General features: G+C 35.2%; 1 long non-coding RNA gene across 1 annotated transcript; it reads right to left on the bottom strand.

Moving 5' to 3' along the window:
* Positions 1 to 53,314: 53,314 nt before the first annotated feature.
* Positions 53,315 to 273,031, bottom strand: LOC129502332 (uncharacterized). The gene is made up of 3 exons (XR_008662944.1): positions 272,965 to 273,031; positions 187,866 to 187,977; positions 53,315 to 53,648 (listed from the first exon to the last, which is right to left on the bottom strand). It is a non-coding gene; the product is annotated as an uncharacterized LOC129502332 (long non-coding RNA).
* Positions 273,032 to 288,358: the final 15,327 nt, after the last annotated feature.

Genomic DNA, 288,358 nt, shown 5'->3' with positions numbered 1-288,358 from the left:
CTAAAGGCACGCACTAAACTGCTGAGCCACCCGGACGTCCCTGGACAGATCTTTATTATATTCAAATACCCTCCTGTGTACTCAACTTAGAGCCACAAAATCAGATGTCTAAACTTAGGACTCCTGCTACCACCTCAGAGTCCCCCCCCCCCCATCTATGTAGTTTTTAGCCTTCTGTCTGAGACAATCTAATTGAGGATCACAGAAACTGAGAAAATGATGGGGACAGGCAGAAAGGAAAAAAAAGAAATTCATTTAAACTTCTTTTTCCCTTTTCTAATATCATAGAAATGTGTCTAGTTACCCATTTAAAGTGCAATATCAAAGAAAAAGTTCATACTCTAGTTAGTAATGGGTGATTGATGAGACTATATTGGAGAACTACTATTTTTAAAGATTTCTTTATTTATTTGAGAGAGAGAGACAGAGACAGAGACAGAGACAGAGCCAGTAAAGGGAAGGGCAGAGGAAGAGAATCTTTAAGCAGACTCCCCACTGGAACATAGAACCTGTCCTGGCGCCCAACATAGGGCTTGATCTCCACCCATGAGATCATGACCTGAGCGAGAAACCAAGAGTGGGACACTCAGTGGACTGAGGCACCCAGGCACCTCAATGAGAAGTATTCTTTAAAAAGATTTAACATGCTCATTTATACTCCCATTTATATTTAGTTATCATTTAGATGTGAGCATTCATAGAGATGCATATTGTTTAAACATCTTGTTTTGGCAAAAGTACATAAAAAAATCTCAAGCAAATAAATTTGCTTGGGGATGGTCATGATATTTTGACAAGTTTAGGATGAATAAATATAAAACTGACGCAAAAACTATGATAGACATTGGTGTTTGCTTCATTATTGTCATGGAAATTTTGTATAAAAATACATTTGACAAGCTTTGTTATGTTTGGTGCAATTGAAAAAGTTGTTTGTGTAATTCCTTTGATGATTAACTGACTGGAGTTTTAATGATGCCATTGAAGAGGAAAACAATGAGGCGTCATTCCTAACAACTGGTACCCGCAGCATAGAAAATGATTTTCACATTTGGCAAATTTACCTTGAATACAGCTGTTGGATGAACATAAAATTTGAGTAGTTGGAAGAAAAACGAGATATGGAGCCTGGCACTTATAATGAATTATCAAATGTGAGTAATTGTACTCAGTTGAACCAAAACACTGAACTTTTTGAAGCTGACTCATCACTTTAATAATTTCTTTTTTAAAGCTATTTTATGCCTAATAAATCCATAAAACATCAAAGTGCTCTGAAATATGATCAGTGCTAGTTCTTTCATTATATGGGGAAGGAGTGAGCTTTAAAGTAAATTTTCCCAGAAAAAAATTTTCTTCATAACAGGGTGATTACCACACTCTTGATTCTCTCTGCCTGTTCATGATTTGGCTCTATGAGGTAGCAACCGTGTAACTATACAGCAGTTTTTCAAGCAAAATTTCATTCCTAGAAACATGAAATGTTTCAACAGGATGAAGGGTGGATGGAGAAGGAAAATCTTGATCTTTACCTTTTCACACATGCTAGTTGTTCAGGGCCAGTTATCCAGAGCCCAAGATCTGCGAACTTAAACTCAGTTGGCATGACTTTATCAGGGATTATCATGGTGCCATGCTCTATCATAGCTAGATGGGAAAAATATCACCAATGCTTCCTATCATGTCAAAGGAATTTGCAATATTATTACCCTTTTCCAGAAATTAAAAGAAGGCCAACGAGTCTCGTTTGATGTGGGTTTCTAACTTTTATTTCCCCCTTATACCTAGTGTTTATTGTAATAAATATGCTCCATTAAGTTGCAAGAAGGAAAATACAGACTTAGGCCATCCAAACCTTTATAACTTGCTTTCTTGATCAGGAACATTACGAAACAGTCTGGCACTTAGGGACGAAAATAATGCATAGAAATTGCGATCACTTTGGGTGAATTTAAGATTTAGGGCATCAGTAAACCAGGCTATGAAGCATTTGAGTTTTCAGGGTCCTAAATTAGAAAGTTGTAGTTGATACTAGGAGACGGGAGACCACTTGTTGGTAGGCAAAGGTCCAAGAAAATACAAGCCTGTTGAGCCTTATAAAATTCGTGTTGCATTTTAAGTTTTATTGCAACTGTTTTCTATTTAATTAATTAGTTTTTAAAATATTCTGCATGTTTTAATGCATATTAATTAAATAATACTATAAATATTCTTCAGAAACATGAATTTTTAAGTTCATTGTCCCTAGGATATAGCCAGGTTGGTCCTTTTAGCTGTGATTAATGGTTCTCTCTGCTGCATAATATCTCATTACCTGGATATACCACCATTTATTTACCATTCTTCTGTTTATAGATGTTTTAATGTGTTTGGTTGTTTTTCTAATGTGAACAATGTTATTTGAACATTCTCATACTTTTTCCCTGGTTATATTCAGGAGTTTTCCTGGTGCAGTGGCTTTCAATAATGTTTAATCCTGGCACAGAACATGAAATTTATTTTACATAGTAACTAAGTAAACAAAAATTTCCCCAAACAACAAAAATAATTCTTATTTGATTCAGTCTCATATTTTCTACTCTATTCTATTAAATTTATCATTTCTCCTACTTTTTTTTAGTTTTTAAACTTCTTGGTCACCTTCTGAGAATCATGACCATAAGATCATGAAGATTAAAGCTCAAGTTCACCTGATTTGGCAAACGAACCCAAGTGAAGACTGGAGTACTATTAAATTAATCTCTTTGAGATTCCTCGTTCACTGAGTCTGGGTCTTAGAGGACTATCTGATTTGTCTGTATGAACCCTTGGTATATCAAAAGCTCTCTTCTCTGCCTTGCCTACTGTCAAGCAGAATGAATTCTTTTCTTGTTCCTCTTCCAGAGTAATACATATCTGGGGGATCTATCCTTCCCTACAATGAAATGGAGAGTTGAGGAAGAAGCTGATGCTCTGAGATTTTAACTGCAACTAGTTATGCAAATTCAAACAGGAGGAAGAAGTAGCATATCTCTGCATTTTTGTCAATCCAGTTTTACCAGTAATACATACTACGATCCTCATTTAGCTTCTCGTGTCTGCTTTCAGTTGGTTGGATTTAAAATAATTACAAATTCCTTGACCTTCCTTTCATGGAAAGTTGGTTCTATATCTATGTATATATATCCAATCTCCTAGGAACTGAGTGGAGAAGTGATGCTGTAAGATTCTGAGGCTACAGCATAACAATGCCACATTCCTTCTGCATTGTTCTCTTTGAACACTTACTCTCCAGATGCTTCCTGGGGATCTCAGAACTCTGTTGTCATGATGAGAGAAAACCAAATCACCGAGGAAGGTCATATGAGAATATATAGTTGACAGTACAGCTAAGTCCGGGATTAAGTTCTCTTATCCCAGGCACTAAACATGGGGGTGAAGAAAGCTCCAGAATAATCCAGCACCAGAGTATTTGAGTGACTCCCATCCATTTGAGTCTGCTCAGCTGAGGCTCTCTCCAGAATTGTGAGAGACCAGACATATTTGCTGGAACCCATCTTAATTCCTGACCCACAGAACTTGTGAACATATTCGATGGTGGTTGTTTTAGGCCACTTAGTTAGGGATGGCTTGTTTTCCAGCAATAATGACTGCAACAATTGGAGCAAGGAAAGTGTGGATGAGGGAAAATAAGAAAGTTTTCCTCCAGTCTCCAACAATATGCTCAGGCAACAGATGAGCCATACAAAGGAAAAGGACAATTCTTGGGAAAGGGAACTGTCAGATATGTATATCATTTTTAGAAGGTCTTCAAGGTCTATCTGAATCTAACCAGTCAGGATAAATTATTAACAAGTAAGCCCCTAATATTTATAAACAGTTATTGGAGTTTGAAATGGCTTTAGGACTTTAATTTTGATAACTAAGTCCAGGTTGTAATAAATATCACCCACCTGGCCAGTTCCATGTCCATGGCTTGGAATGCAAATATATGTATAACAAAAATTATAAATACGTACAAAATACACACCCACACATACATACATACATACACATACACACATTTATTTAGAGAAAAAGGCAAATCATCCCATGCACTCCTCACCCAAATTTATATCACGGTTTGGATTTAGTAATAGAGAATCATCTTCAGATAATCCTAGATTTAGCACAAGCCACATACCATCTCTTACATTGTCTACATTTATACCTATATTTCTAAACAATGAGAATTAGTATCTATTTGAAGATCAAAGATAATTATTTATTTTTTTATTATATGCTACCAAGAACATAGGTTACAACCTAAACATTTAAATAATAAGGACAAAACAAAAAAAGGTAAGGTGAGAAGCTAAGGTCATAGAAACCATATTATTCCCATAACTTTATTTTTTTCCCATAACTTTAAAATTAAAGCTTCCTCCCTTTTATGACAGCAGATTGGTTGCAAAATTTATTTTGGAATTTTTATATAAAATCTATGCCAGTATAGTGCCTAATAATGTCCTTGGAAAAAAATAACTTTCTTTATCTGGTTACTAGGACTCTTTAGTTTCAAATTATAGATATTCACAGGTACTAGCTTAAGCAAGAATGGTTTTATTATGGTGCAGGAATATCTCACAGAACTCAAAAGTAAGGTATAAATTTAGCTCTTAGGAACTGCCTGGGAATGGGAACTGAAAGGTTTGTGCCACTTCAAATTTTCTTTCTCTCAAAGATAAGCTTCTTCTTATTTTCCTAACCATGTAGTATATCAAAACAAAATTTAAAAAGAAGAAAACAAAACAAAACCAAATACTGATGAATCCTGAGTTGACATGTTGCATCCTGCAGCAGATTTTTCTTTCTCGATCAATTTTACATTCCGAGGGAGTGAGCTGTGAATATCTTAACTAAATGATCATCTTTAGGGAATAGAATCTGATGGTCTTGCCTGGCGTGGTGAGAGGATAAGGTTATGTTGTACAAAATATCTGTCCAGACTGACCCTGGCCAGGCTGTGGAAGGATAAGAAAGGCAGTCCCCAAGCAAAGATGGCATGCAAAGATGGGGCCACATTCCTTCCCCAGAAGAAGCCATCATGAATATAAAGAGTTTATTTTAAAATTTTAAAATGATTTACTAGAGAAACCAACAAGTTAAATCAGAGTCTTGTTGTTCCTCTACACAACTCATCTACCAGTTACACTGACCCATTTGAGAAGCCTCCGGATAAAAGACCTGTCTGTATTATCTTGACACATCCTGTTGCCTTTCCACTGGCTACATAGTTAACAAAGAAGTGCTGCCTGGCAGTCTATGTAGTGACCCGGGGAGAACCCCACATATGAAGGACACACCATCCTAGACTGTGGTGGCCAACCTTCAAGTACTCCTTCAAGACAAGCTCGAATTGAAATTGTTCACACTGACATTAGAACAATTAGACATCATTCACATTGACATTCAGTTCAGGTTAGCAGGCTCAGCAGAAGCAGCTGGGTACCCAAGAGGCAGAACTATTTTCCTAGAGTCCAGGCAGTACCTGTTTCTACAGAAATGAAGAGTAGAGGTGCTTCTGAATCACTACAGCTATAGCCAAACCAACAGAGCCAGTGTTGCATGAGGAACAGTAAGAAGTTATATTTTAGGTCTGGCATAGCTTTGAAGACCACCTCCTATTTTTCCAAACATCCTTGTATATTATAAAAATAAGCTCTGATTATCTGAGGATAAGTAATTAAGGTTATCTAATGTGATTCTGTGCCATGGAACTTTAAAAAGCCTAATTGATAGACTTCTCAGGATACAAATAGTAATACTGACACTTGAGTGAGGCACAAATGATTTCAAAGTTTTTGTCTTGTTTTTTTTTTTGTTACTTGTTTTTTTTAGAAAGAAAGAGAAAGTGGAGCGGCAGGGAGGAAGAGACAGAGGGTTTCTTAAGCAGGCTCCAGCCCAGCATAGAGGCCAGTCTATGCGAGGCTCCATCTCATGACTCTGAGATCATGATGTGAGCCAAAATCAAGAGTCAGATGCTTAACTAACTGGGCCATCTAGGTGCCCTGAGACTGAAATGGTTTAACAGTAAATAATTTTGCAAAATGTTTTCTTAGTAGTAACAACAACAACAACAAAAGTAATAGTAGTAACAATGACAATGGTACCAGCTACTTTTTATTGAATGGTATGTTCCAGTGAGAAGCATTTTACAGGTATTATTGTAATCTTAACAACACAATTTTCCTATGAGGTAAGTTTAACTATTTTCATTTGCATCTTGCAAATCATGAATCAGGCTTGGAGAGGTTAAATTTCCCAAGATCCTCTAGCCAGAAAATGATAAAGCCAAAAATGTGACTACAGAATCTGAGCACTTAACCACTTTGCTTAACTGCTTCCCCCAAGGGATTTAAGAAATACATACAGTATTGAGAACAGATTGCAATTTTATTTTGAGAAACAGAGTAAAGTTCAATATAAAGACACTCGCATAGAAGACTCCCAGTAGCAAATGTGTGGTAACCTTTCCACATATTTTCTGAAATATTTGTCCTTAGATACTAATCCTAAAGTTTTTCAACATCTGGTTCAAATTATGCATTTTGCTTTATCTATAAAACTGTAAAATGTTATGTCATTAGCACCAAGCAAACATGTGTTCTTCATTATGTTTTATTCTATTCATATTGAAATAGTTATTAAAATAACATGACACAGTTTCTCTATTCTCTTTATTTGTACTATTTTAGTAGCAAATAAAGTGTTTTGTTGTTAGCATAAAAAGCCACATTGAAAATTTTGGAAAACTTTCTTTTTCTTTTATTTTGTTTTTGCAAATTATCAACTGTGATAAAATATTAAAATGTTGTAACCCAGAGTTATTAAAAACAATCCCCACTCTAGTAATGCTATACTTCCAAATGTATTGAATTATTGTCTAAGAAAAATTGGAAAGCTTTTTAAGAAATAGCTTGTGTCTGTTACCATTTTAGAAATCTTAACACTGTGGATCACCTCTTCTTTTTCTTCCCTGAAAAAAATTTTCCTTTTTTGGTTTTTTTTTTTTTTTGGATGTTCTGTTCTGGTCCATTTACATCTCTGACTGCTCCTCTCACTCCCTCTATCTTAACACAGTTGTCTTTCAAAGCACAGTCTGTTATATTAGATTTTTGGTATTTTTCTATTCATCCAGGAAAACAAAAGGTGTCACTGTGATTTAATGATTGCATGTAGTCCTAAGGAATATGGTCCTGAACTGATATTTCCTTCATTCAATTATCTCTCCAGCTACTATATATGTGACCTTGGGTGGGAAATCTAGCATCTTCATACTTCAGTTTCTTTATCTTGTAAAATTTGAAGAATCATAATACTTTGTCTGGGTCATCCAGACAAAGGGGGGGTCATCCATGTGAGCAAAATGCATATGGTGCATTTTAAGCACTTAATCAACATGAACTGTTTACTTGAGCCCTGACATCTCAACTATACTCCAATTCTGCATTTCAATCCCTCAACCCCCACTCCAGACAAAATACTTAGTAGTTGGGAATGAAGACTCAGATGGGAATAAAGATGAATAAGGGTCAATAAAATACTTCAAGAAGAGTAGTGAAGTGATGTTTGGGGCCTGTAGGCAGGAATACCTGACAAATGGCTGCTGTGGTAATTCAACCATGAGGTGGGGTGGGTCTGAAATAAGGGAATGTTAATCCATATGGGTGGAATGATCTTTTGGAAATGGAGCTTTTATGACTTTAAGACTGACTGCATGTGTAGGATAAGGAGAGAATAAATAAGTAGAATTATTTCAGTGTTTGGAATACTGAATAAATTGTTTAACAATTCCTTAGTACAGAGAAGAGAAATTGTTAAGAGAGGAAATGAGAGCAGAAATAGAAGTGGGTGGTAAATGTAGTTCTGGACATCCTAAGGGTGAGCCTCTATAGGAAATCCAGTTATAGTACTCAATGCACACACAGACACATTTACACACACACACACATATACATATATGTGCATTTATATGCATATACATAAATACTATATGTGAATATATATAATATGCAAGTTCTAAGATACATAGATATATAAATATATAGGTACACACACACACAATTCCAAAACTTTTTCTTGTGTGGGGCATAAACATACATTTATCATTTACTAGTACATGGATATGCATAAGATCACTTAGGAGAGAATTTGGAAAGTGAAAAGAAAACCAAACCAAGGAAAGAATGCTATGTGACACCAACTATAAATAATATGTAGATGAAGAAGAGCTCACAAAAGTAATTGAGAAGGAATGTCTAGAAATATTGAGGAAAAATTTTGTGACACTATTTCACAAGACGCTAGTTTCATGGGAGTCAGGGATGAGTGTATTTTTTTTAAGATTTATTTATTTATTTGAGAGAGAGAGTGTACGAGGAGGGGCAGAGGGAGAAGGAGAAGGAGAATCTCTTTTTTTTTAATAAATTAATTTTTTATTGGTGTTCAATTTACCAACATACAGAATAACACCTAGTGCTCATCCCGTCAAGTGTCCCCCTCAGTGCCGTCACCCACTCACCCCCACCCCCGCCCTCCTCCCCTTCCACCACTCCTAGTTCATTTCCCAGAGTTAGGAGTCTTTATGTTCTGTCTCCCTTTCTGATATTTCCCACACATTTCTTCTCCCTTCCCTTATATTCCCTTTCACTATTATTTATATTCCCCAAATGAATGAGAACATACACTGTTTGTCCTTCTCGATTGACTTACTTCACTCAGCATAATACCCTCCAGTTCCATCCACGTTGAAGCAAATGGTGGGTATTTGTCGTTTCTAATGGCTGAGTAATATTCCATTGTATACATAAACCACATCTTCTTTATCCATTCATCTTTCGATGGGCACCGAGGCTCCTTCCACAGTTTGGCTATTGTGGACATGGCTGCTAGAAACATCGGGGTGCAGGTGTCCCGGCGTTTCATTGCATCTGTATCTTTGGGGTAAATCCCCAACAGTGCAATTGCTGGGTCGTAGGGCAGGTCTATTTTTAACTCTTTGAGGAACCTCCACACAGTTTTCCAGAGTGGCTGCACCAGTTCACATTCCCACCAACAGTGTAAGAGGGTTCCCTTTTCTCTGCATCCTCTCCAACATTTGTAGTTTCCTGCCATGTTAATTTTCCCCATTCTCACTGGTGTGAGGTGGTATCTCATTGTGGTTTTGATTTGTATTTCCCTGATGGCAAGTGATGCAGAGCATTTTCTCATGTGCATGTTGGCCATGTCTGTGTCTTCCTCTGTGAGATTTCTGTTCATGTCTTTTGCCCATTTCATGATTGGATTGTTTGTTTCTTTGGTGTTGAGTTTAAGAAGTTCTTTATAGATCTTGGAAACTAGCCCTTTATCTGATACGTCATTTGCAAATATCTTCTCCCATTCTGTAGGTTGTCTTTGAGTTTTGTTGACTGTATCCTTTGCTGTGCAAAAGCTTCTTATCTTGATGAAGTCCCAATAGTTCATTTTTGCTTTTGTTTCTTTTGCCTTCGTGGATGTATCTTGCAAGAAGTTACTGTGGCCAAGTTCAAAAAGGGTGTTGCCTGTGTTCTCCTCTAGGATTTTGATGGAATCTTGTCTCACATTTAGATCTTTCATCCATTTTGAGTTTATCTTTGTGTATGGTGAAAGAGAGTGGTCTAGTTTCATTCTTCTGCATGTGGATGTCCAATTTTCCCAGCACCATTTATTGAAGAGACTGTCTTTCTTCCAATGGATAGTCTTTCCTCCTTTTTTTAAAATTTATTTATGATAGGCACATAGTGAGAGAGAGAGAGAGAGAGAGGCAGAGACATAGGCAGAGGGTGAAGCAGGCTCCATGCACCAGGAGCCCGACGTGGGATTCGATCCCGGGTCTCCAGGATCGCACCCTGGGCCAAAGGCAGGTGCCAAACCGCTGCGCCACCCGGGGATCCCCTTTCCTCCTTTATCGAATATTAGTTGACCATAAAGTTCAGGGTCCACTTCTGGGTTCTCTATTCTGTTCCATTGATCTATGTGTCTGTTTTTGTGCCAGTACCACACTGTCTTGATGACCACAGCTTTGTAGTACAACCTGAAATCTGGCATTGTGATGCCCCCAGATATGGTTTTCTTTTTTAAAATTCCCCTGGCTATTCGGGGTCTTTTCTGATTCCACACAAATCTTAAAATAATTTGTTCTAACTCTCTGAAGAAAGTCCATGGTATTTTGATAGGGATTGCATTAAACGTGTAAATTGCCCTGGGTAACATTGACATTTTCACAATATTAATTCTGCCAATCCATGAGCATGGAATATTTTTCCATCTCTTTGTGTCTTCCTCAATTTCTTTCAGAAGTGTTCTATAGTTTTTAGGGTATAGATCCTTTACCTCTTTGGTTAGGTTTATTCCTAGGTATCTTATGCTTTTGGGTGCAATTGTAAATGGGATTGACTCCTTAATTTCTCTTTCTTCAGTCTCATTGTTAGTGTATAGGAATGCCATTGATTTCTGGGCATTGATTTTGTATCCTGCCACGCTACTAAATTGCTGTATGAGTTCTAGCAATCTTGGGGTGGAGGCTTTTGGGTTTTCTATGTAGAGTATCATGTCATCGGTGAAGAGGGAGAGTTTGACTTCTTCTTTGCCAATTTGAATGCCTTTAATGTCTTTTTGTTGTCTGATTGCTGAGGCTAGGACTTCTAGTACTATGTTGAATAGCAGTGGTGAGAGTGGACATCCCTGTCTTGTTCCTGATCTTAGGGGAAAGGCTCCCAGTGCTTCCCCATTGAGAATGATATTTGCTGTGGGCTTTTCGTAGATGGCTTTTAAGATGTCGAGGAAAGTTCCCTCTATCCCTACACTCTGAAGAGTTTTGATCAGGAATGGATGCTGTATTTTGTCAAATGCTTTCTCTGCATCTAATGAGAGGATCATATGGTTCTTGGTTTTTCTCTTGCTGATATGATGAATCACATTGATTGTTTTACGAGTGTTGAACCAGCCTTGGTAGTACTCCATCTCTTTCTATCTTTCCAAACAGCTTTAGTAGAATAGGTATGATTTCTTCTTTAAACGTTTGATAGAATTCCCCTGGGAAGCCATCTGGCCCTGGACTCTTGTGTCTTGGGAGGTTTTTGATGACTGCTTCAATTTCCTCCTTGGTTATTGGCCTGTTCAGGTTTTCTATTTCTTCCTGTTCCAGTTTTGGTAGTTTGTGGCTTTCCAGGAATGCGTCCATTTCTTCTAGATTGCCTAATTTATTGGCGTATAGCTGTTCATAATATGTTTTTAAAATCGTTTGTATTTCCTTGGTGTTGGTAGTGATCTCTCCTTTCTCATTCATGATTTTATTAATTTGAGTCTTCTCTCTCTTCTTTTTAATAAGGTTGGCTAATGGTTTATCTATCTTATTAATTCTTTCAAAGAACCAACTCCTGGTTCTGTTGATCTGTTCCACAGTTCTTCTGGTCTCGATTTCGTTGAGTTCTGCTCGAATTTTAATTAACTCTCTTCTTCTGCTGGGCGTAGGGTCCATCTGCTGTTTTTTCTCTAGCTCCTTTATGTGTAAGGTTAGCTTTTGTATTTGAGTTCTTTCCAGTTTTTGAATGGATGCTTGTATTGCGATGTATTTCCCCCTTAGGACTGCTTTTGCTGCATCCCAAAGATTTCTGAACGGTTGTATCTTCATTCTCATTAGTTTCCATGAATCTTTTTAATTCTTCCTTAATTTCCTGGTTGACCCTTTCATCTTTTAGCAGGATGGTCCTTAACCTCCACGTGTTTGAGGTCCTTCCAAACTTCTTGTTGTGATTTAGTTCTAATTTCAAGGCGTTATGGTCTGAGAATATGCAGGGGACGATCCCAATCTTTTGGTATCGGTTCAGACCTGATTTGTGACCCAGTATGTGGTCTATTCTGGAGAAAGTTCCATGTGCACTTGAGAAGAATGTGTATTCAGTTGAGTTTGGATGTAAAGTTCTGTAGATATCTGTGAAATCCATCTGGTCCAGTGTATCATTTAAAGCTCTCGTTTCTTTGGAGATGTTGTGCTTAGAAGACCTATCGAGGGTAGAAAGAACTAGATTGAAGTCACCAAGTATAAGTGTATTATTATCTAAGTATTTCTTCACTTTGGTTATTAATTGGTTTAAATATTTGGCAGCTCCCACATTCGGGGCATATATATTGAGGATTGTTACGTCCTCTTGTTGGATAGATCCTTTAAGTATGATATAGTGTCCCTCTTCATCTCTCACTACAGTCTTCGGGGTAAATTTTAGTTTATCTGATATAAGGTGGCTACCCCTGCTTTCTTTTGAGGACCATTTGAATGGTAAATGGTTCTCCAACCTTTTATTTTCAGGTTGTAGGTGTCCTTCTGTCTAAAATGAGTCTCTTGTAGACAGCAAATAGATGGGTCCTGCTTTTTTATCCAGTCTGAAACCCTGCGCCTTTTGATGGGGTCATTAAGCCCATTCACGTTCAGAGTTACTATTGACAGATATGAGTTTAGTGTCATCATGATATCTATTCAGTCCTTGTTTTTGTGGATTGTTCCACTGAACTTCTTCTTAAAGGGGAATTTTAAGAGTCCCCCTTAAAATTTTTGCAGAGCTGGTTTGGAGGTCACATATTCTTTCAGTTCCTGCCTGTCTTGGAAGCTCTTTATCTCTCCTTCCATTTTGAATGAGAGCCTTGCTGGATAAAGTATTCTTGGTTGCATGTTCTTCTCATTTAGGACCCTGAATACATCCTGCCAGCCCTTTCTGGACTGCCAGGTCTCTGTGGAGAGGTCTGCTGTTACCCTAATATTCCTCCCCATAAAAGTCAGGGATTTCTTGTCTCTTGCTGCTTTAAGGATCTTCTCTTTATCTTTGGAATTTGCAAGCTTCACTATTAAATGTCGAGGTGTTGAACGGTTTTTATTGATTTTAGGGGGGGATCTCTCTATTTCCTGGATCTGAATGCCTGTTTCCCTTCCCAGATTAGGAAAGTTTTCAGCTAGGATTTGTTCAAATACATATTCTGGCCCTCTGGCCCTTTCGGCGCCCTCGGGAACCCCAATTAAACGTAGGTTTTTCTTCCTCAGGCTGTCGTTTATTTCCCTTAATCTGTCTTCATGGTCTTTAATTGTCTGTCTCTTTTTTCCTCAGTTTCCCTCTTTGCCATAACTTGTCTTCTATGTCACTCACTGTTCTTCCACCTCGTTAACCCTCGTCGTTAGGACTTCTAGTTTGGATTGCATCTCATTCAATTGATTTTTAATTTCTGCCTGATTGGATCTAAATTCTGCAGTCATGAAGTCTCATGAGTCCTTTATGCTTTTTTCTAGAGCCACCAGTAGCTGTATAATAGTGCTTCTGAATTGGCTTTCTGACATTGAATTGTAATCCAGATTTTGTAACTCTGTGGGAGAGAGGGCTGTTTCTGATTCTTTCTTTTGAGGTGAAGTTTTCCTTCTAGTCATTTTGCTCAGTGCAGAGTGGCCAAAAACAAGTTGTATTGGGAAAAGGAGAAAAGAGAGGAGAGAAGAAGGAAAGAAAAGAGAAAAAGAAAAAAAAAAGAAGGAAAAAAGAAAAGAAAAAGAGAAAGACAAAGAAAGAAAGGTGAAAAAAAAGGGTGGGGGAAGCAATCAGAAATCAAAAGAAAAAAGAAAAAAGAAAAGAAAAAAACACGGGGGAGTATCCTCTGATTCTGTAGACTTTAAGTCCCTTGACTTCCCCTGGAACTGGTCCGTCTAGCTGGTCTTCTGGGGGGGGCCTGCTGTGCTGATTTTCAGGTGTTAGCACTTGGGGGATCTGCTCTGCCCCTGCCTGGTGCAGGGCTCAGTGGGGGTTGTTTACCCCGTGAGGCCCCAGGAGGAACAACCGCAGTGGCTGGGCAGCTCTGGAAGCCTGGATTCAGCTCCCGCAGTAACTCCGGAGCTCTCCGTCTGCAGGGCCTGGAGGCTCCGGGGCGGGGCCGCTGATATGCTCAGCTCCGGGCAGGAGCGTCCTTGCTGTCCTGGGCCCTCCCGGCCTCTGCCTGTCCCGGGGGAGGCCGGATCCTGGGCTGTGTCCCGGCGCCCTGTGCTCCGGGCCTGCGCTGGTGGATTCGCGCTCCCGCCCCGCAGCCCCCTCCGCGGAGCCGCGCGCCCGAGCCCCTCCGAGCTGCTCCGGGCCCAGCGTGCGCGCTGCAGCCCTTAGGGAGCTCGGCGCACTCTCCGGCGCGCAGGTGTCTGTTAGTGTCCCAGGGAGCCCGAGGGCATCCCCGCCCTCCTGGGTCCTGCTCCAACTCCCTGCGAGCCCCTTTCCGCCCGGGAAGGTTGGTGCAGCTCCTGCTTCTCCGGGACGGGGCTCTCCTGTCCTGGGGACACTCGCCCCGGCCTCAGCCCGGCTCCTCGCGGGGCGCCTCCCCCTGGAGGCCTTTTGTTTCTTTATTTCTTTTTCCCCGTCTTCCTACCTTGATAGAAGCGCGAACTCTTCTCACTGTAGCGTTCCAGCTGGTCTCTCTTTAAATCTCAGGCCGAATTCGTAGATTTTCAGGATGATTTGAAGGTTATCTAGGTACTTTGGTGGGGACAGGTGACTTGGGGACCTACTCTTCCGCCCTTTTGCCCCTCCTTGATAGAATCTCCAATAGATTGTAAGTGCAGAGCCTGACACAGTGGCTCAATGCCAGGCTCCTCAGGACCTTGAGATCATGATCTGAGCCAAAATCAAGAGTTGGATGCTTAACCGACTGAGCCACCCAGACATCCAGGAATGAGTACATTCTAAGAGTTGAGATATGATACAATTCTACAACACTACATACCATCAGAAAGAGAGAAGGCCCCAGACTTAAAAAAGTGTGCCTAAGATTTGGCAATTTGGGGAAACTTGTAATTTTCTAAGGACATTTTCCACCTGAATTATTGAATTGGAAGCCACACTGTAGTGAGTTGAAAAAACAAATGGGAATTGGAATGTGGAAAATACAAGAGGAAAATATTGCTTCTAGAACCTTGGTTATGAAAGAGAAAGATGGTATAGCTCTAGCAGATTACAAGTATATAAAAATCAAGTAAAAATTGTTTGTGGATTTTTCTTTTGAAAATGATGGAAATGTTTACTTTCTGAAAGAAAAGAAACAATAGAGTGAGAGATTTGGAGCCATAGATGAGTTAGAGGATGACCCATAAAGCAAGATTCATAATTATGGAGAAGATGGGAAGTGATCCCCTCACCAAAAAAGTCAAACATTAGATTTGAGAATAATGTGACACATTGCTGCAAATGAAAAAGGGCAGAAGGTAACCATCGATGCAAATATCGGTTAAGTATGTAGAGATGAAGAGTGAGAAGTGAAGACTTGCATTCTGATATGTTACTGGGGCTACTATTCTTTCCCTCCTGTTTCTTCTTCATGATCTTTCTCCTGTAATTCTTGGTATCATCCCTCTTCCTCCACTTTCTTCTGTCCTCCTCCCCCACCTCTTCCTCTCTGCCCTCCTGCTTTTCCTTCTCCTCATCCACTTCTCCACCCCTTCCTTTCCTTTTTCTTCTCTTATTTTTCCTGTTGAGCACAAGGAGAGTTTACGGAGTGAAAAAGCTTGAGAGCCTGTATATATATATATATATATATATATATATATATATATATAGAGAGAGAGAGAGAGAGAGAGAGAGAGACAGAGACAGAGAGAGAGAGAGAGAGAGAGAGAGACATGTACACACATACAGAGAGAGAGGAAGAAAATTAGGAAGCTTTTTTTGTTTGTTTGCTTCTATAATATTTTCTTCAATTATATGAAAATAAACTCAATTTGGTCCACGAGCTTATACTCCAGTGCATAATCAATGATCTGAGACCAGGATTCTTGGGTGAAACAGATGTCTATAGCTACTTATTCTTTCTTTCTGGACTTTATTTTGAATATCCTTTTTTTTTTTTACTTTTTATTTTACTGAAATTCAGTTAATTAAAATATACTGCATTATTAGTTTCAGAGGTAGAGTTCAGCGATGAATATCCCTTTCTTAATGAGAACTTGAAACTTTAATTTGTGTCGAACATTCAGCAATTATTTCTACCTTTTGTTGGAACTCTGTTGTTTTGGGGTTTACTTTGAAAATAAGTGGCCTAGCATGTTTCCATTTTACTTTGAGTAGAAAAAGCAAACACCATGGTGAAAAGGTTCTTTGAGATTCTAAATCATTTAATGTTCATGCCCCTGTGCTCTGAAGCCTGTAAAAGTAAAACACTGATGAAAAAAAATGGCAATATTTTGCAAACTATGGGTAAAAGTAAAGAAATCACTTTAGGGCTCATAAATATCTTCAAAATTTTGTTTTAGCTGAATGTTTCAGGTCAAATCCCTTTATTAACATTGTTGTCTTTAATTCTACTTTAAAGAGATTTACGTTGAACTTTTTCATATTTGTTTTTCTCCACTATTTTTTTAAAGATTTATTTATTTACTTACTTATTTTTAAAAGAGGAAGGGAGAGAAATCATGCACACAGAGTGAGGGGCAGAGAGAGAGAATCTTCAAGCAGACTCTATGCTGAGCATGGAGCCCCACATGGGCTTGAGACCATGACCCACAAAATCATGACCTGAGCTGAAACCAAGAGTTAGAGGCTCAACTGATTGAGCCACTCAGGAGTCCCCTTCTTCACTCTTTATTAATGTTCCTTTATCTTTGGTAGCTCCTGTACCCTGAACAGGTCCAGAAAGAAAATAATTGAAGACAAACAAGCACTATGTGTCTTCCAGGACACTTTTCTCAGAAGTATGATTAATAGCCCTTGTTGTTATTGTTAAACCCCTATTTATGCAATTGTGAACAGGAAAATGAAATGTATTTTAATATTCTGAATAATGCTAGATTTGAACAATTTGATTACATACATTTGTGAAGTTCTCTATATTTAATTCATTTAAAAAGAAGTATGTATTTCATACATAATGTATCTATATACACACATATGGTTCATCAAATTGTTTTTTTTTTTTGCTTTTTGGGAATCATTTTAATATTTCTTCATATAACTTTTTTAAAGATTTCTTAGGGTTAAATAATAGCTTCAAACAACTTAAGTGAGATGTTTTAAGAGTACTAGAGTTGAGTCAACAATAATTCAACCCCTTCCTAATGAAATCTCCCATAATGAATAAGCTAGTAAACTAAAAGTAAATAAATAAATTAGATAGATGATAGATAGACAGATACTATTTTCAGATTCCCTTTAAACTATGTTTCTTCCAAGTAGCTATAACCGGTGGCCTCAGAAGGAGGACTGAAACAATGCAAGGAAGCAAGTATCTCAGGAATGAACATCAACTCTTTTTGAAAGCGTGGTGGCAGATTCTGCACTGATGTCTTCAGCTTTAGTACAAGTTCTAATGTACAGTTCCTATCATCCTAAGTGGCTAGTACTATAATGAGCAGAGTTAGATCTTACATTAGAAGAGGCAAATATGACTGAGCTTTTAATAATTTCTATTATTGCTGGACATTCTTCTAGTTCTCTAATAAACTTTTTTCCACTTAAAGTACTTGTGAAAGAAAACAAAGGACAGAGACCAATAATGAAAGAGGAATTTAGTTAGGCTAAAAACTACATTTGGATAAAAATAGTAGCCCTAGTTGGTCCCTAGAGACATGAGAGTAGAGGGGAGGAGGGAAGGAAGGTCAAGGCTTAAAAGGAAAGAGAAGAAGAGATAGAAGAAGAGAAATGAAGGCTTTGGGGAAGCAATGGGGAGTGCATGCATTGCAACAGCCTCAGAAATGTCCAGGAAACATTTACAGACGATTCATATTTACTGATGCTGTTGATAAAAGCAGGCCACCTTTAAATTTGGTGTCACATGCTATTAAACCTTAGTTATAGCATCCAGATACCAATTGGATCACTTCTATGCTCCATTCATTACTTCCTATGATGTCAAATGTCTAGACACCTTACCCGATTCACTTCTACCCAGCCTCAGTATCCCAGGACTCCCGAAGAAGGCCTACTTTTATTTGAACAACAGCAGTTCAAATGTAGTGAGATCCCTATCTGGGATAGTGTATCCTTTGAGTTTTATCCACTTCATATTTGTCCTCTAAACACAGACATCTTTGAGTTTAATCTATAGGTCCTTAGCTCATCATACTTTCTTTTTCCTTAGGGAAATACTCTGCATTCATTATCTATGTCATCCTATACAGGGTTTGTTCTGAATCTTTAGCAGGTCTTTCTCTTCCTCTCAATTATTTTAAATACCTGTCCTTTACAGGATCACCTCTGCATCTCCTCCATGAAGCCTTTCCAAATTTCTCCTGCTGAGATTCTCTGTATTTATTGTGTGTGTATACGTGTATACATATATGTGTATACATACATATATATATGCTGCTATATGCTGCTTGAGCATAAACATATATGCTGCCTTTTATTTTTTTACTGCTTCATTTTTTGATGTATCATCTCACTCAGTAGACTCTAAGACCCTGAAGGGCAGAGAAAAACAATATTTTTGATTTTCTTTTATATACTAGCTTTACAAATAATGAATGAAATGCAGTGACAATGAGAAAATAATCAAGCCACATGGACATTGGTCATGATAATTGGAAACAAATAGACCAGAAGCATATTAAATTTTAGGCAACTTTATCGCCCAAGAAATCCCAAATGTTCCTCTCAAAGAAGTCTGATAATTTACAAATAAATCTCTGGGCCTTTAAAATTGCAACAGTAGGAAGCAAGCTATGTGTTCTATACAGCACCCCAGAGGGGCACACTGTTCAATACTCACATCAGATACAGTCGGGAGATCTTGGGCAAGAAAGATGCTCTCAGAGGTCAAAGTCAGGGCCTTGGAATAACCTGTGCAAGAGATGAATCAGGGCCTATCAGATTGGCCAATCAGGAAACAAATTCCACCGCCAGAGCCAGGCCTCAGGGCTGTTTTTATTAGGTAGCTCTTGACTACTGTGTATTTCTTATTTTCCTCTTACAGCATTTTAATCTACAGGTCGCAAGAGCCACACCCAACATAATGTGCATGGATCTTCATGTTACTTGGAGATCTTGGGCCTTGAGGGCGGAAATTCTATAAGACATTGGGTTTTTTTCCTTTGAGAGAAGGTTGTGTTTCTTCCATTTATGGGGAAAAAAAGGTGCGTGTTGATGTTTGGATGGGCAAATATGCAGCTGGTTCCCTGCCCGATATTCATTCTCCTTTTCTTGCCAACAGAACCCTGGGCATTATGCCCAGATGAAGATAAAGATAGGGGAGCAAACTGAGATTTAAACAGATGTTGTGTGAAGATTCAAAATAAGGATTCTTTTTTCCTTTCCCTGTACATCTTTCTTTCTAATGCCTCCCATGAGGATATATACTGTGTTAAGAGTTCCCAAACCACTGTCAGAGTTGTTGATTTGCTAGAGGGGCTCACAGGATCCAGGAGTTCTGATTTTCATAGTTATAGTTTATTATAGAAAAATGACATAACACAGAATTCACAAAGGAAAAGTTTCAAGGGACAAAGTCTAGAGAAAATCAGTCTGAAATGTCCAAGATTCTGCTTTCTATAGGGTTGCATAGCATGTGCTCAATTTCTTCAGCAACAATATGTGAAAATATGTGTGAAGTTTTTTACTATTCAGAGAATTTCACCTGTGTCTGAACCTAGGCATCCCAGGCTCTCAATGGGGATCGGCCACATGGGCACACACAGGATCTGCAGTCCCCCCACATCTCCAAAGCAGGTGTTCACTATGAATCACACTTGCACAATTTATCTAGAAAAACTGGTACAGCACGATTAAAGGCTCCAAGCCTACAAAACACATTTACCAGAATATTCAAAGACCTCAATTGATGAGAGTGGCCAAGGGTCAATTCATTCACAGAGAGGCCCAGTGTTGGGCTTGCTGTGCAAGGTTTGAGCAATTCAGGCCTGCTTTGTTAACTCTTTCTTGCATAGATGGCTCGGTGCACTAGCAGCCATATTGTGATTTGGGGAGTGGATCCAAGGGCAAACTTAGATGTCTTTCTGGGTCTACCAATCTAATCCTAGCCTGCTTAACTCTTCATTGTGTGTGTATGTGTGTGTGTGTGTGTGTGTGTGTGTGTGTGTGTAGTGTATAGTGTGTAAGAAAGAGAGTAACCTAGCTTGTATTCTCAAGCTACTATTAATGGTCATCTCTATTACCATTGACCAAATCCAATTTTCAATTCTTAACTGAAGCTGAAGTGAATGTTTATGGACTTCATTTCCTCAGTTAAAAATGACAACTATAACATGGTCTTTGAATAAGATTTTATTCATTGATAATTATCACTGAGCTATAAATTAAAGACATATTTTAATTTTCTGTGAAACATTTAGTCTGTAAAATTTCTAATGCTCATTACCACTTGCTATGAGTTTTAAGAAAACAGAACAAAAATATCAGGAGTTAGTCTACTGGGAATCTTGAAAACCACAATTTTACTATATGGATCAACATCACCTTATGATAACTTCATATAAAAAGGAATAAAAAATGACATTTATATGATTCTGAATGCCCACATAGCCAGTGTTATCCACTTTACATCCTTTATCTCTCCCTCTCTACCTCTCACTCTTCTCCATTACATACTTCGAGTCCTTAGGTTCTGAGGTATCTTGATAAAACTCAGAGGTTGCAAGTTACTTTAAACAATTTTCAAAATGAAGTTTATAAGAGTAAATACATAATTAAAATAAAATAAATTTGAATTAAAATAAAATACTGTGGGTTGTCATACCTATAACACAATTCATTATATATAGGTATATTGAATAATATATGTAATAACACAATATATACAATATATAATCATAATATATAATATGTATATTACAAATAATATAAATATTTTATCTTAATGATGCTGTTATATTTATGTCTACTCTTAAATATATTTTTTAAATGTTGATGGAGATTTTCTTTCTGAAAAATTGTATGATTTTGATTAACTTTTCTAATTCTCTTTAATTCAAATGTGCTTTTCGAACATAATCAAGTTTGATTTTAAAAAAGAGAAATTTTAGAAAATTTCCAGAAAATGATAAAACAGTAAAAAAAGAGCTTTACACTATTAGTTAAATATTATCCATAAAGTACTCTTTCTATCAATTCTTTTATTTTAAAACTCTACTGTGATGAAATAGAAAGAACACAATCTATAAGTTTCAGAAATATTTTATTATTACCAAAAATCTAAAAACAAAAAACTGCCTGTGTTTAAAAGTATAAAAATTCCCCAAATATAAACAAATAATAATGTAAAGAAACAAGCTGAGTCTAGCAAATAAAAGGTGCTCAATGTATATTTTTAAAAGAATGAAGAGCCAAGGTGACTGAGTCATTATACCCCTTGGCCCTTGTTATAAGCAAGTTTTATTTATTTATTATTTAAGTTTTAAAAATTTATTTTAGTGAGAGAGAGCAGAGGGAGAGGGATGAGCAGACTGAGCAAGGAGCCCTACACAGGGCTCAATCCCACAACCCTGAGATCATGACCTAAGCTGGAATCAACAGTCGGTCGCCCACCAAATGAGACACAAGGTGCACCTAAATTTCTGAAAATTTTTAAATAAAATCATGTCAGTGTCTCTCTGAATTAGTAACAGTTTGAGGGTCCTTTTTTTTTCTTTTCTACATTTCAAGTGTCTTCCTGAATTTTATTCAACTCATGATACAATTTTTGCCTTCCACCTATGCTTTTCTTTTAAATCAATGTACTTGGTTTAACCATATTCGAAAAAATGGTTTAGCCACGCTTCAAAAATATAAAATCTGTATTTAAACTACATGTGTTCAATCATAACATTCAAAGAAAGTTTTATGCAGGATCCATGACTTACTTTGTGAAGAGGTCTATAAAAGCTGAAAATTAATGGAATAAAATGAAGTGCAGAATATAGCTTTCGGTCCTGAAACAGCCTGGTTCCTCAGTCTTAAGATCTAAAGGTCAAATTGTAATGCCATGCCAATATATTTCGTAAAGTATACTGAGGGTACTGCATTTAGAGAAGCTAATTTGCATGACAAAAATTGTGACAAGAACAGAGGTTGGCACAAAAATCAATACATTCATGTGACAAGCACTGCAATAAATAATAGAAACGAACAACTGAGTGAATTTAGCCCAATTTTATTATAAATTAAAGTCAGAATAATACCTCATGCTATTGGCTAAGAGCAGCATATGCAGGAAAATGCAGAAAATTATAAGCTGTCCATTAGATAATTTAAGTCTTTACTCATTCTCAAAAATAACAATTGAAAAACGTTTCTGACCTTTACTTTTATATATGAGGTATGATACCTGTATGAATCTATAAATTGGCCAGTTTTTATATAACATGAACATAATCGGGCCATAATGTGTAAAACGAGAATTCACTCAGCATGTACATCACACTTCATCATGTAAACCCAGAAACACCTCTTCCCCCTGGGATCAGCTTTATTTTCATACTACATTTCACAAATAAGGAAACTGAGGCATGAAAATCATTAACCTATTTTCTGTAGGTCACATGCAAAAAATCTGTGCCAGTTATCAAATTACGGTTTTTAGCTGCTGGAAGCAGGATTCAAGACCACTCAGCCTTTAATCTCCTGAATTTTTATTTCTTGGGTCATGTCACCATGGCTATAATTGCTGATGTACATAAGCTAAGGGATTTTCTGTCAGGATGATTTTCCCAATTACTCAAAGAGTCACAGCTATGAAAAACTAGCTTCAGTTCCAAGAATAGCATTTCAATGGCTAAGGGACAAACAGGGATGTCCACACATATATGCATGTGCATTTTTAAAGTTAAAGGAAGTTAAGTATGTGAGAGAGAAAGCTCACATATAAATGTAAAGTACTAAAGTTTCTTTGTGTAGAAATACAGTCACTATGACCTTGTCCATGGCCATTCTTAAAACTGAAACATTTAATCAACCATAGACATGACTATTGAATGTTTTGAATTATCTAGAACAATCTTAATTTAATTACATTCTTTAAAAAAGATAGTTCATTGCCTATATAAATATATGTGATTTATTAAAATGTAAATGCCTTTTCAAGATTTTCCATTTGCAGAAATCTATAAATGTTAAAATGTCTTTGAGAGACTTTATATCCAAATTTTAAATTTATTATCAATGGAGAGTAATGAAGCCAAGGAAATAATATATTACATTTTCCAAACTCCCAAATACATTTTAATTGCTTTGGGTAAAATCAAGACAGCTTCAAAAAGAAAGTGTGGCCATGTGAAAGGCAATTGAAAGGAGATATAGGTGGTAGGGCAAAAGAATTGCTTTGGTAATCCTTTTGGGAGATACTGCGATAATTTTATTTAGCAGTTGCTGTCTCTTAAAATATGATATGATGTCAGAAATAATGAGTCCCTTAAATTCCCAAGTGACAACACTCACTGCGACACATTACCAAAAGTGGTTCTATCCTGAATTTGAAAAAAAAAAAAAAAGTGTTCAGGGACACCGCCTTACTTATTACTGGAAACAAATTGAAATTCAGAAAAATATTCATATATTTCTAAAATTTATCCATGTACACGATTTTTCCCAGGAATGCCTATATGTAGATGAGTATGGATAAATATGATTAACAATATAAACTTTGCATATATATTTGTATTACATATATATTATATATATAAAATCTTAACTCTATCTGGCATATAGTGCCTAGTAATTACCCTTCAAAGTTTTTTGTCCTATCATTAGGGACATTTAACAAAATAATAGTGATGCTGATGCTGCTGGTAAATGTTACTTGAGCTGATTTAAGAATATAAAGAGTGAAAGAAATAGGATCATTGGCAAGAATCACTGTTTTCTAACAAGGACTTATTGTGTTTAACTCCTAACAAGTTCATCTAATCATCAGTAAATGTGAAGTCTTAACTGTTTTGAAAGTCAGGAACAGGTACCAGGGTGGCTCAGTGGTTGAGCGTCTGCCTTTGGCTCAAGGGGCTGATCCCAGGACGCTGGGATGGAGTCCCATATGGGGCTTCCCGCAGAGAGCCTGCTTATCCCTTTGCCTCTCTCGGTGTGTCTTTCATAAATAAAGAATTTTTTTTTAATTAAAAAAAAAAAAAGAAAAAGTCAGGAACAGATTACAACCTCAGCAAGGGACCCAGTTACACTCCTCTTCCAGATTCGACAATGGCATCTTCCTGTTTCAGTCAGTTTTATTAATAAATAGAAAACATTCTAATCGACACAAAGTCAACCTGATGAAAGTTCCCTTCCCTCTCTTCTCTTGTTCTCCTCTACCTCCTCTTTCCCTACCTTTCAGTGATGCCTTGAGGCCCAGAGAGTCCAAGAGGCAGAGTCCTGTTAACAAGTGACAAGGTGGTCAGGCAGAAGCAGATCACGTTCCAGAGAGAGGCTGCTGTTCATCCTGACATCTGTTTTCCTGTCCCTGTTTCCCACACTTGGGCTGTGCAGCCCCTCTTCTCTAGGGTCCTCTTCAAAGGTCGTATTTCTTCTAACGAAATTTCACCTTTGTAAGCACATAGAATCACCTATTTCCTTGAAATTTTGCCCTCATTCAAAACTTCCTTCCTATTCCCCCTTCTCTCTATTCCTGTTTTTCATCTTGCCCTCTTACAGATTTGGAAGCAAGCATCCCCACTAACCAATATGCATCAACTAATCATGTCATAACTTCTGAAGTCCATGAATATTGGGCCTATGTAAAATTGTATTATTTTGTGCTAGTTAATACTTTGTACTAATTTCTCAGAAGAAGACATGAAAATTTGTTAAAAAAAAAACTAGTATGCAACCATACCATGTTTAGAAAGCATTGGATAGTTTTGTGACTTTGCAACCTTTAGAAAAAAATGAATATACAAAATTATGATTAAGAAAATATTTGAATCTTCTTATAAAGCTTTGGACTTTATATTCTCACATTTGAAAATTTTGTTCCAGACTATTTAGATATTGCCTCCAATCAATAAATCTGGATTGTCATTTTGTGGTCACCAAAGATTTTCAGCTTTCCCACTTTTTTTTCATAGTCCCATTGTATTTTTTTCTTTTTTCTTTTTCTTTTTCTTTTTAATTTTAACATTAGATTTGGTCATGGGACTTGCTTCTAAATGTGAGCTACAGTGATATATGAAGAACCAGGGCTTAATTTGCCAAATTGCCTTCTAACAGATGATTTTGAAAGCTTCCTTCAGTCTGGCTCTTCATAGAAACACAGTGTGTAAAGTCTCCTAATAACCTAAATTGATTATGTGAGAGAGAGATAATCTTTTGTAGCATTAAAATACTGATAATTTTTGAAGACCAAAATAAGTATCCTGTCTGTAAATATTTAGTACATGGGAGCCATGAAACAAATGCTCAATAAATGTATTTTCTTAATCATAACCCAAATAATATATTTCACTTCAAAGCAAGAAGAAACTTTAGATATCAATTCTGAATACTTAAAAAAAAAGATTTATATATTTATTTGAGAAAAAGAGAGAAACAGAGAGAGGGGGCACAAGCAGGAGGGGCAGGAAGAGGGAGAGACTCTCAAGCAGACCCTGGGCGGAGCGTGGAGACCGAGGTGGGGCTCCATCTCAGGACCCTTAGATCACTACCTGAGCTGAAACCAAGAGCTGGAGGCTCAACCCACTGCACCACCCAGGCACTTCAGGTCCTAAATACTTTCCATCCCCCCACCAAATAAATAGCAAAGACTTCTTAAAAAAAAAAAAGAGCTATAATTGAGGTTCTTTCATCAGTTTCTAATAGTTTTCAGTATGTAGTTCTTTCACCTCCTTGACTAAATTTATTCCCAAGCGTTTGTTATTTTCTCATGCTTTTACAATTGTAACTTCTTTCCAAATTTCTTTTTCAGATTGTTTATTGTTAGCATATGGAAATGAACCGATTTTTACTAGTTAATTTTATATTCTGCAAATGTACTAAATTCATTTATTAATTCTAACACTTATTTTAGTGGAGTCTTTGGGGATTTCTATTTATAAGGAACATGTCATCTGCAGACAGAGACAATTTTACTTCTTCCTTTCCAATTAGGCTGTATCTTATTTCTTTCTTACTTAATTGCTCTAGCTAAAACTTCCAGTACTATGTTAAATATAAATGGTGAGAATGGGCATATTTGTTTTTTTTTTTTTTCTTGATCTTAGAGGAAAAGCTTTTAGCTTTTTATCATTGAGTGTAATGTCAGCTGTGGGCCTGATATAATTGGCCTTATTATATTGAAGTATGCTTCTTCTATATCCAATTTGTTGAGAGTTTTTATGGTGAAAGAAGTTGAATTTTATCAAATGATTTTTTCTGCATCTATTAAGATAATCATATAATTTTTCTTCTTCATTTTGTTAATGTGGTGTATCAAATTGGTTTGTTTGTTGAACCATCCTTGTATCCGAGAATTAATCTGACTTGATCACAGTGCACAATCCTTTTAATGTGCTGCTGACTATGGTTTCTAGTACTATGTTGAGAATTTTTGCATCTATGTTCATCAGGGATGCTGGTCTCTAATTTTTTTTTTTTTTTTTTTTTGGTAGTATCCCTGTTTGGCTCTGGTAGCAGCATGATGCTGGCTTCATAAAATGAGTTTGGAAGTATCTTTTCAATTCATTTGTTTGAGGATTGGCACTATTTTTTTTTGTAAATATTTGGTAGAATTCATCAATGCAGCCATCTGGTTCTGGGCTTTTTGTTCTCAGGAGAATTTTGATTACTGATTTGATCTCCTTATAAGTTATAGATCCTCTCATATTTATTATTTCTTCATGATTCAACCTTGGTAAGTTGTAGGTTTCTAGGAATTTATTCCTTTTCCTAGTTCTTTTCAGTTTTCAGTAATGAGAATGAGAAAACTTGGACTTGTGGATCTGATTGATTTGAAAACTACTTTTTAGACATTTGGAAGTTTTTCAAAACCAATAATATATTTGTCAAGTGATCCTTTCCTCTACATTTTAAATCCTTGTGCAACTTAAAATGAACTTTGTCCATATGCTAGTTCAGGTTCACTTATATTAAAATTATGAAATTAATGTTTAATAGTTATTTGACACAGAAAAAGCTTTTTTAAAAAATTATTTATTTATTCATGACACACACACACACACACACAGAGGCAGAGGCATAGGCAGAGGGAGAAGCAGGCTCCATGCAGGGAGCCCGATGTGGGACTTGATCCCAGGACTACAGTATCACACCCTGAACTGAAGGCAGTTGCTTAACTGCTGAGCCACTCAGGTATCCCCAGAAAGAGCTTTTAAATTAAGCTTCTTTAAATTTTATACCATTAAAAACCCTGGTTTCTATCCATCTTCACCACTCATCACTATACTCCTAAGAAAAGATCAGATTTAATTCAAATATCTTTAATTCAAAAACATATCCCCTTAATGAACTGACCCCTTTATCATTACATAATGACCTTGTTTGTCTCTTGCTACAATTTTTTATTTAACATCTATTTTGTCTGGGATGAGTATAGCTATTCCTCCTCTCTCTTGGTTTCCATTTGTATGGAATATGTTTTCCCATCTCTTCACTTTCAGTCTATGTATGTCCTTAAAGCCATAAAAAATTTTCTTGTAGGCAGCATATAGTTGGGTCTTGTTTTTGTTTTTCTTTTCAATTTATTCATTCATTCCATATCTTTTGATTAGAGAATATAGTCTATTTATATTTAAGTTAATTATTGATATGTAGAGATGTATTACTGATAACTTTTTAACTGTTTTCTGGCTGTTTTATACTTTCTTTGTTCCTCTCTTTCTCTCTTGCTGTCTTCTTTTGTGATCTGATGATTTTCTGCAGTGTTATGTTTTTATTTTTTCCTTTTCATCTACCTTTTGTCTACCTTTTCTGTAGTGACATGCTTTGATTCCTTTCACTGTTGTATTTTACTATATGTCTTTCTTTGTGGTTACTATGAGGCTTGCATAAAATGTATTATAGTGATAACAGTTTATTTTAAACCAGGATGCTCGGATCCCTGGGTGGCGCAGTGGTTTGGCGCCTGCCTTTGGCCCAGGGCGCGATCCTGGAGACCCGGGATCGGAATCCCACATCGGGCTCCCGGTGCATGGAGCCTGCTTCTCCCTCTGCCTGTGTCTCTGCCTCTCTCTCTCTCTCTCTGTGACTATCATAAATAAATAAAAATTAAAAAAAATTTTAAACCAGGATGCTGGCTTTCCCACAGTGGTAATTGTTCTGGCGCCCGAAACACAGTTGTACACAGAGCAGCCACAGGGATGAGTCTGGGAGTATGGGCATGTGCAGAGTGACCTCAGGACTCAGATCTGGAGCACAGAAGTAGTCTTGGAGCTGAGATCTGAAGTGATCTCATGCAAAAGCAGCTGCAGCTTTGGGGGGCTGAGATATGTGCAGGGCTGGAAAGGGCTGGTAGCCTTGGTTTCCAGCAGCACAACAGCCTTGGGGGCAGGGGGGGGGCACAGCAGCTCTGGGTGTTGGTTACTTCAGTTGCAAAGGTTGTGTGTGTCCTTTGTAGAGCAGGCCTCTGGGGTCTGTGCTGGCAAACACTGTGATAAAGGCTGTAGGGAGTCCATGGCTGTTGTGGGGGTTGTTGAGGCTCTCAATGGCAAACCTGCCAGAGACCTCCAGAGAGTAGGCCACTGGGGACCCCAATGGCACCTACTGTGTGACTAATACTGTTGGTCCTGCTTTTCTTTTTTGCTTCTACCTATCTCAATATTTCTACTAAGCCAATTTCCTTAGTTATCTTTTGTGTGAAGTTATTCTCCATTTTTGAATCCATGGTTTTGTTGTAGATTCTTAGTTGGACTCTTGAGCCTTCTCAGGGTCATTTTCACTTGTGTATAGCTATCTATTTATTGTCTTTCATTGGGGGAAACAAAGGCTGGTATCTCTTACTCTTCTATTGGCTAAAGTCTCAAGATAAGTTTTTTTAAATTTCATTTTTAATAACCTCTAGAAAAACTGTTAACATTCGGTGAACGTTTCATTCTAATGTTAAAACACTGGCAGAAATCCTTATGCCTAAGTTAAATTCCATTTTATTTTATTTAAGTCATCTTGCCTCTAGCATTTTGTTTTCTAAAGAGAGAAGGGATTGTCTGTAAATGCCCTAGCAAACTCTTTAAATGTCTTCACCAATTTTGTTTCCTCCTTTCCCTCAACACACACACATATACACATGCACATACACTCATGAGTGTGCACACACATATACACCATAGTGAAGAATACTTACCCTTGAAAATTCAGTTCAAATATTAATCATTCAAATTTGCCTTAGAGCTCTGTAGTTTTTTATTGTTTTCCTCTAATGTCCTAACTTGCACTTATAATTTTTGTCACATATAATTGAATATAATGACTCTTCCTTCCTTCCTTCCTTCCTTCCTTCCTTCCTTCCTTCCTTCCTTCCTTCCTTCCTTCCTTCTTCCTCATTTTTCCTGCTCTCTGTCCCTTCTGAGCAGGTTCAATGACTCACTCATTACTATATTCTCAGTGCCCAACACATCACTGGAAAATAGTAAAAACACAAAAAATGCCACTTAAATGAATAAATTAATAGAAATGAATGAATTTTACTTTAATTGTTATCTGTTGCATCTAAAATTTCTTTTTTCAAGTCATTAACTCATTCAACCAATATTGCTTGAATGCTTACTATCTGCAAAACATGGAGTAAGAGGATGCAGCAAACTTACTTAGAATAAAAACACCTGACATTAATTTTCATATTCTAATAATTAACATTTACTGAGTATCTTGTTTGTGGCATCCTTTTTAAAATTAGAGAGAGAGAGAGAGAGAAGCAGTACTCCAATTAGGACATAGAAGGCATTGTGGATATTCTTAATAATTTGGACTTGTGGACAAAAAAGAACTTCTACTGCCTTTAGTTATTATATCCTAGAGCTATGCTAGGGTATTAATGCTTATACTCAAAGAGCTAGTGTTCAGTCCCTAAATTTAGAGGGTGTATCCCTATGTTTTAAGTCACACTTTTGACGGACCAGTTCCCAATTAATCCAAGGGATACTCGGATTATATTTTTGTGTCTTGTAGTGTTGGCAGCCTTCCAAGATGATAATGGGCAATGTGCTCATTAGGCTGGTGGATGAGGCCATCTCCCAATCATTGATTAAATGTTTGAAAAATACTGGGCCTTAGAACAGATCACAGTGGGACAGCTCTCAATTTGTGACCCTAGTTTTTCACATAACCATTGATCACCACTTATGGGTATAAGATTTCCTGCAATTATACATTGACCTTACAAAATATTCTAAATTTCTTGGTGAAAATGGCATACAAATCAGTATCAGGCCTTGCTGAAACCTAGGTATATTAAATGTCTTGCTAGCCACCACTGTCCTGGAGAAATTAAGTTGTTTCATGGTGATTGACTTTCATAAAATCATATTAAGTTATGGTTGAATACCCATGCTTTTCTAGGTATTTGCTAGTAAATAATTTTATGATTATATCTGTAGCTGTCCAAAATCAAAATTAGTCTGACTCATCTTTACTTAAGATTTTTTTATTATATTATTTAAATTCTACACTTTCATTTTCTATTTCAACATATCCATCTCATCTGATCATACATCTTAAATACCTGGTTCCTCTTCCTTCCCTTGCTTATTGCCCATTCCCAAATTGCCTCCCTACTTGATCACAACTAGCTCAGTCCTACTTTCATCAAACTCATTAGGTTTGTATTCATTCCTTTGTTTAATTGTCCCCTTCCAATGCTTATTTTTTTGATAATAAAAACATTTCTGCATCCATAGGATCCTGCAAAGACTGCATAGTGCACACGATCAGTAAATGAAGGAATTCATTCTCAGAGTTTTCCTTAAATATCATTTTCACTTTACTTACCTTTCCATCAAAACAGATTCTATCTGGCTGTCTAATGTGTTTCCCCAAGAACCCACAGCGACAGAAAACATTTGCACATTCCTTGCTCCCTGCAAATGTCCATTCTACTCTTGTCTTTTCTTCAGCTCATATTAACAAGGTTTGCTTTCTGTTCCTTAATATAGTCACTTGCCAACTTACCCAGACATTCTTTCTCTTTCTGCAGTGATTTCAGCATCTAGGCTGCATCTTCACTCTCTGCCTTGTCTCTTGCAAAGTTTCTGACTAAATGGAATAATTCAATCACTTCACAGTTCCTCAGTCTCTTTGACTCTAGTTTCTTAATTTCTACTAGCCACAGCACAGCCAGACAGCCCTTCAAATTCAGAACACTGACATTTTGTAATTTCTTGTGCATGACATGTTCTTACTCTGCATCTAAGCATGCAGATCTAAATATTACTACATTTAGAAAATATTTTTGGAGATTTCCTTAACATGAAGAGGGTTCAAAGAGAGTTTGAATACTCATCTTGCAATTAGGAAGCTATAGTGAGTAGGAGATTTGACAAGAAGGAATATACTTACTGATTGACACCAATAAAATTTCCTTCAAATAACTTCTGAATCTTTTCCTGACTCACATCCTAACCCCCACACCTAATAAATGCTAACTTATTTCTGTGAGATATAATTCAATGTCTCACATGTTTATTGAACAATTTTTATTTACATGATAGAGTTCTGGGAACTTGGCATTCATCTGTGAACAAAGCAGGTAAAGCTGCCTGCCATTTTGGCATTAAAATACTTTGCTTTGTTCAAAACCAGAAATGTCACCAAACCAATACTTAATTATAGTTTCAGGTATCCCAGAGATGGGATCTTAAACTAGTCAATCAAGAATTGCCTAATCACCACTAGTTAGGTAATCTGCCTGATAGAACCCTGCCATCCCCTACAGAAAAATGAACTTACCAAGCCAATCCACTTTTTTTTATCTAGTATAACTTCTTTGATCCTACTCCCTTCTGCCTATAAAAGTCTTTCATTTTTATAGCTTCTTGGAGTTCCTTTCTATCTGTTAGATTGGATGTTGCTCAATTCATGAGTCATTGAATAAAACCAATAAGATTTCTAAAATTTACTCAGTTGAATTTGCTTAACAGCTTGAATTCTCCTGCATAATGTATCATATTTCGTCTTGTATTGTGCAGCTTGTTTATAATTTTGTGAGTTGCAATGTTCAATAGAATCTTGGAACCAGAAAAATCTTGCCATTTGCTAGTTTAAGTAACATCTCTAAGTCTCAATTTTCTCTTCCATGATAAAAGCATATAATCTCAAAGACTTGTGGACAGGTTAAACAAGATAATGTTTAGGGTGTCTTCAATAATGCCTAGGGTATAAAGCATTCTGAAACATTAAAAACAATTATTAGTATTAATATTTTAGTAATAGTAATGGTACTAAACATTTTAAATATATAATAAATTTTAGCTTTTTATATTATCAATATTTTTGCATAGCATCTCTACAAATACAGTAAGCCCCCTAATTTCTTTTTTTTAATTTTTATTTATTTATGATAGTCACACAGAGAGAGAGAGGGCGAGAGAGAGGCAGAGACACAGGCAGAGGGAGAAGCAGGCTCCATGCACCGGGAGCCCGACGTGGGATTCGATCCGGGGTCCCCAGGATCGCGCCCTGGGCCAAAGGCAGGCGCTAAACCGCTGCGCCACCCAGGGATCCCCAGTAAGCCCCCTAAAACCAAGGATTCTCCCCCTCAACATTGTGAACTTCCATGTGGTTGGCAAATTGTTGATATTCAAAATTTTCTGCTGTATTGAATTTATAATTTCATGTTAACAATTGCCATATTTTTATTTTTTCTCAAATTTTTCCAAAGTTTCCTGTTTTTAATTCCTATCTGTTCCTTAAAAAATACCTGGAAAGCAAATTATAAGATTTTAAGGATCCTAACAGCATTAAGTTTAGAAAGGAATTTCAAATTTCACTTTCCCATCAAGAGATTTGTAATTGATTTTCTGATTGTAATTGAGATATACTTAAGAGATAGACAAATTATGATACATATGAAAGTTTCAGCACTGCTCATTGAAATGGAATGTAGACTATCTTAATGTCTAAACCTAGACAGGCATTTATGGAGAAGCAAATCTGAGAAATATATACATTGGAGGTTATCATAAATACATTTTTTAAAGGTACATATCATCCAGCTTGAGGCCAGTGAAATCTAGCCTCCAACCTTTCCAAAGCCTGGATATTCCATATTTGGTATGCTAATGACTAATCAAATCACAATCAGTGTGCATTTTAAGCCACAATGCAAATACGGATCTTCATTTGGTGATGTAAATACACGATAATAATTATGGAAATTTCTTTAGGTCAAGGGTGGCAAATATTAATACAACTAATGTACTTATTCTATTAAGTACTAACTGCCTCAATCTCCCAAATGCTGCTAAGGAAACTGCCACCTACCTGTCTTATTCTTTCCATTCTCCTTGCTGAAAAATTAGAAAAGAACAACATTCATTGTAAATGAACCAGCCAACTTTGACATAGTCCTTAATGGTTTAGCTATGCTCTTCTAGATAACTTTATGATAATTACATAACTAGTATGGCTCAGGCTGTCTTGCTTCACTACTCTAGCTTGTCAATATAAATATTTGGAAGTGACTTACATATGCATAATAATATATTTGCATGAACAAAGAATCAAATGACCATTGCTGCCTGGGACTATTCTTTAGATTTTCCAGCAACATAGTAAATGAACCTTTTAGAAACTGTGAGATTTCTTTTGCAATACCGACTGATAACAATAGCCTGTCTCTGAAGGAGTTAAGTCTGACTACTACAGGAGGTGGCGTCTTATCTCTGTAAGAGCCATTTACTGCACTGTCTTCCACCTGGAATTAGAGGTGGGCAAGATAATCTTATCAATAGTTCAAAGCAAATTCTTCTTCAGATTATAAATTATGAGATAGCACTACACATTACAGAGCAGTCTCCCCTGAATTACTTCAAATTACTCGCACAATTCTTTAAAGTAGATTAGACATTTGTCAGATGAGAAAACTGAGAAATAGAGCTGAATTATCTTGATATTTGCCTTTATGCACAAGCTCCCAAATTATTTTATTTATTTTTAGTCATAAAATTATATTTTTTCTTGTAGGATATTAACTTATATTAAAATATACTATATAAAACAAAGTTCAAACACTAGAGAAACATAATGTAGGAAGGGAAGGTCCCTCATAATCCTACCTTGCCACACCAAAAGCTGTTTTCAATTTCTATTTTTTCTGTACATTTTTTCTGCATGTATTTTCATTCTTTTACTATTAACAAAATGCAGCAATAAATCAATTCTATTTTGTACATACTGTGAAAGAAACATGTTTTCCCTCCTTTCTAATAATCTTTATACCTTCTTTTTTGTGACTGCATGTGTATGTGTACTTGGATCAATTACAATTTTTCACTATTAAGCAAAACACCATAATAAGCATCCTTGAGCACTTTTTTTTCCTTCTTGGGTAGGTTTAATTTTTTTTGTTTAATTTAAATAACATGAACATGTATCAGTAAGTAGTATTATATATGTTGCATATGCTACTTTGTTTTAATATTACATATACTATTTTTACCTTATACAGTTCCTGACAATATGCATTAATTATTGACTAAATATTGGGAGCTGATCTGGAGAATTAAGATCATATTTTTAAAACTTATTTTCTGAAAATGCCTTCATAACCTATTTGAAGTAAATTGGTCAATTTGTATACATTTAACTAAGAAGGTGAATAAACTGACAAACAAACCTAAGTTTACAAACTTTGCTAGTGATATAGCTGAGATTTGAATCAAAATCTCTGACACTAAGGTTACATTCTCATTATGCCATACTGTACAAGATGTGAGGCAAAAACATTCAGTATTTTCTGAATATATGGTCTATTATCTACTTGTTTGCTTATAAATGATATATCTATACAGAGATATAGATATGATATATGGTGGCTTATAAGACAATGGGGATCTCATGAATTTAATAATACATTTTTTTGTGTAAAGAGAAATATAACTTAGCTGATTGTTTTTTTTCCATGGGATAGATTAGATAAAGGTGTAAATGTCGCAAATTTAGATGGAGATATCTTCTTAGAATCCAAATATTAAGTTTCTATGAAAAGCTAAAAGTGGAAATGTAATCTCATTAATAAGCCTAGGTCTCTACAAGCAATGTGGAGAATGTTAAAAGGGACATTAATAAAACACTTTGCAGAGCAAAACAATCAAGGAGGATTTGCCAGGAATTAGAGCAACATGATGAAGCATAACACAGACAAAAATTACTTGAGTTTATTTATTACAAATAGCTCAGAGTGGTTAATGAGGACTGCTATCATGTTCTGATAAATTTTAAATAATCAGTTCAGCTTCCAGGACCTTTTTCTTGTAAGCATATCTATACGTATAATCACAGCTGCTGGTTTTTCTTCCATACTTTGAAATTGGCAATAAAATTCAAGAATTTATATTTGCCATAGAAAGATCTATGAAACATGGTAAGTATTTATTTCACTTGAAGGAATAGTGTAACTCTTATGGATGGTCATATGGTGTATCATCTCCTCTATGATAGTAAGCTGTATGTCCATGTTAAATGAAGTAATATATCCCAGATGTCAGAAACCCACAGGGAAGTTTCTTGTGTAAGCAAGCACTCATTGCAAAGATGTGGAAAGCTTATTCCCCAGGAAGTATTTTCTTACCGCAACATCAGGCTTACTTTACCACCTGCACATTTATTAGAATAAAATCCTATATAGAGGGTATGTATCCAAACAACATAAGGTAGAAGCAGTTAACCATAAGTATCCTCTAAAACGATGTGTTGAATTCCATTAAAATAAGGCAGACTCACATGTATGTGATTATGACTACATTATGTGATTTTAATTTTTTTTTAATTTTTATTTATTTATGATAGTCACAGAGAGAGAGAGAGGCAGAGACACAGGCAGAGGGAGAAGCAGGCTCCATGCACCGGAAGCCCGATGTGGGATTCAATCCCGGGTCTCCAGGATCGTGCCCTGGGCCAAAGGCAGGCGCCAAACCACTACGCCACCCAGGGATCCCCCATTATGTGATTTTAAATAATCTTTCCCTCCCACAGTTGTTGGAAAATGCCATTATACATCGAAAGCAAAGAGATCAAAGCCTCAGTAAAGTTTACCTGGATCTTCCTTCCTTGTTTTTATTTCTCTTTAACAGTTTACAACATTAGGCCAGATTGTACATATTTTACAAATGAGTTCATCCTGGTCACCTGTGAGCATCTTGTGCATATTGGCAAAGCCACAACCTACACTTGGATTTCAATAGAAAGTCCTCACTCACTGAGTTTTCTGGATTCTGCAAGATGTCAGAGTGTGATAGAGCTTTAGGGACCTTCCAACACTCTGGAATGGGGCAGAATTTGCTTTAGTTTGTTATGGAAACTGAGCAAGGAAGAAATGGATACTGTTTGCATAGAAATAATCTCATTTGCCTTTCCTTCATTCCTTGCATTTTCTCACTTAAAAAATATACCAACCATAGGGTTTGCAGCTCATGAAAATGGAAGACAATGGGCAAGGGTAAGAGAAGAGATTTTGCAGTAAAAAATCTGGACTCTTCCTCTGATCAACTTGAGGAGCAATTGAGCAAATCCTAAACCTCTAGAAGTACAGTATACCACCACTGGGGGATTATTCAAGTCAATTTGTATAAAGCATCTAGGACACAGTTACCTGGTTCTGCTAGATACTTAATTTCAAGAAATTATAAAACGATTCCAGTAAACTGATTTCATCTTACACTGTAGCAGAGGACATAGAATATGAGCTTAGATGATATGTTACTAAAGGACATGTTAGAAAATCTTTGATGACAAATTTGTCCTTGGGTGGTGGGGGGGGGACAAAAAGGCCTTGCAGTGCTTTTTAGGAGGTCATTATGTTAGGCCTGAGGATTGTAAAACAAGTTGCTTAGAATTATGATGTAAATTATGTATTACAAGAATCGAATATTCAAGTGTTATTAAATTAATTTATTTCAAGAGAGTGTTTCTTTGACTCGATGCCATAACTCTGTTAGTTTTGATCCTTAGGAAGAATATCAGCCAGAAAGATATGAATACACAGAGTAGATTGAGACAGTTGCTAAAGATACCATTAAAATTAAGGGACAGCAACCTGACTGCTTTGCAGCCTTTGGTCTGGCATCAGGCTCTCTCTGAGAATGTGCAGTTAAAGACTACATGTGCATCACAAAGTGTCTAGACTCTAAGGAAACTGACAGCCACTTTGACAGAATTTTGCATTAAGGTTTTGAGTCTTTTCTCGGTATTATTCTTCCTTTAAACTATAGTGACCAGCCTGCTAATGCCTGAGATCTCAAGAACCCAAAACAATTTATCCAAGTTTACCACCTGATGATTGACATCCAAAGATAAGTGTGTAAGGAGGTGTGCTCTGATACGTCCTATTATTGGTGTTAACTTTGATCTCTGGATTATAGTGGTGTGGGCTGGGTTTCTCCACATGAAATTACTATTTTTCACTTTGTAATTAATAAGGTGTACTACTTTAAGACTATGCAAATATTTTTTTCTTCAAATTTTTGCCTACTGGGGACGCCCTGGGTGGCTCAGCAGTTGAGCATCTGCCTTCAGCTCAGGGCATGATCCTGGATCTAGGATCGAATCCCACATTGGGCTCTCTGTGAGGAGCCCGCTTCTCCCTCTGCTTATGTCTCTGCTGCTCTCTGTGCATCTGTCTCTCATGAATAAGTAAATAAATCTGTAAAAAAAATTTTTGCCTACTGATTTTAGCATTCATCAACAGATTTTTTCTGCAATAATTATTACTATAATGTTTTATTTCTATTTCCTTAGTTCAATCTACATTTTTCAAAATTTGAAGCCATCTCTAACAAAGAGCTGCCCTTTTCCCCATTTATGTATTTATTTTAATTGCTTACATTGATATGGACTCATGAATATTGTGAAAAACAGCCCTTCAAAAGATATCCACATCCTAGTCCCTGGAACCTATGGGCGTTTTTTTATACAGCCAAAAATGTGATTATAGGAAGGATTTTAAGAAAAGAGGACTACTTTAGATCATTGGTTACATTCTCAATTCAATCATAGGTATCTTTCAGAGAGAAACATTCCTGCTTTCTGCCCATTTCTCAGCCAGCCCCATAGGTAACAAACTACTTGAGCTTCTTTTTGTTCTTTCTGTATTTATTTTCCACAAACAAGAAGATAGGTGTATTTCATTTAATCTCTCTATTTCTTGCAAGAAGCACAGGATACTATCAATGTTCTTTTGCAATTTACTTTTTTTCGCTTAACAGTATATCATGGAAATCACCTCCACATCATTTCACAAAGAACATTTATATAGTACTGCAGAATTGTATAAAAAGACACTTAAAAATATCAGTCGAGGGGATCCCTGGATGGCTCAGTGGTTTAGCGCCTGCCTTCGTCCCAAGGTGTGATCCTGGAGTCCCAGGATCCAGTCCCACATCAGGCTCCCTGCATGGAGCCTGCTTCTCCCTCTGCCCATGTCTCTGCCTCTCTCCTCTCTCTCTCTCTCTGTCTCTCATGAATAAATAAAATCCTTAAAAAATCAATTTTCATATTTGTAACAATTATTTAATAATGGCGTGCTACATCGTTCAGTGTGTGATGATGATATAATTCACCAGCTTGTGAAAATTTTGTTGAGTGAATTCTTTGTGAACTTACATATTTAAAGCAGACTGGTGTAGGAATGAAAATAGTGAATCATCTTACTGATAGTAGTTTCAATGGTACTTGTTGGCTTAAATATTTAGGAAGTTAAAAATTCAAAGTATTGAATTGCAGTTCTGTTAATATAAAGAATATATCCAATTTCTCTGCCATTATCATATAAGACAACAATAAAACCAAGAAAATGCATTCAGAAAATGTCTGGGGCTAGGTCAAGACTTTTCAAATATTTATCTCCTTTATAGTTAAAAATGTCTAAGTTTGGGAATGATTGATTAATCAGATCAGGAGAGGACCTGTATGAAATAGATAAATATCTGTCACTCCATTAAATAATTGCATCATAATTGGGGAATAAAGCCCTTGGGTTCCTCTAATCATGTTTCTTTTGTAACACAAGGAACTAACACCCCTGTGTGTAGAGGCAGAAAACAGCCACCATTCAGGAGACCAAAGACAGCATATGAGCAACCTGGGATTAAAAGAAACACAAATCAAATGGGAAGCCCAGTGTGAAGGAAATGTAGCATGATACTGAGAAGTCAGCAGGCTATGTTCAGCAGGATGAAACATTCCACTTGGTGCTTTCAAAACTTATCATGAAAAATGTTAAGTGATCCGAGGGCATTTTTACTGTGGATAGTAGAAATGCTTATTATTAGGCTGTTATGGAAGAAATGTAAACAATATAACCTGTAGAAAAAAGTTATAATACTTTACTTGAATGGTTAAAGCAGAAATCAAGGAGAATTCTGAGCATATGGCCAACTATTAACTGCTAGTAACTAAGATTTAGCTGCTGTGATAGCATGTACCACAACATAATTTCAAAGTTTCCCTGAAATATCCCTCAGGCTTAAAACAAATATAAATATATAATTTGGGCCTCTACATACAACAAAAATGCTTAGCAATATATTTATTTGATTTTTAAATTTCTGTTAAAATTAATCTCTAAAAATATTCTATTGACTCTCCTTCACTGCTGGTGATCATGTATATTTGTGTAATCGATTTGGTTATATTTGGGAATATTGAAAATAGACATAACCTGACAGAGTAATTCCATTTTGGGATATAGTCTAAATATATCACAGATATGGTGTAAGGAGGTCTCTCCAAAAATGTTCATTTTGGCATTTCTAAAATGGTGAAAAATGGAAACCGTTTAAATGTCCAACAACAGGAGAATGGATGAATATGGGTTGTGATAGGGATCCCTGGGTGGCGCAGCGGTTTAACGCCTGCCTTTGGCCCAGGGCGCGATTCTGGAGACCCGGGATCGAATCCCACGTCGGGCTTCCGGTGCATGGAGCCTGCTTCTCCCTCTGCCTGTGTCTCTGCTTCTCTCTCTCTGTGTGTGACTATCATAAATAAATAAAAATTTTTAAAAAAATTAAAAAAAATATGGGTTGTGATATACTCATATAGTTAGAATATTAAATAGAAATTAAATTAATAAATATGAACTATACAAGTCATTTCAATTAAGTGATTTTTAAATCTATTTAAGAAAAAAGTTGTAAAATTATGAACATAGTATGACACTATTTATAGAAATTTTAAAGTATGCCCCAGAGAATACAGACCTATTTATGGACATTTGTATATATTGTTCAATATTTGAAAAAATCTCCATAGGGAATTATAAATAATAAATTAAGGGGGTGCTTACTTCTAGGGAAGTGGAGAGGAAAGTGAATGGAGTTCTTTGGGCTACATAAAGGACTTCAGTTTGTTTCAGAGTTTTGTTCATTTAAACACCTGATATGAGAATGAAAAAATATTGAAAGAATTAATAGATGATATTTATTAGGATGATAGTAATGTTTAAAACTTCCTCTAGTTAAAATATTTTAAAATAAAAAGAATTCTTTAAAAATTCCCTTCCCTCAGGGGTTTCTAGGTGGCTCAGTTGGTTAGGTCTCCAACTCTTCGTCTCAGCTCAGGTCATGATTTCAGGGTTATGAGATCAAGCCCTGTTTCAGGGTCCATCCTCAGCAGGGAGTCTGCTTAAGATTCTTCTCTCTCTCCTTCTGCTCCCCTCCCCCCAAATAAATATATAAATCTTTTAAAAATCATTTAAAAAATCAATTCCCTCACTGAACATTTTTGGTCGTCTCCCACACATGCAGTTCATTTCCCATAAAATTACAGAATCTAGGTAAGATACAAGGATACTTGTATCTTAGGTATAGGATGTATAGGAAATTTTAGGTCATAGAGAACTTGCTTTTTTTCCCAACAGTTAAATTTCTTTCTATGAAAACTACATTAATTTCTATTTCAGTTTTTTGTCTGAAATTAGAATTAATTAGGTGCAATTACCTGTTTTTATATATCACATTCTTTTCATTGATCATAGATAGTATATAATCCACAATAGATAATTTTTGTAGTAATAAGTATATTCAGTAAAATTTGGGGATGAGGGATCCCTGGGTGGCGCAGCGGTTTAGCGCCTGCCTTTGGCCCGGGGCGCGATCCTGGAGACCCGGGATCGAGTCCCACATCGGGTTCCCAGTGCATGGAGCCTGCTTCTCCCTCTGCCTGTGTCTCTGCCTCTTTCTCTCTCTGTGTCTATCATACATAAATAAATAAAAATTTAAAAAAAAAATTTGGGGATGATTTCATAGGTTGAAATAAAAATAATGATTGTTATCTATTTATGTATATCTATAAATACTTATGAATGTATACATGCACACACACCCACTATATATGTGTGTATGTAACATGTACCTGTATGTGTGTATGTGTATATGTACTGCCAACCAGTGTTTTTTTTTTTTTTCAAATTATTTTCAGTTATCACAGCAACATCTTTATTTATTTATTTATAATATTTTTATTTACTTATTCATGAGAGACAGAGAGAGAGGCAGAGACACAGGCAGAGGGAGAAGCAGGTTCCATGCAGGGAGCCCGACGTGGGACTCGATCTCCGGTCTCCAGGATCAGGCCCTGGGTTGCAGGCGGCACTAAGCCGCTGAGCCACCAGTGCTGCCCCAACCAGTGGTTTTTGTGTGAAGTATTCTAGGAATCAGTTTCAGGATGGAAAGAAACCGATTGCTACTATTTAAAAATGTTATAGTACAGAAAGATGATAATTAAGAAGGTAGAATATCAATATAGATGATGAAGATGAACAAAAACAAAATTAGTAAAGTTTCTAACATTTAGGGAATCATTCATTAAGAACTTTTATTGTAATTAGAAAAAACCTGGAGTGCCCAGCTGGCTCATTTGGTAGAGTGTGTGACTCTTGATCTCAGGGTTGTGAGTTCAAGCCCCACATTGAGTTTGGAGCCTACTAAAGAAAGAAAGAAAGAAAGAAAGAAAGAAAGAAAGAAAGAAGAAAAAAAACTAAATAATGCTTAAGGTGCAAATTTGAAAAAATCTTTAGAATAAATTCACTAGCTCAGTTAAAAATAATTTAAAAATACAAACATACTGCTACGCTTGAGTGAAATTTGATATATCCAATTACAGTGATGTAACACATTTTTGCTATAAATTATATGTGATTTTATTACTCCTTTTAATGAGATTGCAACCACTGATTCTTTTTAAAGATTTAGTTATTTATTTTAGAGAGAGAGAGAGAGAGATAGAGCACAAGCAGGGACAAGGGCAGAAGGAGAGGGAGAGAGAATCTCAAGCTGAGCATGGAGTGCAACCCAGGGCTAGATCTTGCCACCTTTAGATCATGAGCTGAGCCAAAACCAAGAGTTGTACACTCAACTGACTGACCTATCCAGGCACCCTTATAAACCACAAGATTTTTAATATAATGTCCATGTAAATCTTTATATAAATGAGACTTTATTCTGTGTATCTGAACATCATATATGAAAAGAAATTATTTTTTGATATTATGTGTATGCTTAATCAATATTGTATTCCATTTGGGAATTGGTTGCTAGCAATTTTTAATAATCAACTTATATGGCTACAGACACATGAAAAGATCAACATCACTTATCATCAGGGAAAATACAAATCAAAACCACAAGACCTCCTCACACCTGTCAATATGGCTAAAATTAACAATACAAGAAACAACAGGGTTGGTGAGGATGTGGAGAGGGGGGGCCCTCTTACACTGTGGTGGGAATGCAAAGTGGTGCAGCCACTGTAGAGAACAGTATGCAGGTTTCTCAAAAAAGTTAAAAATAGAACTACCCTATGATTCAACAATTGCACCCCTAGGTATTTACTCAAAGGGTACAAAAATACAGATTTGAAGGGGTACATGCATCCTGGAATTTATAACAGCATTATCAACAATAACCAAATTATGGAAAGAGTCCAAGTGCCCATTGACTGATAAAGGGGTAAAGAAGATGTGGTATATATATCCAATGGAATACTACTCATCTATCAAAAAGAATGAAATTTTGCCATTTGCAATGATGTGAATGGAGCTAGAGTGTACTATGCTAAGTGAAATAAGCTTGTCATAAAAAGACAAATACCTATGGTTTCAATCATATGTGGAATTTAGGAAATAGATGAGCATGTGGGAAGGGGAAAAAAGACGAGGGGGGGGAAGCCAATTATAAGGAACTCGGTGATATAGAACAAACAGGTTTGATAAAGGAAAGTAGGTGGGATGGGCTAAAGGAGTGATGGGTATTAAGAAGGGCATTTGTTATGATGAGCACTGGGTGTTATATGTGAGTGATGAATCACTGAATTCTACTCCTGAAACCAATATTATACATATGTTAACTAACTAGAATTTAAATAAAAATTTGGAAAAAAATCATCAACTTAAAATTCAATGTTGGAGGTATCTACTATTACATTTAAGAAATGCTGGTACACAAAGTTTGCCAGTATTTCAAGTTTGAAGAAGCTTAGATTTTTATCCATATTGTGGCTCTAATTTGAAGTATGTAAATAGATATGTATTTTAGTTCCTAGAAGTTTTTAGAAATACATCTTGATGATAAATGTTTATATATAGGCAATACTCATTTCTTTTAAAATCATAAAACTGAATACATTGTGTAAAGGGATATTACCAAGAGATAATAAAAAGTATTATGTCTGGAAGTAGAGTAGTAGTTAACATGAAGGTGACAATGTGTAAAACTTAATTCCATATACACAACATTTAGAAGACATTCAGCCATGAGGGAATAATGGTACCAGATATATTGTCCAATGTTGATAAATATAAAGCTGGGAAAAATGTATAAAAAAGCTGTTTTCAGATATTGGAAAACAACACACAATTGTATTCCCTAGGGAAAGGAAAAAATGGAACTGTAAATACAAACACACAATAAGTTAATCATAAAGGATAAAAAAAAAAAACTATACCATGAAAACACTAAACATAAGAGGGCTGAACTGAATATATTAATATCAGTCAAAGTCAACTTCAGGAAAAGGAACATAGCCAGGAATGAAGAGAGACATTTTATAAAGATAAAAGAATTAATTCATCAAGAAGACATAACAATCTTAAATAATATGCATGGAAAAACAGCTTCCAAATACATGAAGCAAAACTTGACAGACCCAAAAGGAGAAACAGACATCTCTACAATTAGAGTCAGAGACTATAGCACTCTTCTCTCTGTAATTGACAGAACAAGTAGAAGAAAAAAAAAAAAAACCCACAGAATAATCTAGATGATGTGAACAACATTATTACCTAACATGACCTAATGACATATAGAGACTATCCCATCCAACAAAGACAAAATACATGTCCTTTTCAAATGTACATGTAATATTTAGGGGATATATATATATATATATATATATATATATATATATATATATTTATATATATAATCTCCATGAAACAGTATGTTGAAAAGAGTGAAAATTACACCAAATGGGTTCTATGACATATATATATATATATATATATATGATCTACAAATTAGAAAAATGAAGTAAAACTGTCTTTATTTTCAGAAAACTTAATGTGAACACAGAAAATCTTGATCGAGGGAAAAGGCCACTAGAACAAACATTTGAATTTAGCAAAAAAGATAAATATATAAAATTTAACTGAATCTTCATATTCTAGCAATGAAAATGTGGAAAACAATGTTACTTACAACATCATCTAAAAATTTACTTAGATACAAATAAAAAAATCTGGAAATTCCCCAAATATTTAGAAATTAAACATTGCAGTTCTATAAAATCTATGGATAAAAAGATTACTCAAGGCAGATTAGAAAATATTTTACAATTAGAAAATATTTTACAATGAAAAATATTGCAAATACAGTGTATCAAATTTGTGGGATACAGTAAAGGTAGTGCTCAGGGAGAAATTTATGTATTTAAGTGCTTAGTTAATTAAGAAAAAATGCCTAAAATCAATGTTCTAAGCTTCTACAGAGGAAGAAAGGAAACAAGGAAGGAAGGAAGGTAGGAAGGAAGGAAAGCAGACAGGGAGGGAGTAAGGGAGGGAGGGAGGAAGGAAGGGAGAAAAGTAAATAAAAATATGAAAATTACATTGATGCATGGAAAAATGAACTTGAGTAAACAATAGAGAAAATTAATGAAATCAAAAGCTAGCTCTATACCAAGAAAAGTGTTTTACTGTATGTAAATTTAAAATGAATGCAAATTTCTAATGCTTGAATCAGTACCTTGACAAAGCATTTTATAATACTGTTATAGTTCACAAACTACTACATATCATATATTGGATTTTCCATTTCTTTGGATATGACATGTTTATAGAGGGACTCTGCCTAGCTAGATCATTACCACCACCTGCCCAGTTGGATTCAGGCACAAATTTGGCAGAAAATTGACAGACAAGGATTTTGTTTCTTTTAAGATTTGAGTCTTAAAAGTCAGTGTTTCACTTAATAATAATATATGTGTAAAGAATTTGTACAATTACTGATGATGAGCTTTTACATGTTTTTGTTGGATTCCCATTATTTCTCTGACCAGAGTAAGGCAAATAATATAATCCCAGTTTATGGAGAAAAGTGAGGCTTAGAGAAATTAAATGACTTATCTAAAGAGAGTGATAATAACTAGAGGAGACTCAATTTTGATCTTTAATGCCAAGCCTTCTTTTTTTCCCACTTCATTCTGGGTAACATTCACTTTGGAGAAATATTGACTGGTAGATGTTAAGAGAGAGTCTTCTAGTTATGGATAATATCTTATATCTTAACAAGATATAGTAGCTATATGAGGGTATTCATTTGTAAAAAAGTTCATGAGGGATCTATCTAAGATTTGTGTATTTACTATATGTTTAATTTTTAAAAAGCTTACAAAGACCAATTTTTTGAAGTAGATCTGAAAATCCTTGAGGTAGACTAAGAAAATAATGTATACAAAGTAATCAATATCAGGAATAAAAAAGGGAACATTACATAGTTCCGAAAGTCATTCAAAATAGTAAGGAAATGAATAATTCTTATCAATAACTTTGGTGAATTAGATGAAATGACAAATTTCTGGAGAGAAATAAATTTACTATCACCATAAGTGACACAAAAAGATATAGAAATCTTTGCCTTACATTTATTAAAGAAACTGATTTTATAATTAAAAGTCTCCCTTACAGATATAACTTTATGGTCCCAATGACAAATTCCATCCAACACTTAAGAAATAAAAGATGTAAAAAAAAAAAAAAAAAAGAAATAAAAGATGTCAATGTATAGGCACACCTTGGAGATAGTGTGGATTCAGCTCCAGACCACCAAAATAAAACAAACATCACCATAAGGCAAGTCAAATAAATTTTTTTGGGTTCCTGATGCATATACAAGTTATGTTTATATCATATTGTAGCCTATTAAGTATGAAATAGCATTATGTCTAAAAAAACAATGTATACACCTTAAATCAAAAAATATTTTATTGCTAAAAAATGGAAACTAGAATCTAAGCTTTCAGTGACATAATCTTTTTGCTGGTGGAGGTCTTGCCTTAATGTTGTTGGCTGCTGACTGATGAGGGTAATGATTGCTGAAGGTCAAAGGTGATTGTGATAATTTCTTAAAATAAGACAACAATGACGTTTGCCACATTGATTGACTCTTCTTCCTTTTACAGTTTCCCTGTAGCATGTGATCCTGTTTGACAGCATGTTATCCACAGTAGAATTTCTTCCAGAATTGGAGTCTCTGTTATATCACCTAAATTTATGTCATATTCTAAATCCTTCACTGTCATTCATCTTCATGGCATCTTCACCAGGAGTAGATTCCAACTCAACAAACAACTTTCTTTACTCATGCATAGGAAGCAATTCCACATCCACTCAAGTTTTGTCTTGAGATGGCAGCAAGTAAGTCACATGTCCACGCTCCAATTCTAATTTTGGTTCTCTCTCTGTTTCCATCACTTCTATAGTTACTTCCTCCACTCAAGTTTTGAACCCCTTAAAATCGTCCATGAGGGTGGGAACCAACATCTTCCAAACTCCTGTTAATGTTGATTTGTGATCTCTTCCTATGAATCACTGATGTTCTTAATGGCCTCTAGAATGGTGAATCCTTTCCAGAAAGTTTTCAATTTACTTTTGCCCAGATCTATCAGAGGAATCACCATTTATGTCAGCTAAAACTTTGCAGAATGTACCTTTTTTAATTTTAAGGATTTTATTTTTAAAAATAAAATTTGAAATATTTGTAATATTGTGAGAATTACCAAAATGTGGCCTAAAGTCATGAAGAACAAAGGCTGTTGGCAAAATGTTGCCAAAAGGTTTGCTCAATGTAGGGCGACCACAAAAACCTTCCATTTGTAAAAAAAATGCAGTGTTTTCAAAGCACAACAGAGCAAAGCACAATAAGACAAGATATGCTTCATTTTTAATATACAAGTCAAATGAATTAAATTTTTTGTTTCTGAACTTACTGTATTTTATTATTTTTTAGTAGTGGTACTTGTATTATATCTCACAAGATAATTGACTTGTGATAATTGATTGACTACTTGTGATTATAACTTTATTAAAGGGCATCAATAAACAAGTTACCTTTGATCTGTGTTTTAATCACACATCTGAACATAATGCTGTGATCAAAAAGTTTTGGAATGTTTTACCTTTGGTAATTTTTAATAGATTGCTAAGATATGAACTTGGTATATGAATAGGAATTATAGAGATCACTATCTTATGAAAAATATATCCTACCACCTGAAAAATGAATCTAGCATTTCCTAAAACAGGTGAAAAAAGGCATTATGCTTAAGTCTTTCTATGTTTTTTTCTCTGTTTGTAATCTGCATAGAATTGAGCAGCCTTGTGCACTCATGGTAATTTCTTAGAAATGGAAGTTGGACTGTCACGTAATGTAATTCTGTTCATTGCTGTAGTTTTGTTCTGAAACACAGTTAACTTCAGAATAGTTCAAGAAGCATATGGCTTTCAAAATGTCTTGGAACTTGGGAGAAAATCAGAATGGCCAAAAGATATTTAGCTGTGTCAGGTTAGGTAAGTAATTGATTTAAGAAGTTAAGTAATGAAACCAAATACAGTATATTTCAAACTAAAGGCAACTCTAACCATGGGCATAGAAAAAGAAGTGTTCATTTGAATGTGAATCTTTATACTTATGATAACTATGCATTAAATATACATTGGTTGCTTTGCTTGAGAAAAAGATGGAAATATATGCCTCTGTATCACAAATCTTACAATAGAGTTCTTACAAAGAATGGAAAAGAGTAACAGAAAATCAAGAATTTTAAGAAATAGAGTTCAGGGCAATGAAGAGATAGCATAGAGAATGTAGATGAAAACATAGCATTGAGGATGTATAGATGAAAAATAACCACCTCTATCATGAGTCTCCTGATGATAACCAGCATTGCTTTATTTTTTTTAAAGACTTTATTTATTTATTCATGAGAGACACACAGAGAGAGAGAGAGAGGCAGAGACAAGGCAGAGAGAGAAGCAGGCTCCATGGAGGGAGCCTGACATGAGACTCGATCCCAGAACTCCAGGATCACACGCAGAGCCGAAAGCAGACCCTGAACTGCTGAGCTACCCAGGCATCCCTACAGCATTGCTTTAAAGTGAAAACTATGTGTCACTCATATGTGTTTTCTGTAACTGAATAATCATCACAAACACTCTGTGTGATAGGAACTTTTATTGTCATCACCTCTATGGGAGAGAAAATGTGAAGGTCTTGCCCAACATCATATAAAAGTAAGTTGTGAAGATGGGATATGAATCTTGACATTACAGATCCAAAATCCATATAGGCCTTCTCTTCTTACATCTCCCTACTCTTAAGCTACTTGTGCAATGAGTGAGGGGCTCTCTCAAAGGCCTCTCAGAACAACATACTCTAAACATCCCGAATCTAGCTGAGACCATGGATTGGAGAATGGGGGAGGGAATTCTGCACCAGTGGTGAGAGTCAGAAGGCTCTTCTGATGAATGATGTGTATCTCTTCTGGGCATCAGGATCCAGTTGGGAGGTATGGATTTAATCTGCTACTATAGTCAAGTGAAAAAAGTATTAATGATTTGCTATGAGGACAGTATAGAGGATTATAGTTCTAAACTGACATGATCAAGTAGGTAGATATTATCTAAGGCGAATATGTATCCAAAATGGAAAGAAAGCATAGCCCTTCCCTACAGTCTTTTCACTATGTACTAACCATTTACACTTGTATGGAACAAGTACAATGTTAGAAGAGGTCAAGGATGCATCTCTAGAGATTTTGAAGGCAAACAAGGAAATAAACTCCTTAAATTCTGGAATGAATTTGTAATGTTATAAGAACTGATTTCTGTATAATGTTTTATACAGATTTTATTTATTTATTCATGAGAGACACAGAGAGAGACGGGCAGAGACACAGGCAGAAGGAGAAGCAGGCTCCATGAAGGGAGCCCGATGTCGATCCTGGGACTCTGGGGTCACGCTCAGGGCCAAAGGCAGGCGCTATACCACTGAGCCACCCAGGCATCCCTCTGTTTAATGGTTTATAAAAATAGATTCATGACTAGCAAAAAAAGCACATCTTCATGAATATGACTGTTTTTTGTGCTTGGTAGCAAATCATTAAAACAATAAAGTAGACTTATTCATTATTTATTCCCAGGGTTAAGTACAATGCATGATATAAAGTACATATTCTAGTCTGTATGGCTTAGAAACTCATGGAAATAGAGAGTAAAATGGTGGTAGCCAGGGACTAGTGGGGAAAGATAGGAAGATGTTGGTCAAAGGGTACAGATATCCACTTAGAATATGAATAAATTCTGGGCATCTAATGTATACTATAGTAACTATAGTTAACAATATTATATATTTCAAAGTCGCTAAGAGAGTAGATCTTAAATGTCCTCACCACACACACATACAAAAATGGTAATTATATAAGGTGATAGAGGTATTAACTAACCTTATTGTGGTAATCATTTAGCAATATATATATATGTATCAAATCATCATGATAAATATATATATATATATATATACTCTAACTTTATTCAAATTAAAATGTTATATACTCTAAATTTATTTAAATTAAAATGTTAATTATATTTCAATAAATCTAGAAAAAATAAAGTAGGAAAAATATAAATCTGGTTTAAATAATTAACAGAGTAAGAGATGAAAAAATAATGTAATATACAGTTTAAAGCCAGGAATTCTTGGAGAGCAGCTTTAAAACAAAACAAACCACAAAGAAAATTCATCTTTTTAGAAGAGTAGAGGTGAGTCATATTTCCTTCATATTAAATAGAGAAAATATTTGATTAATATATATGTTATAATCCATACTAGGTTATGAAATCCATCGGCTAAATTGAATATATCTTATAAGACTACTGAAGCTGTGGAGAGAGTTGGGGAAGAAAGAAATGCATGAAAGATATGTAACAGAAAGAGAAGTAAAGAAATCTATATAGAAGAGGATTTGGTAGACTGAATATTATTGCTGGCAGGCCTGCTGTAAATTCCTGCATGAGTTTGTCAGAAATGCAGAATCCCAGGCACCAATTTAGACCTACTGAATCAGGAACCTCACTTCAGCAAGATTCCAGAGTGATTTATATGCCCATTTACTTTTGATAAGCACTGAGCTAAAGACATCAAGCCTTTCCTCAAAGGATCCTGTAAGAATCCTATAGCCATTGCTTAACTCCCAACTGAGGAAGCAAAAGTACAACCCTGTTTATTTATCTTACTAAGTCACATTAATCCAGAGAGGAGAATGACAAAATGTCTAAATCTAATTTACCCTGGGTTATTGGCTTTTAATGGCTAAGTGGAAAAATCAAATAAATTTGAGGGACTTGAAAAAATTTCTCTGTAATCAGTATCCCACATGGCTGTAGTTGTGTCAGACTACAGAGTTTTTCAGACTCCAAAGATTGAGTTGTGGATTTTGATCAATTTCTGGGTTAGGGCTGTGTAGTTAATGCATCTGGTGAAGCAATCTGAAAGGCCTTTCTTTATTAGGAAAAGTTACCTGCATAAAAAGCTAGAGAGAGGTTTCAAGGTGTTATTTGCAATGGGCAAAGAACAAGGATTGTGGCCTGTTGCTTTTTGCCTGAAGACAGAAGTTGCTAGGAGGGAAATTTCCCAGCTATAAGTGAATGCCTCCATAATATCCTTCAAGTCATTTAGTTTTCAAAATTTGTGACAGATCTTATTTCTTTTTATTATGCTTATGAATCACATCACTGTTAATGAAGATTATTTTGAATATTGAAAGGACAGTCTTATGTTTCTTGAAGAACAGCTAAAATTTATTTTTCATTCCACTTAGAAATAAAGTGATTGACTTTTAATTTATCCTTTGTTAAAGTGTCAAATATATAAACTAAATAGATTTCCTTTTTCCCCAAGGCTTGCTTAAGTCAAGGTCAAAAAAAAAAAAAAAAAGTAAGGAAAAAGCTATATTCATCTCCTCCTTTTGATCTGGTGAAAGTCCCAAAATGGAATTAATATTGATTTATACTAAGAAAGGACAGATGTTTTAGGTGGGTATATATGTTTATAATAAGCCTGTTATTGATGGGTGGTAAATACAGGCACATCACTAGAACATGGAATTATGATTCAGTCACAAAAAGAAGAAAGCAGAAATGTAATTTGTAAGGCTCCAGGCTATTGCTAAATCAAATTGTTTTCCTCAAGAAAAATTCAGACAACATAAACAATCAGTATGACTACTGGAATCACATATATGACATTGTATGTGGACAATCTAGGCATTGTCCTCATCTATAGCCAACTATGGTAGGCAGAGTACTGGTCCCTTGGGATGTCTGTGTCCTAATCCTTGGAAGCTGTAAAATGTTAAGTTACATGGCAAAGGGTAACTAAGGTTGCAGCTGGAATGAAGATTGCTAATAAATTGACACTAAATAGAGAGATTATCCTACATTACATGGATGGGAATAATAAAATCAGGATGATACTTAAATGGGAGGCAAAAGTGAAAGCCAGAGAGACAGTAGCATGGAGGGGATTAAGCTGACATGCTGGCTTTGAGGATGAAGGAAGAGAGCCATGAACCAAGGAATGTGGGCATCCATAGAAGCTGGAAAAAGGAAGAGAATGGATCCCCTCATCGAGCCTCTAGAAAGGAACACTCTGATAATACTTAGATCTTAGCCCCGTGAAATCTGTGTTGAGCTTGTGATATTCAAAAATAGAAGATTAAAAAGAATGTGTTTAAGCTGCTAAAAGTATGATATTGTCACAGCAACAATATAAAATGAATACACCCTCTTACCATGGCGTCTACTTCCACACTGCAACTACAAAATAATAATAGCTACCATGTAGTATATATTGAGCACATTCACTGTGTGTAGAACCTAAAATTCATCATTTTAGTTCTCACAAATCTCTCCAAAAAATGCCTAATTTTATGAATGAAGAAATTAAGCCTATGTAAATTAAATTGCCACCGAGTAACAGTTGAGCAAAGATTTTAAACATTATATTTCTAACTTCTTTCAAAGTCTGAAAACTTCCCACTACATTCACTCTCTTAATCTTACTTTAGTTGAATTACTCAGACAACTGTGTGAATCATCACTAGATAAGAACTAAAATCAGGAACTATGTAACTATATGTTATTAACTAGAAACAATCCATAAGTTCCATTAATCAATGTTTATTTTTATAGGATACAGTGACAAAAATCTGTGTAGATTGAAATCGAACAAACGTGTAACTGTTCTTTCAAGGCTTACTTAGGCTTTAGATTCACAAATTATTATTCGTGTTGAACCAGAATAATTATTTCAAGTTTTTAACAAATGACCAGAAAGGTCATATTTATGGCCCAAATGCTATTTTACAATGTCACATGTTCTTTTACGAGAAAGAGAAATATTCTTTCCTAGCTGATATAGTATGAATATATCTCCTCGGGAGACAAGTACTACTATGATTACATTAGAATAATAATAATCCACTATTTTCTTTTTTTGTCAACAAGGTATCTCTCATGTATTATTTTATCTGCAATACTCCAGAAGTATTTCCTAGTACTCTTCTGTCTTCTGCCCTGATGCAAAGCTTGCTTTATAATCTGTGATGCTGCTCTGTATTTTCCTTTTACACTTTCTTGTTCCTTTGCTGGGGCTGAGGTAGGGATCCGGCCAAGGGAGAGATACTAGTGCAGTCTTTATTTTTGCTGAAAGCAGTACAGATAGCTACGATTAAAAGTCAGGCACTCATGTTTCCAACAACATCACTGTTTTCCGACAGCTGACTCAAATAGCTCAGCAGGCACTTTCAGTGCCATCTTGCCAGGTATGCGATTTTCACTCGATATGTAATTCAGATCTTGGCCTCTCACTTCCTTAGCTGTCAAAATGCAGGCCGCCGAGCACAGCAGATTGTTCAGATCCTGGAGGGAAAGGACTGCCGCCCATTCTCCAACAGACCATTAAAGCGAGTCCCATCTGGTAGACTCTGTAGCTTTCTATGTTCCTGTATGAAGCAGGATAGGAGGACATTAGAGTGGTGGCAAAACTAACGAGGCTTTAGTGAGGAGAAAAAGCTTTTGATGATAATTCAGAACTAACTAGAAATGTTTACTTCTGCCCCATACATAAATTTTAGAATGAATTGAAATTTAAATTAAAACAAATTCTTATTATTGAACACATGCACTTAAAGAATATGTTTATGGTGACTAAATCTATTCTACTAGTGTTTAGGCCAAAAGAAACATGTATTATACGTTATTTTTTTAAATATCTTTGATTCAAAGTCTCTGTTTTTACTTGACTCTAGAAGATTAAAATTTATTATTCAAATGCAAATGTTTTATAACTGGTATATATTTAGAAATAGAAATAATTTTTTTAAGTCTGGTTTTGAGACTCGGGGAAGGGCTGACATTTTTTAGCATTAATATGGAGTCCAAGAGACTCTTTCTTCCATGTAAAGACAAAAGTGATTATTATGTTTCATGATGTGTCTATACCAATATGAGAATATCCAAATCCTTCTTTTCACATGAACTTAGCTATGTTTGAAAATTATCAAGCATTTTGGAAGATATACAAATTTCAAAACTCCACTGCTCAAATTTAGTTTTGAATATGAACAACCAAAATTTGCAATATTTTCAAGGTTACATAATACACACATATCTTGAATTTATCAATAGTAATTTATAAGAAAGGAGCAGCTAAATCATACTTTAATATTGACTTATCATATTTCAAAAATATATTTTTTCAACTGTCTTTCCATATCAGATTTTGAATTCTCAAGGTAAAGGTCTCAACCTGGTATCTTCCTAATCAAATGGCTTCCTTGTAAGGAGTCAAAGGAAAAAGGAAACTGCAACAACGTCTGTTCTGTTGCTCATGCATAAACACTTCTAGATCTCCAGGGCCCAAATACTTTTGAATCAGATAACAAGCTCCCAGCTGTGTGCTATTTTGTCCACATTCTTCTTGGAAATCACCAGCTCATCACCACTGTCTTCTTGGAAATTCTCCATCATTAAGTCCTCATGGTGTTTATCTTGCTTGTCTTCAACCCAGGAACCATCGTTTTTGCCTACCCTGGTTTGCACTATGGATTTAAAATCTGATCATCTACCTGCTGCCAATCTGGCATCCTCTGGCATGTTGCATTGACATTTGTTTCTCAGAGTTTCATGATGCATAAATCCAACTTTTGATGTCACTACACTGCCCAAGTCCCTAAGGACACTCTACATCCAGAATCTTCATGTCTGGTGAGAAGAAACAATGTACTGAAAACTCATGTTGATGTTTTCATTTGCCTTAATGGCTTTGCGGGTGTGTAAATTGAAAAATAATGCTCCTAATGTACTGCTGCTAGGAAGGTGTTCAATAGGGTAACACAGGAAATATCTCAAGAGAGAGTCTATGTTCAGGTTAGGCCCCAAAGTGTAAGTGACTCTTTTTGCCAAAGACACCAGAGTAAAATACCATCATTCCTAAGGGCAAATGACGGCAGATTGTTGTCAGGATACTTACAGACAGAGAGGGCTCAAATTTGAAAATGAAAAGACTATTTTTGTACTATTGAGGCAGGCAGACAGTAGATGATTTTTTACATGTAAAAGCAAGACATTGTAGGGGCCAAGGGCAGACTGCCCCAAGATGGTCCACTTTCACATGAGCATCATTGTGAGTTAAAAGCAGTCAAAACCCAGAAGATTCAGGAAAGCTCTTTACCTCCCTTTCAACTTTTTGCTTGTATGAGGAAGAGAGCTATTAACAGATTCCTCATTACCTAAGAAACATCTGCATATTAGGGCAACCTATGGTTTTTAAACATCTCCTTTCACCTTTTTCCTAATGGTCTTTCCTTCCTTTGTATCCTCAGACCCCTACATCTTTCCTTAGCTTAGCATCAAGTTGCCTGCATGTCTTTGGAATTTCCATGTCTGTATGGATTCCCTATACATACACTATTAAATTTTATTTTCTCCTGTTGATCTGTCTCATATCAATTTAATTCTTAGTCCAGCTAGAAGGATCCTAAGGGGTGGAGGAAGTTTTTCCTCCCCAACAACATAATAAGTGAGATTTACTTTCTTGAAATGCAGACCAAGAACCAATAATGAAAACTAATCAAGGAATGGAAGGTTTGAGGCAATAAAGAGGAATATATAGTTCCTGGAAGAAGAAAATATTGGATGCAGAATCTTTTATCTATATTGGTTAAAGTTCTCTAATAAAAGATCACCAGGGTGCTGTGTGGATCAATCGGTTAAGCGTCTGACTCTTGATCTTGGCTCAGGTCATGATCTCATGGTCATGAAACTGATCCCAGCATTGGGCTCTACACTCAGCAGGGAATCTGCTTGAGATTCTCTCTCCCCCTCTGCCTCTGCCCCTCCCCCTTCTCTCTCTCTCTCTTGCTCTAAATAAATAAATAAATAAATAAATAAATAAATAAATAAATATATTTTTAAAAAGGTCACCATTGGGCACCTGGGTGGGTCAGTGGTTGAGCGTCTGCCTTTGGCTCACATCATGATCCCAGGGTCCTGGGATTGAGTCCTGTATCAGGCTCCCTGCAGAGAACCTGCTTCTCCCTCTGCCTGTGGCTGTCTCTCTCTCTGTGTCTCTTAGGAATAAATAAATAAAGTATTTAAAAAAGGTCACTATAATTTTATAACCAGCAGAATTCCATATATATCCTTTATGGGTTTTGTATATAATTATGTTCAAATTGTCTGCATAGCAAAATATAGAATTCATGCTCTAAATTGTTGGGTTTGGTCACTTTCAACCGATTCTTTTCTCATCATCAAGTAAATTGTACTTTCTTCTGATACTATATAATAGTATGTGCCTCCAGAGTTCCTTCTAGAGTATCACAGATCTGATTCCAATACTCACTATTGGAGATGGGGGAGGAGAACAAAAATGAACAAACAAACAGAGATAAGTGACAATCCTAAGGGAATGCTGCCTTTAAAAAGCTTAGTTTTCTTTGTGTCTAGAATATACCAAAAAGCGAATAATCCCTTTTCTGCTCCCAAAATAGCATTATCATTACACAATGATAACCATAGAAACCCATGAAGATGAAAACGCTAGGATGGTAGCTTCACATAGATTTTGTAGCATAGTGTTGTTGGTAAGAGCTTGGGCTCTAGGGTGAAGCTGCCTGGGTTGGAATCCTGGCATTGCTTGTTTTTATTTTTGTCATTAGTGAGGATAACCTACATCTAGTTTTGTTGTAGATGCCGTCCATCTGTTTATTTTTACAGGGCTATTAGATTCGAAAATTACCTCTCCACAGCTGCCATCTTCTCAGAATCCCTTTGTTTATTTTTGAAAAAGAGAAATTATCCTTCTTAGATGCATTCTTTCTTATCTAAATAAACATAACATTTTGACTATTTTAAGAAAAATTGTAGGGGTGGTAAAATTTATTAACCAGAAATTTTTAATGATATTTAGATTTTTATGTCATAAACTTGTGCCTGTGTATGTCTATGGGTGTGTACATGCCCTGTCTAGTTGCTTTTGAAAGGTAGGAGTCTGGAGGCATCAACAGACTGGACCACAGGACCTGTGGGACAGCAGCCTTTTGTCTGGGGCTCAGGACAACTTCTTCAGGTGGCAGTAACTGTACACCTTGCTGCAAGCTGCCTTGCTGCTGGACCATGTGGTACTCAGGGTCAGGTTTAGGCACACATACACCATGGCACAGTCTCACCTACATATTGAGGCAAGAGATTATGTCATAATTTTTTGAATTTGTTCTCTTTCATCTTGGAAGGAATTTAAAATATTTGCACAGGAGAGAATTTGTTTATAAAACTATTATTCATATTATTATGTTTACATTTCTTTGCAAATATATTATAATGGCTGTATTATAACAGATATATGGTTAACCCTTATATGAGGATTAGGGGCACTGACCTCACACAGAATTGAAAATCCACATACAACTTTTTTTTTAATTTATTTATTTTCTTGAGATAAAGAGAACATGAATGAGAGGGCAGAAGGGGAGGGAGGAGAATCTCAAGCAGGTTCCATGCTCAGACTGGAGTCTGAAGGAGGGCTTTACCTCAAGACATTGAAATCAGAACCTGAGTGGAAACCAAGAGTCAGCTGCTTAATTGACTGCAGCCCCCAAGCACCCACACATATGACTTTTGACTCCTCTAAATTTAACTACTAATACTTATTGTTGACTGAAAGAATTACCAATAACAGCCAATTAGCACGTATTTTGTGTGTATATATATATATATTAATACTGTATTCTTATATAAAGTAAGCTAGAGAAAAAACATTAGTAAGAAAATCATACAGAAGAGAAAATACACTTACAGAACCAGACTTTATTATTGAAAACCATATATGTATAAGTGGACCAACACAGTTCAAACCTGTGTTGTTCAAGGGTCAATCATATTAAAATCTGTAAACATGTATTATTTGGATAAAAATGCCACTGACATACTCAGTTATCTTTGTAATAAAAACATCAAATAGAAGGCAACAAAAAAAAGTTCCAACAAGGAAATAAGGATTATGAATTTATAATAACAAAGACCCAAGACTGATACTACTGAGTCTTTGTTATACTATTGAAATCTTGTAAAACAGATACACAGTGACATAAATCTCTCATAAATGATCAGGTATTAGCAACAGTATGGAGTTTTAAATTAGTCCTTTCTTAGTTTTGTGTGCCCTTACAGTAGTAACAGAAGTAATTTTGTACTAAATTAAAATAAGCTGGAGGCACTTCTTCACGGATCATAGTCCACTTTAATAATAAGGTCTATTATTGTTAACGGGGGAGAATGATTCTACCACATGACAAACTTGATGCATCCCTTGGTGCTCATTTATAGTGGTTAAATGGGATTTAGTGAATTGTTAACAAACTGGTATCATTTGTATAAATGTATTTTATTGCCACTTTTTAGATAAAAATATTTCTATAAATTGAATTTCTAATATTTAATCTCCTCTAATTCAAATATTACTTTCTCAGTAATTAACTCAAAAATAAATGGGCAAGGTTGAAATGAGATAGCTTTTGATGCATAATAGAGAAGGACCAACTCATAATTAGAGCTAAATAAGAAAGAATGCAATCCTTACAAACACTGAGCTTTCTCTTATCAGAGGCATTTAAACAGGGCTAAAAAATGATAAAAATGTAGAAATGATTCGCGTATCTGATAGAATCTTGGGCGAGATGCCTTAGTATTACATGTGAATGTAATAGCCATGTTTGAATCCATATCAAGACTGGGTGTCTAGCGTACCTGCGTGGCTCAGTGGTTGAACTTCTGCCTTTGGCTCAGGTCATGATCCTGGGGTCCTGGGATCAAGTCCCGCATCAGGCTCCCCATGGGGAGCCTGCTTCTCCCTCTGCCCACATCTCTGCCTCCCTTTCTGTGTCTCTCATGAATAAATAAAATGTTTTTAAAAAAAAGATTGTGTGTTTAGGACAGTTTGTATACTTCACCAATGGTGTTATAATTGCAGCCACTTTTGCTATAAATGTAATACACGTAAAGACATTCACATGGTAAAAAGAAATCAAGTAATACAAATTATTATGCAAAAATGAAATTGTCCTTTATCCTCATTCCCATCTCCTCAATGTCAGATCTCATCACCGTTTAATATTTTTAATCAAAATCAGAATAATATGCTTATGGCTATAATCTTTATTATATTTAGACATATTGTTTTCTTTCCAATAAAAATAATGAATTGATAACCATTACTTATCTCCTCTCCCAATCTTCCATTTAAGTTGTTATAATTTAATTCTATTTGCTACCTTTCGTTCCAGTTCTAATCTGTAGTTAGTGTTAATTTTAAACAAACTTTACTTTCCACCTTCAATTTTAAACAAACTTTACTCTCAGCCTTCACACTTGAATAAATAAACACCTTAACGTCCTTCTTTTTACTTGTACACCATCAAAGTTTATAGTATTTATATTCTATTCTGTTACTGTAATGAATTCTCCTGTGCTTTGTCTACAGATTGTAAGAATTGAAATTCAACAAATTGCTTTCAATTTGGTGGTTTTTTACACATCGTATACTAGAACTACATAAAATGATTGGGCCAGAAGAAAAAATATGCTATTCTATGCACCATTCAAAGGAGAATGTTGCAACTTTCAATGTCAGGTAGAATAACTTATTTTTACAATTGCTCAAAATTATGCTGACTTGGGAGATTAGGTTCCCTAACACTCACTATAACCAATAATATTTTTCATGAGAAGCAAATTAGATTGGAACTGAAAACTATATATTTTTAATATGTCTACGTAAAATCTGTTTGCCTTACTTCCAGAAGAAACATTGTACATTTTGTAATGAGGGGCCAATAAGATAAAACGATGTGGAATTCATGTAAAACATCTTATTTTATCCAAATGTTATGTTTGTGGTTTTTTTTAACTTCTTATTAAAGAATAGAGAGGGATCTGCACAGTAACACTGTCTCAAATGTGACCGTAGGTCTGTGATTGGATATCATGGCTCATAATTTATGCCCCAAGGAGTAATAAAAGATTAAAGTAATTTGTCTGTTTTAAAGAGTTCCCTGTAGACCACGCAAAGCTTTGTGACAGGTTAAGAACAAACTCTTTGGTGTTCCCTTAAAACTAACTGAGTCTGGCCATTTGGTACTTTTTCCTTAGATAACAAGATATCAGACAATACAGATAATATAATGTTGCCTCACATTTGTGGCTGAAACTAATCACATTCACTTATATCTATGTGCTCCTACAGTTCGGTTGGCCATGGAACTGAATGAAAGATGGGTAGAAGTGATAGATACCACTTCTAGGACAGGCCCCTAATGTCCTGCACATTCTATTTCTCATGTTGATCATTAAAAATCAAGAACTCTGAAACTGCAGAATCTACAAAATGGAAGGAAGGTGGTTCTCAGAGTCACCATTTGCAGGAAGGTACACAGAAGGGCAACTTGACCAGCATCCATCTGTGATAAAACTATACATAAATGTTTATTGTGCTAAAAGTTAGAAGACTGCAGGGCTTATTACAGTGGCATATGCTAGCCTATTCTGACTTGTATATCATTGTTTTATGGAGAAACAATGGTACACTAGACTGGTCTCTGTTTCTTGGTGTCTTGAAACTTCTATCATATTTATTTTTAAAGAACCAAAATAAAATGTAGCTCAGCAAAGTTAGTTATACCCGATTTTAATGCCAATTAAATTGCTTCATATTTAGATCAAGTCTTCTTACAGAGATACTTATCTGGAGTTTGTATAATTTTTCATCTTTTATTAATAAAAATATATTATGATTTCTTTATTATATTGTTCAGATATTCCATCTTCTTAATTACAAGGTCTATTTAATAGAATTTACCTCCTTCCTGAAGGCATACTTCTTTGAACTCTTTCACTATAATTTGCAGAATTTCACTCTAATTTCAGACCAATTGAAATTTAGCTTTTCAATGTCTGCTGAATAGCTGTCATTATAGGTTCTTTTTTTTTTTTAAAGGTTAGATCCTGTTTCCATACATACTATGCTTTTCTCTTTTGGTATTCCTTTTGCATTTTCTAGATAATATCCTTGATAATTCTTAAGAAATTATTCACAGTATATAAACTTTTTTTACTCCTCGTATTTCTAAAATTATTGTCAATTTACAAATTATGAAAGGCTTGCATAGGTTCAGAATTTTAGATTCAAAATCATTTCCCTCAAATTTTTGACAGCACTGTTCTGCTGACTTCTAGAATCCACTGTCACTAATCACTGGCTTATTATATTTCAAATATCATTGTTTTGGGGGTAATCTCTCCTTGTTCTCTGGAAGCTTTTTAGAGCCTCTCTCTAGCATAAATATTCTTTAATTTCATAATGATGTACTTAATATTAGGCAACTAAAGTTTATTTTGCTTAGCACTTGGTAGGTTCAAAAGAACCTGCTTTTGTTTGAACCTTCCATTCTTTACCTCTGTGAAACAGTCTTCCATTTTTCTTGGTTCATTTCCCACATATGCCCCCCCCCATCCAGAATATCTCCTAGATACACATTTAATATCTTGATTTTTTTTAAGACTTCATTTATTTGTGAGAGACACAGAGAGACAGAGACGCAGAGACATAGGCAGAGGGAGAAGCAGGCTCCCTGTGGGGACCCCGAAGCAGAACTCATCCCAGGACACCAGGATCACAACCTGAGCCAAAGGCAGATGCTCAATCATTGAGCCACCCAGGTGCCCTAATGTCGTGATTTGATGTTTCACGTCTTCTTTTTCCATAAATCCATGCTATTAAATATGATATAATACTACCTTTGCCATTTTTTTTCTTTTTTAAAGTAAGCTCAAAGCTCAATATGAGGCTTGAACTCATGACCCCAAGATCAAGAATTGCATGCTCGACTGTTTGAGCCAGTTGGGCACCCTAAATGTATTTTTTTCTTAAAATAAATATGGACATTCTGGCATTATCTTCTCCAAACAGTTCAGAGTTCCTGAGATTTTATCCTGTCTTTTAAAGCATGCTTTAAAATACATAAAATCACTACCTTCATAGCTTTTTAACATACATTTAAAAATACTTTATAAATAACATTTTGAAATAGATCAAACTAAATTGATTTTAAATTTTACCCTTTCATCTATTTTTACTACATTTTAATTTTTTCCTCTAATACTCAAACCTCAAATTCTGAGAAAAACTCATGAGGGACATATACACACGTGGAAAAGTGTTCTCACACCATTGGATCATGAATCAGAACTTTTAGAAACTACACAAACTCTCCTAATCAGTTGATACTACGGAATGTATCATATAGTAAAACTCTGGAAGAAAATTAACCCTTAGATCATGTCTTTCTTCCTGGAATCTCCCATTGATACTAAATGCTCAATATACAATCAATATTCAGAGATTTCTATGTGAAACCTTTTTCTACATCCATCATTATTGCCTCTGAGATGAAAGTATTTCCCAGGTAACATTGTTCAATTTGGCATATACCCACATATGTTTTTGCATTTGTATCTTAGAACTAACTAGTAAGTTTCTATGGCACTAAGAACATAACTTATTACCTTTTTTATTTCTGCATTTTCCTACAGAGTCTAGTTTCAGATATGTCTATACTAACACACAGAGGCATATATTTATTTATTTATAAATACTTTGGTGGCTATGGAAGAAGAAACTATTTGATGGTCATCAATGCTAACATGTCCTAAGGGAATTCTTGCATATGCTCTATAAATGCTGGCTCAGTTTTTAACTACATAGTGTAGGTCAGGCTTATACTATGCTACTAGGCTCTATGATTCACAAACTGCTGTTTCTTTTTTATTGATTTCTATGGTATAGTTCTCTCCATTCTTTCTTGCTTCTTGCAACGTCTCTGGATTTGGAGAGCATTTTCTGCCATCTGGTCTCAGTTGAGCCAGCTTCTTGGCTTGCTCTCACTGATGACTGTTAACCTCCAACTTTGTTCTTATTTATCCCACCACATACACATTTCCACAGTAGGTTTCATTAAAGCAAAAAGTCCTAAAATTTCACATTTATATTAGGTACAATCATAAAAAATAATCACTCTTATATCCTCACTGGGCAAGGTGAATTCTATTTATAAAAGAAAAAAAATTCCAAGGATCTCTTTGGCATTGACATTGCACATGGCTAGTAATCAGTAGTCAGTATTGTGGTATAAGCAAGAAATTTACACAGAAACAGAGAAACAGACAAACACTAGTATCTCAGGCCTTTGTTCTTTGGGATGTATGTGTGTATGTGTATGTGTGTATGTGTGTGTGTGGCCTTCAAATATCTTCCTTTTCTGATTAAAGAGGGCTTATGATGATGGGTATATGGAACTTCAATAAATGTTTGAAACTGATTACCCAAGAACGTAATTTATGTTATTTTCAAGTCCATATTACATACAGTAAGTTCCAAATTAAAGTTCATTTATGATGAGTTTCTAGTTTATACTTCTGTGAGATAAAATATAGAATCATTAAGTAGAAAATAAAAGATGACATCATTTTAATCAGTTCATACTTAAATAGAAATTCTGTCCAGGTTAAGTTTCTCAGGTTCAGCGATTATAGAAGCACCTATTTCTTTACAATACTGCAAACGATATAGAAAATTTAAAGAGAAGACCTACTATAAATCATTCATAATTTGAAATATTATTTTTACTAACAGCTGATACTTAAAAAATAAAACAAGTCTGTAGTTTTATAAAGCAAGTACTATTTAATACTTATTAGCTACATACATAATAATCCTAGAAAAAAGAAACTCAAAGAGTCTTATTTACATGCATTATAAATGAGAATGTAAAATCTGTCTATAAATCAGGTTTTGAATTTTACTATAATAGTGATTTTCAAAGTAGATAATTAAATTGCTATGTCTTTGGGAAAAGGTCAGCTTGTTGGGATAGCACAGATTAATCTCTCTAGGGCATTTGCTCTTAATAACCATGAATTGTAGTTTCATAAGCTTGAAGGCTTGGCAAGATTCCATCCAGCCTAAAATACTTTGAAAATGACAGAAATTCACTAAGAAACACTCTAATAGTTTTATTTAATCACCAATTAACCGCATAAGCACCCTTGTGTTATCATCTACCAGTTAACCTACACTATGATCAGATATTTGGGAAAATGAGAACATGAAGCCTCCTGGGTTTCTTTGTTCATTTCTATGTTTGGTTTGGTGTTGGTGCCCTGAGCTAGACAGACGTAGAGGGCAAAAGATATGAACTCAGGTTCAAACAGAATAAAACCTCTAATTCTATAAATTAGTATTAAGTACCTGTAATTCGATTTTACATTTCTATTATAATGTTTCCATTCTGTATCTTTGTAAAAATTACTAAATAATTTCTAGGACAACTTGTAAAAGAGTCCCAAAAGAACCTTTCTAAAATGTAATGACAAAATATATGTCTATGCAAGTAAAACTAAAGTTTTTTTATTGAGAAAATATTAGTCTCAAGCCCTCCTAATGAGAGGAAAGAAAAAGATAGCTAATTTGATTCTGACCTATCCAACATTAATATTCTCATGTTAATGGGATTATCCAGCATCCCATTCACATAATCTAAAAGAAAAAGAACAAAATGATGATAAACTATAGATGAAATAAATATGCCATTTTTTAAAGTACAACTGATTATGTTAGAGACATAAGTGCAATATGCATTGTTTTAAAGTTGTGAGCCTAAACTTTGCTAAATTCTATCTATATATTCTTAAAGTACCAGAATATTGAATCTCAGTAGGAAAAAAACTTTTTAATGTAGTTGTTACTAGTGTATGATTGATTATTTTTTTCCCCTTAAGCTTATTTAGTGGAACTGGGATCTCCATTCCTTAAAATAAGGACTCTTGTTCTAAAATGAACACCTGTTTCTAGACTGCCCTTCCTCGGTATTAAGTAGATTGTGCTTTCTGGTAACATTCTCTGAGTTCTCTGGGGATATTAAAGGATTGTCCTTTCCTTGATATTTGAAGAGCGGTGTGCTCCCCTTATCCTAATGCCTTCCACTTATGTGGTGGCATCAACAATTTGGAATGCTCAGGAAAATGTCTTTAATGCCTTGGCACAGCAGCATTTAAAGGAAAGGGGCAAAAACGGACACTATTTTCTAAGAGAAAAATCACACTTTTTTTTTTTAATTATTTATTTATTTATTTATTTTATTTACTTATGATAGTCAGAGAGAGAGAGAGAGAGGCAGAGACACAGGCAGACGGAGAAGCAGGCTCCATGCACCGGGAGCCCGACGTGGGATTCGATCCCGGATCTCCGGGATTGCGCCCTGGGCCAAAGGCAGGCGCCAAACCGCTGCGCCACCCAGGGATCCCCACACTTTCTTTTTAAAGGAATCTTAATTATCAAGTTTCATAACAGCAACAACAAAAAATATACTTGTAGTCGCTTTCTTCTCTGAGTTAGTAAGGAAAGGTCTCTTCCTGGCTCATTTAAATTACAATTTAATTGTAAATGATTTTGCTAATTGGCTTTTATTTAATCACCCTGCTTTGTGAGCAATGGTTGTTGAATGTTGTGTTATAAAAGTTCAAAAATTAAGGAATGATTATTGTTACATGATTATATCAACTTGAAAACATTTATCATTTAGTAAATTATTGCATAGCAGAACATCTGTTCTAAACTAAAATATCCACAGTACAAAGTATAGAATAGTATTTTTCTCATCAGTAATACTTCATCGCCATTAATATTTACTATGTTTTATTGCTATTATTAATAAGCCTTTCTTTTTATCAAGTGCTGACAGAAGGACTTTTTTGGGTTGACATTTATTACTTTTTAAAGCTAATTTTCTTGGTCAAGTGCCAGCTTTTTGCAAAATATTCTAAATAAATGTGAGAGCAATTTCTGTTTAAATATACGAAGCTAATGGATAGAAGTTGTACCTATAAATAAACTGCTGAATTATATTTTTTACCTATTTAATGGAATCCTAAGCAGGGCTGGCTAAGCTTTTCAGTCTTCTCTTAGTATGCCTGTTCTTTTACAATTATAAAAGACATTTATTCTGCATTTCACATTTAGTAACACTTCCCAAAATTTATCTGTGCATCAAAAGAAGTGTTTCTAAAATAAAGTGGTCTTGATTTTCACCAGGCTGACAAATCACAGCTGTCATAACGTAATATAAATATAACATATGTATTGTTAAAACATACAAAAGGACTCTAGTTTTTGAGAAGCTTTTGTACTTTTTTTATGATCATCTCTATAAATGTGTGTGATTTTAATGTTAAGAGTAATTTTAAGAATTCTTACCTTTGTTCACTGTTTGTTTATGTAGTGAACTGAACTGTTACATTCATTCTTGTCTATAATTTCTAACAAAATGGTAAAAAGTTATTATATCTCTAGGCTGTTTGGATCTGAAATTAATTTTATTTCTCTGCTCGATCATTTAATACCAATTCCTTTAGATCTCCCCACCATATTTCAGGTCATTTGTTTCATTTACCATTAATAAACTCATTAGCCTAAAGAGTTATTGTTTAAACTGTGTTTTCATGTGATGATAGCAATCCAGAAAATCATTTATTCATTGTTATGTCCAAGATTCAGTTATTACTATTGAGGTAATCACTCTACCTTTAATTATGTTGCCTACGAAGGCATACAATAGCTTCTATTCTGAACAGAACATCCCTTAAAGCAATTCACCTCAAACTATTAAACTAAGAAATTAATGGCTCTGTCTACTCTGACTATTTCTGGCAGATTACTTGAATAAGATAAAGCTTTGTGCAAAGCACATTCTTTTTCCTTTTTCCTTGGCTTGCAATCTATCATGAAGTTTGATGACCTTCCTCCAACTCATCATTCTGATCAAACTTTGCCACTTATGCTAGCCATTACCTGTGGTGCATTTTAGTCATTGAGTGTGTGCATGTAGGTGTGTATTTGTATAGGGCAGAGAGATTGCTACATTAAGAATACTGTCCTAATACTGTCATACTGTCATATGACAACACTAATGAGCATAGACATTAGTAAAAGAAAAATAAACCAGTTTTTCCCCCCTGCCTTTTAACTTTGCCTTTCTGACACACACCAAACACTTACCTAGGGATCCTTGGGTGGCTTAGCGGTTTAGCACCTGCTTTAGCCCAGGGTGTGATCCTAGAGTCCCAGGATCGAGTCCCACGTCGGGCTCCCTGCATGGAGCCTGCCTGCTTCTCCCTCTGTCTGTGTCTCTGCCTCTCTTTCTCTCTCTGTGTGTGTGTCTCTCTCATGAATAAATAAACAAAATCTTAAAAAAAAGAAACTTACCTAATCCTCTGTCTGATCTACTCCAGAAGAACTTGCTTTTAGAAAGGAATTTGATTAATTCATTCAAACTGAGATGTAAAATGATGGATTCCAATAATGTTAAGGGATTTTATAATGTTTTTAAAGAAATTTCCTATAAGTGTATACATTTATGCTTAGTTAAGTAGATTAGTATTGCTTTTCAAAAATAGTAACAATGATGGTCATAATATATTCTTTATATTAACTGCATGGGCAAGACACAGTTCTATGGGTTTTGTTTAATAATGGCTCTTTGAGGTTTATACTATTATTATTCATATATATATATATATATATATATATATATATATATATATATATATTTAAAGAAGCTCCCTGAAATTTCTGAAATCACAATGCTGGGGCAATTCGTATAATCTTTTACATCACCTAATCATTTGGGGATATGGTTTTTACCTTCATAGTTCATACTAAGTATTTAAAAAGAAAAATATTCCATGGAGAATACATATATATTATCACTTACTTACTTACATTTTAAAGTATAATGATACTTAAAAACTCGAGGAAAAAATAAAAGCTACTGGAAAGCACTGCAGAACAACCAAAAGTATTTGGAAATTGGATAGTATCCTAATCTTGAAGGGAGGCATAGGGTGAGTATAGTAGATGTGTAGTTGACATCCCAAAAGGAAAGAAGATAAACACTGAGGGAAAAAAAAAAAAAAAGAAAGAAAGAAAATTAAGAAGTGATGGCAAAAAAGTTTCCCCAAAGTTGGTGAAAGTCAAGTTGCTGAAAACTAATCATAAAGAGAAAAATGTTAAATAACCAAAGAAAAACATGACACATTAAAAATCGGGGGCCCAAAATACAAATTACTGGCAACTCTTCATGAAAAGTCATGAAAGAAGATAATGGAAAGATACGTACAGTGCTGAGAGCAAAAGTGGTCAACTCAGAAATCTATACCTGTTGAAAATAATGTTCAAGAAGGAAAGTGGGATACAGAAATTTGTAGGTAAAGTATAAGATACAATAATTCATCATTAGAATGACTACACTACAAAAATGCTATAGGGCATTTTTTAGTGTGTAGGGAAATGATACTATTTTGAAACCCAGGTCTTCAGGACAGAATGAAATAATTAGAAATGGTAACGTGAATAGTAGGGTAAATAGAAGGTAAATATTAAATATAATATATGTTTCTTGTTAATTTATTTAATATATGGATATAATTTTGTTAACAAGTATAAATTTGAGTTATGTGATTTATATAATAGTAACACATAGGGCTATGTAACAGAAAGAATAAAGAGGTTAAGGTAAGTGAGGCTATATGGCTGTGAGTTTCTTAAATTTTACACAAAGTGGTATACTTTAAACACTGAGCAAACTGTGAAATGTTACAGATATGTATTGCAATACATAGACTCATCACTGAGAAATATTGCAAAAAGATATAGTAAAAGTCAAATAGTTAGATAAAAAAAAAGGAATGCTGAAAAAATACAATTAGCACAAATTGTGGCAGAAAATCTTCAATAAAATTGACATCTTCCTTGGAAATTATCACATCAAAGCTTATACAAGATTAGTAGAAAACTTTAAAGTCCTTATATATACTGAGGAAACTAAGTTAATTATTAGAAGTTTTTTACAGGAAAGGCAGCAGCCCTAGATGGATTCACTGGTGAATTCTATCAAACATTTAAGGAAAACATAATACAAATCATGAACAGACTGTTTCAGAAACTTAAATAGGAAACATTTCCAATTTGTTTAATAAAACAATAATTTCACTGATAACAAAATCAGAGAGTCATTACAAGGAAAGAAAACTACAGACCAATATTGCTTGTGAAATACAAGCAAATCAAATTCAGCAATACATGTTAAAGCAACATAATGACTAAGAGGGTAACCATACCAGGAATGCAAAGTTGGCTTAACATTTTAAACAGCCAATGGAGAACTGAAACTCATGTGTCTCTTACTACTTTCAACTTTCATGTCATGTGGGAGAAGCTGGTATCTTTCACCCAAAACTGCATATGCACTTGGCCCTGAATTCAGAAAAGCTGAAGGAGGAAATCACTTGAGAACTAGAGGAGCTACAGGTCTCATTACCACCCCACATCCACAAAGTGAGGTAGGCGAAGAAAAAGAAGCTATCAACATAACTTATCATATTAACAGAGTAAGAGAAAAATCATACCATTTTAATAGGTGAAGAAGAAGCCTTTGGAACTATTCAACTGTCCATTCATCATGAGAGTTCTCAGCAAATAAGAATAAAACAGAACATCTTCAATATAGGAATATACTGAATACCTTCAATATGATATTTAAAGGTAAAAGATTAACCACTTCTCCCATAAGATCAGAAATGACAAACAGGATGCCTGGATGGCTCAGATATTGAGCATCTAACTTCAGCTCAGGGCATGATCACTGCCTGGGGATCGAGTTCTGCATCGGGCTCCCTGGAAGGAGCCTGCTTCTCTCTTTGCCTGTGTCTCTGCCTCTCTCTCTGTGTCTCTGCCACGTATCTGTCTACACCACTTATATTAAATACTGTATTGAAATTACTTCCTAATGCAACAAGGCAAGACAAAGAAATACAAGAAAAATGGATCAGAAACGTAGTAAGATGCTTGACATGAGTGACATGATTTTTTATGTCAAAATTTTTTATGATTTTTTTATGTAAAATATATTAAAACATCTACAAAACATATACTAAAACTGAGTGAATTTAGCAAAGTCATTGGATGCAAGGCCAGTGTAAATATTAATTTTTTGTGTATATATATATATGTGTGTGTAATAAACAATAGGAAAATAAAGCTAATTTTTAAAAATGCATTTATGGTGGAATACTAAAAGCCAAAGTATGACGAGTAAATTAACAAAAGAAGTGTAACAGTTTTACACTAAATACTACAAAATATTGCTGACAAAAATTAAAACAGGAAGATATACACAATGTTCATGGATCAGAAGACTCAATATTGGTAAGGTGTTACTTCTTTCCAGGTTAAACTATAGATTCAATGTAATCTCAGTCCTGGTTCCATCAAACTTTTATTTAAATAGAAATTTACAAGCTAATCCAAAACTTACATAAAAATAAAAAGTATGTAAAACACCTTTAACATTCTCATGAAAGAAGAACAAAGTTGGATGACTTATACCAGCTGACTTTAAGACTTGCTATAAATCTGCAATAGTCAGTTAAGTGTAGTACTGGCTTAAAGATAAGCAAGATCAATTGAACAAAAAAAAAGCACCCAGAAATGGTCCTTTCTTCAATAAATTTTTAGTTCATTCAATTAATTTTTGACAGAGGGGCTAAAATAATCTAATGAGAAAAGTATATTCATAATGAAAATAAAACAAAAACAACTCTAACTCCAACTTATACCATAGAAAATAAGATGAATCATAGACTTGAATGGAAAGTGAAAACTTTATGGCTAAATCTATGTAACATAAGAAAATCTTTGTGACTTAGATGTAGGCTAAGTTTTATTACAGAGGGCACAGAAAACAATAATCACAGAGAAAAACTATAAATTAAGCAAAATGTAAAATTCTATCCATTAAAAGTTTCTCTTAAGAAAAGCAATAGAAAAACTATAGACTAAGCGCAAATATTCACATACTCTCTGTCAAAGGACTGGTATCCAGAATTCTTAATGAAATCATACAATTCAATAATAACATATCAAACAATTTGATAAAAGTGGGCAAAATGTTTTTTTAAGATTTTGTTTATTTATTCATGAGAGACTCAGAGAGAGAGAGGCAGAGACATAGGCAGAGGGGAAGCAGACTCCCTGTGGGAGCCCAATGCAGGACTTGATCCTAGGATTCCTGGATCACACCCTGAGCCAAAGGCAGATGCTCAACCACTGAACCACCCAGGGGTCCCTAGTGGGCAAAATATTTGAACAGAAATTTTTTCATAAAGTTACATAAATGGCTATAAGCACATGATAAAGTACACAAAATCATCAGTCATTAGGGAAAGGCAAATTAAAAATACAGTGAGGTAGCATCACATAGCCACTGGAATAATTAAAATTCAGAAGAATAGAAACACCAATATTGATGAAGCTGATAAACAACTAGAATTCTGTGTTATTTGTGGTGTTATAAAAGGATACAACTACCTTTGGCAATTTCTTATAAAGTGAAATACACATCTTCTCTCTGACCCCTCTGAATTACTAGACTAGGAGGAAGGATCAATATAACTCTTATTTTTTTATTGCTATTTAGAACACTGTTTCATTACTGCTGTTCTCCAAAAGCCTTCTCTTCTGAAGTCCCTAATGTCTTCCATTTTCCTTCATCTCTAAATCCAGTTGCTATTCTTTACTGCTATCCAGATGGACCTTGATTTCATTGAAGTTTTCTTCCCCGGATTATTTTACTTCTTTATACTTAGTGCATTTATCAACTACTTTGATGACCTATTTGGCATCCTGGCACCGCAGTTCCTAGATCTTTTAAATTGTAATGACTTATAGAGTGGTCATCTGGCAAACTTCCCTTTCAGAGCTTTCCTACAGTCGGAACTGGAATTATTTTTCTATGACTTACAGTTCTTAATTCTCTCCATGTTCCACTTTCACTCTGCTGTAAGGCTTTTTGACTCTTTGCTCTTGTTGTGACCTCTGATCCTTCAGCACCTGCTCATTTTCCTGGTCTTTTTCTTTCCTCACTTATTGGGATCTAGCACTGGCCTTGAAACTGGAGACCTTCCTTACATATTTGTTAAACTGAATTGAATCCACTCACTTCTCTGGCTTGGTTGCATGTTGTGATCTGTCCTCTCAAGGTCCCCTTTAAGGTACCCTAGAATCACTCATCCCCTTGGCCTGTACTGCATTCCTAAACCTTATTCACATGTACCTGTAGTATCCTGTTCTCTCTTCCACTTTGTTGACAGTTGGTGTATAAAGTCCATACACACACATGACTGATGACATATAATAATTACTATAGCTACGCTCAGAGAGCCCTAGATGTAGCTTAACACCCCTTATATTCATCTTGTGTCCTATTCCTATTCTATGCTCCAAGTTAGCTATTCTAATATATATTTTTTTAATTTCTTCAAACCTCTTTTCCCCATCCTCTTGCTTTTTTTGAGGAAAATAATGACTCTCCCGTTTTCCAGTATTAATATTTCAATGCTTAATCCCTTTCATCTTGGCTTCTACAAAACAGCAAGTTTATCAAAAATTATCCCTTCATTAAATTAAATTGTTTGCATTAGCTCCTTTCTGTCTTTCTATAAGGTTACTCTGATTTCCTCTCTAAAAAACAAATACCCCTTCACTCCTCACAAATATTTTCTTATGGTCCCCACATACTGTTATCTCTAGTGAGTTAAAATGCAAGTCTGCAGTCACTACTTCTATTTCTTCAACAATTATAAATTCTTAGCCCCTGCTCCTTAACTAAGTTTCATCATTTGTGGAAACTGCTTTGAGGAAGGCCATTGGTGATCTTTTCACCAAAATCAATGTCTTCCTCCACCTTCCACCTTGATTTTCATTCTCTTTGGACTGCCAGTGTGTATGATACTCTTTTTTTCAAAACTTTATGCTTTACCTGGCCTCTGTACTTGGAATCCATTTTACCTTGTATTTTATTCTTAAATATCTTTTTCACTGATATTTTTTCCTTCTCCACTTTTTTCTCAAACTTCTATTTCATCTTGCTTTTCTTTTCAAAAGAATTAATGACTAACCACAGCAGTTGGGCTCACCTAGTTCAAATACCTCTTCCAAAAAAATATTTTAATGAAGAACTTATTTAAAATGCAAGAGGAAAACCATTCAAATTAAAATATGCTATATCCTGTTTATCAATGGTTAATTTAATCAATATCTCTTTGTCTTTACCACCATTCCTTCCTCTCTTCCTGCCTCTCCTCCCATTTGAGACACACACACACACACACACACACACACACACACACACACGATAAATTGAACCAATTACATTTGACCATAACAACCAAGTAGTTCAATTGGTAACAATATATTTGTGCCACATCCGTACTGGAGAGGTCCTTCATTACTAGTATCTGGGTCCTACTTCTTCTATATCTCCAAATTCCTGTACCAAGTTTCCTATATCTGTTCCACATTGTCCACTTCTGGGACCCATATGTTCTAACTCATTTGGAGCTGTCTGAAATATGTAGAAACTCAGTACATAAAATAAAGGCTTTTTGTCTGTGCTTTGCAAAGCCTGAAAACAATGCCTCTAGTATAACTGTTTATAATTGCTATTGTACAAGTCCAAGGAATTTCTTCACTGTGGTTTAGCATCTCTCACTTCCAAATCTTCCCTGGAAGTAGAAGCTAAAATTAAAGCTGTCTACTCTAAGCAAATGCTGTCTCACATCTTATTTGCCAACAATATGAGAATTAAACTATCGTCAGATTGCTTTCTGCTTAGTGAATCACATTTGCTTCTGTCAATTCACCATATTAATTCTGAATTCTCCAGAGTTTTCAAATTCTCCATAAATTTGACCAAACTGAATCACTCTTATTTTTTGACAAATGCATCAATCTTATTTTTATTCTAACACGCAGGGCTCCTTTCATTACATAGATGCACCGCCTCTGACACAGCACAATGACTCTGGTCAGCATACCATCTTTAGTGGAGTTTACTTCACCATGATGGCTCTCCCCTCTTGCCTGGAAATTATTAAATCTATGTGTTATTCATAGCCAAACTCAAGTCTCAATTCATTAAAGAACCATTCCCCAATTATTATCTTTTTCTTGTCTTCCCTTTCTCTGGGAACGTTTCCTTTGCACCACCACTGGGTATTTCATCACAAACACTATTGTGTGTTTTTTTAAACTACATTGTAAAATTCCTGCTGTCAGGTGCTTTATTCAATAGAAATATCTATTGATAGAGGGATGTAGACATACATTTCAGTTGCATATATACAGCACCTGAAATATTGCATATTCAGAGTTTGCTGGGTGCCAGATGCTCCCCTAAATTCACTGAATCCTCATAATCACACTCCGCAGTTGTTGTTGTTAAATCTATTTAATAAATAAGAACTGAGGTTCAGAGAGGTTAAATCTCCAGTCAGATAGCTAATCAAAACCAGCCACGTTTGATTATCAAAACCTATAATCCTTTTTATTATACATGGGAGCTCCAAATTCTTGTGAAATGATTGTTTTTTAATAAAAAGATTGAATTGGTTTAATATGATGTCAAGTATTTAGATGTAAATATTATGCCTAACTTTCAGTCTATATTCTGAAAAGGATCCTCATTTTTAAAAAATTTTTTCATTGGCAGTGAATATCTTTTCTGTCCTATGCTACTCCTGCCCAAAAGTGTCATTTCAACATGTGAAGTTCCATATAACTGAAGTTTCTGGTGTGTATTATTTGGTAAAGAAACTTAAAGATCAAATGATTAGTGATAAGAGACAGTCAAGAAGTACTGGAAAAATACCATGTCTTAATGACAAGCAACAGAGCAATAAGAGCAGAACATCTTGCAAATCTGCTAGTATTGTTCAGATAGGTGTATAAATTATGAATATTTTAGTAATAAGGTCTTTTTAAAGAGAACATTACACTATTTGCCTCATAGAAAACATGAAATATAGCCAATGGTAATAAGGTGAAGTCATATACAAATTTCTCATTGTATTTTGCTCAAATAGAATATGTTCTCATCCTTAGAGTGAAAAAAAAATGAGAGAACTTAGGAAGACAAAAAATTGTCATGTAAGAAAAAAAAAGTTCTGGGTTAGGGAAATAGTATTCGTTTTACTGCATCAGCTATGAATATTCCTGAGAAATATACATGAAAGAAAAGCCCTGTAGAATAGAAAGAGTTTGGCCATGAAGTTATTAGATGGAAAACCTTCAAAGAGAATCAGATTATGTCAGTGTATGTAAATGGCATTTCAACTCCAGAATGTTAAAGGGAAATGCAATGGATGAACAAAGAAATTGAGAACTTTTTGGAGGCTACATTCAGCTGAGAAAGTCCAGGAGCCTGTCGTTTTTCTAAGAAAGGTTGATATCATCATGCAGTGCCATCAGAGCTTTTAAAGAGAATGAGCTCAGTTTCTCTTTCCTGTTACCCACTTATCTCTTGTGTGATTAGTGAATCAGAATGAATTTTCTTTTCCTTGCCCTGGTTAAGGATCTTCAGGGACCGGTATGAATGCTACTTGCTTAGTTTGGAAATATCCCGGATTTGAGGGCCTATGGGGTCTTCCAATGCCTGAAACATTTGCCACAGTCTAAGGCACCAGGGCACATCAACAGATCCCCTACTGTGCTTTGTTTCCAATGACTCTTGCACCCATCCAGACATCAGACATTGTCCTTTCTTATCTACATCATTCTGTTAGCTGCAGAAGACTTTAGAAAGAAAGAAAAGAGAGTGTCAAGTTAGAAAAAACGAAAAAGAAAAGCAACTTAGCTGATATCAAGGGACTGTGAGGCAAATAAGAACCTTCAATATGAGAATAAGGCAAGGAATATGACAGAGATGACAAAGAGACATATCCTTCTGTCAACAGTTTTCAGTTCCGCTGAGATCCATTAGCAGCTGTGAAGTGTGAAAATTAGGAGCTAAAGCACAGAGGATATTTTAAGGCTGAGAATGCAGCAAGCTTTCACATTTCCTTATCACGTCGCCTTTTATTCCATCAAGCATGTTATTCATACTATTTTTTTTTAATGATTTCTCAACAGATTCCAATATTGCCTCAGAAGTCTGATGAGGGTAATGACCTGGTTCGGAGTGAGAGCATCAGGGGCCTCTTTCCCAAGAGAATTTTTCAAGGGGCTAGGGAAGGAAGCAGATGTTTTTCATCAGCAACCGATGCCGGAGAAGTACCATTACTCCCTCCCTAACCACATGCTCTAGGCCGTCATCATGTACTCCCTTCTTCTGCTTTCATAGACACAGCAGCATGGCATAATTCACATCCTGTCTTGTTGACACAGCTTGCTTCAGCTGTTCACGTAGCAAATTGTTTGTTCACTGAAACCGAAGACACAGCAGCTCTTTGTGGAGTGACTAAATGGGGCTGCAGATTTCTGGATGTGTGCAATCAAGTACACTGCCGGGTTAGGCGGCCAGAAGCAGTACACAAATATGTTTACACTCTCTGTCCCAGCTACATGTGGGGGTTTCCATTGCTGTGGTCCCCAGAACACACATCACATACAACAAAGCCGTCATTTGGATAGCCTTACACCACTACCAAAGCAACTTGATCGCCGAAATGTAGCCTGTTTAAATGAGGGAACAAATGTGAAAGGGCAATGACAACAGTGACTATTATGTAAGTGGTAAGATTAATCTCTTTTAAAGCAGTGTCAATTACAACATATCATTGACATCACCTTTGAGGAAACCGAACACTTCCTGTATTATATATATTCACTCATTAGCAGAGACAACCTATTCAGGTTATTTATTACTAATATAGTATTTTGTGTATTTGTCCCTGAAAATGTGGTTGGCATTAGTGAGTTCAGGCAGCAAGTCTTAGTGGACAGAAAATTGATAGAGAAATTTATATGCTCTGTCCTGTCCCAGCGCACACAAGTTACGTAACCTGAACCAATCCGCTTGAAGACTTAGTTTCCTTATCTGTAAAGTGAGATCTAAAGTATCTCAAAGACTCATTTAAGTTCTTAAATTCTATTTTCTCTAAATTAATGCTTGGTAATCAAAGCTGCAAATCAGGACAATTGCAATCTAATCATCTTTCCAAATGATTACAAATACTTTTCAAAGACAAAGCAAAGTTCATATGCCTAATTGCTCTTCTAAAGGTTACACATTTGCAGAGAAAAAATTCCCATGGAGAGTGGACAGTTCTGCATAATTAGCTCACTCTTTCTTCCATCCCACTCTAACTGTTCAAATCCAGGGCTCTACCCATTTTTTGGTTGGTATTTCTGATCTTTAATCTCCCTGCCCCTACCCACTGTCCTCCCTGACCACCTCCTTTACATCATGGTCAGAACTATCTTGAAAAAGCTATTTCATTACATTCCCCTTTTCCAGGGTGTTAGAGACTTCTCTGTTACCTGACAAATCAAGTTGAAATTATTTGGTCTAGCTTTCAAGACCTTTGGGTTTCTATGAGCAAATCTTATAAATGCCCCTGAATTATCCATCAGGGCCAGGTCAGCTTCCTCACTGCCTGAGCTTTATCACTGTCCTTGCTCTGTGGTCCTTTTTTTCCTCATGCCATATATTTGCCTTAGACTCCTTTTCTGTTCCACTTGACCTAACTGGGTTCTGTTCACCCTTCATTGCCCAAGGCAAGCTCCTTCAGGCTGTCACCTGCCAGGACCTCAGGAGGGCTCTCCAGTTTCTCTTGCTTCTCTGAGCATCAAGAATCCAAAATGGCATTTGAGGGTGATAAACATGAGTGTTTCTCCCTTTAACCCAAGTTTGGAAACAAATGAAATAAAGGGGGCTTGAAATATCATTTCTATTATGAGGAAAACCTGAATTGGAAGCTGTGACCTACCTGGAGCTAAGGCTGCAGGGAGTTTGACATTTATTTCAGCCCAGAATTGGACAACCATACCTTAGAGTCTGGTAGATTGTTGCCCAGAGTATGCTCTTCCTGTCAGTAGGCAGATTGGACAAGCAGGCCAGAGTGGAGGAGGCTGAGCTCCTTCTAAATGTCCTAATCTTTGGGCCTATCCTCTTCCCCCAGGATTAGAGAGAAGCCATAAGTATAACCCATGTGAAGTAACTCCCACATAGGAACTTGCTGCATCTACTTCTTGGTCAATCTGAAAGATCACACGTATATTGACCCTGTTAGTGTCACATATTAAACATGTCTCCCCAGTGAAATTCCAAGCCTTAAGAGGACATGATCCATGATCTGTATTTCTTTTTCATTACTCACAGTGCTAGGCCCATAATGTTGGTCAAAAATTAAATATTTCCCAATTGCTTAACAAATTCAGCTATTCTTAATTATTTTTACAATTGAAATGTATATTATAGATTTGTGTGCATGTTGAATGTGAACAAAAATATTTGCAGATGACAGTAACCTTGAGAACAGTTATGTGCATATCTAAAACAAATACATATAAAGGGGAAAAAGTCATATATATATATAAAGAATATCTTTGTTGAAGTACATGGTTTTTATTAAAAAATATTTTTCTTTCTTTTTTAAAAATATTTATTTATACATTAAAAAGAGGGAAAGAGCACAGGGGGCAGGGGCAGAGGGAAAGAGAGAATCTCAAGTGGACTCCCTGCTGACCACAGAGCCTGAAGTGGGACTCAATCCGAAGACCCCAAAATCATGATCTGAACCAAAAGCAAGAGCTGGACACTCAACCAACTGAGCCACCCAAGCACCCCACCACTGAAGCTTGTTTTATTTCTAACATATTATAAAAGAGCACAGCCAACAGTGAAAACAATAATAATCAAACAAATCTTACCATACTTTGTTAGCTCTTTGTGTTAAAGAGGGAAATCAGGGCACCCGGGGACTCAATCTGTCAAGCATCTGCTTTCCACTCAGGTCATGATCTTAGGATCCTGGGATCAAGTCCCTGCTCAGTGGAGAGTCAGCTTCTCCCTTTCCCTCTGCCCCTCCCCCTGATCATGCTTTTTTCTCTCTCAAATAAATATTTTTTTTTAAAGGAGGGAAGTCAAAGTGTTTATCATCTACCATAATGGGACACTGTTAGTCACACATTTTATTAATATTATTGGGAGAACCAGGGCAGCCCCGGGGGGGCTGAGCGGTTTAGTGCTGTCTTTAGCCCAGGGCCAGATCCTGGAGACCCAGAATCGAGTCCCACGTTGGGCTCCCTGCATGGAGCCTACTTCTCCCTCTGCCTGTGTCTCTGCCTCTCTCTCTCTCTCTCGAATAAATAAATAAAATCTTTAAAAAGAGAGAGGGAGAGAGAGAGAGAGAGAACCAGGATGCCTTGGTGGCTCAGTGGTTGAACATCTGCCTTTGGCTGGGTGCATGATCCTGGGGTCCCTGCGGGAAGCCTGCTTCCTCCCTCTGCCTGTTTTTCTGCCTCTCTCTCTGTCTCTTGTGAATAAATAAATAAAATCTTAAAAATTATATTATTGAGAGAACCAAATTTTTTAACCATAACATGGTGGACTTTCCTGGTGCCACAAACTTGGGATGAACTCGAGGAGAGAATAGAAGTGTTTAAACTATTACACCAATTTTTTTAAAAAATTGTAGAATGGGTAATGCCTCTCTAAGATAATAATCACGGTCAGCCTATCTTCAAATAGTAGAGCTAGATGTCTTCAAGAACTAATTCCTCTTGGCTATTTTTATAATGTTATAAGGTTATTCTAAAATTTCTTAAATTACAAAATTTCTTATATTTTCTTTCCACTTGTATCTTGCTGAATTTTTTTCCTGATATATGTGGAATACCTAATGGCGAGACAGAGAAACTATAAAAAATGTTCATATATAAAAGTATATTTTATATATATAATGTATATATTGTAATAAAATATATATTGCATATTTTTTCTGATTCTTTTTTCTTTGGAAAAACATAGAATTGTGTTTTGCTTTCAAAGTTGTTTTTGTCTATTTGCTGAGGGACATTATAATCAGCTTAAAGCCTGAGCTGCCTATTGATAAGACATACATGCGGTGGCTGGATATTGTATTCTAATAGGCAATTCTCTAGAGGAAACTTAGGTCTCTTATGTCCTCAATCCTTTCTCTCATACATAATAAGGGGGTCTCTAGTGTGTTGATTCTCTGGCAAACATAACTCAGTTATAGGTTGTCCAGTTTAAGAAGACATTATGAAGTTCATGATTTACTACTAATTGAGCATAAATTGAGTAAAGTATTGTACAGCTAGACAGAGCAATGGATAAATGTGTGTGTGTGTGTGTGTGTGTGTGCGCGCGGGCGCGTGCCAAGGGGGTTCAGTGCTGGCTGTGATAGACTGACAAATCCTACCACCACCCACCTCACCCTGGCCAATGATGCCTGTATGCTAATACTGAGCCTGTTAATGTATTACCTTACATAGCAAAAGGGATGTGAGATATGATTACATTAATGATATTGAGGTGGAAGATTATTCTGGATTATCTGTGTGGGTCCAATGTAATCACAAAGGTTTTTATAAGAGGGAAGCAGCATGGTCAGAATCAGAAGATGTGACAAGCAGATGGTCAGAGTCAAAGAGTAATCTGAAAATGGTATGAAGCTGACTTTGAAGACGAAGGAAGAGACAACCAGGCAAGGAATGCAGGTCGACTCTAGAAGCTGAAAAAGGCAAGGTGACAGATTCTTTACTAGAGCCTGTGGGGGAACATAGCCCTGCCAATATCCTCATCTTGGCCCAAGAGAACCCATTTCAGATTTCTGATCCCCAAAACAATAAGATAACAAATGTTATGTTTAAGCCACTAAAAGTTTGTAATGATTTGTTAAAGCAGCAATAGAAAGCAATATATTGAAACCTGTTTAGAAAAAGGGGAAAAGACAAGTGTAAATTGACTTCATATTTATTAAAACATTTGTTTTATTAAAGAAACGTATTTATCTTCACAAAAGATTTAAGCCATTTTGAAACAAATGTTATAGCATCAGAAAACTTTCCTAGAAAAGCAAAAAAGACTAAAAAAAGAGAAAAAGAAATGAAAACTTTCCCAGTACTTCTGTTTTTACTTTTTAGAAGGTCCAAAAAATTTTCCAAAGCCAACTTGAATGTATATCCTTGGTTTCAATGATACATTTAGGTCTAAGCCAAAGAAGCCTTGAAACCTTGACTCAGAATACTTCTCAATACTAGTCAATAGGATTTATCTGTGTTTTGTACTTGGAATCACTTGCAATCTCTCCGGTACTCAATTTAATTTAACTTTCACCAGGTTTTGTAATGTATGTTTCTAAGCACTGCAGATTTTCTAAAAATTTACTTCTTAACTTATCTAAACAAGTCTACTCTTTCTGGTTCTGTGAGTTTTAAGAAGTGTCCATCTTTCTGCACCCACCACCAGTATCAAGACATAGAATATTTCCACCAATGCACAAATCCCTTATGTTATGCTGTAGTAGTCAAGCCCCATTTGGGGCTGGGGACAGCCCCAAAACTCAATGACTTCTCTGTCTTCCACTACTATAGCTTTATGTTTTCCATGATGCTTTACAAGTGGAATTTGTATAATTGTCTTTTGGATCTGACTTCTTTTACTTATAAAATGCACTTAGATTTAAACATGTAGTAGAGTCCATCAATGGCTCATTCATTTTTACTGTTGAGTTTTCCATTGTATGGCTATAACACAGTTTGTTTCCTCATTCCTAGTTAAGGGAGGTTGGAGTTGTTTCCAATTATTGGTTATTATAAATAAGGCTACTATAAACATTGTGTGTAGGTTGTTTTATTTAATACACTATTGATTTGATTTCAATTTCCCTAGTGAATAATTATGTTGAGCATATTTTAACATTCTTATTTACACCTATATAGCTTTTATGATAAAATATCTCTTCAAATCTTTTGCCCATTTATAAAAATTGCTTTTTTATTTGCTCATTGAGTGAGAAAAGTCATTACATATTCTAGGTATAATTCCTTCCAGATAAATCATCCGCAAATGTTTCTCACAGTCTGGTTTGTGTTTTATTCTTTTAATATTGTTACTCACAGAACAAAAGTTTTTAATTTAATTCTGATAAAGCTCATTTTTTATCAGTTGTTTCTTTTATAAATCATGCTTTCGGGGGGATTGTATTTAAAAAAATATCTTTGCCTAGCTTAAGGCTACAAAGATAATTTATTTTTTATTAAGTTTTTAATTTTAATTCCAGTATAGTTAAACAGTGTTATATACAATATATAATCATAATACAAAAGTAATATCATATATTAGTTTCAGGTGTACAATATAGTGATTCAACAATACATCACTACTCAGTGCTCATAATGGTAAATGTACTCATTATCCTCTTAACCCATTTCACCCATTCCCCCACTTATCTCCCCTTTGATATGCTTTATTTTAAACAATTACCCTCACTTAAAGTTATTTTTATTTGCAAGAAGAGATATTTTCATATGGGTAGAAGAATTTTTATACTTTATATTTATATTTAATTCAATGATACATTTAGATTTAAATTTTGCATAAGTTGTGAACAATGGGTCAACTTTTTATTCTGTTTATTTGCACTTAAATGTTGACTGTTCCAGCATAAATTCATGAAAAGACTATTCTTTCTCCATTCACCAGCCTTTGCAACTTTGTCAAATCAGATTATTTTATTGGTGTGAGTCTACTTCCTAACCCTATTGCATTCAGTTGATATGTATTTCTTTTTCTCAGTACCAGGCTATCTTAAAAAAAAAAAACTTTTGTAGATTTAAAACAGAACTTGAAGTCAAGTAATATGAATTGTCCAATTTTCCATTATAAAACTGTTTCAGCTATCCTAATGCCTTTGCCTTTCCACATGAATTTTAGAATCAGCTTGTCAATTTCTATAGAACTCACTTGAGGATTTCTATTGAAATGACATTAAATTCAAGTTCGAGAAAAATTATGAATACTATTGAGTCTTCTAATTCATAATAATTGCACAAGTTTCTATTAATTTTGGTTTTCTTTAATTTCTTTTTCTGTAGTTTTCAGCACAGTGATTCTGCAAATATATTGTTAAACTTAATCTAAATATTTCATTTTTCATTGGTGCTGTTGTAAATTGTATTCTATCTTACATTTAGAATTCCAGTTGTTCTTTGCTACTCTAGAGAAATACAATTGATTTTTTTACTATATTAACATTACGTATTTCAACTTGGTTTTACTGCTAAACTCACTTAACTCTAGGACTTTTTTGAAGACTTTTTCATATTACATACATATATAATCATATTGTCTGTGAACAGAGAAAGTTTTGGTTGTTCTTTACATGTAGATGCCTTTCTTTTCTTTTGTTTTTTATTGCATTGTCTATGACTTTTAGCATGAGGATGGCTAGGAATTATGATAGCAGACATCCTTGCCTTGTTCCCCATCTTTCCAGGGAGAAATAAGTCATAAGTGTGATATGGGTACTTTTGTAGAAGCCCTTATCAAATTTATATTCCTAGTTGGTTGAGGGTTTTAATTAGTAATAGAAAGTGGAATTTGGTTAAATGCTTTTTCTGCATTTATTGAAATACTCATGATTTCTCCTATTAATTTACTAATATGATGAAGTGCATTGACTGGTCTCAAGTATTAAACCAGTCTTACATTCACAGAATAAACTCTGCTTGTTTGTGATATATTATGCTTTAGTCACACGCTGGTGGAATTTTTTTTGAAGATTTTTATATCCACACTTATGAATACTATTGGCTTGTGATTTTCTTTTCCTCTAATGCCTTTGGTTCTGATATATAAATAATTATGACCTCATAAAATACCTTGGGAAGAGTTCCCTATTTTCTTTTAAAAAATTGTATAGGATATGAATTATTTCTTCCTTGAATGTTTGCTAGACTTCACTAGTGAAACTATATCTTGATTTTCTTTTTTATCATTGGGAGATTTATACTACTAATTGAAATTTTTAGTCATTGTAAGAATATTCAAATTGTGTATTTCTTCTTGATTAAAGTCTGGTAGTTCTTATCTTTTAAAGAATTGATCTATTTCATCTAAGCGTTTTTCATGCTGTTCTTTTATTATAACTTTGTGGTCCATGAACTCTGCAGTGATGACTTCTTTTTAATCCTTAATATATTGTCATTTTTCACTTTTTCTTTTTTTGGTGAATCAATCTAGAGGTTTATTAATGTTAGTGATCCATTCAAAGAAGAAGATTTTGGTTTGGTTAGCTTTTCCTATTGTTTTATGTTTCAATTTCTTTGATTCTATCTTTATTATTTCTATTCTTCATTTGCTTTAGGTGTTCTTTGCTTTTGTGTTGCTTTTCCTAGTTTCTTGTGGAAGACATTTATTTAGCTTGCTGATTTGAGACCATCATCTTTTCTATTGTAAGCATTCAATACCATAAATTTCTCTTTGTACATTGCTGTAATTGGATCCCATATATTTTGATATTGTATTTTTATTTTCATGTGTTCATAATACTTAAGTTTACTTAAATTTATTTAAATTTTTTTAGACATTCTCTGTGATCCACAGAATTGTGAATTTTCTCTATCCCAAATATTTTGGAATTTTCCAATAGTTTTCTGTTATTGATGTCTAATTTCACACTTTAATGGTCAGGTTAGTTCCATTTAGCCTGAAAACAAACTTTTCATATCTATATTTTTAATATTTATCAGAATATGTTTTATGGCATGTAATACATGGATTTAAATGAATATTCCAAGTACCTGAAAATATGTGTATTTTGCTGTTGTTGGGTAAAATATTCTATAAATGTTAAGGCAATGGATATTTCAGTTCAAATCTCCTATAAACATGATAATTTACATCTACTTATTCTAACAATTATTGAAAGAAGAGTAAGTCATCAACTATATTCATACATTCAGTAAGTTCCCCTTTCAGTTTTATTAAGTTTTATGTATTTTGAAACTATGTTGTAAGATGAATACACATTTAGGATTGTTATGTATTTTTGGAAGATTGGCCTCTTTGTCATAATATATCACTTTTTGTCTCTCTTTTTTCTTATTTCTATAGTTTACGTTGTCTGGTATTAACATAGTCATTCCAGCTTTGTGTTTGCATGGTGTATCTTTCCCCATATTTTTACTTTTAAGCTTTTAAGCTAGCTATATGTTTAAAGTGTGTTTACTGTAGATAGCATATATATTTTCCTTTTAATCCAATCTGACAACCACTTACATTTAATATAATTGTAGATGTAGTTAGAAAAAAATCTTTTTGCTAGCTAATTTCTATTGTTTAATCTTTTTTTTTCTTCATTTTTTCTCTTTTCTGCATTCCTTGGGGGTAAATAAGCAGTTTTTATTATTTCATTTTACCCCCTCTCTATTACTGGCATATAATTTATACTACTTCTTTAAAAAATGTAGTAGTTCTAGTATATATGGTGTTATTAATTACATAATCTACTCTCAGAATTTTACAATAGTATTTTCTCTTTTTTAAAAAAGTAAATTTTCTTTTCTTTTTTTGAGGGGTGGGGGGGAGGAGAGAGTGTAGAAGAGAAAGAGTCTTAAGCAGACTCCACAGACGGCAGAGCCTGATGGGAGGCTCTATCTCACAACCCTGAGATCAAGACCTGAGCCAAAATCAAGAGTCAGAAACTTAACCAACTGAGCCACCTAAGTACCCCTACAAAGGTATTTTCTAATTCCTCTATCCTACTTTTGCACTACTCTTTTAGTACACTTAAATTTTACATATGATGTAGGGTCATATTGTTTTAGACAGTTTACTCTTACTGTATTACTTTTAGACAGTTATCTCTCAGAGCAAAGAAAAGTAAAATAAATTGTATTTGACTTTATTTATTTCAGTTCCAGTCCTGTTTATTTTTTGTGTAGATTCAAGTTATTGTCTGATGTCACATGCCTTCTGCTTGAAAATTTCTTTTAACTTTTTTTTTTTTTAAGTGTAGGACTACCAGCAATAACTTTTCTCAGTTTTGGTTTGCCTCAGAAAGTCTTTATTTCCCTTTCACTTATGAAAAATATTCTTGCTGTGTAACGATTTTTTTGTTGTTGCTCAGTTTTTTCTTTCATCCCTTAAAAGATGTCAGTTATGATGTTCTGGCTTCAAAGGTTTTGGAACAAATCTTAAATTCTTTGTTCATTTGTAAGTAATGTGTCATTCCCCCCCCCCCCGGCTGCCTTCAAGAATCAATCTTTATCTTTGATTTTCAGTAGTTTAAATATGGTATGCCTACAAGTGTGAGTTTATGCATTTCTTCATCCTATTGTTGCTCTATCTTCTTAAATATACAATTTGATATTTACTATTAATGTTGTACAATTCTTAGCTCTTGTTTCTTCACAGATTTCTTCTGCTCTATCCTTTCTCTTCAGCTTCTGAAAGTCCAAATACATGTATTTGGTCATGTGACATTGCCTCACAATTATTGGTTGTTCTATTCTGCCTGATTTGTGTCTTTTTTCCTGTATTTTCCCCTTCTGCTTCAGTTTGGTTGATTTCTACAGACTTACCATTGACCTATTCCCTAGCAGTCTTGAGTGTACCAAGGAACTTATTGATGGCATTTCTCATTTTTACTTTAGTTTTTATTTATGTTATTTCTACTGTTTCTTCTAGTTTTTAGCACTCTACTGAAAATGCCCATCCAGCTTTGCATGGTTTCCATCTTTTCCATTGGAACATTTCTATGACATGAATATAGTTGTTTTAAATTTGCTGTCTGATATTTCCAACCTCTCTGTCATATCCGAATATGGTCCATTGATTAATTTTCCCTAGCAGTACATTTTCTTTTTTGCTTTTTTAGAGTACTCTGCAACTTCAGCTTTCTGATGGGCTCAGGAAAAATTCTGAATTTGAAATCTGTCAGCTTTATTGTTGTTATTATTAAGGGTGGGAGTGTTACATTTTCCTGCTTTCTATATCCCAAGTGAAAACCAAAACTAGGAGTGTATACTTTTAAAAAATAAGTAAAGGGCAGTCCCTGTGGCTCAGCGGTTTAGCGCCGCCTTCAGCCCAAGGGGTGATCCTGGAGTCCTGGGGTTGAGTCCCATGTCGGGCTCCCTACATGGAGCCTGCTTCTCCCTCTGCCTGTGTCTCTGCCTCTCTGTGTGTCTTTCATGAATGAGTAAATAAAATCTTTTAAAAAATAAAAAATAAAAAGTAAGTAAACCTATCTCTGCCTTGAGGCAGCATATAGGTTACTGTGTATATATGCAACAGGAGTAGATAGGGGAATCATAGAGGAACAGATACCCAAACACTATAATATAATTTTGTTCACAGTATATTTCTCACGTGTATATATACTACCAGACCCAGGGAAAATTTAAGCAAAATAATCTGTGTGAAATCAGAGGCTTGTTATAATTATTAGTTTTATATATTATAATAGCTTATAATATAGGTTAGTATTTATGTCAATATTGAGAATATAATGGAATAAATAATTTCTTCAATGTTGTAACTACTGAGGCCGAGATTCAGACCCATATCTAATGTGCCAAAGTTCATGAGCACCCATCAAATTTTAAAACAAACTGGAGGTTAGAGGCAGAATGAGAGAAAGTCCTATTAAAAACACACTGCTAGGGACACCTGGGTGGCTCACTGAAGGTGTCTGCCTTCAGGTCAGGGCGTGAACCTGGAGTCCCGGATCGAATCCCACATCGGGCTCCCTGTATGGAGCCGGCTTCTCGCTCTGCCTGTGTCTCTGCCTCTCTCTCTCTGTGTTTCTATCATGAATAAATAAATAAAATCTTAAAACACACAGACACTACTAGAGCATTTGTAATGACCACTGGGTGATGAATCACTAAATTCTACTCCTGAAACTAATATTACACTGTGTGTTAACTAGCTGGAATTTAAATAAAAACTAAACAAACAAAACAAATAAAATAAAACAGAAATAAAAATATAATTTTAAACAAGAAAAAATATACTATTTAATACTTAAAGATTAATTAGGGATATGGATATGTACTTAAAAGAGACAAAGTAATGTTAGAATTGTATGGAAATCAAATCTACTGGGCCAGGGTAGAGAGTTAAATAGAACTCAGCTGGTGACTGGGAATGCTCAGGTAGATATTTGGAACAAGGGGAGGATTTAAAAAGAGGTAGAAGTGGGAGGTGACAAAATTGGCTCAAATATAATATCTTGAATTGCCAGAAGTGTATATATGGCCTCATGCCTAGTAGATACTTCAGCAGAATTAATCTGGGAGAAGAATGTAATAGAGAAATAGGCTTGATATATATCTATAAAGAGAAAGTAATTGAGCCTATGTAAGAAAGTTATACTCTAGAATTATTAGGGTGCTGATAGGAATAAAAACAATGTTGAAAACAAGTCTTGATAAACATCTGTATTGAAAGAATAGGAATAGAATGGGAATGTTCAAAGGAGATAGTCAAAGAATGGGGAAATAATCAGAAGAAATGTTATAAATGTGAAAGGAGGAGAGATCTAAAAAGATCTAAAAAATGAAAAAAAAGAAAGAAAAAATAAGCTTATGTCAGATACTCATGTGGTTTTGAGTGAGGGGAAAGTATGTAAAAAAGTCTTTAGGACTTCTTGATAAAGACATTGTTAGCAATAGTTCAGGTAGTTCTATGGGGCAGAAGCCATAGGGCAGGCAAATATATTATTATATCTGATTTTTATTAAAATACTTATGTTCAATTTATAAGAATTTATCCAAACATCCTTTAATTCAACAACATATGCATTGCTTTGGAAAAGGTTTACATTATATACAAACAGAATAATTTGAAAATTGATACACATTGCTAAAATACATTTTATTTTTGTTTTCCTCAATTTTAAATACCACTTATGCAAAAATAGAATTTGCTTCAAAAAATTTTTTTCAGATCATATTATCTTTCTTCTTATTATTGTTTGCCTGGAATTCATCAAAATATGGGCATGATTATAGTACCCATTTTTTCACTTTTCCTACACATGAGATAAATATCTCTAAAAATTCTGAGTTCAGGTTGACTTGCTTGATGTTTTATTTGCACAGGCCCATTTTGCTTTTTTTGTTTAGGCAGGCACAACACTAATTTCAATTAGAATATTAGCCACGCAGGATCACACTGTTTCAGTGTCATTTGTATCAATTCTTTTTGTTACAGGATTGTTTATACTAAATTTACTGGAAGCAGAGAAATATTCAGCAATGCAGAGCCTGAAAGAGTTAATTTTCAAGGCTAAACTGTTCCCATAGTTCCCACTGTAATTGCTGCTGATTATTTTTATGTTGTAATGAAGCAATAATGATCAAAGCACAGGGCATTTCTTAGGGATTCATGACTGGCTGGCTTTGCCTCGGGCCATTAACCTCAGTCATTAATTCCCCTGGAAATGCATTGTGTTTAGGTCATTATTGTCAGTAACAGAGCTGTATGAAAACATTTGCACACATTCTGGAGCAAAATGTTGATTATTTTCTGTATATACAAGTTTTGTGATTGAAAAACTTAAGAGTGATGAAGTTTGGCCAAGAGAGAAAAATAAATTATTTTTCAGCAGAGAGAATTAAGGTATCTATTTAACATACATGTAGTATGATATCATCAATACACACACACATCTATCTAAATGCTTTATGTGAATACTTGAATCAACATTATATCTTTATTTTTTATCTTTGGACTGGATAAACTCTTGAATATGTTACCTATCAGTTGAAGATTTTAAAAACCACCATTTCTAATTATAATTACATTCTTAATTATGAAAAATAGATACTGAGCAAATGGACATTTTTATCTCCTACTATATACTTGTTCCTCCTCAATACCACTGGGAGAGTGAATGTGAATGAAAATTTCTCTGAAAATTAATTTTCTATTCAGTAACAAAAATCTACCTTTGTTCTCTCCCAGGTACAATTCCTTAAAATAGTGACAGTGGTGGCACTGTAATTATCACACTCAAAATGTTTTTTTTTTTTTTGTGTGTGTGTGTGTGTGTGTTTTAATATTCTGTATATGCATTGCTAAAATTCTCACTGAAAGAATTGTCATAATGTGAGCTACAAGATTGCTTAAGAAAACTGGGGCATCTGGGTGGCTCAGTTGGTTAAGTATCTGCTTTCAGCTCAGGTCATGATCCCAAGGTTCTGGGATCCAGCCTGGAGTGGGGCTCCCTGCTCAGTGGGGAGTCCGCTTCTCTCTCTCCCCCACCCTTTGCTTGTGCACTTTCTCTCTCTGTCAAATAAATAAATAAAATCTTTAAAAAAAAGACTGCTTGGGAAAATCAAATAGCAAAACAACTTAACCTTTGTCTTGAAGTTCAAGGACTACCCTCCTAATTAAAGAACTATAATTGCAACTTCACTTTACTTAAGCTTCCCTAAGGGCAACCAGTTGAACTCAGAAAGAGGTGAGAGGCAAGAAGACACCAAATGGTCAAAGTGGAATCGAGCAAAACTCAAGAAATCCTGTCTTCCTTTACTCCCTTGTAAATGAAGTTGTTTCTGTAATAGACCTCAGTCACTATTGAAGTTTAACTTACTGAGAACAGCAAATTTCCAATTTTCATTAAAGTTTAAATTTGTACTTTTAAGATAATTGTAAGTAATTGCTACTTAATTTTTGTCTTTTATATTCTTCCATATTTAGAACTTATTAGTGAGGAAAATGAGCAAACAGAAAGAAAAGAGATATGTCTAAGAGAAAATTTCAGATATTGTCCCTATAAAAATTTGCCCTATCTAATAGAATTGAAAAAATATAATATAACTGAAAATGCTAGGGACTGTGCAAATGTACAATTTTTAAAAATATCTAGCAAAAAACAACTTAGATAAAATGTTAGCCTTGAAGATAGCAGAAAACTAGTGATTCAGTCTTTATTTCTCAAATAGGTGCAAACCAATGAAATGTGAGTTAGAACTGTCCTCATTTTACAGATGAAAAAAGCATGCCTCGAGTAGCTAATTTAATTTAGGCAAATTATCTACAGAGCAACAGAATTAAGATTTGGACTAATCAAGGGCATTTTTTCTCCCTTATTCTACTTGGTTTTATTACAGAGAAACATTCACTATTGTGTCTTTTTAAAATACTTTCTATAGACCCAGATGATAATATCAACACAACTATTTCCAATAGATGATGAGATGGTTAATCTTATATGTTAACTTAACTGGGTCATGAGGCCCAGAAATTTAGTAAACTATTATTCTGGTTATTTCTGTGAAGGTGTTATGTTGTTGTTGTCGTTGTTTTAGATTAGGTTAATAATTAAATCAGAGGACATTGAATAAAGCAGATTTCTCTCCACAGTGTGAGTGGGCCTCATCCAATCAGGTGAAGGTACTAATAGAACAAAGACTGACTTCCCTTGGCCAAGAAGAAATGGCAGATTGTGTGTGTGTAGATACACATCTTATTGGTTCTGTTTCTCTGGATAATCTCAACTAATACACATGGGGGGAAAAGAAGACTAGAAAATGGTGTGAAGAATTACAAGTATGTGGGGGAAAAATACAGATTAGGAGGACATAATAGGAGCCTGGGAATATCATTGAGTATGGGTCCAAAGAAATCCCTACTCCTACCTCCAGAAACAAATAATCAAGTAAAACACCACCAAAATCTCTGAGTTGAGTGTAGGGTTGATATGAAGGCCTCGTGATGTCTTATTGATGCTTCCTTGCACAGTGAAATACTAAAATTCTTTATGTTTGATGTACCTAAAATCTGCTTTCCTTCTTTAAAAATATAGATTCACATATACTTTAAGATTTAAATACTCAGGGAATGCTTTTTCTAGAATAATTTTTGAGCAGGGTATGTATGAATGAATTTGTATGTATGGGTATATATGGAAACAATAATTAACTAAATAGTGTGGAGGTTGTGAAAAATGTATGCTTTGTGATACACATTTTACAAAGCCTTCTATTTTCTGTAAAATTAATCTGCCTTAGAAAAAGTACCTGAAAGCCCTTTTAACAACACATCATCTCTCCTGGAGGGCCCGTATCATTCCAATTACATCTAATTATATACACAGGTATGTGTATGTGTGCATGTGTGTGTATTCATGTCAGTATGCAGGGTGGTCCATTTCCAAAGAGCTTCATTTTATACTTTATTGTTTTAGTAACAGACCACCCACATACACTTCAGAAATAATTATGCCTATGTAGCTTAGTGGTTCTGTCTTGTATAACACTCTGATGGGGGAGGTTTCCTTGAGAGCAGAGCATCATGGGTTAGGGGGCTCGTTTGGGTTGGCAGCATCTTGAAGAGACAGGGTTCTTTCTTTATTCCAGACTCAGCAATGAGTGAAGAGCCCCCCCCCTTTTTTTTTTAGGTAAGTTATACTTGTTATTCCTATGTAGCTAGCTAATCTACTGCTCTATTGCTCACCTGTATCTTTAAAATACCATTTCTGGTGGTGGCAAAGAGGGTAAAAATGAGTATAAATGAAAAAGAAGACAAAAAACCAGGAGGAATAATTGGGGTTTCTTTTTTCCATAGATGCTGCCCTCTAATTTTGCCTGTACAGAAAGTGTTTGACAGATGTAATGAGCGATACCCTCACAGCCACATCTTTAAAAATCTGCAGGGCACAGGTTCTGGAAATTGTCCCCAGTTTTAGACAGCCCCTGTGGATGGTGCCACCTCGCCTGCCTTCTCTGAAGTCACCTCTGTGCTACATGTAACATTTTCAGGATGAAAGGGAAGAAAGACCTCCCTCCTTAGGAATAAATACACATGGCCAGTAAAAGTCTGCAGAGAAATGATGCTTCCATAGTTACTTCACAGAATAGAAATGCGGCAGGTTCCTCTGCATTATTTCATTTGCTGTGGCTCCTGTCATGAAAAGAACTCAATTTCATAATTTGATGATGAGTTACATGATGATCAATGAAAAATGAGGTATTAGTCATGATAATTAAGGGATTAAAATTAAAAGTTTTTATTTTGGAATTTGCCCAAAGCAAAATTTTATGTAACGGCATTACCTATCCTTGTTTAAAATGTAGGCATTCTTCCCTAAGAGAACAATTTTTAGATAATACTTGTTAAATGTTTTCCCATTCATAAACGTAACAAAGACTTCCACAATCCTACCACCCCAAAATAGTGTTTTTTCTTTTCATAGTAATATATAATAAAAATGATACTATGAAAACAATTATATTAAGCATTATTTAGTGTAAGAATGCCATTCAGTACAGAATACCGGAACACATTTACTGATATTGAAAAAGATGTCATGGAGCTTCCAATGGTGATTCAGTTATACTATAAATACCTAACTTGTTATATAAAATATAGTCTCTGGCATATATGTAACTTATTTCTTTAAAGAAATCTCTACCACTCTTTATCTAGTTCCCTAGGACCACATTTCTGAGAAATTCTTGCTGAAATTATAAAATTATCTTATATTTGTACATTTTTATGCTGTTAAAAGTAATTTCACATTCATTATCTCATTTTTTCTGTGTTTTATGAAGATAATCATAGACAATTGTCTCTTATTTTTTCAGATATATAAATGAAGCCTCATCAGACTTGTCTTAGCTTTCACAAATAAATTGATGATAGTTGAGCCTAGACTAAAACCTAGATTTCTGGTTCACAAAAGAAGTCATATATTAACTCACAGATTCCTAAACTTATTCATATGAATCATCATCAGCAATTGCTTAAAAATTGGAGAATTTCAAACCCACTATTTTATCATGTCTCTCTGATTCATCTGTTTCACTGGCCATTATGGAACTTTCTTGGGTTCCAGGACTCTTGATCCATGCTGCCATATATGTTTCATCATTTTAGTACCCACAAATAAGTTCTGCAATAAGGTCGACTTTGTTCCTCAAAAATAAACGCAGTAATTTCTTCTCTTATATATTCCTTAGTTCCAATCTAAACTGAGTAGCCACTGGAAATCCAAACAAATCAGTGAATAGTCTAAGCTTACAGAAAGTGAAGGGGCACCAAGAGTAAGAAGGGGAGAGGAAAAAGTAAATGTTGGAAAGAGGAACTGAATTTTCACATTAGTCCCAAACCACCTCCCCTGACTCCTTGGGACAATGGTTGGATGTGAATTCCCAAACCAATGAATCAAATCTTGCTGTTATATTCAGTTATCCTCAATTGTCTTCTAGCCCATATCTTTCTTAGGATAACACCAGAACCTTGGGGGTAGAGACTATAATCAAATTAAATAAAATCCTTCATCATTAGTATTCTTGTATAAAATTAAGGTCACAATTTTGGGTCCAGGCAAAAGAGTATAATCCAGGAAAGAAAGTTGTTTCTCATCACCAACTTAGCATCAATATTTCAGGAAATGAAGGCAATTGGGGATAAATTAAGCACAACAGTCAACAAAATGTCCCACCAGCAACTCTGGACAAAGAAATTTTAATAGCATATCTGCCCTCTGGGTTGTGGCTACTGAGCTAAAAGTAAATTCATCCTTGAGAGTAATTGAGGAAGAACACTGTGGCTCATCTAAAAGGGAGAAATTTATGTTTAAAAGCAAAGGTAAGTTATGGGAGTAAAGTGATTTTACTCATAGTCTCCATTTTAGTATGGCCTGAGAATTTTCTGTTATGTGGGAATTAGGTGTTTATATATGCTCAAGGCCCTGTGCCAAGCTGTGGGTGAATATCAATAGGAAAAAGACAAATTCCTTGAATTTAAATATAGATGTTTAGATACAAATTAAATGTCAAAAAGAAGAATAAATGTCAAATAGAATAAAAACAAAAATATGTATAGAGAACTAAGGGGACAATGAACATAGAAATGGTCATCTTTAAGCTGGTCATTAAAGGGCATGACAAATTTTAGCACCTAGCAAAATAATTAGGCATCTTGGTTAAGTCATATTGACCCATGATTATTATTTTCACTGTACTGAGAATTGCATAAAACCTTCAAGTTATATGGAAGATAATTATTTTTAAAATACCTATGAAATATGATGTTGAAACTATTAGAGAGTATGGTCAATTATTTTGTTCTTTATAACATAGAGTCCCAAGAAAAATTGCCAGAAGTAGTTCTGCTTAATTATTGGTTTTATTGTTTGAACTCTCTAAATTTAGTAATTGATCAGGTTTCAATTTTAACACAGGCTGTTAAAAAGAAAATGTGTGGCCCAGCCGTAGTTCTGGCTTTGTTTGATAATCTCATTCTTGTTCTCTTTTATTCTTTTGCCCTACTCTAAAATCTGCTTATTAAATTTTATGTATCTTGCCTTTAATCCTTTCTGGATGATGTATAGTAAATTCGGCATTAAAAAAAAACAAAAAATAAAACAGGGAAAATATTAGATTTAACAATAGAAATAAGCAGATTCTAAATGCAGATGTTATTGGGAGAAGTCTGTAATAGCCTATAATAACACTTCTCCTTGCTTCTGAAGAAGCACTGTCCTTATTGTAATTGTAATGGTTCCGGAAAGTAGTGGCATCAGATTTGGGGTTTGAGGGACACTATCAAACCAAAGAAATGTTGAAGCACTTGAGGATTTTCAGTCCACTGCTTGGATGCAGAATTGAAAAAAGTTATTCCTCAGCTTCTTGGGTTGTGGCAAGAGAGCCAAGATGACAGGAGTAACGTACTAGTTTCCTAGGGTTTCTGTCACAAAGTATGACAAACCGGGTAACTTAAGACAACAGAAATGTATTGGCTTGTAGTTCTGGAGGCTAGAGGTCTGAAATGAAGTTGTCTACAGACCCAGGTTCCTATTGAAGGCTCTAGGGAGGCTCTGACCCTGACTCTTCATAGCTTCTGGTGGTTGGCATTCCTTGGTGTGTGGACACATCACTCAAATAGTTGTCTCTGTCATCACATAGCACTCTTCCCTATGTGTGTGTCCAAATTTCCCTCTGCTTTCTAAGATCCACTACCATATACACAGCAGTTCCTTAGAAGTAAGCAAAAATTTTATGCTCTAAAGGTTATTTACAGACTCTTACAAACAACATAAATTCAGAATTCTGGTTATCCCTATGCTAAATCTTCAATGACTATACATTCTCCATTTTTTTTCAGTCCCTATATAATACAATATGATCTTATCTTAGTTTGATTGTATCTACAAATAGTCTCTTTCCAAATAAGATCAAATTTAAGTACTCACAGTTAGGAATTGAATTTGAACTTACCTTTTTGGAGGTATATATAACTCAACCCATGACAAGTAGTAACAATAGTAAGAAATACAGTACTAATTACACTACAAGCCAGGCTTTGGCTTCCTCCCCCAATAAGTAAACTATCACTCATTTCAAATAGTTGTGCAAATTTATACTTGCTATACTCATTTCCCAACCTTTTCATTTGCAGTGACACCTGGTCTCTGTCTCTACATGTTTCTGGATTATTTCTCACTGTATAGTCCCTTCAGATGAATGATTCATTGGCTGGGACAACCATATGATTATTTCAGCTGCTAATTAGATTCCTCCTCTCATTTAACCAACCTTGGACTCCAGGGAACAAGAGATAATGCTCTTTGTAGAGCAGGAGCAAAGACCATGTACACTCAGGCTTCTGGAATATTAAGACAGGGGATCCCATGCAAGCCACCTGGCTTAACCAGAGTAAGCAGTCTTTGTTGACTCTTGTTATAGTAGAAACATTTGTCACCTTAACATGCATGGAATTTGGAGTGAGACAGAAATGAGTCCAAACTCTGATTTTATGAACACAGATGTTGTCCAGACTGTTCTGTGAGTCACCTGGGCTTAGGGAGGCACAACCATGTGTAAAACTGAGTCCCAGTTTCTCTGACACATCATAGCCTAAAGCAAAACAACAGTGAGTTCTGTGATTCTCCTAGGAAACATGCCAGTTCATCAAGAGAGATAAATCTTGTTCACATACAACTCTACAGTAATTGAACAAAACACATTCTGGTTTTGCCACTTTTAAGGTGTGTGGATTCATATATTAATTCAACACCTAAAAAACTTTTTCATGTATACAATGAAAGAAAAAATAGCTTATAATTTGGTTATGAGAAATCAAGAAAACAATATTGAAATTTTCATCACCATTCTGGCACACAATTGATGTTTAACAACCATTGGTTCCCACACATCCTCTGTAAACATCATTAGCTCACAATGTCATTAGTGATCATTCTATTATGCTCAGCTTTGGCATAGGTTTTATGGCATATTTAAATGAATTTTTTTGAATATTTGTATTCATAATGTTCCAAGAAATTTCCTTTCTTTCAATAATATATATTTATTTACACACTTCTTTTTTTTCTCCACTACTCAAAGTGTCACTTACATTTGCACAGACCTCTGAGATCACCCCCTTGCAGCCTACCCAAACCGATAGTTTTCAAATTAACAGAATGAAACACTGCCTAGAATTAAAGTAGGCATGTTTTCCATCTTTTAATTTTCAAGTCTCCAAAGGCTCCATTAACACGTAGTGTGAAACAACTTGGAGACAGAATATCATCATTTGAAACATGCAAAATCCTTCTAGTTGTTGGCCAAATCTCTCTTGTCAAGACACAAGACAAAAGCAGCAAGGCCATAGCAAAATATAAGAAAATTTAAATGAAAACTTTAATGAAAGAAATACTAGTTCTTCAGACATTGCTATCAAAAGGCTATGTAATTCACAGATTACATATAATTTCAAAAAGCATCACAGGTAAGTGATGATCAATATGGTTCATTTGTAATTTATAAATAATGATAACATAATTGCAATTAAGTAGGTTTTGGCTTTGTTGTTGTTGTTGTTGTTGTTTTAGATAAGAGTCTAAGTACCTACTGATTCGATTTAAAAGCAGATAATCTACCAGAACTCCTTTTCCAGGTGGGGAAAGGGAAGTGGGAAGAAGAAAGAAAACTTTTTAAAATGAGGACCACTTAAACATTGATACATTATTGGGATAAACAATTTAACAGATAATGTAAGGTTCATGACATACCGGTGAATGTTTATTTATTCATAAAATTCCCTCCTAATGATATTGTCTTCAACTACCCATAAGTTGAACTTAATACCCAATAAGAATGCTACCCCCACACTCTCTATATTAACACAAGTGTGATTATAGAATTTATGTCTTCTTGAAGTTTATAGTGTTTCCTGCTTTGTGAAATTGGGATAAAATCTGCTCTCATTGGTAAATTTATTATCGTAGGGTCAAGGCAAGTAAAGACTCAGAGTGACAGCTTCTGAAGAGTTAAACATGGATTTCACACTTTAAAATAACTAATCTATGAATATGTGCTTGGGAAGCATTGGAAAATGTCATAGTGATATTGATGTATGCTTCCTTAACTCATAGTATAATTTTAGTAACCTCCTCAAAATAGTTTCCTCTCTGTAATTGACATTATTTCTGTTTTCTGTCTTGTCTTTGATCTAAATGAGTATCAGTCTGGTTTCTTGGTCTTTCATAAAGCATGTTGTTCTTTGACCATGTGGAGAACTTACATTAACAAAAATATAGAAATAGCACTACTATCAGTACAATATGTACTTTTTAAACTCATTCATTCATATGTTCACTTCACAAATGTTTGGATGTCTAAAGTATCTGAAATGTATGAAAATGTGATGCTATACTTCTTCCTGTTTACTTGGAAATAATTTTAGAGATACAGAAAAGTTGCAATACAGTACAAAGAACTTCTGTATACCCTTTTCTCAGATTCATCAATTGTTAACATTTTTGCCTTGGTTTACCATTGTGTATATCTACATGTCTGTATATCTACACTGGTTGTTCTTACCCCTTTACTATTAAATGTTTCTGGGGTGTATATTCCTAAGAATAAGAATATTCATTTGTGACCACTGTATAGTTCAAAATTTTAGGTAGTTTAATATAGATTCACTTTATAGGTTTTCTACTCTACGTTTTCTGGTTTTGTCATTAATGTTCCTTCTAGCATTTTTTTCTCCTGAATCCACAATCACATACTGCATTTGCTTATTATGCTTCCTCTTTCCTTTAATCTAGAATATTCCCTCAGCCATTCTTCATCTTTCTTAACAATACATTTTTTTGAATACTCCAGATCCTCTTTTCTCTTTAATAGCATATTTTAATGAGTTTGTTAAAACTTTCTTCATATTTAGATTCAGCTTATGTATTCCAGATCTAAATTCTACATAGCAGATATTATTGGGTCCTACTCCAGGTGTCGTATCAGGAAGTTCACTGTTGTCTGTCTGTCCCTCAATAGTGATATCACTTTGGATCAAGAAGTCACCGAACTGCCTGAGTTTTCCATTGTAGAGCTATCTTGTTTCCCTTTGCACCTTATAAGCAATTTGTAGAGAAATATTTTAAAACCATGAAAAATTCTGCTTTATTAAAATTTCCCTCCATCTTTAATCAGAAAAAATATTTTTTATGATTAATGCAAAATAATTTTATAACTCCTATACTTTCTCTACCTTTATTGACCAGCATTTCCTTTTAAGAAAGATTTCTTCCTTCTTTCCTTTATTTACTTACTGATTGATTATCAATATGGATATATGTGTTTCTACTCTTTCCCCACTGGTTTATAATTTATTATTCAGTTCTTAATTATCTTCTTCTGGACTTGGGAGTGGAAGCACCTTCAAGCTGACAAAGGTGTCCTTTTAATAGCTCTTCATTTTCTTCTGCATATTTTTACTTTCGGGCATAATAAATTATTCCAAACTCAATTTACCCTGTTCTAGACCATGAGTTGATAAGTGAGGATTCCTGCTTATTGTTTCACAGTAGCTGTTACAGAGGTGTGTGGATTCTACATATGCCCATTGCCACTGGAATGTCTTTACTTCTTGGTCTTTGCAACAGACAAAGCTAGTATTTCTAACATAAATTCACACAGGTACTTCTAACTGCCATCCATCTCAACATGGTTCTTCCTACCCTATCTGCTCCTGCCATATTTACATTTTTCTTCATTCATAGTAAGGATCCTGGCTCCCAGCAATATCAATATACTCACTCATGTGCTCAAACCTATGAATTATCTGTAATAATTTCAGTATTGCTTCATCTATACTACTACTACAAAAAAGAATTTATTAAAAGAGCTCAAGATTTACTTGCATTTCTACCCCAAATCCCAATATCCTATTCCTCCACTGAGTAGGATATAATATAGTCATATACTGTGTTCAAAAGTTATACTTTGGTTCAACTTTGTTTTCCTTTGGTTTGTTTTTTAATCTTTTTGGTGTAATATTCTACTTTTGATAAAGAGCTGAGTTAATTTGTTTGTTTTTGTTCTTTTTTCCTTCTCATTGTTGTCCACTTATTTTTAATTTTTGAATATGTGAAGCATTAACATTCTTCTAATAGTCAAAACTATGTAAAAAGGTATACTCAGAGAAGCATAACTCCCTCTCTTTTCTCTTCTCCTCCTGAATATACCTTGTCAATAATAATTTCATAGCTTTCTAGTTAATTCTTTTTTGTATTTTTTTCTTATAAAAACACATATACTCATGCTTACTTATTAACCTTTCTTTCCATATATATACATATAAAATAATATAAATATATGTACATATATTTGCCCTTTGCCTTTTTTAATTGAACAATATATCCTTAGCTGGAAGAGTGATCATTTTTCAAGATGATATTGGCTACATAGAATGAATAATATAACAAAAGAAGAGTGGTGTACAGAGAACAAGTATTGTATTCTCACGTTGACAAGAGTAAAGTAACTTCTATCATTCCATCAAGCACATCTTGTGCCAGGACACATTGAACTATATGCTTCTCTCAACTTTCCATTTATAAAAGCAAAAATCACCTTTTCAATTTTGCCTCCTCTCTGGTGAAAGGATTGTCCTTTCTTCTCTCAAAGGCTACTCTTTAATTTCTTTTAAGATGCTGTTTCTTCCATTTAGTGTTGGCTTTCCTATTTTATTAACATTATGGTTCTCTCTCTAGTATTTGCCTTGTAACACAAGCATTTCCCACCATATCCCATGTCTCCCGTGACCTCATGCTCTTATATCTACTCTGGATATCCCAGTATTTCACTCTCACTCTTCATTATAAAACTTCCAAAAGGGTTTATAGTTCACTGACACTTCCTCACCTTCTTTTCACTTTGTAATCCATTTCAGTATTAATTCTTCCTACCATTCCAAATTTCCCTTTCTGAAGTCATTCATGATGATAACAATGACTGTTATATCCTTGCCACTCAAAGTGCGAAGAGCCAGAATAATCAGCATTACTTAAGGAGTGTATTAGAATGTAGCATAGACAGAAGGGAAGGGGAAATAGAGTCTCTTGTTGGAAGAACTGTACATGGATTTGGCATTTTTAATCTGTCACGGACCAAGTTAGAAGGAGAGGAACAAGAGAATCAGAAGAGCACATTCCTTTTATGGTCCCCAGTCCTGAACCTCCCACTTATGCTTGTAACATAAGTTACATGGCCACATTTACAGAGTTCAAAAAATGCAGTAGTTTTTTTCCTTCCAAGAGGCCACATGCATAACTAAAGAGTAAGGTTTTATTAATTTAGGGGAAAAAAGAGTAGAATAAAAATTTTTGGACACCCAGCATACTCTAAGTCCTAAGTGTCCAAAATGGAATGCTTCAATATTATTTCCTCACTCATTTCAAAATAAAATTTTTTTCCAATCCTAAATTATTCCCTTTCAGAAATTTGCATTGATACCCAAGCCCATTACTCATCATTTATTATTTTCTTTCTCACTTGTCCCAATTTATCAGAAAGCCTTACACATATCTTATTTATGTCTATATCAGTCCATTTCCAGAGCTACCTTCCCCCCAAGCCTGTGTCATTTATTTTTGGTTCTCTCTAATTCTCCTCTGTCTGGTCTCACTGCCTACTTTTTTGTTCATTGAGTGTCCATTATCCAAAGAGGGGTCAGTGACCCTTTAAAAATGGAAATCATATTATGTCATTCTTTCATTTAGAAGTGTAATAATTGCTGGCAGCATACAGTCCAAAAACCTCTGATTTGAGTTTTCTGAGCTGCTTCCTTTCCCACTCATTTTTTTTAAAGATTTTATTTATTTATTCATGAGAGACACACAGAGGCAGAGACACAGGCAGAGGGAGAAGCAGGCTCCTGACAGGAAGCCTGATCTGGGACTCGATCTTGGAACTCCAGGATCACAACCTAAGCCAAAGGCAGACGCTCAACCACTGAGCCACCCAGGCGTCCCTCACTCATTTTGTATCATTGTCCTTCAGTCACTTGGGCCTTTTGTTGTTGTTGTTTCATTCCTCAAAGGTACATGGCCCTTGAAGCTTATTATTCTCTCTACATGACAAATTGATTTTTGTTTCTTTTTAATTTTGCCTCCTTAGCACTCTGCATGGTGGGATATTTCTCATCTTATCAGTATTACATCTCAAAAGACCTGAAATCACCTCCTCAGAAAAGACTTTCCAGACCAATATCTCTAGAATGGTTCACTCTAGAATTACTCTACATCACATCAGCCTTTAGATATTCTTTGGATATTTATCTCATCTATACTTATTCTACATAAGTCTATTTATTTACTGTTTATCTCATCTTATCATAAGGCAGAGTCCTAATCTTTTTTTTACAGCTTTCTCTAAAACATTTAGCTGAGTGCCTAGCATATAGAGATATTCAATAAATAGTTTCTGAGTGAATGAATAAATGATTGAATGGCTGTCCCTCTAAAAGAATTCTCAGTTAAGAGAACTATTATGTGCACCTCAGTCAAAACTACCTCTGTAGCAGCTGGATATGTTCAAGGTAAGGGAGAAAGGCCTCAGTACCCCACTATCCCTTTCCTTAAACAATGAACTCAAGATTATCAAAGATAAACATGAGATTAATATTAACATTAATAATTATAATTAATATTAATATTATTTTAACATGAAGTCTGGAGGCAGATGTCAAAAATTCTGTCAGCTGATAGCATCTCTTGCTGTTTTTTTAAAGTTTTAAAATCACTGTTTTAATCCTTTCCTTCTCTTACAATTGTAATCTCTCTCTACCTTAGTCTCTTCATCATCAGTATGCTTTTCCTCTTCATCATACATATCTTTTCTATCATTCCTTGGATTTCTATGATTATAAACAAAATTTAATATTCTATTTCAATCTATGAGCATATCAAAGTTTATTTGAACAGCTTAGGAACTTTTTTCCCCCCAGTACAAAAAGGTGCTTTTATTATAGTACATGGACAGGACTCATGGGCAGAAAGAGCTGCCATGGGATTGTGAAGAGTAACTGATTAATACCTTTTAGTTAGTGGGGATTAGTGACAGTGTAAATCTCCAAGGAATCTGTGCATGTTAAAAGCAAGGTCTCCAGGACCTTGCTAGATAAGGTTGCTTTTAGTCTTTAATGAAACATCAACAGTATGGCAGCCTTCAAAGAGAGACCAAAGGATCTTGAGGAGGTTAGGTCTTGAAACACACATTCAGAACTCAATCAATGTCTGCATTGCTATCATTTTAGAAGTGACAAATTTGCCTTTTGTATAGAAGCTTTTAAAGTGTGGTTTTGGCAGTCTTGTGAAAACATAAACTAATAAATACTTTTTGTTATTATTTCTACTCCTACTTGGATTCTCTAGTGGATTCTGCTTTTTAGATTATATAATTGTTATATGAATAGACAATGCAGTAAATCATTGTTCTTAAATACTTATTTTCAGGGCCATGTATTTAGGAACAATTCCTTAACTCTGAAAAACGAATCATTCTTATGGCTACAATCTGAATTGTAGGGATCCCTGGGTGGCGCGGCGGTTTGGCGCCTGCCTTTGGCCCAGGGCGCGATCCTGGAGACCCAGGATCGAATCCCACATCGGGCTTCCGGTGCATGGAGCCTGCTTCTCCCTCTGCCTGTGTCTCTGCCTCTCTCTCTCTCTGTGACTATCATAAATAAATAAAAAAATTAAAAAAAATTTGAATTGTATTCTAAGAAGAACAACATGCCACTCAGGAAACACATTTTTACTTAACACTAGTATCAGCATATGACCATTTTAAGAGTCAGTGATAACTTGTTTCTAGACAGCATTATGATTTGAAACAAATATAACAAATCTCATCCATATTCTGCTGAATTTCCCCACTTTCTGATCACTCAGTCATAAACACTGATTTTTTAAAATGATTTATTTATTTACTGATTTTTGAAAAATATATTTGTTTATTTGAGAGAGAGAAAGGGAGTGCATGAGCAGGGAGATAGGGGTGGATGGAGAGAGACTATTTCAAGCAGACTCCCTACTGAGCTGGGAGCTTGGGAATAGGGTTGGATCCCAGTTTCCTGGGATCATGCATCACCTGAGCTGAAGGCAGAAGCTTAACTGACTGAGTCACCCAGGTGCCCCTAGACAGGATGATTTTAAATGTTAAAAAATCTTATGAAAAAAATAAAACAGGTAATGTGAAAGAAAGTCAACATGGGATTCATTTTAGATTGGGTAACCAAGGAAAACATACATAAAGAGATAGCATTTAGACTGATTAATGAGAAAAAAATCAATCAGAGCCATAGCAAAAACATTCCAAGCAGGAGAGCAAATAGAAACTGACTTGTTTGGTAAGAGGAAAGAGAGGCATTGTGGCTGATGCTAAAGGGTGTTGGAGATGGTGCTGGGCATTAACGTTGGAGAGGTGGAGTCAGATCATATATGCCTGTATAAGCCATGATAGAGATTTAGACTTTATTTTACAAGAAATGAGAAAATTTTATAGGGACATGATATTCCATTGTCACTACTTCTGCTACATTTCTTCCTACTAATATGTTAATAACACAGTGCCCTATGACTGGACAAATCCTTCCTTATTGATTATTCTCTTTCAAATTGAAACTGAATATAAGTCCTACTCATCTACTCTACTCAACACACACACACACACACACATACACACACACACACGTGTGTGCATACACCACATATTAGAATATATTCACTTGGAATTCTCAAATTTTTATTGGTCCTTATTATAGATATGGAAAATCTAGTTACTAAAAATATCAATGTTCAGCCACTTCATCATACTTTGAAATTAGCCCTAGATATGTAATCAAGCATGTCAGATCACAAATCAAATTTCAGAAGTGTGTCTTCATGTCATCCCAATTCTGTTGCTTTAAAAATGAAACAAAAGTATAAAAAACACAAAAACTACAAATATGTCTAGCAATCTCTGAAAACATTTTTAAGAACTCCAAAGATGCAGAAATATCAAAAGTAGAAATTAGAAGTACCTTCACCCTCACTCCCCGTATTTGAAATCTCTCCCTAAAGACATGACTAATATCAGTTTGTATATCATTCCAGACCTCATTTTATGCATTTATAAGGAATATTTTTTCTAAAGAAATGTTTTATGTTCTATATGCAAATTTCATGTATATATTTATAGCTTGCTTAATTTAATTTGAAATGTGGCTTGATGATTGTTTGAAAATCCTTGAATATATGGAGACATATTCTTTCTTTCTAATGGCTGCATAGTACCTATTGTATGAGTTCCCGTTTTCTAAATTTTTAAATTGCTGAGCATTTAATTATTCCTTTTTTTAGGGCTTTTTTTTAAGGATTTATTTATCTGAGAGAAAAATAGAGAATGCATACACATGTGAGTGGGGGGAGGGACAGAGGGAAAGGGAGAATGACTCTTTAGCAGACTCCCCAATAAGCATGGAGCTCAACACAGGGCTCAATCCCAGGATCCTGATACCCTGACCTGAGCCAAAATCAAGAGTTGGACGTTTAACCAACTGAACCAGGTACCTGCTCCCATGTTTTTTTTTTTTTTCTATTACTAACCATATCCAGTGAACAAAAACAAAGAGATAAGTAATTGGTAGAAAATATTTGCAATATAAGAAGTTAGCATCCAAAATACATAAATAAAATTCATAAGCAATCAGGAAAAGTACATACTACAAATGTGCAAATGATATGAATAAATAATTTATAGAATTTTAAAAATGTACAAATGGGTAATAAAATATAAAAGATACTCAACTTCATGTGGATAAGGAAAATGTATTATAGATAAACACATGGACTATTATTCAATAATATAAAAGAATAAAGTCCTGCCATCTGTGACAACATGGGTGGAACTTGAGGGCATTATGCTAAGTGATATAAGTCAGATGGAAAGACAAATATAATAAGGTCTCACTTATTAAATGTGGAATTAAAACAAAAACAAAAACAACAAAAATGATGTCATAGAAAATAGAAAATACAGATTGGTGGTTGCCAGAGGCAGGCTTGGGGGCGGTGAGTGAATGAGTGAAGGGAGTCAAAAGGTACAAATTTCCAATTATAAAGCAAATAAATTGTGGGGATATAATGTGCAGTATGGCAGTTAGAGTAAATAATACAACACTGCATATTACAAAGTTGCTAAGGGAAGTAGATCTTAACAGTCCTCACAAGAGGAAAAAAAATGTAACTATATAGATTGAGGCTGTTATCTAGACTTTTGTGATGATCATTTTGCAATACATATATAAATATCATGTAATTATGTATACCTGAAATGAACATACGTCAACTATACCTAAAAAAAATAAAAAAATAGAAAAGGAAGAGGCTAATTTTCCTTATAAGAATAAGGGAAGAAGAAAAAAAAAAGAATAAGGGAAGAGACATCCCCTCTCCCTATTCTTTTTTTTTTTTTAAAGAAAGGTTTTTTTTTTTAAATTTTTTTTATTTATTTATGATAGTCACACAGAGAGAGAGAGCAGGCAGAGACACAGGCAGAGGGAGAAGCAGGCTCCATGCACCGGGAGCCCGATGTGGGATTCGATCCCGGGTCTCCAGGATCGCGCCCTGGGCCAAAGGCAGGCGCCAAACCGCTGCGCCACCCAGGGATCCCCCCTCTCCCTATTCTTAAAGCATTTTCTTTCATAAACTATACTTGTAAATTCTTTCTCTGTCCCTTTGCATTGTAAAAGAGAGAAGAAGAAAGAAAAAGAAGAAAGAAAGAAAGAAAGAAAGAAAGAAAGAAAGAAAAAAAGAAAGAAGAAAAAGAAAGAAGAAAAGAAAGAAAGAAAGAAAGAAAGAAAGAAAGAAAGAAGAAAGAAAGAAAAAAGAATGTCCAAAGGGACCAGTTCTTATACCTCACTTCCCTTACACTAAAAGGTTACTTTCTAAGTATGCAGTCATTTTTAAAAGCATTCATTCTAAAGTGTGAAAAAATGATACACCTTAAATGATATTTAAAAAGATTGTAAAATAGGATTTATGGCAAATTATTGGGATTATATAGAATAAAACAACATAAAATGAACTTCAGATGTTATTGTGAAATGTTTTCAAGCAGGAGTCTTGAAGAGAAATGGGAGATAAGAAAAGCCTATATTGTCTTTTTTAAAAAAGTTTTCTTCTGTGATGAATGAGGAGGAAAAGAAGAGATACATTCTTTTGCCTAAAAATTTTTTTTTAATTAGACTTATAGGTTTTATGGTTCTGTTAAGGCCAAAATTATTACATACTTTATATACAAATTAAATAAAGTATCACAGATCTTTTCTTTCCATGTACTCGGGTTGTAAGAATTTTCCTACCTTATATGACCTATTCTATTTAGATTGAAATCATTCTATGGCTTATTTCCCTAAGCAAACATCACTTTTTTCCTGTCTTTTTTTTTTTTTTTTGATGTTTCAAGTTGATTGATGTGTCAATTATAGCAAGTATAAATATCATGACAGAAAGGGTTATCAGGATCTAAGTAAACTTTAATGATTAATAAAGGGATCAAGCTAACTGGTTAAGAAATGGTGTTTCTGGATGAACTGCGAAAATGTTGCAACATCTTCTAGATTATCTCAATTTTATAAAAAGAAGACTGATTGGGACACCGGGGTGGCTTGGCAGTTGGGCATCTGCCTTTGGCTCAGGGCATGATCCTGGGGATCTGGGATTGAGTTCAGCATTGGGCTCCCCATGGGGAGCCTGCTTCTCCCTCTGCCTATGTCTCTGCCTCTCTCTCTCTCTGTGTGTCTTTCATGAATAAATAAAAATTTTAAAAAAGGAGTGATTTTTAAAAAGCTGTTGCAATATATTTTCCTTGATGTTTCCTGATTCTTATCACCTAAAATGTTCTGACAAAAATTATAAATGGAAAATGTCATTCTTTGAGAATATATGACATTAAGTAATGAAAACATTTATATAGTTCATATTTAATAAAACCAGGACTTTTATAATTAAAGACATGAGACTACAAATACATATTTTCCCTTCTGAAGAAAACAAATACATTCAAGTTTTCGAGGGTTGCTTCTCTCTTTAAAGATACTTGGATGCTACTTGATTTAGACTATTTAGCAAGGTTATTTGAAACCCTATAATTCAAGTTAAAGAAATTTGCTGAGCAGAATATGGTTTAACAGAAGTTAAATTAGAGAAAATTCAATTCACAAATTGAGTTTTCTTTCACTTCAGCTTTCAGACATAGCTAAACAACATTCAATCCTGACAGTTCAGAATATGGGATTTTCTTATCAACATCCCTGCTTTATATAGTGTGCTTTGTAATATTTGTTTTAAAAAGAAGGTAAAGACAATGTTCTATCATCAAAATTTCCTGTTCTATATGAAAAACAAAGTCAAACATTTTCTTTCTCTCCTTTTGAGGAAAATAATATATTTTTGCAGGGTCATTTCAAGTTCTGTATCAGTTTTGGATATAGATACACTTTTAATTACATTATATTAATGATAGTCAATCTCAGCTCTAAAAAACTTCATCAGGGTTTGATCAAGACCTAATATTACTTCATTAATTAACCTCCTGTGATAAGCTTACAAATGGAGATATTCCTCTGTGACATGCTGATTCCACATAATAGGCCATTTTCCATCAAAATTGTACAACTATTAACAAACTTGCCATGTTCCTTGAGGTTCTGGTATTTAAGGGTTTAATCAAGCCATGAATAATATTGACAACACATATTCTAATTCTGATGAGGATCAAGTTATGGTTCTCTTTCTAAATAGTAAGCAGAATGATTATGAAATCTTCAGTCATTAAATAAGAATTAAATGATAGAGATCATGTCTACCATTAAAAATACTTTAATTGCTTTTTAAAGTAATGGAATAAAATGCTGCTATATACTTGAATGAGAAACGGGTGAACCAAAATCAATAAAAGAATATTTACCTCACATCATGGAAGTGAAATTGACCAGGTGGTTTGTTCTGAACACCTTCTCATTTTTCAATGTTATATATATATATATATACAACATACTTTTGTAAAACTAAAGCCAGGAGTGGGGATCATTTTGTACTAGTCTCATGCCTCAATTTTCTATGCTGTAACATTTCATGTCAAATATGAAACATTTTAAAGAAAATTGAAGGCTGCCAGAAATAGTTTCTGATTGCCTATTCCAGATAATAGTTCCTGTGGATAGATTGAGAAGAAAAATCTTTCAATATGAACATGCATGCCAATACTGAACTATACATTCAGCAAATTAAGCTTCTCATTTCTTTGAGAATATGCATAATGTTAATTACAGAGTATAGCTCTAAAGAAACATGAGCATTAATATTATTGTTTATCATGAGGCTATGTAATGGGAAATATACAATATAATCTTTTTAATTGTAATAAAATTTTGAAAAATCTGTATAACTAATTATATCATCATTAATAAGCAAGAATGTTTGGATTTAAAGATCTTAAGTATATGCAAGTTTATTTTAGAAAAATGTAGTGCTTCCACTTTCTCATCCAGCATGTAAGCTTGGAGGTTGTCACTTCATCCTAATAACAAGTTAAATGCTAACCAAACTAAAAAATGTAAAAATATCCTTAGATCCATCAGAAAAGTGACATTACAGAACAAACCACTGCTCCAAAAATTGGAGGGACAGCAAATACAGAGAATAAGAACTTACCAAAATAAACATTTATGAGCAGACACCTTTGCAGGAATTAACATAGTAGGAAAACCTGAACTGTAATTGACAGAATCTTGAAGGCTTTATGTGTATAAGTCTAAGAATTGGAAACTCCAGGGGAAACCTGTCATACTAGGGGACTCTGTGGTAGCGGGTGCCCTCATAAGTTTGAGAATTTTACCTCCAGGAATTCTACAGGTTCTTACAATTAATATTAGAACAAAATTACATTGTGCTTCCAGCACGGGAAAGGGGAAAATTAGTCACTTTTGGTACATGTCAGAGCCCTTTGTTTTTACCAAGGCCAATTCTTAAGGGGAGCTAGTTTTTTATTTTGTTTTGTTTTGTTTTGTTTTACCAAAATTTAATCTACTTAGGGGAAAAGAAATACTCAACTTCATCCAGCTCTAATGCATCATGTGAAGGAAGGAAAATGCTCAACTTCAGCTCACTCAGACACAAAGGGGAAGAGAAATAGCCAGTTCCAGTCCCCTTTAGCCACCCTGTCCCACCTAAAATGTGTGTGAGATGGGCAGAGGATTTTCTTCACATTTGTGAAGTTCATAGTCCAGAAGCCACAGGCTCACAAAAACCTGAGATTTCATCACAGGACTATAGGACACTTCCCTTCTTCCCACACCTCAACACTACATTACTAAAGATTTATTTACCTCATTATTCTTACCCAATACATCATGTTTACCTTGCAACAAAAAAAAATTATAAGGTATACAAAAAGATAGAGAATGAACAAGTATGAGAACATGAATTGACATGGCATGGATGTTGGAATTATCAGGCTAGATTTTTTTAAACGATGGTTATTATACTAAAGGTTATAATATAAAAAAGTAGGCAACATACAAAAACAGATGTTAATAATGTAAGAGAGATGGAAGTTCAAAGAAAGAATAAAAAAGAAATTCTATAGATCATAAACACTGCAATGGAAATTTTTAAAAATGCTTCTGGTGGCTCTTGGGTGAGTAGATTGGCCTTTGTTGAGGAAGAATCTCAGAGTTTGAGAATATGATAGTAGAAACTTTTGTAACTAAAAAGAAAAAAAAATGATGAAAACAGAATATCCAAAATTGTGAGACTGCAAAAGTTATAACAAATACTTAACAGGAATACTTGAAGAAGAAAGAAAGAAAAAAGGAATAGAAGCAATATTTGAAGCATTAATAACTGAGAATTTCTCCAATTTAATATCAAACACCAAACCACACAATCAAGAAGCTCAGAGAACACGTAACAAATAAAAGCACACACACACACAAAAAAAAAACACACTATATTTTGGCATGTTATATCCAAACTGCAGAAAAATCAAAGATAAATTAAAAAACTTGAAAGAAGGAGGAGGAGGAGGAGGAGGAGAGGGGGTAGATGAATGAGTGGATAAATCTTGACTATAAAGCAACAAAGATAAGAATTACATCAGATTTACAGGAAGTAAGCTCACGTGATTAAGGTGGCTGAGAAGTCAGAAGATCTGCAGTTGGTAAGCTAAAGACTCAGGAGAGTCAATGGCATATAGTTCCAGTCCAAGTATGAGTCTGAGTTCAAGGTAGAAGAAAAAAGTCCTATTTGAAGATAGTATGGCAGAAAGAAAGCAAAATTCTTCACTCAGTCTTTGTGTTCTATTCATGCCTTCAATAGTTGTATGAGGCCCACCTATATTGGGTGGGGCAATCTGCTTTACTCAGTTTGCTGATCTGCATGTTAATCTCTTCAAGAAACACTCTCATAGACATACCCAGAATAATGTTTAACCAAATACCTGGGCATCCTGTGTTCTGGTCAAGTTACATATAAAATTAACTAGTATGAGTCAACCCTTGTCAACCTAGCACCTATGTGCATCCCACTAAACAATATTTAATCTCAAAGATAGAAATGGTCATAATTTCACCTAATGTAATATAGCTATCACACGTACAATTGAAAACACATTAACCCCTTCCCCAGAAGAGGAGGTCTTTGAGTGATGTTTACCATTTTATGTGATATCCCTTAAATAAAATATTATGATGTGGGATGCTTGGGTGGTTAAGTGGTTGAGCATCTGCCTTTAGCTCAATTCATGATCCCAGGGTCCCAGGATCAAGTCCCACATTGGGCTCTCTGCAGGGAGCCTGACTCTCCCTCTGCCTGTATCTCTGCTTCTGTCTCTATGTCTCTCATGAATAAATAAATAAAATCCTTAAAAAAGAAATAAATAAAATATTATGATGTAAAATTAACAATGCTTAAATATTATGATATAAAGTCAATATATCTTATGTGACATGATAATGGAGTAAGTGAAGAAAAAAATATTTGCTCAGTATACATATATATGTATATATACTAAATATATATATATTCATATTCATAACAAAAGAAAGAAGAAATGCTCATAAGAATTACATTTTCTTATTTCTATAACTATTCACATGGTCAATCTGGTGTTTATAACTACCTTCTTCCAGTAACCAGTGTATTCCTTTTGTATTCAGCAAGCAACTCTGCTGGTTCTGGTTTTGTACCTGGTGGAGTGATCTAAAACTTCCATCCTGAAGGGTCCTGGCCATTAGTAATCCCATTTGGATAGGCTAGCAGAGTGTACATCAGGTCAATGAAGCAAAAATTCTGCTAGTGCTAAGTAGGGGTAACAGTGAGTAATATCACTCCATTTCCACTCCCTGATTCCTGGATCATTGAACCTGGCTATATGAAATACAGGATTATGTATTGGATTGGTTGCTAATTCAGAATATATGCAGCCTTGTGGAAAACCTTGCCCAAGATGTGCAAAGTATTATCACCTAACTGATGTTGTAACTGTGTTTTCAAAAGAGCATTCCATGGTCAATCAAGCCAGTTTCTTCAGGATGATGGGAAGCATGATAAGACCAGTAAAATTCATTGAATGTCAACCCACTGCCACAGTTTCTGCTGTCAGTTCCTTGAGGAGAAGTATATGTTGTGTGCAATACTATACCAGTGAATAAGGCATTCTGTAATCCCACAGAAAATAGTTTGGGCAAACACATCAAGTATAGGAAAGATAAATCCATATCCAGAGTGTCTATTTCAGTAAAAACAAATAGCTGCCTCTTCCATGATGAAAGGGTGCCAGTGTAATCAACATACCACGAGGCAGCTGGGTGATCACCTCAGGGGATGGTTCCATATTGGCAACTCAGTGTTCACTTCTGTTGCTGGCTGACTAGGTACTCAACAACAGCTATATTCAGGTCAGCTTCAGTGAGTGACAGTCCAAGTTGCTGAGCCCATGAATAACTTTCATCTTTGAAACCATTGCCACTTTGTTTGTAAACCCATTGGCAATGACAAGGGTTACTAGAAAGAGAGCTTAACTAGTATCCACAGAATAAGTTATTCTATCCACTTGATTATTAAAATATCCCTTTGTGGAGGTCATCATTTGATGAACATTCACATGGGTGCAGCTATATCCATGTGTTTTGGCTTTTTTGTTTGTTTGTTTGTTTTCCCATATAGAGATGTCTATCCATATACCTCTTCCCTAAATTTCACTGTCACCAATTTTCCATTCAAAATCCTTCCAAGTCTCTGACCATCCAGCCAAACTACTGGCCACAGCCCATTAATCAGTATATAATTGCCTATCTAGACAATTCTCTTTTCAAGCAAAGTGAGAAAGCAGGTGCATTGCTCAAATTTCAGCCCAGTTGGAGGATTACCCTTCACCACTGTCCTTCAGTGATATTTCAGGAAAGGACTGTAGTGCTACAGCTATGGGACCATGGGCATCTATGTCTTCTCTTCATATGACTTACTTGTGCCTTCAGGACATGCTCAGCCTAATCATGTATATACCACTTCCATTTGTTGATGGAATGTAGCTGTGTATGGACAACTTTATGTAGTTTGGTGGGTAAGATAACTCCTAGTTGTGCTGGGCATTCTGTATCACACAGTAACTTGGTGAGTCATGGTTAAGTTGTTTATTCTCTACTAAGGCTCGGGTAGAGCTTTTCTTTTAAGAAAGCCAAGAGCTGTTTCTTCAAAGGGAGAAACACAGAGATGGCAGGATTTTGCTCTGAAATCCTAAGGGCCTGTACTGTGATTCACACATAGAGGTTTACCAAAGGCTCTAAATAGCATCCTTATCTGATACCAATACTTCAAGAAACACCGGATCTGCTGGATCACATGGACTAAGTGTCAGAGCTGTTTGCATAGCCATCTGGACCCCTTGCAGAACCCTCTTTTATTCTGAGCCCCACACAAAACAAGCAGCTTTTGGGGTCTTTTGATAAATGGTTGGAGTAATACATGCAGATGAAGAATATGTAGCTTCCAGAATCCAAAGAAGCTCACTAGGCATTGGGATTCTCCTTTTGTTGTGGGAAGTGCTAACTGCAACAACTTATCCTTCAACTTAAAAGTATATATTGGCATGTCCCACACTAACTGGATCCCTAGAAACTTAACTGAGGCTGAAGATCCATGAATATATGTGGTATTTATTTCCTACTCTCTTGATAATGCAAATTTCTCACCAGTTAATCTAAAGTAGTTGCTACTTCTTCTCATTAGGTATGATAAGCATTATGTCATCAATTCAATGAACCAATGTGATAAGGAAAAGGAGATCAAGACCGTTATGAACTAAATTACAACCAGAGCTGTAGAGTTGATATATCCTTGAAATAGGATAATAAAATTTAATTGCCAGCCTTGTCAGCTGATAACAAACTGATTCTGATGAGTCTCAGGGATAAAGAAAAGCACATTTTTGGATTCATGGTACCTGGCAGTGTACCACTGGACAAGATTTTCACTATTAGCTCATGCTTCTGAAAATATTCAGAACTTTGCTCTGAAGGCAAAGAAAAAGGAATATAACAGAGAAGTTCTCTTTGAGGGAATAGGTATGGGTCTACCCCCAAAAAAAGGGAAAAAGGTAAATGTGTCCCTTTTGTCCTTTTGTAGACTATTCCTCCCTCTTCTACTCAAATTTGTAGAGAACGTTGTTTAAGAACATTCATTTAAAATAAAGGAACAATAATGAGAAGCAATTACATGCTAGGTAATAAAGTAAAGGTAGAAGCCAGACAGCCATGGCTTGAGAATTTAACTTTTTTTTTTTTTTTTTTTCAAAACTAAACCACAAGAGAGACTGTGAGCAACTGAAGTTTGAAAGACATTCCTTTGTGGGCAGCCCGAGTGGCTCAGCGGTTTAGCGCCGCCTTCAGCCCAGGGTGTGATCCCGGAGACTCTGGATCGAGCTCCACATCAGGCTCCCTGCATGGAGCCTGCTTCTTCCTCTGCCTGTGTCTGTGCCTCTCTCTCTCTCTCTCTCTCTCTGTCTTTCATGAATAAATAAATTAAATATTTTTTAAAAAATGCATTCCTTTGTGATATGTTGACACTCATACAGTTAGAAGTTGGCAGGGATTTCACAATTCCATTCTAGAGAACTTTCCATTGCACTACCTGCCTTGACTCAGCCTCAGCTTTGGCCTATACAAGGAAAATATTTTCTTTGAAAGAGGGGGGAAACCGTGAATTATGGAATGATTTCTTTTACAACCAAATACTTCTATGATCAGAGGCTATCAGTAAGAATGCTACTTAATATGAATTCATGTTTGTTGATCGGATCATCTTAAGGTCAACCTTTTTTTTTTTTTTTTTTATCATCCATGTAAATAATTCCCTTCCTGTCTGGTGGCTTTTTGTAACCAACCTTTAGGCAGACTGCCATTGCCTCTAATTGCTGGAAAAAAATACCCATGCTGTTGTGTTTTATTATTCTTACTTATGTTTCTCCTCACAGCATCTTCTCATTTCTTCAGTTAGCAATTTTTTAAATGACCTCTGTGATAATTATTCTGGCTTTTTGAAAATAGTCCCATATTCTTCTCTGTCTAGGCATGATAGAATTACTGTATCCTGAGCATTTTGAAGTTTAAGTGGGGCCATGTGACTTGCCCTTGTTAGTTACATGTAGGCAAAGTGATTCATATCATTTCCAGGAAGACACACAGCAAGTTCCCATGTTCTCCTTCCTGCCACAATGATAATGGAAGCATATGCAAAAACACAGCCTAATTCTGCCTAAGTCCTTAAGTGAGACCTGCATTGGATTTGTGGTCTGAGTAAGCAATAAGCCTGAGACTCTGGGGCTATTTGCTACTAAAAATACTAAATTTTGTATTTTGAGGAGTGTTGTTCATGTAAACAAAAACCTAAAATGTATGTCTTTGTTTATAGAGGTACAATAGTAAGAAACAGGGAAAAAATAGTGGAGAGTAAAAAACAGAAGATTAATGTTTTGAAATAATAAAAGATTTGATAAAACTATCTCTTGCTATAAGTGAGAAAGAAGAGCAAAAGGCTAATGAGCTTATAGCTCTAGAAGAGGTCTGAAAAGAGAATATTATGCATTGCACATGTTGGAAGAGAAACTCAGAAAAGATTTGACCAGCTTGAAGATTTAAAGTAATAGGGAGAGTACATAAAATTAGGGCCTTTCAAGGTTGAAAGAGGCAATTGCTTCTCATCCCAATAAAGATGAGAAGAATATTGACCAACAAGGTCTATTAAAATTCAGCATTGCAGCAGAATTAAATCAAGGAAAAAGCCAATATACTTACTAATAAATCTTCTGATTTGGTAATGGTAACCCAGAAAAAGAATGCAGGATGTGATCTTGAGCAAGTACTTTCAATTAGAAAAGAAAAACTGCTCTAGAAAAATCGAGAAAATATTTGGCTTTTCCTCTGAAAAATGCTGGGCTTAAGGTTCCCATCTCTAAATCTAAAAAGAGAAGATAGGGTTAAGAAAGCAAAAAGACATCACAAAATAAGAACAATGTCTAGAAAAGAATGCTGTTTAGAAAAAAAAAAAAAACATGGATTTTGATATAGGGAGGTCACTGGAACCAGCTAGATAAGAATAGTGAAAAGTCTTTTTTTAAGAGTTGTTTTTCCAAAAAACCAGCAGCCTGAACAAAAAGACTGTTGTTGTTTATAAGTTAAAGTGAGCTGTGGGATCCCATCCAACTACAGGCAGGGAGGGGGCTGAGAAATACCTCAAGGCCCAGGATGAGCACATTCTTCAGTGCCTATTTCAGTTATGACTAGGAAATGAGTTTCCTAGAAGGCAGAGCAAAGAGATGTAGAGAATATAAGACAAAGGGAGTACTACCAGGAAGTGACTCAGATACTCTCCATCCAGAGGGTGGAGTCCCTCACAATGTCCGCCCTTCACCCTATCACAATTGCGACTGCCATGGCCTGCAGCATGTCTCCCTTTCTTCCCCCCTAAATGGGAATGCTTACATTGGTTATTTTTTCTTTTATCATATGTGTCCATCAAGTACAATCTTTATTAGTCTATTAAATCTGCCTACTCCATGTCTCTACCTAAACAGTTACTATCAGTGGGAATGAAAACGAAAAATAAACAAATTTGCTGATTGATCTAACTGTAAGTTCAAGATTACAAATTTCAATGGGACTCAACAATGCCTGAGAGGTATATTCTTGTTTTTTAGTATGCTCAACTCTGCACTTTATTCAAATCATTCTTTCTCCATTCACTTTAACCATTATCATCGTCCACCCTTGTGAGCTGATGAGAAAAGAAACATAAATAGAAAGGAACTCCTTTTAGTTTTGTTGATTGTTTCCTTCACTGTGCAGAAGCTTTTTATCTTCCACTAGTTTATTTTTGCTTTCATTTCCCTTGCCTTCATAGATGTGTCTAGTAAAAAGTTGTCACAACTGAGGTCAAAGAGTTTTTTGCCTGTGTTTTCCTCTAGGATTTCTCCTTCTAGGATGGTTTCCTGTCTCACATTTAGGTCTTTCATCCATTTTGAATTTATTTTTGTGTATGGTGTAAGAAAATGGTCCAGGTTCACTTTTTCTGCAGGTTGCTATCCACTTTTCCCAACACCATTTGTTGAAGAGATTATCTTTGTCCCATTGGATAGTCTTTCCTGCTTTGTTGCAGATTAGTTGACCATTTGGTTGTGGTTCCATTTCTGGGTTTTCTATTCTATTCCATTGATCTATCTACAGAATGGGAGAAAATATTTACAAATGACATATCTGATAAAGGGTTAGTGTCCAAAATCTATCTATACAGAACTTATCAGAGGCTAAGAGGGCACTTGGTGGGATGAGCACTGTGTATTATACTATATGTTGGCAAATTGAATTTAAATTTTTTAAAAAATTTAAAAATTAAAAAAAAAGAAGAAGAACTTATCAGGGACACCTGGGTGGCTCAGTGGCTGACCATCTGCCTTCGGCTCAGGTCATGATCCTGGGGTCCTGGGATTAAGTCGCACATCAGGTTCCTGCAGTGAGCCTGCTTCTCCCTCTGCCTATGCCTCTGCCTCAATCCCTCTCTCTCTGTGTGTGTCTCCCATGAATAAATAAATAAAATCTTTTTTTTTTTTAAAAAGAACTTATCAAACTTAACATCCCAAAAACAAAGAATCCAGTTTAGAAATGGACAAAAGACATGAATAGACACTTTTAAAAAAATTATTTATTTATGTAAGTGATGAATCACTGAATTCTACTCCAGAAACTAATATTACACTGTATGTTGACTAACTAGAATTTTAATTAAAAAAAAAGGAACTATCTTCCCATCATAAAAACTAGCTGACACAGCATTTTTCTAACTTTTTCTTTCCTCCATTCTGTTATTACTCATGAATTGTCCTTCCTTCTATTGAAAGCCTATACTTCACTACACACATACCTCCTCTTTCATTCATTAGAAATCTCTCTCCTTTTAACTGAATCATTCTTATAAGCCTTAAAATATCCAAAATCCTCTAGTATTTCCCTTCTACACATTTTTCAATTACTGTTGATAGTAAACATTTGGGAGAGTTGTCTGTAATTTCTCTACTTCTGCATTTCACACATTCTCCCCAATCCAGTCCACACAGGCCTTCATTTCTTGACCCTACAGAGACTGCCCATGTTAAGGTAACTAAGGAGTATCATGGTGAAAAGTCCAGTGGTCACTCTTTTGCTTTTTCTTAGTTGAAATCTCAGTATCACTCAACCCAGCTTACCATTACCTCTTCCTTACAACTTGTCTTTTCTTTGGCCTGTCACATCACACCTCTCAGACTTCCTCCTACCTCATGGCACTGCTTCTAAGTTTCTTCTTGCTCAGTTCTCCTTCTCTGCTTGATCACTCTAGTGCAGGAGAACCTCTGACCTCAGTCTTAGACCTCCTTTTTGTGTGTTTTCATTCTCCTACAGGACAATTTCATCTAATCCCATAGTTTTAAATAATACTGAGATGCTGATAGCTCCCAAATCCTACTTCTTCACCCGGGCCCTTCCCATCATCTCTTAGTCCAATACATTCACCTACCTGTTTGATTTTTCTATATGTATTTCTAATAAGTATTGGAAACTTTAGACCAACAAATTAAAACCTCATTTTCTTTCCCAACAAAACCTGATCTTCCATGAGCTTTCCTAACTGGGTAAATAGTATCATCATCTAGATAGTGCTAGGGACAAAAGTTAAGAGTTTATCTTGAGTCTTTGCTTTTTCTCACAGTGAACATCCATTCATCAGCAAGATCTATTGACCACCTATGCACTATAAATATATTTAAACACATCTACATCTCCTTCTCTCTACCACTATCATCCTAATTCAAGCCACCATCATCTTTTTCCAGGTCAAAGGTAATAGTTTTCTAACCGTGCCTCATTTTTCCTTTCATTGGCTTCTGATACACTTAGTATCAGAACTAAATCCCTTCCTTTGGCTTTTATAGCCCTCCATAAAATTGTCCTTCCTTTGCAATCCCATCTCTTTCCCAGCCCACTGGGCTTTACCTCTACTCTTTCTTTTTTTTTTTTAAGATTTATTTATTTATTTATGATAGACAGAGAGAGAGAAAGAGAGAGGCAGAGACACAGAGGGAGAAGCAGGCTCCATGCCGGGAGCCCGACGTGAGACTCGATCCCGGGTCTCCAGGATGGCGCCCTGGGCCAAAGGCAGGCGCCAAACCGCTGAGCCACCCAGGGATCCCCATTTTTTTCTTTTTTGATACACCAAGTTGGATTCCTCCACTGGGCGTCTATACTCGCTGTTCCTTCTGCAGGAAATGATTTCTGACCTTTCTTTTTTAAAAAGATTTTATTTATTTATTTATTTATTTATTTATTTATTTATTTATTTATTTATGAGAGACACACAGAGAGAGGCAGGGACACAGGAAGAGGGAAAAGCAGGCTTCCTCTGGGGAGCCCAATGCAGGACTCAATTCCAGGACTCTGCGACCGTGACCTGAGCCAAAGGCAGATGCTCAGCCACTGAGCCACCCAGGTGTCCCTGATTTCTCACCTTCCTTCTCATCATTACTCAACTCTGAAATATCAGTTCCTCAGAGAGCACTTTTCTGAAGACCTTAACAGAACCCTAACATGATCATCTCTAACATATAAATGTATTATATTTGACCTACTTCTTTCACCATCTAAAATTATCTTTTCCATTTATTTCCTAATGTTTATTCATACTCTGCATTTGAATGTCAGTTCCACAAGGGCAAAGTCTTCAATTTTTTTCACCAAATTTCTTTATTGTCTATGGAGTTTGGATTTTATTTTAGGTGTATATTTCCTAATATTTACATGGTTTTTAGACATTTGAATATCTGTTCTGTCTCAGTCCTTAAACTTCTCACAATTGCAGGCCTTTCTCTATGTCACTGACCCTCTCCCAGACTCTCACATTGCTCTTTGGGCTTCTAGTTCTTCCTCAGCTAACTGCCTGCTCATCCCTGCATGAAAGTGTTTTTCATTGAGTATAACATAAAACCGTCACAAGAATCATTCCTGTCATTTAAAACTAGAGAGCAAAATATGTTCTGATTCTCAGGCATTTTAAAGCATTAGCCTTAATTTTCACTCATGCAGCAAATGAGCAAGAAATGCAAGAAGGGAATGGGAGGATTGAGTTTATGGAAAAGGGAAATTAGAAAGGAAGTCAAGGGTATAGAAAAATTATTTAAATGATTTTGTTTTCAGATATCGTGTTTTATTTATAGTGCTTTCCTATCAATGTTTTTGTATTTCTACATCATATTCTCTTTTAAATCCATAAAATCAAGAATCTTTAAAAATGTTTTAAAATGTTTTCATGATTAAATGATATAAGTATATGAAAATGTAAAAGCCCAAAAGCTCATAAAGAAATTATTTTAACATGACTATCTAAAAACTATTACATACACACACACACACACACACACACAAAATTATTACATCTACAAGATAACTGCATTCATATCATATACTTTTAAATTCCAAACATGCATATTTAGCCAGGCCTCTGTTGACAATAGGAACATGTTTGAATAGTAGAGTTAATCTTATTTTAAAGCCTAAATATTTTTCCATCTATTTAGTAAACATGATAATATAGTAAATGTACATGTAGTTCTACTATAAATATATCATTTTCTAAAAGTAACTTTAGGATACATGTTTTTAATTAAACTGGTCTCTCTGTTTTTTAGTCTTGAAGCAAACTGCTTCCATATTAACCTTATAAGCAATATAATGACTCCAATACAACTGTTAGCCTCGGGAATACTTAGGAAACAAAAAATTCATTAGATGCTCTATTTTTGCCAGCAAATGTGCTCACTTCCTTATGAAGCATCTCTCCTTTTTAAATCTCTTTTGGTTCCTTGATCAAACCAAGGACATCTTGGTCTAGAGGAGCAGGTCACAGCTGCTTTTATAGGTGTTGTTGACAAGAGAAAAATGCATCATGCATTGGGGCAGAAGCAAAGTTGTCATATAGAAAAAATAGGACATGTGATGAATTTCTGTACTAAGGAATTTCATTTAATGATTCTACACTTCAGTTTTTCTCTTTTCTGAGAAAATAAAAAAGAAGTAGCCTTGCCATACTAAAGGCAATTACTTAGAAAGAACTTTTCAAATAGGTTTTTAAAAAATTTGTGTTCATGGTACTGGCACAAAAACAGACACATAGATCAATGGAACAGAATAGAGAATCCAGAAATGGGCCCTCAACACTATGATCAACTAATATTCAACAAAGCAGGAAAGACTGTCCACTGGCAAAAAGATAGTCTCTTCAATAAATGGTGCTGGGAAAATTGGACAGTCACATGCAGAAGAACGAAGCTAGGCCATTCTCTTGCACCATACACAAAGATAAACTCAAAATGGATGAAAGATCTAAATGTGAGAGAAGAATCCATCAAAATCCTAGAGGAGAACACAGGTAACACCCTTTTTGAACTTGGCCACAGCAACTTCTTGCAAGATACATCTATGAAGGCAAGGGAAACAAAAGCAAAAATGAACTATTGGGACTTCATCAAGATAAGAAGCTTTTGCACAGCAAAGGATACAGTCAACAAAACTCAAAGACAACCTACAGAATGGGAGAGATATTTGCAAATGACATATCAAATAAAGGGCTAGTATCCAAGATCTATAAAGAACTTCTTAAACTCAACAGCAAAGAAACAAACAATCCAATCATGAAATGAGCAAAAGACAGGAACAGAAATTTCAAAGAGGAAGACACAGGCATGGCCAACATGCACATGAGAAAATGCTCTGCATCACTTGCCATCAGGGAAATACAAATCAAAACCACAGTGAGATCCCACCTCACACCAGTGAGAATGGGGAAAATTAACAAGGCAGGAAACCACAAATGTTGGGGAGGATGTGGAGAAAGGGGAACCCTCCTGCACCGTTGGTGGGAATGTGAACTGGTGCAGCCACTCTGGGAAACTGTGTGGAGGTTCCTCAAAGAGTTAAAAATAGACCTGCCCTACGACCCAGCAATTGCACTGTTGGGGATTTACCCCAAAGATACAGATGCAATGAAACACCGGGACACCTGCACCCCGATGTTTATAGCAGCAATGTCCACAATAGCCAAACTGTGGAAGGAGCCTCGGTGTCCATCGAAAGATGAATGGATAAAGAAGATGTGGTCTATGCATACAATGGAATATTACTCAGTCATTAGAAACGACAAATACCCACCATTTGCTTCGACGTGGATGGAACTGGAGGGTATTATGCTGAGTGAAATAAGTCAATCAGAGAAGGACAAACATTATATGGTTTCATTTACTTGGGGAATATAAAAAATAGTGAAAGGGAATAAAGGGTAAAGGAGAAAAATTGAGTGGGAAATATCAGACAGGGAGGCAGAACATGAGAGACTCCTAACTGGGAAACAAACAAGGGGTGGTAGAAAGGGAGGTGCGCTGGGAGTGGGGGTGACCGGGTGATGGGCACTGAGGGGGATATTTGATGGGATGAGCACTGGGTATTATGCTATATGTTGGCAAATTGAACTCCAATAATAACTAACTAAATAAATAAATAAAATCTTTGAATAAATAAAATTTGTGCTCATGTAAAGTTTTTATATAACTAATTATACCAGATAGATATAATAAGGAAATGAAGTTACAGGTTAGACTACCATATTTTCCCCTAAAGGATTAGTAACAATTTTCCTAGATTTAAGAACAATAAACTAAACATAAGCAAAAGAAAAAGGAAGGGGTGCCTGGGTGGCTCAGTCAGTTAGGTGTCTGCCTTTGGTCAGGTCATGATCCCGGAGTCCCAGGATTGAGCCCCCACATGGTCTCTACTCAGCAGTGAGACTATTTCTCCCTCTGGCTCTCCTCCTCCTCATGTTCTCTTTCAAATAAATTAAAAAAAATCTTTTTAAAAAATTGGAAAAAGGAACATAAAACTTATGGCTTGACTTAAAAATGGAAATTAAAATGATAGAATTCTGAGCATAGTTGTTCAACTGAATTGAGATTGAGGAGTGAAGGAGAGCAGGCTGAGATTAATAGAAATTAAAGTGGGATTTAAAAATGTTCTTTAAAGAAAGTTATTTTGATATATGGTTGATGAAGAACCGGTATTTTTTTTGGAGGATATTTTGGCAATAGGTATATAAAGATACAGAGTTGAAGATTTTTCTGCTTTGCAAAAAGGAAAATGATCTGAAATATTTTCATAAAGTAATTTTCTTCCTAATACAATATTTCCATCTTGGAGATGACACGTATGAGAGCAGTGGTGATTCATCTATAGTATTAAAAAGATCACCAAACTCCCTAAGTGCCCAAAAGGGTTGCAGAGAAAAATAAATCTTCCTTTAAAATTTTCCCTTTTTACTACAATGCATCTTTAAAAAAAAACTATAGAAAACCATTATCACACAGAATGAACTTTGTCTTTCACATACAAAAGAGAGTTAAATGAAGGACCAATTTGCTACAGGCGACTAAGAATGAATAAAAGGCCATGGCTCCATTTCTCTTCCTTAATTAACTGTTTTTCCTTTTAACTACATTTTACTCCAGCCTCTTCTGAATTGGCTAGCCCAAATCTAAATTGGACTGAATTGCTATGGTACAAAAGTATGTTCAGTGAATAGTCCAGATATAAGATATCTCCCATGCTTTCTCTGCTCTGTCCACAGATAAATACTAAACTAGTACACCTGCCACTATCTCCCTGGATTAAAAAAAAAAAAAATGACAAGATAGAATCCAAAAAGGAATACATTCCTAAATGTCAATGCCACATTTTCAGAATTTGGTCCTTGCTTTGTATTTTACTTCTTCCCTCTCCTCTATCAAAACCATGATATCATCTAGAAACTAGCAAACATTCTCAATTTATCATATCTCAATTATCCCTACTAAAATATATTTCTCAGCATAAAGCAGGAATATTATGGAAAAGTTGTTAAGGATGATTTAGAAGAAGCAATATTTAAATTAAGAAAACAGAAAGTAAGGAAGCATATTAAAGAAAAGTTTTCTAAAGCAGAGAGCATATACTTCTTATTTTTTAATTAATCACAGATTTTAAAAACATGCAAATATTTATTAGTAACAACTAGTTACTAAGGACTACAATGAGAAGATAAGTATTTGGTTGTTGAAGAGTTGTGGAAGGCCAACTTACAGAGTACCTGGAGGCTAGTAGTAGAAATAACTTAAATACAAAAGCAAAATGAAACATTTAAAGTTTCTTGAGAAAGGGGGAAATAACAAAGTGCATGTTTGTCATTATAATTGAGCTCTATAAATTACTGCTGGTCGTTCTAATCTAGGCCTCTCAAGCTAGGAACTTTGTATACATTTTTAAGTATTTAAAAGAATAGTAATGTGAAAATATTACGCAATTCAAATTTCACTGTCTAAAAATAGTTTTTTTTAGAACATAGTCACAATTATTCAATTATGTGATTTTTATGGCTGGTCACATGCTGTAATGGCTAACTTGAGTAGGTAAGTAGTTGTGGTTGAAGGCAGTTTCCAATAAGTAGGACCAATTTTTTACTCCACTCAAGTTCTAGGCAAGTTTATTCATTTATTTTTTTAAGATTTTATTTATTTATTCATAAGAGACACCGAGAGAAGCAGAGAGAGAGACACAGGCAGAGGGAGGAAAAGCAGGCTCCATGCTGGAGCCCGATGTGAGACTCGATCCCAGAACTCCGAGATCACATCCTGAGCTGAAGGCAGACACTCAACTGCTGAGCTACCCAGGCGTCCCTACACAAGTTTAAAAGAGAAAAGAATGAGTAAAGTAAATGATATTATAAAACATAAGACTCTGTTAACTAATAAAGCTAATATTGGAAAATAAGTTTTATATCTGTAGGCTAGTGGGCATTCTAATAGTGAATCTCCTTTTAGGTTAGATTCATCTATTAAGTCAAAAGAAGTACTGAGTGACTATAGGCACCTGTATAGGGGGCAGGCCCTCTTTACCATATAACATAGAACAGAAGAGGACACATATTCTCTACAGGCAGTTAGTTATCTCCTACAGAGCAAGACTGGACAAGTAGAGGAGTTTCTTAATGACAAACTCACCAATCAGATAAGTAAATCTACCTCTCCAGAGAATAATCACAAAGGTAGAAGAGCCATTAGTATTTTATTCTCATGGAAACTAAAGGACGGAGAAATGCATGTTCCACCAACTATCCCTAGCTTTTTTGGTTTCTTAACCCTCTGGTCTTAAACAGTAAGTCAACCAGAGCTAGGACTATCCCCTTCAGGAAAGGAAGGCATCACCACATGGACAGTCTTCCCCCTACCTTCCCTGAATATAAACCACTGATCTTTTGTGGTTCCTCTTGGGATCACTGGTATGGAACATAGATTTTGCATCTAGAGGGCCCTAAAGTACCTTAGAACAGTGCATTAATAAAATTAATGCCAAATCCAGTCTGTAACCAAAGGTTTATATTCAATTCTCACATTACTTCCCACTCAAAAACTTTCTAACCAAGTTGCCCACCATACCCTACCTGAACTTCTATAAAAAAGAAACTGAAGGGATGCCTGGGTGGCTCAGCAGTTGAGTGTCTACCTTCAGCTCAGGGCGTGGTCCTGGGATCTGGGATTGAGTCCACATCAGGCTCTCTGTGGATAGCCTGTTTCTCCCTCTACCTATGTCTCTGCCTCTCTCTGTGTGTCTCTCATGAATAAGTAAATGAATCTTATTTAAAAAAAAGAAACTGAAGATACTATTATAATATTTACACAGGAAAATGAATAACAAAACTTCAATGGTAAATTGCCAATAATAAAAAAATGTACGCCACATGTCAGTACCAATATCCTCTTCCCATTATCAAATTCCCAGAGTTCAGGGAGAATCTGAATTCTGAACTTATAATTACTCAAAACCGAAGACTAAAGAAATCAAAGTGCCTGTTATTCAAATTCCTCAAATCAATATCCCTTCTGCCTTCTGCCTGCTTTTCTTCCTGGGTTCCATATTTCAGTGATTATTGCTATGCACACTCTGGTCTGTCTCTCATACTAGAAACCTGGGATTGATCTCCACCATGCACTACACATCCCACAGATGTGTGGTTGTCAACTCCTAGCAGTGTCAACTGCTAAATCACTTACATGTGTCCAGTTCTCCTGCTTCAGTTGACATTCACTCAGGGCAAACTTTTGTTATCCCTCAGCCAGAGTATTGATAACTTGTTTCAAGTCTCCTGCCACTAGTCACCTTCTCCTTCCCCCATCATCCACACTACACAGAAATTAAACCTAATTCAACTATATCTACTGATGCAGAAGGCTAAGCAAACCAGGAAGTCATATTTACATAAAAAGAACGGTATCACCCCCATCTATAAGTAACAAGAAACGAACAATCAATACATATGCATGTGTGCATATAAATGGTGGGCTACGTTTGAGATGATGACAAGACAATCAGGTAGAGATGTTTGTGAATGTAGCCAGAGCTGCAGCTTTAACAACAAAGTTAAGATGAGAGATTTTCTTGTTTCATGTGGCAATGGAATAGAACCAGAGAGGACCGAAAGGCTCAACACAAGCCTTAAAGAGTCATGAAGGAACTAGAAGCTAACGATGAGAATAAAAAGTGTGGAATGCACAAAGGACCCAAAGGAAATTAACATTTCAGACAAAGCAGAGAGACCAACAAACTCAGATTTTAGAGTGAGATCTAGGATGAGAAAAGTTTGAATTTGACAAAAATAGTTCTTAGTGACCTTGGAAATAAAAGATTCTGTAAATATAATTTGCCCTTTTAGGAAAAAAGGTTATAGATTAAAATAGGCAACACTGTATGAGTGAATATACTGTAGCATGTTAAACATATTCTGTGAGAAGAAGCTAATGTGGGCAAATGATATGAACATGATAAACAGACAGTAAACCACAAATAACTATCAACTATATGAAGAGATCCTTAAGCTCATTTGTAATCAGAGAAATGCAAATTAAAGTAAAATAATTTACCACTTTACAACCATCTGATTGGCAGAAACTAGAAACTTGAATAGTGGTAATTATTAGTGGGGATGTGGAGAAACCAGACAAGCTTAATCTTACTCAAGAGCACTCTAGCAATATTTATTCAGATTTAAACTGCTTACATTCTATGTCCCAGTATTCCTATCCCTGGTTACATAGCCCAAAAATATTCTCACAGAGGACGAGGAAGGGGCATCTCTGATGATTATATTAATCAGGAGAGATCAGCTTATGCAGTGGTAACCTCCAAATCTTTTCCTTGCAATAACATAGTTTAGGTTTTTTTCACACTTCAAGTTCATCATAATTTGGCAGGGCGACCCTGCTCATTGTATTCACTCAGTCTAAGGGTGTAGCTACCCATCTTGAACTTATCAGCCATGTTGAAGAGAGAAAGGTGAACTTTGGAGGGTTTCAAATTGATAATACCATGCTCCAGGACAGAAGTGATGCATGTCACATCTGCCCACACACATCGGTTATAATTCTATATAAGAAGTGGTCAGACAGTACAAATATCCTGATAAGTATTCACATACTGTGATAACCAGAAATATCTGAGAACAATACCAATGTCTTTCAAAAGCAATCGATGCACCACTATAGTAGCAGATACGTAGTCAATTAAGGTTTCCATCCCAAAGGGAATTTCAGTGAAATGAATTATCATGGGTTTTCTGTGGAGTATTATGCTGCTATTAGAAGCAAAGAATGAGAATATATGCCAAAAAGAGTAGGTAATAAAAATAAATGCTGAGTGGAAAAAAGATTAAGATAACAAGGTTTTAACATAGTAACATATATGTAAATTAAACGTATATATGTATACCAGACAACCAGGGTATATACAGATTTGAGAATACATATCCAACACATTTAAGTTAGTTGACTATGAAGTAGAAGAAAAAAAAAAAACAAGAGCAAGAAAAGGGGGCCGAAAGTTGGGCATTAAATAAGTAAAGCGAAAGGGCATCCCATACTTACTATCAATGATAGGTGCCATGATTGGAGGAATAGGACTCTTTTGGTGCCTCCCGTGAGGTTATATACAAGGGGTAACCAGCTTATTTATGATATAGGTCATGGTAAAGCTAGGCAGTGTATCTAAAAGAGCCTGGGCAAATTCAGAACTCAGTGGGGAAGCTGAAAATCATTCTACAAAGTGTTACTTGCCTATTCGACAACATTTCGAGAATTAAAGGGAAAATGTGAAATATTGTAGAGATAAAGAGAGGCAAGGATGGTTGTGGTACAACAGACCCAGCAAGTATGGTTGAGGAGAGAAAGAAAAAATATGGAGTTGAAAAAGGAACAAATCAGTGGTTGAGGAAATATATGCCTTTAGTTACTTTTTGTGGAGGCTAATGAGAATTATAAGTGAAGAAAAAGAAAATGCTAAGAATGAGAGCTCAGGATCAGGCAAACTATTATTAGCAACTGCTTATTAGAAATTTTAAATTAATAAAGAATACTGGATTGCTACTCTTAAAGAAACTACACTTGCCAATGTACACAGACATGAAAACTCAACACATACCATGTGTGTTCCCTGCCACCCAGCATCCGAGGCAGTCTTCCTTGTGCTGTGACCATAACTTCTGCCATCCGATTCAATTTTTGTTCACTGCTGAACTCCTTTCCCTTCTTGGACTTATGGTGATTCTCCTCAAATTAGTCACCCTATCTATAATTTGACTCATGTCAGTATGGCCCATCAGTTTTTTTTCACTTTGCAGAAATTAATAATTAAATGGTGTTTCTGATGACTTTCAGCCTGACCTTAGACTAGAAATGCCCATCTTGTAAGCACTTGATGCCAACCTATCAACCTTCCCTATCCCACTACCTATTCAATATCCACAAAGGTACCATACAAACCGCCTAGGGATCATGTTTCACCTCTTACTCTTATTACATGTCCAGATTGGAAGCTGTGATGACACGGATGTCAGGACTGCCAAAAATCTATAACCACATCTTTAGAGAACATACTTTAAAGATCATGCCTTGTTTTTATGTAATACTGAGCCATTTTCTAAAAAGTGCTTTTGCATTTACATGTAGGATCTTCCTGAATTTCCTGGCTAAATGAAAAAAAAAAAAAAAGGTGGAAATTAGTGAGTAGACAAAATTGTGGCATTGAACCAGCTGGAAGTGATGCTTGTGGTTAGTCAAAGTTTCACAGTTCTCTTTTGGGGAAAACATGACCTCTATTTTATAGATCCAGAACTTGATCCCACCCTGAAAATATATTCAGACAAAGAAGAGAAATAGTAATGAGAGGAGGAAGGGCAAAAGGACAGAGTTAATACTCTGGGCTTCTTGTAAAATCACTTACTATTTACTTGAATTTTTAATTATTCCACATTGTACTAAGGATTTGAAATAAAACAGGAGCATTAGTTCTAATATTCATACAACCTTAATGATAATTTATTAACAATCACTTTTATGTAGACTCAAAATAATATTGACATCAGAAAACATGTTATTAGCTGGAGATGCATATGGCTTACAGAGATTATAATAAACAAACATTGATTTTTGCTGAGGTGAAGATCAAGGTAAAAATCAATCAATATTTTTCCATTTCAACAAAATCTTAAAATTACCAGCATCACAATCCAATGAGTCTGATTCCTTACTCTCTCCACTGGAGAACTTATGGGAAATTGCAGGATCTCCTGGAGAAGAGAGAAAATTGTTTCTCTGGAAACTTCTTGTATACATCTTTCACTATCTTCCTGCCTCCACATTTAACAGTCCAGATTCTTTGGCAAGAGTTAAATGACTAGACACCAAGGGAGGGTTGCCTTTTCTTTAAATGCTCCTTACTACAAAGTAGGAATGAATACCTACCGCTTCAATAATTTATTTATTTATTTATTTATTTTTAATTTTTATTTATTTATGATAGTCACACACAGAGAGAGAGAGAGAGGAGAGAGAGAGAGGCAGAGACACAGGCAGAGGGAGAAGCAGGCTCCATGCACTGGGAGCCCGACGTGGGATTCGATCCCGGGTCTCCAGGATCACGCCCTGGGCCAAAGGCAGGCGCTAAACCGCTGCGCCACCCAGGGATCCCCAATAATTTTTTTAAAGGAAAGAATGAAACAAAGCAAAATGGAAAGAGAGTACTATCAGATGAATAGTAGAGAATAAGTCTGTTGTGTTTCCACACACTTTATTCAAATCCTACAGCATATTTAACAAACTCTTCAAATACCCTGTTGTCTCAAAAGCTTTTAAGAATCAACTATATATAAGTTGATGAATGGCATTTCCACTATCATTATGACAATAACATTTAATTTTTGAAACTTTAATTTTTTAGAAGATTTTATTTATTTATGAGAGAGAGGGTTAGCATGTGAGAGAGTGCGAGTGGGGGGAAAGGCAGAGGGAAAAGAAGAAGCAGGGTCCTCACTGAGCAGGGAGCCCACAGTGAAGCTCATCCCAGGACCCTGGGTTCATGACCTGAGCCAAAGGCAGATGTTTAACCAACTGATACACCCAAGTGCCTTGAAACTTTAATTTTTTACTTTGATTTTGCATGTATCTTTGATATATAGACTATTTCCTCCATATTAGATGACCTCAATAATCAAAACAATTTTTACCCATTCTTTAACTTTTCCCCTTATAATTTACATCTATAAAATCACTCAATGTTCTTCAAAAAAAACCTGTCAGAGTAGAAAATATGTAAGATGCACACACATACACACTCACAGCCCAGACAATGTACATCCCAATGAAAACACAACAACGTTCACCCCAACACTGTGAAATGCCTTTTTCCTTCCTCTCCCTCCCCTTCTCACCTATTTGAAAGAAAAGATCAAACAACTGGCTATGAAAGCATATGCTGTGAGCAGGTGGTACCTGCTTTATGAACATAAACGATGAAACAAATCACAAAATACTAGAGCCGGAAGTTTTCATTATATGCCAGTCCCACCTGCTCACTTTATAGGTAAGGAAATTATTCAAAAAGATTGCTACAACTACAGAGAAGAGGGCAGAGCTGGGAATAGAAAGGAGGCCTCTGGTATGCAGCTTTATAAAAATAAGGTCTCCAGGGAAGCCTAGGTGGCTCAGCAATTGAGCGTCTGCCTTTGGCCCAGGGTGTGATCCTGGAGTACCAGGATCGAGTCCCACATCGGGCTCCGTGCATGGAGCCTGCTTCTCCCTCTGCTTGTGTCTCTGCCTCTGTGTGTGTGTGTCTCTAATGAATAAATAAGTAAAATGTTAAAAAAAAATAATAAGGTCTCCAGCTTAGAGTTTGAATACTTTTCCAAACATGAAATTGAATTTTGAGAAGGTTCTTGGTTTCTATTAAAGGGAGGTTTGAGAAAGTCGAGAAACTTTAAGGAGAAGTAAAAAAAAAAAAAAAAAAATGGGAAACAGTTGCTAAATTCTGATTGGAGTTAAACCTTCTAAAACAGAAAACCTTGTTGGCAGTTTACTATACATTGGCCCTATCGCTGAGTCCCTGTTGCGACGTTTTCTCCAGATTGTTACTGAATGCTCCTTTTTCTGAAACTTACCTTTCCTTTACTCTTTTTATTTTCTTTTGCTGACTTGACCCAAGAATTTGAAGTGGCTGCTACAACTGAGTTGCCATTAAAGTCTGGCAGCCTTTGTAAATAAGTAGGACACTGGAAATTCCCTTCTCAGTATTTACTTTGACTCAAGGAAGCTGTAACACGGAACTGCTGAGAGAGAACCAAGTTCAAACCACACCCTTTCCTGAACCCTCATCAAGCTGGATCTAGTTCTATTAAGAAACAATGTCCAAAAATCAAACATTAAGATTGACTCACGTTGAAACTAACATGCACATGTCTTTATTGGCAGGATGTGTGGCCACACCAGGTGCTGATTCAGAAGAGTTAGTCTTAACTTTCTACTTACAGAGTTCCGTTCTTTGAAATATGGCACATTTCCCCTCCTTCAGATGGCTCATTTTGCTATGTTCTCTTCTCACTCACATCTATTTGCACTCTAAAGAAGTCACCGGATACATGAAGCAGTCATTCATATTAAGGTGCCATTTAATTTATATGTTTTCTATATGTCATTTTCCAGATATTTAAGTATTAATAACAACCACTGTTACCATTTTATAGAAGATGGAATCAAGACAGGGTAGTTCTTACGTGCTTTCTAAAGTTACATCACTGGTAAATGCATTTGCTGAAATATGAAGCTAAGTTTAGTCAACAGTATCTTTGTGTTGCTGCCTTTCTCATTGTGTTCTCCAACCTGAGCTCTGCCCTGACCTTCTGTCTCATGCACTCACTGCCCACCTGGCATCATTGTCTGGATGCCTGGTGGGAATCTGAAGCTTAATATATCTATACAAATGAGACTTGTAATATCACACTCTTTTTCCAACCCTTATTCTACTTTATTAGCAAATGATACCACCATCTACTTAGCTGCTCAAACTAGAACCCTAGAGATCTACCTATGAATCTTCCCTTTGATCCCATCATGCACACCCAATGAACTAGGAAATCTGGTCACTTTTAACCTCCACTATATGTATATAAATATTTATATTTATATATTTGTATTTATGTTTATACATCCTACCTAATTCTCTCCATTTCCACACTTCTCCCTAGTTAACAAGTTAACAAGAAACCATGGTGCTTGTTCAGAACTATTGGATCCTAACTGGTCTCCCAGCTTTTACTTTATCCTTAAATAAGCAACTTTTCACAAAACAGTTAAAATATACAAATCAATTGATACCACTTTTTTGCCTCAAGTGTTTTTACCACCCCTCTTAAAAATATAAATTCTTTAATTTTCCTTTAAGTCTGCATGATCTAGGGACACCTGGGTGGCTCAGTGGTTGAACATCTGCCTTCAGCTCAGACGTGATCCCGGGATTTGAGATGGAGTCCGGCATCAGGCTCCTTGAAGGGAGCCTGCTTCTCCCTCTGCCTGTGTCTCTGCCTCTCTCTGTCTCTGTGTTCTCATGAATAAATAAAATCTTAAAAAAAAAAAAGTCTGCATGATCTAGTTCCTGTCTTCACCATAAACACTCTTCTCTTTTACTGTGCTGTATTTATGTAGACATCCTTTCAATTCTTTTAATACCTAAAATCTTTTTTCAACTCTGAGTCTGTACACACCTCTTCAGGGATCTATCTCCTCAAAGCCATTGGGAACCCCAATTATTCTCATTTCTTGAGACCGAGTACCAAAACCACCTTCTCAAAGAGGCCTTCCCTGAACATCCTACATAAAGTAGCACATATTGTTGTACTTTATCATAATTACTTGTTTTATTTATTTCCATAACCTTTCTCACAGTCTGTTATTATTATTTATTACATGTTTGCTAGTTCCCTCCACTGAAACATAAATTTCATATAGCCAAAAGTTTTTCAGTAATGCTTAGCATAGGAGCTGGAACATATTTATGAGATTTTCTTTAAGAATACAAACTTTACGAATATAAAATTAAATACCTTTTGAGAATGAGAAAAATATGTAAAATCAGAAACTTTAAATACTGCAAATATCACAAAATCAAAAAAATTAAAATAATGTTATTTAGTTAACTGGTTGGTGGCTCTTTGTTTTTGCATCATCATCATTGTGGATATATCAACACAGTTATAGGAAGGACATTTCTGAAAGTCATTCCACATTAGGAATTATTCCAAAATTGACTGCAAACCACATAAACATATACAGATTTTGTGTTTATGGACAAACATATTTCCATATAACATAAATTCAAACTATCCTCAACTTCCTCTCACCAGATTCAAAACTGGCAATGACTACTAGAAAGCCACCTGATTACAGGGAAAGTCTAACAGAGTGAAACTTAGAGTGCAAAGAAACTGTAATATTAACCAACTATGGTTGAAATATCCCACTTCCACACATTTTATACACATTCCATCATGTGACCACATTGACAAGGTCCTTTGCAGTAGCATGAAAGAAGTAGTGCAAATGGTAGGTGCTCAAACTTAACCTTCATTGGTTTCATGGTAATCTATCTTGGATTTGTCCACAGTCATACAATTAATGGCAGGACCTGGACTAAAATCACATCTTATTGATATTCAGTCTCATGTGCACACAACATTCCTAGTAATAGAGTAAAAAAGCTAATGGTAGAGACACGTGTTAATGCACATGTGTATTTTGCTACACAATGAAGGATCTATTGACAGAGCTTAACTAATGGTTTTCAACTCTAAAAAAATGTGGAAGTTAGCTAACATGCAAAGGTAGATCGTATTCATTAGAAAAAAGTGCTCTATGGGCTATGAACAAATAAAGCTATAATTGGATGTTATATTAAGAATATTAAGAAAGTAGGTTGGAACTTGTTTTCTGTAAATTAATTTGGCAGGGACATGCTCCTTGGGAAACCAGGCATATTTTGGAACAGGGCTGAGGCTATGAATCATAGTCTCCTTTGACAAAATAACCAAAATGTGGAATCAATTCATTAATAAAGTCATGTACAGACAAGTATGGACAGTCCCTTCCTCTCTATCTCCCCTTCTCCCAAATGCTTTCACCCCTGCTGTCTTCAAGGAAAGAATATCTCATTATAGACAATTGGTTATGTGGTAAAGATATGAATCCATAAACAGAAGCTAGAGAAGAACTAGGGGACATAGGTTAGATCCTGAAATTGAGGCAAGAATAGGCAACCAGGGAGGAGAATAAACCCTTTTGCCATATTCAATGGTCTGGAAAGGCTAAGTCAGAATCTTCAATGTTCTGAGGAACAGGAATGGAAAGAACAGGATTAACATGGATAATCCTCTAACACAAAAGCTTCCACCTAAAATCATATAAGTACACAAAGAGAGGCTCTCTTCCTGGACTGGATGGGGAGAATTATAGAAATGGAAACTAGTGAATTTGCTTCAAAATTGTGATAGTATCTGAAAGAATTTAGGTGCTCCATATCACTAGATTTAGGAATTTTATTATAAATGAAGATACAATTTTCCAACATTTCTGAGAATTTTAATATTGCTACAATCAGTTTCATTCTGAGTTTTTATAATGTTAAATTAATATCTGGAAAACACTCAAATGGAACAGCAGGAGGGTGACTTGGATATCTGAGTTTTATTAAGAATGGAAATTCTATTTTTATTTTAAAGGATAATCAGCATATATTGATTGTTCTATTTTTTAATTTATTCTTTCTTGACAATATTCAGAGATGTATTTTTTTTTATGCCACTACAAACCTGCAATCAATTCTTGGCAAATCCAAAAAGCTCTAAGAGTTTGGCATATTTCCCATGTCTTAAATGATGTTTCTTTTTCTTCCTGTTACCTGCATATAGATAGTTTTTCAGTTAAAAAATGTAAAGCATTCAATACAAATAAATTATATTAGTGATTGTTAATTCCCATGCCTTAAAAGACAGAGACTAATCTGTAGATTTTATCTTTTAAAATTTGTCACCCAACAAAACAGATTGTGTAGATTTGTTTCCATAGGAATTATAATACCTTCTGTATTACTAATTTCCATATTGCTTATTTTAAAATGAGATACAATGAAATTGGTATATAATTTATAACTAGGTAAATTAGCTATAATAAAGACATTCTTTTGCCTAGTATTTTATATCAATAAATTAAATCAGAATTGGATCTTTGTTCCTTATTCTCTGGAAATTTTAAAACAAAAAGAAAAGAGAACATTTAAATTTGACTTGTAGGCAATAGGCAGGTTATTGCAGGGAGAAAAATCTTTGGTTTGGATGTCAGTCAGATGTGGGTGTTGTTTGACAAACAAGCGTTGTGGTTTTTGTTGTTGTTGTTTAAGATTTATTGATTGATTGATTTGAAAGAGAGAGAGAGAGAGAGAGAGAGCACCAGAGCAGGGGGGGAGGAGGAGAGAAAGAGGGAGAAGCAGTCTCCTTATTTAGCAGGTAGCCTGAGGTGAGACTTGATCCAGGATTTTGAGATTAGGACCCAAAGTGAAGACAGATGCTTAACTGACTGAGTCACCCAGGTGCTCCAGCAAAAAGGTTTAGAAGTGGACTTCACATTTTCTTATTTGCTTTTAGTGCATTTTGAGAATTGATATTTAAATGACCATATTGTTTATCTTCAGGGCTTCTAAGTATGCAAAAGAGGAGGTGATAAGGGCATGAATCCATAACAGTGTCAAAGGTAGGCAAGTGCTAGGGCCCCTGGGTGGCTCAGTTAATTAAATGTCTGACTCTTGATTTCAGTTCAGGTTATGATCTTGGGGTCTTGAGACTGAGCCCCCATCAGGCTGCATGCTCAGTGCGGAGTCTGCTTAAGATTCTCTCTCACCTTCTGCCTCTCTCCCACCCCCACTTGTATGTGCTCTCGCTAAGAAAAAAAATAGTAGGCACATGCTTAAAAGTTTCAACTATGAATGGTTAGATTCATGACCCAAAGTACATAGGCAGTAAGTAAGTGCTTGCAGAGCAACCTGGTCAGATGGTGTGCCAGCAAACACAAGTGACCAAGAAAGTATCGAAGGTGCCACATTTTGTATTCTTGGTATGAACTCTAGTCAGATATGTCCTAGAGTAAGAAATAAAGATGGTCTTATCATATCTGAAAAGAAATCTGGCCAAAATAATCAAAATGAGCAATAATTTGTACAAATGGAACCTCTCCCTGACTAGCTGTTATCTCCCTAAATCTCTAGAGACATGTAAAGATCAGAGCCTAGAGGACTTTTCCTAATTCTGCTTAACAAGGGTGACTTTCCTTGCAGGGACATAAATGCAGCAGGTAAAAAGACAGACATAGGGAGAAAGAAGTTCTGTGATGATGTTTCCTGTGTGGTCTGAGTTTATGATCATGTCAAAATGGCTAAAGTTACGTGAGATATTGATCGTGATGGATGCAAAAGCTGGATCAAATCTACAGAATGAGAGGTAAAGTTTGGGTTATTGGCTAATAGATTCATAATTAAGGTTCAGAAAAAATATCCATATAAATATCACCTTTGCCATCTATGCACAAGACATTTTGATGGTTGACAGGGAGTTAAGATAATGAAATCCTGGGAAACTGTCCAAGGATAGGTTGAGACCTCAAAGGATGAAATAATTTTATAATCAGTGATGAACTATGGAAAAGTGCAGTCCAGTTATCTGGGAAGTCAGGAACGTCAATTGAGATTCTCGTTTTGGAACAGTCACAGCTAGGGACTATATACAGAGTGCAGAGGGTACACTGGAAGAATTGGTACTGACTGGTGTTTGGGTATAGGTAGTTCCTGTTCACTGGTTTTTCTTATTGGTAAAGAACTTTGGCCTTTTTGGAGTTAAACTGTAGTATCATAATCTTTTTTTTTAATTTTTTTTATTTACTTATGATAGTCACAGAGAGAGAGAGAGAGAGAGAGAGAGAGAGAGGGAGAGGGAGGCTCCATGCACCGGGAGCCCGATGTGGGATTCGATCCCGGGTCTCCAGGATCGCTCCCTGGGCCAAAGGCAGGCGCCAAACCGCTGCGCCACCCAGGGATCCCATAGTATCATAATCTATTTTTTAACCCCGAATTTAAAAATAATTTTCTTTGTTTCATTTCCTGCTTTTTCCCAACCCCAATAAATTAATTATTTGACTATTTGATGAAAATGGAGGAATCTTAGCTAGTATTTAAAACTATATTATTCTCCATGCTTCCTGTGGTTTCACGTTATTTGAGAAAATACATAATTTCTCATGTTATCAGTCTCATGCACTCTTAAAATTTTAAGTAAAGCTCCATGATTATTGTTTTGAGATTTGAATTAAGGCTATAATTTTTTGGCAATTATGTTTTTTTGTTTTCATTTTGTAAAAATGTGTCAGCTCTGCTGAATAGAAGTAGTTTGTGAAGCTTGCATCCTCTAGTCTTCTATTTTTATTCATGCTTCCTGCCTCCAATTTCTCTGATTTATAAAAGCAATGATTACAAAATCCAGAAGAGAATAATTCAGTGAAGTCTCAAAAAAATGTCCACGTCCCCAAACATCCTGGTAAATCTGAACCATTTTGTGTTTCATGTTATATCGATAGGTTTCCCTAATTCTAAAATCACTTGAAACATTTGTTTAAAAAAAAGATTTCAGAGCCCAACATAGATCAATTCCCCATGTAATTCTCAGATGAGCCAAATTTGGGAAACATTACATCATATGTCATTGTCTTACTCTGTACACAGAGACAAAATAAATTAGGAGGATACCTTTTACATATGCAGAGAGTCTTTGCAGAATCCTTTTCATCAATAATGGCATTTGGGGACTTGATTTATTTAGAAAATTTACTTCAGTGAGACCTTATTGAGAATTAGTTTCCATAGAATCTATGATATTACTCTACAATCCACTGGGAACACTTTAATTTAAAATCTTTAGTAACTAGTAGTCTCCAATACGGTAAGTGATTACAGCTGTGAATTATAGTTGCAACAGCTAAGACAAGCACTGCATGACAATATTCAGAAAAAACTTGACAACTTTCATTCAAAAAGCTTAATTAGAAAATGTTGTTGAAAACTGTTCTGGTGTCTTTTGGCTTAAGTTAGATGAAGAGATTCAGAAGTGACATATTTTTAACTCAACAGGTTTAAGGTACAAGAAGAAGGCATGGCATCCTAATTTATGTGTGTATCTCAAGGTTTGGGAGAAAAATATTTCTTCTGAAATTAAAGTATGTATTATGGATTGCTTCTTGAGTTGGATTCAGATTATATCATTGCTCTTGTCTGCCCACACCTGTCAAATAATTGAGACAATATCCAAGATTATCTTAACTGGATCAGAATTTGGCAAATTATGGGTACTGATAAATTCCCCCAAACCCATTTTCCTCTTACTAGTTTCTTTTCTTTCTCTAGCACTTGCCTGCACTTAATTGTAAACACTCCTCTAGCCCTAACAAGCTGAACTACCATATTTACAAATGCACACACAAGCAGTGGTGTTTCACATGTCTCTGTAACAGTTGTTCTAGTGGCCAGTGTCACAACTGACGTAGCAACTGGGGCCACCTTTCCTTCTCATCTAAACCAAAACTTTACTGCAGCAGAGAGCAGAGAGGCTTAAAATACTTAATGGAGGACAGTTGTATGGGGCAATCAAATCAATAGAAAATAAGACTCCTAGCTCTGCCACCTATAGATAGGGTAACACTCTACTAGGACCTAGTGTCCTTCTATAAGCCCAAGGCATCATCAGGATATCAGGTCACTAGGTACAATATGTATTACACCACTTCCATCTCCTCTATGCAAAGTGGAAGCCACATGGACTGCTTCCAATATCAGAAAGATCCCCCATTCTCTTCATGACTTTTTTCCATAAATTATTTTTGAAAAAAATCATATGCTGAAAGAAAATACTTTCCAAATCACAAATCAACCAGCTAACCTTTAAGGAAGCTGTCATAATAGAGAGTTTATGGCTGCTTGGAACATATTGAAAGATGACTGACTGTAATCAGTCTTGCAGGGTTTTGAATGAAAACTAGAGCAGGAGCTGACCAATAGTTACCTATTTCCAAGTAGAGGAAACTGCCACCTCCACTTGTCATTTGGCTCCTTCCTATAGATTTAAATCGACTTGACACCCTTGAGAAAGGGGTTTCTTACCATTTTACAGTCATGATCCCATTTGAGAAACAGCTAAAAAGTGTAGATCCTCTCTCCAGAAAGATGCATAGATAGACATACTGAGCAAAACGTGTCTACAGCATTTATAGGCTCCACCCCCACTGGTTTGCTATGCCCCAAAATGGAACCCCTGAGGGTCATGAACTTGTAGTAAAACATTTCAACTCCAGAGAAACTGGGGAATGTCCCTTTAAGTTATGATTGCAATGTGAAGACTCATTCTTTTTTGATAACCCTGACTTCTTTCATAATGTGGTCACCGATCACTGCTCACTCTAGTGAAAAACTCTTAACATATAGTTAGTTGTTTCACACTTTCTCAGGAGGATTAAAATAATTACTCTCTCATATATAGATACATATATATATAGAGAGAGATAGATACACACACATATATATACACATAACAATCTATATCTCCACTTGATGATTTATATGAAGTGATAGAATACTGCATATAAAAAGAAAATTACTTATTTAGCATTGAGTGCAAAATGGCAAAACAATTAAGTCTCCAAGTTGCTGTACTCAGAGAGGATAATTATAATGCTTTAAAAATAGTTGTCAAGGAGCATATGGGTTTGCCCAATTGGATATAAATTTTAAACTCGAACTCAAAATGAAAGACCCTTTTTTCTAAAAAAAAAAAAAAAATCAGAAGTAAAATACATGTCCAATTACTGAATGCAGAGAACATTGAAAACAAATTGGAAATAGGACAGAGAAAATTCAGATCAAACCATTCCATAAATGAAAAAATAATTTATTGAGCACTTAAACCACGTGCATACAAGAGCTTCAATACCATACAAAAAGAAAATAGCCACAAGGTTGGATAATTTGCTCCTATTATGTATTTTCAAGGAAACATATACTTGGTCTGTAATAATATTTATTAACTTTTATTGGTTATGTTGTTTAATTGTCTGACCTGCCTGCTACACAAGTTTCATGGAAGATAAGGATTACATATATCTGTCTTATCCTGTTTATAGTTCTTATTGGGAATTACATACTTTTCATTGTCATAATAAAGGTAGTAGAATTCTAAGTATGTGCTAAGTTCTGTACTGAGTACATTCTTGTTTATATTTCCTTGAATTGCAATCCCTATGAATATAGGAATATGAATATTCATATTTGAATCCCTTTAAATATAGTAGTATATATAGGATCTATGTATTAATATGTATTTTTACTGGATATATTAATACATTTTTTTCAGAATTTATAACAATTTTGCTTAGTGAAGTTATAGTAATTTAGATTAATTTTAAGCGATTTTTTTTTGTAATTAGCAATTGGTAATATATGGATACCACATAATTATTGCTATTGCAGAAGACAAACATGAAGGATATACTAAGTCAAATAGAATGCAAGAAAATAAATTCAGATGTGATTAAACTAAGCAGAGATGATTTCCTTAGTCATATCTTGCTAAGTATTTTCACCATTTTCTTGGTGAGGAGAAATTGAAAGATTACACCAAATCTCCAGATTGAGAGTTTACATATCATTTACAGTTTAGAGAAATAATTTTTGCTTTGGTTAACTATCACAAACCATGCCACTTCTTAATCTAAATGCAGGTCTCTCTATAATCAGTACTCTAGCTGTATTCATGAAATCTCAAGTTAAGAAATTGTTCCTTGGATCATTGTAAGTGGATATTGGAATGGAATGGACTTCTTAATTATCACTTTGAATTTCTGGGCCTCAAATGAATAGAGGTGAGTACCCGTTCCATGAAGACTGTTTTAGGTATGCTTCTTTCAGCCTACTTGTGCCATATATTACAAAACCAAAAGGATATACAGAATGTCCTTACATCTAATAGCTTCTTCATCATGAAGATACATGTGTGTTAACCTACTTTACCTCCTCTTCTCATATCAGAAGCTATTGGGAGGCCTATTTTGTTCAGCTAATGTCTTTCTCTTGCAGATCAACCACTTCTTTGCTTTGGAATTTGAAAGCCTAAATACAAAATAAATCTCTCAAGTATCCTTCAGGTAACTCTGTTAATAATCATGTGAATATGCAAGTATCAAGGTGAGGACTTCCTTCTTTAGAATTCAATTCTAACTCAAATTAAACTCTCTCTATTACAATTGCTCCACCAGTTGCTTCACTTGCCCTGTGCCTCTGCTCTGCTGATTACTTTTTTTTAAGAATTTTTAAAAATGTATTTATTCATGAAAGACACACAGAGGCAGAGACATAGGCAGAGGGAGAAGCAAGCTCCCTGGGGGAGCCTGATGCAGGACTGGATCCCAGGACCTCGGGAACATGACCTGAGCCAAAGGCAGATGCTCAACCACTGAGCCGACCAGGTAGCCCTCTGATTACTTTTCTTTTATCTTTTAAAAGGCTAAAAATGTGAGTGAAGGATAGCATCCTCTTTATCCACTAAGAACAAGGCATCGCAATTTTAAAACCCCACCATGATGTTGAGGTAGGAAAGAGAATGGAGAAAGCCATCCATATAACAGGGACAAAATTGACTTCTGAAATCAATGGAAATTATAATTGAGCTGTGGATATTTATCCCTCCTAAAGCCTTCCATTTCTCAAATATTTAAATGATGACTTTGCAATACGACTTTCACTTCATCAGCGTCTCTGCGGAAATTGGAAATTACAGTATGTGATACAATTAAAATGTATATCCACAACTACTCAGAATAATCATGGCTAATTAGAAATTATGAATCATTAAAATGACATGGTTTTCTGTCAGTATGTGTGCACAGCACATTCATGTCTTCTAACTTCCCAATCCAATCTCAGTAAATCTAAGGAGGTACATTTGTTTCAATATTTCTATTAAGCCCCTCCATTAAGTAAATTACCATTACAGCCAAAGTTTAAAGGTTATCTGGGCTAGCAAACTACTCAACATGGCTAATACATATAATTAGCTGTGGTGAGATTCCACATTAAACTTTTCCACTGCTTTTCTGCAGACTTCCAAAAACAAATAATTTATGCAGGCTTCTCAAGAATACTATCATGCTCCTGATGGAATTCAAAATATTTTTTTCACAATAAAATTCTATTTTTTTGTATCCATCATTAATTTTAAGGTTGACTAAAGAAAAGCAGCCAAACACTTCAATTCAGTATTTCTGAAACAGTAGGATGTTCTATGAGGGAAGTGGAAGTATATATATACTAAAAAAAGAAAAAGAAAAGAAAAACAAGTAGAAGTGAATTAAAATTATGAAATTGCTATTTAAAAATTCAATTTAGGGATCCCTGGGTGGCGCAGTGGTTTAGCGCCTGCCTTTGGCCCAGGGCGCGATCCTGGAGACCCGGGATCGAATCCCACGTCGGGCTCCCGGTGCATGGAGCCTGCTTCTCCCTCTGCCTGTGTCTCTGCCTCTCTCTCTCTCTCTTTGTGTGTGTGACTATCATAAATAAATAAAAATTAAAAAAATATATTTAAAAAAATTCAATTTATCTTTAACAAAAAGTTCAGAATTTAAAGAAAAATATTAAATGGTTTCTATTCGATAGGCTAGATTTAAGCAATATTCTCAGAGAACTTCAACCGTCCAGTTTTCATATTAAATTCTTTATATATGAGAGATATTTTGGTGAGGAATTTCAAGAAAGATAGCCATGGAAAAGGTCTTCTTTCCAATTGCTGAGAGAGTCTACATATCTTATCTCTGCTAAGCCAGAGTACAGACAGCCCATGATGGTGCAGCTCCTTTTCTTTGTGTGTGTGTGTGTGTGTGTGTGTGTGTGTGTGTGTGTGAGAGAGAGAGAGAGAGAGAGAGAGAGAGAGAGAGCAGGAGTAGGGTAGGGAATAAAGCAGAGAGGAAGGAAGAGAGAGAGAGAGAGAGAGAAATCCCAAGCAGACTGCAATGCTGAGCAAAAAGCCTGACACAGGGCTCAATCCCATGGCACAGAGATCATGACCTGAGCCAAAACCAAGAGTTGGATACCCAACCAGCTGAGCCACCCAAGCACCCCACTGGTGCAGCTCCTTTTTAAGCTAAAACCACTGAGACAGAGGGTAAAATTAAGATGAGGAAAATGGTGAACACAGACTCGTTCTCTCATAAGAGACTGCTGTTCTGAATTCACAATTCAAAGAAAAGTTTCAGACACTTCCTTCTCTGAAAGGGTGATAAACATGCTCCAAGGACTATATAGAATATGATCTCAGAAATCTCCAAGTAGAAAGAACTTGATGTGAGACTCCAATGTTTTAAGAAACTAGTGGGGAGTGAGGTGGGATTGAGTGTAAATGGCTGGTGGTAATTTGCATGTAGATGGATATGCTTCTATTATCGCATCTGTAGGTACAGACAAAAACCCACTGTCAATGCATAAAATATTCTCCAGCTGGTGCAGGACTGTGCTGCCACCATCACCATGCTGGTTATTAAGCAAGCTGTTGTCTCTCAGCTTCAGATCCACACTTCTAGTCTTTTCTTTGCAATGTTAAGGTTGGGGCTCTATAAATTTCATTTCTACTGTGAAGGCTGGAAACTCATTAGGCTCTGCTAGTAGGGACCTCTGAAAGGAGACTGGATGGGTAAGAGGAGGAAGAAAAGAGAGGAGGAAGAAAGAACTTACTGATCCTTGCTTTTGCATTCTTTCCCTTCCTTGGTTACTAATGCAAATGTTCTTTGACTTTGGAGTGGCATCTGGCACCTGTTTCCAGTTGTATTTCCACATCTCAAGAATGAGTCTCATCAGGCTCCTCACAGAAACCAGCACTGGTTAACCAACACTCTTTCCTCAGAGATCTGGCTCCCAGCACTTCAGGGTTCCCCTCTCTTCTTCCAGGTCCTGAAAAAGTCCCAAACTTTTTTGGGGAGTGAAGTGTTCTCCTAGACAAAAGAAGCTAGCTGTTTTTTGCAGTTACTACTTCTGAGATACCTCAGTGTTTCCTTTGTCTTTATAGTCCATCAAGTACCCATTCTACTAATTATCTACATTAAATTCTCTGTTAAAATAACTGATGTCATTTTCTGACGAACCCTAATATGTAAGTAAAAACCATTTTAATACTGGTGGATGCAGACTTGCTCTGCAATTGATAGTCTGACTTGGTGTTCATCATGATGGACATATCATTTCCAGTATCCTTTCCTTTGATGACCATCTCATCCTTTGGTCCTCATGGAGGATGCCGTGGTGCTGTCAAAGATGGTATCCCATCATTATGACAGCAACGGACTAGGGCCAGGTTGAACAATCAGTTCTCCCCAGTCTTATGCTACAAAGACTGGTTTAAGGCTAAGCATGAGTTGTAGCTGGGCTAGTCACAGTCTTCCTTGGGACTTTGCTATTAGAGATGGTGATGAGAGAGATCAAAGTGGTAGAAACTAGCTCTTAACTTATCTTCTTACCTGGAATTTTCATCTATAGTAGAAGGAAATAAGAGAAGCAACAGAGAGAGAGAGAGAGAGAGAGAGAACAAACTTTATCTGAATACTTAGATACAGTGACTAAGCCACTGGTGACTCCTCATGCATTTCTATAACTTGAAACAAAAAGTTGTCTAATTAATGTGTATCAGTAAGAGTCATGTGAGGAACTAAAACATTAGTACTGAACAGAAAAGAAGAAGGTTTCACTGAAATAACCAGAAAATATACACTTCAGGTTTACAGAATCTATAATTAAGCTACTTTCACTTTTTGTTACTTAAAAGGCAAACAAAATGCATTATCAATGTTTGGGAGATGGTATAGTCTTTTTGCTCACAACTGACAGCGGAAAACACTATGTTGGCTATTCTGCATGTTTTAGAGACGTATTATTAATTAGCACAGGTATACTTTGTTTATTGTGCCTCTCAGATATTATGCTTACAAATTGAAGGTTTTTGGCAACCCTGCACTGAGCAAACCTATCAGCATCATTTTTCCAAGAGCATTAGCTCACTTCATATCTCTGTGTCACACTTTGTTAATTCTCATAATATTTCAAACTTTTTAATTATCATTCTATTTCTTATGGTGATCTGTCACCAGTGATTATGACTTGCTGAAAGCTCAGATGATGGTTAGCAATTTTTTTAGCAATAAAGTATTTTTTAATTAAGGTATATAATTAAGGTATATACACTGGTTTTTAGACATAATACTATCACACATTTAATAGACTAAGTACAGTGTAAACATAACTTTTATATGCACTAGGAAACCAAAACATTACTTTGACTTATTTATTGTGATGTTTGCTTTATTGTGGTGGTCTGGAACGGAACACCAGCAATATCTTTAAAGTATGTCTGTATACACAAAACTAATTATAATTCAAAATTCAATCTTGTTTACGAGCACATCTAAAAGTAATAAATCCTTGGTATCTAAGAGTAATAACTCCTTAGTTTTACATGTCTCGTATGACCCACTGCAAACCATTAGAGAATCACATCTTTTCATGTGGTGGTGTTATGTGAAATAATAAACAAATTAGAACAGCTAAACCAAATTTTTAAAGCACCAAGCTTTAGAAGTCTCCCCAATATTTGAATTTTCACTACACGCGCTATCAAGTAAATAGGTTATTTTTTATATGCCACTCTTCCTAAAAGCTGATGTCTTCTTCCTTTTATTTGATGCAGAGCATCACAGAGATTGAAAAAAGTTCAGGGTGACTTGTGATTTCTCTCCTGGGATAGAGATTTTTTTTTTAGTCTCAGAAAGGAAACTGCTCCAGCCATGAGAGGGGATTCCCCTTCTTCAGAGTATGCAGCTTCACAGATTTCTACATCATCTCAAAAGGAAAGAGTCCAAGAAGTTAGACCTCAATTCTGACTGCTCTTTTCACCACTGGAAACAGAGTATCTGCCAAATGATTTTTCATCTTGCTCTAGTGGAATCTGACTGCAACTGACAGCATTTGACAGCTGCACCTCAGAGATCTTCAAAGCCAGCAGGGGTTCTAGTGACCCACACACTTTGTGTGACTTATGATATCAAAAGCCCATTCCAATTCGATCTTCTTACCATTGTTGCCATGCTTATATACACAAAACTTGCAGCCCAATAGGCAAGTGATGACACATTCCTCGATTCTGGCTTAGAAATGTGAGAATCAGATCTCCCTCTTTGAATTAAATGTTCCAGTCCCCCTCCCCTCACTCCATACACATTGGAACTCTCAGATGCTTTTGCTCTTTGAGCATATGCTAAATGCCAGTTCTGCAATTTTTTTTTTAAATCTTTAACTTCACAAATATTTACATGTGAAATTATGCATCTGTTTGCATCCACACAACTGGCAGAATCAGAAAGACTTGAAAGATGCAATCCTGTGCTTACATGTTTCATCCCAGATGCCCATGCCTTCACTCTTTATTCCTCTCCTCCAATGCCTATAGACCGTAAACAAAACAAAGATGACTGCATTGAGCTAGCGTGATTGAATCTCATATTTTCCGGTTCTGCCATGGTCATAAAAAATAGGATTTCTCTCTAATCTTGAAGGTATTCATGCCAATTTTCTGTTCTTTAACTGGGCCATGAATATATTAAGTTATCAGCTCTTTGATTTTAATTTTCATTCTCTTTCAATTTTTTTTCTATCATTGCAGGAGAGTTGCATCATAGCTTGAACTTACCCTCCTATTATAACAAAAAGCATTTTCTAATGATTTTGAACTGGGTGCTTACATTTTGTTTTTCAGTCAAATAGTGTTAATAACCCCCAATACAAAAGACTTTACCATCTATATATGCACAATCAATTAAACAGAGCATATATTATAGTTACATACATTTTTTGACTACTCAAAAATAAATTTGTGAGTCACCTTTTTGTGCCTTAGGATTTTTTAATCATTGTTGTTAGGTAGATACAACTATAATCAATCAGTGAAATTGAACAGTCCATACAATGTGCTTATTGGTGCTTTGCATATAGTGTCTATCAATGTCATCTATTAGTATCACTATTATTAACTAGTCTGTATTTAGGCTACCTTTGGAATGATTAAAAATACAAACTTTTACCAACAATAACAAGAAGTGATTTCTTTTCATAATGAAAATATTTATGTAAACTGTGGTTTAATTTTCGAACAATGTCTTCATAAAGTTAACACTAACCTTCTTAGCATTATACCAACACAACTCATTCCATACAAAATATAGGAGGCATATTTCAAATAACCCTTCAAGTTTTATCGAATTAATTTTCCATTTTCAAAAGAAGAATTTCTGCTAAGCATTCTGCAGTATTTGTCTCTTTAGTGTTGAAAATTTGCCTTTTTAACATCCATGCTTCATTAAACATTTACTTTAATGATTAAATAAGTTTATGTTCTATGCGAGCAAATCATAATATCCACTTAAAAACTTCGTGCACAAAGTTATAGCACTATTATGAAATTTACTTAATAGTAATGATACTTGATACACACCTCTGGGCATCATCTCCGATGCATTAGAAATACTAGACTTAATACATAAAATTTTATAGAAAAGAATTTATTTCATTTGCATATGACCTCATTATAAAATATGGTGAATGATAGAGGGGATATGTATATATTAAAAATTGAAGTCATATTGATTTTGCCAATGATATTAAACATTGATCAAGCCTACATATAATGGTTATATACATTTGAATAAAGAAAGGAGAGTAAATTCAGTGAGATAGCACCAGTAACAATTTATATTAAATATCATGTAGTGAAAACATAAGTGAGTGCTGAATATTGTCCTATAAGAAGTGAAAACTATATACCTGACAGTTAAAAGTGCATGGAGATAAGTCATATCAAAGATGAAAATCATTTTTATAAATTATATTCACAGGTTTACTCTGCAGTTGGTAAGATACATTGAGTTTCAAATATGTAATATTTTAAAATGTCATACTTTATAAGACCTGTACTTCATTTATACCATAATATTTTATTTTATAATAGAAAAGACATTTTATAATTAGTGTTGATTTCTCCTAAAAATATTAATCTCAGAAAATAAGAATGTTCTGATGAAATCTTATATTTCTGTTTTTTAACCTATTATATATTGATGAGTTTATTTAAACTATATCTGATCATATTTTTATTTGAAATAATTCCTGTTTTACCACACTGTATTTTAGTCACATTTAATTACAACATTCATAAACTATATGAGTGAACACTTTTCTCAGGATATTATTTGAAAAACAGATGGGATTTTTGGTTATCTGTAGTACTAATATGCATTAATTTTCCTTTATATTCTGTGTAACTGTCCATCTTAACCTGAGATAGCTGTTTCCTCACAAGATAATTGAATTTGACTTGGGATTATATTTTAAAAAATAATCCATAAAAGAAAAAAATCTATTTATATAGAATATATAATTCAGTATTTGGAAGTCAAAGAAATCTTTGGGCACATATAAACAGATGCCTTTGCTTTTTATTTACTCAAAACTATAGAGATTAAGAGAGAAAACGGAGCAATTCATCTAATTAATGGAGTATTTTCAAATTCAAAATGATAATAAATTCTGTGGCTTCAAATATTCTTTAAAACTTCACATATTCCATAAGAAAGAAAAAAGTTAGGATAATTATATGTACTGTTTACATTTGAATTATTTTGTCATCATATTTATGAACAGAATTAACAGTATTTTTGTAGAAAACCACTTTTATCTTTGGTTGCAGCTTGCATGTGTGGACAATAAAAATAAATAACTAATAACTACAAAAACACTGACTTAGAAATATTTTAGAATCTCAGAAAGAGCATTTTGAATCACTGCTTTAAAATACAACTTTTTTATAAAGGGCAAACTAATTAATACTAGAGGGAACAAAGACACTGGATATAAAACTATAGCCAGTCACCCCAAAGTGACAAAAAAGGGAAAACACTAAATAAACTATTACTCAAAAAATGATGTAATTTTAATCTATTTTCTTGAATCCTCAAGTAGTCCAGAAAGGCATTAGACCAACATTTAGGATGAAAAGAAATTATAATTGGGGTCTACAAGTATTCCTACCCTTAGGACAACTGACAGCAAAACTTGATTCTTGGAATATAGGAAGAAAGGGTAAAAATGGATAAGAAATATTATTGTAAATACTTCTATCTTTATAGTACAGTATCAGTAATATTACCATAAATGCAAATATTTTCATAAAATGATGTAAAGACTCTGTAGAGTGTATAAAATAACTGTCCTTACCAAATGTTTTGTGCTAAAAATAAAAGAATCACAAAGCTAAAAGCCCCCAATTAATTATTATGGCAATGACCAAACCAAACCAAACCAAACCAAACAAAAACACTAATCTAGGGAAGTAAATCATTTCACACTCACGATGGCTAACATTTTACATATACCCATCAGTAAATATCTCAATAAAAATTATAGAATTTGGGGCAGCCCGGGTGGCTCAGTGGTTTAGCACCACCTTCAGCCCAGGGCCTGATCCTGGAGACCCGGGATAGAGTCCCATGTCTGGCTCCCTCCATGGAGCCTGCTTCTGTCTCTGCCTGTGTCATTGCCTCTCTCTCTCTCTCTCTCTCTCATGAATAAACAAAATCTTTTAAAATTATAGAATATGCATAAATATATTTATCTTATATTATTTCAAAAATGGACTATATTTTTGTAGAATCTCTAGACACTTTTAAATGTTAGTTATCCTTCAGGATTCTTATAGAGACAAATATTTTTTCACACTTAGGCTGTTTCTACTGATATTTCCATAGATACTGATAACTGAAATGTTTTTATTGCTTTTTCTTATTTTTTCACCCAAATTTATTGACTCCCCAATACAGATGATAACATGGTATTTAGTTCTTATTTGTGGTCATTTTATGCACAAGCACACATGAACAAGTATGCAGACACACAGAAGCACATAAAATCATCCCAAGACCATATTATACCAAATGTATTGCATTAATTTTTGAATAATTGAGATTGATAACATTTCATTTTTTTAATGTTATTTGCAGGGTAACCTAAATAGTGTAATATAATATTTCCTTTATTTAATAATTTTATTGTTGGGGTTTGTTTATAATTAATGTTTTGTTGTTGGAGTTACCAACTCCATTTACATTTTCATATAGTTTATCTTACTTATCCTCAAAATCTTGTCAGAAGTATAACTCCTCTAATTCCCCTCCACTTTTTTTTTTCCTCCATTGAGTAAGTATTCCTTAATTCCTTCATTTTTCTCCAACTTCAACTGCTTTCCTCTCACACTGCATGAGTGTGTTACTGCTATGTCCTTTTTCTAGTTTCCTGGGAACTCCATTCATGCTTTGGGTTGGACCATCTATTTCTTGGACCTCATGTCTTTCTTTTTCTTAGAAGAAAATCCAACTAGAGTATATTGGAAAAACAAATGAATCATTAACCCAAATTCTAAATATAGTCTAGAAGATAGGAAAAAGGGGATGTCATGATGGAAATAAACATAGTGGCAATTTAATATACTGACAATGTCCTATTTTTTAAATAAAATTGGTAAGAATTTCAGGATTATTTAATTATTGACTGTTAGTACACATTCATGTATATATTTAGCTCACCTTTTATATGTATAGTATATTTTACAAGTTTTAAACAAAATTTGCCAAGCATTTTATCCCAATTATGTCAGAGAACCTGAAACATAAGAATTGGGTAACATGTACAGTTTTTTTTTTCTAGAAATGGAGGGATATAATATCTTCTCAAATCCTTATCACGTATCCAGAGATCACATCTTTTGGAAATTTATTCATACTACTTGAATAAGACAATGTTAAATTTTTAAAAATCTAAACATAAAGTTACTTACTTTGAAAATAATTTCCCAGTTTAAATAAGCACCAATATTTTTGAAAATTGAAGTATAGATTGATAGAAAAAACAATATGGAGATCAATATTTTTAAAAGCCTTCAAACTTCTAGGTAAGATAGCAAAGTAGGAGGGTCCTAAATTTACTGCTTTTAGAATGGATTCAAACTTAAGTGACCATCAAGTTAATACAGACTGCTCTATGCATAAGATGTTATATATAAACCCAAGGGTAACCACAAATCAAAAACCAGTAATAGATATGCAAAAAATAAGGAGAAAGGAATCCAAGTACATCAATAAAGAAATATAGCAAGCCATGAAAGAAGACAGAGAAGAACAGAGAAAGACTACAAAAACAACCATTAAACAGGTAACAAAATGACAATGAATACAAATCTATCAATAATTACTTTAAATGTAAATGGACAAAATACCCCAATCAAAAGACAGGGTGATAGAATGAGAAAAGTATAAGGCTAGATTCATTTATATGCTGCATACAATAGACATATTTCAGTTCTAAAGACACACAGATTTGTCAGTTTAGTGTCCAACTCTTGATTTTGGCTTAGGTCATGACCTCAGTGTTGTGAGACTGAGCTCCTCTTTAGTCTCTGTGCTCAGCAGGAAGTCTTCTTGAAATTCTCTTTCTCCCTCTCCTATGACCTTCCCTTCCACATGCTCTCTTTGTTTATATATAATAATAAATAAACAAATCTTGAAAGAAAGAAAGAAAGAAAGAAAGAAAGAAAGAAAGAAAGAAAGAAAGATGGAAAAGCACTTATCATGCAAATTAAGGTGAAAAAGCCCAGATAGCAATACTTATATTGAACAATATGCTTTAAAACAGAGACTGTAATAAGAGACAAAGTAGGGCATTATATAATCATAAAGCTTATAATGAACAAAAGATATAATATAAATATTTATGCACCCAACACAGGAACACCCAAATCCATAGTCACTATTAATATACGTAAAGGAAATAATCATTAGTAATACAATAGTAGTAGAGGATTTTAACACCACACATACATCAATGGGAAGATCATTTAAACATAAAATCAACAAGGAGATAGTAGCTTTGAATGTCACATTGGCCAGATGGATCTGCAAGATATATTCAGAACATTTCATTTTAAAACAGTGGAATATGCATTCAAGTGCACATGAATCATTCTCCAGAACAAACCACATCTTAAGCCATAAAACAAGTCTCAACAAATTCAAAAAGACTGAAGTCATGCCATGCATTTTCTCCAACCATAAAATTATGAAACTAGAAATCAACCACAAGAAAAAAATCTAAACAGAACACAAATACATGGAAGTTAAATAACATGCAACTAAATAATGTATAGGTCAAACAAGAAATCATAAAGGCAATAAAAAATACATGGAGATGGAATTGAAAACACGTGGTCAAAATGTTTTGGGGTACAGCAAAAGGTGTTCTAAGAGGGAAGTTTATAGCAATAGAGGGTTACCTAAAAAGCAAGAAAAAAAATCTCAAATAAGCATCCTAATCCTTATACCTAAAGGAGCAAGAAAAAGGGCAAACAAAACCCAAAGCCAGTAAAGAAAGGAAATAGTAAATCTTAGAGCAGAAATGAATGAAATAGAAAACAAAACAAAGCAATAGAACAGATCAATGAAACCAAGAGTGGGTTCTTTAAAAAGATCAACAAAATTGTTAAAACTTTAGCCAGACTCATAAGGGGGGGGGGGGGAGAGAGGACTCAAACAAAATCAGATATGAAAGGGAAGAAACAGCAGCTGATGCTACAGAAATACAAAGGATAAGAGAATATTATGAAAAATTATAACTAACAAATTGGACAATAAAGAAAAAAATGGATAAATTCCTAGAAACATAACATCCAAAAACTGAATCAGGAAGAAGCAGAAAATTTGAACAGATTATCAGCAATAAAGTTGAATCAGTAAACAAAAACTTCCAATAAGCAAAAGTCCATGACCAGATGGCCTCAACAGCAGAATTCTACCAAACATTTAAAGAATAGTTAATATCTATTTTTCTTAAACTATTCCAAAAAATAGAAGAGGAAGAAATGCTTCCAAATTCATTCTATGAGGCCAGCATTACCTTGATACCAAAACCAGATAAAGATATAAAAATAAAGAGAAAAACTACAGGTCAATATCTCTGAGGAACATAGATGCAAATATCCTTAACAAAATTTTAGCAAACAAATCCAACAATACATTAAAAAAATCATTTCACCGTGATCCAGTGGATTTATTCCCAGGGTGCAAGGGTGATTCAGTATTTGCAAATCAATCAACATGATACATTACATCAAGAGAAAAGATAAAAAGCATACATCACATCAACAAGAGAAAAGATAAAAATGCCTTATCAAAACATTTGATAAAATCCAATATTCATTCACAATAAAAAAAAAGCTTCAACAAAATAGGTTTAGAGGGAACATACTTCAACATAATAAAGTCCATATATGAAAAACCCATAGTGAATATTATACTCAGTATTGAAAATGGAGAAGTTTTTCCCTAAGATCAGAAATAAGACAAGGATGTCCACTCTCACCATTTTTATTCTACATAGCATTGGAAGTCCTAAGCAAAGTAATCAAATCACAAAAAGAAATAAAAGACATCTAAATTGGTAAGGAAGAAGTAAAACTCATTATTTGCTGATGACATGATACTGTACAAATAGAAAACCCTAAACACTTCACAAAAAAAGCTACTAGAACTGCTAAATGAATTCAGGAAGGCCACACAATATAAAAACAATATATAGAAATCTGTTGCATTACTATACACTAGTAATGAAGAAGCAGAAAGAGAAATTAAAATCTCATTTACAATGTTACCAAAAAATAATAAAATGCCTAGGAATAAACTTAATCAAGGAAATGAAAGGCCTGCATTCTGAAAACTATAAAACAGTGGTGAAAGAAATAGCACAAATAAATGGAACAATATTCCATGCTCATGGATTGGAAGAACAAATACTGCTAACATGTCCATACTACCCAAAACTATCTATAGATTTAATTAAAACCCTATCAAAGTACCAACAATATTTTTGCAAAACTAGAAGAAATAATCCTAAAATTTGTATGGAACCACAAAAGACCCAAATAGCCAAAGCAATCTTGATAAAGAAGACTGAAGGTATCACAATCCTAGATTTCTAACTATACAGCAAAGCTCTAATAAAACAGTATGGTAATGGCACAAATTAGATGCATAGATCAATAGAACAGAATAGAGCCCAGAAATAAACCCATGCTTACATGGTCAGTTAATCTTTGACAAAGGAGTCCAGAACATGCAATGAGTAAAAGACAGTCTCTTCAACAAATGATGTTGGGAAAACTGGACAGGTACATGCAAAAGAATGAAACTAGACTACTGTCTTACACGGTACACAGAAATAAACTCAAAATGGATTAAAGACCTAAAGGTGAGACCTGAAACTATAAAGTTTTTAGAAGAGAGCACAGGCAATTGTTTTTCTCACATTGGCAAGAGAAATATTTTTCTAGATATGTCTCCTCAGGCAAGGGAAACAAAAGCAAAAATACTACATCAAAATAAAAAGCTTTTACACAGCAGAGGAATAAATTGACAAAACTAAAAGACAACCAACTGAATAAGAGAAAATATTTGCAATGATATATCCAATATAGGATTAGTATTCCGAATATATAAAGAACTTATACAATTCATCTTCCAATTTAAAAATAGGTAAAGAAATGAAAAGATATTTCTCTAAGACATACAGATGGCCAATAGACACATGAAAAAATACTCAACATCACTAATCATCAGAGCAATGCAAATCAAAACAACTTTGCGTTATCACCTGACAATCGTCAGAATGGCTAAAATAAAAAACACAAGGAACAACAAAAGTCATCAGCGGATGCAGTGAAAGGGAAACCATCCATCACTGTTGGTGGGAATGCAAATTGGTGCAGCCACTGTGGAAAACAGTATGAAGCTTCCTCAGAAAATTAAAAATAGATCTGTCCTATAACACAGGAATCACACTATTGGGTATTTACCAAAAAAATATAAGAATACAAATTCAAAAAATACACACTCCCCCATGTTTATTGCGGCATTATTTACAATAGCCAAATTATGGAAGCAGCCCGTGTCTATGGTTAGATTTGATAAAGGAGATGTGGAGTATATATACCATGGAGAATTAGTCATAAAAAGAGATGAAATCTTGCCATTTGCAACAATGTAGTTGGATCTAGAATATACAATGCTAAGTGAAATAAGTCAGAGAAGGATAAATACCACGTTATTTCACTTGAACGTGGAATTTAAGATACAAAACAAATGAACAAAGAAAAAAGAGACAAATTAAAAAAAAGACTCTTAAATATAGAGAACAAACTGGAGATTACCAAAAGGGAGAGGGAAGGAAGAATGAGTGAAATAGATGAAGGGGATTAACAGTACAGTGTAGTGATGAACTCTGAGTAAAAATGAATGAATGAATGGATGAATGAATGAATGAATACACAAATACCTTTTAAAATGCCTTTCAAAAAAAAATAAAATAAAATGCCTTTCATCATTGGTTTACAGAGATTTACACATTTGTAATATTTTATATGCTTTTTAAATTAGTTTGGTATATAAATAGAAAGTAAAAGAAACTAGGGCAATACTGTTTGGAATATGTAAACCATAAAAATAGTTAGATTCAAGAATATGAATACTACCCCATACTAATATAATAAAATCAAACAGCATAATTTTGCAGTTAAGATAAATCTCCACGATTTTAAGAAAAATATAATTTTACAAATAATAAAGGTTAAATATGAAGTATTGCCAGTCTCCTTATTCAGCATAACAAATGGTAGTCTGTTTTAAAACTTTTAATTTATAACATGTCTAATAAACATTTTTTTCTAAAACCTCATTTTTAAATTGAAAATAAAGGAAATAATTGTGTTGCATATAATTGAGATAGTATTGGCTTATAGAAATTATAAAAGGGTCATTAAGAGAAAAATGACAAAGTTACTTGAAATTATAAATAGCTCCCTGTATATATTAATCTATACATGAATTTTATTATACTCTAACACTTGGAAACATCAGATTATAGAGAAATTATAAATTAATACAATTAGCAAAATAATTTGTCCATTTTTTTAAAGATTTTATTTATTTATTCATGAGAGACACAGAGAGAGAGAGAGAGAGAGAGAGAGAGAGAGAGAGAGAGAGAGGCAGGCTCCACGCAGGGAGCCCAGTGTGGGACTCAATCCCAGGACTCCAGGATCACGCCCTGGGCCAAAGGCAGGTGCTAAACCACTGAGCCACCCAGGGATCTCTTGTCAGTTCTTTTATACAAACATTTATCGAGTTCATATTATGGGCAAGTATTAAGGTCGTATCATTCAAATTTCAATGATTTCATGGAAGCTACAGGAGGCAACTCAAGCTGAAAATAGCCAACAGTGTCAGGTGCAATAGAAGAACAACAAAAGAGGATTTTAAAATGACGGATGAATTTGGCAAATAGAACACTGATGACATTTGCGCTAAAGTGTCATCAGAGGAGTCAGACAGGAACCCTGATTTCAGTCTCCTCCAGCAGATGGGAGCAGAAGAAATGAAGGTGTTGCAAGGCAAATATAATGTCAAGTAGCTTAGCCATGAGGGGACATAGACATTAAGAGCCATGAGGAAGTTTGGATGTTTTGTGTGCACATGAATAATATGTTTTTCAAGCTAGCAAAGATTTAATCATGTGCTATGGACTGAATTGAGCCCCCTCCAAATTTATATGTTGAAGCCCTAACACCCACTGTGACTGTGTATAGAGATAGGGTCTCTAGGAAGGTTAAATGAGATCATAGGGTGGGGCCCTAATCTAATAGAACTGTGGCCTCATAAGAGAGAAAGTTAGGGCCTTCACCTCATACCATGTGAGGACACATGCGAGGCAGTATAGTCTGCAACCCAAGCAGAGTGCTCTCACCAGATACAACCTGGCTGGCTCACTGAGGGACTTCTAATTTCCAATACTGTGAGAAAATAAGTATATTTTATGTAAGCCATCAATTCTATGGTATTTTCCTATGGCAGCCCAAACCCAAAAAGATCAATATAAGATTTTTTTTTCTGAATCTGAATCATAATAGAAATAGTAATATGGATTTTTAAAGGTATTTCTTTTTGTAGAGTTAATAATGTTTGATGCTGTTTTTTTTTATCTGTAAAAATGTTAATATATATTTCTAGCTGAAACATTTCTAATTTCAAATCTATTTACTAGTGAGGGGTAATAATTTTAATTTAGGCACTGGATCTCCCTAATCTGTATCCCAACCCTTTACACTACTTAGATTCACATATATTAGAAGCCACGTGTTTAATTATGAATTGGATTGAGTTTAATGATAAAACTAAAACTGTGGCCACTCTCCAGTGCCTCTCAGGAAACCTAATAGAAGTGATTTGGTGAGATGTCAGAAGGTGGTAGTTAATTAAATAAAATGGTGCAGGTTATAGACAAACATGCATGTCAGGTGACTGAGAATAAGAGTCCATGCTAAATATTTTCTTTTTCTTCAGTGTCCTGTGGTGTGTGTGTGTGTGTGTGTGTGTGTTTATAATCCCAGAATTTTTTCTCTAGGTCTTGGGATGATTTAATTTTACCTACACATTTTTTTAAAGTACATTATGAAAAGATATTGTTCCCTCCTTATAAAACAATTAATGTGGCAACTCAAGCTTTTCTAATTATGTTTAGTACCAAGATCATTTATTTTGGTTATTCAGCAATCAAATTCAAAAATTAAAGTTGAGAATGGGCATAAAAAGTCATGCTTCCCTGCTCCCAAGCAAGCTCCCCACAATGTATTCCCACTTCCAAGTCAAAGCCAGAAAGGGAGGAGAGAGCAGAAAAGGTGTGTTAAGAAATTATCACAAAGCCAGTGGCTTAAAATGACAGGAATTTGTTTTTATACAGTTCTAGAGGCTCAAAAGGGCTGTGATCCCTCACAGGGCTCTATGGGAAAACAGGCTTCATGCCTCTCCATGGTTGCTGACTCCAGGCATTCCTGGGCTGAAGCCACATCACTTCATCTTTGTTCTATGATTATCTTGCCTCCTCTGCTTCCCTTAATCTCTCAAAGCACCCTTTGCCTTTCTCTCATAAGGTCTCTGCAATTGTATTTAGGCTTCAGCTAATATGAGGGAATCTTCTGACCTAAAAATCCTTATGTAATTACATTTGAAAGATCTTTTTCCCAAAGAACATTTATAAGTTCCATGGATTAAGACTCTATGTCCGACCATTATTCAACCTATCAAAGGGTTTTTTTTAATCTTAAAAAGTGAGCTCTCTCAAAGAATACATAATACACATAAAAGTTTATAGCAGTAACAACAAACTGAAAGAAACTGGAAACAACACCAATGCCCATTAAGAGGAGAATGAATAAACTAATTATGGTATTAATGGAACACTATTCAGCAATAAAAAGTGAAGCACCGATGGACGGATGCATATGCTACCTCAACAGGTCTTGTTGAGCAAAAGATGCAAACATAATAAGTACACATTGTATAAATTCCATGGATATGAAGTTTTGGAAAAGATAAAACACATTATTAGATACAGAAATCAGAACAGTAATTTGGAGTAAAGGAGCAGAGGAGGTTGTTCAGAAGTGAGTTTGGGGGAACATTCTAGAATGGTATACATGTCCTGTATTTTGATGAAGTGTGGATTAAATGGAAATAGACATTTGTCAGAACTGTACATTTAAGATCTGGGCATTTATTATCCATAATTATACATCAATTAAAAGGAGGCAAGGGCTGAACCGAGAAATAGATATATGGAGAGAAACAGTGCCCATCGCCCTACTTCCACTGTAAAATGAATCTTGGGCTCTGTGCCTCTGTGGCTATTCCCCAGACTGCAGTCTCTGAAATATGTTCTCTGGCATATGATCAAAAACAAGGTCACTCTGACCATCAAAAATACATCTGAATTTCTCTTTCTTTACTCAACATTTCACTTGCTTGCTTGCCTTTATAATTGTTAAATCCCAAAAATATTCCAAGAACACATATTCTATCATTTTTATTGCTGGTAGTTTATAACACTACTGGTTAGCCAGTGTATGCCTAGAGTTTATATGGTCTGTTCACAATTGATTTGAGGCAAACCATGACCTCACTCCTGCATAATACCCTGGTAAATTGAGAGTCGACTGCAGTTGTCTCATTTCATCCTTCTCCTCATATATCCAACAGAATTTACATAAAAATCCTATAGATTTCCACTTCATAAAATTATGCTTTCACTTCTTTGTACACAAATTTATACCTCCACTCCCTTCCAGGTCACCTTAATCCAATGACCCAGAATATGTCTTTCATTTTCTTTCATTTATTTTCATCATATGATTTTCAATTTGGATTTAACATGTTGTCAAGTGACCTTTATTTTTTCTTTCCCTGGTACTAGTTAAATCAGATTCCTTTGTGTGTACAGTATCATTCTACTTGGTCTCACTGCAATTGTTATGGTTTTTATTTATATTGCATAAATTATAGCCTGCATTTTCTTTTTAAGAAAAAAAATTAAAAGAAAGCTATACTGTTTCATAAGGAAAAGAGGTAAAACCACCAATAACAAAATAATATTAAGAAATGTAGAGTATATTGGGTTTAAAATTATATACACAATGACTAAGATCCAGATAAATACCAGGAAATACCTCTAGAAACAGCAAGAGTATGAAAATAATTCTCTAAATTTGTGTGGAGGGAGGGATATTAGGATTGAGTAGCTGATAGAAATTTGGTTTGAATTGCTCACAATAAATGTTTTAGAGAGGATTTGGAGACCCACCTCCCTATTAATTGTAGCAACATAAATTCTAGGTGAGCTGAATTATACACTGAGGAGGATCTACAGGGATTTAGTTGGGTTAGTAAGTGTCAACTTCCTGGGACTATGAAATAAGCTGGAAATAATTGGCTAAGAAGTTTCTTGAATATGAAGTGGCTTTAATAAGATAGTTTGATGAGTAAATGAACCAGAAAATTGAGGGCTAAATTTTCCTTACATTTCAGACATATTTGCAGTGATGGTAAGGTCAAAACATTTGGATTATAATTTGAGAACCATCACCTCTTGAGGTAAAGAATATTTAACCAAGTCATTGTCAGGGACTAAAATAAAATCATGAATCCCACTAATTCAAACACAATTCATGAGTCTACAGTTCACGTTTGAAAAAAGAAAACTGAACCACATTGCTGCACATATTATTCAAATGCATAGATCAGCAGCAACATTTTGAGACTGAGCTGTACAGAAAATCATGTCTACTACTAATCAAGGATATAAATCATTTTTAAGTAAAATTGAATGAATTTAAAGTTCTTTTTACAAAACATCATATACATTTTTATGAAATAGTTCCAAGTACCACAGATACTTAACAGACAATCGGAAAACTCTCTCATCGCTGCCAAGATTGTGTGTTGTTAATAATTGCTGTGATCATGTCATTATAGTGTTTTGCTTTCTTGAATATTTGTAATGACAATATAAGTTTACATCCAGAGCAAAGAATTGCCCTTGTGAATGTCATCCATATACTAAATATATAGAGACATAATGTGTATTATATATATTTTATATATTACATATACTACATATACAGTATTTGAAAAATGACAGCTAAGCCATGAGCCCTGACTCTACCACATGAAATGATCTACTTTCTTCTCCACAAAAATGTACCAAATACATGAAATACTGGTTTTCATGAGGATGTGGAAAAAGTTCAAACAATATGCTGCCTCCTACTTATTTATCTACTTATTTACCTCTGATAATACTGTGTTGATTTTGCCAATCGCCCAGACTAGATATGTTATATTCATCTTCGATTGCTCATTGTATTGTAATACAGAAATAGAGTCTTTGTTGGCAACATAAATCTGCATATTACCATCTTCTGTTTTCCTTCCAGTTGACCCTTTGATTGTATAAAACTAATCTTTTCATCATTTGTGTCTCTTCCATGTTCTAACAGAGCAAAGAGTAAGATTTAGAGGCTGCTCACCTAAAATCTAAGTTTAATATCAAGTAACCCTAAGAAGTCCTTGTCCTTTAAACATAATCCCTACTCTAATATAGAAAATCTTGCCTCTCCTCTGGCCCATTTGCCTTCATTCCCAAATTTAAATCTCTACTGGAGAAGTGTAAAGGTGAATATTTTCTGGGTGGAAACACAAGGTCATGAAAAGAAAGTATATGCCTTATATATTAATTTTATATATTTGAAGATTTTATTTGGCTCTCTGCACAATTTATCTGCTTCAAAAAAGGAAGAACTGAGAAAAAGAGTGTTTTACATTTTGTAAAATAAAACGTGCGGGCCAAGGCATTTTGTAATTTTGAATTTTATTTTGCAAAATATAAACATTTATTCAGTCTTTATTGGTGACTTACCATGTTAACCTTATCAGAGTTCTTTTTTCATGTATTTCTAGTAAAAACTAACAATAAAGGATATTGAGAAGTCTGATAATATTTTAATTATGGATTATACTACTAACCTAAATTAAAAATACAAACAGGTACTTTCAAACCTTTAGCTCTTATAAATTCAAAAACAGCAAATTACACATACATTGGAATAAATTTTTATACCACATTTACTATTAAAATTCATTAATATGTTGTATAATATTAGAGTATTTTAATTAACTGAATTAATATTATAATTGTTTCATTAAGATGGAAGACAGTAATATTTCAAATCTGCTCACATAAACATTTTGGCCATATTTTACTTTCAAACCATAATATGTAAGTGAAGAAAAAGGAAGAGAAGGAGATACTGGTTGGCTTGCAAGAAAAGTATCTGTTACTAGTAATACAAAGAAAATGTATTGGGAAGAAAACGAATACTTTCCTTTGCACTAAAAATAACAATAGACCAGAAAGTACATGTCTACATAGCTGTAAATAAAGGCTCCAGGTGAAAATACTGGAATAATTATCCAAAAATTATCATAATTATCAAAAATTATTAATTATTATATTAATCAGGATGCTTTCAACTGTTATTAACACACTCCAGCCAGAAATGTTTTAAAAATTATTAGTTTCTATAATAGGAAATCATGAGGAAGACAGATATCATGGATTATTAATTCAATAGTTTAATGATATCAAAGACTTCAGTTGCTTCCTTCACTTTGCTCCGTTGTTCACATTGTTGGCTTTTTCTTAAGGCTAGTTACCCTTGGGCCCATATAAAGGCTCTTAGCCCATGAGAATATGCCTACTAACTAAAACCAAGGGATATGATGCTTTCTCTAAGTCTGAACAGCCAGAATTGCAATATCATTGCAAGTCTGAACCACCATTATAACTGAAGATGAAGCCAGCTTCTCCAAAATGAAGTGGCTGACTAGTTTGTTATCAACATCTGAACAAATCTAGGTTTGGTTACAAAGAATAGAGTAGGGAATAGACATGAGCTAGGCAAACAGCCATGCTTTCTACAATCGTGAATCTCTTTTTGTCAAGTGATCTTAAATACATTCTTCATTATCCCCTCATGATAGCACCAGAATGAGAGTTCACACTTGGTTGGTACTCAACAGATACTTCCTTGTCCTGACTGATGGGCGAATTTGAAGGAAGCATCTCTACTATAGATAAGAACTGAAGAAGAACTGAGTAGTGAAAAATAAATATTAAAATGCTGGCAAAAGTTGACTTGTTATCTTGGATTTAATAATGGCCATGTTGGACACAATCAAAATATGTATGAGAAGCTTTAGAAAAATTATTTGGTTCAGTCTCACAGAAATGCTATGGACCATAAAACATAACCTATGCAATTCAAAAATAATTTCAACATACATCAAATCCTTTTCTTACACTTGTACACCCTCATGATCTTGTGGCTGACTGGGAGCTGTGGCTCACTGCCATTGCTCAGCATCACAAGAGAATATCGTATTGCATATCGCTAGCCTGGGAAAAGATTCAAATTCAAAATTCAAAGTAAAATGTGTACTGAATGTGTATCACTTCTGAACTCTCATAGTGTCAAAAAATCAAGTCAAAGAATTGTAAATCATGGACCATCTGTAGTTCAACCCTTCTATTCAGTTTAGGAGGTGGGAAGAACTACCCATACTTTTACATTAATTTTTTTATGTTTTTATATCATAGTAAATAAAGGGGAACTGAATTGTAAGAATGAGAATCACCAAAAAATTAGTTCAATGCTCTCTGTTCACCAAAACAATTTATCCCTAAATAATAATGAAAGCAGGTGAAATTTCTGAACCACCATAAATACTATAGGATAGGTTATGCAGAATGGACATGATGTCATATTAGTGGAAAATATTTAATTAGCATTATATATATGTATTCTCATAATCACAGGTTTTGTTTTGTTCTCTTTTTAAATAACATTCTAAATAAATAAATAAATGAATAAATGAATAAATAAATAAATAAAATATTCAATGTGGGTAACAGGGATAAGATAGCGCACTTTAGGATAGACACTCATACACAGCCGTGGAGATATGAGACTGTTTCTAGGTTAGAGCCTTAAATTGCTTTTATCTTTTGATCTGTACTGCCACTTCTCTAACTTAAATAAAAAAATATTCAGTGCAGGAAAAAAAAAACTCTACATTTTTCTTAATGACATTCAAAGGTGTAAATTATTTGAATAATTAAAATAAGATGACTTCAAATATATTTCAAAGCTAATGATTAAATTGTAGTTCATCCATCCAACAGAATAGAATTTAGCTATTAAAAATGATATATACAATCACATTGAGGATGGTACAGATGAAAATAACCTGAGTCCTTCATATTATTGAGCTCTGAACTCACCCAAATATTAGCATGTCCTACTTGGACTACTTGTTTTGTGAGCTAATACGTTTTCCTCTTTGCCTGAATTAATTTGAATTAGGATTTGTAGGTGCCATCAGCTTAAGTTATTTTAACTAATTCACAGACCAAATTCAACAGTGTATTAGAAAAATAGTACATTGTGACCAATGGGTTTAACCAAGAACTTAAGAAATTTTCATCATTTAAAATATAAGTATTTATTAATTCTCTAGATTAAGTGAGTAAATATATATGTACATATATATATTCAATCATCTTCCAATATATTAATTTTTTAAGGTTTTACTTATTTATTCATGGGAGACACAGAGAGAGAGAGAGAGGCAGAGACACAGGCAGAGAGAGAGAAGCAGGCTCCATGCAAGGAGCCTGATGTGGGACTCGATCCTGAGACTCCAGGACCATGTCCTGGGCTGAAGGCAGGCACTAAACTGCTGAGCCATCCAGGGATCCCCAACATATTAAATTTTTAAATTATTTTTCAAGGCTCATTTCTGAATACAAATTTATCACAGTAAGCTACAAAGAGAAGAAAATTTCCTTAATGTGATAAAGATGCCTACAACAAATATTAGAACTCTTTTCTTATATTTTAATAGTTTCTTATTTTCTAATAGTTTCAAGTCTAATATTTGGTAATTTGGAATAAAACAAAGATCTGCTATCACTTCTACTTTTCAACATTGTTTTTTACCACCACCATTTAATCAATAATGTAAGAAAAATAAAGAGTTCTAAAATTTGTAAAGACTGAGATAAAACTATTGTCTTTATGTGATATGATTTTAAAGTTAAACAAGAAATGAAAGCAACATGAGTTAGGAAGTAGAGGTAGGTGGATAGATAGTAATACTTAAAGCAAATACAACAAAGAAAGTCAATGAATTAATTCAGGAAATGCATGTGGGGTGGGGGCAGAGTTTGGTACATCTCCAATAACAATAAAACTGTAATATTTTTGATCTACAAAAAGATGTGTTTAAGGCCTAAATAAAAAGTAATTATTGCTCTTGACATATGTTCCTAAAAAAAAAATCTGAGGAAAAAATGGGAAGATACATCATGTCCTAGAAAGGAAAGAACCAATAGTGTAAGATATCATCTCTTGCCAAATTAACTTTTCAACTAATGTCTTCCCAATCAAAATCTTTGTAGATGGAACTGGTGAATTGCTGTATCGTACACCTGAAACTAATACAATACTGTAGGTTAGCTAACTGAAATTAAAAATATACACTTAAAAATCTCTCCGTGGGAAACTGAAACACTGTTTCTAAAGTTCATCTACTGCAAAGATACTTATTTTTTAAGTAAATATTAATTATGTTGAATATAAAAAGTAATAGGAGAAAAATATATCACCACATTAAAAATAATAACCACTGGATAGCAGGAGAATAAATCTCATTTTTCTTCTTTAAATTTAGATGATCTGTGGTAGATAAATAATTTCTATTTTCAATCAAAATATTATTAAATATTTATTTTCCTGAAACAAAAAGATACAGATTCAATAAATTAACAAAAATAAGTTTAATGTAATCACAATTTTATGATGAATTGTTATTGTAAAATATTGTGAAGCATTAAAATTAGCCACCATATATAGAGTAACTACTCTGTCAGATATGCCTTAATTGATAGCATATTGCACTAAATGCAATTCTGAGATTTTCTCACATAGAAGAAAATTATAGATTTTCCTATTTAAGAATTATTTCAAGTTTATAAGAAGTTATATCAAAACACATTCATGTTAATGCATAATTAGTACTTTCTTTGAAGGTGCAGCTTTTCAGAACAAATTATTCAGAGTTTATTCACATCTGAAACTCTACAAATATTTCATGTGTGGACAATTTGTATAAATCTAAATAAATCAGGAAATTAATTCAGAATGTGGTCATATATAATGAGAAAGCTTATTCATATTATTTAAATACTTCTTCTGTTTTCTATTACAGATAAACTTTTGTTTATTAAACACTTTTGGACCACATTTTATGACTAAGAATTTCAAAATAAATTGTTGTGTTACATAAATATAAACAAAAATGAGATATCCCTTTCTGTCATCTTTAGCACAAAAGTAATAGCCTTATAGAAAAAAAATAGGTGAAGAAAATCTCATTATATGAAAATAAGAAAGAAAGATAGATATGTATTTTTAAGGGAGCGAAGCTAAAAATCACACAGTTATAAATCTGCAGTTTTTAAGGATGTAGATTAACAGAATAAACCTAAGACCAAAGCTGAAATGAGCAGGGATGGTGGGCTGTGAATAATAGGTAAGGGGCATTGCACGATTCAGATAATTAAGGGTCATCTATTTTTTCCTAATTATATCTCAATCTGACCTTAGGGTCTGGTCAGGTTCCCTTGACAAGTTATTAGATTTGTTTTCAGATATTCCAAGGGGCATTAGGGATTTCTGAAAGCATCAGAGGACAATGACAATATCAAGAACCAATAAAATCTATCATAGCTGAATCATGTTACAGGATCTAGGAAACAGGATACTTACAAGAGTAAGTGAAATAGTCAGGAAGTGAGATTACACACTTGGACTGAATAATCCCTAGATTTTACCAAAACACCCCAGAAGAAGATGAGCATATGATAGACAGAACCAGCAATCTCCTGAAGACAAATCCTAAACCTAAGTTGTGTAAGGCAGAAACTTCAAATATATTTATCTCAGATAGATATGAAATTAAATAGCAGAAACATAAGCCAGGAGCCAGGAAATCCCATGTGCTTATTTTTTTCATACCTTGGCAGATTGTAATTTGGACCCATGATAAAATATACACACACACACACACACACACACACACACACACACACTTTTGCTTCTATCTCCATGGATTCATTAGGGAAAAAATTAAAGCCAGTGAGAACTCACATCTGTTTAAGCCACCAACCATGAGATGCTTGTCTAAGAAACTGAATAAATCATTTATTGTGACTATATAGTTCCCAAGTGACAAAGTTTTGATTGAATACTGTTGTGGAGGAAGATACACAAAACACTTTTATCTGTTCATTTATTCAAACATTCAGTCTTCACTCTCATTAACTCAACAAGTATTTTTCAAGCACCTACTGTGGAACTTGGCTCTAAAAATAAAACTGAGAACAAGAAAGTAATATTATTCCTTACAGAAAATCTAGAGGTATTTTGCAAAAGTAAGCAAGAAATTGAATTAAATAATGACAACTGCAATGACAGTAGACCACCAATCCTGGACTGGTAAATCTTTCTAGAAGAGTTGATGGGTGATGGAAAATCTGTGATGTGAATGTTGGAGACCCTGAGCCAGGCAAAATGTGTTTTCATGTGTAATGGGGGTAAGAGGGTGAGAGAGTTTGTCATCAGAGGTGTTGAATGTAGACTGAAGATCACATATAATGTCTCAGACATAAAAGTGTGTGTGGCTTCTCTGTAGGAATGAAATTCATCCTGGCTGCATCCCAGTTTGATATGAGTAGATTAAATTTAATTGACAGGAAAATAAAAGCTAGATGCAAATGGGCTTGTACGCCCCTTTTGTGGCACCTTAAGAGTACGGGCTTTTGACATCAGTGGGGAGCCCTGGAAAGGTTTACTGTCAGGGAATGCTATCCAATTCACATTCTAGAGTAATCACTCTGGCTGCAACAGCATGTACTGGCTTCAAACAGGCAAGGCTAAAGTCAGACCAATTTGAGGGCAGTAGTAATGTAGTAACTGTAGGAGTAATGTAGGGAATGTAGTGATGTAGAGGACAGTTGCAGTTCAGTCACTATGACAGTGGCTAAAATTGACTGTCGATGTGTCCAACAATAAGAAATAAGTACTGTACTTACTTCTTCCAGTGCTTAAAAAATGGATTATTTCCCTGCTTCACTAACTGTCAGCTGTTTAGTGGTCTTCTAACTCGTTTTTACTGGCCACTCTGTCCACACTGAAAACAAAGTTTGGTTTTCACTGGCCACTTCGTCCACACTGAAAAAAAGTCACATTTAAAAATATAAACAGTGAATTGTTTTCCCATAACTATATGGTCAATTAATTTTTGACAAAGAAGAAAAGAATATCTAATGGGAAAAAGACAGTCTTCAATAAATGGTGTTGAGAAAACTGGACAGCAACTAAAAAGAATGAAACTGGACCGCTTTCTTACACCAGACACAAAAATGAATTCGAAATGGATTAAAGACCTAAATGTGAGAATTGAAACCATAAAACTCCTCAAAGAAACCATAGGCAGTAATTTATTTTGATATTGGCAGAAATATTTTTCTAGATATGTCTCCTCAGGAAAGGAAAACAAAAGCAAAAATAAACTATTGGGATTACACCAAAATAAAAAGCTTTGTACAGTGAAGGAAAACATCAGCAAATGACAAGGCAACCTACTGCATAGGAGAAGATTTTTGCAAATTATATATACAATAAGGGGTTAATATCCAAAATACGTAAAGAACTTATATAATACACACACACACACTATCTATCTATCTATCTATCTATCTATCTATCTATCTATCTATCATCTATCTATCTAAAACAAGTAGAGAACTGATAATTAAAAAACAAGCAGAAGACCTGAATAGATATTTTCCCAAAGAAGACATACAAATGGCCCACAGACACATGAAAATATGATCAACATTACTATCAGGGAAATGCAAATCAAAACCACAATGAGATATCCCTTGACAACTGTCAGAATATGTAGAATCAAAAAGATAAGAAATAATAGGGTTGGCCAGAACATGGACAGAATGGAACCCTCATACACTGTGGGTGGAAATGCAAATTGGTTCAGCCACTGTAGAAAACAATATGGAAGTTCCTTAAAAACTTAAAAATAGAATTACCTTATGATTCAGTAATTCTACTACTGGGTATTTGCCCAAAGAAAATAAAAACACTAACTCAAAAATATATGAACTCATATTTTATTGTATCATTGTTTATAAAAGCCAAGATATGGAAGCAATCCAAGTGTCCATCCATAGATGAATGGATAAAGATGTGAGATACACATACACATACACATGCATGCACATAGACACACTGGAATACTACTCAGCCATAAAAAAGAATGAGATCTTCCCATTTACAACAGCTTGGATGGACATAGAGGGTATAACACTATGTGAAATAAGTCAGACGGAGAAAGAAAAATACCATATGATTTAATTATGTGGAATTTAGGAAAAAATTAATAAGGAAAAAAAGAGAGATTAACAAAAAACAGACTCCTAAACTCAGAGAACAAACTGATGCTTGCCAGATGGGAGGTAGGTTGGAGATGGGTGAAATAGATAAAGGAGATTTTAAAAAAATAGTAATAATAAAGCATAATTTCTAATTAATAATTCACTAGGACAATATTATATTTCTGAACATGTATATACCTAACATTGCCAACATGTATAGGTATTTATATATAGTCCAAATACATATTCTATGTTTGTATATAATATAAATTTATATCTATTATACATAATACAAATATAATTTATGTTATACATAATATAAATATATGACATAAAAATATATATACACACAGAGATATATGAACTTACATGTACATAAGGTTTCAGTTAAGACACATATATAGAATATTCAATGTAAGAACTCATAAGCAATCTTTAAAAATATGCCTGAAATATGTATAAATTTCATGTGTACAACACAGCCCCTTGGAAGAGAGCAGTTGTTAGTTGTTACCATGGTTATACCAGAAGCTACATGACAGGCGAGAAAAAGAAGGTATTAGTGAACCAGAGGACCCTGTGCTGGAGGCAGAAGACCCTCATGGGAAGCAGTAGACCAGAAGACAGGATAACTCTTTTTATCTGTTAGAATTTGGTTACTTATTTAGAATTCACATTAATATAAATATAAGAAAATGAATTGTGTAAATTATCAAGGAACTATATTGTTATTATCAAAATTAGTTTACTTTTAAGTGAGTTGCAGAAATAGTAAGGAAATTTGTACAAGCACATCCTGTTATGAATACTTTCTGAGGAACAATGTACAAAGACACCAAAGTATCTCAGTATGTTTTTTAAAGGTTAGAATTGTATCTGAGAAAACAAACAAGAATAAGTTGTCACTCTAAAATAGAATATTTGAATGTTTCTAATAATACTGTGAATTGATTTGTAATGTCAAGGAATTTTTATTGGTAATGCATCTTTGTAAATGTAATCACATGCACATGTTATAGAATAGTCATATAACACAGGCTAAATCACCCAGATGCATTCAACTTATTACCTGTTCTTATTAGAATATACACGTTTCTCGCCCGCCCTTTTAGAAACCTTGATGATATATCAATAAATAGAAAAATATGGAACAAATTAAGATAATCATCTGAACCATCCTAGTAAAAAAAAAAAGTCACTTTTTTTTACTTGGTATACTGAGTGGGTCAATAAAATATCATTAACTTCTATAACTTGTGATGATTGGGAAAGCTATGTTGAAGTTTACTTTTGCAGAGTCAATTAGGTAAATGAGCCTTTACACGATTTAATACTCTAAATAAGTGAATTGTGGCCTGCATGAGTTAAGGGCAGATAATTGTTGTCATATACCTATAAACCCAATTGGGAAAGAATAATTTTGTAGATTTAAGGAATGTACTATCATAAAAATATATTATTATGTTAATATATTACTTATACAAATTATGTAATATTTGTATAAGCAATTGTATAATATTTGTATAATGTATTATAATATATAATTTTATAATATATTATTAAAGAATTAAATTTACTAAAGAATATCTCATTCTATTGCCCTATCTTTACTACTTTATTGTATTTGAATGTACTAGTATTATACTGAATCTAATGAAATGTCAGCGACCTGAAAATAAATGGTAGTCATTACTGCTCATCTTTTAATTTTCAAGGTCAGAGATTCCTTGTCAAATTGGTAACCTAATAAACATAAATTAATTTCTCTAAATTTAATTAATTTAAATAATTGCTTCATGTGTAGTACTAATCATATAAGCAAAGTTGAATTTTACATGCCTCTCTATGAAGTTCTAAATCCTGATTTCTACCCCTACCCTCTTATCCTTCTGTGTACCTGTCCATCTTTCATCTATGTACCCATTTCCTGATCCAACTGTGTAGCCATAGCTCCCCTAACTATAAATCATTTCTATCATTAGTACCATTCCACTGAGAGAAAATTCGAACAAAGGTGTTAAGTGACTTGATTAATAGCACACAGCAAATAGTAGGAAAGCTGAGAGTGGAGCTTAAAAATGTCTACCTTCAAATCCGTTGTCTCAGTTCCTGGACTGGACCACTACCACATGCTCTCTGACCTAGAAGTCACAAAATCATGCCCAGATTTGCTGGCAAACTTTGGCCCTCCATTCTCACTCAGCTTGTTCCACATGCCCACTCGTCTTGTTCCACATCAATCACATAAGACTTTTGAATTTTACAAATTCTTCATATCTTCTTAAAATGAGATAACATTCACCATGCCTTTTCTAATTCTTCTCAATATTAATCTTTGTGTATAATTCTCAACCATTAGATCTATTCCCCTATATGTCATTTGTCATTATCTGCCTTTTCTCCTCATAAGTAGTCTCTCCCTGACTAACCTATGAATTCTTTGACAAGAGCCAACCTGCTACTTTTTTAAATCCACCAAAATCTGTTTGTTGAAGAATTGAAAACAAAGAATAAGCTATCGATTTTATTCAGTTTGAAGACTAATTTTCACTATATATATATTTTTCAAGATTAATGCTTTCTTTCCCAATTTTTCATGAAAAAAACGTACTGACATCTACATTATAAATGTTTCCATAATTGTATTTATTTTTTATATTTTTTAATATTTTTGTTTATTTTTATTTTTTATTGGAGTTCAATTTGCCAACATATAGCATAACACCCAGTGCTCATCCCGTCAAGTGCCCCCCTCAGTGTCCATCACCCAGTCACCCCAACCCCCTGCCCACCTCCCCTTCCACTACCCCTTGTTCATTTCCCAGAGTTGAGTCTCTCTTGTTCTGTCTCCCTCTCTGATATCTCCCACTCATTTTTCCTCCTTTCCCCTTTATTTCCTTTCACTATTTTTTATATTCCCCGTATGAGTGAAACCATATGATGATTGTCCTTCTCCGATTGACTTACTTCACTCAGCATAATACCCTCCAGTTCCATCCATGCCGAAGCTAATGGTGGGTATTTGTCATTTCTAATGGCTGAGTAATATTCCATTGTATACATAGACCACATTTTTATCCATTCATCTTTCGATGGACACCGAGGCTCCTTCCACAGTTTGGCTACTGTGGACATTGCTGCTATAAACATCCGGGTGCAGGTGTCCCGAATAGTTCTATAATTTAAACAGCAGATTATATAGTATCTATATTAAAATGAGAATATCTTTAATAAAGTCTAGTCCTGGAAGGCAGCAGAGGAGGAAGACACACATAAACATTCTGAAAACTGGCAAAGTAGAGCAAAGGCAAGGGTTACGTTCGCAAAAAAGTCTAGAAGATCTCCAGAGGGAAGATGGGAAAGAGAGATTTAGATTTGATTCTCAGGCCCCAGGATGCCAGGTTTAGACTATCCTGAGGGGGTGGGAATGGAAGCTCTTTTATTATTATGGGTAAAAAGTGAATTCACTAGAGTAGAAAAGACTTAGTGGACATGAGTTGATTTGGAGAGAAGAATAACTTTAAGTTAAACTTATTTTATCTTTCTATCCAAGTCTAAGACAACTGAACGTAAGTTTCTCAAAAATAAGACCTTTAGGGAACTGGAAAAAATTAATAGATATAAATGCTATAACATTAAGAATACTGTTTTAAAAATCAAAAACTTTGGGGCACCTGGTGGTTCAAAGGTTGATCATCTGCCTTTGGCTCAGGTGGTGATCTCAGGATCCTGGGATCGAGTCCTGCATCAAGCTCCCTGCATGGAATCTGCTTCTCCCTCTGCCTATGTCTCTGCCTCTCTCTCTCTCTCTCTCTCTCTCTCTCTCTGTCTCTCCCTGTCTGTCTCTGATGAATCAGTAAATAAAATCTTAAAAAAAAACAAAACAAGAACTTCCACTTCCATTATAGGGAGCCCAAGTATGTACTAGCAAGCACAGAAATGAAACCTGTTTGTTTTAGTGAGAGAAAAGTGATTGATGACAAAGGTAGGAAGATCACTACCAGAAATTGTGAAAGAGGTCCTAACCCTCTGAGAACAAAACAGCCCGCAATTGGGGCCACATAACGGAACAGGCAGCAGAGCTTGGCAGTGACCTGCTGAAAGAAACTGATGCCAGGTTTGGTTACAGAGGCTAATATCAAAACATGCTAAGGAGAACCTATCAGAAACCCAGTTCTCTGCCAGGAAATGGGAGAAGCCATGAGAAGCTGGAATCCCAATCATTCTGTTTGGCACAACTTGGACAAAATTAGACAAAGAGGATGTCTGCAATTGTTATTCTTGCTGTAATCATACCTTTCTCATGGCTCTTTGGCTAATGTAAAAGCACGTGCTACACAACATAAAATAAACATGCAAAGTGAAAGATTTTGATGTCATTATTAAGTTATTAATTTTTAAAGTATTCCTTCAGTTATTAAAAACAAACTGTTGGGCAGCCCGAGTGGCTCAGCAGTTTAGCGCCGCCTTCAGCCCAGGCTGTGACCCTGGAGTCCCGGGATCAAGTCCCATGTCGGGCTCCCAGTATGGAGCCTGCTTCTCCCTCTGCCTCTCTCTCTCTCTCTCTCTCTCTCATGAATAAATAAATTAAATATTTTTAAAAAAATAAAATAAAATAAAAACAGTTGATCTAAGTCACAAATCTGGTTTTAAAAAAAAAATCAGCAGGAGGGTTCTCTGTTATGCTGTGACTTCTGAGAACTTCATGCATAAACTCCCAGCCCAAACGTCCTTTGAAAACAAGCTTCTCCCCAGGAATGCCCCAGTGTGTCCACAATGTGATGAACTGACATTGACCAAAACTCACCATCTTTTCAACTTGGACCCGAACTTGTTATACCAACTCTTCTCTTACCCCTTCCTAGCCTCCATAGATTTAAGGTCACTACCCAGCCTTAAAAAAAAATAGTAACACATACAAAATAGTGCCACCTATCTCTTTTTCTAGAGCTCACCTCATTGGGCAGGGAGAGTCAAAACTTTCATCTCGGGTGAACATTGTGCCCAAATGCCAGCAGACAAGTCTAATGCGATTATAAAGATCCTAAAGTTCATGTATGAAGTTTTAGATGAGCTGATTCATTTCCTACTGCACACTAGTACCCAGCCCTTTCCTGTGTACCTGTTTGGTTAATTATTTCTCCCGGTTACACTATAAATTCCACAAAGAAACCCTGCAGCATTTTCTTTGTAAAATAAATCATTATGTTTTGTCGAAAGAGTGCTTAATTGCAACAAAATAACAGTTCAAAACTGCTTACAATTGGCTTTTTACATTTGACGTCTGCAGAAGAGAATAATTGCCTAAAGACAATGTATAAGCTTGATTTAAATGACTTATTATGCACACTTCCCACAGATGCAGGGAAAATAATCTTCACTCAAAACAGTTTCCCCTGCTGACAAATGATTTTGTTTAGGCTTAAAACAGTATACATTTATAATCCCCTTGTTGGGTTTATAACTTTGTGTATTTTACGGCCACTCCCTTTCACCTTGCTGTCCTACTTTGCAATCCAAGAGATTGTTTTTATCTTTGTTAACTTTTAAAAATAAAACTCAGTGCTAGTCTGAGGAAAATAAAGAAGCAAATCATACAAATAGGACACAGAAAACGAAGGCAAGAGAAGTAATCCTGTTCTTTCCCTCCCTCTTAATGGACATACCATAAATGCTATAGGACAGCTACATAGAACGGTAGGCAATAGCATAAGCTGCTACCAAAAATCACTTCAGGTCCTATATACTATCAGATGACATCATCCAATTAAGAGAACCCTAGTTTACCTCCATTTCTTTCATAACAGACAATAATATTTCTCTGAATGTTGAAGGTTTTGTAGGGCATTTTGGGGAGTTACCAGTAATCTGGAGGGGTAGATTCCTCATATACTTTCAAGTCTCCTATCTTAAATGCTGTCAGATTACTGATCAAAATGAATTGGAAACCGAATAGAATGTTACAAGAGGAATGTCGTACTCCTCTTGAATAAGAACACCGTTAAAACAGGAAAAGGAAATGGTAATAAGAGGACAGACCAAAAAGACTTCAGAGTGTGCGAGAACGTCTATCATGCTCTTTTGATATTACTAGCTGCCTTTCTTTTAGTAAAACGCAGACTCCAACCATCATTAGTTTATATTTAAAGCTTAGCAGATGGTGGTCAATATTAATAGATGCTTACTTGTATCAAGCTGTTGCAAAGTCAAAGTAAAAACTGCTCAATGATGGGATATAAGTAGAGAGGACGGTTCCAAATGGTTTGCAACGTTGACTTACGGAAAAGAAAAGCCAAAGGACTAAGGATCAGCAATAGAGGGCAAAACAGCTGGTCCACAGGCAGTGCATCTGGGCCCTTTTTTAGAAAAGATATACTGATATTAATATCAGCTGAGTCTTCTAGCATTGGAGGAAGTGGCTGTGCCTGATCAGAGGATTCCTGCCAGAGCAGAGGTTTTATTTTTAAATAAGACTCAGGGAGTGCCTGGCTATTTCCACAGGGTTCTATAAGGTTGTATGAGAGGTTTTTAAAAAATATATTAAATAGGTAAGACATGCATATTCGGGATGATTTAATAATTTTATCATAAAATGAAGTACAACGAGGTACTTCAAAGCTGGCATTTCAATGTCATTTGATACAACTGGATGTAAATGTCCATCATTCATTTATTCCATCAGATAAATGTACACGTCTATATGTATGTGTATATATACATACATGTACACGTAGTGTCTGTTATGTGCCAGATACTAATTGAAGACTGAGTATATAGGAGTAATAGACAAAATTTTTGTTTCCATAGCCCTTCTATATCCTATGATAATATATGGGATTATCCAGAAAATTAAACAGGGTGGTGTGATAATAGAGCATTCCTGAGTACTGACTCCTGATAAGTTTGAAAAGCCTCCTATCAGGAGATGTCATTTAAAATGAAACATGCATAATGAAAAGGAGAACGCCGAATAAAAACCCAGGCAGACAGGTTAGCATGAGGACCATCAACACCAATAGCGAGCAACCAAGAAAGCACGCAGTGGCTAACTTAGTGAGTGTTGATATTAAGTCAGTGAACAGGGACCAGGTTATGCAGGGCTCTCAGCCTAGGACAGAGTTTCTGAATTCTTCAAATTGCAATGAAAAGAAATGTGCATTTTTAAGCTCCAATATTGCTATTTAAAAGAGTTCTGACTCATAATGGATTATGGCAAGGTTAACAAAGATTCAGTTAAGGGGCTGGTAGGAATCCATTCAAGAGAGAAGTAAAGCTTACACTATGATGCCAATAGTAAATATGAAAGAAGTACATGGATTCATTGGTCAATGTGCAAGATGAGAGAACGAAACAGTAGAGGAAAAGCAATGAGTCCCTGTAATTCTCTGATCACACGGAAAGACAACGGCCTATTTTCTCAGTGGTAAAGACTCAGAGGAAAGCAGTTTGATGGAAGAAAGGGTACTGGCAATAAAGAGTTACGATTTGGGCACTTAAATTTTGAATTGCTTATTGGTCATCTAGCAGGCAATGAAAAAAGGGCCTGACATTTCAGGGAGAAAACTCAGGGCAAATCAATGACAGAGGAAAAATGATAATGCTGTGGATGTTTTAGAATTGTTCAAAAGATTGAGAGATGCTCTTAGAAAAGTAAATGATCCACTTTATGATCATATTGCTAATGTCCAATGTAAAGTGAAGGGTACAGTGTCATCCTTTTAAATAGCTTGCTTCAGAATCAAACATAAAAAGCCCCAAATCAAAAAGGCCACACTGGAATAATTTCTTATTCAATTTTATAATTTGCACATCATTGCATTTATAATCTAAATGTTATTAAATACAATAAACATACAATTTATTTTTTAAGGTAATTCTAGTCAATACTTTTCAAAATGATGTCTTTTGACATTTTATTACCCACGTATACAGATTCACTTTAATTGTTCAAATCCCACTTCCAAATTTCTTAGTATAATTAGGAATCTTCTGTACCATAATTAGTTACAGACCCCTTCGTGTTGAAAATTCACCTTTCCTTTCCAAATTTGGCTACTTTGACAGGATGTGTTAGATGTTCCTGACATTTAAATAAATGACTAGCTTTGGGTAAAACTATACCAGAAAAATTGGCCTACTTTTATTAAGTACTTTTTTGTTCTATGATTGTTTTGCATCAAACTATCTTTCATTTCCCCACTCTTCTCCCCTTTCTACAAAAAAATTGTACTTTTGCCAGCTACTTCACAGTTAAATGGTTTCTTGCAACTTATAAATGGATTGGATTTATAGTGATCTTATTTCAATAAATTCTTTGTACTTTTTTCCTTTTCAATGTAAAATATGGTTTTAGTTATTAGCTTTTAAATAAAAATGTTTGAAATATAATTTACTTTTAAGAGTTGAATGCTTTGAACAAGTCACAGTGTATTATATTCTTGTTCACAGAATATAGGGAAAAATGAAAGAGACTTTTTGCTACTATTTTTAAAGTGTGATTTTTAAAAAGCTCAAATGTAGAGATGAATCTGGGGAAATAAATATTTTAAGATGAAAAATATGACATTATTTATGCATTTTCTGTGATGATGCTAAAGATGATTTAATGATAGCTTCCAGAACAAAAAACATCCCTTTTATTAAATTACACATTTCTCTGATTAATATTAAGCCACGTTTTCTAACCTGTTCTTGCCAATCACCTTCCTGCCTCACTCAGCATGTCTTCTTGGCAGAAAGTCATTCTGTAAGTTGGTAGAAGATGGTACCCTCTACCCTCACCATTGTCCTGTCACTCCGAGTCTCCATAGAGAATCCAGAATGACTTTTATCAGATATTAATCACATCACCTTATTTTTCTGCTTTAAATTTTCCAGGTTTGTTTTTTCATTGTATTTAACATAAAATCCAACTCTTGCCCAGGGCCTATAAAGTCTTATAAATATTGTCCCCACTTCCTTCCCAGTCCTAAGTCCTACCAGCCTTCTCCCAATACTGACCCTTTTTTAAGTTAATTGAAAATAAATAGGCTTCCTGACTTCAACTTGCTTTCCTTTCTGCTTAAAACATTTGACTTATTTAAGTTTCCATTAACTGTCACCTGTTCAGAGACATATTCCCTGCCCATCATATCCAAAGTAAACCCATTAACTTCCATTGCTTTTAAAATCATATCAAGATAGATATTCCCAGTTTTGCATCATACTCATGACTACCTAAAATCATTTTAAGTATAAATATAAAATTCAAAACAAAATAATTTTATAAATTGTCAAAACATACTTTTTTGGTGACTGGTGCCCAAAATGGTATGTGTCACACAGAAGAGAATTAGGACATATTGATTAAATTAATCGTTGACAGCTTGAGGGACATTAAAAAATTTTGAATCTAGAAAATCTAGTAAAATGAGCTTCCATCACCTTCAGCTCACAAAGGCTAATGAAATTCTTACGTGACACCCTTTTTTTAAAACTGTCATTAAAATGCTTATTCATTGCTATGTTGATTTACTGCTATGAGGTAAATGACATTTTCTGATCCCCTCAGTTATTAAGAAAACTGGGATAATTGTAAGAAAGGAGGAGAAAACTAGAATGGATCTAAAATTACATTATGTTCTGGAATTTTGAGAAGTTTATCAATTATACAACTGCACTAAATAGATGTGACTACTCTACAAGCTGCATACAGCTCCTCCTGGCTTCCATCCTTTAGGATCCCTTGGGATGGTTTGACATGTGGTCAATGCCTTGAGCAAAAACAAAACAAAACAAATTTTTCTCCTCCTACAAAAGGAAGCAAACTACGCTAGAGGACTCCACTTGGGAATGAAGCATGTCTCTAAGGTAAATATTACTTCCTTTTCAGATAAAGCAATTGAGATTCAGAGGAGGCAATAACTTCCCTAGGGTTCAAGAGTGTGATTGTGAGAATTCAACACTCTTCAAATATTTTTCCCTCACTGTGCCAGGTTTTGAAACACCTCCTCAGGATCTTGTCTGGGATGTTCTACAGACAAATCTAAATAAATATGGCTAAAAACAAATTCATTGTCAGTGTTCCTCTTCATATTTTCTCTATTTCAGAAAAGGAAACTTATTTACCCAGGGAATTATTCCACATCTAAATATGCAACAGCTACCAAATTTTATGTACCTTTCTTCCTAAATATCCCATTTCTGCATAGTTTTGCCTATTGGTCCAGCCTTCATTCCCTTTATAACTGCCATAGCTAAATCTTTCATTCCAGGTTCCCAACACAAAATTAGAAATGTTGCACCCTCCAAATTCTACTCTCAGGACCAACAATGACCTTGCTAAGGGAAATATTAATATTCATTCTTCCTTAAAATACTACCAAGACTTTCCAGTGATCGCTAGAATAAATTCCAAATACTTTGGCTTATTTTTAAAAGTCTTTTATTTTTAGGGAGCAACTTTTTGCGTAAATACCACACAACCATCGTTGTCTCTAGGCATGTTGCATCACTCTCAGTTCCTCAAATGTTTAATACCTTTCAAGTCTCTCTTCTTCCACACTTGTTACCCCCTCAGTCGAGATATCCCATCTTTCCAACAAAGTTTTACTCTTCTTTCAGCTCCCAACTCAATTGTCCTATCTTCTGGAAATGTCCACTAAACCTCTACATTTTAATTAGAGATCTCTTTTCTGTTTCCCTTTACCTTTGGATATCTATTTCTCAGCATTTACATACTGTATTAAACAGTTGATAAAACTATGAACTCTTGAGGGCAGTGAGTGATTCTCTTTCAGTTGAGTGTCCTAGGATCCCAAGTGCTTACCACAATGCCTAGCCTGGAGGCTCTTAGCACATGTTATTTGAAGGCATAAATTTAAAATATACATATATGAAAAATATATTTTTCCATAATTTACAATTTTGCCACTACCAGCCTTAGTAGGCATTTAAGAAAAGTAAAGCCACTGAATAAGGCAATCATTCTATTCCTGCTAATTCAGTTATCTTTGTAGTTACTACCTGGTTTAAAATCAATTGGCATGTGGGTGGTCTATCAGCCCCTTCATGTTAGTTCCTGCTATGTTCTTCCTTAGAAATGAAAGTTCCTAAGCTTCATGTCTACATCATCACAGAATTTCAGGCAAGTTTGAAGGCATAATGAGGTTACCTAGTCCAACTTCAAAGGAGCCCAAATCATCTGTTTTGACAGGCATAGTATTCAATGATAATGTATTACCTATCTGTAATTGTGCTGTGACAAATTTTATGGAAGTAATGAAATTTTAGTAATCCAAGACAGCTCCACTATGATCTCTGTGATTGAATATGTTTTCTTGGTGACAAGAAACCCAGGGAGAAGTGATTAAAACTACTATTTCAATGAAGTTGAATGGGAGGGGTGTTCAAATTTATGATATGATAATAAATGGGCTGCAAGTAAAAAAAAAAAGGAGAGTATATAAAATTGGTTGTTATAAAGCAGAACCATAGTGAAATATTTGCTAATGGTTTTCTGATTGAGGTTTTATATCAAGGACTTTATTTTCACTTAGAGATTGTTACACTAAAAAGAAATAAAAGTGTGGCTATTCATGCAAGAGGAGAAAAAAGGCAAATAACAAATTTATATAATTGAACTAATTGAAAGTTCTTAGGAAAGAGTAAGGGGAGCAAAGTTTATAATCTCTTAATGTGTTTCTTTCTTCAGTTCAAGACCTAGATAGATAAATGTGATAATTTTATCCAATTACAGGAACATATCCTAAACTTTCCTCACCTTTACTATTCTTCTTTGTTATTCTTAACTTACCAAATTTTCCTTCTTTCTAAATCCCACATAAAAGCCATTAAATAGCTTTGTTAATATACCTTTGCAATATCTTTTATTTTAGTGAATAGTGAGTTAGAAATAAAGGTTATCCCCAACACATTAAAAAGGGCATTATGAGTTCTATAATTAAAGGGCTTAAAAAAACAGTAAAAATATTTTCATTTTTATTGTAAAATAAAGGCAATTCCATAGCCTTATACCCTGTAACTTATAATTGAATAAAGTGGAAAATCAGAGTAATTCTGAAAGTCAATACGAAAAAAATTCCTATTATCTAATTTTCTCATAATCTTCCAATTTTATTGCCATTGTTAAAGCTCAAACTCATCTATCATCTTTTATCTATACAAATACAGTGTAATATCTCACATTCAGTGCAATGATATATATATATATAGATCAATGATGGATACTGAATAGCAAATGGTAAATGAAATTTTGGGAGGATTCAAAGAAAATCAAGCTTGCAAAAATGTACAGTTTGGTCCCGATCCTGGGATGGTTTCCCCCTCAAATCACATCTGATTATTTTACTTGATTGTGGGTTTTAGACAACTTTTTCATATGGAGACATCTTAGGTGGATTTGATGCTTCTTCTATCTTGAAAACAAGGATATCACTTTCATTCATTCTTTTCTTTCACATAGCCCAGCATGAATACATGATTTGGTTATCAAAATGACATAAAATTGTACATGTGAAATAGGAAATGATGAAGGAAAGCAGTCCTTAAGTTAAAGGAGAAGTGTATTATTACTAGTTACTCATCTCAAGATGAAATATGAAAAGGTAGAGGAAGGATAGCAGAGATGAGGGGGATCTACCCAGGATAAATTTCACTAAGGGCTCTACACCTCATGCTAAGTAATCAATTTCATTTACCTTATTTATTCTTCTGTTTTAGATCTCCTGAATAATGTAATTTTTGTTTAACAGATACTAAAAATATCTCTGGTTTTATCATGGGATAAATTTCTTTGCTGTCTCTACTGTGCTATAAACCAAAAGGAAAAATAAGAATCAATTATGAAATACTATAGAAGAAACAGAAATTGTTTCTTGTTCATATTTCTTTCTTTTTATTTATCAAGTGAAGGAACCAGTGAGAAATGATGTCAGATGTTTCTGTGACAATATGTTTTTAAAAGCCAAAGACCTGAGCATACACTGGTGACTCAGAAAAATCTTTCCAGAAATGCCTGGTCATGCCGAGAGACTATTCAGTTGTTCTTGTTTTTCTCATTAAAACTTTCAAGGTGAATTAATGTGTGCTCCTAAAATATCAGCATTTTAAATCCTGCTTGTTTGGAACATTTCACAGTCAGCCCATTGATAGCATCTTAAGGGATACACAGCTGGAACTTTTCCCATATGAGTCTAATGACTTTTTCCTTGAATACTCTACCTCCTTCAGTTCCGCCTTTCTAGACAGCACAACACACTGAGTGTTGATTTATACCAGGATACAGGCTGTTCTTGCCTTTCCTTTGTCCAGATTGTATGAAGGTCACAGTGAACAACAATGTCTCTCATGTACTTGTGCAATATTACAGAAGCCTAGGGCTTCGCTTGGCTTCAGGTTATTATTTGGAGATTTGAATCCTGACTTCTTTAGCTGCTTGATTTATTTTTCGCCTTCTCCTAAATTAAAAATACTACTGGTGCCTTATATATTTCACTGTGTGCTTTCATCAGGTTTTCAAGTTTTATTTGCTTTTTCACATTGCCTCTCCCATGATATCAAGATGAATGTAAATTTCAGTGAGTTTTTTTTAATCATAGTAAATAAATATATTTATATGAAACACAGTTCCTTGTCCATCAGTTTTACTCCTGCCCCTCTCTTTAAGAAATATGGAAGCTCAGGATTAAAAGGGAACTAGAAATCATCAACCACAGGCCCCAATTAATGCTTGAACATCTGGAGTTCTGCTCAACCACGTCCTGTTCTGTGGAACTCAATTCCTCACTAAGCAACACATTCCATTTTCCAAAGTCTCTTATTGTGAAAAGGTCCACCCTTTTATCAAAACTAAAACTGTTACATTCATCCACTGTTTTTTTTTATACATTTTGAATAAACAGAACTTTCTAAATTCTTTTTGCTAGGATATTCCTCAAACACAATTCTTATGCTTCTTTCTTCTATCTGCTCCAAATACTTCTCATGCTCACTGCAAGATCATCATGCAGACCTGCCAGTGGTACAAACTTCCTAATTTGCTCTAGGTTGTCAGCCTTCCTAACACACAAAATCAACAAATGGTACTGCTATGTGCAGAGTAGAATACAATCATATCATCATACAATCATCAGTGTAAATATAGCTTAAAACTAACTTTTTGTTTTGGAAGCCATCTCGTGTTGTAATTTCTTGGCAATTAAAATCTCCAAAGTCAAATTGCTTAACTTTTGTCTTATAGACTCTAAGTATGGTTGTGTACCCCAAAACTAGACCATTACATCTATTTTTATTACTTTTCATTTCATTAGGCTTGGCCTGATCTTTCCTAGAGACTCTCACCAAAGTACCCAATCAAGGCTCAGTGGGAGCTTCGGAAAGACAGCTAAATCAAATTGTGGTGCAGACTGAGAGGACTTTACAAAGGAGCAACTTGTGAAGAAACTGGTCTTTTACTTGTCAAGGGAAAATCTGAGAAAGGAATGAAATGAAAGAAGGAAGAAAATTCTTCCTCAGACTTTAGAGAATGTGTGTTCCTTTGCATATGGCAGAAATAGATCACTATAAGATGCTACAATTTAATTAACTATGTGTTAATTATTGTATAAATCTAATAAACAAATTACATCCTGGTCCTCATAATAGAGATATTTATCAGTCAGCTGAATAATTATTAAATATAAAATCTAAATATTTAGCCATGGAATTTATTATTTCTATCTGTTAAGTAGAAGATATCCCAGGGAATACAAGTTATATAATGTATGTACCATTTAGATAACCCTGCCTGTATGCAAATTTAAGTCTTTGTGTATGCCTAATAACAGTAAAGCAAAAGTAGCATGACCATGTTGCAAATAAAAGAATGAAAATTCTATTTTTATGAGAAGTAGGACAAGGTGGGCATAAACCCAATTATTTTCCTGAGGAAAAAAAAGGAAATTTTATTTAGAATCATTTTCTTGAGTAACATATTATAGAATGTACCAGCCATTCTTCTAGTCATGAGGCAAACAGAATAGACAGTAACTCCTCAGAGGAGAGACACAGAAAAATTAAAGGTAGCTAATGTTGAAAGTGAGAGGGCAAAAATAAACCAGGGAATTTGGACCAAGAAAGCCAGATAGAGGGGATATTAAATAGGATTATAAAATAAATACGTAAATAAATAAATAAATAAATAAATTCATAATATAGGAGTGAGAAGAAATATGTTGGTATTATTTGAAAGAGATGATAGAACAAGTCAAGAAAATATTACAATAGCATTCCAAGGAGAACGAGTTACCAATACAAAAGCTGGAGTGTTCCTGGGGTGTTCAGGAAACCACAAAAAAAGCAATTGTGTATAGAACATGATGAGCAAGAAGCAAAATAAGGATGTCAGAGCTACAATGGTGGTCCCAATCATAGGGCTTTATATGTCTTTGAAAGGACTTTGGCTTTCACTTTGAGTGAGGTGAGAAGGCACTGAAGGGTTTTGACAGAATTGATAGAATTTTACTTATATTTTGAAGAGGTTACTCTAGCAGCTCTATTGAGCTTAGATGGTAGGGGGGATAATGTAAGAATAGAACCAGCAAGAAAAATGAGAATGAGATTGCAAAAATCTATACAAGTAGTAGTGGTCTCTTAAAACAAGGTTAGAGCAATAGAGCTTGTGAGGAGTTGCCAATTCTGAAGCTATTTGGAAGGTAAACATATATTAATACAAATTACACTGGAAAGCTTTTCAGAAAGAGAATAAAATCCATGCAGGTCTTTACTCCCTTAATCTTATCCCAGGTAAAACCCAAAGAAATCAATATATGAAATAGTAGGAACTCAAAAAATATTAGAGTCAGAAATTCAGCTGTATTTTTCTATCAGTGAAGCAATCTTTGATCAAGCTAAGAGAAAACAGTTTGTCTCTACTCTTGTCATATGCATTATTCATAATATGCTAAGTACTATACTAGCGTTATAATTATGTGATGGGCTAAACTAAAGAAACCCCCAAATCTCAAGTAACATAAAAAGAAAGAGAGAAAACAACTTAATGCTTATAAAGTTGCATACACAATTCGTAAATATAAAATTTCAGTGTTGCTCTTCTAGGAGAATCATAACGCTTAAAAACAACCTCTAGGGCAATCCACGTGGCTCAGTGGTTTAGTGGCTCAGTGGTTTAGCACCGCCTTTGGCCCAGGGCGTGATCCTGGAGACCTGGGATCAGTCCTGCGTTGGGCTCCCTGCATGGAGCCTGCTTCCTCCTCTGCCTGTGTCTCTGCCTCTCTCTCTCTCTCTCTCTCTCTGTCTCTCATGAATAAAAAAATAAAATCTTTTTTAAAATAAATAAATAATAAAAACGATCACTGTTTGTTTTTTTTTCTTTCCCTCTTGTTTTTGGTGTAATAAAACATGTCTATGGGAAGTAGAGAAACACTTGCTTTTTGTTGAATGTTGACTGACATGATAAGCTTTATTTATAGGCTAAAATTAAGAGAAAAAAAAAGAAGAGCTTTTTATTGGGACTTTATCAAGATGGAAAGTTTCTGTAAAGCAAAGGAAATAGTCAACAAAACTAAAAGACAACTTACAGAATGGGAGAAGATATTTGCAAATGACATATCAGATAAAGGGCTAATATCCAAGATCTACAAAGAACCTATCGGGACGCCTGGGTAACTCAGCGGCTGAGCATCTGCCTTCGGCTCAGGGCGTGATCCCGTGGTCCCAGGGTTGGAGTCCCGCATATGGCCTCCCTGCATGGAGCCTGCTTCTCCCTCTGCTTCTGTCTCTGCCTCTCTCTGTGTATCTCTCATGAATAAGTAAAATCTTTAAAAAAGAAAGAAAGAAAGAAAGAAAGAAAGAAAGAAAGAAAGAAAGAAAGAAAGAAAGAGGATTTCCCATCTTAAAAAAGAAAAAAAAAGAACCTATCACACTCAACACCCAAAAAACAAATAATCTAGTCAAGAAACGGACAGAAGACAGGAATTAGACATTTCTCCACAGTAGACATATAAAAGGCCAAGAGACACATGAAAAAACGTTCCATGTCACTTGGCATCAGGGAAACACAAATCAAAACCACAATGAGATACCACCTCATAACAGTCAAAGTGACTAAAATTGACAAAACAGAAAACAACAAATGTTGGCAAGGATGCAGAGAAAGGGGAACCCTCTTATACTATTAGTGGAAATGTAAGCTGGTACAGTCACTCTGGAAAACAGTATAGAGATTCCTTAAGAAGTTAAAAATAGAATTACCTCATGATTCAGCAATTGCACTGCCAGGTATTTATCCCAAAGATACAGATGTAGTGATCCGAAGGAGCACCTGCACATAAATGCTCACAGCACTATGTCCACAATAGCCAAACTGTGGAAAGAGCAGAGATGTCCATCAACAGATGAATGGATAAAGAAGTATATATATATATATACATAGAATGGAATATTAGCCATCAGAAAGAATGAATACTTATCACTTACATCAATGTGGATGGAACTTGAGGGGATTATGCTGAGTGAAATAAATCAATCAGAGAAAGATAATTATCATAGGTTTCACTGATATGTGGAATATAAAAAACAGCACAGAGGATCATAGGGGAAGGGAGGGAAAACTGAATGGGAAATCATTAGAGAGGGAGACAAACTATGAGAGACTTAACTATAGGAAACAAACTGAGGATTGCTGGAGGGGAGGTGGGTGGGGGAATGGTGTACTTGGATGGTGGGCATTAAAGAGAGCACTGTGTGTTATAAACAACTGATAAATTATTGAACACTAGATCTGAAACTAATGAGGTACTATATGTTGGCTAATTGAATTTCAATTATTTAAAAAAATTTAAAAAGCAAGAGGAGGTAAACTGAAAAACAATGACATCAAGTTCTGTTTTCCTAGATGTTACAAACATATAGCTTCTGGTAGGCAGCCTTCTCAAATGGCTCCAAGTGATCTTCAGCCATTCAATAGTATGCACATTCTTGTGTAATGCATTCACCTTGAGTGTAAGCTGACCCTAGTGACTTGCTTATAATAAATAGAATATGGCAAAATTGATGTGATGTTACTTCTGTGATTATGTTACAAAAGATTGTGACTTCCGTTTTGTTAGCATTCCTTCTTGATGATGCTTTTCCTTCTCCTCTCACTAACTGCTGGTATGGTATAAGATGCTATATGGCAAAGCCCACATCATAAGAACTGGGGTAGGCATCTAGCCAAGAGTTCATGAGAAACCGAGGCCTCAGCCCAACAGCCATGAAAGACTGAATGCTCCAATGCCCATTGACTAAGATCCTTCACAGAAAAGCCTCAAGATGACTATATCCTTATGATATTTTCAGAGCCAGAAGACCCAGTCAAAAAGTATGTCAATTCCTGATCCAAGAATCTGTGAGATAATTGTGAGGTAAAGAATGAGTATATTTTAAGATGCTGAGTTTAAAGCTCAGCGTGATAGACAACTAATACATACTTATTTTAGTCTATGAGTTTAATTAGGAGAACTTTCAACACAATAGTAAAGAAATATTTTTAAGTAGATCACCTATGAATTTACTGTCCTGGCTCTAAGTGTTATTCTTTTTTTTTTTTTTTTTTTTTTACATCTAGATGTTATTCATAAGAGATAATGGTCAACTATAAAGGGTGTAGTGGCGAAAATAGGCTTTTGAGAATAATAAAGTTGAGGTAATGGTTCTGCCCTAACAGGAGCGTATTCAATAACTGAAATGTCAGTCACAGTCTTCTGTCTTGCTTGATACCTGTAACTTGTAGTAAGTATGGCAAGTATGAATTTATTAAGATTCTGCACTGTTAATATGTTTCATGATCCCAAGACTCATTAAAGTCAGAGAAGTATCTTATACTTTCTTGAATTCAAGGGATGGAAAGAAGTTTTTTTGTTTGATATTCCTTTTACCACCTCAATTTTCAACTGTCAACTGCTAAAATTCAACTGGTCATTTGCTTAAATTTACTTGAAGAGTATCATTCTAAGAGATACTTTGTTTATGGCAGCTAAAATATCTTTTCTGTATTATATCTTAAAGTAAGCCAAGGGATATATCATAAGGGAAATTTAATATAAGTACTAAGTAAACATATTAATAACATACACTAAGAGGAGCCTGCCCATCCTTAGTTGTACCCAATGTCAGAATTATAAAGATTAGTTTCTCTGAAGGATTTGCTACTATATTCAGTGAAATAATCTTGCTTTATACACAATTCCTTTAAACAGTAAGTTCTTGTATTCATCTAAAATAGAAAGCTTTCTCAACACAACCGGCTAGCACCCATTAACAGTGGAAAATGGGAAAACTACTAGTTCTTTCCCATGCTTGTTTTTCAAAGTCTTTCATGAAACATTATTCGGTTGAAATTCATTCTCCAACATTCGCCCTCACAGCTACAATTTTTCAAAATGTAGAAGACTTTATGCTACAGATCATAGATTATTTAGAAAACTGCTGCTGCCACTTATTAGCAATGTGATCTTAGGGGAGTAAACTGATACTTCTGAACTTTAATTTTCTTATCTCTAAAATAGGGGTCATAAACTATAGCACATATGGTTTAATTTTTTTCATAATCATGTAAGATAAGAAAAATAAGATTGAAACTCAAATTTTAACTTAAAAGCATGAAAGTATTAGTGTTAGATAGTGTATCACACTACCGTGTAGGGAGAATGGAGATATCAATATTTTCTTTCAAACTTGTATGCTCTTCATATGAAAAAAGATATTATTGGGATGCCTGAGTGGCTTAGAGGTTGAGCGCCTGCCTTCAGCCCAGGGTGTGTTCCTGGAGTCCTGAGATCGAGTCCCACAACAGGCTCCCTGCATGGAACCTGTTTCTCTCTCTGCCTATGTCTCTGCCTCTCTCTCTGTGTCTCTCATGAATAAAAATAAATTTAAAAAAATTTTTTAAAGATATTATAATCAGTCTGCATTAGAGTTAGTAGTAATGATTATAAAATTTACCTTCTGCTCATATGCTATTAAAACACAACATAGAAAAAAAAATAAAATAAAACACAACATAGAAATAAAACTAGCAATATCAAGGACTATAAGTTTATGTCCCCTACAAATGAAGAGTTAACAGTAAGTAGTCCAGATAAGTTGAAATAAAATAGCATCTTGTGTTCTTTGTATTCATGCCTTTAAATTCAATCTCAAAAGAAATCACATGAAATAGAAATATTTGCAGCTTTCTCATGAAGGTCACTACTAAACCCTGAGCCCTGGGTTAGCTCTTGCCATACACCTTACAGAGAAGTTTTCTCTGCATTTTATCACCTTTCACTAGACACAAAAAGACCAGTCAAGCATATTCATATTAGGGAGGAAAGACCTCTAAGATTCTTATATTCTGCTTTTTAGATCATCAAGAAGAGGTAGACATGATTAAAGATTGAATTTGCTTAAGAATAGTAGCTAAGTAAAAATGACTCCAAAATGAATCAATCAAGGGTCAGTTTCTGTCACTGTAGGCTCACTGGAAATATTAAACCCATCATTTACTGCAAATAGTGTAAATCAGGGCCTTCCAGATTGTATACTAGTCTTCTCAAAAATATTTTCTAAAATGTAGTGTCCTTTATTTTCTCAGTAAGAGGGCCATAAAGATTAAAAAAAAAATTTGAAAAGAGACACCTTAGGTACAATATTTTGCCTTCAAATATTTAGATTTTATTTTTTATATATGTACAAGAAACTTATGGTTAGAGCTGCCAGAGTCAAGGCATTTCTATTTCACTCTCCTCTGAAATCTATCCAAACTAGAAAATGCATGAAGCTCAAGGAGGATTTCTCTATCTTCAGTGAAAGTATGAAAAGCCAACTCAACTTCAAACTGTAATCTATAAATAAGCTACCAAGAACAACTGATATTGGGACCAATTTGTGGCATGATGCCTAGACTTGAAGTCTCTGTGTCTGTGTCTTTATCTATATCTGCATTTGCATTTCTATATGTTAATATACTGAAACCAGATAGCACAGATATGCTATTACCTAAACAGCTGATGATCAATTACTGTTTTGAGATATTAAGTTTAAGGAGTTAGATGGCTTATGGGAACCATGTGGGCCTTATTCCACACTGTAGAGTGGCAGAGACTAAGGCCAAACAAGGAACAGACAAAATCACAAGTACAGGTCTATAAATGGGAGGTAGTGAAAGGAACAATTTGTCACAACAGCCAATCATGATCCACCAAAGAAACTTGTAAAAATATAAGACCATCAAAAGCAAAAATTTGTGAGAGAATGACTCAGTCTGGCCTAAGTTTACTTCCTTTTCACCCCAAATACTCAGAGCACTGAGTGGATTATGGTACATACATATGTTCAGCAAAATGGGGTAAGAAAATTTCCTGAGAAATATTTCTTTCCCATCTTATTTTTCAGGAAAGAGCTGATCCTGACAGTATGGACCTCACTAAAAAGTAATCAAAACCAGCAGAAATTTGCACACACAATGGTTAAAGATAGCATAATGTAAAATGCACAAAGTAATAGAGCAAATGAAAAGCAAGCAAAAGTCACTATTAGATAGGGAGAAAATTTCAAAAAATCTTTGTGTAAATACTATCAAAAAATATTTTTAAAACATGGCCCAAGACAAAACATCAAAGAGCAAACAATTAAAAATTAATAAGACAAAAGAAAATAAAAAGTAAGCTAAGGCAAGGCAAGGAAACATAATAAAAAATAGAATTAAAAAACAAGCATGGAAGTAAACTGCAAGAATTAGAACACTAAAAACAGAAGCTTAGGAAAAACACATAGAAAAAAGAGTTGAGAAAGTTGAGCCAGGTAAACGTGGATTCACAAATCCAATGAGAAGCCAGGACCTTTCACACATCTTGGCCTTAAGTAAGACCCCTGGGACAGCCCAGGTTCTGACAAAGTTTCAAGTGTGGCTGAGAATGAGATTACGAACGACAGTGCAAGGTCGAAGCTCTAAGTGAAAGGTGATATAATGAGATTTAAGGATGCTACATCCAAAAACTAAATCATATAAAGTTCCTCAATTCTTAGAGCTGATACAATTTTTTCATTTGTTTCCCAAGCTGTTGGGCAAGGAAGAACCTTCAACTTGTACCAATTTATTTTCTCATCATCTCTTCTGATGTAGATTTTTCTTTTCTCAGTTTTAAACAGTCTCTATCAGTAAAATGCTGACCCTTTCACTTTGCTCTTAATGCCATCATGCTCATACAAGATGCTATTTTGCTATATGACAGAGCTTGCCGTATATCTTCATGGAGGCAGAACAGAGAGCCTCACACTCACATAGGAATCCCTTTACTGCTCTCTGAGTCTTGGTTCTCTTCAGTGATAGCTGTGCTGTCTTTCTGGTTAATTCTTGCCCTAAAGCAGTGATATCGCACACAGCCCAACTGTGACGTGGTCAAAATTGTGGCCAATACCAATTACAGACTCAAGAAAGAAGGTCTCTGCCTTTGGGTTCTACAATTTTAAAAGTTCCATGCTAGCCTTATTCTAACAGTGTCTCTTACCTCTGAGCCGACTGAGAATGACAACCTGGAGTACATGAGCTCATCTTCTATAAGACAGACCAAGCTCTTTTTATCCAGATATTTCTTGTCCAAATGGTTCCTCAGGCCATTTCTAAGCTGGGCATGAGCCATTCTCCTGGTCCATTCTTCTAAGAGTAGTCTATACCACTTGTGTATGGACCTGAGACAGACTTTAAAGTGACCCCATGACCAATGTAATTTTTGTAATTCTCAACCTTCTCCCCTTGAGTGTAAGCAGAACCTGTGAGTGCTTCTAAAAAAAAAAAATTGTATGTAACAAAGGTGATGGGATGTCACTCCAGTGATTACATATTATATGGCAAAAGCAATGGTATGTTATACTGCATAGGTATACACCTAATATAGGATCATGTTATATAAGACTCGATCTTGGTAGGCATCTCATGATAAAGTCTTTCCTTCTTGTTGCCTTTGAAGAAGCAAACCACGAATGCTACCTCTTTAGCGAAATGAATTCTGCTGATATGCTAAAGGAACATGTAATCAGATCCTTCTCAAGTTAAGTCTCCAAATGAGAATGTTGCTATGCTGTCACCTTAAATGCAACCATGTATGATCTATGCAGAATAGCTAGTTAAGCTATGCCTTGACTCCTAATCCAAAGAAACTATAATATGATAAGTATGAGTATTTTGAGCCACAAAGTTTGTGCTACATAGAAAACTAATACAGTACTCCAAGGATGGTCTTAAAGGAGGGTGGTTAGGAGGACTGAATATAATTTGAGTATGTGGGCTGAATGCCCTCAAGCATTATAGGAGGCCCTGGGCAGAATATGAAGGAGTTAGGATGATGGACAGGAGAGAGGCAGGGTGGGCTGGCCTCTACACTGCTTTGGTCTGATATAGAACTCCAAGGAGTGCTACAATTGTAAACCTAAATATTACCTTCTTGGTTGTGGTGAAAGTAGAACAATAGAACACATTTCATCTAATGATATGTTAACATTAGTTATAGCTTTTAAATATGGGGACTATGATATGTGGATCTCTATTTGTACTTGTGTGCTGGGCCATCCCTGCTAACTCAGCCCTATTTTAGCAATGAAAGGCTTAGATTTCTTAGGTCCAATTGTAGCATCTTTATATTATACATGAAGTAATCTGCCCTGCTGCCTTTGGCCAAAGTCCTTCCAAATGGTAGGGAGACCTAGCCAATCTGCCTACCCATGCATAGCTTGATAAAATCACATGCTGCAGATAAGGTAGGAATTTCTGAGTACCTTAAACATCCAAGGGGAGACAACAAAATTAAATGAAGATTTTTTTCTCTCTTTTTAACAGGAATAATTAGTATTTTACTGTCATGCTACGTCTACAATTTGGTATGGAAAATGGGAGGAGGTAGGTTTTCTTCTAAGAGCCTTCAAAAGTCTGTTAGGCAAAAAGTCCCCCTTTGCTTTAGGTTTTCTCGTCAACCAAACTAACCTGGTTTCTCCCCCTATATTTTAGTTCAGAAAGTGGAGGTTAGCACATATTGATATGCGCACGCACACACACACACACACACGCACACTCAACTCCATTCCTTTTTACACATTATCTCTAGGGAGAAGAGTTGGGCTTTCCAATATCTGTATATGATGTTATATGTCATTCAAGCCTATAGTAAAGTAGTATGTCCTTGCTTGATAGGATTGATTTTTGAATGGTACATCTATTATGATCAAAAAGTCACCTGTAAGACAAAGTTGAAAAATGACCTCTTTGTTGTAGGAGGGATTTTCCAATCCTGGAGCTATAAAACTTATAGCTAAACTTTGAAGATAAAAAGCTAGAAGGGTACACAAAAGAAAAACTGACTTAATATCACCCAAATAAAACAATATAATCAAAATATTTTCCTGTTAGTTTAACAGAAAACTATTGTAAATGTAAGTTTATATGCTGAGTGTAGTATTGCAAGATACAATCATTATAACTCACAATCTTAGCTAGCATTCCACCAAAATGTTACAGTTTTGAAAGTGAACAGATAAATAACTTTAGAAATGCCACACTAAATTGCCAAGGAAGCAAAGACATCCTGGGGCTATGTGCACAACAGTAACAATAAAACATGTCTAGCTATTGCAAAAAGAAAAGTGTGTGTGTGTATATATATATATATATATATATATATATATATATACAGTGTATAAAAAAGTGTATATATTATATATATATATATATATATATATATATTACACTGAGTGGTCTAAATGGTAACAAAAGAAACACCTGGCAATGCCATGAGATTTAACTGAAGGTGGGAGGTGAGGTGGTGAGGAGCATCCAAAACTATTGTGGATTATTCTCTTCTTCACCTTTTACCAATAGTGTCAGGCAAGATAGTGGGGGAAGAAAAAGAAAAAGGCTGAGACATAGGTGAGTGGAAGGAGGTCATTTGTATCTGCAGCTAGAAATCTGGTTTTGAACCTAAAGTGTGTTTACTTCAAAGACCAAAGAAATCTAGCCATACATAAAGGCCTGAGGCAATGCCTATTTGTTAACAGAGCTTGCCTGTGGGAGAGTCTATATGCCTCCTTGGACAGAACTTCTTTTAAGGTGGAAGAGAATCAAACACATAGGCTGTATCAAACAATGCTCAAGATATGTAGGACTCTCTGTATTTGCCAATTACAAAAAGAAACCCCAAGTGCTCTTGCCAAGTGATTTCTGGAGGGAATTTGGGTAGTTGCCAAAGAGAGACTATAAGAACCAAAAGAAGAATCAGTATCTTCTCAGTTCTACAGAGAATACTGTGTGCATAGCTTTGCTATGCTAAGGGCTCCAGAGAAACGGCCGTACTCCAAGAGAAGAGGAATGTCCCAGAGTTGTGTCTGGGAGCAACTGAGGTTCTTACCAGAAAGGGAGAGTAGGGAAGTCGAGTGACCTAATTGTGAGCAATGGAGGAAATGTCCAAATGCCTCATTCAGCTTTTCTGGGAGCACATTTAATGGCTGCAGGCTCCAGGTTTATAGAGGATAGTGGCTTACTTCCTTGTGGACACAACTAAGAAGTCATATATGGACCTCAAAAGATATGTAGAAGAGATGTAAAGAGAACCAAAAGCTGAAAGTCAGGCTGAAGCAAAACTCCATAAAATAAGGAACATGAATTGTAATGCATCCATCCGTATTTGTACACCCAAGATTAATTTGTCCCAGGAGCATGGGCTAAAAAATCCTTCAGATCTCCCATTTGTTAGAATTTCATGTATAGCACAATACCATGTGCATAAAGAGATTGCATATGTATATGTTTGTCTATGCATAAAATATCTCTGGAAAAAGACACAAGTACTGATAACAGGGACTTCCTCTGGGGAACTGGGAGGTGATGTGAGAAGGGGAAGTAGACTTATTTTTAACTTTTCACGTATGACTTTTGAACATTTTTAACATGCACTTATTTCTTTTTCATAAAACTCCATACAATCTAATTATAAATAGAACAAAACAAGTTTTAGTGTTTTAAAACCCCCTTTTTTTTCAACAGATAAAAAGACCCAAAATATAATGTCAATAAATGAGAGCAGCCAATTCCAAGTTTTTAAATAGTATAGAGGCCAGCATGTGGGTAAATCTATAGTTCAGAACAGACAACAATAAGATTGTAAAGATTCCAAAAGTCTTATAGGTCAAAATCCATTTTTCCCATTAGGTTTCAGGAATCACCATTTAAAAAATGTTTTGATTTGGCCATGAGAAAATTTCTTAATGCCTTATTTTTCTTTTCTTCTACCTGCCAGGAAACTCATATGGACAATGCTAAATTATAGTTTCTGGCAGTTATTTCTCATTTCCTTTCTACCAGTTCCTATCTGTATTTATCTTTATGTTTGTACAGCTATTTTACATAGTGGTTTTTATTAACAACCCAAATACGTCTTGGCAGTAGAAGTGCTTAAAAAATCAAGCCTCCCCCCCAAAACATGAGAAGAAAAACCAAGTAAAATAATGAATTGAACAACCAATACTTAGACAATATATTAAAAAATTCTCAGGTACAATTATGTGTGTGAAACTTTCTGGCGTGCAATATAGCAATGCATATCAATTCTCTTTTTAAAAAGATATATACTCATCTGAAATTCAACTTCAGTCACTAGAGAAAACTTGCTGTGAAAGGCATTATTGATCAGTCTTTCTGGGCAGGATAAACAACAGGCATATCTAGAACACAAATTCATAGCTGGATTACCTTAGAAGTTTGTTTACCCTGGAAGTTCTAAATCAGCCTTCAAGAATTCTTGAGAGACACTGAACCAGGCTCAATATTCGAGCAGCATGAGACTAGGATGCTCATACTGGGGCTGTCCACGGCCCAACCTTCCCGGTTTCATGTGATCTTATGTGGTTCACAGATGAGAGTGCTTTTGACTCCTCCTTTTCCTCCAGGGACATTTGGTAATTCTAGATACATTTTTGGTTATCACAACTGGGGAGGAGGGTGCTATTGACAATTTATTGGGAAGAGGTGAGGATTGCCACTGATCAACCTATAATTCACAGGACGATCTCCCACAACAAAGGATGATCTGTTCCAAATTCCCAGTAGTACCCAGACTGAGAAATTCTAGTCTAAATGTACTTCTTTCTTCAGTTTTGCTGCTTTTCTTGAGGCAGTGCCAGACAGTTGGGCACAACTTCTCTTTGCCTCACTTGAAAATAAAGAAAAAGCAGTAGGTCAAGAAGGGAAAAGATTCTTTTATTTTCTATGTTCTTGGCCACAATGCCACTATATCTATACTCAGAGATATTTTCATACCTGAGGAGAAGGTATTAAAATGGGGGGGGGGGGGAGTTGGGTTTTTGTTTAGTTTGTTTTTTGTTTTGTTTTTTTTTTACATTTCATCCCTCTGAATTCCTCCTTTAGGGCAAGAATCAACAAATCATTTGCTTGAGTAAAATGCAGGGAGATAAGGAAATAGATTAATAATTATTGTTAAGCAAAATGTTTTATCACCCCTCTTATATTTTAGAAGTGCTAAAAGCATTTGAGTGAGAGAAAGTATGGAGCATCTGATTTCATCTGGCATATGAAGAGGTTAAAAATGTAAAAACAGAATAAATGTAGGACAAAGATATTAGCCTGGGGACAGGTGGAGGTGACCATGAAGTCTTTCAATAGAATTTAGAAAACCCAAAATCTGGATAATTAAACCCATGGATTTTTTGCAAACCAAAGTTTTGCTTTAGTTAATCATCCTTATTCAGATGTTTTTTTTTTTCTTAATTAGAGGAGGGCTAGTATTGAAAGTAATGTTTTTTCCTGCTTTATACTTTCCTAGAGTTAAGGATGGAATTATGTTAGGAATAATAAAAAAGTAAATATATGGTCTAAGGCAAATCCCATATTTTTAAAGCAGTCTCTAAATAATTGGACATTAGAAATATACATTATCTGTTTCCAAAGACCAGGTAAAAATAGATATGAAACAGAACATGAACAGATGTTGAAATTCTAAAATATTAGCAGTACACATTCATCTAATTCATCTCTTTTAAAATTTAACTTAAAATGATAGACAAATATTTAAGAGCACTTTGACATTTGCTTTTTCATATAATATACATTTTATTACAGGTAATGATAATCTTTTATGCTACTTGATGTAATTGATGAATTGATGTAATGCTGTCGTTGATATAATGAAGGATAAATTCTTGAAGGGTAGCAGAATATGCCACCCTAAATATGCTTTTTTGACATAGGACTATTTTGAGCTGATTATTTTGAGAAACAGCAGAAATCAGAGAAGCTCTGAAAACAGAAGCTATTAAGCTGGTGACTTAGAGCAGCCCAAAGGATTACTCATTTTTCTCTGGATACCTCCCAAGTATACATGAGGTATATATGTTAATAAATATATGTTTTTCTTTTGTTAATCTTTTACAAGAATCTTAGCTAAGAAGTCAGAAGAGTAGAGGGAAAACAAAAATAAGGAAACAACACACTGCAATTGATTGATTTTAACATTTTCTGCTCCTAAGGAAGACTGTAAAAAAAAAAAAAATATATATATATATATATATATATATATATATATATTCTAGATACAGATACAGAGATGGTCATTAATGTAAAAAGACAAAGGAAAGAATAATTATAGTATTTATAAATATCTTATTGTAACTTCCTTTATCTCAATTACATAGATAGTAGATTTGCAAAGTGGGTTAATCAGTTGGACCTAGAATCATTGCTTCCCAGAAAATCATGACTACTACAATTATGTATTCAAGTTCTTCCTCTTCTATGTCCTAATCCCCTCACAACCCAAAAAGGGGTGAAGGGGTTTGCTTTCTTTTAAGAGAAGACTTTCAAGGCAACTGTGTAGAGATAAGTTTCCTATATTCACATATTTTTTTCTGATACCATAGTATGGGAATATAATAAAAATCTAATCTCAATTTTCATTTTGGGAGTAGTGTTTTACTCCTGTTTTTTGCCATAGACTCGTAAATGCCCTTTTAAATCTTTCTACTTATTAGAAAGTACTTACTACTTCTGTCTACTTCTTCTTACTACTTTTTCAATGGAGTTTCTCAGAGATGGATCCTAAACTCTCATCCCTTTTTAAGTACCATATTTTCTCTAGAAGAGCTCTATACTTATTAACATCCAAATGTGCACAGCTTTCAAATTAGATATCAATTTCATTAAGATGTATATTTCCAACTACATAGTTCCTAATACTTGTGCTTGCAATTCATCAGATTACTTCCAGATGGTAGTGAGGCTGTTGGTTTGCATAGATTGTGGGTAGAGTATTCCCTCTCCATAATGAAATGCGTCAGCAATTTAAACAAAATTCAGGAAATACATTTTTATAATTCTAATAACCTTTAGTTTCTATAAGAAGTAATAAAAGAAATACTCATAGAAGAAAGACTAGAGAAGTTGAACCATGTAGGAACTTTTAACAACGCTTACCCCTAACTAACTTAATGACTTCAAAGGTAAGTAGTAGACATTTCTTTCTGCTATCAGTAAATTTAGTGACTTGCAAGAAGCTTTAGGTATTAAATTCAACACAAAGCTAGAAGCAAAATATTTTTCCAGCTCTTATATTTGCCAGTTTAGTTTTCCTAAGGACTTTTCATTTCTATATTGAAAAGAAAAAAATGTCTTGTGCTATTGTTGCATGCCACTTCTAAATAGCACAGATCTAACAGAATAATGATGGATTTGCTCCGTAAAGAATTCTAAAACATTGATAGTAAGGAGAATCCAATAGGCCAAAATGGAACTGATTCTCTCCCATCTCCATGCTTTTGGCTACATCTTCCCTTCTTCCTACTTGAATTTAGGTTTGTAGTATTATTGAGACACATGACATAATGAAAAAAACTATCTGAATCAGAAGCACTAGGTTTTCTTCAAAGCCAGAAAAACATTGTCCCAATTTTTGCACTAGGTTTTCTTCAAAGCCAGAAAAACATTGTCCCAATTTTTGCTACATATACCATGAGATCTGATATTAGGCCTGTCTGATTTACTGGTGACTGTTCACAGCATTATGACCACATCCCCTAGCATCTAGTACAGTAAATAACAGCGAGTGTGTGCTTATAAATATTGCTTACTAATTAAATGATTAAACTTTATAAAATTTACTTGTCATCCCTATGCAACAGTTTCTTCAGTTGTAAAGAGGGGGAAAAATCTAACTCGAGTTAATATGAAGATCAAAGGAGATAATGCATGTTTTTATGGTTTTGGTTTGTTTCAGAGAAAGTATGCATAAGAGCCAGTTGGGGGTGGGGTGGCCAGAGGGAGACAGAGAGAGAATCTTAAGCAGGCTCCACACCCAGTGCAGAGCCCATCATGGGGCTTGATCTCATGACCCTGAGATCAGAACCTAAGCCGAAATCAAGAATGAGATGATTAGCCAACTGAGCCACCCAGGCACCCATGTTTTAATGGTTTTTAAACTCTCAAGTATTATGCCAAATTAGTTGAAGTTATTCTTACTATTTATGAAAGCAGCTAGATTCAACATCATCATCATCATGCTAGAGCTAAATGCTTTGTAACTAATTACACTTTGTTTTCTGTCCTCCATCCTTCCCTGGCACATCCTAAGCATGAATAAATTCAGCCACCAAGGGCTGTGTCTGCTGCTGCAAACAAAGAAAATTAGACAACTCAGTTGATGAGTGTCCTGGTTTCTGACCATATCTGATATACCACATAGGATAGGCTAGGTCAGACTACAGTAAGAAACAGCCACAAAAGTTTATAAGTTTATATAGCTTAAAGCAAAGAGTATACTACTCCTTCACACTACAGTTTATGGTGTGTGTAAACTGGGGATTCTCCTCCATGACAAACTTGTGACCCAGCATGACAAAGCAGCCACTGTTTGAATTATTTGTTAATTATTGTGACAGAGGAAAAGAGTTCTGGAAGATTTTCCACTGGCAACTAAATCTTCCTTCTAGCAGTAACACTTGGCCCTTATGTTAATCAATTCATTGGCTGGAAATGGTTATATGGGGGACAAAAGATGAAAGGTGGCTATGAGCTCAGAGGCTGAAGAGCTGGAAACATAAGATGAACCATTAATGGCTACAACACCTGGATCCTCAAAGAGTGCCCCAAATCCTACCTGTCCCAATCTTTTCCCTTTTTACTTTTTGCAACAGCCATCTGCAACCTTCTTTTTCCTTCAAATTTCCTACTAATCATTCTCTAGTCTCTAAAGGTGTTCTTTCCACCTACATCATGGAGAAATGGAAGTTATGAGCCACTCTGGCATGGTAAGCTCTGTGAGTACAGGGATGACCATGGTATCCTTTGTAGTTACATTCTTTCTGCCTAACATAGTGCCAACACATAAAAGTAACCATTACACAAATTGTTCCCTACATCAAGTGTTTCCTACTGATATATGTAGTATGCTAAAAAATAGCCCCACTATAATGTCTGGAATTTGCGTTACCACATATGAGGGCCAAAAAAAAAAAAAAAAAAGAATGTGACTCAAAATCTTGACTTAGGAAGATTATCCTGAGTTATTTGGCTGGTCCCTAAATGCAATATAGGTAACTTTATATTAAGGAGGCAAAATGAGATTTCACCCACAGAGAAGACCATGTGAAATGGAGCCTGAGAGACCTGAAGAGCCTGGCCTTGAAAATTGGAGCATGGTAGCCAGGAGCCACCAGAAGCCAGAAAAAGCAGGGATGGATCATTCTCTAGAGCCTCTGAAATAATTATGGCTATTCTGATACCTTGATTTTGGCCTAGTGACACTTTGGCATCTAAAAGTGAGAAGAAATATCATTAAGTTTGTGGTCATTTGTCATAAGACACTAATATGTATCAGAATTATGTAGGGTTTTATTTTTCTAGAATGTGTGCATTGGGCAAAATATATTGCTATATTTAAAAATGCTTAATATAGAAACTAAAAAATTACTTGTGATTTTTATTAACATGTATTTGCTACATTTCATGAAGTTATAGTACTTGCAGTATTGTTTTACTTCCTTGAAATGAGTTGTGTTAGGGTGGAGTTTTCAAAACATTGAAATTATATTCAGCATATAGCTGTCTCTCAGATTTGGATAGTTTAAAACATATTCATTATACTTGCTACAGTTTGTGGAGGTAAAATCCCATATGGTTAAATTTTAGTAGTTGCGGTAGCAATGAGGCTTACCAAAATTATGTGTTTGTTTATTGGGTTTGCTGCCATCTCTCCATTCTTTTCTTCTCTTTTTACACATTAATAATGTGCTATATTTATTTTGCTTCTCCATCAGTTCCTAATTCACTTTTCTTCAAAATATCTAAAATCTAATAGCCCTTACCTATAAATATTGGCATTGCTGCTATAGAAATTCAATCCCTTGAAAATATAAGGAATGAAGGCAGCTCTACAAAAATCTTTGAGTTGCTCTTTAGAACTCAGGCTAAAGTATAGAACTATCTATTCCAGATATGAAAGCAAATGGGGCTTTCACTTGAAAATGACAAACTGCAAAGTCCTTTTTTTTTTTTTTTTATTTATTTGAGAGAGAGAGAGAGAGAGCACAGAGCTGGGGAGGGGGGTGGGCAGAGGGACAGGAAGAAGCAGACTCCCCACTGAACAGGGAGCCCATTACAGGGCTCTATTATAGGACCTTGGAAACATGACTTGACCCAAGGACAGACACTTTAACTGATTGAGCCACCCAGGTGCCCCCAAAGTATGAAGTCTACATAAAAGCTAGAACACCTAATTACAATTTAGAGAACTGTTGAAATGGGCCCTGTGAGGGAATTCAAACTCTTTCTTATACATTTGCATACTTGCCCAGTTATCTAAGCATGGATTTTAAATGCTCAAGGCATGTATATCTATAATTTTCCATTAACACATAGTAATATTTATTTCTTAGGCAAATTACTTAATGTATAATTCTAGTATATGTCCATTTATGCCTTATTTCTATTTGATTTTTAGAAAATAAACCCTACCATGATAGATTTCTGAAAAGAAAATTAACGCACAGCCTTTTGTAATAATTGGGTGCAATTGCAAGCTACTTCATAAATTAATAAGAAAATAATGCTCTGTGATATTTTGTTGGTCCAAAAGAGTTATATTGCCACTTCGGTAATGGTTTTGCTTGTACTCCAAGGGTTATCAACACAAAGGGAGATTATAGTTCACTCTCCTCTTTCTGGGTGTGCCCCAAACCAGCAGCACAGAGATAATGCTTTTGCTTCTATTTAGATTGTAAATCCCTTGTGCATTCCAAATACTAATCAGTGCTTATTTCACTTCTGGATCCTCCCTTTTCTTCCCCATCTTGCCCTCTATAGTTTTCACTGGCTATATAACGAGACACAGCTGATGCTGTTTATTCCTGCTGGGATATTTTTAACATCAGACTTTTTATCTGTACATTCAGCTTTGCCCACTGTCATTTGAATCCAAGCCCTGTTTCTCTTTGTTGCCCCTCAGGAAGTCTCATCTATGCACAAAACACCCTTTGAAGTGAAAGGGAGCTTCCCTCTTCAATGGTCTTCCTTATCCAGGATGCCAAGAAAGAATAGGTTCCTCCCAAACAACTGAATGTAGGGGTTGTGTCTTCTGTGTTTGACAGGATCCCCATGTACTCAGTTCTTCCAGAATGTAAAGTGGTGCCAGCTGGCTCCACCACCCACATGGGTGTTTCTTAAATGCTAAGTGAATGGATGAATGAAACCTAATGTGAGCATATAAGAAAAAGAAAAAAAAAACCCACAAAACTAAAAGTTAATTCACATTTTCCAGTTGTATCAAAAGCAGTCTGTCTCTGATAATATATGGAGGCATTTAGCAAAAAGAAGTAATTGCAGATGGAATCAGTAAGTGATCCCATAAGAGTAACAGACTTCAAACAAAAGGGATCCATTGCATTCTTCTTGTGTCTGTATTTCCCAAAAGAGCAAGACCCTTGCTTTATTCGGAAACATGTTTAATTCTACTAGAATCTTTAATGTGCTATAAGTTAACAAAAATTTGTAGCACAGAAAAGCTATAGTGAACCAAGAAAAATAAAAAGTGAGAGTGGGTGGTTGGTAAAATGCTGAAGGACTATTTAGCACAAATTGGTAACTACTACTCAGGGTTTTTTTCCCACATTTCTATTATCACAGTATTGCAACACTCTTTAAATGTTTATGAAGCAAGTATTATTTCTTTTATGAAGCAAGTATTACTAAGGAAAATATTCTAGACATCATAATACCTCAAAAAGTTTTGATAAAATAATATGTTAAAAATATGACATGGCATAGAAATGAAGGAAGAAACAAAGAAACAATATATGTGAATCTATCACTTGAGTAACAGAGGCTTTATTGCTCCAAACTGAAAAACACTGAAAGGAAAGATAGAAACTCACTTAAGACATTCATCTATACCTTTTCGTGAATGCATGGAGAAACCAGAAAAATGGAGACAACCAAATACTGGATATAGTTACAAAGAACGTGATCAGAAGTCAAAATGCTCAACTTTTACCATAATAACATTGATATAAAAAGAGGTTTACCCAAACCACAGCAAATCTATGAGTAAAGCAGGAGGACAAAATCTAGAGGTGGTGGTTCACACAAGAAATGAACACAAAAAGCAATCAGATTCTAGAATCCTCCTTTCCCAACTATCTTTGTCACAGTAACTAATTGATATTATCATGAGAACTTTAGAGGCAAAAGGGCAGTTTGCCTAAAGGTTCATGTTAGAAATGTCAGACACTTCTTTCCCAAGGTGAATAACGAGATAAGGTGACAGATGCTTTAACAGAAGAGAACTATAAAACATGCCAACGCTATCTCTGCCTGTCTGCACTTTTCACTTCTTAGAATGTCCAAGGCCTGAGAGAAGTAGTGAGTCATTTCCATGACCAACAGTTGGACAGGTAGACAAAACATCCATAGTTTTGTAAGCCTCTAAGCTTTTTTTTAGATTTTATATATTTATTCATGAGAGACACAGAGAGGCAGAGACACAGGCAGAGGGAGAAGCAGGCCCCCTAGGGGGAGCTCTATGCAAGACTCGATCCCAGGACCCCAGGATCATGACCTGAGCCAAAGGCAGACCTCAACCACTAAGCCACCCAGGAGCTCCCTGAGCTTTTTGATTGTAACAAAGCAACTTCCTATTTCCAGATAGGAATCTCATTTGGCTGGATTCTCATGGTTCTCTCAGGAGCATTCTAATTTCTGCAACTCTACCACATATATGTTTTCCTATGTCTTTCCCGAGTGATGATCTCCATCTTTTAGGAGTAATCCCTACTTTTTGCCATTTTTCAAGGAACTCTCAAATCTGGAACCCATTTGATAGCCCTCCTGTCCCATAATAGCTAGCTATTATGAGCCAGAGTGTAAAGCCATTTTTTGTCACCCAAATATCTTAGTATTACCAATCCTTTAAGGCCTAATTCAACTAACACCTCCTCCAGAGTTCTATCCATACCTTCCAACTGCCACTGCCATCACCACTACTGAGCTTCCCAGGTTTGGCAACTTTCCTTGTCCCCATTTATAACTTTTAACTTAGGACACAGATATGTGCATAAGAATTATTCCCCCCCAAACCATAAGGTTCTTAAAAGAGGATCAATGAGTAATTCACTTTTATACAAAACGTATCAAAAAATGAATAAATGAATGGAGAAATACTTATTCCTTTTGCTGTATGTGCAGGGACATTGTACCAATCCACAGTACTTAATACTAGGTCTATTAAAGATACAACTGTCTTCAACTCAGCTTAGTTGCTTCAGGAGTTAACAAATGTTTCATTAGTGGAAGATCCGATTCCCTTTATATGAAAATACCTAAATATCTGCAAGTTCAGCTGCAAATTTACTTTCTCTCTTTTTGCATCTTTTGACTTTTCCCCTCTACCCTCTGACCTATATTCAGTGGATTTTTTATCCCCCAAAACATGAAAGAGTTCTTGCAAAATGCTATTCCTTCTTCCTGAAAATACCCATTTTGAGTTCGTTTTTCATCTGTAATTCTTATTATCCTTCTGATGACAACTATTACTACCTCAGGAAAGCCTTCCCTGACCCTTTGATCTCAATTCCTTTTAGAACATACACAAAATTCATTCCTTCAGAGTACTTTTTATATTAATGGCATATTACATAAAGTCAATATCATGATTATCTGATATCTATACCATCGGTTCCCAGATAAGAAGGCCCATTTCTGGATTTGCTTACCAATTCTATCTCTAGTATCTTACAGACACTTATTAGACAAATGACATACAATAAATATTTGTTGAAAAATATGGATACATATACACTTTGTACCATAAATGTTGACCAATACCTTTAGGGTGATACATTTCAGTATTATAGTTTTTGGTTCTTCAGACTTATCTTGGTTTGAATTCATGCTCTTCTACTTACCAACTTTGTTAAATTGAAAAACCAATTACTCTCTCAATTGGCTCAACTAAAAAAATGATAATGTCATTTGATGTATATACAAAAGTGTCTGATATTTATTGAGAATAGATGTTTAATAAAAGCCAATTCCCTTTTCCTTTCCTCAGTGAATTCTGAGCTCAGTGAGGATAGCTTATTTGACTCCATATAATCAATTACCACAACTGATAAAGAACATCTTTAAGTATATAGACTTCATAGACAAAAGACCATGTCTTTATTTGCTTTCATTCATTTAACAGAGTAACTGTGAGAGTTAGACTATGGAAGACTTTGTAAATAATGAAAACAAGTTTCAGTTTTATTCTGAGCACAATTGGAAGATACTATAGAACTCTCTTAAGAGATGCAAGAAAGCTTTCTACTACTAGACTTAGTTTTATAACATGGGAAAGGAAATGAGATGCACCAAGATTTTTGAGCATTAGACTTCTTAGGACAGAAACAAGGAACCTAGAACGTATACTCAGTTCAACCATTGTTAGATTAAATCTTTAAGAGAAAAGAATAGGAAAGTTTATCTTTAAAGATACCCGTCATAAAAATTTCCTTAAAGTTCCCTAAATAGTTGCGACAAGACTAGGTCATTGATGTAAACAGTTAAACATTTCCAATTTCCCAGTTATGAAAGGGAAAGCATACATATTTATTTAATAGAAGTTTTCTGTGACACAGGAGGTTTCATAAGGAAATAAAGACCCAAAGAAACAATTAGACCTATGTATTTTTATGCTAGGTTTGATGAAAAGTACACAGTGATGGAGGAATATGAGAGGTTCAGAAGTATAAGGTATTTTAACATACTAAGGGAAACTGAGCGAGGCCTATTAGGCTGCTTCTTGGCATCCTTTTGTCTTCAGAGATAAGATAGTTCCCTTGCTCTGGGTACAGGAATGGCATTTTTTCATATGAATCTTTTAATGGCCTATGTTAGGGAAGAAGAGTGAAGAGAGAAGAAGGCCAGAGTTACCATCTGCTCCTGCCACTTTCTTGGACTTCTTTAGTTCAAATATTCAATATATCAAAGTCCTATGTTTTGGGGTTAGCATGTCCTGAATCCCATCAATCTTGGTTGTTGAAACTAAAATGAGCAAGGTATATATCTATTACATATTCTTTAATCATCTCTAAAATCAATTGAATGACTCCTTTCTCTGCAAAGTCTAATGTTTCCCTAAGCTCATATTTGAATAACATTAATTTCCATAAACTCTCAAATTGCTAGTTCATATTCAAACACTTTTCCCATTGAAATAAAATTAAGGTTAATTTGTAAGGGAAAACTAAAGGTATTAAATATTTAAAGTAGAGCTAAGTACCAAACAAGGCATGAGATAATGATTGTCTACAAGTATCTGAGGGTGTAAACATCACAGAGACTAAAAAACATTTAACACAGAACAAGGTTTTGGTAAAATTAAGAAACTAGCATGATATTGACAGGATCTGGACTATGAATAAGACTACATGAAGCAGAACTTCTTTTGGAAATCAAATTGTAAATTCTCCTTCCCTAGTTAAGATAGGACACAGAAATGCTTTTTACATGTAGAAGGCCCTGAGAAAACTAAGGTCAATAAGTATTCATTAATAGTTCCCCATGATTTGGCAAAAGGCCATTCCTTTCCCTTATGATCAGGGATTCTGCTCACTACTGTTGTTCTCAAAGACTCATGAATCCTTTTAATAGCCTTTGAGGTAGAAGATCACATCAAATAAAACAGCCCTGTACTCTGTATTTGTCTCACTGGTAAAGCACTTGGATACCAATTTTCTGTCATGAACAGAGGAGGCAGGTTAACCACACCAAAAATGTTTGGCCTTCTCCTAACTCCATATTTTTATTAAAATCAGTCAAGAATGGGACTTGGTAAGTCTCCATGTCTAAATACCTAATGTATAAAAGAGCAATTACATTTCTTAAGACTATATAATGTCAAAATACTTAGTGATCCTATAGTAGTTGCACTTCATTTATATACAAAGCCCTTTATATCCAAAGCCCTTCTAACAACAAATGAGTGATAAAATATTAATTTGAAACAAAATCAGTTTTTTTCCATAATATTTTATGGATTTGTGCATCTTACCATTCTTCTTATAGACTACATATACACGATGTCATTCTCACATATGATATTGATCAAAAATCTGATAGGATTACATCAAATACAAAAGCTTCTGCACAGCAAAGGAAATTACCAATAAAATGAAAAGGCAACCTATAGAATGGGAAAAAATATTTGCAAATCATATATCTGATAAGGAAGGGGTTAATATCCAAAATATAAAGAACTCATACAATTCAATAGCGAAAACAAAACAAAATCTGATTAAGAAATGAGCAGAGGCTCTAAATAGATATTTTTCCAAAAAAGACATAGAGAGGGCCAACAGGTATAATAAAAAGGTTCAACATCACTAATCATCAGGAAAATGCAAATCAAAACAACGAGATACCACCACGCCTGTTAGAATAGCCATCATCAAAAATATAAGAAATGGCAAATGTTGGCAAGATTGTGAAGAAAAGGAAACCTTTGTGCACTGTTGATGGGAATATAAATTGGTGCAGCTATTATGTAAAGCAGTAGGAATGATCCTTAAAAATTTTAAAATAGAATTATCGTATGATCCAACAATTCCACTTCTAGATATTTATCCGAAGGAAATAAAAACACTAACTCTAAAAGATACATCCACCCCCACCCCCGTGTTCACTGTGGCATTATTTACAATATCCAAGACATGAAAACAATCTAAGTTTCCACTGATGGATAAATAAATAAATGTGTGTGTGTGGGGGTGTGCACATGTACTATCATTCAGCCATAAAAGAGGAGGAAATTTTACCAATTTAAACAATATGGATGGACCTTGATTAAATTAAGCCAAGTTAAACAAATCAGAGAAAGACAGATATTATATAGTTTCACTTATATGTAGGATCTGGAGAAAGAGAAGAGAAGAGGAGAGGGGAGATGAGAAGAGACAAGATGAGAAGGAAGGGATACAGAGAACAGATTTGAGTTGTCAGAGGTTAGGGATGGTGAGGGTGGGCAAAAATGGGTGAAGTTGGTTAAAAGGCACAGGCTTCTAGTTACCAAATAAGTAAGTCCTAGGGATAGAATGTACAGCATTGTGAATATAGTTAATAATACTATATTGTATATTTGAAAGTTGATAAGAGTTCTCATCACAAGAAAAAATTTGTAACTATATGTGGCGATAGATGTTAAATAGGCTTGTAATAATTTCACAATACACACGTGTATCAAATCATTATGTTGTTCATCTAAACTAATGTCAATTATATCGCAAACCAAAAAAAAAATCTGGCTTGTAAAAATTTGTATTCAAGCATGACTTGTTTTAAGTGATGCCATCCCCAGTGTTCCTCTGCTTCTGCTTCTCAGAGATCAAAAATAATCTGAGATAAAATTTACTCATACTTACCATATAAGTAAAGATCAGAGAGATAGATAAATGAACTTGTCTTAGAGCTCTAGGGTCTTCCCTCATAACACGAAAATATTGTAAAATTCTCCCTATTCCTGAATAAATATGAAAATAAAGATATATTGCCAGAAGAGGTTTCCAAAAGCCTAAATTAGATACCCATATTCCTGAGGAACAACAGGGCAGGACTGAATACTCTATCAAATCTCTATAGAAATAAAGGCGAATTGACAATCAGAGCACATTCCTAGATTAACAAACTGCCGTCCTCAACCACATACAATAGCCTAATTCCCACAGCAGAAAATTCTCTGTAGCTCTGTAATTGTTTCAATGTAGGTAGCAATGAATAAAATTAGAGTGCCCTTGGAAATTTTTGAACATGTTGAAAAGAAATCTCAAAAATTGGAGCAAGTTATTTTTTTATCTTTGAAAACTAATATGTATAATTGTCTCATTTATCCATTTCACTTTAGATATGCATATATAGCTTTCAAAAAACTTTTCCAACCATGAGAAAAATCTCAATTCTATTACTCTTGAATTTTCCATATAGGCTTCAATTGCATAAGGCTAGAGGTTTGTAAGTTTTCTGAAGTAAAAAAGCAAATTTTAAATCTAAGTTTTTATTGTTTCCCCTTCTTAAGGAAATAAATGTGATGTTCATTCCACTGAGAAGTTAACAAGCATTCTAAGAGGCCAGCTAAGGGACACCTGGGTGGCTCAGCAGTTGAGCATCTGCCTTCGGCTTGGAGCATGATCCTAGGGTCCAGGGATCGAGTCCCACATCGGGCTCCTTGCATGGAGCCTGCTTCTCCCTCTCCCTATATCTCTGCCTGTCTTGCTTTCTCTATTTCTCTCATGAATAAATAGATAAAATCTTAAAAAAATAAAATTAAAAAAATAAGAGGCCACCTAAAACCAACCAACAACAACAACAAAAAAAAAAAAAAACAATATGCAGCTGTAATGGTTTTGAAAACTTTGTTGAATGTCAGGGGGAAAAAAAGTGATTATTTTGGAGTACCCACAGTATTTTTCAGGAGCATTCTTGACCAATTTGAAAGGTAAAAATCTACCTAAAAGAATTGATATAAAAACATGTTGGTCCTCATTTGATAATAATATTTATAAAATAGCCACCGATTCTGAGAGGAGGGTTATATACTATTAAGATCATCTCAAAAATTTAGTGGAAAACTTTTGATAAACACTGGGATGTACTCTCAAATGTCTAAAGTTTTTCAGCATTTCAATCAGTGATTCTTTTCTGAAAGTTCTTCCAAGTCCACATGAGTTTAAAGACATCAAGGTCATAGTTGAAAAGTTGTCAATATCTAATCTGGGTTCAATTGTTTTCTCTTAGAATTCTACAACTTTGGGGGGTATGTTTTGTAAGAATATATAGCTTACACCTCACTACTGAGCACATGATCCTTTTCAGCTGCATAGAGTACAGCCTCATGACCTATTATCTTCAGTAGACAGGCCTTTTCTCTGTCGTGTGTGTCTTTTTTTCCTTTTTCAATTATTATTCTCAAAAGTAAACACAATTTCTGAGTCACAGTTTTTTTTAAAAGATTTTATTTATTCATGGGAGACACACAGAGAGAGGCAGAGACACAGGCAGAGGGATAAGCAGGCTCCATGCAGGGAGCCCAATGCGGGACTGGATCCTGGGACTCTGGGATCATGCTGAGTCAAAGGCAGAAGCTCAACCACTGAGCCATCCAAGCATCCTCACAGTAGTTTCTGTTTCGTACATTTGGACAATATTTTTAAGTTATTTGTTTTCTTAGATAATATCGTATGTGCTCATTTAATTGTGCTCTGTTTGTAAAAATAAACCTTCTTGCAAAAGGCCAAGAGAATTCAAGCGCTTATAATTCTAATAAGGATGGAACTCACATGCCTTCTGTGATTAAGAGACTTTTTCCAGCTCACATAGGTCTGCTGGATCAGATACTCTTTCTTTCCCTTCGTCTTCTCCCCTACCTCCACCTGCCCTACTACAAGATGGAGAAAGATGCATGTTCTTGGCTCTAAGGGCACATACAAATGGTTCTTAAGCACTGACAATTTTATACCGAGATACCTTTATTAAAGGGTTGTTATGAGCTGTCCTTTTACTTATAAAGCTACAACTACTCATTTTAAAACCTCTGTCTCTGGGGTCAAGAGCCCTAAGTAGAAATATATTGGCCTTAAGACTTATACTCTAGAAATAATTCCACGTAAGCAAAAGGGAGCCAAATTAAAGACCAGGAGTTTCCTTAAGAGTAGAGTAAAAAGAATTGGCAATGCATGAGAGAAGGAGGAGGAGCAGAACATTAAGAATAGGTGGAGTATGGTTAGGAAATAAAAAGGCCACACCAACTTCAGGGACAACTGAGGGCAGTATTGGTACATTTTGAATATATTTGAATTTCAGGTATTGCTAGAACCCTAGAAATAAGCATTTTTCCCAGAAGGGGAAACTAGTAGTTTACATAAACTAGCAAAATAGCAAAAGAGTAGTTAATGTATCACCGACAGTCTGACAGACTAACAGACTGTGTGCTGCAGGATTCTAAAAATAACAGTATCTAAATGTATTAGGTATTATTTTTAGACTTCAATAAATTGAAGCAGTAAAGAAACCAACTGCTCTTTGGTAGTATTTAACTAGAACCAAAAGAGAAAAGCAGGGTGAGTACTCTCAGACTAGAGGGTCAGATCAATAAATGAATCACGTATTCTCCTGAGTGGGGACAGAGAGGAGTGAATAGTTTTGGTACCTCTTTAGAAACAAATGTTAATGAACTCCGTGTGTCCAGGAATCCATGATGACTTCTAGGTGTTTTGGCTTGAACTACTATGTGGATGCTATTACCATTTGCTGATACAGGGATAAGGCAGTAAAATCAAGAGCTCCATTGTGAAAATTCTGAACTTCAAATGTCAGATATTTATTGGAGATGTCAAGTAACACAACATCTATTGCTCTAAGGAAGGGTAAGGATGACAGAGATTCCAGAGTAATCAACAAATAGAAAAATTTAAACAATCAGAATGAATGAGATACCAGAGGATGAGTTTAAAGAGATGGGACATTGTCCTTTCAGCATTTGAATAAAAAGCCATTGAAGAGGAGGTCGGCAGAAAAAGGAGACCATGGTGGAATCAAAGCAAATAATAAGGAGGATTTTTTTTTTTATTTCCAGGAGGAAATGATCAATTGTATCAAACACTGCTGAGAGACTGACTATGATGAAGACAAGACATAGACAAGATTATTGCTGACCTAGAGGCTTCAGTGGAGTTTCAGAGAGGAAGGAAATCGAGACCAGAACGATGTGAAAAATAAATGACTGGTTATAAAGTGGGGTAATAAGGGTAAAAATCTTATTTAGGGAGTTTGTGAAGGCTGCAAAATAAATGCATCAGCAGTCAGAGACGATAGAAAGTAAAGAAAAATTTTAAGATGGGAGATATTAAAACATAGTATGGGACTATAGTGTGAAAATATGAAGGAATTACTCTATCTTCAAATTTTTTTATGAAGATTCCACATGAGACAGTGTGAATTCAGCTGTAACTGATTGAAAAAGAAATAAACATTTTCCAAGCTAGGCTCATCGAATTCCCACTTGGAAAAGCTGGAAGTAGGTTACTAAAATACCTAAATGGGAATCCATGAGGCTGGAGTGTGCTTCCTATCCTCATATTGCAGTATTGTAGTCTTCTTCCAAATCCCTCTGTTTTGTTTGAATGAATTGAACTCCTGGTAAAATCCAAAGATCACTAGGAACATGGAGCTAAACTTTACTGACATTTTTCAAAATCTATAATATGTTATTTTACATTGTGAATCTGCAATGAAAAGACAAAATGAGTGTTTCCCAATATATTTGTCCATATAATAATTCTTGAAGAATATTTCAGGGGACTGACTAGTGATCATATGAAAACAACTTGCATTATCTAGTGTTTATTTTTTTCCAAATTACTTGGAGGTTCATCTCTATACTTCTGGGCTTGCTTCATTCTGTTCATACTTTACTCTTTCCTTCACCTTGCACCGGTTTCACCCAAATTTCATATTCAAACCTTTACTTTTTCACTAATTGTTTCCCTGATCCCCTCTGAATCTTTAGGAGACTGAAAAATCACTCAGCTTTACTCATGAGGTAAAAACTTCATGGTCTTCCACAAGCCTTCTCATTTATGTTCTGGAAAGTGTTGCCTCAAAATACTCATACTAATATTTGAAAATATAAGCAGTAAAAATGTATTTTCTTTAATATATAATGGAAGAAATTATAACAGAAAATAGTAACCTTCTAAATCAATACTACTATTTCCAGTTTTCTTGAATCAGAGACTATATATCCCCTTTTCAGAACCTCAAAATGTTTTATTTTCATAGCTTCTAGAAGCTTGGAATGCTATAAATACAGTGTGTGCCAAACGCTAATTTCTTTTAACTGTGAGGTGGTATTTGGCTTTGTACTTCATAGCGGCATGTTTCCATTTTAATGATGTTTGAATTTAGCATAGGGATTGGATTCTCTTTCAAATCCACTACATTGAAATTCCACCTGCTTACCCACATCTCTTACTAAAAATTAAACTCAATGCTCATAGTTAGGAAAAAACTGTTAAGAACTTCCTAAGCGTACTTTTCGGGACTTGTATTTATATCAAACACTTGTGGCAATGACACATGCTTTGCATTTCAAATCAGAAAGCCTAACTAATACACACTTTCATGCATTTATAGCTTTAATCAAGACAGGAACCACTTGCTTTTCACATGGCAATTAAAGTACAGAAACAATTCAAGATTTTGCTAAACAGCTCCCTATAGTTTATTAAAATTTACTCCTCCCCCCCCCCTTTTTTTTGTGAGGAGGAGTTATTTTCCCTGCTCCAAGCTCTATGATCTCCCCAGGGAGTGGAAATGAGCATCTGTTGAGGAACAGAACTGAAGGTGAAGCCCCTGGGAATGGGAATGTGAGACAAGGTAAATGGAAAACCAACTCTGGGAATAGCAGAAAAGCTTTCATGCAGAAAGCTCAGCCCCATCATCAGCTACAGCTACCACAGAAGGTTTTGAAAGCTCACTGAACTGATTAGGAGGTAGTACATTCAATCCCTACTGGAAAGGGAAAAGTGTTGAGCAAGGGACAGGAAACATACAGAATTTAAAAGGGTGGAGGATGAAGTAGGAAACAGAAGAGTGAGAAAAGAGGAGAAAGTGAAGAAGAAATTAAGAGAATGAGGAGATTTCTTAGCCAATCTCACTATGGGATAATTGGGAAAAATGGGTTATCTGATAATAATCCTAATGGAGATTTTGGATTCTACATGGCTAATTTGACTACACTGTATCCAGATGGTTAATTGTCTACATTAGATTTAATGATTTTAGGAGTATCACCAGTCCATCTAGGTGTATACTAGGATGACAATTTACTTATTTTAGGAATGGGAAATATTTTCAGTTGTTTTACAGAACTATGAAGGTGAAAGAGCAATATGTATTTTACAATTACATATATACACACATTTATACATAAACATATGTATGTATGCACATACACACACACGAGGGTCTCTTAACAGAGAAGACCATATGCATGCAAGATTCTTTCCCCTTCAAAAAGTGGTGGCTATGTTAAAAAAATATTGACAAATATCCTGACACTTGGATTTTCAATCATGCAATTCTTAAATGAAGCCTTTGAAGTTGATATTTGCTCTCTTCTTATCTAAAACAGACTGTTTTTACAATAGCTATATCTGCCCTCCTTCATTAATATCTAATTCACTAGGGAAAAAGGCCGACTTTGATTTATAGAAGACAATTTTAAATGTATTTTAAAAGTTTCAAAACTAAAATGCTTTCTGATTTTTTTAAATTATGCTTTATTGGAAAAATAAAGGATTAAAATCAAAAGATAAGACTGACTTTGATCTTCAAAGCCAAACTACATGCTTGCTGTGTGAGGCTTGCAGGAAAATGTGAGCACCTTCTCAAATCTTCCTGGAACATAACTAGTCCTTAATAGCCCTGAAGACTAATGCTTATAACACAAATAAGGCTTTTGGATAAATTGACTGATTGGAATTAAAATGTTTGGCTTATGTGTGGTTGTTTCAGAAGCAAGGCAAATAAACAGATATAGAAAATATGGTAAAATCCAAAGATTAAATTTGGAAAAGAGAACATTGCTTTTACTAGGTGTGTTTATACCCTTTGTGTGATCTGTCTTCACACACACGTATACCCACATATGCACACATGTAATATAATCATAATATTTCAGATTGCTTTTTGCTCCTCAAATATGAGATTCACCCAACATTTCCCAATAGGCCTCATCTTTTCTAATTCCTCATTGGCATAGCTAGGACTCAATTTCAATAGGTGAAAACTCAATACAAGCAGTTTAAAGTGAAATAGATTTAGGTTTTGGCTCAGGCAGTTGGGGAAGTCAAGAGTAAAGCTGGATTAAAAATATCTGGAGCCACTGACTTGATAAATATCAGGAGTCTTTCTCTTTCTCTCTCATAAACACACAACACAACACTCTCACATCTTTGATTTTTCTCTACACATAGCTGTATTCTCTCTTGCTGCTGATGGGCTTTTTCTAATGAGTAGCTTCCAGAGGCTGATTATTTGCACATTGTTATAATGATTTTCTCCATGCCTAGCCACCCCCCACCTAAAATCCATAGTTAGTGTTTTTACTGGGCCACCTGGTTCACCGGCATGTGGCTATTTCTGGAACAATCATTGTGGTCATAAGCATGAGATCCTCTTGCCATAGCATGAACGATACTGAGTCAAGTACTTATTCTTGTAACCAGAGGATGATCTTACCTGCAGAAAGATGAAAAATGAAAGTGATAAAGAGAACACACATACGTTCATGACCACTGTCATTAGTACTCCTTTCATGAAACTATGTGGTTCTCCAATATAATGCCCATGTGATCAATTCAGAAAGATAATTGATTACTAGTTATGAATCACTGTAATCACTACCATCACATGCACACAATAATGGTTATTTCTTATTTTAGGAAAATTGTACAGATGTTTTTCACATTATCTCATGTGATTCTCTTCAAAATATTGTGAAAGAGTCTTTGTGTTTCATATATTTGAAATTATGAGTGAACACTCAAACACTATAATCAAAATGCATTCAACTTTGGACTATGTGTAGATTGAAAACCTCAGATATAATAGGAGACATGGTGATTGTACAGTACAGATTTTAGGCCTTTGAGAAACTTAATACTAGAAATGTTAGTGGCACATAAGACAACACCAAAAATCAGCAATAATTCTAATGCAATTATCATCACATATAAGATGAGGTCCAATTGAATGTTACCAAATCTGAAATAGTGACTACGACACAACCTTACTTTTTTCTCCTACACAAAAAGTCTGGGGGAGAAGGCACAGTCCATTCTGAAACAATGACATCATAATCATCAGTAATCCACCCATACTGTTGTGCTTCCTGTTCCAACAGGACTATTCCAGAGACAGCTGCAACATTCCAGTTATCAGAAAGATCTACATAGAGGGTACAAGATAGGTGTGTCCTTCTCCCTTTAAGAACATTTCCCAGATGTTGCACATAACACTTTTAGCCAGCTCTTTACCACATGGCCACACCTAGCTATAAGGGAGAGCTTGTAAATAGCATCTTTATTCTATTCAGTCATGTGCCACTCAAAGTCTAGATTCTCTAGAAGGGGAAAGTGGATATTGGAGCAGGTGGCTAGAAGGTTCTGCCAAGAACTCTCATATTCTTTTTTCTGCAATGTGTCACTGATACCACTCTTGGAGCACAATTATTATTGCCCTGGCCATGTTTCTTTATATGGTCAAAGTGAACCTATTGATCATATTATATTAAATACCTATATTAAACATGAATTTTTTTCCTTGTGACTTACTAGAGTTATGCTATGCTTATCTCTAAATTTGAGCAAATTTTATCCTGAATGCTTTGCAAAAAAAATCACTAAGCTCTACATAGTCTTTCAAATCTTACTGTAATATATTCAACTATAGTAAAAATAGATTTATGTTATAGTAAATTGTATTTTAAATGGCTGCAAGAATATTTCTTATCCTGTGTATGCTTCCAGAAATTTGCCATTCCTTTATCAAGGAAGAGTCATTTCCCATCCCTTTGAAGTTGGGAAGGTCTTTTTGACTGTTTTGATGAATAGAATGCAATGGAAGTAATGCAGCTTATCTCCAGACACTAGGTCACAAATTACAGAAGAGCCTCCACTTGATTCCTTCTCTTTTGGAATGCTTGACCTTGGAACTCAGCAGCCATGCTGTGAGGAAGTCAAGCAGCCATATGGAAAGACCGCATATAAGTGTCTGGCCATAGCCTTAGCTATTTGAATCAGCCAACAATCATCATCAATTAGAACAGCAAGTGAGGGAGGCTTCTAATGGTTACTAACTCCAGTCTCTGAGCCATCTCAACTAATATACAGTGAATCAGAGCAAAGCTGTCCCACTAAGCCCTGGCCAAAGTGCACATTAGTGAGCAAAATATGTTGCCATTATTTTAAGTCACTAAATTTTGTTGTGATTAGTTATAAACACTAGATAACTGGAGCATATATACTGATAAAAATTTAGCAACATACCTGTAAAAATATACAAGAACTGATATAATAAAATATATGAAGAATTACATTAACCAACCATCTCGTTTTAAAGATGAGCAGATCCAGGGTGAGTTCACTCAAGCAAAGTGCTTAAGGCCATAAAATCATTTAGCACAGTATACCCAGAGGTCACTCCCCAAAATTCTAATTCTTCCCATGCATAATTTTTTCCCATTACCTTGTCATATCTGAAATATTATTTTAAATTTTGCCATCAGATTTATACTGCTAAATCAGAAACAGAGCTCAAAGATTTTCGATCCCCTCTGTAATACAATCACCTATAGTTCCTCTGGAATCATAGAGTCCTCTGCACTATTACAAGGCTACTGAATGAGAATCTCTAGGGTGTGTGTGTGTGCGCATATGCACATATACCCATATACCAATTCTATATGCAATTCTAATAAGCAGACACTGTTGAGACTTACTGGTATGGTTCATGTTCCCTGGAGGTATGTTCCTTTATAATAGAAAATTGCAGGTAAGAAATATTTGATACATTCAACTCTGGATCTTCCCTCAGACTCTATTGCTTTTATTTATGTAAAACAAAATGGAATATCAACAGACTGTTTTTAACAAAAAAATAACAATAGCAGACCATATTATATAAAAAATAAGAGTAAAATTGTTCTATCACATAATTCTTTTCTATATTATATTTTCCTAAGAATCTTCTGTTTATTAGTTCTTACCTGGTTCAATTCAACTTGATACACTAGTCAGAAACTATGCTATGGGATTTTCAAAAAGGAAAAAGGAAAAAAGACCTGCTGGTTTAATGAGGTAGGTTTTTGGAAAGTTGGCAAGTTCAAGTTCATGTGATAAAGTCATAATAGTACTTATAGACTGCCATGCTGTTACAAAACAAAGGCTCTTATTTCAACCTAGAAGCACTTGGAAAAATTCATAAAGGAGACAGTACCTGAGAGGACTCTTAAAGGATCAATAATAAATGTTATCTGGGAAAAGTAAGTGGGATATGTTATTTGAGAAGAGGATAGTATAGTGCAGGGGCCAATAAACTATGGTCCATGGACCATATCTGGCCTACCACCTATGTTTGTAAATAAAGTCTTATTTGAACACAGTCCTTCCTCATTGTTACAGTAGAGTTTAGTAGTCATGACAGACCATAAGGCCTATGAAGCCAAAGACATTTACCCTCGTAGGAAAAGGTATGGGGGCACCTGGGTGGCTCAGTCGTTGAACATCTGCCTTTGGCTCAGATCATGATCCTGGGGTCCTGGGTTCAAGTCCCACATCGGGCTCCCTGCATGGAGCCTGCTTCTCCCTCTACCTAGGTCTTTGCCTCTCTATGTATCTCTCATGAATAAATGAATAAAATCTTTTTAAAAAAGAAAAAAATAAAATAAAAAGGTACAGAGACACTTTTGGTGTAGAGAGAATGGTATCCAAAGTACCAGTATATGTTTGAGAAATTACAGTAGTTCAGTATAACAAAATATAAAATTTAAAGCAAAGATAGGAATTGCTTTGAATGAAGTCATAAGTAGGAGACATGAAGGACTGTCTGCGTTAGGATGCTTGTGTTTTATACTTTGTGTCATGGAGAACAAATTATGAATTTTAAGGAGTAGATTCACATGGTCAAATTTTAGCAAGATTGCTCCGGTTGTTTTGTGTTAAGGAATGCAAGATAGCAAATGAGAGAGGTTAGAAAGGGAGATTTCCTGAGAACTTGAAGTCAGACAAAGGAAATGGGTGAGTAGAAGGGGATTTATAGAAGCTTTTTAGTAAGTAAAACTAGCAAAATTTGCTGAAACTCCTCTGTCCTGGTTTTAAAATAGGTCTGCAAATTTTTGACACTCCTCCATTCAAAAGGTGGGGCCTAATTATACTTCTCTTGAATGTAGGCCAGACCTTAGGACTCCTTTTAACAAACGAAATGTGACAGAAGTGATGGTATGTGACTTCCCAGGCAAGGTCATAAAGAACATAACTTCCACCTGACTCTCTCTTTGCTCTAGAGGAAGTCAGATACCATGCCATAAGAATCCTCAAGCAGTTTTAGGTCAGTTCTATGGGAAGAGGATGAGGCCTCCTGCAAACATCAACACCAATTTGCCAGCAATGTGAGTGAGATTCCTTGGAACCAAATCTGACAGCACCGTTTAAGCCTTCCGTTGACTGTATGTCAGACTAACATTTTGACTACACCCTCATGAGTGACCCTGGAACAGAATTCCTCAGCCAAGTTGCTTTCATATTCTTGACTCCATGCAACTGTGAGCAATAAATGTTTACTGTTGCTTTCAGCCACTGATTACAGCAATAATTTATTATGCAGCAATAGATAATCAATATATCATAATGTCTAAAGTGGAAATACATGAGAAGAAAAAACTGGGGGAGGTGGGGTAGTGCTATGTATAGTATTGTCCATGCTGATTTAGGAAGATCCAAATGAACAAGTTGAGAAGAACTCAGATATTCTCTCCTACTTGGACACTTTAGAGACTGGCCAGAGATCAAACCAGTATTTCCTGAAATAACCTAACTGTTCTAAAGTACAATTTCTAAACTCTCTTCAATTCCATTTTTATTTTAATGAGGATTTTCATTTACAGAAAGCTGTTTGCCCTTACGCTTTGATGTCCATTGGTATGTAACATCTTCTAGTTCAGCAAACAACTTATTAAAATGAAACATTTCTAAAAAGAAGAGAACTTAAGAAGATAAGGCTTCTGGTTTTCTGGTTTATATTCAAATATCCTGATAAAGAAACAAGGCTCTCAACTAAAAACAAACATGCCTGGTAGCTAGAAGAGGTTTCTATTGAGAGCCAAGTTATAGACACTAGACACTATCAGTGAGTCATTGGAATTCAAATCCCAGGGTTTGATAGTATTTTTCTTAGATCCTCTAAACATATTCAAGTGAAATGTCCCCAAGCTGTAATTTGCTTGGATATGTTCAATAGATAGGACCAATGAGGTTGGTGAAATGTCCAAATATATGCATAGCAAAGATAAGAAATGACTCTGCTGAATTCCTGGGCTCAGTTTCCAGCTTTTAGCACAAACATGTCCCTAGAACCATTCTTTGAATATCATCAGAAATGCTCTCTGCATCAGTTGAGAGCTCTGGAATAAAAATATATAGTTAAATATTTATCAGTAAGGAATATCTACAGAAAACATACTATAGTTCAAAGAGATTAAATTTGGAAATCATAGAAAAATATATATCACAAATACCAAAGGACTAAAAAATTATAAATATCACAAAAGAAACAATTTTTGAATCAATACTTATTATTTAAAGTCTTTAAAATATGTACATGTTAAGCTCTTTGCATTCTTTCATTTAACAAACGTTTAATAAGTCACCACCATTCCTGAAGCACCATGGTGGGGACTGAAAACATGAGGTTGATAACACAAAATACTTCTCCTGAGTAGCACGTGATCTCAACAAATTGAAATGTGTTACCTTTTTCTATTATTCAGTAAACTAAATTGTTCATGTTTACAAAATTAAGCACACACACACAATTTCAAAGAAAAACAGAATCACTCTTGTCTGTGTCAGACATGAATTCTGGTGCTCCATTTAACGTCCACAAACTGTTCTGCCAAGTTTAAAATAATAACCATATGCAGCTTTACATGTCTTTAAACTTTCTTATTTGCCATTCTCTCCCTCCACCAGTGTAATTCCTTTTTTTCTTCAGTCTCATTTCCTCTTCTAAAAAATCCAAGAAAATAATTAACGAATTATTATGAAAGAAACTTTCATCCTGGAAAAAAAGGTCAAGTTTATTCTGTTCCTTTCAAGAGTGTGGGTGGCGAGCAGGATTTCAGTTACTGGGAAAACCTGAAAGTTAGTGTCTTTTTAATATTGAATACAGAATGGAAAGTAATTTCTCACCATAGTGGGTGATAGATGTGATCAACAAGAGGAACAATGGCTTGACTTCAATAAGCTGTAGTGAAAAAAGAACACAGAAATTTTACTATCCAAAATCAGATGATGCTAATAGAGTCTACTTTATCCTAAAAACTGCCATGGAATTACAACAGGATCATCCCATCTGACTTAAATTTTCCTGTTAAAAACAACAGCAAAATGTTCCTGAGGTCCTTGTGTAGCTTTGAAGGATTGTACCCCAGGCAGCTAAGTGGGGGTCCTGCAGGGTTTCCAAGGAGGTGGAATTGACAGTTCCCTAATCTGTTCAGACAGACTCCTAGAGAGTGAACCATAAAAAGGACACAGTACCCACAGTTCATACTCACTCACCCCTAACAACTCACCATCCTTCCCCCCGAAAAAAATGCACATAGCACTACATAGAATTTTGGTTGGATTGCAAAATGGTTTAAAGTCCAAATCCATAGACAGCAAATAGTAAAGGCAATCATCCCTAATTGCCCTCAAACATTCCAAATGGGAAGTTCTTTCAGAGAGACCTATACAAGAATGATTTAAAAAAAAAAAAAAAAAACATTTGTGTTTTGACAGAATTGGTTTTATGATTGTAAACCCAATTTCCTCTAAAAGACTCTCTTGAGGTACTTTTTGAAGACTAGAGGAAAATGAACAAAGGGTTCTCATAGTTCTATTAGAGAAAAACATATTTAAAGGATCTCAAAGACACAGTTTTCCCATTAGAAGGATAATAAGGATTTAAAAACAAAACCTCTATGATATTCATAGATGGTCCCAAGATTTTGTCTTATTCCCAGGAAAAAAGCAAAATTTGAGCTACATAATCAAGATTTTCTTGGGCATTATTAAAAAATGAAGTTTATTATAATTCCTATTTTGTCTTCACTTTTCATATTTGCATTACAAATATGCATCTTACGTATATACCTATTTTCAGAGAACAGAAGCTATGCTTGTGCAACTGGTTATTTTTAAAAGTGCTTCATGTTCCAGAGAGGTGTTACGACTTGTCCTCAATCCATGTGAGGAAAGAGTAAGTGTGTGAAAAAGTGTTTGCTCTCTTTTCGTAAATAAGTTGTTAGGCATTACATGTTGAAACTCCTGACAGGGACAAAGGACTGAAGGAGACTTGCAAGGACTTAGCTCATAATTCAAGTAGGTGCCATTGCTTTATGCTAGGAGACTGGAAGGTTGCAGCAGAATTGCATGAGCAATCGTATTTGTTGTCATAAATCAGAGGATAATGCTTTTATTAATTATTTGTTGAGTCCTGCTTTTGGTTTTGCACAGAACTTTAGCTTTGGAATGATTTTAAGCCAGAGAATCATACCACACCCTCATTAGGTCATAACTACTTTCTAACTAGATCTCTGGAACATTATTTATGTAGATAGACTCACTAGCCTCATTAGCAATGAAGTAATCATATTTATCATCCAAAGTTAAACATGATGTGCTTTTGGCTTTTTGTCAATTTTAGATGAGATGAAAATTTTTGGTATATATTTAAAATATTTTATGTGATAGAAGATACTTATATTTCTTTGTACCACACTTTATTATTTCTGTAAGCATAATAAATGAATGGACTCTTCTGAAATAGAACATATGGAAGTAGAAAAGAGAGTGAGTAAGGGATTTCCAAAGGGAACAGCATGAGGTGAGGTGAATGTATTGATGTCCCACTTTAACAATTTTAATTTTGTTTCAGAGTCTTAGATAGGGTAGGAAGGCTTACCATATTTAACAAAGCCTTGAAGAGGAAAGTCCACCACGGCATGAGCAGATAAGCAAAAGTCTCAAAGCTGGCTGTGGCAGGAGGTGAAAATAAAAAAGTAAGATGACTAGATGAAAGAAGTAGCAGTGTCTACACTATACTAGGAAGAGCTGCATTGCTGCAATTTACCCAACAATTTTGTCAAATACCAATCGCTTGCAAAGCACTCTATACTAGGTGATCTTATGAATTCAAGTTCTGATTATAAGGAGGTAAAAAGGAAGCATTAAGCAGCTGTTCTATGTATTACTTAATTTTGCAGCAACCACATAAGGTAAATATTGATGTATCCTTTTTCTATAGGCTCAGAAGACCAAGGTAACCTGCTCTAGGTCAAATCTCTACATAAAACTCAATTGTTCTCCAAAGATCCACTTTGACTTTATCCTCATTGAGTTTATCAATGACATAAGTTCACACAATTTGTAGGAAACAAGGAACTGTGTGCAAAAATATTTAACAGTATTTAGACTCTTTTCAGATAAATTTGTGCATCAGATAATACAAAGATAAAAATTTTATGCAATATTGAATATATTTGACATAAGATATGAAACTTGTAGTAATAACAGGCATGTCAATTTATAAAAGTCTTCATTTATTCTACAAAGAAACTTAAAGTATAACTTAAACCCCATTCTTTCTAATGTTTTTCCCAGCTGCTACTGGAAAAATTCAGAAAACTTCAGAGATATCGAAGTTATCTCAGCTATAAAACTTGAACTTTCTCAAGAATTTCCCAGGGCTGGTGTTAAGCTGTCAAGTTTGAGAAGAAAGTAAGAAAATGCATGCAACTAGTGTTTAGTCATAGATAGGTAAGGGATTGGCTGAGAGTGAGCCAGTCTCCGGTGGGACTGTTGCATGTAAGAACAATGTAGTGATCTCCCCTGTCATTCTGGACAACAGAAAACTCAAGGGAATTGTCTCTGACTCTCTTGTGTCTATCTCTGCCATGACACTGATCTTAGCCCATTCAGGCTGCTATAACAAAATAATGTAAACCAAATGGCTTATAAAAAACAAAATTTATTTCTCACAGCTCTGGGGCTAGAAGTGCCAGATAAGGGTGTCTACACAGTCACATTCTAGTGAAGGCCCTCCCCCACCTGCAGACTGCTGACTTATCACTGTATCCTCACATAGTTGGAGGGACAAGCTAGCTTTCTCAGGCCACTTATATAAGGGCACTAATTCCATTCATGAGGGCATCATCATGTGCCCTCACCCTTCATAATCACCTAGCAAATGTCCACCTCCAAATACTATCACCTTGGGGTTTAGATTTCACATATAAATGTGGGGAGACGCAAATATTCAGACCCTAGCAGCATCTTTCTACTCTGTAGCTAATGTACCATAACAACTTGGCACTTTCCTCTGAAGCATATCATCTCCTTAGTCTATCCCCATCTAGGAAATGGAGCACCAATTCTCTTAACTTTCTGGGCCCTCAGTTTAAAGAAGATACTATCTTTTGATCCTCCCCTTCAGAATTAACCTATGAGTAAAGATGGCTCTTGGAGACATAGGATGTCTGCCCTTAACCCTAATAGTCTCTCCTTCCCAAAACAGAAGCTATTTTCCTTTAAATGGGGAGGGAGCGAGACAGGCTGGTCCTTGCTGACCCAGGTCATTTAAGCTTAAAAGGTAGAAATGTGCCACCTTTGTTCGTTGACAATTCCATCCTCTACCTCCTGGCAATGGTGGCTCTAAGGGCCAAATCTGAGAAGGAAAAGTCACAAGGCAAAAGAGGGTATACAAGAGAAGAAATAAATACCTGGAATTAAATTATATTTCTACCATCATTTGTCTCCAGAAACTCAATGCTTATACTCAATCAGTAATGCAGATGTTAATGAATTTTAAACAAGGATTACTATAGAACAGACACCTGGTTGGAAAGAGAAATATTTAGTCAGTGACCCAGATGTTTCCAGATATTTAGTAATGTGTATACAATAAAAATGCCTAAATCTGTTTCCATTTGAGGGACTGTTTGGGGGACTGTATACAATTATATAGAACATATTTTTAACTTTAAAATCACTGTGGAAAAAAACAATATTCTTCAGGAACCAGAAGGGTAGGAAAACATAATTTGAGAAATTTAAAATTATATATACAATTATAATGTAATATATAGTATTTAACATATCGTACATTATATTAGATGTATATATATGAGAGATGGAGGGAGACACTTATTTTTCTCTTACACTATTCATTCTACCTGATGGGATGGTTAGCAGCATTTTTAATTGGCTGTGATGTTTAATATAATAATCTTATAAAGGAACAAATATAATGATGAGTCTTTTCCTATGAATTAGAACTTTTTCTACATGCTTAAGTTCTTATTTATTTTAGGTACAAGAATCAGAAAATGTTCAGAAATATGCAAATTTTCAAGTCATTTGTTTCATTTTTATAAATTGGATTCTTCTAAAATGCCTGATACTATACAAGCCTCCAATATAGGTTGCATATCAGTGAAAGTCAGTAACGCCTTTAATCCTTTACATCCTAAAATTCATGCAAAACATTTTACATAATAAATATCTTGACAAACACACATATTTTGTTTTATGAGAACCACTATCTTTTCTGGGGATATAGTATTTTTTTAAAGGCAAAATGCAGTTTACAGCATGATCAATTATTCAACTACAGATTTAAAATGGTTATTTATAAATTGCTTAATATGGTTGCCTTGTTTAATGGTTATTTTCATTATTTATTAGATTAATGTTGTAAACACAGTATTGATCCAAAGGGCAATGCATTCCATAAAATATATCTAACCATAAAATTGAGCAATAAAAGTTGAAATATAAAAACTCCTAGATCGGTTTCATTAGCCCCTTAGAAAGATGTGTAAACCTTTGTGCTTCTAAAATATAGACGCAAGGGACAATTTAATTATTAGATGCACATATTGTCAAACATCATTATCATTGAAGCAATTAGCCTTTTGAACACATCTTAATCCTGCACTTTTAAGGAAAATAATTTAGAATATTCTGTTTAATAGAGAACCACTTCATATATGTAAAAGATATACTGCATTATAACATTTGAAATTGTTTTTGCCCTGATATTCTTAAGAGGTTGAAAATTTTCCAAAGCATCATAATGTGTAATAAACTAACAACATTTTTTTCCACTTTACATACATCCAATATCCCTACCTACACACACAGGCAATTTGATCCAGTTTTTGAAATTGCTTATTTTAATGGCAAGTTCTCATACTATTTCTCTTCCTGTGATTGATGTTTCATTCCTAACACAATATGTTCTCCTTATAACATCATTACAGTAAACACTCCTATATGTGTTTGGCCCATGAGGGATTCTGAGTACTTAGAAAATTTGAATCATCTTCAAAATGTCTCTTGCATAGAGTTGTTTTTTGTTCCTACTGCTAACTTAACACTGACCCTCTTAACTTCTTGTTCCCATACTGCAATGGTCACCTAACTGGCCTCTGTCTCCAATCAATACTCCACACTACTGCTAGAGTTATGGCTACTCCCCCTGCTGTAAAACAATCATATCCTATTGCTTGGAATAAATAACCAATTACTTAGCCAAGCATTTAAAGCTCCCCATCATATAACCCAACCTATATTTCATCCTTCTGCCTCTACTTCCACACGTGACCATCGCTTTGCCCATTCCTCGTGTTTCCCCGAATGTTGTTCATATTATTTTTGCCTCAAGCTTTCTCTATCTGAAATGATCAAATAGACTTGTGCTTCAGACTAAATCTTACCCTCCTACAAGCCACTCACAGGTGTCACTCTTCAGAATTCATGAACTGCTTTCCTATGTTGTCATAAGATTGTTTAAATGTTAATCATAGCACATGTTACAGTCCTCTAAACTTGTTCCTGGATACCTGTCTCCCTCCCTGGAATAACAGCGCATGGAGGCAAGAGAAAATTCACTTTGTTTGTCAACCTACAGTGTCTTCAACAACAAACATGTACCAGTTGATTTGACTGAAAGCTTGAGTGATTTTTAAGTAAGTTATATTATGCATATTTTACCTTCTTAAAAATGCTATATCATTTACTTTTTTCTTGATGATTCAGGGCGAAATTCACTAACATTATATATTGGACTATAATCTCTCAGGAACCACTAAGTCTTCATCAAGTCCTTTGTCTCTAGAGTAAATAGCTACAAACTGCAGAGATTTGATTCAGGAAATTCTATATCCTTGGACTCTATTTTAATCAGTTGCCTGGGGGTAGGCCTGAAGGAGTTACTCTCCCTCCTTCACAGAATAAACATCAAGGTCTCTTTAGCAGCAGTTTGCTTCTGAGCCTTACTGCCCTTACAGATTGAAGGATGTTCCTGAAATGCTGTATAACACTGGCTCCAAAGACTTAGGCTCCACGAGAAATAAAAAGCAACTTCTTTATGTTTAGGCAAGAAAAAGTTGCAATTTGGTTCTTAGAGCCCTGATTCTTGGGATGGATCCTCTCACTTTCAGAGGATAGGGGAGCCAGGACTGAGGGCTAGAGCTCTCAGGAGGGAGAGAGAATCATGCCACGGGGGGCATTCCCTTATCCCACCTCAGTGTGTAAAGAAATGGAGTGGAACTTCCCTCTGGTGGTGGACGCCCTTTGTCAGGTAGCCTAGCTATTACTGCTTCCTTCTCAATAGGAACGCAAATTGTCTTACTGCTTCTTTGTTATTTGGAAGGTCATGGGGCACTAGGTCAGCAGAGCCCTCAAGGGAGGTAAAATATAGCAAGGGCAAAAACCCAATGCCATCTGAGGGAACGTGGCTCTCATTTCCTCTGGGAACTTCCAATTATGTTCCATTCCTAACCTCTCCCTGCTCTCTCCAAAGCTATAACTTCTGGATTCAATAATAGCTACTGTTCTTTTTTTTTTTTTTTTTTTTTTTTTGGCTTTCCAGTACTTTTCCAAGCAACCTTAATTTTTCTTTCTTTTTTTTTTTTTAAGATTTTATTTATTTATTCATGAGACACAGAGAGAGAGGCAGAGACACAGGCAGAAGGAGAAGCAGGCTCCCTGCAAGGAGCCCGATGCAGGACTCCATCCCAGATCCTGGGTTCATGACCTGAGCCAAAGGCAGATGTCAACCTCTGAGCCACCCAGGGGTCCCAACCTCAGTTTTTCTAAATGGATGTCTCTTTCTCCCTTGAAAGTAGATATATTGTTTTTGCATGAGCAATCAGAATAATACAATAGTATTTTTGCCTTAGTTTTTTAAAAACACACACACAATTTGTGTTAAAGACTTCTTTTGAAGGGATCCCTGGGTGGCGCAGTGGTTTAGCGCCTGCCTTTGGCCCAGGGCGCGATCCTGGAGACCTGGGATCGAATCCCACGTCGGGCTCACGGTGCATGGAGCCTGCTTCTCCCCCTGCCTGTGTCTCTGCCTCTCTCTCTCTCTCTCTCTGTGACTGTCATAAATAAGTAAATAAAAATTTAAAAAAAAAATTAAAAAAAAAAAAAAAAAGACTTCTTTTGAGAATTCTTATGAACAAAAATCATTCCTGGTGACATATGGAAGCACATAAAGCATATTCACAGAGGTAAAGAGAAGAGCCTGTTTGTCCTCCTACATTTCCTCCTGGAGCTCAGCTTATTACTTGGCTGCCAGAAGAAAATGTTTCTCAGAGCAGTTTTTACATGGTTATAGATCTGAGGTCAGGCACTGCCTCTCTGGTTCTTCAAAAAATGCTTTCAGTATAAATGATTACAAGCCCAGAAATTCAGAAGTTTGTTCTCATTGCTTTTGTTGCCAACACATAGTGATCTTTAAAAAGTCACTACTATTTGAGCCTCAGTTTCCTTCTTTGTTAAATTGAGATAACAAAAAAAAAAAAAGAGAGAGAGAGATAACAACCGTTGGCCTCCCCTCCCATGGCATTGATCTAAAAAGATCAGGTGAAATTGGAAGAGAAAAACCACAAATATCTAAAACACCAAATATAATAATGAAATAATTTATGTGCTCTTACTTTGCAAACTCTAAAGAGATACAATTATGCTTTTTGATTATAATTGCTCCCTAACAATATTGAGGACATTGGTTAACCCACAAGGTCAGAGAGAACAATACTGCACATATAGTTGCTACTTTTCTAGCCTTGCTACACTACACTCACCTCCTGAATGCCCTTCCAGAAAGCTTTCTCCTCATAATGGCTCAAGCCAAGTTTCTTGTCTGCAGCCATAAAATCAAGACTTTTTTTTTTTACCTTAAATGCAAATACTTATGCTTAGTAAATACCAGAATATTTCTGGCAGGCATCCCAAATATCTTTACTGTCCTCATCCTCAGAGACCCAAAGTCCCTCACATTATTTGTGATGTACGTCCTAAGAAGATGGTGGTTATTTAAAGCCCGTATGGCATGCAGACAGCAGGGGACACAGAAGGAAAAAGCCACCTTCTTAAATCTCCCTAGTTGGGCCACCAATTAAGTATTCTCTTAGAAAATTGCAGTGTGAGAAAATCTGTGAGATTTTTTTTTTAAATCTGTGAAAGTTTGAAGTGCATCTTGTACTTTATATCTAAAAAAGTTTCATACAGAAACAGAGCCTAATATTTTCTTGGCAAATTTTGGCCTTCATGAAGGGATATGGCTGTCTCCCTGCCATGTGGTAGTACCAATGCTGTGGTAATATCAGCAGATCTAAGCAAACAAAACTTTGAGGTGAATATCATCTCATCTTCCCCCCACCCCTCAATTGTCATGTATACAAAGAAGTCCTAAGAACCTGCAACTGATTTTGAATCAGCCTGGAAGGTAGGTTATTCTGCTGCCCATTGACTGGCATTGTTTCCTCCATTCAAGAACTTGAAAGATTTATCACATAAAAATCCATTTTTATCCAAAAGGTGTATCTTTACTGATTGGGTATTTGTTTTAGATTTTAAAGAGTTATTAGGTAGATTGTATTTTTCACAAAACATTGAAGTGAGGCTTAAAAATCAACAGATGTTCTGAGCACCCATCCAAAAGCAACAGAATACACATTCTTAAGTTCACATGGAACATCCCCCAGGATAGAACATATATTAGTCTACAAAATAATATTCTTAATAAATTTAAGAAGAATGAAATCATATCAAGCATCTTTCCCAACTGCAATGGTATGAAACTAGAAATGAGTTACAAGATGGAGAAGAGAATATTCAGAGAAATGTAGATATTAAACAACATACTACTGAACCAATGGGTCAAAGAAGAAAGAAAAAATTAAAAATACCTTAAGGCAAATGAAAAAAAGGAAAATATACCTAAACCTAGGGGATATAGCAAAAGTGATTCTAAGAGGGACATTTAAAGCAATAAATGCCTACATCAAGAAACAAGAAAAAATTCAGACAATCAAACTTTACACCTCAAAGAATGAGAAAAATAAAGAGCAAATGAAGTCCAAGGTTAGAAGGAAGGAAATAAATATCAGAGTGGAAATAATGAAAGATCAATGAAACTAAGAGCTGGGCTTGTTTTTTGGATTTTTTGTTTGTTTGTTTGTTTTGTGTTTTTTTTTTTAAGTTAAAAAAATTGACACACCTTTAGCTGGACTCACCAGGAAAAAAAGACAAGACTCAAATAAAATCAGAAATGAAAGAAGAGATATTCTAAGTGATCATTTATGATAGCCAACACATAGAAGCCACCTAAGCATACATATGATGGATGAATGCATAAAGAAAAATGTGATAGATATATACAATGGAATATTGTATATATTAATATATTAATGTATTGTATATATTAATATATTGTATATATTAATATATTATATATGTATTGTATATATTAATATATTAATGGTAAAAAGAAGGAAATCTTGCTATTTGCACCAACATGGATGGACCTTAAAGGTCCAAGAAAAAAAAAAAAAAAAGCACTGGACACATACCTACAGAGAACAGATTGGTAGTTGCCAGAGGTGGGGACTGTGGAGAATGGATGAAATGTGTGTAGCTGGTTAAGAAGTACCAACTTCTAGTTATAAAACCAACAAATCCTGGGGATGTAATATACAACATGGTGACTATATATAATTAACAACATTGTACTGAATATTTCAAAGTTGCTAAGAATAAACCTTGAAAGGTCTCATCACAAGAAAAAAAATTATAGCTATGTGTAGTGACAGATGCTAACAACTTACTGTGGTGATCATTTCACAACATATACAGATATAAAATCATTATGTTGTACACCTGAAACATGTTATATGTCAATTATCTCTCAACAAAAGAAGAGATGAACTTAATAGTTACAACTAGTAATATCCAGAAGTTAAAAACCACTTAAAAACCACTCTTAATATTATTGTTTCTCTCTTTATGAACTAGTAAATGAAACTTATAAATAAAATACACCCACACATTTGTTTCCATTGTATAGGGAAGTTGCAGTCTCATCGATACACTCTGTGCTGGTCAAGAATCCTATGTTCCTTCTAAGTTTACTTGGTATTTCATCCTGAGCTGTGGCTATTGTGAAATATTTTGATCCCTCCAGGTCCCAGTCATACCTCTAAGTCCCCAGATAGATCAAAGGGTTAGTGCGCATAGAATAACACAATGACAAATGGTTTTATTGATATTTCTTTATCTCCTTTATTTCCCAGGCATCAAATCCCATCATCTCTAATTCAACAAGGTCTCTATGTCATCCCTGTTCTGTGCCCACAATGACTGACTACCCTATTTTAGAAGACCCTTCTCTGGGGTCTGTCTCCTTGCCTCCAAATTCAATCTCTTCTAATCTACCCTTCACATTGACTCCAGGGTAGTTTCCCTAAAACATAGTCAGAACAAGCCCTTTCCTTCCTCATTTTTTCTTTTACAACTAACTCTCTGTTGCCTAAAAACAAATCTCTGCCATGACGTTGAAGTGCTATGGTCTGATCCTCAGTATCTATCCTATCTATCCCAACCTTATTCCTTTCTATACCACTCCATTCATCCTATCTTACAAACTTTCTCACTTCCTCACTCATTGTCTTGGTCTTGAGCCTAGGAAATCTTTGCTCATTCTATTGAAGCTCCTCCAGACCCACCTCAATCATCACAGTTCCTTATTCCTTCTATTCAGAAATAATTGCTCTTTTCCTAATGTGTCAACAGAATGTTGCTTGCAACTATTTACTTAGTTATAACTTGTGTTTAAAATTATGTGTTTGCACACATGTCTCTCCCACTCTATGGGAAGTTCATTGAAAAGATGAAAGTTAGCCATAAGCTATTGCCAAGATTTCAGATTCCAACCCAGACAGACCAGGTTTGAACCTCACTTCTTCCACTTACTTTTTATGTATTTATAGGCAAACTGATTAACATTTCCAGGCCTCATTTTTTGCTTTCTTTTTTTGGAAAATTAGAATAATATCATCTGCTTTTCAGATTTATTACAATAATTAAATAATATGGCATTCACAGAGCATCTGCACTATGAGGTCCTAGTCAGAGCTTGTTGAATTGATGGTAAATGATAGCAGTAATGAGACAAAAGGACATTCTAGATGAAAAAAGCAAAACAAGTACAGATATATGTACACACAGTGGTAAGCATGCTCCAGAACCACTAAGCAGCTTCTGTGACCAGAACAGAGAGTACTTATGGACAGTGGACAATTAGCTTACGTAGTTTGTGTGAGGTCATAGCATTTGGGTGATAGCATTAGGATTTTGATGTGTATAACACCCATTGTGTCAGTAATTGCTTACTTTCATTTTCTGTTGATTTAACCTTCTAGGTAAGCTTAAGGAGTGTTTATATGCTGCATTTTCTAACAAAGACATATGCAAAGCCATTTTTGCTCTAAAAGTATCTTTTCCTATAAACTTGTTTTTTCCTTTTTCTGAGTTGAGATCATTTTCTGTTGGGAAGTCACATATGGCTAAACTCTCCTCAAATGGTGGCTCCTTCTTTGTTCCAGTTTAGTTGTCCTTCTAGCTGTTTCCAGGTTTAGATACTAACTATAATATATAGGAGGGAAATTAACCATTGTTTCTCACAATAGTGTTTTAATTATTGTTTGCTTTCCATTTTTCCTAATTTATTCATTCATTTGACAATTTTGTCATCAAATGCTTATTATGAGCCAAGTACTATTCTAATCATGAAAGTAAAATGGTAGTTGTCTAACATACTCAATCTCTAATTGTATGGAAGAAGTCTGAGTCTATTAGAAAATTCATCAGGAATTATATTATCCAAATCATTTATAAAAATGTCAGATTTGCTCAGACAACAATTCCAGGATACCTAATTTCAACTTCAATCTACTAATTTTCCATTTGTTGTATTCCCTATCTGTAAAGATTTTTTGATAAAAAAAATATCTTCTTATTCAAATTCTTATTGTATATGAGATACTTAAATTTTTTAGACATGGAAATATATCAAAGGGTATATTAAATTCAAAATGAATTACTGCTTCTGCCTTTTCCACATGTGTATTAGCTGGCAGCAAATAGTCCACATTCCTGTAGGGATAAGATTGCATCAGCGATTTTAGTATAAAACACACTACACTGAGAAGGTGGATAACTTTTAAATTATAATCATAGAGATACTTGAACTTGAATTCACACTGTCACTTTCAGAGATTGTGAACATGAGCAAATTCTTAAACATATCTATACCTCAGATTTCATAAAGCTTGAATACTCAGAGAGCTGAAATAGGCTTAATTTAAATATTTTTAAAATAAATTTTATTTTAATAATGATTTAAAATTTTACATAAGGTTTTTTGTTTTTTGTTTTTTTTTTTTTTTTTTTAGATTTTACTTATTTGAGAAAGAGAGAGGGAGAGACAGAGAGAGAAAACACTAACAGGGGGGAATGGCAGCCAGAGAGAGAAGCAGACTCCCTGCTAAGCAAGAAGCCCAATGTGCGGCTCCATCCCAGGACCCTGACCTGAGCTGAAGGCAGATGCTTACCCAAGTGAGCCACACAGGTACTCCTATATAAGGTGTCCAGCATATCATCGGCACCCAAAGGCACCTATTTTTTTGCTATTATTATTTCAGCTTTTAAGAGTAGTTTAGTTGAAGTCAATAAGCATTAAGGACATTAAGAAGGAATTTCTACCACAATGAACAACATAGATGAGCCAGGAGGACATTATGCTAAGTGAAATAGGACATTATGCTAAGTGAAATAGGCCATTCACAGGACAAACACTGCATGATTCTATTCATGAATTATCTAAAGTAGTCAAACTCCTAAAAGCAGAGAGTGGAATGACAGTTGCCAAGGCTGAGGAGAGAAGGAAATGAAGAGTTGCTATTCAATGAGTATAAGTTTCAGTTCTAGAAATCTTCTGTATAACACAGTGCTTATAGTTAATAAAACTGTACTGTGCACTTAAAAATTTAAGACACTAGATCTTCTGTTGGGAGTCTTGACCAAAAAAAAAAAAAATGGCAGAAGGAAATCTTTGGAGGTGATGCATATTGATTGTGGTGATGGTTTTATGGTTGTGCACATACAAACTCCAATAGTATACATTCAATATGCACATTTTTAATATAGTAATTATACCTCATTAAAGCTTTTTCTTTTAAGAACAGTATGTTCCAGGTCTTGTGATGAAATGGGAAGGAAAAATAAACAAGTATAACCCAGCTTTTGTGAAGTTCCAATGTCTAGTGGAGGAGACACACTCATAGACTTCATTGTAAAATCTCCAATCTTAGGGAGTGAGTCTGTTTTTGCATACCACTGACTCTCAGGGCTGATCACAGTGCCTAAAATACTTAATTTTGGCAGGGAATGGAAGACAATCATAATCCTAAGTATACTACATTAATCAGTTCTGATTTACATCTTAAAGAACAGTCCATATATGTTCAAACCAGTAGCACAGGCAACAGAACAAAATTTTGCCCCCTTGCCAAGAAAGCCAGACTTATCATGAAGCCAAATGAAGCTTAAATCTCAGAGTTCCCTACCTCTTAATTTTATATTAATAATTCACATTTTTTAAAGAGAGCCCTCCAAATTTTATAAACTTCAGGCAACAAAAAACCTGGATCTACTATCCTTGCCAAGATGTATACAACTCTCACTTCAAATGTGAGTGGGATTACGTTTTATAAAAAGAAGAATAAATGATGAAATAAAAACTCATAAGGGATAATAAAAAAAATTAGTATGGGATACATGTGCTAGAGAGGCTGTTGTCTGTTTTTTTTTTTTTTGGTTTTTTTTTTTTTTTTTGAGGCTGTTGTCTGTTGATACTACTTCTGCCCATTGAGAAGGTGCTATAAGAAGTAGTGGTATAAATTGTAGTAATGTCTTTTGTTTAGAATATAGAACTTATTAAAATATGAGATGTTTCTAAAATTATTTCATATGCAACAGTCAATATTTATTTTAGAACAGAAACACATGAGGCAACTGGGTGGCTCAGTTTGTTAAGAATCTGACTTAGGCTAAGTCCATGATCTCAGGGTCTTGGGATAGAGCCCCACAGTGAGCCCTGCAGCAAGTTTCTTGCTCAACAGGGAGTCTGCTTCTCTCCTTCTCTCTCCCCCTACCTCACTCATGCTTTTGCTGTCTCTCAAATAAATAAAATGAAAAAAAAAAAAAAACTCAGAATATAAAGTGTTTTATTTAATATATCCTACTAAGTGAACTCAACATAGCATTGTTTATTTTGCTTTATAAAATCCACAGTCCTACTCAGAATGTTAGTGAATTAATATCTAAGTGTCCAACAACCTAAAAATATTTTTACAAAGATCTACTTAATTTATCATTTAGCATTAAGTGGACCTTACTATGCATATCTGAGAAAATTCAGATAAATATGTGTCTTCTCATAATGAACAGCAAAATAGTTATAATTTTTAGCTATCTTTTCTGAAGATAAAGCTTTAAATATGTATTTATTCAATAAGATAATTTTTCTATTAATTTTTCTCCATATATTCCTTTGGTGGTATATAAAACCAGTTCTCTCTCAAACCACTAAACTTTGAGTTTAAAAGATGGTTGTTTAACACTCAGGGCAACAATCATAATCATTTCATATCTTCAGCTCTATTAAGATGAAAGAAGAAAAAAAAAGATGAAAAAAGATTATCAAGTAGAATCTACATACCATTCACAGCACTTCCTATTTCTGGTGTAATTTCCAGCCTAATTTACTTTCTAATTAGAAAGTCTATCAGTTAGTCATATCCATGGAATAATTTCTAGCCCAAGTAAAACATATATCATTAATTCTGATAAATCTAATAAGTAACTTTGGAAACATTGTTATTTGCTTTTATTCCACTGTATTCCAAAATAGCCTGAAATATAGGCTTATCTAAGTAGAAAATGCTCAAGACTTAAAAAAAATACTTATTTCAACTTTTCCAAAATTAACTCAAATATCTCTATGTAATCTCTTAAATATAAATATGTTCACATAAAAATAGTTTGACATCAGATCTTTGTTTCTAATTCTATTCTCCAATTAAAGGAGAAATGACAGATTTTAAAACTGGGCCTGGAAATATACAGAATGAGCCTGGAGCAATTTATAGTGATAGAAAGTAAGGAAGTGCTGAAAATACACAGTCACAGAACAAAGTTGAAAGGATACTACCTGTGCTGAAGATCCTCTTCCTCACCAAGCCTGCAATTTATCTAAAAGAAAAATACAAAACAAAAGCCAAAGAACAAAACACCAACTCAAAAAGTATATATATGAGAAAACAAAACAAAACAAATACCAAAGAACAAAACACCAACTCAAAAAAGTATATATATGTACCCACATGTTCATTGTAGCATTATTTACAAAGGCCAAGATATGAAAGCAGCCTACCTATCCATTGGTGGATGAATGGATAAAGAAAATGTGAGATATGTGTGTACACACACACACACACACACACATATATATGATGGAATATTATTTTACCATAAAAAATAATGAAATATTACCATATGACAAAACAAAACAGCTCCTACATATAGAGAACAGATTGATGGTTGCCAGAGGTAGGGGGTGGGAGATAGGCAAATGGGTAAAGGGAGTCAAAAGTTACCACAAAAAGAAGGAAAAAAAAAAAAAAAGAAAAAGGCTGCAATTTTTCATCCTGATACCAGGAGTACCCAAGGACATATAACACACACACACACAAACAAATCTTTCTTGTAGGAGAATCCTAAATAATTTGTATAGATAATCTAGCCTCAAAGAGGTGAGACAAAACTTCCTACTACTAAAGTGTGCGTTATACATATGGATTTCCTTCCAAAGAGTGTATCATGGAAAGGAAAGGAAGAAAAGTAATTACAGTAGAGAAACTGGATAAATACTTCAGCCAGGTGATTAAAATGAACATCAATAATAATGAGTCATGTTGACAGTATATCTTTGACATGATACAATGAAAATGGTATTTTACTTCTGTGGTATTTCTCCCCAAAACCCATAACCTCTGTACTATCATGATTAAAGGAAAACAAATTTTTTTGAACAATCCCAACTAAGGCACATTCTACAAAATACCTAATATACCTCAAATCTACTGATATTACTAAAAACAAGGGAAATCTGAGAAAATATCACAGCTAAGAAATGAATAGGAGACACGATTATTAAATGTAATATGATATACTAGATAACATTCTGAAACAATATATTAGGTAAAAACTAAGGAAATCTGAATCAAAGTTAAATTTTTGTTAAATAATTATATATCACTTGATTCAGTTAGAACAAATGTATCGTATTAATGATGTTAATAAGTCTTATTTTCTGGAAAGAATTTTCTCACTGATCATAGAATTCAGATACAGACATCTCACTGCACATTAATCTTCAAGGTAGCTCTGAAATAAATACTTTATGGAAATTTTATCCACTTTAAATAGAAGTCATTTCCTATTTCTCTTCTTTGCATTTCTTCATGTAGTTTATAGTTCACTGCAACATATGTTTAAGTTACAAAAAGATAATCCATATAAATCTAGATAGATGGATAGGAAGATCCAAAAAATTGTGGATAGGAAGATAGATGGATAGGAAGATCCAAAAAATTGTGATTTGAGTAATTGTGGCTGAAAAATAGTTTGTAAAAACAGAAATACTAACTAAAAAGGTATGGAAGAAAAAATAAGGAAGAGACAAAATGTCTACATGACCTAAGGTACACTATACTATTGTTATTCTATATCTATTATAAGGTATTCCAATTCATGATTAATATATGGTGGTTGAAATGGCCAAAATATGCAAAATTATTCAATTCCATTAAACATCATGGAATTGCCAACAACAAAAAATGTGATGCCAATATTCACTTACTAGAATAGTAAAAATGAAAAAAATCCAACAAAACCAACTTCTGGTAAGGGCATGGAGAAACAGATTCCCCTACACTGTCAATGGATTGAGGGAGAAGTTGTAAGTTAATATAACCATGCTGGAAAACTATTTGCCAATATATACTAAAAGAAAAGATATGTATACCCTGTGACTGAATAATTTCAATCCCAGGAATATCCCATCAGAAATGCATAGATGGTTTCACTAAAGGACATGTTCTAAAGTATTCATAGTAGCACTATTTGTAATAACAAAAACTAGAAACTCAAGAGCAGAATTAAGAAACATTGCTCACTCATAAAACCTGTGACCTTAATCATCAAATATAGTAAGAGGTAGGATGAGCGGCAGCTTCTAGGAGCAGGTTCCGAGAGTATGTTAAGTGTGCCAAAACTCATGGGGCTTTATACTTAGGATTTGTCCATTTTTCTTTCTATAGGTCTATTATTTAAAGAAAAACAAAACACAATGCTGTCAAGCCACCTGTGCTATTCTTCTCTCTTACAATAGGGTTTTTATTTTTAAAGATTTTATTTATTTATTCATGAGAGACACAAAGGAAGAGGCAGAGACATAGGCAGAGGGAGAAGCAGGCTCCCCATGGGGAGCCCAATGCAGGACTCAATTCTGGGGCCCCCAGAATCATGCCCTGAACCAAAGGCAGACATTCAACCAATGAGCCACCCAGGTACCCCCTTACAATAGGATTATATCTACACTCAGATTATGTTTTCCCACCTTTCATCTATTTTTGTACCTCTTCATAAATTTGGCAGGCTAATCAATAGGAACTTTTGTGTTAAGAGAACTATATTATATATATTATATTTTCTATGAATAGATCTATAATATGAGAATATTTTTGTATTTACTTTTTGCCAAATCTCACTCTATACCTGTTGTCCTACATCTATACCATTACCCATTTAAAATGAACTTTTAAAATAATGTAAAGTCCAATGTCATATTTTTCAGGCCACTTTTTTTTTTTTCCTTAAAGATCTTCAATACATAAGGATGAATTCCTGTTTGAAAGTTAAAGATCAGGGATCCCTGGGTGGCGCAGCGGTTTAGCGCCTGCCTTTGGCCCAGGGCGCGATCCTGAGACCCAGAATCAAGTCTCACGTCGGGCTCCCGGTGCATGGAGCCTGCTTCTCCCTCTGCCTGTGTCTCTGCCTCTCTCTCTCTGTGTGTGACTATCATAAAAAAAAAAAAAAAAAGTTAAAGATCATGTCACATTCACGCTTTCTAATAAAAACCCCAAAAGGGTGCTTAGGTGGCTCAGTCAGTTGAGGGACTTGATTTCTGCTCAGGTCATAATGTCATGGTCATGAGATCTAGCCCCATGTAGGGCTTCTCATTCAGTGGGGAGTCAGCTTCTCTCCCTCTGCCCCTCACATTGTGTACCCTCTCTCTTTTTCTCTAAAATAAATAAATCTTCAAAAAAGAAAAATAGAGAAAAAACATCTACAAAGTAGTTTATGATATAGGGGTAGCACACAAGATGAAAAATAATGCTTAAAAAGACTTCTGTAGGGATACACGGGTGGCTCAGCCTTGAGCATCTGCCTTCAGCCCAGGACATGATCCCGGGATTCCGGGATTGAGTCTCGCTTCTGGCTCCTGCATGGAGCCTGCTTCTCCTCCCTCTGCCTGTGTCTCTGCCTCTCTCTGTGTCTCTAATGAAAAAATAAAATCTTTTAAAAATAATAAAAAAAGACTTCCGTATTTTAGTTAAATGCTACTGAATAATTTGAATTCTAGTTCCTAGGCTCAATAACTATACCCATTTCAGAGCAATAAAGCTAACCAAATACTAAAGGAAAAACAAAAAAATAAAATGATCACAGAACTTCCTTGGTTTACATAGCAGTTAAGAGCTTATCAATGAATCTTAGGTAATTGAAGATTTATAATAATTTACTCCTTGCTTAGCAGGTAACAGACACTAGGCTAAGTACTTTATATATGTCATCTTATTTAAATCTTACAAGTCTTTTTTGCCCTTTCTTTTCTTCAGATTAAGACAATAAATTGTATAAAGTGACTGGCCTTTGACCTGTTATTTGAAAACATTTTTTTTTCATAAAGCCTGTGTCCTAACACCAAATATATCCATCCATTGATTATAGTCCTTTCCTTCAAAAGAATTGATATGAACAAATAGAAATGTTTCATATTTTCATGAAATTTGCATTCTTATGGGGTTGTTTTGGATACCTAAGTCTGAGCCTAAAACTGAACAAAGAAACCCAATATAGATAATATTCATTAGTCCAATTTCTTGATACAAGTAAATATTAGCCTGGAAACAGATGTTTTGTACTTGTTATGATTAAATATACTGATATTATGCTGACCAATTTAAAAATGAACATCCTACATTTCTATGATTGTTGTTCACTAACAACAAATTATAAGAACATAAAAATCATTTCAAAGTTCACCCTTCAGATATACCTACTGTGAGCATGTCAGTAGACTTTCTTCCAGACACATCCCAATTAACCTATTAAGACATTGTTTCATATCTTTAATAGCTGCTAAATAGTCTATTATACAGACAAATCAAAATTTATTCAACTAGCTCCCTAGTGATGGACATGAACTCAATTATTTTTTTGTGGTAGGTAGAAGAGTTTCTATAGACTTTGCAATGTAAATATCTCCATGAGGTTTTAAGCAATCATCTCTTTAGTGCAACATGTCATTACCCTTTGGCACAGTGTATAGAAAATAGGATCTATAGCTCTAGTGAAAATAGGGCAGCAAATTCTCACCCATTCAAGCTCACTTCAGACCTCCCAGTGGTGTTGTTCTGGCAGCCTGTGTGTCTACACAGAACTGGCCCTGTGTGCTCTCATCAGAAATTGCACAGATTGGCCTCAACAAATGAACCACATGGGTTAGCTGGGGTGTATCCCCAATTACCTGGGCCCATTCCTGAGAAAAAGCCATAGCTTTTTCTTAGACTACCCATGGGCAATCCTTTTAAATTGCATATTCAAAAAACCAACCACATTTTCACATTCCAAACACAGTGGCCTAAAGTCATCTGTTTTATAGTCCTGTCAAATTGGCCTGTTTTTAATTTAAAGCTAGAAAATTCCTCTAATGTGTGGAATAGTCTAGTGACAAAAGGAGAAAGTCTTACAAATTATTGATGCAAGGGGATATTCTGAACTCCAGAAAAGTATTTTCCTAGGATTCTTACCAAAAACTTCCACTGTGTCAGTTGCTGTGATCATTAAATGAGACCATGAAGTTCTTAGCTCCATGTCTTATGTACTAAGAGACCAATAAAAGTTAACACATTTTCACAACTTCTCTATATTATCCTCTTTACCCATTACCTCTAACTGAAAATTGTGTTCTCAGGAATTTCCCTGGCTGCCCAGGTATGTGTATTGGGGTAAGAAGGGTAAATTCTTTTTTTCCCAGATTTTGCTAGTTCTGCCAAAAATTATGAGTTTATCCATTTCTTATCAAATTCATCCCCAAATTCCAACCCAATCACCTAGCACTTCATGTATGAATTACTTTTATAAACTCCATAGGGAATCTGGATGGCTCACTCAGTTAAATGTCAGCTTTTGGCTCACGTCATGATCCCAGGATCCTAGGATCCTAGGATGGAGCCCTGTGTCAGGCTCCCTACTCAGCAGTGAGTCTACTTCTCCCTCTGCCCCTTCCTGCCACTTGTGCTTGCTTGCCCTCTCTCTCTCATTCTCTAATAAGTAAAATCTTAACAAACAAGCTCCTTATTGGTCTTCCTATGTCTGCTTAAATACCCTTATCCTTCTCTACAGAGAGGCAGAATGACGTTTTCAAATGCAAAGCTGAGCTTATATTTTTCTTGTCAAACACTTTGACTTCCCTTTGCTATAGGATGAGGCCCACACAGGGGCACCTGAGTGGCTCAGTCAGTTAAGTGTCTGCCTTCAGCTGAGATCATGATCCCAGGGTCCTGGGATGGAGCCCCACATCAGGCTTCCTGCTCAGCTCCTATGCCTAATTGTGATTTCACTCTCAAATAAATAAAATACTTTTAAAAAAGAAAAAAAGCATAAGGTCCACATCTGTACCATGGGTTTTCTTCAACTCTGGCCACACTGGCCTTCTGTTAGGACCTTGAAAGCACAAGGGACCTCTTAGAAAATGCTTTTGCCTCTGTCTGAAAATCCCCATGTCCTAACCCCATAACTGTCTACATAATGCCTTTTATGTTTCAAATTTCTGCTTAGAAGTTCTTTTGACCGGATTTCTCACCCTTTGGTTAGGCCCAGATTCTCTGTTGATAATCCTAAGGCTCCCCATCACAATTGCCATCAATTCACTCCTTATGCATTAGTTTTTACAGCAGATTCCCATGCTCCAGTCTGAACTCCATCTACTTCAGACCCTAGTCTCCCTGCTCCATCACCTCACCTAATACAGTTCAGGACAAATGGCAAATGCTCAAAACTACCAGTGAATTAAAGTTTAAAAAGTGGGGCCCCACTTTTTAACGGTTGAGCATATGCCTTTGGCTCAGGTCATGATTCCAGGGTCCTGGGATCTAGTCCCACATTGGGCTCCCCACAGGGAGCCTGCTTCTCCCTCTGCCTGTGTTTCTGCCTCTCTGTGTGTGTCTCTCATGAATAAATAAAGTCTTAAAAAAAAGTTTAAAAAGTTAGATATTTATTTATTTATTTATTTTTATTTATTTTTATTTATTTACGATAGTCATACAGAGAGAGAGAGAGAGGCAGAGACACAGGCAGAGGGAGAAGCAGGCTCCATGCACCGGGAGCCCAACGTGGGATTCGATCCCGGGTCTCCAGGATCGCGCCCCGGGCCAAAGGCAGGCGCCAAACCACTGCGCCACCCAGGGATCCCAAAAAGTTAGATATTTAGAAGTCAAAAGCAACTTATGTTTTGTCATTCTGTCAGCTTCATCAGAATGCCCTATGATGAACAATATGCTGACTTATAAAAGCTGGGATAACTTAATATTAATATTAAAATCACTCAGCAATTACGTAGACAAATACTACTATTCACATATAAGGTAGGAGAGAGATTTTAAGAATTGAATATTTTTGTTTATTCCTCAACGTTGTATTTTCATTCCAACAGAGATGGAATGTAATATTTACTAAGGTATTTCATTGTGTGTTACAGAGGCTTTATCTATTTGTCAGCAGGTAAAGGCAAATTAAATCAAATACATGGGGGGATCCCTGGGTGGCTCAGCGGTTTGGCTCCAGCCTTTGACCCAGGGCGTGATCCTGAAGACCCCGGATCGAGTCCCGTGTCCGGCTCCGGGCATGGAGCCTGCCCCTCTCTCTATCATGAATAAATAAATAAATAAATCTTTAAAAAAAAAATCAAATACATGGAGTTCATAGATGTCTGTATTGTGTCAGATTGCTAGGGTTGCCAAAATAAAAGACCATAGACTGGGTGGAAGGCTTAAATAACAGAAATGTATTTTTTTCCCCAGGTCCGGAGGCTGCAGTCCCAGATCGGGGTGTTGGCAGGTTTGTTTTCTTCTGAATATACTCTGCTGGGCTTGCAGATGGCTGCCTTCTCCCTGTGTCCTCACGGTGTTTTCTGCATGTGTGTACAAATTCCCAGCGCCTCTCCATCCTCTTAGGAGGACAGCAGTCCTACTGGATCGGCATCCCAAACCCATCCATTACATCCTCACTTAACCTCAGCTATCTTTTTAATGGTCTTATCTCCAAATACTCATATTGAGGGCTATGGTTTCAATACCCAAATTTGGAGGAGACACAGTCCAGTCTATAACAGAAGCCCAAATTCTTTTATCTATAAGATTGTTACCACAAAATAGAAAACAGCCACCTGAAGAGCAAATCTGTGCCACCAGATATAATGAGTATATGCTACTGAGTCCTGTAGGGTGGATAAGGCACAGAAGACATGTTTTGTGGTTTGCAATGATAATGACAAATTCCCCTCATTGTTATTATTTCTGAGATCCTGCTAACATAAGTTTATTTTTTCAGAGAAACCCAGCAGATCACTATTGTAAATAATGATTACTGTTTCTATGTGCAGACTAACCCCTAGAGCCATACGAACTGTGTGTGTGTCATTTTTTTCCCCTCCTGTCACCCTCTTTTGACCCTTGAAGCTCCACCATCCTCTTGGGTATTCAGTGTGAAAGCTGACAGAGTAACAAACGTTAGAGTTAAGTCTAATATTGTGGTTGCCATCCATCTCCTATAAAAAGCCCACATTCCTACTTAAAATTAAAGGCATATTTTTATGTAAGATTTTCATAGTGGTTTTATATTTTTAAGAATTAAACATATTTCTTTATTAACTGCTGCCTTCAAGTATCCTGATAACTAGACCATACATCACATCAAAATTTAATGGTTATTTATTTACTTAATGGAATATTACTATTTAGAATAACAAATTTCTATCCTCACACTCGTATTTTATATTCCCCTAATGTTTTCCCGGTTGAGTTTCCAATCCTTACTCCTAGACATCTTAACCTTAATCATGTTCATTTCAGTTCTGTGCCCTGAATACAAATAGTTCATTCTGCAACACAAACATATAAATAATTTTACCTTTTCTTCCTCTTTCCAAGTGTCTTATTTTGCAGATATACCTTCCACCTACAACCCTAGTTCAGATCCTTTCTACACAGTTGTTAGTTATAAACATATATTTTATGCGTTAGCTCGTGTAATACCACCACTTTGACACCTTTGAAGAAAGAAGGATCCTCTAACCCGGGAAGGATTATATTACTATTCTGATTTGATCTTACTCCAGCTCCAATTCTACATATCTTAAAATGTCATTTTTTTTAAATCTTTGCCCTTGCAGAAGAAAGTCTATTAACCCGCTCTTCTAGACATAAGGACCCGAAAGTCTATTTAAAAATTAGTAAGATTGTTCTCATTGCTTGTTCCCATTCCTGAGGTGCTATTATTCTATTGCTTTCAGAAACCAGAAGGCTTCTCATCCCTTATCCTTTGCCACAGAAGACTTTTCTTAGAAATTTAGGATATTGAGCAATTTTACTTGCTGCTTCCTGCTACCAATTTGCAAAAGTTGGGAGGGAGATGAGAAGGGAGATCCAAAGGCAACAGTTTCCAGAGAGATGCTCCCAGTTTGGGAATGTATCTGCAATATCACAGATATCAAGGAACATATGGCTACTCTGGGAGGTATCAAGTTATAGTGTTAGGGTTCTCAACCATTAAATTCATGAGTATACTTTACAATATGCAAGGAAAAAATGAGCTCCCCTGTTATATCTACATATTTGGGATGTGTTTATAAAAAGCTGTATAACAAACGCTGTTGAATTCGGTAATTTAATTATAAAATTGTATTCCATTAGAAAATAACATCTACATACTTGTGGTGTTTGCATTCATGTGGGAAGGATATAATATGTATTCAGTCAACAGGCTATACTTTCTATATATCTGAAGGGTTATAACACCTACGAGTAGTGATTTAGTGCCTCTCCTCACTCACATCCTCAGATTTGAAGGCCACAATGTGGAAACCAGTATGAGACATAAGAACTTAATTATCTGTTCTTCTTTGGCTGGGTAATTTGGGGCAAGTTACTTAGTCTCTTAGGCCATTGAGTTTTGTGAAGCTTCAAATTGAATAAGATATTGTGTATACCTTATGTGCCAATGAATGGCACATAAGGTATACTTATCTCAAAGCCCAGAGAAAAACACCTATATAAGAATGGCATATGATATGATAAAAAAAGGTTATAAATCTCTAGCAGCCCCTTTGGGGACACAGCCCTGTGGAAGTATTTTACGGATGGCATAATGGACTTTCTGGCTTCCTCTTCCCTGGCTCAAACTCCCTTCTTGCTGGGATGGTGAAAACAGTGGGGGACAGTCCCTCTGAACTAGTCCTTGCTTTCATATTTATAACGTGCCATGTTAAATACATCCTGCTGGGAGTAAAAAAAAAATCTCTTTCCTCTATCCTCTTCTAAATATTTGACTCTGACTGCTGTAACAAAGACTGAGCAAACCAATTTATTACAAGTTCTATAGGACACGGGAAACTTCATCAGGAAACAAAGATCCAAAGAAGCTGTTAAATCGAAGTGATTTTTCTGCTAGGCATGAAGAGGAGAATCATGGAAAGATGTAACAGGACAAAGGGTACGAGATTAAGGGTGATGTATTGGGAGAAACTCAGAAAAACTTGTTCCTTCATATTTTGTTTTGTATCCTTTAGTCTTTGCTCCTTTGCCTCTAGGTACAGAGAAGGCAGGTCTCACAGGAAGATTTGAAAATCTGCTTCGGAGGAAGCTCAGAAAGCCCTTCATCTGCCACTTCCCAAATCCCTTCACTTGAAATATTCAATATGCCACTGTGCCATATTTTGAGAGTGTATCCTGAACTCTGTCACTTCCAAGGATCACTTTTATCCTAGTTTCCCACTGAAACTCATTTTACCTACATGAAAACACAGCACAGCTTAACAGTTTTAATGTTTTCTTTGGACTAACATTAGAAGAAAGATTTGAGAACAACTTGGTTTAGCATAGTTGGGAAAATGAACAAAAGGTAGGTTTTCCAATTTTAGCATCATGCCACAAACTGGAATAAGTCTATAAAGTAAACTCAGCACCTCAGTGTTCAAAATGATATGTCTGAGACATTCCAAACTCTTGCATATATGACGTGAAAGCGATGTGAAACAAAGTCAGAAGAAAATGTAGACAAAATTAAATGTCCTTACAACCTGTAGCCCATTGACAAATGCTTGAGGCAGGCAGTGTAGAAGTTCCTCCAGGAAGCTCCTAACTGTTTTAATGCCTTGCTAGAGAGAAAAACAACCTGAATTTGACAACAGCAAGACCTCTGGGATCCTGTGAGTCTTCTTTAACATATGAAAGTCTTTTTGGAACTTCCCCGACCTTTACTTCCCCAATCCCAAAGTATATATATAAAATCAGTTGTTCCTCACAATCCTGGGGCCACAGCTCTTGCTGCCCATGGATCCTGTCCCAATGCTTTAATAAAATCACCTTTTTGCAGGAAAGAGGTCTTAAAAGTTCTTTCTTCTTGGCCTTTGGCTCCAGACCCCACCAACACAACATTCCAAGAACTACATCAAAAGGAAATTTAATTTAGGTCATTTAGTAACACAGTTCTGACTGTACTCAAATATTAAATATGTATGCTACTTAAACAAAATCAGATTATACAATAGATTTGTGAAAGCATCATGACTTTATGGTTTTCACTTCAGTAAATATTAAGCCAACTTAATGAGATATCCTACAAAGATGTCATTTAGTGCCAGTGTGATCAAGGGTGTATCATGCATGGTAGGACATGATTTGTCACCTGGACACATGTCTACTAACAAACAGAGTGCAACCAAGTCCATTGCCTCATTTACTGAGAACATTATGAAGCCATCCACTAGTAATGATTTTCACCCTTCACTGATCTAGGCCAGATTTGAACTGCTGACCTAGAGGTGCAAGATTCCATATCTTGCCCCTCATTACTCATTACTTGACTGGTTGCAAATAGTCTCTTGAAACAAAACTATTTAGAAAGGGGATATATATTGCTTCAATATCTTCAAAGGACTTCCTTTGTATGTTGTTTCAAAATGTCTCTTTCACTAATTTGCTTCAGTGATTTGCTTCCATTATTAGTATTTAGAATTCCAAAAGAAAGTAAGGTATGTTTAATGCAAAGAAGAGATTTTAGGTTTGGATCAACCAATCCCACTGAGAAATATAATCAGTATTTATTCTTTAAATTTTCCTAATGAATGATGGAAGAGAGTACATGAGTACTCTCTAAGACTAGTAGTCAGTCTTATATACATTTAAAAGCTACCAGATCTCTCTCAAATGGAGCAAACTAGAAACCAACTGAACAAAATAGCTCATAAATCTTAGGACACTGAGATTTTTTCCTTTTTTTAAAGGAAAGTAGCTCTTCTCTTTTTCAGAAGGCAAGAATGCATAGGTGTGTACAAGGCTGGGGTAAGGGTTATGCTAAAGGCAGGTGAATGACTCCTCCTAATATGTAGGTTTGGGGCTTTGGTTGTTTGTTTGTCTCACATATGTGATTGAAACTCAGATGCTATTGTTGTGTCCAACAGCAAATATAAAAAGTCTATATGGCTTATAGCTTTGTGAATAAACTGGCCTTTTATATTGCTTGGTTATATTATCTCTACAATGGTGTTTGTTTAAAATAAAAAAATTAGCGATACTCAAATGATTGTTGAGAAACCTAACTCAAATACAAACAATTGTTGTGTTGTGCAATGTGCTAAGTGCTTTGCATACAAAGCTCACTTTAACCACACAATGACTATATCAAGATTTACAGATGATGATGCCGGGGCTTGCATTAGTTAATAATTAGCTCATCGAAAGGAAATGAAATACTGAATTTAAAACCAGAGTTTGTGTCTAGAGCCGAATATTTTTAATAGTATTCTATCCTCCATGACCCCCATAGAAGAAGGAACCCATATACCTTCTATTATTAAATGATATTGATAAAGGAAAGATGTTAGGGTTAGAAGCCAAGGGCCGATAAGAAAAAATTCTTGAGATGTCTTTGGTGCAAAAATGTTATTTTATTAAAACACAGGGACAGGACCTGTTGGCAGGAAGAGCTGCACTGGGGTCATAAGGAATGGCCCATTATATACTTTTAAGTTGGAAGGGGGTTAGGGATAGCGTAAATCTCCAGAGAATTTTAGAAGCAAGGTTCTCAGGACCTTAAGAAAGCTACTTATTGTTGGGAAAATGCCATTTATTGCTGTTTAATAAAACCTTATTCATGAGACCCTTCAGATGTATATTGGGGAGTCATATGCTTGGGGGATGATTGCCAACATGTATCTTGGGCAGGGAGGGAGTGGTAGAGATAAAGGAAGTTTGGAAAGGAATCTTATATGTTTGAGTAGACTTACAGGATCCTGAGGGGCCGGCTAAGATTGCCTTTTGCTCTTAGCAAAGTTTTGACATCAAGGCAGCAAGTTCCTAGACGAACATCCCTCTGCCTGTTTCAAGGACTTGTCAGTGGGCTGTAGGTAGTAAGGGAATTTAATTTTTCTTTTGCCTTTACTTCTCACATCAATATGATCTCTGAGTAAACTTAAGAGCCTTCCAGGACCAGCTCAAATTAAGAAGTCATTTTGATATCTGCTTCTCTCCATTCTCATTCTTAATTTGTGTGAATGAATGTAGCATACTCACACTTGTTATATGATGTAGGCTCTCAAAATTTTGTTGAAAGTCCTTCTACTTCTGAAATGCTAAAATTTATGTTCACGGGCAGGTACAGTCTATGCCTTTAAGTTTTCAAGAAAAGATTGAAAACAAAACTAAAAATATGCAACTATCCAAATTGCAAAGTTAAACTGATAAAGGGGAAGCAATCATTAATGAGGGAAAAATGGTTTGGGCACTGGTGTCCATGTGAGAATTTCTGTAATATGAACACAATTTCCCACTGCAGGCTGGGGTATTTGAAAATTGTTCCAGTGAAGTCATACCTAAGTTATATTGAACAGATTTGGCATTGCTGCTACTATAAACCTGGCCATATAGGCAAAGTTCTACTTTGTCTTTGCAAAAAAAAAAAAATCAATAAATCAATAAATAAAAATAATTCTTGAACTGGTATAGAATTCTGTGGACCAGGCTGGGTTTTGGAGTTGAGATGAAATGGAACAAATCTGATTAACCACTTTCAGGAAATAGCAACAATGACAAGAATAAGGAAGGATGATATCATATATTTGGATTTTCATAAAGAGTTTTAAATTCTGCAGCAAAGGCTTGTTTGAGGTAAATAGGGTACCCTCATGGTGGAGGAACAAGTAGGTTATCAATTTTTTGGTCACCAAGAATAATCAATAAAAATTGGCAGACTCCAAAAGAAAATTTTACAGTGATGTTCAAACTGCTTTTTTTTCCCCCAATATTTCTCTCAATGGAGTTTGTCAAAAATTTTAACTTGTCCATCAACTTGATCTCCTTTGCATCTGGAAGGAGAGCATATTTAATGCTGAGGATGAACACAGAATTGAAGTAACTTCCTTTGAAACCGTGAAATCTGTGAAATAAACCAAATACATACACACATACAAATATATACATGTATATATAAATGCAACCAAAAAATGTTTGTGTATGTACATATGTATGTTACAGATGTATATAATTATCTCTCCTTTCTAATTTCTGTGCATTTCCCTAACATGAAAATGATTTTGTGAAGTTCATGTTTTCATAAAAGTATAAGTTAAGGACAGAGGAAAGAATTAAATTTGAATTTCCTTGATTTTTAGTTGTGAGGTGATCCAAGCCACTGAAGCTATTTAAACACCTTTTCTTTGGTATTCAAGATTGCAGCATGCTGTCTTCAGGCAATGTAATGCTGAAAAACAAGATTTTAATGATAAAAAAGGAGGAACAAAGACTGAGCTACTCTTGTCAGTGTCAGTAGGTAAATAGCGCTAATCTGTCTTCATTATTGCTATGCATGCTGTATTACCAGGTGGGAGAATGTGTAATATCTCTTACCATTATCCAAGAGCTAAGTACCATGAAGAAACTTAAAGGCAGAATTATCTTTGATCAACGAAAATGTGACAATCATTTCAGTCTGAAATTGCCTTCAGAGGATTTTGACATCTTTCTGTGAAGATGCAAAGACCTCTCACTTTCCCATATTGTCATTATTTCTTTAGATTGTAAAATTTGTGAAATTTGAATTCCTATCACAAGCTGCTTCTAGGGGAGAGAAGAAAAATCTCCAAAACAATAAAATACCTTTATCAGATTTCCGTGGTAATCCCCTTAAAGATATAAAAATTAATCTAAGAGAAAAACAAATCATAAGATTAAAAATGCAAGTACAATCAGTCAGAATCAAATTATTGAATCTTTTGAACAGTTTCATATCTGACCTGTATATTCTTGATTTCTCAAAAAGATAATTTTCATCTACCTTTGAAATCTTGCTTAGCTAAACCCCAACTAATCATAATTGGCCCCTTGCAGGGTTGCTAAATAAATGACATTTGTCTTGGGGTTCTTTTTATTGCCCTTTCCAACTGCCTGTAGGACATTCTTGAAATAACTCATCATATCTAAAAACCAACCAGCGCCTCTCCCTTTCCTCACTCCCAAGCGCACTCCTCACCTCTACCACCACCTGCTACTCCTCAAGAGTTTCCCATGTGAATAAGTAGACTCATCATTCACCAAGTTATTAAAGAGATACTCATCCTTGATTCCACATCTAAACTACCTTCATTTTGCTGATTCTACCTTCTAAATATTTCTTGAATTTGTCCATTTTACTCCATTCTCATGTAAACTTTCCACTATCTCATGTCCCTCTTAATCTGTTCTCTACCAGATACCTACGCTGACTCAGTTAAATGAAATCAGATTCTCTTACTCTTGTTTCAACGCTTCAAGGAATAGAATAAAAGCCACATTTTTTTGTTTATGAGACCCTATTTAATCCTAACCCTGCTTACATCTTCAGTCTTTTTTTCTCACATTCAATTTTTTTCTGTTACTTCCAAATCAGTTCAATAACTGAATATAATTAACAAAAAAATTTAGAAATACACATAGCAAGTCTGAAAACCATAATGATTCCTCCTAGATTACAAGGTACATTATATGAAGAGGTTTAGGGAGATAAAGTTAGACTAGTTGTGATTATTCATGGAGAGACATAATGACATACTAAGGAATATGGACTTGATTTATTCTGAAGGAGAGGGGAAGCCAAGGGGAGACATGATCAGTGATGTAGTTTAGAATAATAAAGCTTAGAGCAATAGGTAAAATTAGGTGGAGTATGCAGGGCTGGATTGGGATACCTGTAAGGAAGCTGTTGAAGGGAACTAGAAGTAATGAGAACTTCCATTATGGTAGTAGCTATAAGAATGGAAAGGAAGAAATCAAAGGGAGAATTATAATGAAGGAAAATGATAGTTGTCAGCAAGTGATTGCCTGAGGGAGACAAAAGGAGAGAGAAGAGTAAAAGGTAACTAACTGAAGATTTGAGCATAATGAAAAGGAGGAAGATGGTACCATCGACACCTAAGACTACTGGAGGAAAAACACACTATGTCTGACTTCAGCCACATTGGGTTTAAAGAGTATTGTGACATGGCATTCATGTAATGTTCCGAGACAAAAACTGAAAGTTTCAAACAAGGTCTTCTTTTATTATGAGTCACAGATTTTCACTGATTATTATTCTTTTAAACACCTATTCCCTTGGTCCTAGTATAGAAGAAAAAAATTACATAGCCTAGACATTTATATTTCTGTAAGGGAATATTCAAATCATAGTTAGTATAACAAAGCAGGACTGGCTACATAATTTACAGGGCTCAGTGCAAAATGAAAATTTGGGGTCCCTGATTTAAATATTAAATATTTTAAGATTATAACTTTAGTAAACCAAGTCCAGGGTCCTTCTAACCACTGAGCTCTGTGCAACTACAGAGATTTCACACCTGTGAGGTCAGCCTGTGCAAGGATAAAGTGTTCCACCTCTCTTATTTTCATGATTACCAGAAGAAAAGATTTTAAAAGTCCATCCATATCCTCTTGTATATTTTAAGATGCCCTTATAATTCTTATGAGGCACAATAAGCTTTATTCATATTTTACGTGTTTGATATAATACTGAGTAGTCAATACATCTTATTTGATAGAACTCTTAACACATTTACTTGACACAAATATTATGGGGAAAAAATGGAGAAGAAAAAGAAGTTGTTGACAAAAGTAAAAAAAAATCGTTTTTGGTATACTCTTTCCTGTTATTAAGTTGAATATTTGATATTTTACTTTTTAATAAGCATTTGTTGGGCATGGTTCTAAATCCTTTTCAAATGTAACTGGTGGTTCAGAACAAATCCATGAAGTAGATCTATTATCCTTATTCTATAGGTGAGGAACGCAGGGCACATAGAGGTTAAGGATTTGCCCACGGTTATATAGCAAAAGTGACAGAGACAAAACTTGAATTCTGGAGCCAGAAGGCCCTACTTTTATGTTCTTATATTAATATACTGTGCTATTATCTCAATTTGCTACCACTTCCTTACAAACTAAAACAGGGGTAGAATAAAATGTTACAGAATTATTTTTAAAATTCCAGAGGAAATGGTTTGATATAAATAAAAATATTTTTCAAAAAATGGTCTTAAACAAAAGTTATGAAACATTATTGATAATATCCAAGACAGAAATAGTGGGACTTGGGGTATATTTTGAATAGAGCACACTGAGGTAACTTAACATTATAAATATACACAATCTTTCATTTCAATTCCTACAATTATCTACAACTAAAACTTAAATCAGTAACTTGTCACCTAATGTATAAAATAGGATATTAAATGTCTACTTTGAGGGGGAAGGGAAGGAAGAGTTTCTTTTGAATTTTTTCATTGACTGCTTGGTATATTGCCACTTCCCTGCCTCATGCCTAATATAGTGAAAAGTTAAGGAAATAAAGTTTTATTATTTGGTATTCTGTACTGTACTATACTATAAAGCCATTAAACCAGAGGCCTTAGGTGTTTCAAGAGGTTGGAAGCATCTGGCAGGGAGACACTGATGCAGAAGTCTGAGTGGGAATAGACAAGCGTGGGTGTGCAGTCAGGCTCCTAGAGAATAGTTGAATTTTGGTTATTTGGGGAAATCAAAATGTACATGCTAACTTTCTGACATATGAAAGTAAAAGCAGTAACTTACTACCAACACCTACTCTAATTCACTCTTTACCTATCTTCAAACGTTTCTAAAATCAAGACAATCGTAATATTTATCTTCCAAAACATGGAACTGTTACAGGAACACTTTTCCTTACTGCTTGTGATTCTTGGTCATGCTGCTTCAAAGAATGAAGAGGTAGACCAAGTCATCTTATTTGATAGAACTCTTAACACATTTACTTGACACAGATATTATGGGGAAAAAATGGAGAAGAAAAAGAAGTTGTTGTTCTACCTAAAGAACTATGGCTCCTGGATTCAGAGCACTGCTTTCTCCACACAGTGTTAGATAAACACAGAATTCATGTTCTGCAGCATTTTGAGCGCCCACAACCACCATTATATCAAGTCAAGAAAGGTACAACCTGATTGAATAGCCTGAAATTTTATGTTATGTCAATCACACATCAGGCACATCTATTTGAGGCTGTAACTTGGTTACCTTGATCAGACATAGGCCAGGTCTCGATCATCAACCCGTTTATAAATCATCTCTTGGGTATGGGATAACTTCAGTTCCCCCTTCCTCTTATTATCATAAGCAGTTTGATTTTTTTTTTCCCTGTTTCAGTCTCAGAGTGAGATTTTATTCCAAATTCTGAGGGCTCCTTTAACAACTACAATGATCCAAGTGCAGTTTTAGGGAAAAATTAATATTTAGACTTATGCTTTGAATAATTAAAGTCCCACTGTTAATCATTAAAGAAAATTGAAAATTGAAACAAAAAATAAAATTATACTTCAAAAAAAAGAATTAAATTTTATTTAAACAAGAGATGCAAAGAATGGCATAATATAACTTTTGGCAATGTGGCCTAAGAATCTTTAAAGTTTTGTGGGTTTTTTGTTTTTTAATTTTTATTCATTCATGACAGACACAGAGAGACAGAGAGAGAGAGAGAGAGAGAGAGAGAGGCAGAGACACAGGCAGAGGGAGAAGCAGGCTCCATGAGGGAGCCCGACGTGGGAATTGATCCCTGGTCTCCAGGATCAGGCCCTGGGCCAAAGGCCGCGCTAAACCACTGCGCCACCAGGGCTGCCCTAAAGTTTCGCTTTTTAAAAAAATCTTTGTGTTTCATTTTTGGAAAGGGTTTCAAATGTAAGAATAAGGATTCACGTCACTATGTACTTTAGTTATCTAATACTTTGTAACTGGCCATCCCAAAATTTAGTGGCTTCGTATGGTTTTTGTTTCCTTCACAATTCTATAGCTGGACCCAGCTTCATGGGTCTCTCCATGTATTATTTGCCAGATTATTCATATGGTTGCCTTCATCTGGGCATTTGATTAAACAACTATGGCTGGGTGTCCAAGAAACCTCATTCCTTAATCTGAGTCATTCCTAAATCAGTAAATACAGACTATCAACTTGGTTACATGTTTGGCCTCCATGTGGCCTTTCTCCCATGGTCTGTGCTTGCTTCTGCCGAAAGTAGCAGCTGGGTTCCAACAGAATGACAGCAGAAGCAAGCAAGTCTCTTTAAGCCTAGATTCAGAACTGGCACAGTATCACTTTCACCAGGTCTTAATGGTCAGAGCAAGTCACAGGACCAACCCAGATTCCAGTGGAGTGGAAACAGTCTTCACCATTTAGGAAGAAGAGAGCCACATGCATATAAGAATGAATTTTTGACAGCTGTTTTTGCAGGTAATCTACACTTGTGTGGTACCTACTTCAAACCTGTAGTCATTGGAGAAACAAAGGCTATACACTTATCTGTATTGAAATCAGGGAGGCAAAAAATGTGTTGGATGCTTAATAAAATTGTTGTGCTATTAGTCATGATATAAATTATTTCATAAGAGTTACTCCAAACTGTCTTCCCTTAGGCTTGAAGTAAATCTTCAAGTCACCAGGTTAGTTTGGTATTTTAGGCATTTTCCCAACGTCTCATTTCTTGAAAAAACGTCTGCTTTGGCAAAAAAAAAAAAAAAAAAAATTGCTGAGGTGCAAAAGCAAAAATTTATAACCTTTCTCCATCTAGTAGAGAATTAACTAAGAAAAACAGGTGTAAGAGCATAAAGACTTCTAACTCTGGGAAATGAACTAGGGGTGGTGGAAGGAGAGGAGGGCGGGGGGTGGGGGTGAATGGGTGACGGGCACGGAGGGGGACACTTGACGGGATGAGCACTGGGTGTTATTCTGTATGTTGGTAAATTGAACACCAATAAAAATTAATTTATAAAAAAAAAAAAAAAAAAAAAGAAAAACAGGTGTAAATAATGTTTGTCCAAAAGTAGTAATTAGTTAAAATATCATTAAGTTCAATCTATATTGATACATTTCTCCTAACAAAACTGTATCTAGCAAATAATCATTAGCTATCATCTATCATCTAATATCACTCCTGCCTTATTACAAAAATCTAATCAAACAGGTCTTAGTTCTGAAGAGTTCTTAATGGAAATATTTAGTATCTCAAGCATATTCTGCTTTTAAAAATAAAATGCAGAAAATAAAACTCATTAAGATGTTTTTTTTATTCTTCGGTATTGTATTATTTGAAAAGAATGTCCTCCTCTTTTTATCTCCAGGAAGTACAGCAAATCTAGAATGACTCAGCAACAAATTCTAAGAAAGAGAAGAGAAAGGAAGGAAATTGCTGGTCTCCAAATCACAAAGTCCACTCACACAATGGGGTGGGATACATCATTATCTACTGGAAAGTTCTGATTGGACTGATCTGACCAGGCAGAGAAGATGGACGGTGTATGTTTTATTTGGCTCCACCTCTTCAAAACACATCTATGCCTGTTTATCCAGACAACAATTTTAGGCTTTTTATACAGAAGAGGTGGCTATAAGACATGGTATAAAAACTTTTACAAATAAATATCACCATGATCTATGCCCTTAAATCACACACACACACACACACACACACACACACACACACACAAACTCACACACACGCATATATATAAATGTATATAGATTTTTATTGCTTTTGTTTTGTTTTTTTTAAATTTTTGTATATAGATTTTTTTTGTATATAGATTTTTGAATACTATTACACATCTAGGGAAAAAAAAACTTTTTCAAAAGCTATATGCACCTAATAAAAGCTATTTGAAAACTAATCATGGACTATTTCAGATTCTAAAGGCAAAAATTAGGTATACTTTTAAAATTATTATGTCAGAATGGAACCGTGAATAAGTCTTATTAAAATTAGGGGAAAAAGGGATGTCTGGGTGGCTCAGCGGTTGAGCATCTGCCTTCAGCTCAGGGCATGAACCCGGAGTCCTGGGATCAAGTTCTGCATTGGGCTGCAGGCAGGGAGCCTGCTTCTCCCTCCCTCTGTGTCTCTGCCCCTCTCTCTCTCTCTCTGTGTCTGTGTGTGTATGTCTCATGAATAAATAAATAAAATGTTTTAAAAAAATTAGGGGAAAAATGTTTGCTAACTGTGGCAGGCAGAAAAGTGCCCTCTCCACCCAAAGAAATTCATTCCTTAATCCCTGGAATCTATGGACGTGTTATCTTACACAGTAGGACAGACTTTCCAAAGTGACTAAAGTTAAGAAACATGACAGGAAAGATGGCCTTGGAGTATCTGGATGGGCCCAATTTAATTACATGTGTCCTTAAAATTGGAGGACCAATCCAAGCTGTGGTCAGAGAAAAAGATAGGACTATGGAAGAAGAGTCAGAAACATGAGATATTAAAAACAAAAACAAACAACAACAACAAAAAAAAAAAAACATGCGATATGAAATGACTCAACCTGCGATCCTGGCTTTGAAGATGGAAGACAAGAGAAACCAACCAAGAAATGTGGATAGCCCCCAGAAGCTGAGATGAGCAGTTATATGGATCTTCTCTGTGACTCTCTAGAATGGAACACAGCCTGTCAAGATATTGATTTTAGCCCATATGGGACTTCTGACCTACAAAGCTAGAAGATAATAAATTTGAAATTCCTACACCATTAAATTTCAGGCATTTTCCATTTCAATTTTATTTCAATTATTTATTTATATACAATGTTACTATCAGCCAAATCTAAAAAAATACATGAAATATTTGGTTAATACCAATACTTAAACTATTATTATATATTCTAATCAGCTACCTATGTTAAAAATTAACCTGTTGATAAATTAACATTGCTTAAATAAGTCCAACCTATATTCAGACTGCCTATGCTCTTAGATGTGTTAATACATTTAATTGTACAGTTTCAAAGAATAGTTGATATAACAGCAAACTTTCTACTTAAAGTAATTTTTCTTCCTTCCAGTGGTGTTATGTCAGATAGTCATTACTTAATATTTATATGTACTTCTATCTTTTCCACACAGACCCCAATTTTGAAGCAGGTAGAACTCTTTACCAACTTCAGAGGAAGAGTCATAGAACAAAAAACTACCAAAACAAAAAACAAAAAAACTACCATTACTATGGCCCTATCCTCCCCACTGGTGGTGGGGCCTATGGTTGGCCATATGACAAATGAGACTAAACAAGAAATCTTTTAGGGGACTTCCATTTCCACAAAAGGAGTTTTACATCCTATGTTTACCCTTAGATGAAATTTTGATGTCATGAATCACAGCAGACATCTTGCAGCTAGAAGGAAATAGAAAAGCACAAATACCAAAAGCCTACATGACAAGAGTAGATAAAAAGAATCAAAGAATCTGCTTTGAATTGCCTTTCTTGGTCTTATTTTTTACTATTATTTTTTTTTTATTATACAAGCTACTATCATCTGATTTTCTGCTGCTTACAGCCAAACACCCGTTAACATGTATAAGTGAGACGACATTTCTTTAGACACCAAAATATATATAAGTAATCATAAACAAAGCTTTACATTAAAATTTCTTATCTGTGATATCTGCAGCAGTCTAAGCTTTTGAAAATTAAAAATAGTCTAATGTTTTGAAAATTGAAAATAAATAGATATTTAGTAAATATTTGGAATTCTCAAAAGCTTTCTCCCATTATAGGAACGTTTGGACCAAATCCATTTTATGAATTTGCTGTAACTTTTGTAGAGAATTCAGCATTGCTTATTAATGGGCTACTGGTTAGTAGGAGTTGATCAATGCAGCCATGCAAAGAAAAATAGTGTTCAAAACTGCTCTGTTCAGTTCTTTGAATGGATATATTTGTGAGATATACATCTGACGAAATTCACAGAGCCTGATGCTGTGTATGCGTAGTTGGGACTACTATACTGTCATTGGCAGTCCTCCCCAACCCTGGCCATCAGGATCCCTCAGTCTCCCTAGCTCATTCCATACACACCACTCCAAAATCCTTTTCTAGAAGGGGGGTGGGGGGCAGTGAGAATCTGTTTGGGTGGTATTGTAGAGTCTCTTAAGACAAACATAAGTGTAAAGCAACTTCGCATTTAAGAGGAGTTTCTATTTAAAAAAAAAGTTTGTAATGAGAGCTTTCAGCAAAACAGCAAAATAGGTCGAGTTTACGTTTGGTGCCTTTTCCTGCTCCTCCCTTTTAGATCTGTTTATTTCTTTTTTCTCTATTCTTTCTTCTCCCCCCCATCCCCCTTGAAACTCCAACAACCTCTTTTCTCCTTCCTCCAACTTTTGGCACTGTTTTCTCTGTCAAAGATGCCAATAACCCTCCTTCCCTTCCCCCAAATGCATATTAGGCCCCTCATTTCTGCAACTGATATCATTTAAGAAGAAAATAATTTAAATTCATTCACATTAAAGAATGACTGGCTGATAGGCTCAACTACCCCCATAATTATTTTTATTTTACAACAAGGAGATTATTAACCTAAATTACACTCATTAAAGAGGCAGCTGGCACATAGGACTAAGTTCGCATCTAAGCTCTGCCTGTGTGAAACTGACCATGTTGCTCATTCACATCAGGATGCACTTTCATCTTCCAAAAGACAAGTTTATTTGTTTATTTTTTAAAGATCTTATTTATTTATTCACAAGAGACAGAGAGAGAGAGACAGACAGACAGACAGACAGAGAGGCAGAGAGACAAGCAGAGGGAGAAGTAGGCTCCATGCAGGGAGCCTGACATGGGACTTGATCCCTGGTCTCCAGGATCACACCCTGGGCTGAAGGCAGCAATAAACCACCAAGCCACCCAGGCTGCCCGCAAAAGACAAGTTTAAATTTAAAAAATTGTTATAGTTTCTTAAAAAAAAAAAAAAGTCATTATCTTTTTTAAACATGTGGGAAGAGGATGATTTCGAGTTAGGGAATCTGCATAGTATACCTTTCCTAGAACATGTATATGAATCATCTGACAAACTATCTATAAATTCTCACAACTTTGACCAAAAAAATGATAATATTAAAAAATAAAGAGACATTTTTAAACAGGAAAGAAAATTCTCATCCCTAGCTTTTTCTTCTTGGTAACTAACTGCCCCTAAGAGTTTTTCCAGTTACTGCTATACTGAGAATGAGAATGAATAAAAGCTTCTGTGGGGGATATTTGATCACTGGATTCATTTATTCATTAAGGACAAACTCCAACACTGTCAGAGCCATTTGACGGGTATGAAAGATGACAGTTGTAGAAACACACTGCTACAGGAAGTCCCACACCTGCATGTGGAACACTTGGAACTTTCACTATAGTCTATGGTTTTTCTTTGAAATTTGGCTTGCTACTGTGTTCTAAGTAAACAATGACACTAAGGCTAGCAGGCCTCCTTCACACAAACTCAAGTTATAAAAAGGATTATATATATTATATATATGTAATATATATAGTGTCTCTATTAGTCTATATAATATATAATATATAAAATATATAGTATATAATTATAATATATATTATATAAAATAAATGTATAATATATATTATACATTTATATATAAATGTATACTTATATATAATATATATTTATGTATAATATATATTATATATATATAATATATAATATAGTATCTAGATTTTAATTGGCTAGATTTGCTACCCATCTACTGTTTGTGATGAAAGGTTACCAGATGAAGAAAAGCAGCAGTAAATTCTAGTTATTGCTCAGGAAATTGCTGTGGCACTTAGTTTTAAATGCAAGTCAAAGTGAAATGCTATTAATAAAAAAGCTCATGACACGAAAAGTTTATTTTAGGGTGGTATAATGCAATTTAGAGAGATGCTGGAATTCCAGGGTGGGATGTTAGACTATTTACAGAGTAAGAAGTAACTTGCATTGGGGAAACCTTGACCATAATTGAAATCAGGATGTATGGAGTCCAATGTTTTTATATGTACTATGTCTCTCTCAGGATGCTTACTACTAAATATCTGAGGGAAAAGTTTTTAAATATCCTTTACATTAGTATAGGTAGCTTAGAGGCATATGAGATTTAAATTTAATCAGAAACCAATGAATGGCAAGAGTTTTACTGTGTTGATATATTTTTACAGCATGGAACAGTAGTTTGGAACCACATTAATTCTTGCCTAAAGCAGAACAATTGACCCTTAATTTTGCAAAGGTTTCCAGTATGGATTCCAGATTCTTCAAATCTCCCTTGGATATAGCCCATGGCATATGTTCATGTTATGTATTTTAAGTCTAGGTTTTCAAGCATTTTCCTAAGATCTCATTTGCATGACATAAACATTGACACACCCAATTTTTCAATCCAATTCTTATTGCACTCAGGGAACTTGTTCCAATTCTTTGTAGTGTAAAATTGAAGATTACCCACTCATTTCAACAAAACTGGAAGATATTTGTGTTAGATGATGATGAATACTTGATACTCACAGGGGGATATAAATGGGGGGGAAAGACAAAATACAAAAACAGGATCATTCTATTTTTGTACACAAAATTACTTTTTTGGTTTGGGTCTTTGGCATCTATTTATAAGACATAGCTTTGTGACAGACAGCCCCATGTTACCAACTATGTTGAATGCTAAGTAATGTGGGTAAAAATGGGTAGGTCTGTCTCGTTTAGCACTCAACAGAGTCCACAGTGGATCAATTTCAAACTTCCAGTGAATTCGTCAGTTCCTTTGGGCATGTTGGTAGGCATTGCCTTGTTTTGTGGCAGAGATCTATTGCCATGTGTTTACTGTGAGACTCACACACATGCCACCGTGTCTCTCACCATGCTATGATTTTTCTCTTGGACTTCAGTATGCCCTCCACTATTCTGCTTACTTGCAACACTGAACACACCCAGGGTTGCTAGCCCAGAGGAATTCGGTCTTCTCTTATTTGCTTACCATGACCTGGTTATGTTTCAGGATTTTAATTCATTGTACTGGCAGCCAATCATGTAGCATTTGAAGGAAATAAATAATGGACTTTATAAAATGCAAGCAGCTAATATGATTGGTCTAAAATATAAGCGTTGACACTGCCCTTTTTTTTTTTTTTTTTTTTTTTTGATCCTCAGAGCAACACTATTTCTATCCCCTACTTCTTATGTGAAAAGTGAAATGCAGGAAAGAAACAAGACCAGCTTATGGTTACAAAGTCAGTAAGTGTCAGAGTCAGGAAAGAACAGGTCTTTTCTATCTGGGTAAAATGCTCTTTCTAGCATGTAATATTGCCTATCAGAGGTAGCCAATACTTGATTGTTAGACAATGTTAAATTTATAGCATTTATCTGACCCTACACATTAGTTCACAATTTCACACACATCTTTCTCAGTACACTTTATGGGAGAAGTTACTTGCCAGCTTACAGTGGTTTCTGGCTTCTTTTCACTCTGGCTTCTGAACACAATTACAGCCTGAAGACCGATGAATTTTCCAGTACTGCTATTCCTTTCTAAAATGAGTTCTACAGATCCTTTTTATGCATGGCTGAATGAAGTGAAATGGAAATAGGATATCACCATTCTTCATTCTCTTGGTCAATTTCAGGTCTGCAAGTATTTTCTGAGAGCCTACTATGTGTTACACTCTGGGATATACATAAAATTTTATCTATAATTTTGAGTGATGACAACTAAAGAAAATACATGATATACCATCAACTCTGGCTGGCCTCAAACAACCTTCTACCCAGCCTTGGAGTTTTGCTATCTTTTTCCAAAAGGGCAGCTTGCTTAACATTTGCTCAGGTTCAGGTTTACTGATGTTAAATGCTTTGTAAACCCAATAAATATGGTTCAGAAGTTTTGATGTTGATCTTTTTATTCTTCTCTTATCTGGAAAGCTGCAGAGACCATGAGCACTATGGCATGTGGGGTCGAAAGTACATTGCCTATCAGTTCCTGCATGTTTGAAAATCCAGTCTGTGGCAAAAAAATAAAAATAAAAAGTTGGCTCACATGTTGCCTCTAAAATATAGACACAGGAGTCTTATGCCATGAGAATCATCTTTTTGACCCATTTGTCTTGATAAAATAGGACCACATGCTTATATGTTAACGAAAAAAAATGTACAATCTCAGAACAATGCCTTTAAGGATTGTGATGGATTGGTTTTTATTTTAGAAAGATAACTAATAGGGTGGAGGATAAATTGGCTAAAATAGAAACAATGAGTTAAGTTAGACACTGTTGCAATAATCCAAACAAGACGTGAAAGACTACAGAGGCATTGAGATACTGAGTAGAAAAAAAAAAAATCCAGTAGAATTTTTAGACACAGTAAGAGGTTAAATTTTGGGAAAATATTTCAAGACTTCTCATTGAAGTCTCTCATTGAGAGACTTAATGAAAAATGGTGTTCTTAACATAGATAACAAGCGTGTGAAGATCAGTTCAGAAAGAATACATGGTTTGTGTTGGACCCTGGCTCACGGGTGCCAACGTGGCCCGGTGGACGCCCCAGAGACCCAGACCCCAGACAGGCAGATGCAATTAGCAAGAGGGTTTATTGAACGTTTGCGCAAACGGGCTCTCCGCCTCCGAGGAGGAAAAGAGCCCCGATTAGCAGTTACAGGGATCTTTTAAAAGGCAAAAGGAAAGAAACTGCCTAAAGACAAAAGAACCGCGGGAGTCGCGTAGCATCCAGGTTGATTTCGGGGAGGGTCAACATGAACCTATTCAGGGACATTCCAGTCAGGGTGTGGGGGGGGGGAACGGTTTTCTTATTGTAAACAGAATGCTTTTAGTTGCTAAAATTTCAGGAAGAAGACTGGATGGGCTGCCTCTGGATTAGGGCTGGCCCTACTTACAAGGGGGGAGGTTTCTTCAGTTTGCTTCCAGAAAGATTAGTTTGATGTCATTCTGAAACATCTCTATGGGAGCAATAGTGCTCCTGAAGGGACAGAGATAACAATTTGGGGATCAACAATGTTTAGACTAAATGAAAGTCATGGGCACACAGAATGATAAGGAAAGATAATAGGCTATGATTGGAAACCTGAAGAAACACAACACTTGCAGAGGGAAGGGAGAGCCACAGAAGAATTTATGGAAACATTCTGATTGGTTTGGGAAAGAAGGAGAATGATGGGAAAAGAGCTGAAAAGAGTTTTTTCTTTTTTTTTTTTTTTTTTAATGTCAAAGGCTGCCAAATTCATTTAAGAAAAGAAAAATCCCCAAAAAGTAGGCTTTGAATTTTAAAACATTTTTTTCAGGCAACTTAAAGACAGCTTATTTAGAATACTGGAAACAATTCAGATTTCAGGACACTGGGGAATGGAGGAAGGAAGTAGAGATTGCTTGTAGGAAACTAATCTTTTAGGCTAATCCCAGAGGCAACAAATGAATGAATATTTATTGCTATAAAATAAAGATTATTTGAATTGAAGAATAAAAGATAAAATACAAAAATGAAAGCCATTTTCATCAAATATTCTGATTCTTTTACTTTATATTTTCTAAAAATGTTATAAAATCAGTCGAGGCTAGTTTGTTAAATGAAACTCCTACTTTGCAGAGGAAAAAATCTACTCTTTACTAAGTATAGATATTTAGCTTGTCAGCTTTGAAGATTAAATTTGCAGAGTTACTCAGGACAAGTGGGCAAATATAAGCTAAAATTACTCCACATACTGTTTCCATAGTTTTTAGAAAAGTAGCAAATAGCAGAATACTGACACTACAAAATGAAGGTAGGTGGATATGGCTATCAAAACAATAATAGTTAAAATTGTTGAAATAAGGTGAAATTTAAATAGACAGTGTTATGGCAAGATCTCCAGGGTTTATGTGGTTAGGTTAGGAGGTATTTCTAGTTCTCGGTTTAATTAGATCAATGTAAAATGTCACGATCAGTACATCAAATATTACTTGAGATAAAATGAATTTCTATGGGTCTCTAAGAAGAACTTGAACTTGTGGTTTTAACATTCACTGTTATTTTAACAAGCAAAATAATATTTGTAGAGTATTTTATATATCTATACATAAAGCTATAAATTTTGTAGTTGTCCAACTACCCTTTACTTTGCCTCTTTCCGAGGTAATACATTTCACTCTGGACATACGGTCTCGGGCTAGAAAACTCTCCACACTTTGTGGTCAGATGGGGCCACTTGACTTCAATTCCCCCAATTAAAGTGAAAAATTTAAGAATTGATTTCTATTCCTTTGCATTCTTTTCCTTTGCCACAAGATAGAATAGTGATGGGCTTAAGACACATTTTTGTTATGTTTTGGTTCTGAGGTGCATTTTCCATAGTATAAAATGCATATTTTCAGTGGGTAATTTGGATAAACTATATATATATCTATCATCCAAATCAACATATAGAATATTACTCCTAGTTTCCACATGTCACTTTTCCATTCGTGTTTTTGCATGTATCGATACTTCACTTATTGTCATTGCTAAGTAGTAATCTTGTGTGACTATTCCATCATCTATTTATCCATAATATTTTCATCCATTCACCTATTAGTGGCAATGTGGGTTGTTTTCAGTTTGGAGCTGCTATGAAAAGAACTGTGATGGATACTCTTTTTAAAATTTTTGTGTGAACATATGTTTTCACTTTCCTCAAGTTAAAACCTAGAATGGAATTACTACTGGGTTATAGAGAAAGTATATGTTTATTATAGAATCTTCCAGAACAATTTCCAAAATGGCTGTACTATTTTATATTCCCACTAGTAATAAAATTGGACCAGATTTGACTTTCACCATGCAGAGGAAGATAGTGCCCTGAGGGGAAGCAATTATATGGGAGAAAATTTGGTCCTTGAACAAAGCAATGATTGCTACTATCTTTGACCACTTACCTCCTTTCTATTCCAATACAGTGAGATAAACAATGACCTACCATGGAGGAGAACAATGGGTTCAACCTCTCTGGTGCAGGCACCAAGGGTTGGACATATTTTGCAGAGAATTTATAAATAATTTTGACTAAAATCCAATCTGTTTTTTTTTTTTTTGGTCATTCTATTTTTAATTTCTTTAAAAAAAAAAAAAAAAAGGAATCAGTGATAAAGCTTTCCTCCATACCAAGCAGACTACTCCACTCATATCGCCTGCCCTTGGTGTGCCACTAAAACAAATGGCCATTATGCTCAAGCCAGGCTACATTTTTAAAAATATTTATGTGTTTTTGGTCTTTTCTTGAAAATACCTAGATTTAAGATGTGCATCCTTCGATTATTACTTTCTAAAAACCACACAAATATTGTACCAACATTTAGTGTTACTAAGAAAAAAATAAAAGTTTAGAGTATATTCTTAAACATTCAAATTATAAACTGCAACTTAGTCTATCACCTACTTTTTATATTATAGATCCAGAGTAGGTTTTATAGAATTAACACCTTTCTAGGAATTTAAATATACCTTATAATTACAAATAAGACCTGTATTGCACAGAAGTATTTCAGGCCACCATCCTGCCTGACATCCTTAAGCAGTGGAGTCCACCCCAGCAACACTTGCAGAGCACCATGTCAAGCTCATACAGTATGTAATCTCTCTAAGTCATCTCTCAACCTGACTGAATAAAGTGAAGTCAACACCAAATCAAACATCATGCATGGCACTTCACTTCCTTGAACAAGTACTTGGATGCTTAGACTCCTTTAATACCTTTACTTCAACCACACAAATGAACAGGTCTTCACTTTTCTGAGTTACAACCCTCTTCTAAATGCAGTTCTTCTTAACGCAGAATCACATCCACAGACTAGATTAGTGTACTCTGCACTCACCAGGCATGATGCAAACTAGCAAGGATATGAATGGGAGAAAATAGGTACAAGAAACTTCTCATTTATTCCCTCTAGATTTGGGTTATCAGACTTTGTCATTTGGGGTACCTCTAATTACAGAGTAAAAATAAATTGCATGAAATACCTAACTGGCTCAAGAGATAGATTTGGATATATTTCTTGTCCATGTTAATGCAAGGACTTTCAGGACCACACCTGTGATTGGAAAAGTTTCATTTATAATTCATTGTAGAAATGGAGAACGAACATCATGGGAGACTGTGGGACACCTCAGCAAGAGAGTATAAACAAGGAGTTAAAAAATTTGGGCTTGTTTTAGGTGATTTGAGGGAACTTCAAAGGATGCAGGGGCTTTATCCTACACTGGATGCTGCTGTGAAGCAAAAACTTGGGTATTTTAAGAGATATCTAAGAGCAAAGACTAAGCAAGCTAAAGCAGTAATTAGTAAAGCAGAAATAGTCCACCCATATGCCAAGATGGGGAGATAGTTGGTCATTTTTATGGTTTATTTATTTATTTATGGTTTAAAGTTCATGCTTTTGCCTGTGTTCAGACATACATTATAGAATTTTTTTTTTTTAATCAAGCCATCATAGTGTGGCTTGGTTAGATGCTAATATTCTGAAAAATTGTTATGTTCAACAGGGCTTCAAGGTTTATCTATGACTGCCTTCTGTGTTGTCCTTCTGTTTTGGTGTCTTGTATCTGCAATGATTTTTGTCCTATTTTGGTTTCCTACTGCTGCCATTACAAGTTATAACATACAGGGATAATAAGAAAAATTGTCTTACATTCCATTAGATCAGAAGTCCAACATGAGTTAAAATTGGCTTTGTTTCTGGCATATCAGTTGGGGTGGAATGGGTGTTTAATTGCCCACCTCACTACATAGGACAAATACTTATCAGAATCTGCTCCACTGAGTTAAGAAATTAAAGTTCTGAATATAATAGTGTACATGTTTGGAGTCCGAGTTACATGCAACCAATAACCAGGTTATTGTTGGGCAAAATATATCTTTGTGAACTGTCAAAATGTCAGAATCTAGGCAGGTTTAACAAAGAATTACAGATACCCAAATTCAGTACAAGTATTAAGTCAATAATAGAATATTTAAAAACTAGATGACATAGATTGTAAAGAGCAGGACAGATAGTTAAAGCCAACAGACTCAATGATCAATAAGGAGAGACATGGCATTGATGAGCCTAGAGGAAAAGTTTCAGTACCAGGAAGCTCTTTATAATAGAGATTAGTCTCTCTCCTGGTCCAGTGCCTGGCACAAACAAACTACTTAAATATCCTAGGATATAATATAATTTATACTTTAAAGGAAAGACTTATTCTGGAATCCTGCTAACCTGGGATATGAGGGTGAAATTAAATAAGTGAGATCATCTGTGACCTCATACCAGAAAGAATATCTAGAGACAAATGCAAACAACACAAATGATCTAAAATAACATCAATTTATTTCAAGCTCAGTAGGAAATAAGATAATCTTGTTCCAGAAGATTGTTTTAATTGGACTATTATTTTCTATTTTAGTTTGCATTTTTTGCTGAAAAGAAATGAAAAAAATACATCAAAATGTTCTGGTTTCTGGTCTGGTGTGTAAAGAAATTAAAAGTTGCCACTCCATCTTAAGTAAAAAGCTGAGCAATTTTTTTTTTTTAATCAACAACTCTTTTAAATTCATTCAAAAAGTGAGGTCACAGGGCAAATCATTGCCAACATAATTGGAGACAGGAGGATATAGAGTATCACAGTTTATCTGAGCATAAGAAACCCACAGGCAGAAGCTTCTGTGGGAACCCATGCTGGGGTAGGAAGACCTGAATGGTTATCGTCAGATTGCTGGAGGCTCAGTGTAGATATGTCTGAGAGCTAAAAACTAGAGGGCATCTAGTCATTGGAGGACTCCCACACTTCTGTTGAGTATTACTCCTAGACTTCTACCAAGTTTCTATTTTTTTGTTTTAAACAGTGAACATAAGTGAAAAACCCTCTCATGCTTCTGACAGGGGGAGGAAACAAGGAACCATTTGGAAATATGCCAGAGCACTTTGTTTTCTTAACAAAGTCTGTATTCAGGAGAAACGCTTTTACCAGAAACTAATTTGCTGGGGTTTATATGGATCTAACAGATCTGGAAGAAGGATAATAACCTCCTCCAGCCCATCTGCCCTACCTAAGGTGGATATAGGTTTATCAACCACTAGTTGATCTTACCACATTACTAAAGACCTATTTATTGTAGCTCTTTTTACACAGTATACCATGTCCACCTTTTAACAACAACAACAACAAAAAAGACATACTAAAAGGCAAAAAACAAAAATACAATTTGAAGAGGCAGAACAAGCATCAGAACCAGATCCAGATATCATAGGGATGTTGGACTTATCAGGCCAGGACTGTATGAGTACTATGATTCATACATTAAGGGCTCTGACAGGAAATGTAGAGATGGAAATTCTGAGAAAGAATTAAAAGAAATGTTAGAAAACAAAACAAAAGCGCTAGAAAAGTGACAAATGGCTTTGAGAACCTCATTAGATTAAATATGGCAAGGAAATAATCTCTGAGTTTAAGGATATGCCAATAAATACTTCCAAAACTGAAAAAGGAAAGAAAAGATGACTGCAAAGCAAACCATGTAAGAAAAACAGAACAGTATATCCAAGAACTAGGAGGTAACTACAAACAGTGTAACATACACAAAGGGAGGAGAAAAAAAAAAAAAAAAAGAAGGAACAGAAGTTCTTCAAATGTTTTAGAAGAAACAAAATAAATTTCCCCCAAATTAATGTTCAACACCAAAGCATGAATGCAGGATGCTCAGAGAACACCAAGCAAAATAAATGTCGACCCAACTACACCCAGGTGCATCATATTCAAACTGCAGAAAACCAAAGATAAAGACATTAAAGAGGTATATTTATTGACCCCAACCTTCCCTTGGTTTTAGTAAACTCCACCTACTTTCATCATAATCTATCACTCTCTTCCTCAAAAGAAGTAGAAGAGATTTTTACTTGAGTTGATTCAACACTTAGTGTATTTACCATTAGTTATCAGATAACCTATTTCACAGGAAGAGTTCAATAGTGAATTTTATTGAATGAGACCTGCTTTGGAATCAAACACACCTGAATTTAACTTCTTGCTCAGCCTAAAAATTACCTTATTTTACTCAGGCTTAGTTTTGACCTCATTTAAAATTGAGAGTGGCATTTATTTGGTAGGGTTATCATGAATATTAGAGATTACATGTATAAAAACTAGTGTAACCTCTACTGAGCAAAATTAGCTGCTCAGTAAATTATAGGTGCTATAATTATGAGTGGTAGAAGTTTATAGTCATATAGAAATAAAAAGAAACTGAATAAAAAAAAATGTTTGCCTGGTGTGGTTTTTTTCTAGCCATCTAATCCTACCTTAGTTCTCTAAAACTCTTTGGAATAAAATCCTGTCATTCCAGATGATCTAAAAACAGGGCAGAGACTAATGTCATGAACCCACTCCAGCTGGGGCTCTCTCCTATCCTTGATTTCTGTTAGGTCTACTTTCTCTCCAGGTTACAAAAACAACAGATATTCTAACCTTTCAAAAAAATTAATTGCTAATCAAGTAAGCCAGGGAATAAACATTAAAAGAACGATGAGAGAAAATTACAGAATTAAAAACAGTCATATCTCTGGTCAAAACTTGATTGCAAAACCTTCTTGGCCCCCAAGACGAGGAATTCTCCCTACCATTGGAAGCAGTGGTCTCTCTCCTTGGCCTTCCGGGAAGTTTTCAAGGTCGGTAGCTTCAAGGCAGTATGTCTCAATCCCAGATGCATTTTAGAGCCAACTGGGGAGTTTTAAATAGACTTCTGTCTGGGCCCTGCCCTAAGTAATTTGGGGTTTAATTGGTCCCTAGTGGGGCCTTGGAAGGCAGGTTGTTTTTAAAGCTCTCCAGGTGATATTAATGAAACTTCGGCGTGGAAAGCCACTGTTTGAAGGCAAACTTTCACATAGTTTTCAGGCCAAACCCTGTTTATCCCAAGACTCATCTTCTGTGCTTGGTGTCAGGATTCACTTCCCCTATATCTGCCACGTTTTTCCTCTTGAGATTTACTCTGGCTTCCTGATGCTAGTTTCTTTACTAAGTTTCTTCCAAGTTATTTCTCTCTGTGGTTGTGAGTCAAGCAAATCAAGGCATCAGTCTACTGATTAATTATCCACTGATTCTTGGCATCTGAAGATGGCTTCTTTGGTTTGTGCTTCTCTGCACAGGTGCGAAGTATGGATTTTTAAATGTTGATTGTTTCTTAAAGAAAGATCAGGTAGTTCTGAAATACTGGATAAAGTGTGCTCCCCTCTAAAAGGAGAGACATTTCTAGTACCATGCATATACAGGCACTCAGGGAAGGCCTGGTAAACAAAGTTGGCTTTCTTTGCCTGTATTTCCTACTCTGCTGAATGTTTATGGCTGTGGAGTCCAGCTCACCAGTGCCATAAAAAATGACCTCTCCTCAACATTGTTCATATGACCTGTCTATACCTTAGCATGAAAATATAACATCCCATTTTCTTATTCTGTAGTTAAAGATCAGATCTTTTAAAAACTAAGATGCATAAGTTCACTTACTTAGTTACCAAATTCCTTTATTCCTAAGAGCTGATCCTTTTTGGGTCTCACAGGAGCCCATTATTACGACTGTCACTTTCTTTACACATTAATAGCTAAAGAACTTTTACCCAAATGAAAGCAGGTTGCCAATGAAATAAAAAGAGTAGCTTAAAAAAAATTCCTCATATTTAGTTGTAAATATATCATCTTAAGATCACTTTTGGATTAAGTCCTTACTTAGCACTTCATAAAAATAACACCCATTTGTACCTGAGATTTTTCTGCCTTAACACTTAACACTATCTCTCTCCTTATTCTGTTTGCAAGTTCATTGTAACACAAACACAAAATTCACATTTGAGAAACACTGTGAGAAAAGTCCTAAAAGTCACTATGGATAAAAATTTAGCTCTCTAGTATGTACTTGTTTTGGGATCTGCCTGTAAATAATATCTCCAGCCATTTGTCACAAGGTGGTGTATGGTTTTTCCTATGCAGAATCTATTATTTTAGGAATTGTCAATACAGAAATATGATTACTGCAAAACCATGCTGTGAAAACCAGAACTAACACCATAATAGAAAAGAAATTTCAATAGCATCATCCTCAATTTGTTTCATATATATATATATATGCACATATATATGTATTTCAAGCTCTTTTGGTCATATATTCTATATTTTTTTCTAATCAGCTCTAACCCTCGATTTCAGTGATATTTAAATTATTTTAGCTGATAAATGTAACAATTTGAGGCTCCCCTTGTCTCACAGGAGACTCTAGGGACAGTCATCATTAACTTTAGTAAATTATTTGTTATAGTCATTTAAAGAGATTTGTAGATGGAAATTCTTACAAAGCTTTCTCCAAACATGAAATGAATTTTAAGAAGCATCTTTGCCTATCTATATGTGTGCGTATGGAATTACGTGATTTATAACCAGAAGGTGACTTCTTTGCTTATGAAATTTCTTTCAGCAAATGACAACACTCTCGGTCTAAGTCTCTTTTAATTTTGCTCCCTGCAAATATAAAATGCTCTTTCTTTTCTCTGAATGACAAAGGTGGCAATAACTAGTAACTGGTGTCTGTGCAATTCTAATGATCCTCCCTTAGCTCCTACTCCCTCAATGCCACTACCTCCACCAAACACACACACAATACAGATGAGAGTAGTATAGAGGCAGTCATTGTTGACATAAATTAACCACCTAGGAATAGCTATCACAGCTGGGTGGCCCAATGGACATGGAGACTCCCTTCTCTCTACCACTGCCTTGTAGATTTTCCCATGCCTTTCCCCTGGCCTACTTCTGTGCCTAGGTTATTCCCCCAACTCCTCGCTCTGCATAATCTCCCAAACCTGGGCCCCGTCCCAAGCCCATTTGCCATCAGGCTCCCACCCGAGTGGGGCCATAGGTGATTCTTATAAGACCCTGGTCTAGTTTCAACTGGGTCTGATTCCAGTCTTTAACATCTAGCATCAGTCTTAGTTCTACCAGAAACCTGTCTGGGGAGCCTGGAGACAGAACTCTAAATTATTAGAAGTTGTGAAAACACAGATCCAACATATTAAAACAAAATGTATTGCTAGACAACTAAATTAGAAGTTGATTTTTGTCCCTCTTATAATGATTATCTATTATGAGAATTTGAGCAGGGTATTATACTTCAAGAACATTGTGACTTAAATAAGCTTCTGCAAACTTGCATTTTTTTTCATGTAGTTGATTCTCAAGAAGTCCCAGGTTTGAAGATCTATGGAATGCAGAGAATTCTATTTTATTTTCCATAGAAAGGAGAATTTAACCATTTCTCCTACTACAGTAGGACTACAGTATTAACAAATACTTAGAGAATATGGAGGTTTCTTTCTGTGTGAGTGAAACATTAGTACATTTCTTTATTTGGCTAGTGATGAAGGCTTTATTTCATTCTGCAGTATCAGCCTGCTCATGGGCTGTAGGACAGAAGTGATAATAAAGAAACAGTGAAAGATGACAATGCCCCAGGTTTGAAAATACTTTGATGGGATCTCTACAGCAGTTTGATGAGAAATGCAAGACCATGGACTTTTCTAGGTGCTAAGTTGATAGAATTGAAATTAATTGTAATAGCAAAGACAGTGGAAGCAGCCACTGCTACACATTATACTTCCATAATCACACCTATTGTGCGTTAGGCACAGGGATGAATGAGTCTTATATACACTGTCCTATTTCACCCGTATGAGAGTCCCTTGTAAGAAGTTAGTTTTCTCATCCCTATTTTTCATTCAACAATGTGGAGACACAAAGATATTAGTTAATTTACCCCAAAGAGCTTACTTGTCACTTATAAATGGCAGAAGTGAAATTTGGGCCTATTTCCAAAGTTCATCTGATTTTAAGCAAGCACTGCCACCCTTCAGGGTCCAGGAAGGTAAATGAAATACATACTTTTCAAAAACTTATTTATTTCTATTTTGAGTATTTATTGCTTTTTTTTCTACTCTTTTTTTTTTTTTGATATTTTATTTATTTTTTCCTGAGAGACACAGAGAGAGAGAGGCAGAGACACAGGTAGAAGGAGAAGCAGGCTCCCTGTGGGGAACCTGATGTGGAACTTGATCCTAGGACCCTGGGATCATGACCTGAAGCAAAGGAAGACGCTCAACCACTGAACTACCCAAGCACCCCTTCATCCTACTCTTATTTTCAAAGTTACTTTTGAAAAGCTAAAAAAAAAAAAAAAAAAAAAAAAAAAGAGGTAAACAAGTTTCTTTCTCCTTAAAGTCAGTGGAGTGGTACTAGTCCTAATAGTGGTTTCTGCTGTGAACATGCTATGTGACTTTTGCAAAATGTATCTTTGGGGGGGGGGGCAGATTCCTTATATGTACTGAAGAGGTTGGCCTGGAGATCTTGGCAATCTGTGATGTTCCATGAAGAGAGTCATTTGTCTGAGAACCCTGAGAAGTCAGGAAAACTGGAACTAAAGGGTGAAAACTCTGGGGAGAAAGTGGAAAACCATAAACGTGATCCCTTCCTGACTTCAGTTTTCCCTCACAGTTGGTATTCATTTGATTCAACCCCTCAGATCCCAAAAGACAGAGTGTTACACAAACAGCATCAGTGACCACTGGCTTACACGTCAGGAAGAGGAGTGGGAGAAACTACATAAATAAATAATGTAACAGTGGAATTGGCAATCTCCTGGCCTTTGGAGGTCCCTAGAGTTTGCCAATTTGGACCACACGGGACTCCAGGGGTTGTAAAACAGCAAACCACAACATGGTGTCCACTTGAAGCCTTTCACCACAGTGTGGTTGGCCAGAAGCTGACTAGCCAAAACTCCTACACAGGACAGCACAGCCAGGACCGTCTCTGGAAATCCCAACTGCATTCTTTACCCCAAGGTGGGCTCACGAGTCCTCTGGGTCTACTGTTTCCAAAGGCCAGTCTGAGGATTTGTGTCCATCAGTGTCGAGTTTTTCATAAGTCTGCTGCGAGGTGCAAAAAAAGGCACAAAAAAGAAAGAAGAGTGTGTTTTCCATAAAGTTGAATGTATTCATCTAAAGGACTGTATTATTCTTTATTCTTTTTACTTTTTAACATTAAAATGTCCTTTCTCTTGTGAAATTATAGTGATAATAAGTGGGAGGTTGTATATGATGTATATTTTATGTTCTTTGCTTGGCAAGCCAGTATCAGGTTTCAAACTTACATCGGACTTTCACCTACCTGTGAAATAGAATACAGTGGGAACTTTTGTTTTTCAGGCATGCAGGAGGGACGAGACCTCTGGGATTCCCTGTTACACTAACAAGGCTGCAGTGCTGAAACCCCTGAACAATCTGTACGGTTTGGAGGTTTGAGCCATTTACCCCAGGTTCCTGTCTTTGGATCCTACTTTATTTCTACTCTTCCAGGGTGATTTGATAGGCTTAAGGCAAAGCTTAATTTGTCAAGGACTAAAAATAAAAATAAAAAATAGCAAAGACTGGGATGCCTGGGTGGCTCAGAGGTTGAGCATCTGCCTTTGGCTCAGGGCGTGATCCTGGAGTCCTGGGATCGAGTCCCACATTGGGCTTCCTGCATGGAGCCTTCTTCTCCCTCTGCCTATGTTTCTGTCTCTCTCATGAATAAATAAATAAAACCTTAAAAAGAAAAAGCAAAGACTTATATACAGATACTCAGATTTAACTTTTAAGCCTCTATAAAACAGAATGCTGTTCTTTTATTTCTTTTGAACAATGCTCTCGACAGCCACCATAACCTGATTTTACTGGATACTAATAATGATATGAGTAGGAGCAAGAGGGAGGTGATAACCAAGCTACCAGTTGCTGACCACATACTATGTGCAAAACAGTTTTTCATGTATTTTCCACTAACTTCACAACCACTGCTGTTTGAAGGAGCAGAGCAATGTAGCTCAAAGTCATGTGTAAAATGGTAGAAAAAACAAGAACTTGGGCATCCCATAAATCTGACTACAAATCCTAGCTCAATGATGGCCTTGGACAACAAAGTGTAGTTTTTGGGGTTTCTTTGTTTGTTTGTTTTGTTTTCTCACCTATAAGATGAAGCCAACAGTGATCATCCATGGAGTTGTTATGAAAAATGCATAGTATAACAGGTGCGAAGTAGCCCATTTATTGCCTCCTGTACAGGAAGAACTCAATATTTCACTAGATAACTTTATCAAGTTATGATTTTTGTAGGAAGCAGAGCTGAGTGCTCCAGTTTCTGGATCACAGTCTATGATCCTTGCAATATAGCAAGAATAACCGGTTCACTGAGCAGGCTGAGCTCCGTGGGGCATAAACCTGACATCGTTGTGGTTTTCTCCCTTCACTACCTTTAAATATTCTGTGAAAGCTCTCTCTCTCCTCCCTTAATGGTATCTCAGGGAGGTTCCGCAGCATTAGACTCACAGATATAAAAATGTCCAGTGAATTTAGTCTGGTCACTTAAAAGTCCCAATATGTCCCTTTCAGATTGTGACCTTGTAGGTCCTCAATCGCCATATCAATATTTGTAAGACTCGCTTTTACAGCCAAATTGGGAAATCCCCTCCATGCTCCGACCAGCCTGCTTTGCGATTGTGGAGGCATTCGGACAGTGTTCTGGCAATGAAAGAGGATCTAGAAGATGAGTTTGGACTATGGCTCTACTGTATTGCTGCTGATCTGGCACAGTTCCAGGCCCAATGGATTTTTCTTCTCTAATGCTAAAGAATAGGATGGTGTTAGTTATCTTCCACTGTACAATTAATTACCACGAACATGGAGCTTAAAACAGAACATGCTGTTATTTCACAATTTCCTTGGGTCAAGAATCGTGATCTGACTCAGCTGGATTCTCTCATAGCGTCTGACAAGACTGCATTCAATGTGTCAGCTGGGTCTGTCATCTCATCCAAAGTCTCACAGGGAGAGGATAAGCTTTGGTTGGCTTTAAGACTGAGGCCTTTAATTTTTTGCTACCCATCAGCCAGAAGCTCCCCTCATCTCCTAGAGGCTACCCTAGGAGGTAGGTTCCTTGCCACATGGGCCTCCAAACATAAGCAGCCTATAATAAGGCAGCTTGCTTCTTCAAAGCCAGCATGGAAGTAAGAGAATCCAGCAGCATGGGTGCTAGAATCTTACATAACATATCATGTAATTACACACATGCAATCACATACATCCTGTCAACGTTGCCACATTCTATTATTTATAAGCAAGTCACAGGATAGAAGTAAATCACACACAAGGAGAGACAACTATGAGAGGAAATGAGTTTCCTGCGGTGGAATCCATGGGAGAGTACCCAAGAGTTAGTAGCTCATGTGAGCCTATTAGTTGATATACAAGGATCCATTAATCTGTAGTGAATATTTTGAGCTGAAGAGAAAATCAGAGCTCCACAGTGATCCACCAAATTATGCAGAACAATTTTGGGGGGATTGAAAATCACAGAACACCAGAGGAACTAGTGACTTTCCATAAGTAAGTCAACATTCATATTAAACCTTGCTTCTTAACCCATTGTATTGTATTTCTCCTTATAGGCAAGGACTATCTATCTTAAGAACATTTTGAATTTTCTAAGTCCCTCCATTAGAAATGGTCATGGTTTGCTCAAACTAACATGGTAGTTTTGCAAAATTGAGTAACAGAAGGAGATTGTAATGTTTTGGATCAGTGCTGGATACCCATGAATATTTGATAGTTTAATTTTATTACTCAAAGTGAGTGTACAATAAAGAGTAAAGATAGGGATGAGGATAGATTAAGAACACCATAAGGAGTATGAAGTTCTCAATCATATAAAAGTCATGATCACAAACCAAAGAGCATATGCCAATTAACATATATATGAAAGCTAGTGTAGAAGTGTTCACCCTTATTTGTAAAAAAAACGTATTTTCTATGCTAGGGTATTTTTCTCCTTTGGCTACTAATGTGGCAACTACTCACCTATTCCATCTTAAAAATCTTTCTACCTATCCCCACCACCCTCCAATCATACATAGATCCAGTTTTCTTTCTTTTTTTTTTATTGCTAAGACAACACACTTCCTCTAAGATTATTTGAGTAATTAGAGCTTTTCTGGATGTAGGGAAGAATGCATATTTCTGCCTTTTGGAATTTTTTGAAAGATCTTTTAGATAAATGCATTTTTCTAACAAATACATTTATTTAAATGAAAACTTAAATACAACTGAATTTTTGTTCATTTACAGCCCTCTTTTCCATAAATAAAACCACATATCAGAAAAATAAAATTATTATAGCAGAATCATGCACTGCTTCTTGGTTATATATATATATATAATATTTTAATTCACTTTTCCACTTCTTATTATATATAGTCCTGGCTGCAGATCTTTAAGTGAGATGGTTTAAAATAAGGAATAAGCTCTTAATACTAAATTTAAACTGTCTTCCTCACTTAGCAGTTTATACAAAATAATGCAGTTAAAATACTACACAAATGTTATTAGTTTAACTATTATGACTTTTTTTCCAGAATGAGAGAATTCTTTGAAATATCTGAGACCTTAAGAAAATAATACTAAAAAAACATAAGAATGCAATATGTAAGGATCAAAAACTCAGAGTGCCCTTGCATTTTCAAAATTTAATTTTTGGTTAAAGCAAAAAGTTTGATGTGATGTGTTTTTAATTTGTGTTGCTTCAAATTCTACTTTTAGCAACTCAGCTCTGACTTCTATGTTAAGTTCAAATATTATATTTTATTGTTCAATGATAAAAGGACCTATGAAACAGCCACTTGAAAGAAGACAGAAGCTACATGGGCATCTGGTTTAATTTACAACTCTTGTTCATTACCCTTATATGAAAATTTCAGAACACATATGGCAAAGGCTTCTGAAAAGCAACCTTTAACCTGAACCTGAATTTAATATTCTGAAGTTATGAACTAAAGTTACTTAAAGTTAATAACCTTCTCTACAGTTATCTTTTTAATGTAGTAGAATTCTATGTTAACTTTACGTAGAGCTATCTTTTTAGTGAAATAGTACACTTTAGAGACTAATTAGAAAAATACAACCATCCAGGGACCTAAAACATAAGTTTTACCTGATGTGGCTTCCTTCCAAATTCATTATTTCTCCCTGAATTATATGCCATCAGTATAAAAATGAAAATAAGAAGTAAATCACAAGTCACTGTATTCTGGTAATAAACAGTGTAGGAGAAGAATTAGCAAAGAAAAAATTCTTCTAAGAATTAGAATTAGGAAGAAAAAGGAATGATACTCTAAATTCCTTGCTCCTTCCAGGATGAGTAAGGGCAAAATGCCAGTGGTGGGGGTGGCCAGGAATGCTCCCGGCCAGGTGCTCGGTACAATATGTTCTTTAGCATATTGTCCACGCCCAAACTATATGACTTCCTATAATGAAGATTTATGTCCTACAAAATCCAGTTAAATCTCTAATTCAGCTATTTAGTTATATAGAAATCAGTTAGTTGGATGGGTAGATGGATGATAGAAAAGATGGACATTTACACATGTATACGTATATTTGCATATACACACAAATGCATATGTGTTTTGTCAGTTTGTCAATTGTTGAACAGTAACCTGTGAAAGAGTATTATATTAAAATTAATCAAATAATTAACAGAAAAAACTTCCCTGTTATACTTTAGCATTATATTGTAAATCCAACCTGTGTAAAAAGGTCTTAATATATATTTATCTTTATATATACATCCTACATATATTTCTGTATAGATGTGCTTGTGTAGTAAGATAGGTGTATTTTTAGAATAAATCAAATCAAATAAATATTGCATACTGAGGAAGAAAATACTATCCTAGTCAATCATTTGTATTAATATTTGGAGAGAAGTAGTAAATACAATCACAGGAGATTTAAGATATTATTAGAAAGCTGTTCATGGCAGCCCGGGGGGCTCAGCGGTTTAACGCTGCCTTCAGCCCAGGGTATAACCCTGGAGACCCGGGATCTAGTCCATCAGGGTCCCTGCAGGGTGCCTGCTTCTCTGTCTACCTGTGTTTCTGCCTCTCTCTCTCTCTCTCTCTCTCTCTCTCTCTCTCTGTGTGTGTCTCTCATGAATAAATAAATAAAATCTTAAAAAAAAAGAATGCTGTTCATAATCAAAATGCTGAATCATAAACATCTATGGTACTGCTACCCCATGACTATTTTCCTAAGCAACTACAGCTCCTCAAAACGCATCAAACATGATTACAATAGGAGTCTTAAAGATCTTACCTGATCCCACCAGTCTGGCCACACTTTATTCATTTAGGATGGGAACTGGACACAGGTTGACTCAAATCTATCCCTAGATTTTAGAACTTTAAATTCATAGAGTCAACATCAGGTGGTCTTTCTTCTGCCATTTGAAATGTAAGTCAGTTTGCAGTGACAGAGAATGAAGTCAATGCATGAAGAGAAAAAACAAGAAAAGAGATTGTTCTGAGTCCATATTTCTTAAGTTTCAATAGCAACTCTGCAGGATCTCAGGTTTAGTTGTTTAACCCTTTTGGAGAGCCCATGAGGAAATACATTCCTCCTTTCCCAGAGGGCACTCAAAAGCATCTCTTATTTGCCCTCACGAGAGGCAATGATATTTTCTACTTGGAAACAATGTTCTTGCTATTTTGCCAGTGTAATTCTTTTATATCCTCTAAACTTCAGCAGCAACCACCATTGATCCAGAAAGTCCTTTGTGTGGGATCCTTGAGTGGCTCAGCGGGTGAGCATCTGCCTTCAACCCAGGGTGCGATCTTGGAGTCCGGATTGGTCCCGCATGGAGCCTGCTTTTCTTTTTCCTGTGTCTCTGCCTCTCTCCTCTCTCTCTGTGTCTCATGAATAAATAAATAAAATCTTAAAAAAAAAAAAAGTCTTTTCCAAACTGCTAGGTGTGGATTAATTTGATTTTCTATGTGCCAGATCCCCTCCCGTTCCTTGAATTCCTATTACCACTCAGTTTTATAATTGCTTCTTTGTTTTGTTTTGTTTTGTTTTATCTAATTTGAGTACATTCAGGTAGGAACCACATTTATTGCACCCATTCTTGTTTCTCAATGCATAACACAGCACCAGAGATATAAAAGACAATAAATAATCATTGAACACCAGAAACAATAAAGGAAAGAATAAGAAAAAAAATGTTTGATTTCATACTTGTTTCCCTCCAATTCATGGTTTTTAAAAATCTATCAGTTAAAATTTTAACTCAAAGCATAGGCTGTCAAACAACTGCTACGAATTATATTACCTTTATAATAAAGCCAACTTTCCAGGTTGAAATAAGTGAGATGTTAACTTTATATGTGGCTGTTTTAAATACTATCTTTTTTATAGATAGTACAATTGAAAAATGCTAGTAATTGAACTCCATAGTAGAATCTTAGTTTTCATTTATTAAACCGATTGTCTCCAAACAACATTACTTGTATGAGTGAGAATACAAATTTCCTTTGTTATTTGTATTTGTCTGAAAACCAAAACATAACTTATGCCTCCTAAGCGTTGGAGAGTTAACTCAAAAAAAGTTGTATGCTTTGTTTTCCAAGAAAAACAACACTTTTTTTTTTCTTTTTATAAATTGAATAAAGCTCACTCAGTTCACATGAGACTAACAGTTGTTCTTGACACTCAGGAGGAGCTGCCCCTTCATTGAACAGTTTGTCTTGATCTGAAGCCAAGGAAAATACTCGTACTTAACAATTTGTGCCTCAAATATTTCATATTTTTAAAGCGTCTTGGGGGGTCTTTCAATAGTGTTTGGTATACTCTTTGAGCAGTGTTTATGGTGATTCTTTATAAACAAAGGCTTGTAAAGGATGCTGCTCAGTGGTATAATCTAAAAAAATGTCATGTGTTTCATCATATTTTTAAATTGTCACCTGAATTTCTACATTCCTGTATGTATATAACCATTTGATTTTACTCTTCTTGGGTTCACTATTACTTTCTCACAAGGCATAGTTAGACATCTATGTTTAGGCAAAAAATAATAGCCTGTTATGATTTTTCAAATGCAATATTCTGCATTAAACAAGCTAAGGTGTGAGTTTCATGTAGACTACCTACATTTATTCACACTTACCTAAACAGTAAGCTCCTCACTTTAGTTACCCTGGCACAAGTTCTTATATATACATTACTTGTCTCCTGACAATTTCCATAGGGATACTATAAAAATGTTAATTCAGTCTACAAATCACATTAATATGTTTAGAAAAATTGAATTGTGTATGTCAATGTAATGTAGGCCTATGTGGCCTATTTGCACAGGATTGATTTAAGATATAATGCTAAAAGTATAGCAGGAAGGTATTTTTCTGTTTATTTATTTATTTAGCTTTTTTTTTTTTTTAATATACTGCTTCCAGGGCACTATTCAGCAACTGACAAATTAAGGCTATTGTGTCTGAGTAAATAGTTTTCCTTAGATTTTGAACTAAAACCATTCCTTGGTAAAACTTCATGTTCCCATCAGCAGGAGAAGAGGGGGAGCCCAGGGTTCCTTGTGCCACAGATGAACCATGCTCATATTCCTCCTTACCTCACTCACAGTCTCTCCATCACCCCCTGCCATAGACCATCAGAACTCCTCTCACTGAGCCCTTCTCTGTGTCTATGACAGTCACCACATAGAAACCAAGATTTCCAGGTCAACCCTAATCCATTGGATTCTAATCCACAAAAGATTGTTCATCTCCGTTTTTTGACTCTTCATCCTCCCCAGGTACTAAAACCTTTTCAGTGTACCTCTGGAACTCAAGATCAAATCTCGGCAAAGTTTCCTCTAAACTCAAATTCTTCTCCAAGCCACTTATTTTCCTTAATGTTCCAGGGAAAATATTTATTCCCACTGAGGACACAGATTGTCTTGCAACCCTCTCAAGTGGTGACTGATTTTCTCCAGTGTCTTTATCATTGGGCACCCAACTTTATACTTTGAAAATTGTATATCCTTGGCTCATTGTTACTCTTCTCATAATTCATAATGAATTCAAATTCATGGGATGATCCTTTACTGTTTTGAACTTCCATTTACTTGACCTTTTCCCTCTTATCTTCTCTTTTTTGTCATAGCCACTCAAAGGCAAGCAAACATGTGATCATTTCTTTGAATCTGTCACTACTGATAACTGTAATTGCATCATAGTATCAACCACAGCTAATGTACTAACAAACTCAGTCTTTTCAACTCACCATTCCATATGCCAAACACCAGCTCTCAACATTCCTTTTCTCCTACAAGGACCTTCAATCTTTGACTACCACAAAAATTTCACTATCTTCACCTCTATCTTGTCATTGTTTCCTAACTTTTCATTCTTTGGCCAGTCATCATAATTACTTCTTCGATTATACCCTCAGTTTCCTTTTTCCTGTTCTGCTTTTGAGTATTTGTGGCTAAATGATAGCCCTGGTTAAATCCAAATCTCTATGTACTACATACCTAAACCCATGTTGATGAACACAGTGGAGAAAAGTAACCCAAAGCAAAACAAAACAAAATCAAAGCATGCATAAATCATGCAGGATAATGTTGGTTTAAATACATAGCCACTGATCTCCAATATTTCCAGGAAATCATAGAAGTTCTTAGTTCAATCCCTCACTTTCTCTGCTAGCTAACTATTTCAGAGCTTTCTTTCTCAAGCCTCCACAATCCTCACTCTTGCTATATCACCTGTGTGTTAGTCTGAGTTCTCCACAGCAACAGAACCAATAGCATACCTGTGTGCATATTTATTATAAGGAATTAGAGATCACACAATTATGAAAACTGAGAAGTCCCACAGTCTGCAGTCAAAAAGCTGGAGATTCAGAAGGCTGATGGTATTACTAGTCCTCATATGAGTCTGAGTTTGGAGGCAAGAGAAGACTATTGCCTCAGCTAGAAGACAGGCAGAGAAAGAAAATTCTTTCCTACTAAGTGTTTTATTCTACTCAGGCCCTCAGTGGATTAGATGCCCCCCCAACACACACACACATTGGGGAAGGCAATCTGCTTTACTTAAACTACTGATTCAAATGTCAATCTCATCTAGAAACATACTCAATGACAGATACAGAAATAATACTTAACCAACTTCTAAGAACCTCATGATCCAATCAAGTTGACACATAAAATTAACAATCATGCTTTGTTTCTTCCTTCAGGAAAAAACAGAAGCAAAGACAAAGAACCCCTATAAACCTCTACCACAACATCCACTCACCAACCAGACTCTGTCCCAGAAAACTCTCTTTATTTTTGTCATATTTGAATGCTATGTGTGCTATAAACCAAGGCAAAACCTGCCTGACTTTCCTTCTACCTCACTTCCTATTCCTTAAATGAGATGTAGGTTAAACTCAAAGTGTGATTCATCCTCAGGAAAATTGCTTTTTACCTGTGAACCTGTGAAACCAACATGTTTATATGATTTCAAATAACAATGGCAGGACAGGCATAGAATAGACACTCCTGTTCCAAAAGGAAAAACTAAGAAAGAAGTAACAGATCCCAGCAAGTCCAATAAAGCAAATTCCATTAGAAACTAGAGCTTAAAAATAGTCCTCTTGGGCTTGATGCCCTGCCCTCCAAGCCCATGTGAGCAGTGGTCCTGCCCCTGCAACTTTGCTGGGTAGGGATTGGACCCGTAAGGTCCCTAAACCCCTCAGGTATTAGGCAATCTACACCTAGGACACCTCTGTGCCTGGGATGTGCCCCTGTGGTAGATCTCTGCCTGGGCCTTGAACCTCTCTGGGCTCCTGAGCACATGGCTCTACCAGGAGGTCCCTTCCTTTGAAATCTAGGTGGGGACATCTATGGTCCCATGGTTTGTCTAGGTGCAGCCCACACCTCAGCTGGGGAAGTGGAGAAGTGCAGCCCAGAGTGTGGGGAGTGAAGTCTTAGTGGTGAAGCAGGTGGGCAGGGCATGCCAAGGTCCCTAAGGAAATAGTAGCCTCTCCTTTACCTTCTTCTAAGATCTTGAACAAGAACTCCTGGCTTCTATTGAGGTGGATGACTAATCTCCATATCAAGTGGTATTTTGGTCACATCCTTAGTATTCTCACCCAAAAGCCCTTTCTCACTTTTTATATGATACTTAGGCTGAGAATTTTCCAAATCTTTTAAGTTCTGCTTCCTTTGTAATTCACAGTTCATCTTTAAGTCATTTTTCTCTTCTTGCATTTTACTCTAGTGAGGACAGGACCCAAGCTGCACCTTCACTCCTAAGCTCAGAAATAGCTTCAGATAAATATCCAATGTCATTGTTTGTAAGTTCTGCTTTCCAGAGAACAGTAGGACAGGAACAAAATTCAGCCAAGGTCTTTGCTACTTTCTAATAAGGATGGTCTTTCCTCCACTGTCCCCTAACACATTCTTCATTTCTTCTGAGACCTCAGCAGAATGCCCTTTACTGTCCATAATTCTACCACATTCTGTTCAGGATTACTTATTCTCTAAGAAGATTAAGGCTTTCTCTACAGCCCACCTCTTTTCTCTCTGAGCCTTAACCAGAATTGTCCACGGCAACATAGGCTTTTTCTAGTGTACAACTTAAAACTTTTTCAGTCCAGTTTCAAACTGGCTCCCACATTTTTAGGTTTTTGTTACAACAGGACCCTACCTGGAGTACCAATTTCTGTTTTGATCTGGATACATAGTATATCCAGAAGCCTACTTGCCTTCCCACTTGAACGTTTCAGTCACCTTAAACTTAATATGCCTAGTGCTAAATTTTGATATCTCATTCCAGCATGTTCCTCCTACAATTCTTCCTTAGTTACTGGCAACTTTATTCTTTCAAGTGCTTGGGCCACCAACCTTAGATTCATCCTTGGCTCTCCTCTTTCATCCTCTGTATATCCAGAATAACTATTTTTTTTAAGATTTTATTTATTTATTCATGAGAGACACAGAGACAGAGAGAGAGAGAGAGGCAGAGACACAGGCAAAGGGAGAAGCAGGCCCCATGCAGGGAGCCTGATGTGGAACTCAATCCTGGGTCTCCAGGATCATGCCCTCGGCCAAAGGTAGCAGTAAACCTCAAAG

This window comes from Nyctereutes procyonoides, unplaced genomic scaffold (genome assembly GCF_905146905.1).
Source record: "Nyctereutes procyonoides isolate TBG_1078 unplaced genomic scaffold, NYPRO_anot_genome, whole genome shotgun sequence".
In the NCBI taxonomy this organism is placed as follows: domain Eukaryota; kingdom Metazoa; phylum Chordata; class Mammalia; order Carnivora; family Canidae; genus Nyctereutes; species Nyctereutes procyonoides.
Note: the sequence above shows the minus strand (reverse complement) of the source record. Positions and strands in the feature narration are given on the sequence as shown.